The sequence below is a fragment of the Suillus discolor genome (genome assembly GCF_016758755.1).
Source record: "Suillus discolor strain FC423 chromosome Unknown F5147scaffold_41, whole genome shotgun sequence".
Classification (NCBI taxonomy): domain Eukaryota; kingdom Fungi; phylum Basidiomycota; class Agaricomycetes; order Boletales; family Suillaceae; genus Suillus; species Suillus discolor.
Window position 1 is genome coordinate 1 of NW_024541288.1, and position 250,968 is coordinate 250,968.

General features: G+C 47.7%; 82 protein-coding genes and 1 non-coding gene across 83 annotated transcripts in view; 42 read left to right on the forward strand and 41 right to left on the reverse strand.

The window, feature by feature from the left end:
- Nucleotides 1-674: 674 nt before the first annotated feature.
- On the forward strand, nucleotides 675-1,433 carry F5147DRAFT_807643 (uncharacterized protein; the record flags this gene model as incomplete). The annotated part of the gene is made up of 7 exons (XM_041443386.1): nucleotides 675-768; nucleotides 818-826; nucleotides 883-899; nucleotides 951-959; nucleotides 1,010-1,100; nucleotides 1,133-1,251; nucleotides 1,311-1,433. The coding sequence occupies 7 exons, from the start codon at nucleotides 675-677 to the stop codon at nucleotides 1,431-1,433; spliced, it is 462 nt and encodes a 153-aa protein (XP_041290816.1).
- Nucleotides 1,434-2,079: 646 nt separating this feature from the next.
- On the reverse strand, nucleotides 2,080-2,247 carry F5147DRAFT_541906 (uncharacterized protein; the record flags this gene model as incomplete). Its single annotated transcript, XM_041430254.1, has 1 exon — nucleotides 2,080-2,247. A coding segment is annotated over one exon (168 nt), but the record flags the coding sequence as incomplete, so codon positions are not given.
- Nucleotides 2,248-4,124: 1,877 nt separating this feature from the next.
- Nucleotides 4,125-6,744, forward strand: F5147DRAFT_638301 (uncharacterized protein; the record flags this gene model as incomplete). Its single annotated transcript, XM_041432974.1, has 7 exons — nucleotides 4,125-4,237; nucleotides 4,291-4,528; nucleotides 4,586-4,649; nucleotides 4,732-4,896; nucleotides 4,964-5,322; nucleotides 5,381-6,120; nucleotides 6,195-6,744. 7 exons carry the CDS (start codon nucleotides 4,125-4,127, stop codon nucleotides 6,319-6,321), a joined length of 1,806 nt encoding a protein of 601 aa, XP_041290818.1. The 3' UTR covers nucleotides 6,322-6,744.
- A 672-nt stretch (nucleotides 6,745-7,416) lies between these two features.
- On the reverse strand, nucleotides 7,417-7,498 carry F5147DRAFT_t92. The gene has a single exon. It is a non-coding gene; the product is annotated as a tRNA-Ala (tRNA).
- An 83-nt stretch (nucleotides 7,499-7,581) lies between these two features.
- F5147DRAFT_703791 (26S proteasome subunit RPN7-domain-containing protein) lies at nucleotides 7,582-9,729 on the forward strand. The gene is given in 9 exon segments (XM_041437864.1): nucleotides 7,582-7,731; nucleotides 7,793-8,097; nucleotides 8,152-8,286; nucleotides 8,338-8,610; nucleotides 8,658-8,858; nucleotides 8,917-9,135; nucleotides 9,197-9,306; nucleotides 9,357-9,686; nucleotides 9,697-9,729. The coding sequence occupies 8 exon segments, from the start codon at nucleotides 7,605-7,607 to the stop codon at nucleotides 9,436-9,438; spliced, it is 1,452 nt and encodes a 483-aa protein (XP_041290819.1). The 5' UTR covers nucleotides 7,582-7,604; the 3' UTR covers nucleotides 9,439-9,686; nucleotides 9,697-9,729.
- Nucleotides 9,730-15,992: 6,263 nt separating this feature from the next.
- On the forward strand, nucleotides 15,993-25,360 carry F5147DRAFT_615080 (uncharacterized protein). Its single transcript, XM_041432518.1, has 43 exons — nucleotides 15,993-16,132; nucleotides 16,188-16,408; nucleotides 16,476-16,587; nucleotides 16,639-16,831; nucleotides 16,885-17,079; nucleotides 17,128-17,329; nucleotides 17,383-17,573; nucleotides 17,627-17,881; nucleotides 17,929-17,991; nucleotides 18,040-18,081; nucleotides 18,131-18,195; nucleotides 18,243-18,891; nucleotides 18,941-18,990; nucleotides 19,044-19,230; nucleotides 19,283-19,490; nucleotides 19,541-19,734; nucleotides 19,784-20,639; nucleotides 20,703-20,871; nucleotides 20,927-21,000; nucleotides 21,052-21,186; nucleotides 21,244-21,281; nucleotides 21,332-21,424; nucleotides 21,473-21,605; nucleotides 21,657-21,681; nucleotides 21,733-21,833; nucleotides 21,891-22,366; nucleotides 22,414-22,437; nucleotides 22,488-22,566; nucleotides 22,621-22,680; nucleotides 22,731-22,804; nucleotides 22,859-22,987; nucleotides 23,035-23,152; nucleotides 23,215-23,224; nucleotides 23,274-23,382; nucleotides 23,437-23,474; nucleotides 23,528-23,839; nucleotides 23,889-23,937; nucleotides 23,993-24,232; nucleotides 24,286-24,303; nucleotides 24,353-24,700; nucleotides 24,752-24,841; nucleotides 24,894-25,059; nucleotides 25,113-25,360. Exons 1-43 carry the CDS (start codon nucleotides 16,036-16,038, stop codon nucleotides 25,182-25,184), a joined length of 6,960 nt encoding a protein of 2,319 aa, XP_041290820.1. The 5' UTR covers nucleotides 15,993-16,035; the 3' UTR covers nucleotides 25,185-25,360.
- Nucleotides 25,335-26,047, forward strand: F5147DRAFT_703815 (uncharacterized protein). Its single transcript, XM_041437865.1, has 4 exons — nucleotides 25,335-25,441; nucleotides 25,497-25,586; nucleotides 25,640-25,805; nucleotides 25,858-26,047. The coding sequence occupies exons 1-4, from the start codon at nucleotides 25,359-25,361 to the stop codon at nucleotides 25,927-25,929; spliced, it is 411 nt and encodes a 136-aa protein (XP_041290821.1). The 5' UTR covers nucleotides 25,335-25,358; the 3' UTR covers nucleotides 25,930-26,047.
- On the reverse strand, nucleotides 26,040-29,025 carry F5147DRAFT_838270 (uncharacterized protein). Its single transcript, XM_041444144.1, has 13 exons — nucleotides 28,894-29,025; nucleotides 28,492-28,818; nucleotides 28,323-28,427; nucleotides 28,183-28,261; nucleotides 27,974-28,130; nucleotides 27,778-27,925; nucleotides 27,528-27,719; nucleotides 27,415-27,478; nucleotides 27,235-27,353; nucleotides 27,041-27,181; nucleotides 26,924-26,987; nucleotides 26,469-26,864; nucleotides 26,040-26,414 (listed from the first exon to the last, which is right to left on the reverse strand). Exons 2-13 carry the CDS (start codon nucleotides 28,752-28,754, stop codon nucleotides 26,205-26,207), a joined length of 1,938 nt encoding a protein of 645 aa, XP_041290822.1. The 5' UTR covers nucleotides 28,755-28,818; nucleotides 28,894-29,025; the 3' UTR covers nucleotides 26,040-26,204.
- A 58-nt stretch (nucleotides 29,026-29,083) lies between these two features.
- Nucleotides 29,084-31,656, forward strand: F5147DRAFT_703827 (cytochrome P450). The gene is made up of 12 exons (XM_041437866.1): nucleotides 29,084-29,716; nucleotides 29,776-29,820; nucleotides 29,884-29,965; nucleotides 30,015-30,088; nucleotides 30,142-30,156; nucleotides 30,211-30,506; nucleotides 30,559-30,617; nucleotides 30,675-30,714; nucleotides 30,773-30,783; nucleotides 30,833-31,009; nucleotides 31,060-31,356; nucleotides 31,421-31,656. The coding sequence occupies exons 1-12, from the start codon at nucleotides 29,310-29,312 to the stop codon at nucleotides 31,583-31,585; spliced, it is 1,668 nt and encodes a 555-aa protein (XP_041290823.1). The 5' UTR covers nucleotides 29,084-29,309; the 3' UTR covers nucleotides 31,586-31,656.
- Nucleotides 31,657-31,724: 68 nt separating this feature from the next.
- Nucleotides 31,725-32,829, reverse strand: F5147DRAFT_762078 (uncharacterized protein). Its single transcript, XM_041440567.1, has 2 exons — nucleotides 32,504-32,829; nucleotides 31,725-32,447 (listed from the first exon to the last, which is right to left on the reverse strand). The coding sequence occupies exons 1-2, from the start codon at nucleotides 32,696-32,698 to the stop codon at nucleotides 31,839-31,841; spliced, it is 804 nt and encodes a 267-aa protein (XP_041290824.1). The 5' UTR covers nucleotides 32,699-32,829; the 3' UTR covers nucleotides 31,725-31,838.
- A 1,316-nt stretch (nucleotides 32,830-34,145) lies between these two features.
- Nucleotides 34,146-34,999, reverse strand: F5147DRAFT_775586 (uncharacterized protein; the record flags this gene model as incomplete). Its single annotated transcript, XM_041441747.1, has 2 exons — nucleotides 34,146-34,739; nucleotides 34,799-34,999. 2 exons carry the CDS (start codon nucleotides 34,997-34,999, stop codon nucleotides 34,146-34,148), a joined length of 795 nt encoding a protein of 264 aa, XP_041290825.1.
- Nucleotides 35,000-37,644: 2,645 nt separating this feature from the next.
- On the forward strand, nucleotides 37,645-38,501 carry F5147DRAFT_615090 (uncharacterized protein; the record flags this gene model as incomplete). The annotated part of the gene is made up of 3 exons (XM_041432519.1): nucleotides 37,645-37,658; nucleotides 37,708-37,802; nucleotides 37,857-38,501. Coding segments are annotated over exons 2-3 (651 nt in total), but the record flags the coding sequence as incomplete, so codon positions are not given.
- A 249-nt stretch (nucleotides 38,502-38,750) lies between these two features.
- On the forward strand, nucleotides 38,751-40,087 carry F5147DRAFT_807707 (P-loop containing nucleoside triphosphate hydrolase protein; the record flags this gene model as incomplete). The annotated part of the gene is made up of 2 exons (XM_041443387.1): nucleotides 38,751-38,768; nucleotides 38,824-40,087. Coding segments are annotated over 2 exons (1,230 nt in total), but the record flags the coding sequence as incomplete, so codon positions are not given.
- A 108-nt stretch (nucleotides 40,088-40,195) lies between these two features.
- On the reverse strand, nucleotides 40,196-42,012 carry F5147DRAFT_703850 (uncharacterized protein). Its single transcript, XM_041437867.1, has 2 exons — nucleotides 41,647-42,012; nucleotides 40,196-41,594 (listed from the first exon to the last, which is right to left on the reverse strand). The coding sequence occupies exons 1-2, from the start codon at nucleotides 41,869-41,871 to the stop codon at nucleotides 40,275-40,277; spliced, it is 1,545 nt and encodes a 514-aa protein (XP_041290828.1). The 5' UTR covers nucleotides 41,872-42,012; the 3' UTR covers nucleotides 40,196-40,274.
- A 1,547-nt stretch (nucleotides 42,013-43,559) lies between these two features.
- On the reverse strand, nucleotides 43,560-46,562 carry F5147DRAFT_762082 (uncharacterized protein). Its single transcript, XM_041440568.1, has 16 exons — nucleotides 46,402-46,562; nucleotides 46,212-46,344; nucleotides 46,008-46,147; nucleotides 45,881-45,945; nucleotides 45,755-45,831; nucleotides 45,680-45,704; nucleotides 45,574-45,627; nucleotides 45,335-45,522; nucleotides 45,181-45,279; nucleotides 44,930-45,069; nucleotides 44,724-44,907; nucleotides 44,662-44,675; nucleotides 44,518-44,601; nucleotides 44,227-44,258; nucleotides 43,743-44,170; nucleotides 43,560-43,692 (listed from the first exon to the last, which is right to left on the reverse strand). The coding sequence occupies exons 1-16, from the start codon at nucleotides 46,439-46,441 to the stop codon at nucleotides 43,689-43,691; spliced, it is 1,707 nt and encodes a 568-aa protein (XP_041290829.1). The 5' UTR covers nucleotides 46,442-46,562; the 3' UTR covers nucleotides 43,560-43,688.
- A 118-nt stretch (nucleotides 46,563-46,680) lies between these two features.
- Nucleotides 46,681-48,578, forward strand: F5147DRAFT_264351 (uncharacterized protein). The gene is made up of 4 exons (XM_041428929.1): nucleotides 46,681-47,264; nucleotides 47,320-47,508; nucleotides 47,558-47,996; nucleotides 48,047-48,578. Exons 1-4 carry the CDS (start codon nucleotides 46,892-46,894, stop codon nucleotides 48,537-48,539), a joined length of 1,494 nt encoding a protein of 497 aa, XP_041290830.1. The 5' UTR covers nucleotides 46,681-46,891; the 3' UTR covers nucleotides 48,540-48,578.
- A 669-nt stretch (nucleotides 48,579-49,247) lies between these two features.
- F5147DRAFT_838278 (uncharacterized protein) lies at nucleotides 49,248-51,955 on the reverse strand (the record flags this gene model as incomplete). Its single annotated transcript, XM_041444145.1, has 13 exons — nucleotides 51,882-51,955; nucleotides 51,681-51,825; nucleotides 51,479-51,615; nucleotides 51,347-51,416; nucleotides 51,272-51,296; nucleotides 51,166-51,219; nucleotides 50,945-51,114; nucleotides 50,795-50,889; nucleotides 50,536-50,739; nucleotides 50,330-50,480; nucleotides 50,266-50,279; nucleotides 50,087-50,205; nucleotides 49,248-50,030 (listed from the first exon to the last, which is right to left on the reverse strand). The coding sequence occupies exons 1-13, from the start codon at nucleotides 51,931-51,933 to the stop codon at nucleotides 49,248-49,250; spliced, it is 2,019 nt and encodes a 672-aa protein (XP_041290831.1). The 5' UTR covers nucleotides 51,934-51,955.
- A 310-nt stretch (nucleotides 51,956-52,265) lies between these two features.
- On the forward strand, nucleotides 52,266-54,587 carry F5147DRAFT_762085 (uncharacterized protein). Its single transcript, XM_041440569.1, has 7 exons — nucleotides 52,266-52,384; nucleotides 52,433-52,446; nucleotides 52,475-52,626; nucleotides 52,672-53,091; nucleotides 53,147-53,344; nucleotides 53,394-53,823; nucleotides 53,877-54,587. The coding sequence occupies exons 4-7, from the start codon at nucleotides 52,719-52,721 to the stop codon at nucleotides 54,367-54,369; spliced, it is 1,494 nt and encodes a 497-aa protein (XP_041290832.1). The 5' UTR covers nucleotides 52,266-52,384; nucleotides 52,433-52,446; nucleotides 52,475-52,626; nucleotides 52,672-52,718; the 3' UTR covers nucleotides 54,370-54,587.
- Nucleotides 54,588-54,615: 28 nt separating this feature from the next.
- F5147DRAFT_264393 (P-loop containing nucleoside triphosphate hydrolase protein) lies at nucleotides 54,616-55,997 on the reverse strand. Its single transcript, XM_041428930.1, has 4 exons — nucleotides 55,811-55,997; nucleotides 55,656-55,733; nucleotides 55,503-55,604; nucleotides 54,616-55,450 (listed from the first exon to the last, which is right to left on the reverse strand). The coding sequence occupies exons 1-4, from the start codon at nucleotides 55,820-55,822 to the stop codon at nucleotides 54,833-54,835; spliced, it is 810 nt and encodes a 269-aa protein (XP_041290833.1). The 5' UTR covers nucleotides 55,823-55,997; the 3' UTR covers nucleotides 54,616-54,832.
- An 876-nt stretch (nucleotides 55,998-56,873) lies between these two features.
- F5147DRAFT_264398 (kinase-like domain-containing protein) lies at nucleotides 56,874-59,651 on the reverse strand. The gene is made up of 12 exons (XM_041428931.1): nucleotides 59,543-59,651; nucleotides 59,361-59,484; nucleotides 59,234-59,293; nucleotides 58,976-59,170; nucleotides 58,888-58,918; nucleotides 58,800-58,837; nucleotides 58,530-58,751; nucleotides 58,252-58,477; nucleotides 58,024-58,195; nucleotides 57,892-57,974; nucleotides 57,753-57,832; nucleotides 56,874-57,693 (listed from the first exon to the last, which is right to left on the reverse strand). Exons 1-12 carry the CDS (start codon nucleotides 59,566-59,568, stop codon nucleotides 57,034-57,036), a joined length of 1,917 nt encoding a protein of 638 aa, XP_041290834.1. The 5' UTR covers nucleotides 59,569-59,651; the 3' UTR covers nucleotides 56,874-57,033.
- Nucleotides 59,652-60,286: 635 nt separating this feature from the next.
- On the forward strand, nucleotides 60,287-62,593 carry F5147DRAFT_579917 (uncharacterized protein; the record flags this gene model as incomplete). Its single annotated transcript, XM_041431512.1, has 11 exons — nucleotides 60,287-60,549; nucleotides 60,615-60,727; nucleotides 60,795-60,859; nucleotides 60,912-61,068; nucleotides 61,123-61,270; nucleotides 61,329-61,520; nucleotides 61,568-61,631; nucleotides 61,684-61,802; nucleotides 61,855-61,995; nucleotides 62,051-62,114; nucleotides 62,168-62,593. The coding sequence occupies 11 exons, from the start codon at nucleotides 60,287-60,289 to the stop codon at nucleotides 62,591-62,593; spliced, it is 1,752 nt and encodes a 583-aa protein (XP_041290835.1).
- A 2,201-nt stretch (nucleotides 62,594-64,794) lies between these two features.
- Nucleotides 64,795-65,846, reverse strand: F5147DRAFT_703889 (uncharacterized protein). The gene is made up of 3 exons (XM_041437868.1): nucleotides 65,605-65,846; nucleotides 65,330-65,381; nucleotides 64,795-65,281 (listed from the first exon to the last, which is right to left on the reverse strand). The coding sequence occupies exons 2-3, from the start codon at nucleotides 65,379-65,381 to the stop codon at nucleotides 65,148-65,150; spliced, it is 186 nt and encodes a 61-aa protein (XP_041290836.1). The 5' UTR covers nucleotides 65,605-65,846; the 3' UTR covers nucleotides 64,795-65,147.
- Nucleotides 65,847-67,081: 1,235 nt separating this feature from the next.
- F5147DRAFT_838283 (uncharacterized protein) lies at nucleotides 67,082-68,915 on the forward strand. Its single transcript, XM_041444146.1, has 6 exons — nucleotides 67,082-67,338; nucleotides 67,392-67,511; nucleotides 67,562-67,648; nucleotides 67,703-67,771; nucleotides 67,838-68,226; nucleotides 68,277-68,915. Exons 3-6 carry the CDS (start codon nucleotides 67,577-67,579, stop codon nucleotides 68,773-68,775), a joined length of 1,029 nt encoding a protein of 342 aa, XP_041290837.1. The 5' UTR covers nucleotides 67,082-67,338; nucleotides 67,392-67,511; nucleotides 67,562-67,576; the 3' UTR covers nucleotides 68,776-68,915.
- Nucleotides 68,916-71,758: 2,843 nt separating this feature from the next.
- On the forward strand, nucleotides 71,759-72,973 carry F5147DRAFT_579993 (uncharacterized protein; the record flags this gene model as incomplete). Its single annotated transcript, XM_041431519.1, has 2 exons — nucleotides 71,759-72,116; nucleotides 72,564-72,973. 2 exons carry the CDS (start codon nucleotides 71,759-71,761, stop codon nucleotides 72,971-72,973), a joined length of 768 nt encoding a protein of 255 aa, XP_041290838.1.
- A 1,395-nt stretch (nucleotides 72,974-74,368) lies between these two features.
- Nucleotides 74,369-75,305, forward strand: F5147DRAFT_775598 (uncharacterized protein; the record flags this gene model as incomplete). Its single annotated transcript, XM_041441748.1, has 5 exons — nucleotides 74,369-74,510; nucleotides 74,567-74,880; nucleotides 74,934-75,002; nucleotides 75,053-75,208; nucleotides 75,264-75,305. The coding sequence occupies 5 exons, from the start codon at nucleotides 74,369-74,371 to the stop codon at nucleotides 75,303-75,305; spliced, it is 723 nt and encodes a 240-aa protein (XP_041290839.1).
- Nucleotides 75,306-77,779: 2,474 nt separating this feature from the next.
- Nucleotides 77,780-79,457, forward strand: F5147DRAFT_579978 (uncharacterized protein; the record flags this gene model as incomplete). The annotated part of the gene is made up of 3 exons (XM_041431518.1): nucleotides 77,780-78,081; nucleotides 78,471-78,920; nucleotides 78,977-79,457. 3 exons carry the CDS (start codon nucleotides 77,780-77,782, stop codon nucleotides 79,455-79,457), a joined length of 1,233 nt encoding a protein of 410 aa, XP_041290840.1.
- Nucleotides 79,458-81,426: 1,969 nt separating this feature from the next.
- Nucleotides 81,427-82,487, forward strand: F5147DRAFT_579944 (uncharacterized protein; the record flags this gene model as incomplete). The annotated part of the gene is made up of 2 exons (XM_041431514.1): nucleotides 81,427-81,820; nucleotides 82,078-82,487. The coding sequence occupies 2 exons, from the start codon at nucleotides 81,427-81,429 to the stop codon at nucleotides 82,485-82,487; spliced, it is 804 nt and encodes a 267-aa protein (XP_041290841.1).
- A 105-nt stretch (nucleotides 82,488-82,592) lies between these two features.
- F5147DRAFT_703936 (uncharacterized protein) lies at nucleotides 82,593-83,129 on the forward strand. Its single transcript, XM_041437869.1, has one exon. The coding sequence runs from the start codon at nucleotides 82,607-82,609 to the stop codon at nucleotides 82,838-82,840; it is 234 nt and encodes a 77-aa protein (XP_041290842.1). The 5' UTR covers nucleotides 82,593-82,606; the 3' UTR covers nucleotides 82,841-83,129.
- Nucleotides 83,130-83,582: 453 nt separating this feature from the next.
- On the forward strand, nucleotides 83,583-84,639 carry F5147DRAFT_264758 (uncharacterized protein). Its single transcript, XM_041428932.1, has 4 exons — nucleotides 83,583-84,007; nucleotides 84,064-84,366; nucleotides 84,417-84,506; nucleotides 84,557-84,639. The coding sequence occupies exons 1-3, from the start codon at nucleotides 83,818-83,820 to the stop codon at nucleotides 84,422-84,424; spliced, it is 501 nt and encodes a 166-aa protein (XP_041290843.1). The 5' UTR covers nucleotides 83,583-83,817; the 3' UTR covers nucleotides 84,425-84,506; nucleotides 84,557-84,639.
- A 1,538-nt stretch (nucleotides 84,640-86,177) lies between these two features.
- F5147DRAFT_775602 (uncharacterized protein) lies at nucleotides 86,178-90,221 on the forward strand (the record flags this gene model as incomplete). Its single annotated transcript, XM_041441749.1, has 6 exons — nucleotides 86,178-86,366; nucleotides 86,415-87,353; nucleotides 87,402-87,809; nucleotides 88,022-89,527; nucleotides 89,582-89,722; nucleotides 89,778-90,221. 6 exons carry the CDS (start codon nucleotides 86,178-86,180, stop codon nucleotides 90,219-90,221), a joined length of 3,627 nt encoding a protein of 1,208 aa, XP_041290844.1.
- Nucleotides 90,222-91,165: 944 nt separating this feature from the next.
- F5147DRAFT_264832 (uncharacterized protein) lies at nucleotides 91,166-93,016 on the reverse strand. The gene is made up of 10 exons (XM_041428933.1): nucleotides 92,427-93,016; nucleotides 92,364-92,377; nucleotides 92,163-92,313; nucleotides 91,851-92,113; nucleotides 91,741-91,800; nucleotides 91,663-91,690; nucleotides 91,593-91,614; nucleotides 91,505-91,540; nucleotides 91,427-91,451; nucleotides 91,166-91,372 (listed from the first exon to the last, which is right to left on the reverse strand). The coding sequence occupies exons 1-10, from the start codon at nucleotides 92,562-92,564 to the stop codon at nucleotides 91,261-91,263; spliced, it is 849 nt and encodes a 282-aa protein (XP_041290845.1). The 5' UTR covers nucleotides 92,565-93,016; the 3' UTR covers nucleotides 91,166-91,260.
- Nucleotides 93,017-93,130: 114 nt separating this feature from the next.
- F5147DRAFT_703959 (N2227-domain-containing protein) lies at nucleotides 93,131-95,169 on the forward strand. Its single transcript, XM_041437870.1, has 11 exons — nucleotides 93,131-93,269; nucleotides 93,337-93,577; nucleotides 93,636-93,796; nucleotides 93,852-93,937; nucleotides 93,993-94,060; nucleotides 94,114-94,180; nucleotides 94,235-94,383; nucleotides 94,434-94,534; nucleotides 94,587-94,659; nucleotides 94,707-94,813; nucleotides 94,867-95,169. Exons 1-11 carry the CDS (start codon nucleotides 93,177-93,179, stop codon nucleotides 94,960-94,962), a joined length of 1,242 nt encoding a protein of 413 aa, XP_041290846.1. The 5' UTR covers nucleotides 93,131-93,176; the 3' UTR covers nucleotides 94,963-95,169.
- F5147DRAFT_703970 (general substrate transporter) lies at nucleotides 95,170-97,619 on the reverse strand. The gene is made up of 12 exons (XM_041437871.1): nucleotides 97,471-97,619; nucleotides 97,209-97,406; nucleotides 97,129-97,152; nucleotides 97,068-97,090; nucleotides 96,852-97,013; nucleotides 96,528-96,789; nucleotides 96,360-96,454; nucleotides 96,192-96,303; nucleotides 95,890-96,141; nucleotides 95,677-95,835; nucleotides 95,257-95,623; nucleotides 95,170-95,206 (listed from the first exon to the last, which is right to left on the reverse strand). The coding sequence occupies exons 2-11, from the start codon at nucleotides 97,393-97,395 to the stop codon at nucleotides 95,316-95,318; spliced, it is 1,584 nt and encodes a 527-aa protein (XP_041290847.1). The 5' UTR covers nucleotides 97,396-97,406; nucleotides 97,471-97,619; the 3' UTR covers nucleotides 95,170-95,206; nucleotides 95,257-95,315.
- Nucleotides 97,620-98,269: 650 nt separating this feature from the next.
- Nucleotides 98,270-98,957, reverse strand: F5147DRAFT_579892 (Alpha/Beta hydrolase protein; the record flags this gene model as incomplete). Its single annotated transcript, XM_041431509.1, has 2 exons — nucleotides 98,270-98,500; nucleotides 98,565-98,957. Coding segments are annotated over 2 exons (624 nt in total), but the record flags the coding sequence as incomplete, so codon positions are not given.
- Nucleotides 98,958-99,747: 790 nt separating this feature from the next.
- On the forward strand, nucleotides 99,748-102,425 carry F5147DRAFT_746557 (glycoside hydrolase family 3 protein; the record flags this gene model as incomplete). The annotated part of the gene is made up of 9 exons (XM_041439859.1): nucleotides 99,748-100,002; nucleotides 100,063-100,556; nucleotides 100,622-100,721; nucleotides 100,775-100,790; nucleotides 100,844-101,039; nucleotides 101,090-101,467; nucleotides 101,491-101,638; nucleotides 101,726-102,071; nucleotides 102,124-102,425. 9 exons carry the CDS (start codon nucleotides 99,748-99,750, stop codon nucleotides 102,423-102,425), a joined length of 2,235 nt encoding a protein of 744 aa, XP_041290849.1.
- An 890-nt stretch (nucleotides 102,426-103,315) lies between these two features.
- F5147DRAFT_703977 (Alpha/Beta hydrolase protein) lies at nucleotides 103,316-104,765 on the reverse strand. Its single transcript, XM_041437872.1, has 4 exons — nucleotides 104,493-104,765; nucleotides 104,207-104,429; nucleotides 103,761-104,152; nucleotides 103,316-103,698 (listed from the first exon to the last, which is right to left on the reverse strand). The coding sequence occupies exons 2-4, from the start codon at nucleotides 104,331-104,333 to the stop codon at nucleotides 103,468-103,470; spliced, it is 750 nt and encodes a 249-aa protein (XP_041290850.1). The 5' UTR covers nucleotides 104,334-104,429; nucleotides 104,493-104,765; the 3' UTR covers nucleotides 103,316-103,467.
- Nucleotides 104,766-105,172: 407 nt separating this feature from the next.
- F5147DRAFT_264956 (uncharacterized protein) lies at nucleotides 105,173-108,114 on the forward strand. The gene is made up of 8 exons (XM_041428934.1): nucleotides 105,173-105,570; nucleotides 105,705-106,417; nucleotides 106,469-106,501; nucleotides 106,549-107,254; nucleotides 107,306-107,330; nucleotides 107,383-107,479; nucleotides 107,532-107,634; nucleotides 107,685-108,114. Exons 1-8 carry the CDS (start codon nucleotides 105,259-105,261, stop codon nucleotides 107,745-107,747), a joined length of 2,052 nt encoding a protein of 683 aa, XP_041290851.1. The 5' UTR covers nucleotides 105,173-105,258; the 3' UTR covers nucleotides 107,748-108,114.
- A 213-nt stretch (nucleotides 108,115-108,327) lies between these two features.
- F5147DRAFT_807842 (uncharacterized protein) lies at nucleotides 108,328-109,087 on the reverse strand (the record flags this gene model as incomplete). Its single annotated transcript, XM_041443388.1, has 3 exons — nucleotides 108,328-108,431; nucleotides 108,485-108,841; nucleotides 108,916-109,087. Coding segments are annotated over 3 exons (633 nt in total), but the record flags the coding sequence as incomplete, so codon positions are not given.
- Nucleotides 109,088-109,628: 541 nt separating this feature from the next.
- On the reverse strand, nucleotides 109,629-110,201 carry F5147DRAFT_638370 (uncharacterized protein; the record flags this gene model as incomplete). Its single annotated transcript, XM_041432975.1, has 2 exons — nucleotides 109,629-109,741; nucleotides 109,798-110,201. 2 exons carry the CDS (start codon nucleotides 110,199-110,201, stop codon nucleotides 109,732-109,734), a joined length of 414 nt encoding a protein of 137 aa, XP_041290853.1. The 3' UTR covers nucleotides 109,629-109,731.
- Nucleotides 110,202-114,022: 3,821 nt separating this feature from the next.
- Nucleotides 114,023-116,042, reverse strand: F5147DRAFT_807845 (uncharacterized protein; the record flags this gene model as incomplete). The annotated part of the gene is made up of 10 exons (XM_041443389.1): nucleotides 114,023-114,271; nucleotides 114,330-114,380; nucleotides 114,429-114,662; nucleotides 114,715-114,783; nucleotides 114,854-114,976; nucleotides 115,026-115,094; nucleotides 115,175-115,251; nucleotides 115,391-115,491; nucleotides 115,580-115,704; nucleotides 115,800-116,042. 10 exons carry the CDS (start codon nucleotides 116,040-116,042, stop codon nucleotides 114,023-114,025), a joined length of 1,341 nt encoding a protein of 446 aa, XP_041290854.1.
- A 255-nt stretch (nucleotides 116,043-116,297) lies between these two features.
- F5147DRAFT_762102 (uncharacterized protein) lies at nucleotides 116,298-117,563 on the forward strand (the record flags this gene model as incomplete). The annotated part of the gene is made up of 7 exons (XM_041440570.1): nucleotides 116,298-116,699; nucleotides 116,833-116,913; nucleotides 116,965-116,989; nucleotides 117,042-117,123; nucleotides 117,176-117,278; nucleotides 117,329-117,487; nucleotides 117,541-117,563. 6 exons carry the CDS (start codon nucleotides 116,298-116,300, stop codon nucleotides 117,389-117,391), a joined length of 756 nt encoding a protein of 251 aa, XP_041290855.1. The 3' UTR covers nucleotides 117,392-117,487; nucleotides 117,541-117,563.
- A 1,347-nt stretch (nucleotides 117,564-118,910) lies between these two features.
- On the reverse strand, nucleotides 118,911-119,892 carry F5147DRAFT_762103 (uncharacterized protein; the record flags this gene model as incomplete). Its single annotated transcript, XM_041440571.1, has 6 exons — nucleotides 119,816-119,892; nucleotides 119,708-119,760; nucleotides 119,593-119,661; nucleotides 119,324-119,542; nucleotides 119,103-119,266; nucleotides 118,911-118,965 (listed from the first exon to the last, which is right to left on the reverse strand). The coding sequence occupies exons 1-6, from the start codon at nucleotides 119,868-119,870 to the stop codon at nucleotides 118,911-118,913; spliced, it is 615 nt and encodes a 204-aa protein (XP_041290856.1). The 5' UTR covers nucleotides 119,871-119,892.
- A 2,864-nt stretch (nucleotides 119,893-122,756) lies between these two features.
- F5147DRAFT_265068 (proline-specific peptidase) lies at nucleotides 122,757-123,845 on the forward strand. Its single transcript, XM_041428935.1, has 2 exons — nucleotides 122,757-123,529; nucleotides 123,587-123,845. The coding sequence occupies exons 1-2, from the start codon at nucleotides 122,880-122,882 to the stop codon at nucleotides 123,837-123,839; spliced, it is 903 nt and encodes a 300-aa protein (XP_041290857.1). The 5' UTR covers nucleotides 122,757-122,879; the 3' UTR covers nucleotides 123,840-123,845.
- Nucleotides 123,846-124,130: 285 nt separating this feature from the next.
- On the reverse strand, nucleotides 124,131-125,007 carry F5147DRAFT_704022 (squalene epoxidase-domain-containing protein; the record flags this gene model as incomplete). The annotated part of the gene is made up of 4 exons (XM_041437873.1): nucleotides 124,131-124,423; nucleotides 124,478-124,628; nucleotides 124,690-124,780; nucleotides 124,827-125,007. 4 exons carry the CDS (start codon nucleotides 125,002-125,004, stop codon nucleotides 124,373-124,375), a joined length of 471 nt encoding a protein of 156 aa, XP_041290858.1. The 3' UTR covers nucleotides 124,131-124,372.
- A 2,328-nt stretch (nucleotides 125,008-127,335) lies between these two features.
- F5147DRAFT_704035 (uncharacterized protein) lies at nucleotides 127,336-129,485 on the forward strand. The gene is given in 8 exon segments (XM_041437874.1): nucleotides 127,336-127,756; nucleotides 127,810-127,974; nucleotides 128,026-128,065; nucleotides 128,121-128,150; nucleotides 128,206-128,420; nucleotides 128,472-128,668; nucleotides 128,719-129,238; nucleotides 129,256-129,485. The coding sequence occupies 7 exon segments, from the start codon at nucleotides 127,720-127,722 to the stop codon at nucleotides 129,031-129,033; spliced, it is 999 nt and encodes a 332-aa protein (XP_041290859.1). The 5' UTR covers nucleotides 127,336-127,719; the 3' UTR covers nucleotides 129,034-129,238; nucleotides 129,256-129,485.
- A 136-nt stretch (nucleotides 129,486-129,621) lies between these two features.
- F5147DRAFT_704046 (uncharacterized protein) lies at nucleotides 129,622-130,136 on the reverse strand. Its single transcript, XM_041437875.1, has one exon. It carries the CDS (start codon nucleotides 130,127-130,129, stop codon nucleotides 129,827-129,829), a length of 303 nt encoding a protein of 100 aa, XP_041290860.1. The 5' UTR covers nucleotides 130,130-130,136; the 3' UTR covers nucleotides 129,622-129,826.
- A 1,600-nt stretch (nucleotides 130,137-131,736) lies between these two features.
- Nucleotides 131,737-133,547, reverse strand: F5147DRAFT_762107 (uncharacterized protein). The gene is made up of 11 exons (XM_041440572.1): nucleotides 133,339-133,547; nucleotides 133,268-133,277; nucleotides 133,193-133,212; nucleotides 133,002-133,134; nucleotides 132,755-132,763; nucleotides 132,701-132,711; nucleotides 132,427-132,580; nucleotides 132,250-132,372; nucleotides 132,159-132,175; nucleotides 132,072-132,106; nucleotides 131,737-132,019 (listed from the first exon to the last, which is right to left on the reverse strand). Exons 1-11 carry the CDS (start codon nucleotides 133,372-133,374, stop codon nucleotides 131,845-131,847), a joined length of 723 nt encoding a protein of 240 aa, XP_041290861.1. The 5' UTR covers nucleotides 133,375-133,547; the 3' UTR covers nucleotides 131,737-131,844.
- A 1,204-nt stretch (nucleotides 133,548-134,751) lies between these two features.
- On the reverse strand, nucleotides 134,752-136,532 carry F5147DRAFT_265548 (uncharacterized protein). The gene is made up of 4 exons (XM_041428937.1): nucleotides 136,008-136,532; nucleotides 135,764-135,952; nucleotides 135,309-135,714; nucleotides 134,752-135,246 (listed from the first exon to the last, which is right to left on the reverse strand). The coding sequence occupies exons 1-4, from the start codon at nucleotides 136,390-136,392 to the stop codon at nucleotides 134,766-134,768; spliced, it is 1,461 nt and encodes a 486-aa protein (XP_041290862.1). The 5' UTR covers nucleotides 136,393-136,532; the 3' UTR covers nucleotides 134,752-134,765.
- Nucleotides 136,533-137,581: 1,049 nt separating this feature from the next.
- Nucleotides 137,582-138,863, reverse strand: F5147DRAFT_704073 (uncharacterized protein). The gene is given in 11 exon segments (XM_041437876.1): nucleotides 137,582-137,857; nucleotides 137,910-137,941; nucleotides 137,977-137,978; nucleotides 137,996-138,034; nucleotides 138,087-138,206; nucleotides 138,261-138,414; nucleotides 138,469-138,545; nucleotides 138,591-138,623; nucleotides 138,669-138,696; nucleotides 138,754-138,782; nucleotides 138,842-138,863. The coding sequence occupies 8 exon segments, from the start codon at nucleotides 138,604-138,606 to the stop codon at nucleotides 137,674-137,676; spliced, it is 624 nt and encodes a 207-aa protein (XP_041290863.1). The 5' UTR covers nucleotides 138,607-138,623; nucleotides 138,669-138,696; nucleotides 138,754-138,782; nucleotides 138,842-138,863; the 3' UTR covers nucleotides 137,582-137,673.
- F5147DRAFT_265352 (uncharacterized protein) lies at nucleotides 138,527-139,331 on the reverse strand. The gene is made up of 6 exons (XM_041428936.1): nucleotides 139,180-139,331; nucleotides 139,109-139,118; nucleotides 139,034-139,053; nucleotides 138,842-138,974; nucleotides 138,591-138,793; nucleotides 138,527-138,545 (listed from the first exon to the last, which is right to left on the reverse strand). Exons 1-5 carry the CDS (start codon nucleotides 139,240-139,242, stop codon nucleotides 138,690-138,692), a joined length of 330 nt encoding a protein of 109 aa, XP_041290864.1. The 5' UTR covers nucleotides 139,243-139,331; the 3' UTR covers nucleotides 138,527-138,545; nucleotides 138,591-138,689.
- Nucleotides 139,332-143,809: 4,478 nt separating this feature from the next.
- On the forward strand, nucleotides 143,810-146,415 carry F5147DRAFT_704098 (uncharacterized protein). The gene is made up of 9 exons (XM_041437877.1): nucleotides 143,810-144,013; nucleotides 144,068-144,217; nucleotides 144,269-144,775; nucleotides 144,833-145,284; nucleotides 145,335-145,458; nucleotides 145,511-145,703; nucleotides 145,753-145,900; nucleotides 145,951-146,089; nucleotides 146,146-146,415. The coding sequence occupies exons 1-9, from the start codon at nucleotides 143,867-143,869 to the stop codon at nucleotides 146,266-146,268; spliced, it is 1,983 nt and encodes a 660-aa protein (XP_041290865.1). The 5' UTR covers nucleotides 143,810-143,866; the 3' UTR covers nucleotides 146,269-146,415.
- F5147DRAFT_704106 (uncharacterized protein) lies at nucleotides 146,389-147,755 on the reverse strand. The gene is made up of 4 exons (XM_041437878.1): nucleotides 147,255-147,755; nucleotides 147,096-147,193; nucleotides 146,648-147,044; nucleotides 146,389-146,589 (listed from the first exon to the last, which is right to left on the reverse strand). Exons 1-4 carry the CDS (start codon nucleotides 147,733-147,735, stop codon nucleotides 146,564-146,566), a joined length of 1,002 nt encoding a protein of 333 aa, XP_041290866.1. The 5' UTR covers nucleotides 147,736-147,755; the 3' UTR covers nucleotides 146,389-146,563.
- A 793-nt stretch (nucleotides 147,756-148,548) lies between these two features.
- On the forward strand, nucleotides 148,549-151,001 carry F5147DRAFT_704113 (uncharacterized protein). The gene is made up of 16 exons (XM_041437879.1): nucleotides 148,549-148,975; nucleotides 149,041-149,106; nucleotides 149,161-149,190; nucleotides 149,248-149,354; nucleotides 149,405-149,444; nucleotides 149,502-149,574; nucleotides 149,623-149,656; nucleotides 149,713-149,726; nucleotides 149,780-149,784; nucleotides 149,846-149,974; nucleotides 150,023-150,043; nucleotides 150,095-150,135; nucleotides 150,184-150,236; nucleotides 150,305-150,312; nucleotides 150,365-150,426; nucleotides 150,519-151,001. Exons 1-16 carry the CDS (start codon nucleotides 148,896-148,898, stop codon nucleotides 150,806-150,808), a joined length of 1,053 nt encoding a protein of 350 aa, XP_041290867.1. The 5' UTR covers nucleotides 148,549-148,895; the 3' UTR covers nucleotides 150,809-151,001.
- Nucleotides 151,002-156,538: 5,537 nt separating this feature from the next.
- On the forward strand, nucleotides 156,539-158,533 carry F5147DRAFT_838307 (uncharacterized protein). The gene is made up of 13 exons (XM_041444147.1): nucleotides 156,539-156,734; nucleotides 156,785-156,817; nucleotides 156,868-156,887; nucleotides 156,940-156,954; nucleotides 157,014-157,052; nucleotides 157,115-157,143; nucleotides 157,207-157,220; nucleotides 157,270-157,305; nucleotides 157,481-157,540; nucleotides 157,599-157,733; nucleotides 157,785-158,022; nucleotides 158,080-158,131; nucleotides 158,187-158,533. Exons 1-13 carry the CDS (start codon nucleotides 156,662-156,664, stop codon nucleotides 158,388-158,390), a joined length of 948 nt encoding a protein of 315 aa, XP_041290868.1. The 5' UTR covers nucleotides 156,539-156,661; the 3' UTR covers nucleotides 158,391-158,533.
- Nucleotides 158,534-160,355: 1,822 nt separating this feature from the next.
- Nucleotides 160,356-161,819, forward strand: F5147DRAFT_638384 (uncharacterized protein; the record flags this gene model as incomplete). The annotated part of the gene is made up of 7 exons (XM_041432976.1): nucleotides 160,356-160,425; nucleotides 160,481-160,599; nucleotides 160,653-160,814; nucleotides 160,871-160,946; nucleotides 160,998-161,129; nucleotides 161,181-161,368; nucleotides 161,425-161,819. 7 exons carry the CDS (start codon nucleotides 160,356-160,358, stop codon nucleotides 161,641-161,643), a joined length of 966 nt encoding a protein of 321 aa, XP_041290869.1. The 3' UTR covers nucleotides 161,644-161,819.
- A 416-nt stretch (nucleotides 161,820-162,235) lies between these two features.
- On the reverse strand, nucleotides 162,236-164,350 carry F5147DRAFT_762115 (uncharacterized protein; the record flags this gene model as incomplete). The annotated part of the gene is made up of 12 exons (XM_041440573.1): nucleotides 162,236-162,290; nucleotides 162,351-162,442; nucleotides 162,508-162,649; nucleotides 162,707-162,736; nucleotides 162,974-163,059; nucleotides 163,107-163,131; nucleotides 163,182-163,336; nucleotides 163,411-163,533; nucleotides 163,583-163,763; nucleotides 163,913-164,118; nucleotides 164,174-164,181; nucleotides 164,233-164,350. The coding sequence occupies 10 exons, from the start codon at nucleotides 164,348-164,350 to the stop codon at nucleotides 162,625-162,627; spliced, it is 957 nt and encodes a 318-aa protein (XP_041290870.1). The 3' UTR covers nucleotides 162,236-162,290; nucleotides 162,351-162,442; nucleotides 162,508-162,624.
- A 1,828-nt stretch (nucleotides 164,351-166,178) lies between these two features.
- On the forward strand, nucleotides 166,179-167,467 carry F5147DRAFT_579959 (uncharacterized protein; the record flags this gene model as incomplete). The annotated part of the gene is made up of 7 exons (XM_041431515.1): nucleotides 166,179-166,248; nucleotides 166,304-166,422; nucleotides 166,476-166,637; nucleotides 166,711-166,786; nucleotides 166,838-166,969; nucleotides 167,020-167,204; nucleotides 167,261-167,467. The coding sequence occupies 7 exons, from the start codon at nucleotides 166,179-166,181 to the stop codon at nucleotides 167,465-167,467; spliced, it is 951 nt and encodes a 316-aa protein (XP_041290871.1).
- A 492-nt stretch (nucleotides 167,468-167,959) lies between these two features.
- F5147DRAFT_266110 (uncharacterized protein) lies at nucleotides 167,960-168,764 on the reverse strand. The gene is made up of 4 exons (XM_041428938.1): nucleotides 168,655-168,764; nucleotides 168,237-168,589; nucleotides 168,107-168,187; nucleotides 167,960-168,063 (listed from the first exon to the last, which is right to left on the reverse strand). Exons 2-3 carry the CDS (start codon nucleotides 168,548-168,550, stop codon nucleotides 168,115-168,117), a joined length of 387 nt encoding a protein of 128 aa, XP_041290872.1. The 5' UTR covers nucleotides 168,551-168,589; nucleotides 168,655-168,764; the 3' UTR covers nucleotides 167,960-168,063; nucleotides 168,107-168,114.
- Nucleotides 168,765-169,206: 442 nt separating this feature from the next.
- F5147DRAFT_746563 (putative halogenase) lies at nucleotides 169,207-171,405 on the forward strand (the record flags this gene model as incomplete). The annotated part of the gene is made up of 13 exons (XM_041439860.1): nucleotides 169,207-169,224; nucleotides 169,282-169,397; nucleotides 169,457-169,553; nucleotides 169,613-169,638; nucleotides 169,661-169,674; nucleotides 169,718-169,764; nucleotides 169,811-170,147; nucleotides 170,193-170,501; nucleotides 170,549-170,702; nucleotides 170,763-170,875; nucleotides 170,927-170,979; nucleotides 171,034-171,104; nucleotides 171,168-171,405. 13 exons carry the CDS (start codon nucleotides 169,207-169,209, stop codon nucleotides 171,403-171,405), a joined length of 1,593 nt encoding a protein of 530 aa, XP_041290873.1.
- Nucleotides 171,406-171,723: 318 nt separating this feature from the next.
- On the reverse strand, nucleotides 171,724-173,549 carry F5147DRAFT_704171 (uncharacterized protein). Its single transcript, XM_041437880.1, has 8 exons — nucleotides 173,238-173,549; nucleotides 172,895-173,013; nucleotides 172,686-172,841; nucleotides 172,572-172,641; nucleotides 172,446-172,518; nucleotides 172,378-172,397; nucleotides 171,976-172,324; nucleotides 171,724-171,926 (listed from the first exon to the last, which is right to left on the reverse strand). The coding sequence occupies exons 1-8, from the start codon at nucleotides 173,329-173,331 to the stop codon at nucleotides 171,854-171,856; spliced, it is 954 nt and encodes a 317-aa protein (XP_041290874.1). The 5' UTR covers nucleotides 173,332-173,549; the 3' UTR covers nucleotides 171,724-171,853.
- A 667-nt stretch (nucleotides 173,550-174,216) lies between these two features.
- F5147DRAFT_579968 (uncharacterized protein) lies at nucleotides 174,217-174,943 on the forward strand (the record flags this gene model as incomplete). The annotated part of the gene is made up of 2 exons (XM_041431516.1): nucleotides 174,217-174,420; nucleotides 174,497-174,943. The coding sequence occupies 2 exons, from the start codon at nucleotides 174,217-174,219 to the stop codon at nucleotides 174,941-174,943; spliced, it is 651 nt and encodes a 216-aa protein (XP_041290875.1).
- A 134-nt stretch (nucleotides 174,944-175,077) lies between these two features.
- Nucleotides 175,078-177,822, reverse strand: F5147DRAFT_704179 (uncharacterized protein). The gene is made up of 10 exons (XM_041437881.1): nucleotides 177,308-177,822; nucleotides 176,980-177,256; nucleotides 176,840-176,933; nucleotides 176,556-176,779; nucleotides 176,441-176,515; nucleotides 175,990-176,400; nucleotides 175,854-175,938; nucleotides 175,597-175,801; nucleotides 175,374-175,539; nucleotides 175,078-175,312 (listed from the first exon to the last, which is right to left on the reverse strand). The coding sequence occupies exons 1-10, from the start codon at nucleotides 177,398-177,400 to the stop codon at nucleotides 175,257-175,259; spliced, it is 1,686 nt and encodes a 561-aa protein (XP_041290876.1). The 5' UTR covers nucleotides 177,401-177,822; the 3' UTR covers nucleotides 175,078-175,256.
- Nucleotides 177,823-180,974: 3,152 nt separating this feature from the next.
- On the forward strand, nucleotides 180,975-181,838 carry F5147DRAFT_580003 (uncharacterized protein; the record flags this gene model as incomplete). Its single annotated transcript, XM_041431520.1, has 2 exons — nucleotides 180,975-181,086; nucleotides 181,135-181,838. Coding segments are annotated over 2 exons (816 nt in total), but the record flags the coding sequence as incomplete, so codon positions are not given.
- A 459-nt stretch (nucleotides 181,839-182,297) lies between these two features.
- Nucleotides 182,298-184,490, forward strand: F5147DRAFT_704196 (S-adenosyl-L-methionine-dependent methyltransferase). Its single transcript, XM_041437882.1, has 11 exons — nucleotides 182,298-182,414; nucleotides 182,481-182,697; nucleotides 182,749-182,756; nucleotides 182,812-183,119; nucleotides 183,166-183,346; nucleotides 183,396-183,517; nucleotides 183,568-183,750; nucleotides 183,801-183,825; nucleotides 183,873-183,914; nucleotides 183,969-184,172; nucleotides 184,220-184,490. Exons 2-11 carry the CDS (start codon nucleotides 182,511-182,513, stop codon nucleotides 184,331-184,333), a joined length of 1,374 nt encoding a protein of 457 aa, XP_041290878.1. The 5' UTR covers nucleotides 182,298-182,414; nucleotides 182,481-182,510; the 3' UTR covers nucleotides 184,334-184,490.
- Nucleotides 184,491-184,887: 397 nt separating this feature from the next.
- F5147DRAFT_704197 (putative halogenase) lies at nucleotides 184,888-187,423 on the reverse strand. The gene is given in 14 exon segments (XM_041437883.1): nucleotides 184,888-185,190; nucleotides 185,244-185,314; nucleotides 185,369-185,421; nucleotides 185,473-185,585; nucleotides 185,636-185,789; nucleotides 185,837-186,145; nucleotides 186,191-186,527; nucleotides 186,574-186,620; nucleotides 186,683-186,725; nucleotides 186,785-186,881; nucleotides 186,941-187,056; nucleotides 187,114-187,286; nucleotides 187,301-187,352; nucleotides 187,402-187,423. The coding sequence occupies 12 exon segments, from the start codon at nucleotides 187,129-187,131 to the stop codon at nucleotides 184,953-184,955; spliced, it is 1,596 nt and encodes a 531-aa protein (XP_041290879.1). The 5' UTR covers nucleotides 187,132-187,286; nucleotides 187,301-187,352; nucleotides 187,402-187,423; the 3' UTR covers nucleotides 184,888-184,952.
- A 2,410-nt stretch (nucleotides 187,424-189,833) lies between these two features.
- On the forward strand, nucleotides 189,834-192,159 carry F5147DRAFT_704201 (uncharacterized protein). The gene has a single exon (XM_041437884.1). It carries the CDS (start codon nucleotides 190,203-190,205, stop codon nucleotides 191,748-191,750), a length of 1,548 nt encoding a protein of 515 aa, XP_041290880.1. The 5' UTR covers nucleotides 189,834-190,202; the 3' UTR covers nucleotides 191,751-192,159.
- A 366-nt stretch (nucleotides 192,160-192,525) lies between these two features.
- Nucleotides 192,526-194,750, forward strand: F5147DRAFT_754092 (Aldehyde/histidinol dehydrogenase; the record flags this gene model as incomplete). Its single annotated transcript, XM_041440274.1, has 11 exons — nucleotides 192,526-192,567; nucleotides 192,615-192,661; nucleotides 192,712-192,930; nucleotides 192,989-193,381; nucleotides 193,417-193,716; nucleotides 193,778-193,852; nucleotides 193,902-193,957; nucleotides 194,011-194,109; nucleotides 194,165-194,243; nucleotides 194,302-194,478; nucleotides 194,531-194,750. 10 exons carry the CDS (start codon nucleotides 192,526-192,528, stop codon nucleotides 194,396-194,398), a joined length of 1,407 nt encoding a protein of 468 aa, XP_041290881.1. The 3' UTR covers nucleotides 194,399-194,478; nucleotides 194,531-194,750.
- A 3,041-nt stretch (nucleotides 194,751-197,791) lies between these two features.
- On the reverse strand, nucleotides 197,792-199,858 carry F5147DRAFT_704220 (uncharacterized protein). Its single transcript, XM_041437885.1, has 9 exons — nucleotides 199,789-199,858; nucleotides 199,682-199,728; nucleotides 199,341-199,631; nucleotides 199,172-199,290; nucleotides 198,956-199,117; nucleotides 198,815-198,890; nucleotides 198,632-198,760; nucleotides 198,394-198,581; nucleotides 197,792-198,339 (listed from the first exon to the last, which is right to left on the reverse strand). Exons 3-9 carry the CDS (start codon nucleotides 199,405-199,407, stop codon nucleotides 198,052-198,054), a joined length of 1,029 nt encoding a protein of 342 aa, XP_041290882.1. The 5' UTR covers nucleotides 199,408-199,631; nucleotides 199,682-199,728; nucleotides 199,789-199,858; the 3' UTR covers nucleotides 197,792-198,051.
- A 114-nt stretch (nucleotides 199,859-199,972) lies between these two features.
- Nucleotides 199,973-202,688, forward strand: F5147DRAFT_704228 (GMC oxidoreductase-domain-containing protein). The gene is made up of 16 exons (XM_041437886.1): nucleotides 199,973-200,102; nucleotides 200,156-200,407; nucleotides 200,462-200,553; nucleotides 200,611-200,790; nucleotides 200,850-200,860; nucleotides 200,910-201,029; nucleotides 201,089-201,315; nucleotides 201,362-201,451; nucleotides 201,504-201,552; nucleotides 201,606-201,743; nucleotides 201,791-201,854; nucleotides 201,902-201,990; nucleotides 202,046-202,269; nucleotides 202,327-202,346; nucleotides 202,400-202,522; nucleotides 202,572-202,688. The coding sequence occupies exons 1-16, from the start codon at nucleotides 200,057-200,059 to the stop codon at nucleotides 202,653-202,655; spliced, it is 1,809 nt and encodes a 602-aa protein (XP_041290883.1). The 5' UTR covers nucleotides 199,973-200,056; the 3' UTR covers nucleotides 202,656-202,688.
- A 1,175-nt stretch (nucleotides 202,689-203,863) lies between these two features.
- F5147DRAFT_579921 (cytochrome P450) lies at nucleotides 203,864-205,786 on the reverse strand (the record flags this gene model as incomplete). Its single annotated transcript, XM_041431513.1, has 10 exons — nucleotides 203,864-204,080; nucleotides 204,130-204,252; nucleotides 204,305-204,351; nucleotides 204,410-204,444; nucleotides 204,492-204,740; nucleotides 204,780-204,906; nucleotides 204,957-205,206; nucleotides 205,258-205,520; nucleotides 205,571-205,667; nucleotides 205,725-205,786. The coding sequence occupies 10 exons, from the start codon at nucleotides 205,784-205,786 to the stop codon at nucleotides 203,864-203,866; spliced, it is 1,470 nt and encodes a 489-aa protein (XP_041290884.1).
- A 1,500-nt stretch (nucleotides 205,787-207,286) lies between these two features.
- On the reverse strand, nucleotides 207,287-210,109 carry F5147DRAFT_266725 (major facilitator superfamily domain-containing protein). The gene is made up of 22 exons (XM_041428939.1): nucleotides 209,776-210,109; nucleotides 209,646-209,722; nucleotides 209,575-209,589; nucleotides 209,490-209,518; nucleotides 209,407-209,436; nucleotides 209,334-209,352; nucleotides 209,269-209,288; nucleotides 209,191-209,214; nucleotides 209,055-209,129; nucleotides 208,965-209,005; nucleotides 208,880-208,912; nucleotides 208,749-208,828; nucleotides 208,648-208,696; nucleotides 208,520-208,591; nucleotides 208,390-208,466; nucleotides 208,295-208,337; nucleotides 208,213-208,237; nucleotides 208,147-208,161; nucleotides 208,040-208,098; nucleotides 207,795-207,987; nucleotides 207,610-207,743; nucleotides 207,287-207,551 (listed from the first exon to the last, which is right to left on the reverse strand). Exons 1-22 carry the CDS (start codon nucleotides 209,954-209,956, stop codon nucleotides 207,358-207,360), a joined length of 1,485 nt encoding a protein of 494 aa, XP_041290885.1. The 5' UTR covers nucleotides 209,957-210,109; the 3' UTR covers nucleotides 207,287-207,357.
- Nucleotides 210,110-211,195: 1,086 nt separating this feature from the next.
- On the forward strand, nucleotides 211,196-211,864 carry F5147DRAFT_762130 (uncharacterized protein; the record flags this gene model as incomplete). Its single annotated transcript, XM_041440574.1, has 1 exon — nucleotides 211,196-211,864. The coding sequence occupies one exon, from the start codon at nucleotides 211,196-211,198 to the stop codon at nucleotides 211,694-211,696; it is 501 nt and encodes a 166-aa protein (XP_041290886.1). The 3' UTR covers nucleotides 211,697-211,864.
- Nucleotides 211,865-212,848: 984 nt separating this feature from the next.
- Nucleotides 212,849-213,300, reverse strand: F5147DRAFT_704270 (uncharacterized protein; the record flags this gene model as incomplete). The annotated part of the gene is made up of 3 exons (XM_041437887.1): nucleotides 212,849-212,943; nucleotides 212,989-212,994; nucleotides 213,016-213,300. Coding segments are annotated over 2 exons (291 nt in total), but the record flags the coding sequence as incomplete, so codon positions are not given.
- Nucleotides 213,301-218,273: 4,973 nt separating this feature from the next.
- F5147DRAFT_704274 (serine hydroxymethyltransferase-domain-containing protein) lies at nucleotides 218,274-220,524 on the reverse strand. The gene is made up of 9 exons (XM_041437888.1): nucleotides 220,376-220,524; nucleotides 220,209-220,316; nucleotides 219,953-220,153; nucleotides 219,884-219,891; nucleotides 219,740-219,830; nucleotides 219,384-219,685; nucleotides 219,204-219,333; nucleotides 218,914-219,148; nucleotides 218,274-218,856 (listed from the first exon to the last, which is right to left on the reverse strand). The coding sequence occupies exons 1-9, from the start codon at nucleotides 220,493-220,495 to the stop codon at nucleotides 218,522-218,524; spliced, it is 1,530 nt and encodes a 509-aa protein (XP_041290888.1). The 5' UTR covers nucleotides 220,496-220,524; the 3' UTR covers nucleotides 218,274-218,521.
- A 132-nt stretch (nucleotides 220,525-220,656) lies between these two features.
- On the forward strand, nucleotides 220,657-222,481 carry F5147DRAFT_704276 (uncharacterized protein). Its single transcript, XM_041437889.1, has 2 exons — nucleotides 220,657-221,109; nucleotides 221,167-222,481. The coding sequence occupies exons 1-2, from the start codon at nucleotides 220,926-220,928 to the stop codon at nucleotides 222,267-222,269; spliced, it is 1,287 nt and encodes a 428-aa protein (XP_041290889.1). The 5' UTR covers nucleotides 220,657-220,925; the 3' UTR covers nucleotides 222,270-222,481.
- A 74-nt stretch (nucleotides 222,482-222,555) lies between these two features.
- F5147DRAFT_266921 (uncharacterized protein) lies at nucleotides 222,556-225,234 on the forward strand. Its single transcript, XM_041428940.1, has 7 exons — nucleotides 222,556-222,752; nucleotides 222,808-223,101; nucleotides 223,164-223,385; nucleotides 223,443-223,870; nucleotides 223,925-224,007; nucleotides 224,066-224,894; nucleotides 224,949-225,234. Exons 1-6 carry the CDS (start codon nucleotides 222,618-222,620, stop codon nucleotides 224,872-224,874), a joined length of 1,971 nt encoding a protein of 656 aa, XP_041290890.1. The 5' UTR covers nucleotides 222,556-222,617; the 3' UTR covers nucleotides 224,875-224,894; nucleotides 224,949-225,234.
- A 327-nt stretch (nucleotides 225,235-225,561) lies between these two features.
- On the reverse strand, nucleotides 225,562-228,203 carry F5147DRAFT_746572 (Fet3 ferroxidase; the record flags this gene model as incomplete). Its single annotated transcript, XM_041439861.1, has 10 exons — nucleotides 225,562-225,721; nucleotides 225,779-226,022; nucleotides 226,132-226,268; nucleotides 226,324-226,681; nucleotides 226,750-226,909; nucleotides 226,963-227,183; nucleotides 227,269-227,449; nucleotides 227,543-227,633; nucleotides 227,761-227,904; nucleotides 228,052-228,203. 10 exons carry the CDS (start codon nucleotides 228,201-228,203, stop codon nucleotides 225,562-225,564), a joined length of 1,848 nt encoding a protein of 615 aa, XP_041290891.1.
- A 399-nt stretch (nucleotides 228,204-228,602) lies between these two features.
- Nucleotides 228,603-230,485, forward strand: F5147DRAFT_638418 (iron permease FTR1). Its single transcript, XM_041432977.1, has 7 exons — nucleotides 228,603-228,898; nucleotides 228,952-229,069; nucleotides 229,173-229,289; nucleotides 229,348-229,419; nucleotides 229,490-229,624; nucleotides 229,678-230,009; nucleotides 230,065-230,485. Exons 1-7 carry the CDS (start codon nucleotides 228,644-228,646, stop codon nucleotides 230,218-230,220), a joined length of 1,185 nt encoding a protein of 394 aa, XP_041290892.1. The 5' UTR covers nucleotides 228,603-228,643; the 3' UTR covers nucleotides 230,221-230,485.
- A 3,281-nt stretch (nucleotides 230,486-233,766) lies between these two features.
- F5147DRAFT_654471 (uncharacterized protein) lies at nucleotides 233,767-240,600 on the reverse strand (the record flags this gene model as incomplete). Its single annotated transcript, XM_041433869.1, is given in 23 exon segments — nucleotides 233,767-233,822; nucleotides 233,869-233,921; nucleotides 234,183-234,892; nucleotides 234,949-235,068; nucleotides 235,140-235,882; nucleotides 235,909-236,331; nucleotides 236,482-236,618; nucleotides 236,797-236,853; nucleotides 236,937-236,992; nucleotides 237,185-237,250; nucleotides 237,301-237,386; nucleotides 237,411-237,757; nucleotides 237,807-238,435; nucleotides 238,473-238,531; nucleotides 238,585-238,756; nucleotides 238,806-238,961; nucleotides 239,068-239,132; nucleotides 239,152-239,587; nucleotides 239,658-239,751; nucleotides 239,772-239,800; nucleotides 239,952-240,125; nucleotides 240,201-240,473; nucleotides 240,535-240,600. 23 exon segments carry the CDS (start codon nucleotides 240,598-240,600, stop codon nucleotides 233,767-233,769), a joined length of 5,007 nt encoding a protein of 1,668 aa, XP_041290893.1.
- A 1,497-nt stretch (nucleotides 240,601-242,097) lies between these two features.
- Nucleotides 242,098-243,359, reverse strand: F5147DRAFT_775652 (uncharacterized protein; the record flags this gene model as incomplete). The annotated part of the gene is made up of 11 exons (XM_041441750.1): nucleotides 242,098-242,160; nucleotides 242,213-242,279; nucleotides 242,329-242,420; nucleotides 242,473-242,575; nucleotides 242,623-242,633; nucleotides 242,686-242,732; nucleotides 242,783-242,875; nucleotides 242,938-242,978; nucleotides 243,029-243,169; nucleotides 243,235-243,263; nucleotides 243,330-243,359. The coding sequence occupies 11 exons, from the start codon at nucleotides 243,357-243,359 to the stop codon at nucleotides 242,098-242,100; spliced, it is 717 nt and encodes a 238-aa protein (XP_041290894.1).
- Nucleotides 243,360-243,717: 358 nt separating this feature from the next.
- Nucleotides 243,718-247,208, reverse strand: F5147DRAFT_746575 (histone transcription regulator 1; the record flags this gene model as incomplete). The annotated part of the gene is made up of 17 exons (XM_041439862.1): nucleotides 243,718-243,797; nucleotides 243,848-243,936; nucleotides 243,989-244,500; nucleotides 244,531-244,829; nucleotides 244,878-245,251; nucleotides 245,374-245,416; nucleotides 245,442-245,580; nucleotides 245,669-245,720; nucleotides 245,770-245,786; nucleotides 245,885-245,950; nucleotides 246,000-246,166; nucleotides 246,217-246,253; nucleotides 246,291-246,385; nucleotides 246,534-246,626; nucleotides 246,678-246,763; nucleotides 246,832-247,117; nucleotides 247,172-247,208. 17 exons carry the CDS (start codon nucleotides 247,206-247,208, stop codon nucleotides 243,718-243,720), a joined length of 2,472 nt encoding a protein of 823 aa, XP_041290895.1.
- Nucleotides 247,209-247,713: 505 nt separating this feature from the next.
- F5147DRAFT_704338 (allantoate permease) lies at nucleotides 247,714-250,788 on the forward strand (the record flags this gene model as incomplete). The annotated part of the gene is made up of 17 exons (XM_041437890.1): nucleotides 247,714-247,740; nucleotides 248,078-248,407; nucleotides 248,457-248,592; nucleotides 248,643-248,719; nucleotides 248,771-248,813; nucleotides 248,863-248,932; nucleotides 249,094-249,270; nucleotides 249,320-249,337; nucleotides 249,392-249,545; nucleotides 249,600-249,685; nucleotides 249,736-249,804; nucleotides 249,857-250,052; nucleotides 250,106-250,118; nucleotides 250,234-250,324; nucleotides 250,374-250,435; nucleotides 250,488-250,618; nucleotides 250,681-250,788. The coding sequence occupies 17 exons, from the start codon at nucleotides 247,714-247,716 to the stop codon at nucleotides 250,750-250,752; spliced, it is 1,752 nt and encodes a 583-aa protein (XP_041290896.1). The 3' UTR covers nucleotides 250,753-250,788.
- Nucleotides 250,789-250,867: 79 nt separating this feature from the next.
- The window catches only part of F5147DRAFT_267287 (uncharacterized protein), a 775-nt gene continuing 674 nt past the window's right edge, over nucleotides 250,868-250,968 (reverse strand). The window contains exon 1 of the mRNA XM_041428941.1: nucleotides 250,868-250,968. This exon is cut by the window's right edge and continues 674 nt beyond it. Within this exon, the coding sequence (XP_041290897.1) occupies nucleotides 250,914-250,968 (55 nt within the window). The 3' untranslated portion in view covers nucleotides 250,868-250,913.

Consider the following 250,968-nt stretch of genomic DNA (forward strand, 5'->3'; position numbering starts at 1 on the left):
TTCTGCTCAACGTGCAATTGAGCAAATAAGTCCTGTTTATCTGCGAAAATTTACGATTACCTAATGTAAACGCTGTAAGCAGATTCCTCCCAAGATTCCTCCCGCTACCCAACAAGGGTATGTCACGGTCACACAACGCCGAGCAACCTGAAGATACCTACGCGCGGCCCCCCGACGGTAGATGCAGCTGCGACAACGGACGGTTGGGCTTAGAAGACGGATGGATAGATGGATTGTATCAGTAGTAGTAGGACTGTCATACATGATTCCACGGACAATCATTTAATAGCACGAAGTCACGGTCAGAAATTCAGAATGAATGCAAGTGTGAAATCAAAGATTTCAAATGAGGGTGCGAGAACGACAAAGATGCATCAGAGTCGCACCTTGGTTCTGCAGGCCTCCCGTTGTGAATCAACGAGAAGGTGAGTGAAAATTTACAATTATTAGTAGATGTTGAGGGATATCCCGGCAGGCGCACGCGCCTGCCGGGAAAATTTACAAACTTTACAAACTTTACCGTAAATTTTTCACTGTCCCCGCACTTCACTCACTTTACCCACCAGAATTCGCACTTTACTGCACTTTACACTACCTCGCCTGTCCCTCCGCCCTCCCCATCCTACTCAGTTGCCATAAATGGTGACTTAGACAATATGGTCACATGACACATGATGTCTCTTCTCCGTCGCCTCCCATCTTCCTCGACGGTCGTTAACGTTGGCCCCCCGTATTGCACACACCCTTCCCCAGTAGCAAAATTTATAGGTAAGTGATCTTCCTTTATTGCTCGCTTACCCCGCTGACCCTGCGCCAGAATTCTCCTGTTCATCGTGAAATTGTCCTGGGTATCCTATTCACTCAGCCGCAACAGTCTACTAGTCAACAAGACAATCATCGTGAGTTCCTTTCGCATCGTTCTAATTCAAATTGGTGTTGACATATCGCAGGATGATGAGGTTAGTCAAAGGTACTTATATTCAGGGTGGCTTCAATGACATTCGAGTAGTACCACACCCATAACCGGACCTGCACCTTTTCAAAATCTACGAAGTTTAATGATCTTCCAGATGATATCAAGAGGACGTTGAAACTATCGAGTACGCTAATCATAAGTGCTAACATGTCCTAGGACTTACTTCGCATAGCTCGCACATTCAGGGATGTATACAAATAAGCAACGAGCTTAAACAGCGAAAAATGGGGGAAGAGGCGATCAAGGGCCAGGAGTTAATTCGCGAATTGCACAAGGTGCGCCTCATTTTATTGCATATATCCAGTATGTTTGGTTACCGACTTTATCGATTCAGGAGCTGCTTGGTGTATCCTCCGTTATTCAGTCGGACTCTCTTCTTCGCCAAGGACCTGAAAGTGAAGAACTGAACAAGCAGTTCAAGACACGATTGTCGCAACAACATCATCGAGGGCTTTAAAACCCGCATCAGAGCACAGCATATCTCAAGAATCATGCTTCGTTCCCTCTGGAGTATGTGTAGATCATCAATGTGAAGTAACTTGAAAGTGTTGACATGTTGCTGGCTAGATTCTTCACCCGTGTCACGCAAGAGATGCAGGAGCGTCTGCAGTGGTTCAAAAACATTATCGAAGTATGATGCCATATTTTTGGTAACACCCTGAAGTATTCTAATACATCGAATAGCAAATTGAGCGGAAACTATCCGCATCGGCATCCCAATCTCAAAATACACCCCAAGGTTAGACTTTCCTTCGCTCCACCCTCATCCTCAGCTTACATTTTGCTGTGTTGTCTTGACAAGACATCGAAGACTACCAAAACCTACGATCGACATCACGAGAGCCCATGAAATGTGAGTCGTGCTTTCGAAATCGTTTGGTTATGAGGACTCACATAGTCCCGTCATTCCAGCTACACTCTCTACCTACTGAGGATTGTGCTCTGTGCTAGCTAACCTCCTCGCATACGATTGACTTTGGCCGAAGAGATAGAATCGCTGGCATCGTCTCTTTTGTCCTTTGGATTCCCCTGTGTAGATATCTCTGCAGGGTGTCTCTCGCCACAATATTCAATCGCTTCAGTTCTGCTCGTGCGTCACCTTGTAAGTCAGAATTCAGTGTCCTAGATGAAAACCATCTCAGAATTGCTACGTGGCTCAATTTAGGTGCGCATGATAACATTACATAGATACTCTGAAGGGAACACGCCCATGTCAAATCCACAATGACTCGGTCTAAAGAGCTTCCTTGCACCTTGAAATCTGTGAATGCCATCCTGGCACAATTGGAAGTTGCGTACATCGAATATTGATTATTTTTTCACCTGTAGGATATCTAAAACTATTTGTCACAGGCAGAATGGGTACAACACCATGGTCCGAATCTCGACGGTCGTTAACGTTGCCCCCCGCATGGTGTGCTACTGTAAACACTGCGGTTTTGTGTGATTAGAAGGTACAATCAAACTTTTCAGCATACCTTTGACTGACATTCTCATCTAGAAACACTACTACTATTTGTCATATGATGATACTGCCTTGGATCATTGCCAGAGTCGTCTTTCGTGTAAGTCTTTGTTTACTTGTTCCTCCTTCAAGTTCTACTTGGAACATTCCATCATCTCTTCCCGAGCTGGCAGGCCTTCTGTAGGTGAACCAACTCGGTAGGTTGCGCATGTCCGGACAAGCCTTTTGTAGGTTATCTGGATGGTCCAGTGTGTGACGTACTCATACTCTGAGTCCCTTTGCTTTTTGAATCTGACTTGGGGCCGTTTTTTTAATGCTAATATTCATTTCAACCGCTTCAGCAGGAATCCGTTGGCTGGACCCAGTGTCCCATTCTTGGAGGGATGTCCAGCAATAAAGAACTTCTTCAAGGGTGCTTCTGTCACACTCGTCCACCAGTTTCAGACTGCCGCCCTTGCTGTTCTCAAGCAGAACGACGTTCATGCACCGGACCTCCGCCCAGATTCGCCACAGTTCAGCCAGTTGAAGAACTCCTTCAAGAGCGTTTCTGTCACGCTTGTCCACCAGTTTCAGACCGCCGCTCTTGCTGTTCTCAAGCAGAACAACGTTCATGCACTGGACCTCCGCCCAGAACTCCTTCAAGGGCGTTTCTGTCACGCTCGTCCACCAGTTTCAGACCGCCACTCTTGCTGTTCTCAAGCAGAACAATGTTTGTGCACTGGACCTCCGCCCAGATTCGCCACAGTTCAGCCAGTTCAAGAACACCTTCAAGGGTGCTTCTGTCACGCTCGTCCACCGGTTTCAGACCACCGCTCTTGCTGTTCTCAAGCAGAACGATGTTCGTGCACTGGACCTCCGCCCAGATTCGCCACAGTTCAGGCAGGGCATTTCTGTCATGCTTGTCCACCGGCCGGGCCTCGAAAATATCCAAGGATTGGTTGCCAATGCTGGAAACTTTGAGTTTGAGAACACGACGGTCAAGGTAGGTTTTCATACGAATCACATCCATAACAGCTTCTCTCAGCGCGAGTGCAGGACTACTTCAAGAAAGCTTGGGGTCGCGGCAGCAGCATCATGGTTCTGTATGCGCTAGTGTTTGGTTTGGCAGATGGTATCCTACGGTACTCACTCTTGTGCTCAGTATGTAGTTGAAATTCAGTGTGATGCTTTACTAGTGTAGTCTACTATGTGTTACGACAGTGCGGGTCAATCAAAATTGAGAGCCAAGTGAATTTTAAAACATGGAGTGACATCATACCCTCTGAAATTTCAGAACTGTCCCACCAATTACCTCTGTCTTGTGTTTTACCTCCCACATGGCACGATCAAAGAAGGGGGCATCAGACGTCGTTCAAAAGAAGCCGAGGCGGAGGAAAGAATCAGCTATCCTGAAGTCAGCTTGGCTGACATCCAGAAATGCAAGGAACTTGGAATTGAAACGCACCTCCAAGCAAACAAGACCAGGAGCAGCTATGCTGGCCATGTACGCCGGGGACGCGAGTGGCTCGCGAGCCATTTTGATGCACCAAGCTGCTCCGCTGACGAGGGGGACTGCTCAGTGCCCAAAGAGCCTTTGGTACAGCCGGTGGCACTGTCAGTGCCCTCTTTCGTTAGAGACAATCCAGACAGCGATGTGTATGCAGATCCTGCCTTCAAAGATGCGTTCGGGTGCACGCCAAACCGATGCTCCGACAAGGCGCTGGCCCCTTCATGTCCCTGAAGGGGTTCCACGAAAACCTCAGCAAGAACACGGTCGAAAGTATCCGCGCAGCATTCAAAAAGCTCTGGGAGCAAGCGTGAGCAACACCCTGCAGGACCAGTACAGACTGAGAGTACTGACTTGTACCAGGGATGGCGGCACGTTTCGTGGAAAGTGGAGTTTCAATGAGGCGAGACAACACTGGGAGGGAAATCCAGCCGACTCAGCGGAAGTTTACGACGTGATGGCATCTGTCAAGCACAAGGCCAGCGCAGAGGGCGGAGATCGAACTCACTCGATGGCAATGACAAAAGACTTCATGGATCGCATGCTCCAATGGCATGAGGCCGCATGCCCACTGGAGATCGCACTGCAGGCCATCCAGCTAGTGATGAGCGGCACACTGCCTTCGCAGGTCCAACTGACTCTCGACACAAGGACCCAGCTCACTCGCCATCTTGAACAGGTCACTTTCGATGCTGGCGCATGGACCTTATGGAGCAGGTATTGTCCCGCCTGCCGAAATTGATGTGCGCTCGCTGACTTACCATTTTGGTAGGTGCTTCGAACTCGTGAAACTGCAGCGCAAAGACATCTCGCTCGACACAATCCTGCTGGACACCGTCATGAAAAAGTATCTGGCACGCGAGCCACTGACACTCAGCGACAGCAACACCTATTTTGAAATATTCCTCTCGAACCGAAAAGGATGGCAGAAAAGGGTCGATAAGGGCATCTGCGAGGCAGACCTTAGGTGTGAGTTGATTCAGATTAGCATGAAGTGACGCCCTGCTGATGTAGCAGTGTATGTGCCTCACACCAGCCAACCACTACAAGATATTTCCCCGCCCAGACATGCCTTCCTGCGACAGCTTCATCTGGATGTTGCTCTGGATCAAATGGCTCGAGTTTTTTCATTATGGGCGCACACTCGGGCCAAATGACTTCATCTTCCCTTCGATGGGTGCCAATGGCATCATGCAGCCTGGACAGCCTCTCTCCCATGACACTGTGCAAAAGTGGATTGACGAGGCAACGACAGGTGCTGGCATCCTAGGCTGTTTTTCGACTCACTGCTTCCGCCGTGGAGGTGCCCAGTATTGGTTTATGTTCGCACCGGTTGGTCAGCGGTGGTCACTTGCCATGGTTCGATGGTGGGGAGGATGGGCTGATGGTGAACAGGTATGTGCCTTCAATGATCTACTTTTTTCTCGCTCTCACTCGTTCATTCTATTCCCAGCGAAACACGCTCATTCGTTACCTTCTCGACGAACTACACACCTATGAGACCGACTACAGTGATGCCCTCGCTCCTTTCTCCCGCGAAGCTGAATCCTCCCTTGCAGGCAAGCAGGCACTCATGAGGCCAGCATCCACTGAGGAGCTGCGCATGGTTCATGCATCCGTGACCGCAGATGTCAATCGTTTGCGAGTTGACGTCAGTGCAGTCAACGACTCGCTTCGGTCACTCACCAGCATGGTCCAGGCCACTTCAAGTTGCCTGAAGGCTGCTGGACACCTACCTCCAACACAGCTCGAAGAAGATCCCCGCTTCACCCTTCTCCGAGTCTCCGCATCTGGCAGTGCAGAGTCTCCTCAGATTTCAACTCCTCGGCATGTCCATCCACCACCAACACACTCCCGTCCTCTGTCATCTGTCCGCAGGAGCCATGGCCACGCACACATCACTCCAACTACTCGACCACTGCCATCTGCTGCTGCGCACACAGCCTCGACTCAACAACTTCCAAGCAACGGTCTTGTCATTCCACGGCTGCCACTCGTCCGTTCGAACGGGTTGAAGACTCCGAAGGCCGAGTCCTGGAGGGACATCATCACGCACTGGCTCGTCGGTGACCCCGACAGAGGGTTGAAGACGCCACTCAAGGACTGGCCGCAGGAGTGGTACCAAGGCCCGAACCGGAAGCTCGCAATGCAGTACCAGAACAGGGCCGTTGTTGCGCGCGAGTTCATCAACCAGTGAGTGCTTCCGGCTGCGATCCACACGTCGGCGCTCACACATTCTTTTGTTCTTTCTTCCTCGTCACCTCCAGTTACCAGTCAGACGAAGCCCTCTTCCTTGCAGCCTACCCAGAAGCCGAGCGGGGACACACCCCACTGCTTGCAGCCGTCAACAAGGCACGGGCTGCACGAGGAGAGCGTGTCCGTCGCAACAAATGACACGGAGGACTCTCACTTCGGAACCATACCAACTACTGCCACCCACTCGAACGCTCGTAACTTGTAAGTACTATAACCACGAATCACTTCATATTGCAAAGGCCACATGCCAGGACTGTTGATACTGTACATTCCCGCACCTACTTCTCTACCCTAGGTACTTCCTCGCCGTACTCTCTCCTTCCCAGCGCTAGTTAGTTCCCCCAACTCTTTCGTGCTTCTTTCCTCCGAGTCCGTCTTTCCCGCGTGCCTTCTAAGTTCTTGCAAGTTGGTTTCGAATGTCCTGAGGTCCGGGAGGTCCACACCAACGACGAAAATCAGACACAAAGCCTAGTGAGCGAGCGAGCGAGTGAGTGAGCAGGCCTGAACCTGCGCGTCGGCGGCCGTCACGCGCTCCGCTTTTTTCGTACCCATCTGCGTCCGTTTGGCGCAATCACGCGTCACGGCCGCCGTCACGCAGTGATCCGGCTCGAAAAGGGCAAAGATCGAGACCACGTGAGCGCACGTGGGACTTTTGGCTGAGCGCCACCGTAAATTTCTCGACATAAGTTTGCTTACCATTTTGAGTCGACGCAAATGACGGTGTGCAGGTGATAAGGGCTCAAATTTACAGAATGTTCATCGTGCAACAGCGACTTATCCGATGTGCTTGAAAATTTGAGACGACGAAGGTTATGTATAATTAAGTTCATTGCCCAACGCGATTTTCGAACTGTCGCGTTGTTGTGTTGCAGGTGAGTGTATGAAATTTGCAAACGCAAATGCCGCTATATTACTGTAGTGACCAACACGCGTCACGACTTGCAGTTGCAGAGGTGGACGGGTGCGCATGGGGTTCCTGGCTTCAACAAAAAGACGCATGGATGTTTATCGATATATCTCTGAGCTCCGAGTCTTCTCCATTGATAACAACACTTGGGCTGCTGAATCTTTGAAATATCGAAACATCACATATGTTTAGCATAAGAATGGCGATGTTCAGGTGTTGCACGTCGAAAATACTGGTCCAGTAGTGCGTCATGTCTTCAGACAGTGACTATGTAGCAAGGCTTGATGAATGACGAGCCGCTGAGGATCATCGATGGTACCAAAAAATGGACACTGTGGGAGTTGAACCCACGACCTTACGCATTCCCGATTTGCGAAGCGTACGCGCTACCAACTGTGCCAAGGGCCCGCGTGTGTTGAATAACACATGTATACATCACTGGCTGAATTATTTCACCATAACAGAACGTGCAATTGGGACTCGACCACTTCGTTTCATATCCAAGTGTCTACGGATGGAAATTGATTATATTGAGAACGAAGTCTCCATACTGCAACCTCCCGCAGCACAGAGAAGACGAATCCGACCAGTGGACGATGCTCATCCTTTCGATCTAGATGCATACATCTCGGGATATTCTGGTATGATATCAAACACCCCTCTTGATGCACTAGCTTAGATCGAGGTTTCCGACTCTCTAAGGTCGTACTGCGCTTGACAGGCTTGTGCACACTATCTCAACATGTCCGACTCTGGCACCACAAGCATTGAAGCTGTCGTTCGCGCAGATCGAGGAGCTTCGCGATCCAACCCTTTATCAGACCGTGATGAATGCATATGATGCTGTGGCGGACCTTCCAGAGGTGCAGCTCCCTCCGACTAGCGAGTTGTGTCCAGTAAACACGGTGTGGTGCGAAGAGGTTACGAAAAAGAATCAAGCGGAGAGAACGAAGCTAGAGGTCGAGTTGAAGACGTATTCTAACAACATGATTAAAGAGAGCATAAGGGTACGACCAGCATCTTAGTTTCTTCAGACACTCTGAACATCATCTCTTCGTCAGATGGGCCACAGAGATCTCGGTGACTTCTACCGTGCCACTGGAGACTATACTCAAGCACTCAAACATTATACGAAATCAAGGGAGTTCTGCTCAACCAGCCAGCACGTTCTTGACATGTGTCTTTCTGTGCTAGAGGTAGATTTTAGTTCATTGGTATTATTGTCGCGTCATTCATTCCTCCTATAGCTTGTGATTGAACAACGCAATTACTCACACATATCTTCCTACGTCTTTAAGGCAGAGGGTGCACTTGATACGGCAAGCGCAGCAGCAGCATCCAACTCAACTGCCGGTCCTGCTGCCCCGCCACCTAAAAGGTCAGCGGAGCGTGACCAGGTACAATCCAAGTTGGACTTCGCGATGGCTTTGTTCCATTTAGGACAAGCCAACTACGAAAAAGCCGCTCAACTTTTTCTGAAGATCGGTCCTCCAGATTCTCTTGGCGATTGGATTGGCAAGGTAGGCGAGATTCGCTATCCAGCCAACTTTTTCTCATGCTCTTCTAGCTTGTCGCTCCTGGTGACTTTGCGGTGTATGGAACTCTATGCGCTCTTGCCAGCATGTCGCGATCTGCAATCAAGTCTCAACTTACAGGAAACGCCATTTTCTCTGCGTACATTGAGCAAGAACCATATGTTCGAGACTTGATCCAGTCGTATCTCTCAAGCGATTTCAAAAACGTCCTGGAGCTTCTTGAACGGTACTCGGTATGCTTTATATATATATATCAAAATCTATAACCCTGAGCTGTCTTTCTTGCACCAGACGCGTCATTACGTGGACATTCATATATACTCACATGTATATGATCTGACGAACCTCATTCGTAATGTTGCGGTCGTGCTTTACTTCCAGCCATTCCAGACCATTCGCCTCGACAGAATGAGCGCGGCATTCGGCTGGACCGTCGACGAGGTTGAGAAGGAGGTAGTTGCGCTCATTCAAAGCGGCCAGATTCAAGGCCGAGTTGATAGTCAGAACAAGGCCAGTGAGATTTGTTGGCATAACTATGGCAAGGATATCGCTGACACTATTAACAATACAGATCCTGAAAGCGAGGAAAGTAGATCATAGGGCCGAATTGTTCGCGCGTGCCATAAAGACCGCTGCTGAGATACAAAGCACCAACCGCAAGCTACTTTTGCGGATGCGTTTGTGAGTGTATATGGAAGATGTGCAGCTCGCACTCTAATTTGAGTTTGCAGGCAACAAGCAGATTTGGTGGTGAAGCCGCCAAAGTCGCGCCGCGAACAAGATCGTGCGACGGAACTTTTGCAAGGCGATTGACAGCTACAAGACGATGAGGCTATTGTACTGTATTTTTACTGCATGGCCAACGTTGTATCATGATGATTTTTGATGTTTCATATAGCTAGCAGCGAAGAGGTTCTGCGTAAGATTTGCCCTCCGTCGCTGGCATTCCATGCTTCAAAGGCGACCTCGCTCGGTACTTTTCAAGACTGCTCTTTTCTAAGATATTGTGAGGCTGAAGTGCTTTGGAAAGCTGAGCATCATGATGCTAGAGGATAGATATATGGAGTTCTCTGGTTTCCGACTAAGCGAAAACCATCGAGAGGCAATTTCAGAAGAATAGCGAACCGAATAAAGGAAAGGGATTGAATAGCCTATTTTCAAAGCAGACTGCTCTGCGACGGCTTGCCTCATGGACGGACTGGTCATGATCAGTCTAGTCGAGTGTGGCACAGCATCCATGCAATCCCCGCCATGTTTAAAAGTTTAGAGGACGACATATGCATTAATGCCATCGATTGACAATGATGGTGAAGAGGAGAATATGTCTATGCCAGAACGTTTAGAAGACTCAGAAGAGAGCATACGTGAGGTGTATAGTGCGCACAGACCAACGGCCTGTTCAATTTAAAAATTCGATTATGTAAACAATATATATTGCGAAGACTGTATTAGGTCAATGATTTGTGAACACTGTGGAAAGGAAAACCCATGAATTTAAGTAGGAGAAAACGTTGAAAGTCAATAGAGAGAGCCACTGAAACCAATGAGGTAGCGCAATGAATCGACGGCCATTGAATCCCCCGAAAAGACAATGGACATCAGTGGTGGAATCACTGATTGTTGTCGACATGGCCACTGAATTCAATGCGGCAAATCACTGACTTTCGATGGTGCGGCCACTGATTATTGACGACATAACCATTGAATTTGATAGGGTATATTTATTTAGCAAAAGAATAGGGCACCAAGTTAGGGAGGCCCACAGGTATGCTCTATGTACATGTAACATTTTACCCACCATAATTGGCCATTGGCAAGGATTGAACGCAAGACCTCCAGCAATGACAGCTGCAACATAGTTACCCGCTAGGCCACAGGACCATTTCTATATATCAACAATAATACAAATATATCCAAAGGTCACATGACAAACAATGCCAACGTCTACCTTATCGAAGGAAGAGCGAAAATTTCACTAAGTCAGTTTCACTAATGAAATTCATATCTTACACCACTGAGATTCATTCCCAGTGAAAATCGACAAGAATGAGGTAGATATGTAACGATAGACATATAAAAAAAATAAGGATATCAATTCTATCGACCCATTTTGAGGTATATCCCTAAATTGTGACTTTTCAAGACGCAAAAAGATAGAGATCGAGACAAGTTTTTAACGTTTAGATAGGATTCTCGATGGCATTAGATCTTTAGATAGACATTTACATGCACATTATCACTCAATTTGGCTTGAAAAACATATCAATATAGAACTAATGAGAACAAATGAAGCTATCTATGGGTATCGCTAGAGTTAGGATAGTATCGCTGGAGTTAGCATAGGGTATCGCTGCTCGCTGCGCCAGGTGCCTCGCCCACCATCCCGCTATCCACTACTCCTCATCCACGTCGTTGCCGGTAGTACTGACTCTGCTGGCGGCTGATTTGAGCTACAAAACGGGACCGTTAGTGTGATACTATGAGATAGAATATGACATGTGGCGCTCACCTGAGCAGCTGCTTTGCACTTGTACACCTATAATAGTAGACAGTATTAGATAGATATCAATATGAGAAAAAGACGCACCTCTTTGTCGGCTTTAGACAGCCCATTCTAGTGCTGCCGTGGTCCGGTTCTGCAAAATCTTCGAACCCTGAACCGGACCACAGAGAACCGTTCTCTGTGGTCCGGTTCGGTTTTTTTCTGGTCCGAACTCGAACCGAACCCGAAAATTTTCAGTGGTGAGCGTGAAAAAAAAATTATTGAAAGACTAGTTTACACATCAAGTAGCTACTCCAATGACATGGCTACATATGACTGTAGCCGCTGATCCAAGAGCTAACTGATTCGATCTATACAAATGGTGAGAATGAAATAAAACACAATAACAACCAATGCTTACCGTCGATGTTAGTGGGTAATGTGAACCTGCGGCGTCTGATCCAGACAAGCAATTTGAAGTAAGCTGCCTTGTAAGGCACGCATCAGTGAGAGTGTTTGCCAGAATTGAAATCATTTTACCTCCGTCGTCAGCGAAGGAAGACATTCAGGACAATGAGAGAGGTATGTGCGGTTTGAGTTGCGCCTCCATTCTCAGATGTTGCCGTCACCTTTTTGTATACACAGAACAGGGAGAAAACACCTGCACATCTCGAGTGAGAGGTGGCGGGTGAGAGACAGCGGGGTGAGAGACAGTGGGTGAGATACAGCTAGCACGCCAAAGAGAGATAGTATCACGGCCACCGGAAAAAATGTGTTCAACAGCAACAGCTGAGCCCGGAATAGCGAGAATATCACGAGCCAGACATGAGAGGTCATTGAGGTATGTTGGGAGTGGGCAGCGCACCTTGTTCGTCTCCTCAACAACTTTCTTTCTCCCATTCCTCTTCTCCTTTCTCTTTCCCCCGGTGTCTTCCTTTCTCCTTCACCAAAGTGTCATCTGCATTCGCCTTAGCCACGCCAGCATTTGCTGGCGTGTGCTGGGCGCATGCGCTAGACACTGGTTGTTGCTGGAGTGGGGTAGTGGTTGCAGCAAGTGGTGGTGGTGGTGGCGGCACGGTTGACTCAATCAGTAAATAAAATGAAAACGGATATACAAATAACTACCTTGAGGACAGAGTCTTGAGAGTTGATTGATTAGTACTAATCTTCAAAAAGGCTAAAAGTAGCCTAATTAACCAATAGTGCAACTCCTGAAGATGACACTTTGACGTCGACATAGAGACTGACGTCGTCGTAGTTGAAGTCGAAGTCGAAGTTGACAATGGGTTCGGGGTTCGGAATGGTTCGGGAAGGTCGAACCAGAACTGGTCCATTTGGGAAGATCTAGAACCGAGAACCGTTTTCCGGTCCGGTTCTGGCTGGCGCGAGAACCATGGACCAAACTGCGGAGAACCGGACCAAAAGTCCGGTTCGAACCATGGTTCTGGACCGGACTGCGGCAGCACTAGCCCATTCCAGTAAGAGGCGAAGACACTTGCTGGTTCCTTTTGATGGCCGTTTGATTGCCAGTTGAGAGCACACAAGTTCTTGTATGATACGAATCATAGAATTAGTTTTGATTGGTATGATAATAAAAGAACAACTTACTGCGCAGTAACCTTCGGACAACACCTCGGTGATATCAGAGTTGATTTTGGATGTAGAGGTGTTGGAGGGAGGAGCGGGAATTTTCTTTTGAATCGGAGTGCTACGTCATGGCATGATGGGGAAGTGGGTGACACTAGCTGTATATCAATGATGTTAGTAGGGAGAAGCAAAGAGGCACAAAACATACTATTAGGCACGATGAAACTCACCTGCGCTGTGGCCTTTCATTTGTATTCCTAGTGTACTGCATTAGCGCGGGAGGTTTTCACTGACGTAGCACGTACCTCCTTGATACTGGTAGACAGGTTTTAACAGGCAGAAAGAAATGCAAATTCTTGCCGAGACAGATCCATCTGTGTGACATCGAGGAGCGAAAGCGGCTCGTCGCACATGAGAAAGGCTGACTTAAAGGGTTCATCAAATTCTTGTGTCTTGTGGCATGTGAGATGGAGCCAAGTATTGTCTTGCAATGTGCCCAGTGCTCTCAATTTGGATCAACACTCATTATCTTGGAGAAGGAAACAGTGGGGGAGGGGGCAAACGTCTTCGCACCAATTCCAGCTCAGGCTCCACAGCATCCAATGTGAACAAGGCACCAGCTGAGCAATCCTGGCCAATGGCAACGAAGGGACTGACGGGGACTTGTCATGACTTGTGCGAGCCTTGATCAGCGCGGTAATGGATGGCGTGTATGAAGAGATATACAGTAGGCTCGTGGTTGTCATGTTGTAGTCTGCGAGAGATATAGTTTCAGGCAGCCTGGCTTAGTAGTAACTTGAAATGCGAGGGAATGATTGTATCAAGCTGGACGGTCATGGCGGGGACAAATGACATGGTGAGTGGATGAGAAGATGCGCACGGTTCAACCAGTGTTACAACAAACGGTCGTGTGCGACTAGGATAATCTAACAGCGACAACCACGACAGTGGTACCGAGTGCTGAGAGTCGTCGGCCTTTACAGACAAGCAAAGGTTGCGTACTCGAACATAGCTCGTGGTGGTTAATGAGGGGTTACGCTGAGATGATAGCAGGGTTTACAGACAGTGAGAGGTGTCACTGAAGGTACAAGTCGATGTCGAGCAGGTAGCTTTAGCGGGACAAGGAGTTCAAGGGTAAACCTAGTAAGATTAAAGTAAGGAACGTCTACTTTAATCTTCGACCTTATATAAGGCTACTCTTCGTATCTAAGCTCAGCCTAAAGCTGGGTTCTAATCTGCTTATCTACATGAGTCAGAGATAGCGTCCATGAGGCGGGCTTCTATCGTAGATAGCGTCCATGCGGTACGCTTCTATCATAGATAGGATCCATGAGGTATCCTTCTATCTGTCCATGAGGCAGCACGAGGCTTGCCTTCTATCTTGATAACATAAATAGGTCTTCTAGACCTATGTCGTCATGTCATGTCACGTGCGGTCCAGACCGCTTATCTAAGCCGGCAGTTGCCACTTATCGTCTATCGTCATCTATCGTCATCTTGTCGTCACAGAGCTAGTGAGGCTCCGGTATCGTCTATAGCCGTGCGGGTGGCAGAGGGCTGTCTGCTGGCGGGGGACTCGTGCCATGTTACTGTAACAACCAGTGCATTGACTCATAATAAACATAACACACATACATGGCTAAGTTACAAATACGCACATGCATATGCATGCTGCATTGAACGTCTGTATATGCAAAGTTTGCCGAAAGTTCATTGTGTAGTTGCAAATTACACGATCGAAGTCTGACAATGTTTGCATTTTTTTCCTTTGCGAAGATTCTTTGCGTTTTGCACAAAATTAGAGTTTTGCGGTCTCGAATTTCTTAGATTTGTATCTACCTCAATTTGTGGTTAGACATCTATCTACGCGTATCTACCTCATTCTTGTCGATTTTCACTGGGATTCATTGGCTAATCTGTCACATTTTTTTGTTTTCTCCGCATCATTTCATAGGTCACGCCCATTTTTTTTGGTGGTCCATTGAAATTCATGTGTCATGCCATTAAAATTCATTGGCTTAACTGCCACATTTTATTGTTTTATCCATCATATTTCATAGCCACATATCATTGTTTACACCACTGAGTGCTCACACTGGCAATGAAATCTATGGTATTAGCCGAAACAATGAATACTCTTGCTCGTGGATTCAGTGTTACACACATTGAGGCTCATTGGTTCAGTGCTCGAACCACTGAAATTCATTGTTTCTACTTCCCACAGTGTGAATTTCTCGATAGTCACCTATAGCTAGTACTAGTGTTTCATGACTGAGTAACTTGAAACGTAGTATTTGGTTATCATATCCGAAGCATTGATATTATGCCTTATCTTCGAATCGCATCTGTCGCACAGTACAATAGTGAGTTAACTACGTAGTATGAGCATATCACTGAGCTAACTATATACTGTAGAGATACGACACTAGGTTCATCACGTGCAGCCCGTGACGATGTCACGCTTAGTCTTACAGGTTCGAATGTCCAGGTGACCTGTGACCTTACCCAAATAGATTCGCCTGCGGATCGTAGTGCTTCGCCGCTCGCAACGCCGTTTGCAACCATCTGACATGCTGCTTCGTGATTCAAGCAACTTGCTTCAGTCTGTCATGGATTCGCCTCGCATAGCACTGACTGGTAACGAGTGGAATTGGAGATTCGCGAGCCTCGCAAGTCGAGAGGCGTTGCAATATTTACGTGATGTTCAGAAGAATGATCCAGCTGGATGGACGAGGATTGCTACTGCTCAGTACAAGACTGTCAGTGTTGACCAGGCAACAAACTCCGAGTCAGAGAACGAGGCCACTGATACTACCGGAGCCGAATCCCCCTTTGACGATGCTAGCGAGCATGACCTCGATGCCAGTGACGTGCCAATGGATGCACTCCTTGATCATATGGCTTCCGGGGGTGAACACGTCCGTTCTGACTGCCGTATCGATGCAGATGGCGGACTTCTGTGTTCAAACCACTCCGAAGTCTATGATGTGGGTGACATTACTGCCAAAGATGTGGAGAGTGGCTCGAATAGTGTTCCGAAGGTTGATTACGGGCGTGGAAAGCGTAGACGCATCGCAAATTCGATGTATGATGATTTCTGGTCCCATTAGCGCATAACCTATGTTTTTTTTCCCATATGTCACAAATTAGCTTCGTCCCACCAAAAATTCATGTGACAGTCACACCAAATAGATTCGATTCGTTAAGGGCTGTGACCTGTGACGAACCTAGTGTCGTATCTCTACAGTAGGGTTACCTCGCCGACTCGGAAGCATTAAATAAGCCTAGACCGCTATATAAAGTGGTCCCCTCAGCCCTGTTCTTCACATTCATCCACCATCATGGACGAATCGTTTGAACCACCAAAGCTGTTCCCAGTCAGTGCCAGTCAATCTATACAGCCCTTCAAGCAGAAGATAGACAAGGGGAAAGGAGTCGGTTAGTGGACTTCACGTACAGGAAAGCTATCGTTCATAATCTGGATTCTGCACAGATCGTGGCGATAGCAGTTTTCGTTTTGCCCAGGGCTCATATTCCCGTGCATCTACACCATCGATCATGATCGACGAGATGGACGATGATGATGAGCCCTTGGCATCACAAGCACCCCCAGCGTTGAAAGGTGATGCAGATGCGGCAGACTCTATCTGCATGTCTGAGGATTCGGACAACGACTTCTACCAGTCAGTAAGATCAGGTGATGCAGAAGACTTCGTAGGTCCACTTCCTTTAAGCTTGCGGTCATCATGATGTGGGCTGGAGTTCTTACGTTCTCATTCAGATGGACGTAGAAGATTCCTCTCCGCATAATGATGCTCGTGACCTTGCCCAGTCGATTAATGGGATGTATCGGGTGCTGGATTTGATTAATGAAGAAGGCAGTGGTGGGCTAGGTATCTTCATCATCCTTGACAAGCCTTGCCTTCGTTGACTTTAAGTTTTAGTGGACAAAGTAATCATAGCGCAAGATTCACTCCGCGCATTCATCAATAGTGTTTGCCCAGGCACATATGTGTCCATGACGAAAGTCAACTTCAGCGCTTTAGACCGCTTCATCGTGAAGCCTGTTGGCGTGTACGGAAGTAAGAGTGAAATTGTACGACTCCTGTCGTCTCTGGGTGTCGTCGATGAAGAAATGTGAGATCGGTACCAGTATTCAGATTGACACCTTGATAACCTTTATCCTTTAGCGCAAAACAACTCATCACGAACCAAAGTGACTCCAACGTTTCAATGCCGAGTCTTCGTTCTGGGCTGTACATAGTCCGTGCAGTTTGCGAGGCTACACCTGACCAACAGCTTTTCCTCATCTACTGGCCGGAGGATTCGACATGGAATGACTCAGCTCCTTCGTCTGTGAGACGCAACCGCGTGACCTTCATGAGGTCCGTCGAGTCTTTCTTGGTTTAGGCACTTGCTCCTAACAGAAACAGATACCTCATGAAAATGTGTGATCAAGTCACAGCACTCATTTCCCCAGAGCATGCTCGATCTATCGTATGGAATTCCCAGGAAGGCGAAGACACCGTCATGGATCTGGACGAAGATCACGATGAGTCCAGTAGGCTGTTCACTTTTGAAGTCGCGAAAACAAATGAGCAGGAAGAGGCGGTAAAGCCGCGCCCGGGATTCAAGGTTAGTCCAGTTTATCGATATGAGTGGTTGAGTGCTTAGAGCCACCTCTATAGGCTATGTCCAAGCATATAGCCATGCCCCAGCCTCACCCAGAGGCACCGGTGGACGTCAAAGTGCTTAAGCCTGAGTTGTTGCATGGTGAAACGACTCAAGGGTTCATGACCGTCGCATTTCAACCGGGCAGGCTCAATGCCGAATCCATGAAAAATCAATCGTTAACTAGCATCCAGTTAAGCAATTACCTGTGGGTATTACACTAAGCAGCTCGACTTTGGCCGTCAATTGACGCTTCCATAGAAAGAATGATGCCTTACTGATTAGCAAGGACCTTGATCCAGATGCCCTGAGCATTCTGCTATACAGTGGCATCCAGGATCGTTTCCGACAACAGTGTGAACAGTTTCGGAAGCAATCCGCGACTATCTTATCGAATACTAGGTCCAACAAGGAGTCAGAGACAATGAGGGTTACAAAGGACTTGAAGAGGGGGGAGCCTTCTCTGACTAAGGTCTTTCATCAGGCCTTAGTCGATGCTATCATCGAGAAATTTCCGTGCGTTTTTAGCTCGCACACTTTACCTACGTCTGATCGAGCTCTAGTATCTTCACTCACGAATCTTTCCCATGTCCTACAGAGCGCGAACAGGGCGGCACGTCGACTCTATGTCCGTCTTCCGTGTAATCAATCTGTCTTGGAATAATACCGTTTACAGATTCAGGTGTGGCTGATATTCCATTTGGTACCGACTCTTCGTGAGTTATACACACAACAGGTCCTCGTGTATCACTAATATCTTTCAAGTACCTCCGCTGTCAACCCCTCTCCGGATCCCACCAGACAGGAACAGGAACGTCATTCAGTGCGAAGTATGTCATGTTTGCGATGCTCTACATCTTATTAATTAGTTGTGCAGATGACCTTAACACTCTCATTGCCTTATATCCAGACATAGGTGAAGAGCTTCGTCGCAAGGAGCATTCGGGGAAAATCAGCACACGAAATTTCAAGGACTGCAAAGAACGGATCTGCATTGCCCGGAATGTCCTTGGTAACTCTGCTGACATGCCGAAGGAATCCCGTGAAAGTTTCATCAATATCATTCTCCGCGAGGACATGTCACACGTCAAGGAAACCTTGAAATCGATCAGCAAAGGAAACGTTCCGCATGAGAAGCCCAGAGGAATAGTGTCCACTGTCTGGAGTAAACTCACTTCGATCGTCTTACCTGACCTGGATTTGCACATCTTCGGTAAGACGTTAAAGGAAACAGACGCTGATTCTATCAGCGACGCTCAGTTCCTCACGGAGTTGGATAATGCCGAAATACCCCCTATCTTGGGGAAAATCGTAGAAGACACTAGGGCAGCTGCTCTGGATCACTTTAGATCAAACTTGACGAAGCAGACCCGATTTTTAGTGCATTTTGCGCTGCGCATACAAACCGAACAATGCTCGCTTCAGGTTCAGAGAGAAGCTGCCAGCCATGAAGAGGAGCAACTTACTGAGTTGCGGAGGACGTTCATCCATGAAATCAACAATCTTTCGCAAACAGGGTATCATGCGTTAGTGGTTCTGCACTTATTTTACTTCAACTTCATCTCAAGTCCATAGGTACACCTTCGTTATCGATTACGTGGAGAGGACACGAAGATATTACTCATGTAAGTCTAGTTATTCTCGTGTATACGAATTCTGACAAAATTATCGATAACAGCAGATATATTCATCTCTGGCCAAAGGGAATATTTCCAGGATCCTGTCTGTGAATTCTCCGTCCATCTCATGCAGCTGATGGAACATGATCAACACTCATTAAAAATGGACCCTACCATGATTCCCTCGCCGAAGTTCATCGGTAGGCACGTGTACTCTTTCAAGTTACCTCTCGGAGATTCAGTCGCGTCAGTGTTTTTGACATTGTAGTGTATCAATGAATTAACGCTGTTGACTTAGGAGAGCGCAACTTCTTTCAGGCGATAAGATCTTACTCGCAACGACTGATCGGCATGGGAACCTAATGGTGTTCCTGGAAAGCCTCCACGCGATCGAAGGCGCCTTGGCTCAGAGCCGCGGGAAAAAGCTGCATTATGATAAAATCGGCGAATTTATTCTCGCATTTGACGAGTCGAAACGATTGCTCAGTGTCATTGCTAGAGAGAAGGTTGGTTTCACAAGTAATCTTCTGGGCGGGTCTAACGAACGTGACATCAGCTGTTGTTGCACATCTTTGTTTATGACAACACCCGTGGTTTTCAGGCTTCTGGCAGCGCGATCAACTTGACTCAGTGGTATGGCGAAGGAGTCTCAATCATTCATGCGTGCTTCATCTGTGGTAGCGAAGAACTACTGCTCGTCGATTCATTGGCACAAGCCAGAATATACTCCTTGACAACGATGCAGTTCAGGTAGGAGCTTAACTTACGTAAATGATGACTGCTAATATGCGTATGACAGACCCGCGACACTTAATCTCATTCAGATACCTAAGGCAGTTTACTCCACTCCTGATGGTTCTTGTTTGATCGCCGCTCACGTGTGTGGCTCTGAATTGACCTTGACTGCCTATCACTGGAGTACCTTTGGCTCGACAGATGGCGTCCCGCTCGAAATTCCAGATCTTCCCTTGGATCAACCGCTGCTATTGACTTCTTTAATAAAAAGGAGCATCGTTCATCTGGTTACGCTTGACATCGACTCAAATTCTTGTCGATCATTCGCTCTCGACATCACTCGCAAGGTGACGGAGTTTACCTTTAAAGAGAAGGGCGGACGAGGAGGAGCTTCTCAGTCCGAGAACGCCACTGCACATAACTGTCTCATTGATTGCCACGCCGACGTGTGGACTCGTTTCCCGGTTCTCCCTGCCGTTCAGCGGGAGACCATTACATCGTCCAGTAACAGATGTCCGCGAACATTGGTGTTCATTACAAATCGGGACCATCATATGTTCTCACCGCACTTCCACGACCTTATCCACAACTTTGAAAGGACGTCAAAGAAGCCAACGGGAACCATCCTAAAATCAATGACCATCTCTGCCACTACATATTCCGGTTTTTCCAATAGTCTCCTTGGAGCTGCAGAATGGAGCGTGTCGAAGTTCAGAGCCGGGGAATGGTTGGTGGACATCCTCTGCCTCATTCCAATTCACATCGCAGTGACGAGGGAGAATCGTTTCATTCCACTCAAGGATGGTGTATATTCAACCGAACTTGAGAAGTCCCTCCTCGGCGCAGATGTTAACCGCATTGTCAATCACCTGTCTTTTGGTTGGTATGAATCTTTGTTCCAGTCATACATGGCGAAAAAGGTATGATATGTGAACTCCTCGAGTCGAGCGACACTGACTTTATCCGGTGTCATTTTCTTCAAGCCGGTCAAAGTTGTGTCGTCCATGGGCGAACAATCGGTGGGGAAGAGCTTTTCCTTGAACCATCTTGTGGATACGTCATTCGCGGGATCGGCCATGCGTACGACAGAAGGGGTCTGGATGTCAGTGACTCCGACTAAAGATGCTCTTATTGTTGCTTTGGATTTTGAAGGTATGTCGAACCAAACCATCAGTGGACGTTTCATATTGATATCTTTCCTTAATAGGTGTTCATAGTATTGAGCGTTCGGCTCAAGAAGATACATTGCTCGTGCTATTCAATACTGCGATCTCTAACTTGGTTTGCTGCCCGCTGTGTGTTTCTCATGGTTGCCTGATGTCGTTTACGTAGGTGCTATTCCGGAACAACTTCGCCTTGAGCCGAGACATCACAGGCTTATTCCAGTCGTTCCAATCAAGCTCGACTGTGCTTGACCCAGCATCTAACCCGAGTCTATTTCAATCAACGTTGGTGATCATAATTAAAGTACTTTCCCATTTCTTGAAATTTATTTTTCATGTGTTTTGACATATCGACTTCTAGGATGTCGTGGATTCGGACAAAGCAGAAATTACTCGAGAGTACGCTCCAGACAGTGTCCCCATGAATACATACTCAAATCGTCACTCAGGTTCGCCCTCAAGTTTCAGCAGATAGTTCAAGATGAACAAGAGGCCAACTTCATTTCTCGTCTCCACGCTGGGCAGTTGAATATCATCCCTTGGTATGTGAGATGTCTCCCATGGTCTCATTTGTTGATTGTTCCATGCAGGCCGGTAATTGAGTCGCAGGAATTCTATAAGCTGTTCCCAACTCTCAAACGTCGACTGGACAAACAAAAATTGACGCATCATACAGCAGGAGAATTCCTTCATGTTATGAAGACCTTGATGGCGAAACTGAAGGTATGATTCACTTGTCGTACATTTTGAGACCAGTCATCAGAACTCGTGCAGGCAAATGATTGGGGTGCTCTGTCACGTGCGTACTCTTAAAGAATCCATAGTTCAGTTGATCAACAACACACCGCAGAATCGATGGCCTCGCATCGAGCACAACTTCTATTAGCCATGTTGCCGAATGCGTTGGCATTTGGACTGCAAGAAGTTAATCCCGACCCGGAACCTCTCAAGGTACAGAACGCTTCTGCTGCCTTTTATTGTAATCGCGTTTAACCTGGCGTTATGAAGAACCTGGATGACGATGTCCCGATCGGGATGCCCGATACTCTGGCTGAATTTTCATTGGCAGGGGGGGTGCAATCTCCTTCTCGCGAGACCGCTCTCCAAGTTTTGTCTCATGCATGGGAAGACTATGGTTCTCGCCATCACGTGCCGGAGGATCTTTGGATCGAGAATTTGATTGCTCACATCGACAGTCTGGTCAATTTGCGCGTCGCCCATGTCCGCGAGTGGATATCGTCAAACGTCGCTCGCTTCCAAAACGGGCAGGCAAGCATCGACGAGCTGATGAGAACGTTTGAAAGCGCGACAGTAGACCTGAAGAGCAACTTGCAGTTGTGCAAGATGAAGTGTGGAAGTTGCGAGCTGCTCTGCATTCAGAGCAGATTGCATGACGGACAACATGACTGTCAGACGTCTCATGAATGTATACATTCTTGCGATTTTTGTGCGTCATCGGGAGAGGCAAAGGCTTGCACCATGTCGTAAGTCATTGATCTTTTCTCTGGGCCAGTAAACTGAAGCATCTCAGAGCGGGGCATCCGGGCAACCATATGTTAAGCCTTTCATGATCGTATCCGCGCACGAGCTCATCACCCCTTCTAGATGTGTTGTAAATACGCATCTTTGTGGTCAAGCCTGCAAATTTTCCGGGAGACAGGGATGTTTGGATGAGTGTACAAAGGTGAGATGGATCCTCTTTATTGTTGGGTAAAAGGTCGTTGAACTTGTCTTTTAGGTGATCGGTCATGCAGAAGACGACCATCTGTGTGCTGCTATTGTGCATGCCTGCGGTCAGGTATGTTTGACCCTAGAACAGCCTTTTCACGTGCTTAAATGGCCCTCTAGCCCTGCGATCTGTCGAAGCTCAGGTTGGATGACGGAGCCACTCTCCCTTGTCGCGGTACTTGTGGCATTGCAAGGCAAGTCATTAAATGAACGCTCCGCACCACCTACCGACACCTAATTTACCGCAGTGACGTGGATCATGACCAACACCTGTGCGATGCTCGACTTTGCTCTTTCCCTTGCCAACTTTGCAAGAGACTCTGTGCAAATACAGACCATCTTCACGGTTTGGAAGACGGCGCTATCCATCTTTGCGGGTTCGTCCACAATCATCCAGGTATCTTGATAATTGAACTTCAAATAGGGAGGAGCATTCGTGTTCCGTGCAATGCACTGCCGAGGGCATCTGCGAGATTGAGACTGCGCCACAATCGATCGAAGCGACGTTCACCGGAAGGCACGAGACGTTTCAGTACACGAAGGTGGCGTGCTGTTTTGGTCTTGGGTATTATTTTCTGACTTGACGTCCGATCTTGGTTCGCAGTACTCACAAGGTGTGTATCGGGTTGGTTACCTATGATATCACTAATTCACTCTCAACAGTGGCTAAACGACTGAGATGTGCCAAGTCGATACCACCAGGCCAGGTAGCCCATACAGGTCGGCACAACCATAGTTTGGACCAAAGAGTGGTGCATTTCTGCAGAGCGAAGTTGAAACTTTCTTCCATTTTTGCGGTCTTTCCTCATTCTTCTCGTCTTTTCAGGTGTGATCACTGTGGCTACTATTGTACATTGCCACTCGGTAGGTACATTCAGTGCACCTCAGCAGTCACGTCTCACGGACCATTACATCAGGTCATCCGCAGCAAGAGCATGAAACGAGACACGGATCCATGTCCTCGTCACGATGGGCAGTCGATGGCCCAGATGATGCGGGTCTCGAGGTCGAAGGCCGTCGCTTCTCGTCAAATGATGAGGGTGCACCGATGATGTGCAACCTCGTCTGTCAGGCGGTGGGCAGACACATCCACATTGACTACTGTCGCGCCTCGGATGCTGCCGCTTGCACAGGGAATAACGAGGTTCAGCATATCTCTAAGAGAATACTGCCTAACCCGGAACGTGCCAAGGACTACATGACGCACAATCTCTTCTGGCGGCGGGCCGGTGAGTAATTTTATGATTATCATCCTGGGCTGTGATACATGGTCCGCAGGCTTCAAAGACCCCTATTCTCGGGAGGAGCAAGCAAATTTCGCCAAGTGGTGCGTATTGAATACTCAAAGTGTGGTAACATGACTGAATTCATATTCTTGTTAGTGACTCAATGTGTAGCGGTATGGTTCATTTGTGCTTGTCCTGTTGGCGATTTACTATTTTGCCAGGCCCCGAGCACACTGCTGCAGCCGGAAATGCTGCTCAGCCATCCTATTGCTCCTTACCTTTGTTTCACCCACGGATGGATCCTAACAATGCCCAAGTCGGTTTAGGATACGTTTCCAATGACGGACATCTCTTCTCATGCAGGAATCCCGTGATTATGCAGCAAGCATTCCATGTGTGAGTGATCGACTAAGGTCTAGTTGCAGTGATGTTAATCAATACATATCCAGAATCTTTGTAGCTGATAGGTGCGAGACAATGTTTGCCTGGCTGCTAAATATTGCTGATTATTAGTAGATCTGGCTCCATGGCCTCTGGTGACAGACATCCCCTCCCGAACACGCCTGCCTCGGACAGAATCGTGCGACGCTCTAACAACCGCTTTGGTGCAGTGCTATCTTCCCTATATAGCTTCTGGTCTGCCCGTGCTGTAGCAATTGGTGGTCAACAAGCAGCCCGACGCGACTCATACAGTGTTATTCTGTTTGATCATTCCATTGCGAATGCCCTGGTACACGATTTCGTCAGTTCTCCAGACCAATTACTTGACGCCGTTTTGCGTTATGACGCCGATGGAGGCACGAACTTTACTGCAGCAATTCAGCGGGCTCAATCGGTCATGGAACAACATTGGAGCACGGAAAGGTGCGACGGTCTTCCCATAAACACGTTCAAGATCTTTAACATTGCTTTTAGGAGCCCTGTAATCATATTTTTGTCGGATGGCGAGTGTCATATTGCGGATCAAACTGTTCAAGATTTGTGCCGCTCCGCGGTTCGTCTTGGGTTCGTGGCCTATTTGTTTGGTTGAATTGGCAACCTGTGACACAATCTCTAGCAAAGCTTTGTCTTTCCACGCAGTATCATTTGGTCCAGATAGAGCTTCTACCTCCTTGCGACGCATGACTCAAATTGCACTTGACATCCAGAACAACGCCCCAAGAGATCCTTTGGCCCCACCGGCAGCAACAATCGCGTCTTCATATACGCAGGCCTTAGACACGGTAAGAGCGCTACTGTACGAACGCATGCGAGGGGTATTTAACGTTGTCTTTAGGTACAACTTGCCGAAACGTTCCTAGGAATTGCAGAATCGCTCAGGAAGCCGAGAGGGTCTCTCATACATTGATTGAAGGATACATCGAATATTCGACAGAGACGTTTGGAGGTAACGAGTTACAATAGTACTGTAATATCAATATCAATCATGTTGAATTGTCATGCGATCGCGTCATTCATCAATGATCCGATCGCGAAACAATTCATGTATGTATCAAACTCCATTGATCAAGAGAATAAGAGAATGCCATCTACAAAAGGTACAAATTTCACTGCTGGGATTCAACGTGCCCAGTCACTCATGGAGCAACACTGGAGCACGGAGCGGTGAGTCTCAGATTATCGATTGATTTGTACAATGTTTATGCAGTGTATACTATAGAACTCCTGTCGTCATCTTTCTATCGGATGGCCAGTGCTCTATCGAGAACCGGACGGTTCAAGATTTGTGTGGCGCTGCAGTCCGTCTTGGGTTTGTGGTTGTCATCGCGTTCTCGATTCACTGATTTCAGACTGCAAATGTAGAAAAGCATTATCCTTCCACTCCGTGTCCTTTGGTCAAGACAAATATTCTTCACCATTGAAAAGAATGTTCCAGATCGCTCTAAACGCCCAGAACAACGCCCCGCGAGACCCCTCGGTCTGTGCGGCACCCACAATTCCGTCGTCGTACACGACAGCCTTAGATACAGTACGCATTTTCATCCACAGCGAGCGTCAACACCCACTTGACATGTTTTCAGGTTCAACTTGCTGAAACATTCCTTGGAATCGCTGAATCGCTCACAAAACTCAGAGGGTCTCTCGTTCATTAACAAGACAGACACGATAGAATTATACATCAATGCCATTTTGTCTTTGTGTCTGCAGATGCAGAGGATGTTCTCGATCATGGATTCAAACTTGGAAGCAATCGATTGATATTGGTACTGCTACATAGCTGGCATGAAGTCACTGTCATGATGCTATGAGACCAATCAAGACACCACACGGTATCTGATATATACCGAACAAACATCTTCAGAGCATCACAGATAAGCTTACATGCATAGATACATTTATATATATATAACATTGCAGGCAGTCTGATTTACCTGCCCCCACATCCGCCTCCGCAACCACCTCCGCAGCCACCTCCACATCCGCTTCCACAACCACCATCACATCCCGTCCCACCAGCATGCACACCACCTCCGCCACAGCCGCCACCACAGCCGCCACCACAACCACCTCCACATCCCGTCCCACCAGCACCAGACCAACTACACGGTGGGGCACCAATCGAACAGCCATCTGCCCCCTGTAAGCCTGATATTAGCACACATCATTCTCCAAACACAGCAATAACACTCACCGCTGCAGACCTCAAACCTCCATCCACCACCGCTCCAGTAGCAGCAACAGATCCGCCAGGGTGGTAATAAAACATCGGCACAGGATACAAACATGCAATGACATGATCAGCCTTCCCATCCTTCTTCACAACCCTCCCGTTTCGTTCTGCCCGCAGCCTCCGCACCCCCGTTTTACATGCACGGTTCTCCCGGCGACGCAGGTTTGCGGACATGTTGTGCAGGGTAAACACGACGTTGTAATCGTTTGGGTGCGTGGCAGCACGTGCGTCAGTTTTGGGAGGGACTGAAGGCACGTTGCTGGCGGCCTGAGAGGAGAGGAGGCATCGGAGCTTTTGGCCGATTGTATCTCCAGGCAGTGGACATCCGCAGTGCATGTAGGGTACATGATAACGGTCCTAGTACGATTTAGAGAAGTTTTGAGGGAGATACCTAATTCCAATGGATGATAGCTTACATTCCAAGCACGACAGGTGAAGTCGAAGGAGGTCGCGAGTTGACCTTCTTCCACCTTATCATCACTGAAAGACATGTATTCAATGTGTGTTCCCGATTTGTACTGGTTAGCACCTACTGATCGACATATCGTCCTACGAACGAGAGGCAGTCCTCTTGATACTGACTCGCCATGAGTTGATGAGTATGCCACCCAAGATCGATGTCGAGCGTGGGCACGAAGAACGAGCCAGGAGACTCTGCCATGATGTTCAAAAAGCTGCCGAGTAATGTTTTTGTGCGGTCCGTAGAAAAAAAGAAGCAAGTACGTACGCGTGATACCGAGCTACGCAATGTTGCAGTGCTACTGCGTCCACCTCGTTAGCGAAATATCCTGGCTTGGTCCATCCAAAGTTGACCATCTTCTTCACAAACGAGCCTTGCCGGAGGACCTAGATACATACATACATATATTAGTCCTTGAATACGATCAAACTTCAAGGGTGTACTCACAGCACTGACCAAATCGAGTGAGAACACCCTGTCGTCCGTGTAGGCACCCATCATCCTATTCAACCTGTCTCTCAATTAGAAAAACATATCCATTGCAAAAAAATAGGACATACAATCTTGGCTTCAGATGCTTGTTCAGCACGGTACGCATGCGCGCAGCGTCATACTGGACGTTTATTAAGATCTGGCGCGCGTGATCACTTGCCTGGTTCTTCTGGAAGATGGTGTTTGAGTCGAGGACACGCTTCTTGATCGTGTCTCCGCGCGCGATGTCGTAGGTGCTGTGGGGTGTATGAAGAGTTCCGCTGTATATACGAAATTACATTAGATGTCGTGCAAGATGATCAGCAACGCAACACCCACGCCAAATATGTATCAGGTGCTGTTGTTTCGACGATGTTTTTCGCAAACTTGTAAAGGCCGAGAACTTCTTTGGTGATCGTCTGAGCACATTCACATTCGATGAGAAAGTCACTCTGGGCGTATCCCTTCCCGTTAGGCTGCAAGAACGCTACGGCTGGCTGTTAGAATGAATTCCCATGAGGCACAAAGGACATACGCGAAAGGATATTCCGGTAACAGCAAGGGCACTCGATAGATTTGTGTGTGAGAACCGCAGCAGATGCGAATGGATCATATGGCAATTTGGTACTGCGCTCCCAAGCAGAGACGCGTTCATGTTGTGGTGCGTCAGTGGTTAACAGATCAGGGTTATCCTGGCACAACATTTAGCGAGCGCGGGACAATGTTCAAAGTGATGCGGCGTACGAGAAGGTTAGGAAAGTAATTGGTGAAATGAGCGAGAGGTTTCAGCTTGGAGATCCGCGTGGTGTCTTCCGCATACCAGCTGTAAATGTGACCGAAAAGCATGAGATTCGTCATCAACGAGGAACTAAAGACATGCTTGCCTCGGATTCAGGAGATAGGCATGCCACACCATGGTGACATCGATGGGAGGCAAACGTTGATACACTGTATCAGATTGCTCGATCATCAAACACCACCTCTCGAACCTACGCTCCATCAGTCAGTGAGTTAACAGTGCAAGCACACGCAGAACACTAGTAAGGCACGCACCGTTCAACGGCCAAATTAACGAACCATACCCAACGTTTCTCGCTGTCCGACTCTAATCCCGCAATAAGGCTCTCATTGGCAACTACCTGCTGCTTAAGGTGGCTGAACGCTGCGAGCAACTGAAGATGGGCCTTAAGCTGATCTGAGCGGACGAGGTGCTGCGTGCTGGATCGTCCGATGTTGAAGGTCTCCGGGAGACTATACTGCGGTGTTTCGGGCTCGGGCTGGAGAGGCGTAGTATACGGGGGGAGCTGCTCGGCCATGTTGGAGACTGATGTGTATGGTTCCTAGTAATGTATGATATATATGAAGATGAGATTACTTGTACTGACGAATGCGAGAGTGTGAGTAATTGCTTGGTGTGTTCTAACGCGTACTGATATATGTACTCATTCTGCTCACCTGAACGTTTGAAGCACTCACGATATGGACGTCCAAGTCACTCGCATGCAAGATAACAAACTCCAAAATCAAGCCGTCAGTCTTTCAAATAGCTTGAAGCATGAGATCAGAGTCGACAGGGCCAGCCGTCACAGCCACAGATATCATACTCAGTGGGCCCGGCTGTTTGAACCATGTGAAAATAGGTCAGTTCAACCTCCGATATTATCGGCGAATGGCAGTTGACTGGGCCCGGTGAACGTAAGTAGGTCGCTAATATTAGCAAGACATATAGGTTCCGCGGACACGTACTAGTAGTTGCTAACTTCACTGATGCGGCCCTGAGGCCTGATGCAGATGCGGCCGGCGCGCTAACTGATGTCTTGCCCTCTTGCTACCCTGCGACTAACATTCGAGAACGGGTATTGTCAACAGCAATGGGTTTGTTGCAAAGTAAGCAGTGCGGCAGGGACATTTGGCTTACCTTCAAGGACCTTTGCCTGGTGTCGCCCCCACCAGGCTCAACGATACTTGTCGCGGTTGTGATACTGGCGTCCCTCTATCTCCTGCAAGTCTATCGCCGAAAACAACGAACGACACCCATACGAGGTCCTCAGAGCCCAGGCTGGGTGTTTGGGTTCGCCAAGATACTGCTAAATTCCACCGCTACAACTGAACTGTACGAACGTTGGGCTAGGGAGTACGGTCCAGTGTATAAGGTCCCGGATGTCTTTGGACAGTCCAGGGTCATATTATGGGACCCAAAAGCAATCTCTCATTTCTTTGCCAGAGACACATGGTTGTATAACCAAACTCCGTTCAACAAGATCGTCGTTCGAATAACGTCATGTCCTTTACCTTCTTGTACAGTTATAGGCTCACAGCGCGCTTATGCAACTAATAGATCGGAAGAGGAGTATTGTGGGCCGACGGTGAAAGTCACAAAAGGTAAGAAGTAAGACTTTCAAGTTGTGCTGAGCTAACTCCATGTCATTTTTTCTCATTTGTTAGGCAGCGCAAGGCTCTCAACCCTGCCTTTACCGCAGCTGCTATCCGAAGTTTAACATCTGTTTTCCATGATGCCGCTCACAAGGTCAATCACTAACAAATTCACCTTGTACTTCATTTAACATGTGTTACAGACAGTGATCGCTTGGGACGCTGAGATAGAATTGAACCAAAGAACTCATTGCGCAGTAATTGATGTGCAACAATGGTACTTTCCCCCCTCCTAAGTTTCGTAGCTGCATTCTCAGACATATTACGCAGGATGAATCATATCTCGTATGTATGCTTTCCCTTCTACCACGCTGGTGTCTTATCCATCATCTATCATAGACTTGACAGCGCGGGCATAGCCCTCCTGTCCCATGACTTCGGCGCACTCGATGGAAATGACTCGGACGTCGCGCACGTCCTGAATGCATTCGGTTCACCCGCCAAAATTTCCAACTTGATCATATTGGCACAAAACTTTCCTTCCATCCTGAAGCTGCCATTGCCTCGCACACGGCTAACCCAAAAACTTCGCCTGATAGTTGGCAAAATATGCCAGGAGATGCTATCACGGACACGTCAGGAGAAGGATACTGGTGGCGCTGAGCAAGGGGACAAGTCGTGTTTAGGTTTGCTCCGTGAGTCTTGTCGTTCATTTGCGAAATTGTAAGCCTTAAAATTTATGTTTAGTGAAAGCGGAGGGATCTGGTGAGAGCGCGGGACTGACTCCACAAGAAGTACTGGACGAGGTACACGAATCATAGAACTCCTCTGAATGATGGGATGCTGATTTCCGTCTCCGCCAGGCAAGGGTCCTTCTTCTCGCCAGTTTTGAGACCACTTCAGGTAACGTGCACTCATCTAGCAAGAGAATATACATTCATCATTACTCACATTCTATCAGTAAGCATGACAGTAAGTTTAAAACCGTTCGCAACTCCAACCGTGTTGCTCAACTCCACAGTGGGCTTTAGTAGAACTTGCACAGAATTCAGACATACAAAAGAAGCTTCGCGACGAGTGCTTAGAGTTTGAGCCAACCCCTTCATATGACGACCTTACGAATAAGCTTTCCTATCTGGACGCTGTGGTAAACGAAGTTCTTCGTCTCCACGCACCGGTCAAAGAGATCCCGCGATCAGTGCGTATCCGACTCAAACCAACACAAGCCACTCAAACTGACTATGACAGGCTATGCAAGAAGACGTGATCCCTCTCAGCGAACCCTTGCGCACAGCTGACGGTAACTTTACCGAGAGCGTATGCATCCCGAAGGGAACTGTGGTCGTAGTCCCGTTTGCTGCACTCAATTGTTCCGTTAGCATGTGGGGCCCTGACGCAAAGGTGTTCAAACCTTCTCGGTGGTTCGAAGGGGACGAGGGTACGCTTGGGGCCAGAGAAACCCTGCATGGCTACCGTCATTTGATGACATTCGGCGATGGAGCGCGGATGTGCTTAGGGAGGCTATTTGCGTTGGCAGAGTTCAAGGTACGTAGCTGTGCAGTTAGAGTATTGGTTCCTGTTTTGACCGCGTCTGGTTTCGCCCCTGCAGGCTGTGCTGTTTGTCCTTGTGCGAAATTTTGTGTTTGAGATGGCGGATGGCCCGGATGGCTCTGGAATGCAGATTGTAGACGGTTTGGGGACTATACCAAGGCCAAAGGTGGTTGGGAGTGAAGCTGGAAGCGTGCCTCTCCAGGTGCGCCGCTATGAAGTTTGATTGTAATCTGTAACTATGTAATAGTATTGTAAGAAACCTGTATGCTAACCTCAAGTGATCCATCTCGGTAACTGCCAGTTCAAGCTTAAGTGGGATCGATGTGAACGTGCGTAGTATAATACTAAACGTCGGACCCGAGTAAAGTGATCAACACTGGAATCAATTGTAGTAATATCGTATGAATATGAAGTGCTGGTATGTAGATTTAGATGACTACGTCCTCGATAGCCTGTCTTTTTATGATTAAATTTGATCAAGTCCCTAGTCTCTCTTCATCCGCGTCAATCCTTTGAAGAAGTTGCACCGCATCTTCCTTGCGCAGCTTGCAACGCTTCGTGAGCATCTGCAGCATCTTCTGACGACTCCTCCCCAACCCTTTGGCCGGAACCAAAAACTCCCGCAGCTTCTTACACACCCGCGCAAACCAACTACTCACGTCCACCGAATATGCATCATTATTACTAAGTTCCCTAAGCATATTGAGCACCTTCGTCCTGGATTCGAAGTATCTGGCCTCGTATGCGTTTTTGTAGCCCTTGATGGTCGTAATGCAGACATGTGTAACGGGGACAATGCCGGATTTTTCGATATGTGCCTTGTTCATCGTCCACCAGTCGTCCATGTCAGTGGGCTCGTTCTCAAGATTGGTAATGACTAGGGCAAGAGGCACCTGTTCCTGGCACAGGAACTCGAAGAATAATCTGTAGTTCTGCTGCATAGTGTTCGACACTCTGCCAGCCTTGATGCAGAAAAGTAGGCCGTGTACACCCCCTCGGTTCTTGAGCGAGACGATGAGCTCATGTGCCTTCACAAGGGCATCTAAATACCCCGCACTGTTCATAGAGGGGCTATCCAAGCCCACCTAGATTATTTGTGAATTAGAATACCGACACGCTGGGAATCATTGCATCCACTTACTGTATCATATAGATTTACATTAAGCCGGGGATCCGAAAATGTGACTGGATACTCGGTTGATTCGAGTGTGCAAGATTGTGCACCGGACGAGGAGGTAGCAAGTTGGTTCCCAGCGATGAGATTTACCAACGAGCTCTTGCCGACTCCCATCTCACCAAAGATAATAAAGTTTGGTGGCCGCGGTTGAGAGGACATTACGGAAGTTGAAGGGTGTAGCACTGCTAGCAGCGCGCACTGTGGCGTGAAAGGATCTCGCAAGAGCAAAGAAGGGGGAAGAGAGCGAGAGCTCTAGGGTATATACAAAATGTTGAGCGCCCATAATGACACACTCCTTTCACCAGTGCCAGTGAGCCACCTTGCCGGGCATGCCACTATTTGACGCCCTAGATCAGATCATGAGCATCGATCATCACCTGAGGTGATGCATGAAGGTTGCGCGTTAGAAGAGAATCATCGGATTTACCCGCTGAAGAAGATTCCCCATGCCCAAGGGCGCCTCATCCATACATGCAGTATTCACGAGGCTTTCATGTCCAACATCTCCCAAGTCCGATAGTACTAAGTTAGCATCGCGTCATGCGACAATTTCGTAAAAAAAAACCACCTGGGTCCTGTAGCTAGTGATTCAGTGGATCGTCTCAAACACGAATAGCATAAAACGACAAAGAGTGCAAAACGAATCTGCACTTCTAACGATGTCTTCGGCAGCTCCGAATATAGCACCCATAGAGCAGTGGACTATAGTCTACTAGTACGAGGTCGCGGTTCTCATTGAAGGCGGTGTTTTGAACATGCACGTGACCGACGCAGAACTTGTATAGACGGCCTTGTTCCCACATGCCCTGTCATTCAAGTTGCCCTCCGGCTCCTGCCAGCAGAATGTGTAGCACTCCGTTCTTATATCCCTGCTTTAAGCGCGGACGGTTAGCAACCTGCTGTTCATAGACGTGCACAGTGCATATTCATTTCATCAAGGCAGCCGATGCTTCCCAAATATAAATGGTCTCGAAGACAGCGCAACTTACTGCTGCTGCTATGCGGCGTAACCCCATAGCACCATGCTGTTCAAATGAGGTTTTAATGTGAGGTTCTCGAGGGTCTAATCAGTATTATTGAACTTATCTGCAAAGCATGGTGGACCCTGGCCTCGTCACGGTGGCTAGACAAGCAGTCATTGGCTGGCATGTTATTAAAAATAGACGGCCTTCTCTCCAACGCCACTGATTAGGGGAGGCTACAAGCATCACGGCTCCTCGACACTTGCAATATTGCAGCACTGGCGCTATGAATTGGTGCTCCCTGCCGGGTCATGCAAGGCTGTGCTCCAGAAAGGTAGGAGTCGGATAGGACATGTCGCGAGCTGCAGAATCAAAGCTGAACTAAAGCTGAGCAAATCGCACATCCGCAACATGCTGCAAACAAACAGAAGATGGACACGTTGCGCACAGCTTCAAGGGACCAACATACGAGACAGCTCTCAGGTAGGACCTTTGTGGACGGCCGCTCAAGTGTTTGTGGGCAGGGTGGATCGATAGTGAGACGGGGTGTAAGTATGACAGCATGCTAGATAATTGGATGTACTAGGTATCGGATAGCGTATGGGTATGGTGTTCAATAAAATACAAAAGCTGTAGTCAAGTTACTAGTTCTCGTCTGATTCGATTCTTCGAAGAAGCTGCAGTGCATCTTGCTTAGGCAGTTTGCAACGCGTCGTGAGTGTCTTCATCATCTTTTCACGACTCTTCCCTAACGCCTTGCCTGGGATGAAAAACTGGTGCAACTTCTTGCACATGCGTGCAAACCAGTTAATATCGACCGAGCACGCATCCCCTCTTGCAAGCGTAGCCAGCACATCCCATACTTTTTTCCTAGATTCCCAGTATTTATCTTCGTATACGTTTCTGAGGCCCTTGATGGTGGTGATGCAGACCTGCGTAACGGGGACTATGCCATGCTGTTTGATATCACCCTGGTTGGTCGTCCACCAGTCATCCATGTTCTCCTCGTTCTCAAGGTTGGTAATGACCAGTGCAAGAGGCACCTTCTCCTGGCACAGGAATTCATGGAACAGCCTGTAGTTCTGCTGCGTAGATTCTAATATTCTGTTACCGCCCTTGATGCAGAACAGCAGCCCGTGTACACCTCCTTGGTTTTGGAGGGAGGCAATGAGTTTATGCGCTTTCACTAGCGCATCTAGATAACTCTTGTCGGTCATTGTGACGTTATTCAACCCCACCTGTATGCCGCAGGTCTCGACTTAGAACATCCCTACCTTGGAAGAATTCACGTACTTACCGTATCAAATAATCTGATATTAAGCTGGTGTTCAGGTGATGTGATCGTGTACTCGGTTGATTCGAGAGTGCAGGACTTTAAACCGGAAGAGGATTTGGCAACTGTCTTCCCAGCAAGAAGATTGACCAACGAGCTCTTTCCTACGCCCATTTCACCGAAGACGATGAAGTTTAGCGGAGCTGTATTGGGTGCGCACGCCATGGATGGAAAAGAGTATCGTGGTCGTAGAATTTCAGAAAGGGGAGTTGAGTTTAGAACGACGCACTGGGTCTAGGTAATATATCAAGGCGCTCTCGATGTCAGAAGGACTAACTTCTTTGGCCTGGGTGGGATACCCTGACTAGAAATCATACCATTTGAAGCACTAGATCGTTGGTACGGCATGATGAATGAACTTGAAACAACATTCCTGCGATATGTTCGCGCGTCAGTTGCGCGCTAGCTCATTCGAAGATAATACTCCATGGGTAAATCCGACAAATATCTCACCAGATATCGAAGATGGTCGGCTAAGTGGCTTCCGAGCAGACCCATTTACCTATGAGTATATCATTTGCTCCTACAAATGAAAGCCTCGTGTTCCAGAAGCCTTGGTATCAAGATTACTCACAGTGAGGCTTTCATTTAAAGTAATTTTGGAGATTCGATAGTCGTCAGCGTTTACAACGATGATTCGATGGGCAGTTGAACATACTTTGTCAGGGGTTGACTCAACAGGTACGAAGCCTGCGCCTGCCAATGCGACACACAGATGCATGAGATGGCTGTATGACTGGTGTGTGATAGGCTCAAGAAAGCTGACCATGACGATTTGTGAGGGAAAGGGGCAGTAGCTGGCCAAATAATTATCGGCAAGCATCAGGACACGTATGAAACTTGGACGTGAACTAGAAACCGCCATGCTCAGCGACGTCTTTGAAATTGCACATTGCCAAGGTGTCGCAGGAATCTGTGACATGAAATATTGTTTCATGGAGACTTGGGATGTTCGGATGGATCAAAGTCCACGTGCAAGCAAAGAGTGAAGATGCAACTTGAGATAATGCTATACAACGTGCGATATACACTGCAAGCCGCGATGTCGTCCGGTGATAAAACATCGGAATTGGCGGGAATGAATAGAGAGGACAATGTTAGCACGAACACCAAGGTGAATCTGGGTGAACACACTACAAAACGAATACCTCAGCACACGCAACACTCTTACTACGACTCGGAGCCGCTGTATTAGCGAGCATGTAAATATGAACACTCGTTGTAAAAACATTGGTGCTGACCTGTACTAGTAACTAGGTAAAAACCACCACCACACAGTACTCACCATACTGCACTTTGATGTGTTTCCGAGACAACGCAACATCTCGGGCATAGCGAAACCTTGAAAATTTTCACAGGATGACTTGCCTTTGACGACACAACCTGGAACTTGCTCGAACTTGCTCTTTCGTTCGTCTTGACCACATCGAAGAGAAGACACAAAACGCAAGATATCAATGGACCAAGTTCACTGCAAACGCACCAGAAGCCCACAACAAGGCTGACATCATGACGAAGCCAGCCAAGACCCGTCCGACTACAGAACTCCTGGTTTCGTACTCTCCCGGAATGAAAGGACAGGGTCTACAAGGATTGATGGAATTCTAAACAGGGGCCGGCCTCGAGAGTTATCGCAGGTTTCCTGCCCACCAAATGCCATATGCAGGTATGATCGATCGTCACACAACACGTTGAATAGGTGCTTCACAGCTTAGCATGGTGTTGCTATCTCAAATAAGTTCAAACTTCTTCCAAGCGCTCAGGCTCACTAACGTGATTTCATCTGAAGCGGTAAATTTTGTCCTGAAGTGAATTAGTTGATCGAGAGAGGGGGAACGATGGAGAGAAGAAGATGGTGGAGGGTAGTGAACAGGTTGAGTGACGAGTGGGGGAGGATGCCAACGGAGGAAGCTTGAAGGGGAGGTTTTATATGAAATGAGCATGGAGGGAGCCCCCCGACCTGGACGCAAGCGCACAACATCAACACTTCAAAGCAGCCTTTATCGATCGTTCGTACTATACCTATTTTCCTTCCCAGCACAACTCGTAGAGCACCGCGTCTTATGTAATGTACCTCAGTATACATAGAAATTGTCTGATCAACCGGAATATTCCGAGTCGACGGATCAGAAGTAATTGGTAATTAAACCACCTTGCATTCGAACGACTTCGCTTGAGCGTCTCTTGTGACAACATGCAGGCAATACAATATTAATATACAGTTCATGTCGGAACTTCCACATTGGAACACGCGGATATATAGCAAATGCTCATCGAAATTTCTAGCTTGCATGTCGCCGTGGATACTAAAGCTGCATCTTTTCGCAGCCCTCCCTCCAAATCCCCTACAACTACTGAGCCTCGGGTCGGCCTGGCAGGAAGCTAGCCTTACATAAGTCTTATTCATGTTAGGCGGACATGTTCTAGCATTGGAAGGTATCGTACCTCTCATAATCCTTCTTCAATTTCACCTTTCTCACATCTTGCATGCATGCAGTGATTGGTGGCCAAAATCTTATCGTTCCATCTAATCGCACTCCAGCAGGCCACTATGTCATTGTCTCTACCTCCTATGGTCACTGGAACACTGCCATCAAGGCTGCAACGGCCGACTGTAGTGTTTTTTGGAATGAGACTCTTACTATCTCTGGAAGCCCGCTGATGTTTCCCATGTGGCTTATGCCCATCTTTTCTAGCTCCTCCAAAGAAGTACACCTCGAAATCCGCGCCTCATTTGAGTGTGGTGGAATGCTCGGTCGAGGCGAGCTTGTGGGTACAGTCGAGACGACTTTAGATCAATTGCTTGCGCACGACGGACAGTCCGGTGAGTCCTCACCTCTCACAATGCCGTTGTCCTGACAGTGGTTCCGAAGTATCACTCCTGGCTGTCGATAATCAGCATGTATCCCTTAAATTGAAGGCTTGGCGAAAAAAAACACCACGCTACGATGGAGACGGTATCATGCAGGTAGATCATCAATTCAACAACTTACGATCACTGCTAATATAGTCAAATTTTAAGCACAAGATTGGTCACGACACTGATGCGGCACGCGATGCATACACCCTCTTTTGGAAGAGCAACCTTCGCGAGCATTTCCATAGCGCCGTTGAGGGTTTTCAGGCAGTGCTTGACCAATGTCCCCATGATCATGCACACCGCGCCGCAGCACTCTCAAATCTCGCCCATGCGATCCTATGTGGTTTCACCAAGTCCATCGACAATGATATTGACCGCGCGATCCACCTTTTCCGCTCCGCACTCTCACACCGTCCCCGGGGACATGTCGATCATCCGTTATCCATCCTTGACCTTTGCCATGCTCTCTGTAGACGTCATTCTCATAAAATGGACCATGCCGATCTCCGTGAGGCCGCGCATCTTTACCGCTCTATTCTGCCGCTTTTCCCCGAGGGCAGCCATCTCCATCGAGTAGTATTCGATACCAACGCTGTACCATATGTCATCGAGCAGTGCAACGCGCTTCCTAGGGATCCTTCAGACGAGAGCATATCGCTTCGGCGAATTGTGCTCGAGCTCTGTCCGCCGCAGCACCCACGTCGTGCACGCTCACTAGACAATCTTGCTGGCGACCTCTATGCACGCTTTGAACGAGACGGCAATAAAGACCATTTCTACGAGGCTGTTCATCTGTCACGTGAAGCACTGGCAGTATGTCGTGCTGATGATGATGAGCTTAGTGTTCTCCCTGGCATTTTATCGGACACTCTTGGTCACCGCTTTAATCACCACGGCGATCCTTCTGACCTTTATGAGAGTGTAGCACTTGAAACCCACCTGGAGGCACTCGACTTACGCTCGTCTGCTTCGAGTCAACGGGGCATAACGGCCCCAGAGCATGGACAACAATCCTCGCCACCACCACTACCATCTCCTCCTCCCCCACCACCTCCGCAGGCATCAACAAGCACAGTACGTGGTCTACTTCTTGAACTGCATAACCTAAAAGCTTATTAATAACATGTAGCAGATCCGGTCACTTGAAAGAAACGTTGTCATCTTCGGCGACAGCGGTTCAGGTAAAAGCTCAGTCATCAATGCAATCGCGCAAAGACAACTAGCGAAGACATCCAGCAGTGCAACTGGGTGCACGTTCGCCTATGAGCGTCATAGAGTCGAAATATCCGGCCAGACGTTTGTCCTATTCGACACTGCTGGTCTCAACGAGGGCACTGCAGGTACGGTACCAGCAGCCAAGGCGGAAGAAAACCTGAAGAGCTTGCTGAATGAGCTCATGGGCCCTAAATCGGATGGCATCGGCCTTCTGGTATACTGTGTGCGCAGCACGAGAGCCCGTCGCGCTCTTATTCGGAACTACAACCTTTTTTACTCTGCTATCTGCCGAAAGAAAGTCCCAATTGTTGTCGTCGTCACAGGATTGGAGAACGAGCCTGACATGGAGAGCTGGTGGGATGCCAACGGGAAGGAATTCAAGAGCCGTGGCATGCATTTTGAAGACCATGCATGCGTCACAACGCTTCGCAAACACTCAGGCATCTCGGATGTCTTCACCCGTCGCATCGAAGAGTCTTCTGAAACTCTGCGTAATCTCCTCGTTAAAAATTGCTCGGATTGGGCGGTCGACGACAGCTGGTTCAAGCAGTCTTTCACTGCTGTACGAAACCTGATCAGCGATAGTGGGAATAGCGAAAGGTCTTTACCGTCTACTCTCATCATCTGTGATCCATCTCGAGGCGAAGAAGTCGAGATCGCACCATGCATCCGTGGTATCTTGAAACCTTACTTTGTGCGCATCGGCGGGGACACATACCAGGTCCACCGCGTTCCTGCACCGGACTTTTCATCTTCAAGTGCCGAGAAGAGGCTTGAAGGGGATCTTCTCATATACTACGTTCGCGCTGACGAGCTTTCTGCAGCTCGTCAGAAATTCCATGCCTTTTGTACAGCCTATCGCGGGAACGTGGTGCCGGTCGTCGTCGTGGTCAAAGGACTGGACGATCGCCAAGCTGCCAACCAGTGGGTCGAGAAATACATCATGTATGATGGCGCCGGACGTCTATTCTCGACATTTGCACCAGCTGAAGAACTCGGAGATGATTCTTTGAAGCAACAGGCGGAACAAGAATTGCAGGATCTCATTCGACAGGCCTGTCTCATTCGTAGCGAGAGGAAAATTAGGGGGAAATCGAAAAGACTTGCCCGCAGAAACCGATTTTGAGTAGCCGAGTTACTGTGAAGGAGGATAATTATTCTGTGGTAATCTACGTGACATTAATGAGGCGTAGAACGCCGGATACTCTAGTATTGCTCTAGTACTCACTCGTTTGGACCGATGATATGAATTTAGGTACACATGCTTATGGTTTCTGTTCTGGATATTCCTGATATGACATGTGCATTTCTATGAGCTAGGGGACATCGTCGGTAGGATGATTGTTCAGTACACAGAATCGATATTTACGCTGTGGTAATCTTCTCAACCGCAGCCATTCCCTCCGCCCAGCCTTGCTCCCAACTCTGCTTCCGAGCTGCGACAAATATCCCAAACATCTTATCTACTGACTCCCACTTTTCCAGCCTTCCGTGAAGTTGCTCAGGCGTGTCCTCGGGAATGCAATGACTGATGCATGCACTAGGAAATAGAAAGGATAACACTGCTGTGACCTTTACAGGTTCATTGATGGGGGATGCTCCGACAAGGAAGCTTTTGATTTGCGGACTGATAGCGTCAACCGGGGCCGTGTATACGACATCACTTTCGAAAGTGGCATTGAAGAAAACCCCAAGAGACAACAACTGGCGGCAGTGCTTCAAGAGAGATGTGACTCCGTCAAAAGTCAGCAACGGAGCAATGAGCCAGGCCTTCTGGTCACCCAAGTAGAGCTCCTTTAGGCCAGGACAAGACAAGGCCAATTTGCTGAGAAAGGTATCGTCCATATGCGCTGTGCACGAATGTCCGAGGTCCAAGTGTTCGAGTCCTTTGAATGATAGGAGCGGATGCAACATGAGAGGGGTGAGGACGATCGATTCGTTGTTAGTATCCTCCTTTGGTGTCGTTCCCGCGAGCAACGTCAAACTTTCAAGTTTCTCGGGATGTACCATGCATACCTTCAGGTGCGCGAAGAAAAGGTGAGGGAAAACGTCATCGTAGAGCGAGCAGCGAAGGTCCAAATGCTGAATGGAGAAACGGACGTTTTGCATAAATGCTTGCAAGGATAATGGTGTGAGAGCTGCGATCTCTATCACGGCAACGGGGGAACAAAATTCCAATATGTCGGATGTGAGCTCTGATGAAGCAGAGAAACGCAACGTTTGAAGCGTGTGCAAAGAGGCAGCGTGCTTCAAAGCTCGTTCGTTCACAGGACCAGCCTCTAACACTTCCAGTTTCTTCCAGCCTACAACTGCTTCGCTAATTGCTTGCATCGATGAATCATCTGCGCCAAAGCATGAAAAATGCTCGAGAAAAGGACAGGACGGTGCAAGCGACGCGATGGCGATACATTTGCGAACACTCCACGCGACGGGTGAAAGCCCGAGTGTCTTCAACATGGGTCCACAGAAACAGTGTAAGAAGGGGAAGAAGTCTTCACGATCGGACAGCCAATTCAACTCTGTAAGGCTCGGAAGGAGGGCTCCTGGAAGAGGAAAACAATTTAAGATATGCATAGTGCTGATATCCCATGTATCCGACTGAGGTGAGACTGTCAGCGTGTGAACACGTTTTGCATAACTCGCGAGAACGCGCCAGTCCGCGTCGTACAGTGGACGCTCCCAAACCTAAGTGCTTGTTTGAGTGATACTGGGAAAAGAGAAAATCAAGATGGCTCACTACTTGGCTATTGTCATTGACTCGCGTCCCACCAGAACAGAGAACGAGTGCATCCAAAGAGTGGAGCTGAGCCCACAGGACATCTAGGGCAGGGTCTCTAAATGCTCGACACGTTCTTGCTAAGCTGGCAACCGTGACGCGGCCCTCGCTGTCCTCCTTCGTTCGATCGGGATCATAGACATATTCGAAAATAAGCTGCACAACTTCCGGGATCCAGAAGTGCATCTTTGCTCGACTTGGACGAGTTACGTAGTGACAAAGTGGGCGGTGCTCGGCACTCGAATACCAGAACTTGAATGAAAAATATCTATACTGTCTCAAGATCCGGCTGCAATATCAACGAATGAGTTGCAGGCATGATGCATGTGCATGATAGCTGTTACTAGTCACTTACAAACAGATGAGTAACTCGACACAACTTGTTCCAACTTGAATAGAGCTTACATAAGGTTACGCAACTCAACTCTAATGAAAGGCTAGGGAATTACTTCCATCCATCATGCACCCAATGCTAGAACTGATAGGCTTTCCTGGTTTTCCCACATCTCGCAGGCTCCACGTTCCAACATTTGATGACAGCATCAAACTCGTCACAACTCGTGTCATCCTCTTGGTATTGATGTTCACCACTTTACGCGATCTTCCTCCTGACGCATACAAAGCGGTGTCGTGGGCTAGTTTGATGCCGCACTTATAGTTCATGATCACGGTACTTATGACACACTTCATACTTTTCTGATGATATTTTCCTCTGATGGATGATAGACCTAGGTACACCCAAGCACTATGAACGACGCGATTATATGACCTGCCGCATGTGTGACATGAGACCAATCGAACAAATTGAAACATCTGCTCGAGTCTTGCTGGAACTCCCTTGCTCACCAGGGCTGCTTGGCACGCTGCGGCTGATGAAGCGGATGACGCCACTTAGCGAAGATGAAAAGGACACGCCGAGTTTGTTTATTCAGATTAAGCAGGCTGTGAACTTGTATTATCGTGGAAGTCATGGGTCGCAGGACCGGGACATCTACACGCAGTGAAAACGGTCAGTCATCATTCTGCGCGGAGCGCGCAAGAGTATCAATAACAAAACAAGCACCCCTGGTCTACGAAGAAAGAAGATCCATGATCAGCTGAAATTTTGCATGCCGGAAGGTAAATTGATTTTGCCCGTTGGACGCGCGTTAGGGTCATCACCCTTCGGATAAGGAGAGGAGGTGATTATCACTATGGAGCGTGATTAGAACAGACGCTCACATCTACGCGTTTAGCTTGGCTCTATCAAACGCGCTCTTGAGGCGCCGGCGTGCCCGGAGTTATAAGTGTCCCGTTATCATTCTGGAGTACATCGGCTCCCAAATCTTGGGAAGAGTGAGGCACATAGAAGCATCCACATGAGCGATAGTGCAGGGCATCTGCGTGAGCAAAGGCGCAGGTAAGAGCTAGTATGGAAGAGATAAGGTACAAAACCAATATGCAAGGCAGCCCAATCCACATCAGGGCGGGTGAGCCGATAGTTCCCTACCCTTGTCCCGTTCCCTGTTCAGATGGGCTAGAGACCCCACGAGACTAACTTGCTGCATGAGTTACCTTGAGAGGGCAGCACGGAAGCATTTTCAGATGTCCTCTACCCATGCATGGCCAACTTCCTCGCCGAACTTGCATGCGGATGCGCACAAGGATCTAGGCCCTCAGATCTCAGAGCTCACCGAGTGACTAAGGAGCCGAAGATAGCCTAAGGTCACGGTAATTTCAGAGAAGAAATGCAAAGAAAAAAAGGCAGCAGGCAGGTTTGGGCTTGTCGAAGTGTGGCGCGAGCGCTGTGGTACGGAGACAACATCAGCCTGAACTTTCCTTAGCTTTATCCCGTCATCTGTAAGCGCCTTTGCCTTGACGCGACTCATTAGAAAGATCTTGTCCCAACAAATGCGACAGAAAAGGTGTCGTTGCCAGGCTTTCGGGTGCAATCATAGAATAGTACATCATACGCTACAGTGGTATGATCGACCATAAATCCAGTTACATAGTACAAGTGAGTATCATCTGCAATCATGTCAGTACTCAGAACCCGCCCAAGTGAAAAAACCACCCACGAAAAAACAATCGAGTGCTGCGACATCACGATTTGCAATGGTTCGTCCAATGACAAATATGCAAGTTCGGACACTTGTACCGCATCAATGCTAAAAAATTGCATCACCTCAACGACTTTATCCAATGTATCGCGATCCATGCGTTCCAGGATGGTCAATTGCCTAACATAGTCTTGAATCCGAATCCGAACTTCTTGACTCATTGGGGAGGCGATATAGGACTTGACTGCGAGATTGATGGCCCTACGAGTGACTTCTTGGCTTTCTGACACGGCATAAAGCGTCTGGAACACAAGTGTTAAGTCAACGATGTAGGTCATGAAGCGCTGAAGCACCGAGTGGCCGAGAGAGAAGTGTCGATATCCTTTTGTAGATCCAACTTCGACCATTTTCATCATCATTTCCCTGAACTCTGGGCTATGCAGGTGCTATGCACAAATCACGTTAGAGTGGATGTGAAGATGAAAAATAAGATAGCCATTACACCAGAAGGGTCATGGAAGTTCCACACCATGACGATGAAGGTACAACAATTCAGATGGTGAGTCTGAACAATGTTGGGTCTTGCAGAACCTAGCTGCTATTCGACCCTAAAGGGTTTCTGGACCAGGCTCAAGGCTCAGAGAAGAGGAAATATGATAGAAACTTGCTGAATACTCAGACTCATAGTAGAACTGGTGAAAAGGTAACTTGATTATGTAAGCTACAAAAGTGCAAACATAACACTAAGGTAAAAACAGTCTCTGCAAGCCCAGCCAGAAATGAATCCCTACAACGATATCAGTATGAAGCACATATAGACAATCCCGCATCTTGTGTTTCATGAATATTGTGCACAATGAAAGCGTCTTCCGATATCCTGCAAGACATGAAGATTTAGATTGTATGCAGTGATTATCAACGCGAAACTAGGACAGACTCATCTTGCCAACCCTGACACTGCGTAAATCACAAGATAAGAATGAAGAAAGCAAGGCTCACATAATTGATGCCTCTATTTTGAGTCCAGGATGCACTCGTTGAGCGACTCGGAAGGAAGTCATCACCGCAGCCTCGGACGCAGAATGCTGAGCGACACAGTTTTCAGTTATCTGAATCAGGTCGGTGAGTGTCTCCTCATAGTCTATTGCGGCTGCGATATTACACTTCAGAGGCATGCATGAACCTGTCAGAGTATTGGTACACACCTGAGGTCGTAACATGGGGAATATCAGGCCCTGCAAATTGATTTAGAGGTCCAATACAGGTATCCTCCAGCTCGGCTTCTGCTTTTTTCTTGACAAGTTCCTCGATGGCTTTATTGCTCAAGCCATCGATAGAGGTTCGTCTAGAGTTCAATCCATGTGATCAACGAGTTTATCGTATTTCGTAAAAACGACGATAATAGGGACTTGAACAAAGTGTGAGCTCTATGTAGCAGAGATAGTTATCGATTCACTTGCCGTTTCCCAGCATTCCATTCCTTGCCCATGTGAGGAATTCCTCCGTTCCCGTCTCTAGCAAACGTCCGCCTGCACGAGGTATCTCAAAGCAAAGCCTTCCGTGTGTTTGGTCAGTCCACCATAACGGAATGGTCGAAATAGAATCACTACCAAATAGCATGCAACTGATGTTCCGGAGACATGTTCCTCCGACGTTCAATGAAATCTCGGACTATTTTGAGATTGTCTTCTTCCCCTGGTTCGAAACCTCTGCTGTCGTGGATAACAAATCTGTCGTCCTGAGGAGAGATGAACTCATGGTCGATGTTGGCCTCGCCTGGCTTATCATGGGCTATGATCTATTGACAGTATGAGTAGTTGTGCTCGTTGAAGCGTCATGTTCAGCCCACCGTTGTCTTCACTCCAAATATGAGGTAGGTCAATGTTGACTTGCCGACGCCAGTCTATTACAAGCGTGTCGTCAACACTGGCCTGAAATCGACGAAAGTCAGATACCTTTCCTGCGATCAAAATTCGGAACCTTAGGAGAGTCAACCTCAAGAATAGCACTTTATGATCATCCTGACCCACCGGGGATGGATCCGAGCTATTTCGGAAGTGGTAGGTGGGAGCTCAAGGCTTTCATCGGGAGGGCCAAACTGCTCAGTCTGTTGATCTATGACTTATACAGTTTCGATGCTGGACGTGGATCCTTACTTCAGTTGTTGTATTCATGGAAAGGTTGATGATGATCCTGATTTTTTTATGAATCTTGATGTAAGCTACGCATGCGAGGTTGAGTTCGTGAGTGATTAAGGCAAGAATGCGATGATTCTTGTTTCACCTCGTCTAAATTTGCTTGCACTATACGCGTGGAGAATGTCATCTGCTTCGAGGATAGTTCTTTCTGTCCTCATCTCCAAGCATAGGCACTTGTCGATGTACTCCATACATAAGGAAAATGTATCCCCTGGGGAAAGCATCCTAAAACAAAAAACACAGCAACAACTCAGGTGAGAACATGTGCTGGGGTCGGGTACGTACTTACATGGGTGGAGAAAATGTGTGATGCAAACTCTTTCTTCCTTTGCGTTCGTCAATTCGCAATGGTGATTTGCCGACCCATAATATTTCAGCGGACTCTATATTCGTTTTGAACTTCTTGAAATCGACAATGATACCTATTTGGATATATTCAGCGGGTTCAATGATACTGCTTAATGACAAGAATTGAGTACCATCGATGAGAGGGTAGGAAGTCATTGAGGTATGAGTCATGCTGATTTGATTTAGGGAGGAGTCTATTCTGAGCTGCTGTAAATTTATGTCCAGATGCCGCACCCTCGTGCACCCTGTAGATATTCATGGGGGCTGGGGAAGAACTTTACTAGTTAGACGCTTGCAACTAATAATTTCAAATAAAGGCAGCGTACGGTACGCTATATCAATGTTACATAATATCTCCCATATCTAGACGCTGACTGAGTGCAGAAGAACCGAGGACCGATTGGTACTGACCAGAAACCGCTGGGAATCGGTATGAGATAAGGTACGCAGCCTCGTTGCAGTAAAGATCCGAGTAAGTCTGACTGATAACGGCGTTACGACTCGTGAATACATGCCATGCCGCAAACTCATCGCCTTGAGATAACGCCCGCTAGTACTAAAATACAAACAGTGAATAGGATGCCATGCATACCGTGGTGCACCCTAGAGTGAAATCCAATAATGCGTTCAGTTATGCTTTTCTGCCTCTTCCTCTACCTCGTTGCAGTGACCCAAGCAACAAATGCAACAAATACTACTACTAACGACAGTTTTAAAGCCCCGTCATTCACGACTAGAACCCTATGGACCATCATCTTCAGCTCTATTCTCACTCTTTTTGCATGCATCTATAGTGCCATCCACCCCAATATCCCGAGTCCTAAGCACCGCGGATACCCTTCTATCCTATGGCGACAACTTGGCATGATGATAATGGCACTAATCGCTCCTGAACTGATCGTCGCATGGGCTATGCGACAGTACTTGAGCGCTGATCAAGTTACAAGACAGTTCAAGGATTCGGGGTATCCCGACGTTCGCCCAGAGTCTGAAGGTGAGTTGTGCTTTTGGAAACTCTGCATCTCACAACTCACTATACACGTCCTTAGTAAAGGAGTCTGCTCCCGGAACTGAAAATCGCTTCCTTTCCAACGTTCTCTTGGCTTTCATTCGCCTCTTTTTCCTGCTTGCTAAAGGCGTATTATTTGTGCTTGTGTCTCTTTGCCATGTTCTTTGTGCTCCCGCGAGGTGGGTCGCAAGGTGGATCAAGCCAGGGAAATCCGAGTCTGACTTGGAAGGTAAGCCCGATTCGTGCTCACCTAGACGTTGGCTCATGTGCATCCTTAGATTATACGTGGACTCAGACGCACAGCTTCTTTGTGCTCATGGGTGGTTTCATGCTCTATAAGGACAGGAAACCCCACCGTACACTAGAGCCAAAGCACATTCTCATACTGATACGTCAGAGATGTATCGACGTTCCTACCCTAACGGCAGACCGGATCGACGACAAGAGCAAGGGCAATGCAATATCGAAAGCAGTGGTCGTGCTTCAGGTGGCCTGGTTTGTTATGCAGCTCATAACCCGCGCCATCTATCACCTCGAAATTACCCAGCTCGAAGTGGGCGCACTCGCTTTTGCGGTTCTCAATTTCCTGACTTATGCTGCGTGGTGGTACAAGCCTCTCGATGTGCAATGTCCACATCCAGTGCGCTTGAAGTCGACCAACTCGAAGTCAACGTCAACCAACTCGAATCCAACCACGGCACCCGAGTGTTATATTGGGTATGTATGCGCCTCAAGAATTATACCGCTGCTGATTATGTCTGCCTTAGTGACATTGAAAAAGATAAAACCCACCAGTTTAAAATCTTGGCTCCAGTCTTACGTCCAATTCTAGAACTGATGGGCTTTCCTGGCATTCCCACCTCTCGGGAGCTCCAGGTTCCAACATTTGATGGTAGCATCAAACTCGGAAATGTGGACAGGATTGTTCTTGTGCTCGCTGGATTGCTTATGGCAACCATATTTGGCGGCATCCATGGTATGGCTTGGTTTTTTGCCTTCCCAACATACCAGGAACGAGTACTATGGCGCATGAGTGTCGTCGCTATAACTGGCACGCCCTGGTTTGCTTTACTCACTGCACCGCTCCTTGCAGCTCTGGACACACCACTTCTAATTTTCATCGTACTCTATGCATTGTGTATCATGTTGTATATCACAGCTCGTGCCGTTCTCTTGGTACTTATGTTTACCACTTTACACGATCTTCCTCCTGACGCATACAGGGCCGTGTTGTGGATTAGTTTGGTGCCGCACTTATAGTCACTGATCACGGTGCTTGTAATACACTTTGTACTTATCTAATGATATTCAGATGCAGGATTTGTGTGGTCGACGATGGTAGACCCAACCGCTATGAACGACACGATCACTGCAGGCGTGGCATGAGATCAACCGAACAAACCTCTACTTAAGTCTTGCTTCAACTTGCTCATCACCTGGATGGTAGTGAAATAGGGCTGTTTGGTACGTTGCGGCTGATGAAGCAGATGACTGATGAGCAGGTAGCAACGTTCCCAATCGACGAGATAGTCACCTTTTGACTCGGCCCGGCGTGCAGTGTCCGTCTCTATTATCCAGAGATCAGTGCTCAGCACGCGAAAATTGTGTTTCTCAAAAGAAAGGTCTGGCTTATTTGTATATAATACCCATACACACTGACACACTTAAATAAACTCTCGGCGTTGGTAGGCTTTCAATATTTCAACCCTCATCTTTCTGTGAAGCACGCCTCACAATCGGCGGCTGCGGGCGGAGTGAGGGAGGAGAATGTAAGGGTCAAATCTTGGAGGCAAGCGAGTCAGTGGCAAGGAGAGTACACTGCCGAAATTTGAAGTCATGTCTCAATCTTTATGTCAGTTTAAATTTCAAATATCTTTCTCACATTTGGTACGACATGCTCCTAAATATTATGTGTAAACCATTCGGTAGTAGGTGGTCAATAGTAGTACGATATTCCATAGTAGTAGGTTAATTCAAAAGAGAGTGAATTGTGATAGCGGGAGTATCACTCATGTGAATGTTTTCCCGACCTTCGGCCCATTGTGGAGGTTCGGCCATAATATGATGGTCCATAGTATGAATGGGGGAACTCATGTGAATGATTTGATGAGGTTCGGCCCATTGTGGAGGTTCGGCCATAATATGATGGTCCATAGTATGAATGGGGGCACTCATGTGAATGATTTGCTGAGGTTCGGCCCATTGTGGACGTTCCGCCATAATAGTATGATAGTTCATGGTAGGATTAGGGTGAATTATGGTAGCGGGAGTATGAATGGGGGCACTCATGTGAATGTTTTGCCGAGGCTCGGCCCATTGTGGACGTTCAGCCCATTGTGTGTTCTCCCGACGTGCGGTCCATTGTGGAGGTGCAGCCCATTGCGTGTTTTCCCGACGTTCAACCCTTTGTGTCGCATTGATGCTATGAGATCTTATCACCCCAACGATGCTATCCCGATCCACGCGGTCCAGGATGGACAATTGCCTATCACAAGTCTGAATCCAAACACGAGCCTGTGCTCTAATTGGGGAGGCAAGGTAGGAAGAGACCGCGAGCTTGATGGCCCTACGAGTGATTTTCTGGTGTCCTGACACGAAATAAAGTGTCTGCGACACAAGCGTTAAGTTGACGATGTAGGACATGATGTGTCGAATCACTGGCGCGAGGCTGAAGAAGTGTCGATGTCCTTTGGTAGGTCCAACTTCGATCATTTTTGATATCGATTCCCTGAACTTTCGGTTGTCCAAGTACTATGCATAAATCACGTTAGGGCGGATGCGAAGACGACAAATAAGATGGTCGTTACATGATGAAGGTCATAGAAGTTCCACACATTGATGATGTCGTCATGAAGTGCATGTAGAAAATCCCACATCTTGGGCTTCTTGAATATTGCGCAACAACATGAAAATGTCTTCCGATATCCTGCAAGACAAGAAAAGTTAGATTATATTCAGTAATTATCAACGCGAAACTGGGACAGACTTTTCTTGGCAATCCTGACACTACGTAAATCACAAGATAAGAATGAAACAAGCTCAAGACTTACTCGAATGATGCCTTTATTTTGAGTTCAGGATCCACTCGTTGAGCAGCTCGGATGGAAATCATCACCGCAGCCTTGGACGCAGAATGCTGAGTGACACAGTTTTCAGCTATCTGAACCAGGTGGGTGAGTGTCTTCTCATAGTCTTCGTTGGCTGGAATATTGCACTTCAGAGGCACGCATGAACTTGATGAAGTATTGGTACACACTAGAGATCGCAGCGTGGCTAATATTAGACCCTGCAAATTTCTCTAGAGGTCTGATGCAGATATTCTGCAGCTCGGTTTCTGCGTTCTTCCTGGCGAGTTCCTTGATTTTTTCATTGCTCAATCCTTTGATAAAGGTTTTATCTAGAGTTAGCTGTATGTGATCAACGAGTCTATCGTATTTAGTAAGAACGACAATGACGGGAACTTTGGCAAATTGTGAGCTCCAACGTAGCAGAGAGATAGTTATCGATTCACTCACCGTTTCCCAGTATTCCACTACGTTTCAATGTCAGAAATTCTTTCGTTCTCGTGTCTAGCAAACGTCTGCCTGTACGCGGTGTCTGAAGGCAGAGCCTTCCGTGTATTTGGTCAGTCCATCGTAACGGAATGGTCGAGATAGAATCCCTACCAAACAGCATGCAACTGATGTTCCGGAGACATGTTCCTCCGACGGTCAATGAAATCTCGGATTGTTTCGAGGTTGTCCCTGAGTCCAAAACCTTTGCCACCGTGGAGAACAAACTTGTCGTTCTGAGGTGAGATGAACTCATGATCAATGCTGGCCCCGCGCAAATCGATCTATTGAAAAGATGAGTAACTGTGCTCGCTGAAGCGTCGCGTTCAGCCCACCATTTCTTCCACTCCAAATACGTCGTTGATCAATGATGACTTGCCGACGCCAGTCTGTTAAACGCACGGCGTCAGCAGTGGCCTGAGATCGGATAAAGCCAGATACCTTTCCTATCACCAGAATTCGGAACCTTTGGAGTGTCAACCTCAAGAATGACACTTAATGATCATCCTGACTCACCGAGGAATAGTTGTTGTATTCCTGAAAAACTGGACGTCGATTTTGATTTTGTTATAATACGCAGTGTAGTCTACGCATGTGTGGTTGAGTTCGTGAGTGACGAGGGTAAGAATGCGATGATTCTTGTTTCACCTTGTCCTTGGCTTGCACCATACGCACAGAAGATGTCATCTGGGTTGAAAGAAAAATCTTCGGTCTTCCTACTATACCATACTTTCTTGTCAAGGCAATCCATATGTAAGGAAAAATTTTCCTTATGAGAAAGCACCCTAGAGCAAAAGCACAGTAGCAACTTAGATGAGAACCGTGACATGTGTTGGGGTCGAGTACTTACCAGGGTGGAGAAAATGTCCATCGAAATCTCTTTTTTCTTTTACATCCAATCAGTGGCACACTCTGCAGCACACTGCGTAATTCGCCCATCCGTACTTCAGCAAACTCTATATCCATTTTTGACTTCTTGAAATTGATGGTAATACCTATTGGATATATTTAGCGCAGTTGATGATACTACTTAATAACAATAATCGAGTACCAGAGATGTTGAGAGGACAGGGAACCGTTGAGGCGTGAGGAGTATTAGCCATGCTGATTTGATTTAGGGAAACTCTGAGCTACTGTAAATTTATATAGAGGTTAATAAGCGGCGGCCAAGGCCCAAGGCATCAGCGCTTCAGCTGTGGTACCCAGTGGATATTGAATGGAAACCTAGTAATTTGCTCAAGGGCCAATACCCATTGCCCACTGAATCTAGACGCTGACTTCGGGCTGGGTAGAGTCAATGCCGGGTTGTAATGATTGCGAATTGTAGCGGCAGATAGAAGCCTACGATTGGAAATAGTGAAACATCGGCTCCTAAATTGGCGCCTTGAGATGACGCCCGCTACTAGTCGGAACATACCGTGATACCGTCACCGTCCCCAAAGTAACGTCCAATAATTAATGCGCTCACGTCTTCTTCTACCTCGTCGAGATTCTAATCCAAACTGCATCTACAATTAATAGGGTACGGTTGATGGATTGCAAACACACTGGAAGGTAAATCACATAAATCCTGCCTTTGGACATGCGTGCACCTTTCGCCGGATTGGGACAACTGCCGCTGGAGTCAAACAGGGTTAGAACACTGAACAGACGCTCACATATACACATTTAGTTTGCCCGGAGTCTCGTTACCATTCTCAGGAAGTACTTTGGCTCCCAAATCTTGGGAAGAGTAAGGCACGTAGAGGGCCTCACGTATCTTGTTTTCGTGAACGTCGGAACGCTCAAGAGATAAGACCAGCCTATTCTCAGTCTACCCTCATTGTACTAACGCTCGCCAGTAAAATAAAAATAGTGAACAGGATGCTTACGATACGCCCATCTAATCATGCGCTTACTACTTCTCTGCGTCCTCCTCGTTGGAGTCACCCAAGCTGCACCTACAGCAAATACAACAAATACCACTACTAACGACAGTCTTAAAGCACCATCATTCACGACAAGAACCCTATGGAGCATCATTTCTAGCTCCGTTCTCACTATTTTTGCATGCGTCTACAGTGCCATCCACCCCAATATCCCGAGTCCTAAGCACACCAGCCAGCTTCATGGCCTATGGCGACAAATTCGCATGGTGATAATGGCATTGATAGCTCCTGAACTGATCGTCACCTGGGCTATGCGACAGTGGTTCAGCGCTGATCAAGTTACAAGACAATTCAAGGAATTGGGATATCCCAGCGTTCGTCCGGAATCTGAAGGTGAGTCGTGCTTTTGGAAACTCTGCATCTCGCAACTCACTATACATGTTCTTAGAAAAGAAGTCTTTTGGAGCACCTGGAACTGAAAATCGCTTCCTTCTCGACATTCTTTTGGCTTTTGTTTGCCTCTTTCGACTGCTCGCTAGAGGTATATTATCTGTGCTGGTGTCTCTTTGGCGTGTCCTTTGTGCTCCTGTGAGGTGGGCCACACGGTGGATTAGTAAGTCAGAGAAACCCGAGTCTGGTGTGGAAGGTAAGACTGATCCGTGCTCACCTAAATCTTGGCTCATGTGCATCCTTAGATTTTACGTGGACCCAGACGCACAGCTTCTTTGTGCTGATGGGTGGTTTCATGCTTTATGCGAATGGGAAACCCCACCGTACCGCAAGCCGTACACTACAACCAAATCACATTCTCACACTGATACGTCAGAGGCGTATCGACGTCCCTATCCTAACGGCAGACCAGATCCACGACAGGAGCAAAGGCAATGCGATATCAAAAGGATTGGTCATCCTTCAAGTAGCCTGGTTTGTTATGCAGCTCATCACCCGCGCCATCTATCACCTAGAAACCACCCAGCTCGAAGTGGGCACACTCGCTTTTGCGGTTCTCAATTTCCTAACTTATGCTGCTTGGTGGGACAAGCCTCTCAATGTGCAATGCCCACATCCAGTGTACTGGAAGTCGACCAAGTCAAAGTCAATCGTGACGCCAGAGGATGTCATTGGGTATGTATGCGCTTCAACAAGTAGACCGCTACTGATTACTATGTACGCTTCAGTGTCAGCGAAGAAGATAAAATCACTCAGTTTGGGGTCTTGGCTCCAGTCTTGCGCCCATTCCTAGAACTGATAGGCTTTCCTGGTATTCCCCCATCTCGAGAGCTCCAAGTTCCAACGTTTGATGGTAGCATCGAACTCGAACAACTGCACAAACACGTTCTTTTGCTCGCTGGATTGCTTATGGCAACTATATTTGGCGGCATCCATTGTATGGCTTGGTTTTTTGCTTTCCCAACATACCAGGAACAGGTGCTATGGCGCATGAGTGCCGTCGCTATAACTTGCACGCCCTGGCTTGGTTTACTCACTGCACCGCTCCTTGCAGCTCTGGACGCGTCACTTACATTGTTTATCCTGCTCTATGGATCATATATCATGTTATACATCACAGCTCGTGGCGTCCTCTTGGTACTGATGTTCACCACTTTACGCGATCTTCCTCCTGACGCATACCAAACGGTGTTGTGGACTAGTTTGGTGCCGCACTTATAGTTCTTGATCACAGTGTTTTGTAATACACTTCGTACTTATCCAACGATATTTAGATGCAGGATTTGTTTGGTCGACAAAGGACTTAGGTATGCCCAACAGCTATGAATGACGCGATTTTCATGTTCTCCTACCCGCCCAGCAGCTACGTTCTTCGCTGTACAAGATCCATAAGCTTGATTTTTTCAACCTCAATCTCCGATCAAAGGACACAAGTGAGGTGATGCTGTATCCAAGGAAGAGGGCTAGTCTGCAATTCATGACAACTTTGAATAAATTAGATTATCTTAAAAAATGTATGGATGGTGTGGAGATGGCGAACCAAAATGAATAGAAAGGAGTAACACTGACTATATATAAAAAGGAAAGAAACATATACAAGATCATCAATATTTTGACCACGGCGACAACGCGCAGCACAATCCAGCAACACGATTGGACCAACCGTCATTGAAATATTGACAGCTCAATGCGAGCAATTGTTGACAAGAAGATTGTGTAGAGTGTCGCTAGACTCTGCAATGCGACGAGTGACGTCGTCCGGGATGTCTGGGTATTCCTGAAGTGCCGTGACACAAGCATGGTCTGTGAAATGCATGCTTTCTCTCTCAAACCTACCCTTGTTTTCATCCCACCAGCTCTCCATGTTCGGTTCGTTCTCCAATCCTGTGATGACGATGACGATTGGGACCTTCTTCCTGCAGGTCCTAGAGTAAAACATGTCGTAGGTCTGAACGATGGTGGTAAGGCCAGGCATTCTGCTGGACGACATGCAGTACACCAGAAGGTCGATACCATCTGACGGCGACCTAGAGCTCATGAGCCGACGTAGTAAGTTCTTCAACTGTCTTTTCGCCTCCGGATCCGGCACTGTGCCTGCAGGCCCTTCTCCAAGACCCGCAGTATCAAAAAGGACAAAGCTCTGGCCTGAAATATCCACTGGGTAGCGTTGAACACTAGAAGTGCATCCATCAGCATCATTGGTCGTCTTCGCAAGCTGGTTTTTCGCGATAGCGTTGATGATAGAACTCTTGCCTGAGCCTGTTTCGCCGAAGATGACAACGTTTCTTCCCCGTGGGGGTGTCTGCTACATTTTATTAGTAAGCGTGATGCGGTTCAAAATGAAGGACACGTACTTCCATGCTGCTCGATGACGCGTGTGAAGACGGAGGTTGTCTCGTTCCGTCGGTCGATCGAACCACTGCTGGGCTGTGCACAGGTTGACCAGCCACATCACCCTAGAAGTCGACTGAATGAGCAGAACATAAGACATTGGATTAACTTTATACCTCGGCAGTACCGCTCATAGCGTGAGCGACAGGCTGTGTTGTTTTGATACGCTGCGCTTTCAACTTAAGAGTCATGCGCTGATCATTAACAGCCAAACATGATACTTTAGAACTGCTTTTCAAAGACGATAACATTGCTGAAGATGAGAGCTTACTAGACTGTCCATAGTTCACGAGTACTTGTCCGAAAGTCGTCTCAAACGCACCCACAAGCTCAGTATGTCCAGACTCATATGAGGCACAAAGTTCGAGGTGGATTGCCTTTGATTTGCGGGAAAATATGGGCATGAGACAGGGGGGAAACGTCAGAGGGCACCCATGGATAGTGAGGGTCTCGTTCCAAGAAACGCTGCTTGAATCAGTCGTTGCTGCCTTGGTCGTGGTTTTCCCTTGACCATTGGATGTAGAGACACGGACGTAATGGCCAGTGGGCATGCGAGTAGATGAAATATTGGGAAGGTTCATGGCTGCAATAACTGCATGTCGCAGTGGACCGGGTAATATGAGAAATGGGAAATTGAAGAATGTACTACAGTACTTTACCTTCTAGTGCCAAAACATGTCCGCCAATGTTGAACATGGTAAATGCCAATACAATTTCTAAAACAAGCGGATGATGAAGGAGGAAAGAATGAGCGAAGCCGCTACTTAGGCTTTATATCTTTCTTACACTCGTTGTGCAAACATAATGATATGTTAAAGTGTTGTAATGGCCTTGTAATATCCGAATTCTGATCCGTTTGATATGGTCTGCTGGGAGAACTCATCTCAGCATACGATGCATCATCATAACATAGCAGAAAATATTCAGTCTTGTATTCATGAAGTGGTAAACTTGACCTATCATCCTGATTATAGCCTCTTCGTGATCCGTTAGACCGAAACTATCCGAGTCTGTACAGATTCCATTCGATCAGGAAATACAAGTGAACTGGATGTACTTGCGAAAACGGCCTAAGTAATTCAGTATCAAGATTCGAGATGTTTGATGAGCCCGTGCCTTGAAAGTTATGGTTGACGCGGTGAAACTTTGCAGGCCGAGCCCCGCTTGTTCGCATACGTTGGACTTCTAACCTTTAAATCTTGATATCATCGCCCACAACAACGTCAACATTAATCAACACCACAAGTTCATCGTCTTCGATAAGTCTTTTACACCGAGTCGGATCCACAGGTCAGTAATACAGCGCCAATATTACATATGCAGCAAAAGAAAGGAGTTCATTCGAGAATAATGCGCGAGACTGAACATAAAATGAGGCAATGATCATAATAAATCAGGTGGTGAGCATGGCGACGAACTTGAACGTTTGAACATGTAACATACGATACACCACTGTAATCTCCTAAACTCGACGGTTTACTTGCTGTTCGCTGTTCATCCCTTCTTCTTGAACCAGCTTTTGCCCATCGCCGAATCCAAGCTGTTGGCAATTGGCAAATCCGCGTAATTGTCCATGACAAGCTTGCGCAGAATATCGCCCGACTCTGAAATACAATGAGTGATGTGGTCTGGGACGCTTGAGTATTCCCAAAGCGTTGTGACGCAAGCATGACCTTCGAAATACATGCCCTTGAATTTTTTCACATTGGTATCCCACCAGCTCTCCATGTGGGTCTCTTTCTCTAACCCTGTGATGACGACTACGATCGGAAACTTCTTCTGGCAGATTCCAGAGTAGAATTTGTCATAGGCCTTAAGGAGGGCGCTAGTGGCGATCGTGCTGTCCATGCAGTACACCAGAAGGCTAATTTCATCCAACTTGGAGCTCATGAGCTCACGCAACAGATTCTTCAACTTTTTTTCCGCTTTTGCTGCTGATACTGTGTCTCCAGTTCCCATGCGGAGACCTGCAGTATCAATCAGGACGAATCGCTGGCCTGAGAATTCTACTGGGTAACGTTGAGAGGTAGAAGTGCATCCATGTGCGTCGTTAGATGTCTTCGCGAGCTGCTTTTGTGCAATTGCGTTGATGATTGAACTTTTCCCTGAGCCGGTTTCGCCAAATATGACGATATTTCTTTCCCGCAGGCGCGTCTGATATATTCAATCAGTAACCTCTCTTTATGATATTGTGTCTTTCGAGAAGCACGTACTTCGTGGTTGCTCGACCATGGGTTTGGAGGTGGCGGTGCCGGTTGTTTCTGTTCATGTCCTGGGTTGCTAGTCGATCGAACTACTCATGGTGATGAAACATATCCGCCTCGATGCTTGTTTGACATGAATGTAACTTACGAGAATCACTGTCAAACGCCGTGGTGGGATGAGTACTGACACTCTGAAATAATGGCGAAGAATCAGTGTTGGGTGGTGAAGGACTGAAAAATGAATATCAAAACTTGTGAATCTGTGCCGTTCTAGACCTACAAAGATATTTGAGCTCCAGGCTCTATAATTCCATTCGTCGGCTCATGATCAGGGTGGGATCGTAGACTATTAAACGGGTGTTTTGTTATACCGTTGGAATTATTGTGCGAGGAAGCTCCGGGGAAGCCACCCTGCGCATTATCGGGAGAATCGTTAGGTAGGCTCGAAGAATCTTGAAGCTCAAATGAGTGGATAGTCAAAAAAGCACTACGGACTATACAGGCTGACCTGATGAGCAAGGCCTACGCGTGACGAAGTCGAATACTGCATCTGCTGAAGGCCGAAGTTCAAATTTTGATTGCAGACATTTTTGAATCATGTCCCAATCTGAGTCCATTATTGCAGGGTGTCCGTTTGGGCGCTGCGGACTATGACCTTGGCGTTTCAAACCATAGACACGGAATTCCGGGGTTTGACACTTGATCTCAGACCAAGGGTGCTGACCCGAGAGAATCTTGTTCCATAAGTCCTCAAGTGAATATTTTGCGACCAAATGACCAACTCACTTGAAGCATTACACAACCAAACGAGTAGATGTCGGTTTTTTCCAAAGGTAGGCCATTGACATTGACGTCATCTGATAGAAGTTCTGGTGCTGCATAGTGGATTGCGCCTGGATGTATCGATGTTACAGCCAAGTGTGACTGGCCGAAAAGGGGCGCGACAACGGTGGAAAGGCCAAAATCGATTAGCTTCGCCCGGCCTCCCTCGTCAATTAGTATATTTGCCTACAGTTTTATTAGTTTCCAAACATATCCTAGCAGCTCCAGGCTTACCCCTGTTATATCCCCATGCACGACAGGCACAGAGTGCACTGCACTCATGGTAGGTTACCATAACATATTGAGAAAATATGAAACTGACAGTAACGCAGTCCAGCACTGACATCCTCTAGCTTCCAACTTCGAGTCAGTCCTGGCAAATGATAGGATGTGGTGGGAATTCTACTTACCATACGTGAACGGTCCAGCACTGTTAGATGGTTGCGTTTAGATGCAAGGTAGGCATTCAACGTGCCGTTGGGAATCCACGGAGTTACCAAGCTGGGCAACCCTGGCTTCCGTCCAAATCCTGTCACTGTACCCAACAACGGTACAATGTTGTTGTGGCGTAAAATCGTCAAAATGCCGATTTCTCTGTTAATTTTCTGGGTGACCCAAATGGTATAAGTAGCATGTGCTATTATATATGCGGATCTGATATTTCTTACCCTGTGTATTCTCTCTGAATCTTCACATTGATCTGGGTATCTAAAGGCCTTGACTGCAACCTTATGTGTTCAACAATTGGTTGACGTGAGCCAGCGCATAGTAAATGAGTCTAACACGTGAACTGACGATGGCTAAAATACCATCTGCATTGTAATTGCATTTCCAGACATCGCCAAATCCACCTCCGCAAATGTGGTCTTGAGTTGTTCGAGTGATGAAGGGTGTTAAATCGGCTGGTAAAGTCACCTTCCTACACAGTTAGTTCAGTAAAGCAGATACTGCGGGCAGCACCGATACTGCGACCGTACCCCTGACCACGGTCCCCCATGTTCATTCAATTAGCGTTGTCGTGAATGACGGACGGTCAAAGAATGTGGGTTGGATTCAGTTGCTCAGAGTACTCAGTACTAGTCGTCGTACCATAAGTTAAAATAAGAGGATGTACAATTCGGGTTAGTGCGGCACAGCCTTTGATTCACCTCCAACAAAGATCGTCATTTGATTAACTCGGAAATGGGCGACGAGAAAGGAAAGTCCTATACCCTTAGCCACAAGCCTTAAGGCAAGCTCCAACCTGCTCCAATGTTGACTTCAAGCGCGAGGCATTCAGGGACCACAGAATTCCTTTCTACAGATCCGTCACAAGACGGCGCACACAAGGTACGAAATGATCGATATTGTAAACAAAAGGCGTTCCTGAAATGGCTGGTCTAGTACAGGTGGCGATGCTCTTTCAAAGATACCCACACCCGCCAGAACCTAACATCGAAATGATCAAGCTAAGGGAGACATAGGCCAACAGTCCGCATCCCAAAGAAACCTTCGGTACATCCTAATCAACATATTCCTACTAGGTATGCTGGCAATCCTAGGTAACTACCGTTCTACCATCCCTGGCTTTGCATCAATACCGTGACTTATGACAGCATAGCCTCAAACTTTAGGCGACTCATTGCTGTAGCAGGAAATACGCGTACTGCACTCCGTGATTGGCCGCATCCTTCTTCCGATAGGTATATATATCGGCCAGGAGCCGCACAGCAGTCTCCAACATGACTGAGCAGCGCCCCCCACATGCTACGTTTCCCCGGCTATCGCCCAAACCACCACAGTATACTCTTCCAGAGACCTTTAACATTGGACAACGCAGCACGCGACACCTCATCCGCTCATATCAGCTCAGGGCCCATCTTCAGCTTCTGGCAGCGTTTAGTCACCTTGAACAGCGCGTCGGTGCCAGCGAGAACCTTATCGCAGGATTAGAGTCGGACAGCGAGAAACGTTGGGTATGGTTTGTCAATTTGGCTGTTGAACGGTACGTGCTTTACTAGCCTTCTGTGTGCGCTTGCACAGTTTACTCACTGCACTGGTGGAGCACAGGTTTGAGAGGTGGTGTCTGACGATCAAGCAATCTGATACAGTGGAGCAACACTTGCCTCCCATCGATGTCACTATGGTGTGGCATGCCTACCTCCTGAATCCGAGGCAAGTATGTCTCTCATTCCTCATTAATGACGAACTTGACGTTTTTTTGTCATATCCGCAGCTGGTATGCGGAAGACACCACGCGGATCTCCAAGCTCAAACCTCTCGTTCATTTCACTGATTACTTTCCTAACCTTCTCGTAGGCCACATCACTTCGAATAATGTCCCGAGCTCGCTGAACGTTGTGCCAGGCTAACCCTGATCTATTAACCACTGACGCACCACAACATGAACGCGTCTCTACTTGGGAACGCAGAACCAAATCACCGTATGACCCATTCGCATCTGCTCCGGATCTCACACACAAATCTATCGCGTGCCCTTACTGTTCTCGCACTATCCTTTCGCGTATGTCCCTTCTGCCTTCATGGCATGGGAATCCATTCTGACAGCCAGCCGTAGCGTTCTTCAAGCCTGATGGGAAGGGATATACCCAGAGCAACTTTACCATTGACTGTATATGTGCTAAGGCGATTACTAAAGAACTTCTTGGCCTTCACAAGTTTGTGAAAAACATAGTCGAATCGAAAGTGCCTGATGCATATTTGGCGTGGGTGTTGTCCTGCTGACCGTCTTGTATGACATCTAATATGATTTCATGTACATAGTGGAACTCTTCATACACCACGTAGCACCCACAACACTGCACACGCAATCATGATCAAGAAGCGCATCCTCAGCTTGAATGTTATTTCCCAGGAGAACAAGGCAAGTGATCGCACGCACCAGATCTTGACAAACGTCCGGTATGACACTGCGCTCATGCGTCACGCGCTGAACGTACAATTGAAACCAATATGGTATGTCTTATTTTTGCTGCAGTGAATACGTTTTCTCAACTGAACAGGTGGAATAAGATAATGGGTGCCTACACGGATGACAGGGTGTTTTCACTTGATTTGGTCGGTGCTGTGAGTACACCGTCAACGTTGATTATATTCAAGGACCGATGTATGAATATAGGTCCTCCGGCAAGCCTCATTTGTGAAGAAGATGGTCAACCTTGGGTGGACCGAGCCAGGATATTTCGCTAACGAGGTGGACGCAGTGGCACTGCAACATTGTGTAGCTCGCTATCACGCGTACGTGCTTACTTCTTTTTTCTACGGACCACGTAAGAACATTACTCTGCAGTTTCTTAAACATCATGGCAGAGTCTCCTGACTCGTTCTTAGTGCCCACGCTCGACATCGATCTCGGGTGGCATACTCATCAACTCATGGCGAGTCGGTATCAAAAGGACTGCCTCTTGCTCGTAGGACGATTTGTTGATCAGTAGGTGCTGACGAGTACAATACGGGAATACACATAACTAAAACACATTTTTCAGCGATGATAAAGTAGAAGAAGGTCACCTCGCGACCTCCTTCGACCTCACCTGTCGTGCTTGGAACGTAAGCTATTGTCCCTTGGAATTCGACATCTCCATTAAAAATCTAAATATTAGGACCATTATCACGTACCCTACATGCACTGCGGGTGTCCACTACCAGGAGACACAATCGGCCAAAAGCTCCGACGTCTCATCTCCTCTCAAACCACCAGCAACATGCCCTTACTCGCTCCCAAATCTTACGCATGTGCTGCTACGCACCCAAGCGATCACAACGCTGTGTTTGTCCTAAATAACACTTCCGCAAGCCTACGTCATCGGGAGAACCGTATACGCAAGGCAGAGAAAAGGAAGCTGCGGGAAGAGCGGAACGAGAAGGCTGCGGAGAAAGATGAGAAAGATGATCATGACCTCGCATTTTTATATCCTGTGCCGCTGTTTCAGTACTACCCTAGTGGATGCGTTGCTGCTACTGGATCGGTGGTGAATGGAGGTTCGGGGTGTGCAACGGTGAGTGTTGTTGTTGTGTTTGGAGAATGAGGTATGCTGATATCAGGCTTACAGGGAGCGGGCAGCGGTTCAATCAGTACTTCACATAGTGTTGCTGTTTGTGGGACGGGCGGTGGAGTTGGAGTTGAAGGTGATGGTGGACGCGGAGGTGGTGGAGGTGGACGCAGAGGTGGAGGTGGACGCGAAGGTGGAGTTGGAGGTAAAGGCAGGGGTGGAGTTGGAGTCGGAGTCGGAGTTGGAGTTGGAGGGGTTTTTTTCGGAGGCGGAGCTGTGGTTAGTTGTGCAGGCGGAGCTGCAGTCAGTTGTGGAGGTGGTGGTGGCGGATTCAGTTGTGGAGGAGGAGGAGGTGGCGGCGGCGGATTCAGTTGTGGAGGAGGAGGAGGTGGTGGCGGCGGCGGCTGTAGCTGACGTGGTGGCAGCGGATGTGGGGGCAGATAAATCAGACTGCCTGCAACATTTTCTTGATCTTGAACGTCTCTATGCAAGCTCCTGTGGTATTATAAGTTTGTGCGTGGACCAGTCAATCAGGTCAATCCAGACCAAATCCAGACATACGTGATTCCAGAACGTCCTTGAGTTCCCAAGTGAATTCAACATCCTTAATGATAGCTTTCACTATGGTTCGCTTAGTTCTCAAGATCGTGATAGCATCCAAAGGTGAACCATCTATAATATATACTACATAGAAGGACATTGCTTTGCTAGAGATTGTGTCATGTTTTACCAATCCAACACAAAAACAGGCCACGAACCCAGGACGAACCGCAGAGTGCCATGACTGATTGAGCCTGCTGAATCGCTGCTGCAAAGTTCGTACCTCCATTAGCATCCTAAGGCAAAACAGCGTCTAGAGTAATTGGTCTGGAAAACTGACAGTTCTTCAAGTCTACTGGTGCGCTTTCAAACGTTCTCGTGAGCTCAACAATGCTTGCTTGCTTGTCTGTTTTGGAAGTAAGCTACGTTGGACGATATCCACTCGCGAACATGGGCAATGCACAAATTGAGCAGATCATCCATCAAATTCTCAATTCAAAGATCCTCCGGCAACTGATGGCGAGAACCATAGTCTCCCCATGCATAAGACAGAACTTGGAGAGCGGTCTCGCGAGAAGAAGATTGCAGCTCTCTTGCCAGTGAAAATTCAGCTGAAGTATCGGGTATCCTAATCGATCAACTGACAGGTTCTTCATAACGCCAGGTTAAACGCGATTGCAATCAAAGGCAGCAGAAGCGTTCCATACCTTTAGAGATTCCGAGTCAGGATTGACTTCTTGCAGTCTAATGCCAGAGCATTTGTCAACATGGCGAAGAGAAGTTGTGCTTGATGCGAGGGCCTCGTCAACTATTTTTAAGAGTACGCACGTGTCAGAACGCCCCAATCATTTGAGTCATTTGCCTCAGATAACATGGCAATAGAAAGGTTACGCAGACGGTGAACGTTTCAACGAAGACAAAGAGTCCGGTGGAGTCAGGAGCTGGCGCATCAGCGGCAGTACGGTCGGTGATGCCTATGAAGATCGTCGTTGCAGTTTTTGACTCAGTTCATCAGTAAAACACCCGATACCGTACCTTACTATTATAAGCAAAAAGTCATGTTGTCACGACAAAATTGAGAGACATGCCAGGGAACATAAGGAATCGTTAGTTTTACCATGCTTCTTAACTCGCAGCACATGAGTATGCCATGCAGCGTCAGATTTCTAACATTTTCGATGGCAGTACGCACCAAAATACTAGGGAAGGCATTGCTCTTACGTTCGTAAGATTACTAACCCATGATACCGAGGCAAGGGCATCCCGGCGTTGGAAAATGAAGGTATGAATTTTCTCGTACGGTGTCATTGAATGCACAACGACGAAATTTTTGTCGCCGTCCGATGATTCATACAGGGGAGAACTCTTGAATCATCTTTAACGTAGTAAGTCACCAGGACCGGAAGATGCACAAGCCAAAGAAAGAATAGGCACTTACGGTCACTGTAAGTCATTATGATATGCACAAAGCACGCAAGACTAACGCCAATGATCGCTGCAGAACCACTAAGAAAGAAGAGTCGTGATCGGTTGAAAATTCTACTCACTAAACTAACGACCTAGTTTGACGATAGTTGACGGAAGAGAAGGTAGATTAAATTCTGCTGTTAGACATGCGTTAGGCCTTGTCAACTGTCAGACAGAGAGGGGTGTTTGTCGTAAAACAGAAACTTATATGTACACGTACACATTTAGTTGGGACCTGTTCTTCCAGTAAACCTTCGATAGGCTGTGGCGATCGACTTGAGGGTGCCAATGAGTGATACATCGACACGGTACTCCTGGGCCCGGGTGTCTCAAGATGTATGGTTCAATAGTGTAAGCCTGCGAAGGCATGCGGAGGTGTGCGAGGGCGGTAGATGGTGTAATAGCCTAGGGTGGTCGTGGTGCGAGATGGCAAAGAGAGGAGGAGTGGAGGCTGTGGGTAGATTAGCAACTGCCAGCACTAGGAGATGCGAAAAGGCAGGGATACATACATCAACTGCCACTAATATTACCTGCAAGTACACTGCGTGACGGAGCAATGAATGTATTACATTTTCGCCAAGTACTACTGTAAGCTAAATATCGCAACGCAGAGGCTGATATAGATAGCCCATACTAATCTATATCTCATGTGTGCATGTGACCCGGTTTGCGAGATCGAGTGGGACAAACTTGTGAATTGCCAATACCAATCCAAAACTATAATTAGCCGTGCTGGGACAACCGGTAGAATGGTAAACCACTTACTAAAGCAGATGGGCCTGAGCGCCAAGGCGCCAAGTAGCCAAGGCCTAATCATAAAAGAAGCAAAAGAAGTTAGAGTAAGCAAGGTACAACTGAGCGCTGAGCGCAGGGCACAATCCGCTCAATATGGATTTGGGCGAGATTTAGAACCGACCAGAATAACATAGATCTAGAGGCCGTAAATAGAACGTAATGGATTTGCATAAAACAAGGATATTTCTACCCATCTAGATCGAAACAAATGCACGCAAATATCAAGATCCAGCAGGAGAACCACACCCTGCTCAACATCAGTTGCCGGACATCAGATGGATGTAACCTTATCGACGTCGTCCGGAACCTACTTCTGAGTTTAACAGATGCGTCAACAGAAGGGAGAAACAAAAGTACGCACTGACACTCGACAGTTACCCAGTAGTTCGACCCGATGGTGTGACTATACGTGTCATAAATGAGTGGTTTCGATCAAAAAAGCAGCGCTAGTTAGTACTACATACCCATGAAGAAAATGATGATCAAACTTGCAGCCTTGATAGCCGCAGGTTTCAAAGCATCTTTCCCTTGGACAGGTATCGCTCATTAACAACGCACGCAGCTCCACTGCTCATCAAGGCCGAAGAGCCCATCGAAGAAGTTGGGACCGTGACGTATGCAAGAGAGCTCACGGCCTCTGAGACATGCACAGCCGGTTGGCTATTGAAAGCTAACGGGGACAGGTGGGTGAGACGACAAGCTGTTACGAGGTTGCGTTCTGGTCGAAAGGACTTGACGGAAAAAACAAAGGTATTTGATGTAAACTCTAGGGCGAAATTGGGCTGTGAAGATATTGATAAGAAAAATGTTCAGTACTTACTAAAGGTCCAGGTGTACTGATTTTGAACATTCGAAAACTAAATGCTCGATTTTGTGCAGTGTTCAAGTTTGATGCTGTTCATGGCTCGTCTTGAAGGGCTTGGCAAAATTTATGATGAATTCAACTGAGAATCTGAGATGCGAAGGCGATAAAACGAATATAAACTGGGTGAATTGATATTAGTAGGTGGCGTGTAGTAGACTGTAGTATGGATCAGAGCAGGAATTCGGTTCTGTTTACGATTGTTGTTGCCTCGCTGGGATAGAATGGAGCTGAGACGACACAGCCCATCATGCAGCCATATGCATCACCGGTGATCATCGATGCACATGAGCATATCGATCACCCCTGCAGTGATGTGTTGATGATTGCATCACACAATGAAGAAGCTCGATGGGTTTCAACCGCCTGCAGAGACATCTTGCCATCTACCTCTGTCGCTGATGATCAAGAAGGTATGACAAACGCGTGCTAGAAGTCGATCCATCATAGACATATGATGCTATCATAGTGCTGATTTATCTATTCATCAGATATCATTGTACCAATTGGAGATATTCAACATTCCCGGGCCAGGATCATTGTGAACCTGTGCCAAATCTGTGCGGTCATCGGAATTCTCATGATGATTAACGTCTTGTCAAGCCCAGTTGCGGCCTCATTCTACATTGTACTGCCTTGAATTGACGCCCGCTAGTAAAACACAAATAGTGAACGGTAGTATGCATACTGATGCAACAACAAACTCCAAAGTGACATCCAATGATGCGCTTACTACTGGTCTGCATCTTTCTTTACTTCGTTGGAGTCATCCAAGCTCAGGCTACACCTAATACAACACTGAATGCAACTGATGATACTACTGCACTCCCGACAGCCTACGGTTCTGAATCGTTGACGACCAGAACCTTATGGACCATCGTGTCCAGCTCTGTTCTCACTCTGTTTGCGTGCACATACAGTGCGATTCACCCAAATATTCTGAGTCCCAAGGACAGCCCCCATCGTATCCTATGGCGACAATTGGGCATCATAATAATGGCACTTATCGCTCCTGAACTGATCGTTGCATGGGCTATGCGCCAGTGGTTCAGCGCACGCTCTGTTACAAGACAGTTTGAGAAATCGGGGTATCCCAACATTCGTCTCGAGTCTGAAGGTGAGTCTCAATATACACGTCCCCAGATCATGGGTCCATAGAAGTATCTGCAGAACAATATACCCAAGGTCACCAACTTTATACTCTATCTCGCACCTCAAATACATTTCCTCGTAACTCGCCTGCTTCTCAAGATCAAGATAGCTCCCAGGTTCTCTTAGCGCATCCTGAAGGTGAACCATCATTTGTACTGGTCTTCCTTCAGTAGTTCATAATATTCTAGCGCGCACCTTGAGACATGAGGAGACTCGTGCTCTTGCGAAGCCATTCAAAAAGTTGTTCAAGACTTATGTTTCAGAGCCATATGAAGGTAAGGCCGATCCGTTTCTCTCAAACATACCTGATGTTTGGTGAGCATCCTTAGATTATGCGTGGACTCTTGCAAGGCCGTTCAAAAAGATGTTTAAGGGCTATGTTTCAGAGCGATCTGAAGGTAAGCCGGATTCGTGCTCGCCTAAACGTTGACTCATGCGCATCCTTAGATTATACATGGACTTAGACGCACAGCTTCTTTGTGCTCATGGGTGGTTTCATGCTTTATGTGGACGGGGAACCCTACCTCACACTACGGTATAATGACATTCTCGAACTGTTGCGTAAAGACTGTATCGACTTCCCTATCCTGACGGCGAACCAGATATACGACAGAAGCAAAGGCAATGCGATATCAAAAGGATTGGTCATGCTTCAGGTGGCTTGGTTTGTCATGCAGCTCACCACCCGCGCCATCTGTCGCCTCGAAGTCACTCAGATCGAAGTGGGGACACTCGCTTTTGCAGTTCTCAATTTCCTAACTTATGCTGTGTGGTGGGACAAGCCTCTCAGCGTGCAATGTCCGCATCCAGTGTACTGGAAGTCGACTGAGTCAAGGCCAGAGGATTACATTGAGTATGCACATGCCTTAACAATCATACCATTGCTGATTATATCTGTCTTAGTCTCAGTGACAGAGGCAAAACCACTTCGTTTGGAATATTTTCTCCAGTGCTCGGCCCAATTATAGAACTGATAGGCTTGTTCGACGTCCCCACATCCCTAACACTCCGAGTTCCAACATTTGATGGCAGCATCAAACTCGGACACTCGGACAAAATGGTCATTCAACTTGCTGCATTGAGTATGGCGACCATATTCGGTGGCATCCATTGTCTAGCCTGGCCGTTTGCCTTCGTCACACATCAGGAACGGCTCCTCTGGCGCATATGTGCCCTCGGTATAACTGGCACACCCTGGCTTTTCTTTTTTGCGACTTTCACATTCGATTCAGCAGGTGCGGCAGTTCTGATATTTCTGTATTTCTTGATTGGTTTGGTATCTATCGTACTGTACGTTACAGCTCGTGCCATCCTCTTGGTGCTTATGTTCACTACTTTACGCCATCTTCCTGCTGGAGCATACCGGGCGGTAGATTGGGTTACTTTGGTTCCGCACTTGTAGTTCCTTGTCATGGTACTTGCGATACATTTCATACTTTTGCAATGACATTCAGATGTAGCGTAGTGGACGATGGACCTAGGCTAGGTAGTAGGTAGTACACCCTTGGTACACCCAATCGCTATGACACCCGACACGATCACATGACCCTCACGTGTGACGCGAAACGAACAAACTTCTGCTAACTTCTAAGTCTCGCTCGAACTTGCTCATCACCATGGACGGCAGCGAAATAGGGCTATCCGGTATGCTGTGGCTCAGGCTGATGCGAGGGGACGACCGATGAGCAGGCAGCAGGATTTCCAATCGACGAGAGATCAACTTTGCTTTGCACGCGGAAATCGTGTTTATCCTTTGACTTTGAAAAGGAATGTGCGTGGCTTATAAAAGTAGACCGACACCTTTAGATATAATCGGCAGGCTTTCGATCATCGTCATCTTTGGCGAAGCACGCCTCACCGTCGATGGCCGCTGTGGAGGGAGTGAAGGAGGAAAATGTAGGGGCCGTATTCTGGAGGATGCGAGTCAGTGATGAGGAGAAGCTGGTGAGTACATGTCTTTCTGTCTCATACTCTTGAATCTTTCGGAATTAGGAAGTCGGATGTGTGGAATGAGCCCTTTGCGAGCTAATGCAGGTACATGTACGTGAAAAGTACGGGAATTTATTGCATATCACGTCTGCTCCTTGGATTGTATGTCAATATGGGGCGGATATGTATCCCCTTTGCCACTTCCTGGCGTGCTTGTCTTCCCCGGTTTTCCCGACGAGCCGATAACTCAACCAAGCGCATGTTGCAGATATCGAAAAGCACGGGAATTTATTGCATATCACGTCTGCTCCTTGGATTGTATGTCAATATGGGGCGGATATGTATCCCCTTTGCCACTTCCTGGCGTGCTTGTCTTCCCCGGTTTTCCCGACGAGCCGATAACTCAACCAAGCGCATGTTGCAGATATCTCGATGCTGTACATGCACCCGTTGTCCTGGCCTTTCTGCTCGAATTCCACCCCATTCAGGGGAGAACTCTTTGACATAGCGAGTCACAAGGACCGGTGAATCTGCATGCCGAAGGAAGCATAGATGGTTATGGTTACGGTCAGTCATTATGATGTACACGAAACACGCGCAAGACTGACAGAGAATGACTGCCCCAGGAAGAGTCGTGATCAGCTGAAAATTCTACTCAATCAACAGACGACCCAGTTTGACGATAGTTGGCCGAGGAGAAGGTAAATTAAATCCTGCCGTTGGGCATGTGTTAGGCTGTCGGATAGCGAAGGGTGTTTATTGTGGACGCAATGAGAACAAACGCTCATATGAACATGTACACGTTCAGTTGGGACCCGTTCTTGAAGCGCCAGGAAGCCTTCAATGCTGTGGCGATAGACTTGAGGGTGCCAATGAGTGGATACACTAACACGGTGCGGTTCATTTAAGTAGAATACCCCGAGCGAGTGTCTCAAAGGGTGTCGGCTATTCGGGCATATACAATTTGACCTGGACTACCACTCACCCAGCCTTTGAAAAACACAATATTTCATAGTTTATTCGTGATGGCCACAACTGCCTTCACTGTGCAAGAGATATCGCTTGATATCCCGTTGCAGGTGTGCAGCGAAGGCAGTCTCAAAGCAGCTAAGTATCTAGTCGACCTATGAGGTTCCAATTTGACCTGATCTAGAGAGTCGATAAGTGAGTTGTACCGCAACTGAATTACATATGAGTTATGATACGAGCCGTTTCAAGTGGGGTGCAATGCGGAGTCGTCCAAGTGAAAAATTACAAGGCTATTCAATCCCACTAGGCTAAGGGCATTTTCGTAATATTCATTCTGGTGCATGAAGCGTGAAGTCTTTGCTGTGCTCTATCCAAATTAAAAACTCACCAGGTGGAGATATAGTGGTAGATAGAAGCCTGCGATTGGAATAATGAAACGTCGGCTCTTGAAGGCATGTAGTGATCAGTGATGTGAATCATTACCAGCCTTTGCAATATCCGAGCCCTGTGTATGCTGCAGCAGTGCAAGCTGGGGACAGTGGACACACGCCAGTGCCATATGTTCTTCATTACTGAGGAGTTATACATCAATAATGTTACAAGGCAAGCACCACAAGTTACAACTCAACATGACTGCCAGCTTGCAATGAAAAGTCAGAGGGGGCGCTGTCACTGCCAGTTAGGACTGCTGCTGTGAACCAAAGGCGTCGAAGTCCGAACAAAGAATCAACATGCTATCGACGACCATGAGGAATTTTCAAAAGTGTGTTACATTGTTGGAGACATATGTCAGACCAGCTGCAGTGTGGTTCGCTTGTCAAAAGTGTACCGTTTATTGGAGTCGGGCGACCAGCTGCCAATTGACAGGCCAGCCACACGAATATCGGAGTGAGATAAATTATGCAGCCTACTTAATAGTAGAACATATGTGCGGTCACTAGAATTCAGAATTTCACAGACAGTGAAACGGCTGCGTGCCAAGTTTGAAATTTGAACCTTATATAATGGTCGGAGCCGAAGAAGCATCCAGGACCCTGCATCCTCATGGTGTTCGGGGGAACAGGGTTGCGGCTGTGGGAATCCTACGAGAGTCAAATGTTGCGAATTTTGCGACCTCAACATTATTCCAAAACAATCAGTACTTACGCATCCTCGTCGACTCACAAAAATGTTTGTAGGCAAACCATTCTTAACCTTGCCAAGACACTGACGGATTTGGCAACGGGGACGGATGCAAGGTTGGTGGCCCTTGAAGCTTGATATATTGATAAAGACTCGATGTTATGAATTCCAGCTTGAAGACTCGATTGGCAATTATGGTCGGGAGCTCGATCGATCATTACTTCGATCCGCCATGTTGCAAAGGGCATCAGGCAAGCCCAAGTCCCTCATTGTATTATTCCACTACCTTGAGACATATGACGCCCGCTACCTAAATATAAATAACAAGTAGGTGCATATGATACACCCCAAAGCAACATCCAATAATGCGCTTACTAGTATTTTTCTGCATTTTCCTTTACCTCGTTGGAGTTATCCAAGCTGCACCTACTACAAACACGACTACTAGCACTAGTAGCAACGTTCCCGAAGCCCCACCATTCACAAATAGAACCTTGTGGAACATCGTCTCGAGCTGCGTCGTCACTCTATTCGCATGCATTTATAGTGCCATTCACCCCAATATCCCGAGTCCTAAGGACAGCCCCGTTCTTATTCTATGGCGACGACTTGGTATCATAATAATGGCATTAATTGTTCCTGAACTGATCGTTACGTGGGCTATGCGCCAGTGGATCAGTGCCCGTCATGTTACCAAAGAGTTTAAGGAATCAGGATATTTTGGTGTTCTTCAGCCGCAGGAGCAGCCTAGAGGTGAGCCGTGCTTTCCAAAACTATATATGTTCTTCGGGCAACTCACTATGCACGTCCTCAGATCACGGGTCCATCGAAGCAACTACGGAGCAATATGTCGAAGGTGAGCTCGACATTCTATCTTGCCGCACCCTGAAATTCTGAATATGTTTCCTCATGACTCACCTGCTTCTCAAGATCGTGATAGCACCCGGCTTCTTGTAGCAGATCCTGAAGGTGAATCGTCATCTGTACTGGTAGCCGCACTATTCCTTCGGAAGTTCATACTATAGTACTCCAGCGCCCACCCCAAGATATGGGGGGACTCGTGCTCTTGCGAAGCCATTTAAAAAATTGTTCAAGACTTATATTTCAGAGCAATCTGAGGGTAGGCCCGATCCGCGCTCACCTAACCGTCGTTTTCATGTGCATCCTTAGATTATACATGGACTCAGACGCACAGCTTCTTTGTACTCATGGGTGGTTTCATGCTTTATGTGGACAGGAAACCCTACCGTACACTACAGCCTAAGCACATTCTCAAACTGATACGCGAGGGGTGTATCGACGTCCCTACCCTAACGGCAAGGCAAATCCACGACAAGAGCAAAGGCAATGCGATATCGAAAGGGTTGATCATCCTTCAAGTGGCCTGGTTTATCATGCAGCTCATCACCCGCGTCATCTATCACCTCGAAATTACCCAGCTCGAAGTGGGGACACTCGCTTTTGCGGTTCTCAATTTCCTCACTTATGCTGTGTGGTGGAACAAGCCTCTCGATGTGCAATGTCCACATCCAGTGTACTGGAAGTCGACTGAGTCAAGCCCAGAGGATCATTACATTTAGTATGTATGCGCCTGAACAATTACCGCTGCTGATCGTGTCTGCCTTAGTGCTGTTGAAGAACACGAATTCGCTGGGCTTGAAAGGATGTGGGGCCCAGTCATCTTCCCAATTTTAGATCTGATAGGCGCTCCCATACCTCGGAAGCTCCGAGTTCCAACATTTGATGGCAGTATCGAACTCGAAAAGTCGGACGTGACGGTTCTTGTGGCTGCTGGATTGCTCATGGCAACCATATTCGGCAGCGTCCATTGTATGGCTTGGTTTTTTGCCTTCGCCACATACCACGAACAGGTCCTCTGGCGCACAAGTGCCATCGCTATAACTTGCACGCCCTGTGTTGATATTTGTAGTGGATTTGCTGCATACATTTTAAGCGATTTCGACATATTCAACCGGCTCTATGTAACCGACATTCTCTTTTGGTCTGCAATCGTGATATCTCCCTGAGGGGCTCATCACATTTATTTAGATCCTTTCTGGCGGACGACGCAGAAGACATCGATCAAGACCAGAGAAACACGTTGATGAGTACGTGTGTGCCTCAACAGTTATACCGCTACTGATTATGTCTGTTTTTGTCTTAGTTACAGAGACGAACCCGCTCGGCTTGATATCCTTTCTCTAGTCCTCGGCCCAATTTTAGAACTGATAGGCTTGTGATGAAGCTAGGTGCATAAATTGTTTCACAAAACCACTATGAATGACACAATATTTGTACATCTACTGACCGCTGCCAGAGTTCCGACATCTCGATGGCAGTACATACCAGAATACTGGGGAAGGTATTGCTCTTGCGCTGGCCTGACAAACCAGCGGTACCCAGGAAGAGGCATCCTGATGTTAGAAAACAAAGGTATGAATTCTCGTGCAATGTGATGGAATGCGCGATGAAATAATTTTATAGGAACCCATGTGCTCAGCTCGAGGAATAGTCCTTGACTAGCGAGTCGCCAGGACTGGGAAATCTACATGCCGAACGAAGCGTGGACGGTTACGGTCAGTCATTATATGATATGCACGAAGCGTGCACAAAACTAACAACAATGACCGCTGCAGGATCGCTAAGAAAGAAGAGTCGTGATCAGCTGCTAACTAAACCAACGACACAATTTGAATTAAATCTTGCCATTGGAGATCCATCAGGGCTGGTCGTCACTGTCAACTGCTATTGGACAATGAAGAATGCTTATGATAGACGCTACATTCACGCGCACGTTTAGTTGGGATTCGGTGTGCGCTCTGTTCTTTCACGCGCAAGACGAATCAGTACAAAATGCACAGTCCGCTTTGATAAGCAGGACCATTTCAAAGTCAAAGCTCCTATGCGGAAGGCGATCATGTGATGCACCACTTGATACTTATATAACCTCCTAACCAAGTCTCCTCTTAGTAACAATGTCGATCCAAGTACCACTCTTCTCAGAGTCGTTATCTCAAATCAAGTGGCCATTGTCTCCTTCAGATCCACCAACCAGTCAAGACATCGTACATGCAATTGTCTTCCTTGAGAAGGTGAAGGAGTTTTTTAGCCCTCCCTGTAAGTTGTGTTCCGCAGTAGCGGTCTGAGCTACTAAATACATAAAACGCCCATAGCATTTAAGAGAAAACTGTGCCTGGACTACCGTATGGCCACTGTTGATGACCTCGCGAAAGCGCAGCTGTATCTACACAAGGTATGCAGCGCAGCCACGGCTGGGACAGGTGGAAATGTAGAGTCTCGTGTCATCTCGGATGCCATTGAACCCATCTATAAAAGGCTCGACCAGATGAATAAAACACTGGTTCGGGTGGTGGATAATTCTAGGATTCACAGTCTGGAGCAACAGCTCGACTTTGATTCCCAAGTAAGTGAGCATCGACAGAGGTCCGGCTACCCCGAGCAGTCACCGGTTGAAAGTACGCACTGGGTATGATAATTTCGTACTTTGATAACCACTGCTCATGATAACAATATGACAAGAAACATCCTTTCAACGACTTACAATTGTACCCCCAGATTCCAATCTCGTGGGACTGTGAGGAGGAGGACGTTGGTATGTTTATCGTCTCTTTTTCACATTAATGACACGTTCTCGATAGTTTGAATTGCCGCCTTTACGCACGAACAACGACTTCACTAACCTCACCGATTATCAATTGGACGATTATCTTTATTGCTACCAAATTGACGTTGATGACCAAAGTACTAGGGAGACAAAAATGCATTGCCTCCGATACTTTATTGTTGGTTGTTCGGTGAGTGTTTAGATGTCTATCTTTTGTAACCCTGCGTTGACAACATTGCCGTTAGAAGTCTTGTCCTGCTGCGTCTGATCCAGTACTTGTTTCGTGAAAAAAGTTTTACCACTGAATCTACACCCATAGTAGTAGGATTACATGTCAATACAGGGCGTAGTATACATGTGTCCCTTTTGCCACTTCCTGGTGTGTTGCTTGTGTTCCCTAACTTTCTCCTTGCCATTCATCTCCCCGTGCCGCGTCTTCCAACTAGCCACCACCCCAAAGGCTATCCAAAAGTGCTCTGAATCAGCACCCACTACACACGACCTTCCCCCGCACAGGTACCCCTTCAAGAACGGGCGACAGGAAGTTACCCTCCCTACTGAAATCTGTCGTCTACATTGTCATCGAGTGCACTGTATTATCGACCAAATTCAGAGAAGTAAAGATGCGTGTATCCTATGAAAGCCCCCAACCCTCTGTCGTCCCATATCACCTGCGAAGCCTTTTTCCTCATTTGAATCGCCTTTTAAAGTTCTGCTGACACCACTTGGCGAGGATGAAGAGGACACGCGGGGTTTGTAGATTCAGATGAAACGGATGATATCCGTGTGGGCACACGAGGAGCTCATCATATCTGCTTAGCCTCTTCCTTGCGCATCTTCCGCCTATCTCAGTTTCTCTTTCCTCGCGCAACGTCATAAGCTTACCGGTGACCTTCGATGTTGTACGTGCACGCGTTGTCGCGGCCTTTCTGCTCGACTTCCATCTCATCATTCGAGGAGAACTCTTGAATTGTCTTCAACATGATGAGTCACAAGGTCCGGGAAATCTACATGCCGAAGGAAGCATAGACAGTTACTGTTACGGTTAGCCATTAATATATGCATGAAACGCGCACAAGAGTCGCGAGACCAACACCGTGCCAATGAACGGTGCCGGACTGCTAAGAAAGAAGAGTCGTTCATCAGCTGAAAATTATGCTCGCTGAACCAACGACCCAGTTTGACGACAATTGGCCGAAGAGAAGGTAGATTAAATCTTGCAGCTGAACATGCGGTAGGCTCGGGCCATCATGCATCACTGACAACTGCCCTCGGATTGCGAGGGGTGTTTATCGTAGACGCTACGAGAACAGACGCTCATACGTGCATGCACACGTTTAGTTGGGACCTGTTCTTGAAGCGCCAGCAAGTCTTCGATGCTGTGATGATCGACTTGAGGGTGCCAATGAGTAATACACTGACAAGGTGTGGTTCATTAGGTATAACTCTCAAAGGGTGTCAGTTGTCTAGTCATATATTGCAATTTTACCGTGATAACCGCTCGCCCAACCTTTTTGTTAAAAAAAAAACTTTTGTCCTATCGAGCTGGAGATAGCCCTATGCAGGACATTACGTTTTACAGGAACTACAGTGCCCTTGTGTGAGACGTACCCCATCAGGCCATTTCAGGCGCTCAATTGGTTCGAAGATGAGATGAGTTTAACGTAGCGAAATTATATACAAGCATGGGATGGGGCATGTTAACGGCCCTACTCGGTTGCCGAGGCAAACTAGTACAAGAATGGGACGCCGTGCAGTAAGAGTGCAGCATGGCTGGGCCGGCTCTTGTGGTCTGAGCGCCCAACCCTTGGAAAATCACAATCAGCACGGTATTTCATCCGTTATTCGAGATATAGCCATGCATACCTTCACTGTGCGAGAGATATCGCTTGAAAATCCCCTTACAGGCGCGCAACGGATGTGCCGCAGCCTCAAAGCAACCGAGGATGATCTAGTCGACCTATAAGATCCCAGCCTGACCTGATCTAGGAAGTCGACAAGTCAGTTGCACCACGACTGAATCACATGTGAGTTATGATATGAATTGCTTCTAGTGAGATGCACTTTGAAAAGATTACAAGTCTCACTACGCTAAGAGAGTCTGGCTGTGCTCTTGATACAGGTTATGTAAAGGCTCACCGGGTAGAATTGTAGCAGCTAGAAGCATGACGCGATTGGAATAATCAAGCGTCGGTTGCCAAGTTGAAGGCACGCGCTGGTGTGACTGAATCATTGCCAGGCTTTGATATCTCTCGCGTAATGATAGTGTAAGCTAGGAATGGACACACGCCAGTGTCGGTACTTCACATTGTGAATCCAGAGTTGGACATTAGTAATGTTGACAAGCACTACAACTCACCATGGCCGCTGACAGCTTGGAATGAAACGTCAGAAGGACCCGACGGGACGCAGTTACTGCCAGTCAGGACTGCAGCTGCAAACCAAAGGTGTCGAAGTTCGAACAAAGAATTGACAATGAACCATACAACCGTGACATAGTAGTGTGTTACCAATATCAAACCGGCTGCAGTTCGGTTCGCTACGATCGACATTCGGAGATAAATAAAATTCAAGTACTCAAATTTGCATTAATGAGACTTGCACTTACACGGATCATTACTTCCCATCCACTTAGCCCAAGTGCCATGTTGCAAACATCAGACAAGAGCGCTAGGCCTAATCAACATCGTGCTCCTTTGAATTGACGCCCGCTAGTAAATACAAATAGTGAACAGGATGCATACGATACACCCGTCCACTAATGCGCTTGCTACTTATCTGCCTCTTCCTCTGCCTCGTTGGCCTAGGAGCAATCCAAGCTGCTCCTACAACACTGGATACAGCAGATTCAGATATCAGTCTCAGCGACCGTTTTCGAGCCCCGTCGTTGACGACCAGAACCCTATGGACCATCGTCTCCAGCTCCGTTCTCACTCTTTTTGCGTGCACATACAGTGCCATTCACCCTAACATTCCGAGTCCTAAGGATAGTTATACGGGTATCCAGATGCGGCGACTTGGCATCATAATAATGGCATTGATCGCTCCTGAACTCATGGTCACGTAGGCTATGCGCCAGCTGTTCAGCGCTAATCAAGTCACGAAACAGTTCGAGAAATCGAAGTATCCCAATGTTCGTCTGGACTGGAAGTCTAAAGGTGAGTTGTGCTTTTAGAAGCTCTGCATCTTACAACTCACTATATACGTCCTTAGAAAATGAGTCTGCACCTGAAAATGACTTCCTTCGTTTTCTTCGCTTCCTTCGCTTCCTTCTCATGCCTTTTTTCTTCCTCTGGCCCTTGTTTCGCCCCTTTCACCTGCTTGCTAAAGGTGTATTATCTGTGTTAGCGTCTCTTTGTTGTTGCGTTTGTAGCCCCATCAGGCGGGTTGCAAAGCGGTTTAAGTCAGAGCAATCCGAGCCAGAGCAATCCAAGTCTGAGTCGGAGGGTAAGCCTGGTTCGTGCGCACCTAAACGTTGACTCATATCCATCCTTAGATCATACGTGGACTCAGGCACACAGCCTCTTTGTGTTGATGGGTGGTTTCATGCTTTATGTGGACGGGAAACCCTACCTTACACTACAGCCTGATCACATTCTCAAACTGATACGTAAAATGTGTATCGACATCCCTACCCTAAAGGCAGACCAGATCCACGATAAGAGCAAAGGCGATGCGATATCGAAAGGATTGGTTATGCTTCAGGTGGCCTGGTTTATCATGCAGCTCGTCACCCGCATCATCTATCCCCTCGAAATCACCCAGCTCGAAGTGGGAACACTCGCTTTTGCGGCACTTAATTTCCTAACCTATGCTGCGTGGTGGAACAAGCCTCTCAACGTGCAATGTCCGCATCCAGTGTACTGGAAGCCGACCGAGTCAAGACCAGAGGATATTTTGGGGTATGTATGCGCTTGAACAATTATACCGCTGCTGATTATGTTTGTCTTAGTCTGAGTGACAAAGACCGACCCGATGGCCTTGGGATCTTTTCTCCAGTCCTCGGCCCAATCATAGAACTGATAGGCTGGGCTGACATTCCCACATCTCGGAAGCTGCGAGTTCCAACATTTGATGGCAGCATCAAACTCGGACGTTCGGACAAGATGATTCTTGTAGCTGCTGGATTTCTTATGACAACCATATTTGGCGCCATCCATTGTATGGCTTTGTTCCTTACCTTTCCCACATACGAGGAACACCTGCTATGGTCCGTAAGTGCTATCATTATAACTTGCATACCCTGGCTTGGTTTCGTCACTCTATTGCCCTTCCTGTGCGCATCAAAGGAGGTTCAAGTCTCGCTCTGTTCATTATATGCCATGTTCTACATCATAGCTCGTGCCGCCCTCTTTGCACTTATGTTCACCACTTTACGCGATCTTGATCATAACGCATACGAAGCGGTGTCGTGGACCACTTGGGTACCGCACTTATAGTTTTTGGTTACGGTGCTCAAGATACAATTCTTACCTTTCTTCTTTTTTTACGAGCGAGTGTATTATGATTATGCAGCAACTGACCCTACATAAACACTTGCATTGATGCCCTAATGACTATGACTTCGTCAGCGCCTCTGAAGATGACTGACAACGCTTATGGAAATCGTTGTTGGAGTTTTTGACTCAGTTTCTCGACTTCTTACTCATAAGTATCCCCCGTAATCAAAACTATACCGGGGAAGTCATTGATTACTCTTGCGTTCGCTAGATATGTTGTGTCAACCGGTGATATTCAGGCAAGAGCATCCCGGCGTTATAAACGAAGGCGTGGATTTTTTTGTGTAGTGTAATGGAACGCGTAACGAAATAATTTGATCGCTACCTATCCTATCCTATTTTAGGGGAGAACTCTTCAATCGTCTGACATAGTGAATTACACGGACCGGGAAATCTATGTGCCGAAGGAAGCATAGACGATTACGGTTAGATGTACGGAACATGCATTAAGCATCAATGACTACTGCAGGATCGCTAAAAAAAGAAGAACTAGTCGTGGTCGGCTGAAAATTCTGCTCACTAAACCAATGTCCCAGTTCGACGGTAGTTGGCCGAAGAGAAGGTAAATTATATCCTGCAGTTGGACATGCGTTAGGCCAGGTCATCACTGTCAACTACTTTTGGACAGCGAAGGGTGCTTACCGTGGACCCTATTAGAACAGACGCTCATATGTACACGTACACGTGTAGCTGGGACTCGTTCTTGAAGCGCCAGCAAGCCTTCGATACTGCGGCGATCGACTTTAGGGTGCCGATATACTGACATTTAGTTAGAATACCCCGGGTATCTCAAAGGGGGTCGGCAATCGGGCGTAAACTACAATTTTAGTGACAACCGCTCGCACAGCCCTTGAAAAACTACAATCAGTATGATATTTCATGGGTTATTCGTGATGACTATACTTACCTTCACTCTGCGAGAGATATGACTTGTAAATACCATTGCAGGTGTCCAGGAAATACAGTCTCAAAGCAACTGAGTATCTAGTCGACCTATGAGGTCCCAGAAGTTTGATCTGATCTAGAAAGTCAACAAGTGAGTTGCACCGTGAGTGAATTACATGTGACTTGTAATATCAACCGTTTCGGGTGGGATGTAATTTTGGACTGTCCAAGTGAAAAACTGCAAGGTTATTCGATCAGACTAGGTGAAGGGCGGCGTTTTCGCAATATTCATCCTGGTGCATGAAGTCTGGCTGCGTTCTATGTAGATTAAAATCTCACCAGTAGAATCGTTATGGTGCATAGAAACCTGCGATTTGAATGATGAAAAGTCGGCTCCCAAGTTGAAGACATGTAGTGACATGAATCATTACCGGCCTTTGGAACGTACGCTGTAGCAGTGCAAGCTGGGGATGGTGGACACATCCCAGTGCTGCATGCAGTAATTCATTGCCAATGGAGTTATAGTATACATAGTGTTGCAAGGCAAACACCACAACTCAACACGGCCGCCAGCTTGCAATAAAAAGTCAGAGAGCGTTGTCACTGCCACGAGTCAGGACTGAGGACTGCTGCTGCAAACCAAAGGCGTCGAAATTCGAACAGAAAATGGACGTGCCCATCAACAATCATACCATACAACCGTGACGTAACAAGGAGACTCGATCATAAGTGCGTTGCATTGTTGGAGACAGATGTTGGACCGGCTGCAGTTTGGTTCGAACTTCACATCGGAGTGAATTATGTAAGTACTCGATTCAGAATTTACGATGTTACTTATAATATACTAGCACTTATCATACACAATCATTAATCCGTATCCGTTTGCCATGCTGCAAACATCAGGCAAGCCGGGGCCTCACCATGCATTGTACTACCTTGAAATGACGCCCACTGGCAAAATACAAATAGCAAACAGGATGCATACCATGATGCACCCCAAAGTGACTCGGACGTCCAACTTCTGATGCGCTTACTACTTCTCCTTCCCTGTGTCTTCCTCTACCTCATTGGAGTGATTCAAGCTGCACCTGGTACTGCAACTAATACAACTAATACCATCATTAACGACAGTTTTAAAACCTCATCATTCACGACCAGAACCATATGGTCCATCGTCTCCAGCTCCGTTCTCACTCTTTTTGCATGCATATACAGTGCCATCCACCCTAATATTCCGAGCCCTAAGGACAGTCCTAATCGTATTCTGCTGCGGCGACTTGGCATCATGATAATGGCACTGATCGCTCCTGAACTAATTGTGACATGGGCTATGCGTCAATGGCTCAGCGCTCGCCTTGTTACAAGGCAGTTCAAGGAATCGGGGTATCCCAATGTTCACCCAGACTGGAAGCCTGAAGGTGAGTTGTGCTTCCGGAAAATTTGCATCTCATAACTCACTATACATTTCCTTAGAAAGGCGGTTACCTGAGCAACGTAAAAATCGCCTCCTCGTAGTACTGGCTAAAGGTGTATCATCTGTGCCGGTGTTTATTTGGAGTTTCCCTGGTGCTCTTTGGAGGTCCGTCAAAAGGTCCGTTGATGCATATTTCTCAGAGCAATCTGAAGGTAAGCCGGATTCGTGCTCGCCTGAACGTTGACTTATGTGCATTTTTAGATTATACATGGACTCAAACGCACAGCTTCTTTGTGCTCATGGGTGGTTTCATGCTTTATGTGGACGAGAAACCCTACCTTACACTACGTCATGATTACATTCTCAAATTGATACATGACAAGTGTATCGATGCCCCTACCCTAACGGCAAACCAGATCTATGACAAGAGCAAAGGCAACGCGATATCGAAGGGATTGGTCATGCTTCAGGTGGCCTGGTTTGTTATGCAGCTCATCACCCGCGCCATATATCACCTCGAAACCACCCAGCTCGAAGTTGGGACGCTCGCTTTTGCGGTTCTCAATTTCATAACTTACGCCGTGTGGTGGGACAAGCCTCTCAATGTGCAATATCCACATCCAGTGTACTGGAAGTCGACCGATTCAAGGCCAGATAATCACATTAAGTAGTATGTATGCGCCTGAACAATTATACTGCTGCTGATTATGTCTGTCTTAGTCTTGATGTCCGTCACAGAACTCCCGAAACCACTCAGCTTAATATCTTTTCTCTAGTCCTCGACCCAATTATGCAACTGATAGACTTGTTTAACGTCCCCACATCCCTAATGCTCCGAGTTCCAACATTTGATGGCAGCATCAAACTCGGACATTGGGACAAAATGGTCATTCAATTTGCTGCACTGAGTATGGCAACCATATTCGGTGGCATCCATTGTCTAGCTTGGCCTTTTACCTTCGTCACACATGAGGAACAGCTCCTATGGCGCATATGTGCCCTCGCTATAACTGGCATACCCTAGCTTTTCTTTTGTGTGACTTCCGCATTCGATGCACTAGATACAGGTATCCTGGAGAATCTAGGTTTCATGATTGGGCTTTTATGTATCATATTGTACATTACAACTCGTGCCATCCTGTTGGTACTCATGTTCATCACTTTACGTCATCTTCCTGGTGACGTATACCAGGCAGTGTCGTGGATTGGTTCGGTGCCGCACTTGTAGTTCCTGATTACGGTACTTGTGATACACTTCATACTTTTGTAAATGATGTTCAGATGTAGCATTCCTGTAGTCGACGATGGACCTCTGCTATGAACGACACGATCACATGACTTGCACGTGCGGATGCCAACTTCAACTTCGCTTGAACTTGCTCATCACCATGGACGACAGCGAAATATTAGGACTGTTCGGTACACTGTGGCGGATGAAACGGAAGACTGATACGTAGGTAGCATAATTTCCCATTGACGAAGAGACAGTTACCTTTAGGTGTGACCCGACGTGCAGTGTGCACGCGTCCATTTACCCAGAGATCAGCGCTCTGCATACAGAAAATGTGCTTACTTTTTGAAAACACAAGTGTGTGGCTTATCTATCTGTATCACCTACACTGACATCAATAAATCATTTGTGCTGGCAGGCTTTTGATCCTCGTCGACGGCCGCTGTGGAGGGTGTGAAGGAGGAAAATGTGGGCACCGGATTCTGGAAGATGCGAGTCAGTGACGAGAAGAAGCTGGTGAGTAGATGTCTTTCTGTCTCGTAGTCTTGAATGTTCTGGAATTACGAAGTCGAATATGTGGTATGATAATATGATTTGGGCCTTTTGCGAGCTAATGCAGGGTATATGTACGTGAAAGCACCGGAAGTCATCGCATGTCACGTCCGCTCCGAGAAGACGTCCGTTGGGGGATTTGAGGTATTTGATGATGCGCGCCTCAGTCCGCTTTGATAAGCAGGACCATTTGCTCCTATGATGATGATAGGAGGCTCATGGGTATGCATATACATAACCTCCTAACCTTCAAGTCAAGTCTAACAATGTTGATCCAAGTACCACTCTTCTCAGAGTCGTTATCTCAAATCGAGCGACCATTGCCTCCTTCAGATCCACCAACCAGTCAAGACATTGTATATGCAATTATCCTCCTTGAGAAGGTGAAGGAGTTTTTTAGCCCCCCCTGTAAGTTGTGTTCCGCAGTAGCGGCCTGAGCTACTAAATACATAAAATGCCCATAGCATTCAAGAGAAAACTGCGCCGGGACTACTGTATGGCCACTGTCGACGACCTCGCGAAAGCGCAGCTGTATCTACACAAGGTGTGCAGCGCAGCCACAGCTGAGACAGGTGGAAATCATGTCATTTCGCATCTCGTTGAACCCATGCATAGAAGGCTTGACCAGATGGATGAAACACTGGTTCGGACGATGAATAATTCCAGGATTCACGGTCTGGAGCAACGGCTCGACTCTGATTCCCAAGTAAGTGAGCATCCACAGAGGCCCGGTCATCCAGAGGGGTCACCGGTTGAAAGCACACTGGGTATGATAATTTCAATACTTCGATGATCACTGCTCATGTTCGCAACGTAGTTATATGACAAGACACACCCTTTCAACGACTTACAATTGTACCACCAAATTCCGATCTCGTGGGGCCGTGAGGATAAAGACCCAGAGCACGTTAGTATGTTTATCGTCTCTTGTTCACATTAATGACATGTTCTTGATAGTTTAAATTGCCGCCTTTACGCACGAACAACGACTTCACCAACCTCCCCGGTCATCAATTGGACAATTATCTTTATTACTACAGAATTGACATTGATAAACGAAGTACTAGGGAGACGAAAATGCATTGCCTCCGATACTTTATTATTGGTCGTTCGGTGAGTGTTTTAGATGTCTATCTTTTGTAACACTGCCTTGACGAATGCATTGACGTTAGAAGTCTTGTCTTGCTGCGTCCTGCGATCTGACCTAGTCTTCCGTTTACCTCCAATCTACACCCATAGTATACATTAAACAACAAAGACTAAATGTTACACCATAACTGCGGTACCCAAGGGACCAATCATCCTGCGGGTGCGCCTTATTACGTCGAAATCACCCAGCTTGAGTCCGGGACGCTTTTGCGGTCTTCAGTGTCGCCCCTCATACATCAAAAAACGTTGACTCTGGGTTCATTCCGACGATTTTCGACCGATCTGATTATTTGGCCGATTGTCGTAGGATGTTTCCTCTTTCTGACGATAATACACCACTGGTCAAAGTCTGGTGAAGGATATAAAACCAGTTTATTCTAACCACTTCGAAGATGTATACGTGAAACGGGATTAGTACCACCTCGATTGAGATGAAAGGCCGATACATCCAAGAGCTTCCCAGTAAGAGTATTGAGTACCCTGAGGGGTTGATTCGCAAAGAGGTTTTCAACAGACACGACCTGTTGTTGAGTGAAGGAACGGGACAAAAGCCCCCGCTAGAACTAGTAGAACTGCCATCTTGTCGGAGCTCACGACATGGGTTGCTGCTGTTGCGACGAGCTTCCCATCTGTCACAACTACGGTTTTGGCCTTGTTTGGAAGAATCTGAGTGAACTCCGGAATGTGCAAGGCTGGCTTACCTGCGCAGGTGCTCGAAGTGCAGCGTTCGGCATTTTGACAGTAAAGGTTTGAGAAATTAACAATGTGATGGTGATTATCACATCAGGCTAACCACGGCCTGAATCGAATGCCACCCTGATCACGGAATATCCTTTCAGGCCTTGGAGACGATAGAGATCGCAATTGGTGGCCAGCTGGTTATATAGAGTGATTTAGTAAGATACTGAGTTAAAAATTGGTCGGGGTAGGGCCATTGTACTTACCTGATGGCGCTGGAATTTACGTGCCACTGTACAATCCCGATGCGTCATGATCAGCAGGGCCAATTCTACCAAGCCAAAAAGCCCTGAACGTAAAGAGTGACACTCGAATTTTGAACCGAATGTAGTCGGAGCGTGCGCACCAGGTTCCACTGGCAGGTGTGTAAAGTATGCTTGGTGAATGAGTTGATGAGATGCAGATTGAGAGGCATGAAAAGGACTCGTCGTATCGATATTGCGGTAGTTCTTGAATTCGGTTTACTCAGCTTCGTTAATTGTACCGGCAGCTCTGAAGTGTCTCTCACGGATAGTTGGGCGGGCTTTCATGTGGACGACAGATGCTGTCATGGTGACCTATCCATCCGCCTAAGGCAAGCTGGGAAGTCTCGTAGCCTAAATTACGCGATCACATGACCTGCACGTTTGGCATGACGCGAACCAAACAAACGCCGTCAAGTCTTGCTTGAACTTGAACTTCGCTCATCACCATGGACGGTAGCGAAATGGGGCTGTTTGGTACGCTGCGGCTGATGAAACGGACGACCGATGAACAGGTAGCAGCATTCCCAATCGACGAGGAGGCAGTTACCTTTGGACGCGACCCGACGTGCAGTGTGCGTCTCTATTACCCAGAGATCAGTGCTCTGCATGCAAAAATTGTATTTCAAGAAAGAAAGGTCTGTAAACCGTCTATCTATATTTACTGAACCGCTGGAACTCGCTAGCAGGCTTTTCTCGTCGTTCTCGGCGACGCAGGCCTCACCATCGACGGCTGCCCCGTGCTCCCGTCCACCAACGCCTCACTTCCCACAACAATTCCCGTCTCTAACAACTGCGAAATCGAAATACACAAGAAACGTTTTATATTCTCTTATCCGCCCAAGCAGCTACGTTCTCCGCTATACAACATCGATTCACCAGTTAAGCCTGAAAATGGTGGCAGCGGACGGAGAAAATTACGAATGAGCATGATCCACAGCGCTCAAGTATTCACCCCTCGTGGAAAACCCTCTGCAGATCCACTTGCAAACCTCCGAATTCTCCAGAGCCCGCTCAAGCAACTTGTGCCCTCCCCGCGCAAGCCCTCTGCGCTAAAGAACTCCCACATCCCAGAACCAGAGGAAATAGAAGAAGAAATCGTTCTTGTGGAGTCTAACACTCCACATGTCGTACAGGAGGATAAGGACCTTGTTATCCTCGAGCATGTCGATGTCCAAGCCCTTCCGCCCACCCCATCTGTGCAAAGGCCAAGACCAAGTATGAACATGTACAAGACTCCGAACAAACGTACTCGTTCCTCGTTGCATCGTGCTGTACTTATTCGCAGTGTACATCGCGCCGTCATGGCACGTGAAGAAGAGGATGAAGAGAAAGAAGTCGAGGAGGTGATTGTAGGCGAGACAGCTGTGGAGGGGGGCGAGGAGAATGAGAATGGTAACGACGAAGAATTAAATGACAAGCACGAAGGAAGTGCAGGGATCGAGCATGAAGAATCTGACGAAGATGACTCAGACACCGCTGAGGAGCCTACTCCTCAACCAAGCACATGGCGCCAATCTCTCAATGCCGTGCGTGCACGTGTTGTATGGCCTTTCCGCTCGAGTTCCACTGCGCCCGAAGAAAACGATGACGACGATGACGAGCAAGATGAGGACGACGACGAGGTAATCCTCTCCTTTGTTTTTCTTTGTCATGCTAACCATGAACACCAGCACGATCGAATGGACATCGACCAGGATGCACAGCCCCCACCTCCATCCTCCTCCCCACCTCCTTACATGACACCCCAAGCCCAACCACACCTTACACCTGCAAGAGCCCCACGACCTCTGGGCTCATTTATGACGCCCCAAGTATCGCACCCACAATCAGGCATTAACGCTGGAATTGGCCGCGGTGCAGGACGCAACTCCTTTGGTGGAGCGTTGCGCGTACCATCGCCTTCTAAAATGTCTGCACCATCTGGTCCTGTAGAGACATGGGGAGGTGCTAAGAGAGTACGCGTCGAGCCCAAGTGGCGCATTGGAGATATCGAGGTGCGAGGTGTGGAGGAGATGAAGGAAGAGGAGAAGGAAGGGACAGGATTTGGGAGGACGCGGGTGAGTGAGGAGGAGAGGAAGGTGAGTACATGCGTTTTCTTTTACTTTCTGGAACTTGGGAAATGGCACGGAGGGCACACTTTGAGTTTCATTTGGAGTGGCCTCTATGAGCTCGGATTGTTGTGATACAGGGCGCATGTATATTGCTGCTTCCTTGTCATCTCTCTTGACCTTCTTTGCTTGCAACATTTCTCTCCCAATGAGGCGTCTTCCAGCTAATCACCAACACACAGGCCATCCAAGAACGCCGTAAATCAGCACTCACTACCCCCGACCCTTTCTTTGCACAGGTACCAGGGCTGCGACGGCAGTCTGTCGCACCCCCCACACCCTCTGCCCCGAGTGACAGTAACACGCAACGGAAACTACCCTCCCTATTTGATTCTACCGTCCGTACTGTTGGTGAGCGTAGCGCATCTCCCACCAAATCAGGCGAGAGGAGTGTATCGCCGACCAAATTCGGGGGGAGAAGTACATCTCCTGCGAAAGCTCCCATCCATGCGGGCCCCTCGTCCCCTATGAAGCTTTTCTCTTCTCCTGTGAAATCATTGGAAATGTCTGCGAAGGCTCATACGCCTTTCGGGCGTCCTCCATCGCCTTTGAAGGCACCGCTGACGCCACATAGTGAGGAAGACGAAGAGGACACGCGAAGTTTGTTGGATCGGATGAAGCGAACTGTGGAGGAGATGAAACGACGTAGGAGTTTGGGTCCATTTGGGGAGGATGAGCGTGAGTACGAGGAGGATGGTGAGGATGATAATGCAGCGGACGCTGAGCAGCGTACAGATGTCGAGGAGAACGCAGAAGAAGACATCGATGAGGAACAACAAACAGGTGAGGAAGAAGAAGAAAATAGCGATAAAGAGAACGGCCTTGCATCCTCAGTCCGAGGACCTCGGTCCTCTTCACACCCTGAACCTGACCTCGAGACGACTGACTCATCCGAACACATGCCTGCACCTCTCTCGCCCACACGCATCGCGCTTGACCTTGATCTCGAACTGGAGAGGACACCACTACCCCAGCTCACGCGTCCTACCTCTCGGCCGCAACACAAGGATGCACCGTCGTTTGCGGGTCCGCAGACACCTGCCCTCGCATCACTCAAGCATCTCTTCCCTCCCCCAGCGCCGGTGCCAAGTACGCCAGCAGTGAAGAGCATGCGTTCGCTGTTCCGCGGAGCTGACAAGGGTATCGGAGTGGAGATGGAAACAGATGTGTTAGAGGGTGTCGGGGAGATGATGGTTACACCTGAGGGGTATCGAGCGCGTGTTGAGGACGTGGATGAACGAGAGGGTGACATGAAAAGGGAGGAGCAAGCGAACAGGAGAGAGACGGAGGAGCAACGCAAACCTGTGAAAACTACCTCCCGTAAGATCCCTGTTCCTGCTTCTGGTCCTGGGCCTACGACGACAGCAGCTCGTCGTCGCACGAGAACTACTACGGCCACGGGGGCTACTACCTCCAAGGAGAGGGAACCATCGACTTCCAGGACTGTTTCGCGTGTAGAGGCAACGACCACGAAAAGGGTACCAGTCGTACTTCCAAAACGTGCAGAGAAAGAGAAAGCAAAAGCAAAAATGCCAGAACCAGCACCAGAGCCAGCAGCCAAACCAGATGCAGGAGACGAGGCAGAAGAAGAAGAGATTCGAGAGATTCCGCCTCAGCCTATCGCACAAAAGAAACCTGCGAGAGCGCGTCTGCTTCGTGCGCGCAAAGGGATCACAACTGATAACTCGGTATGCATCCTCCTGATTGGTCTTGTAGATAACTAATCACGATTTGTGATTTAGGACGAAGAGCCTGCTGCTGTGCCAAAGACGCGAGATACCAGTACTGAGCCTAGGATGATGCGTCCTGCTAGTACAGAGCCTAGGGCTCGTGTAGCTAGTACCACAGCAGCGAGAAAACCGAAAATGGACGTTGTTGAAACAGTAAATTTTCTTCCTTCTTCCTATTGCAATCCCATATCTCATTTCACTCCCACAGGCCCCCAAAACCCGGGCAGCCCGCAGCCGTGCCACCCCCGTCCCAGTCGCTCGATCTGAGCCTGCGAAAGCACGCCCACGAGTTCTTGCGAAGCCCAAGGTCGCAATTACGACAAGTCGTGCCCCCTCACGGAGCAAGATGCGCAGCACGGAAGACGACGACGATGCTGATGGGGATGATCCCCTTGATTCGATCGCGCAGCCTGAAGCTCCAGCTCCCATACAGAGGGCAAGACGCACGCGGGCAGTGACCGCACCTGTGAAAGAGGAAGACATCGATGTTTTAGTTCCTGGGAAGGCGAAGAGCACAACGACGACCCGTAGGCGTGCAGTAACAGCGGTGGATAAGGAAAATACCCCATCGAGTTCGAAGGAAGATGAGGGTGAGCGGAAGAAGGAGGTGGAGGTGAAGCGCACGACGCGGGCGACGAGGTCACGAGCGTGAAGTTGTGTCGAACTTCATGACTTTGTTTGTTTAGTCGTCTGTTCTAAATTTCTCTGCCAAACGATTGTACTAATCACCTTACTACGTATGTTAAGCGTTCGGGTGACATGTATCAAATATGAATACTACTAGTGTACGCGGACAAATAAGCTACCACTGGCTATGCTGATTTCCTACTGACTCAGCCCTCGTCTGAACTCCGGAGCACTTGCGAGTATGTCATCATGCGCCGTCTGCCAGAAATATCTAGTACATCTACTTTCTCCCACTCATCCTCGTCGGTATCGCTGCGGTCATCATTCATGGGCATGACTTTGGGGTTCGAATCAAGGATCTCAAAGTCCCCCAGTCGGCTCTTGGCTATGTTCAGGTTGATTCAATACTTCGTTCAAAGGTCACGATGAATATAATGCGCTTCACCTTTGCGCTGGCGCTTGGAGGGTAAAATTTGTGCGCTATCAAAGAGGGAAAACGTTGTGTTAAATGACACAGGGGCACAAGCCTCTGATGCATCGTATTCCTCAGCGTCGTGAACATTATCAACCGAACAATCGTCGACCGCAGCCGCGCAAATGTAGCCCCTGCTTTTCCAAGTGGAGCCATCGCCACGTCCGGGATTTCGACGCAGAATGGTTCCATTAGCGCGTTTTCGAGAATGCTGTGACATAGCCTATTTGGTGAGCGCCTCCCAGTGCAAGATAACCACTGCATACCTTTTTCTCCCATGCCCTGGCGCTGAGAGGTGGCATGTTTGTGCGGTGTTTAGAAGGGGGGAAAGTTGGTGCAGTGTTAGTCTGAGTAAAGGGCCTCCCAAGGCTTTTATGTTTGAGAAAATGAGTCAATAGCTTGACTGACTTTGACTAATGCGGAGCATGTTTGATTTGCGTGGAGCCGAACCTAAGCGGAGTCATTGACTCATCACGGAAGCGATGACTACTTTGACTGTCGACTCATCGCCGGTCACTATGATTGGACGTGAATCTACACAGCATGACAATAATTTTAGAGCAGTGTAAAATAGACAGTGAAAACCGACAATCTAATTAATAGCCTCCGGTTTCTCACTGACAAGGTCAGGTGGTGTGTCGCAACCACTGGAAAACTCGATGACACGAGTCTCTCGAATGCGAGTGGTTTTACGGCTATTGAGTCTGTGTCCGCGTTAGCTCTAGCCCTATTTGATCCGCCTGAGCAGAGTGACTCACGCGGCTAGGAGCGAATTTGTATAAACTGTTTTGAAATTGAGGAAATACGTAAATTAAGACGTGAAAAGTAATGCTCACCATCAGCCAGAACGTTGTAAACAGCAATCCATAAGACTAGAGTGGAAATTTTCAAATATGATTCCATAGCTATGACGAACTGCCTCACAAGTGTTCCTCATGGCACAAAACTATTGACATTAGCAGCACTCATCACAATCGTTATTGGAAGGACTCACGAAGACAATGATTAAGATGGAAGACATGCTGTGAATATGAACCTCATGGTCAAACCTTCGTATGTAAAGTTTGCTTACCTGGTGGCGAGACCAGTTTCAATTGCCCAAAGAGTTAGACGATCAGCGATATTATGTATTCTGGAAGGGAATCGTTTAGAGGAGAGTGACCTTGAGATGGTGCAGCTTACTGGTGAACTGTGGTTCGCCTGCTTTCACGCTGCAGGAAATACACCAGACCAATCGTGATCACCAAATCGCAAACAGCGGCTGCAACAAGAGTCAGGATTGTCAACCAATCTCTTGTGTTTTTCGTTGTTCTATTCGTGGGATTGTCCAGTGCGTGGACTGCATCTACCAAAGTGCCGGTAAGATTCAATATGCTGAGAATGCCACAAAACGCGGCGACCGTCCTGCTTCCTGAGAATTTGAACAATCTGTAGATGAAAAACATCTGCATAATTAAGTTGAATGGAGCCGTGCTTGAATCAGTCGTTACTTACCTGAACAAGAGTGCTAATCAGGGGTGTCAAGACGATATTTGCGTCCCGAGAACTGGAGAATATGGTCACGCCATCAGGATCCTCGCAACCTGTAACGGTCAGGGTCCATGTCCAATACATGATGGAAATGATATGTCCAAATGTCAGCATCCTGGGATGAATCAGACCTTGAGGTCGATATTGAGATGCATCGACACATACATCACAACTGCCACCTACAAAGTTCAATTAGCTTTGACTGGAAGCAAGGCAGACAGAACGCACCAGAATTTGAAATACTCTTCTATCACCTGGAAAACGCTTATAGTAAGTGTATGTTTGCATCGTCGAGCAGCCAAATAAGTAGCTGGCGATCATAGATCCAACCACCGCTGGTCCAATAGTTATTGCTGCTCCAGACATTGTGAAGGCAAGGTTAGCGCATTAGATCGACCCAGATTATATATTCATAGTATGTGCCTCGTATGCTGTGCGCAAGTTACATTAGCATAAGGACTCTGCAAGGCGTCAATCTGTCATTGAGTGGGTGCGCTATTATGATACTATTGGCTGCAAGGAAACTGGATGTTGAGCTGCGCACTACAGCAGCCATAGAATACATCAAAAAATAGTGCCAGGAACGATGATCTTGCATCGTATATCGCCAAGTTTAACTAAAAAGGTAAAGTTAACTCATGGTCGGTGCTCAGCTGTGCTATGACAAGCAGCGGTAGTCAAGCCACTTATCATGGCTGTTGCTCGGCGTTACCCTAAGAAGCCTATGCGAGGATACGGTGAGCAAGCCAGCGGGAATTAACCCTTTGACGTTACTATACCTGACGAGACCGGTTATATCGTAGCGTCGATTCACTGGCAACCGCTAACTAGTCTAGTAGTCTAGTACTATATGTAGTTGTTTGATGTTATTGAATTCGGAGGTCGCTGACTCATAATTCTATAATTACCCTTTTCTGACTCGGTTGCTTCGAATCACGTTGATCTTACTTAGTGGTACTTACACTTGTCTCTCGAACAATGTCCCAAACATTCTCGGATGCTGAAATCGAAGAGGAGCAAAAACATTTCTCTAATGTCATCGCAACATTCCAGCAATATGCCCAATACTCGGCAGGTGTTTTTAATCATCACGCACCGCACTGTCCTTATGCATCGCCTGCTCGTCCGACCTATTCAGCTAGCAGCCAATAACAGGCGACGAAAAGACATTTACACACTTCCTCAGGGTGACAAAGAACTTCTCGATGCCCTTGGGTACCGACAAAAGCTTCAAGAAGTGGATAAAGCCATTCTGGCCAATGCAGAATTCTTGAAGCTGATTGTTGCAAACCCCGAGATCTTCGGCCATGATCTCGATTCTCCTAAAGATGCAGATGAGGACAAGGCTGGGTGTGGGACTTTGCACGAGCATTCGCATGGTTTGTAGTTGTACGAGAAAGAATCCGATTTGTGCCTAACATTGTCAATGTTATGCAGGTGACGCGCATTCACATTCTCATAGTCACCCGCATCACCACAATCACTCGCATGACCATTCGAATGCCAGTCAGCATCAGCGAAAGTACAAGCCTACGGACTTCGATATGGACAAGTTGCGAAGCACCCTGAAGCAATTTGTACGAGACTGGAGTCAGGAGGTAAACTTATAATTCTGCCCCTTTTCAGCATATGTAACCTGAGCTTGAATCACAGGGAGAAGAAGAACGCGAAACGTGTTATATGCCAATGAAAGACGCGCTGGTCGCGCATTTCTCGGACAAACCATCTCCGGAGTTAAGGTTGGCTTAGGCTCTAAATTTTCCTCTAGACGATACAGATGTATCACTCCACCAGGAAAAATATCCGGGTGCTCGTTCCTGGTGCAGGTCTCGGCCGGTTGGCCTATGATGTTGCGAATTTAGGTTTGCAGAGTTCATGCATCTCTCTTCTGAATCGGACTTGATCAATCCGCTAGGGTTCGCCTGTCAGGGAAATGAATTTTCTCACTATATGCTTCTTGCATCTTATCTTATTTTAAACAGGTGAGAAAAGCAGGGATCTGAGTGTTCTGGCTAAACATTTGATTTTGGTCGCAGGACTGACACGATTGGACAATACACCATATACCCTTACGTCCATTCTTTCTCCAACCTTCCTGATCGCGATGCAATGTTACACCCAGTGAAAATACCTGATGTCCTTCCCTCGGCCCTACCGGCTGGCTCGAATTTTTCCTTAGTTGCGGGTATGATTATTGACAGGTCCTTTTAGTATCGTAGCTTCTCAACGTTTCAGGCGATTTCGAGGAGATCTATGGAGCAGAATACGAGGAAGGCGATGTCGAACCACAGGCGGGGCAATGGGACGCTGTCCTGACTTGTTTCTTCATTGACACTGTGCGGAATCGTTTCTGTCCAGGTGTATTCTATCCTAATGAAGCTCCTTCAGGCAAAAAATATTGTCAACTACCTTCGTATAATCCACAGGATATTAGCACCTGGTGGAGTGTGGATTAACATGGGTCAGGACGGTCGTTTCGTCTCAGTTCTCCTGCTGATTACATATCAGGCCCGCTGCTCTGGCACTTCGAAAATAATGCGACCAATGATCCATCCATTGAACTTGATCTCGAAGAAGTCAAAATACTGGCTCGAAAAATCGGCTTTGTGATATCTGCAAGTCTTTACATCGCATTCGCTGTGCAAATCTGACGAGGGCGGTCTACTAGGATGAGCGAATGATAGACACGACTTACACGAGTAATTCCCGGTCTATGCTGGGATACGTTTATAAAACTGCTTTCTGGACGGCGACGAAAGCTTAACGATAGATGCACCATGAGCTTCTCGTTTGTTGAATGACACGCATTACTATGGTGCAGTCTTGTGTGCGGCAGGTAAAATGGTAGCAACTTCGGTTCATGTCGGGTTCAGATGAAATGTGCAAGATACGTGCGTGTATTCGTTGTCCGCTCATCTCTAGTATCAGCAATCACATTGTAGCTCTTAATATGCTCTGAGATAGGTATTTCTGCGCATCCATCACGAGGCTCGCCCCGGTAGTCTCAGGTAAGCAAAACAAGTTGAATAGCCATCCTAGCAGATTCAGCCCTGTGTAGAACTCAGCGGGAGGCAATCAAACCAGTCGAGTTCATACTATGAGATCGATAACAGCGCATCATGCATCCCCCCGCCCTGCTTGGATCTCTTGCTGCATCTTCATCTCTCGCTTTTTATTCCTCATTCTCTGGCTCTCTCGGATCCCAAAACCATCTTGAAAGATGCTCTGGACCTCCTCGAGGCTCAACCCAGCAGTCTCAGGGAAGCAAAACAAGCAAAATAGCCATCCTAACAAGCACAGCCCTGCGTAGAACCCAAATGCACCGGCGGGAGTAATTTTCGCCATGAGGGAGAGGTATGTAGAGCCGATGAGAAGGTTACCAGCCCAGTTCGTCGCAGTCGAGAGCGATGTGCCAATGCCGCGGACTGCATGAAAACGTCAGTGCTGAACTGACAGGTAGGAGAAATAATGACTTGACCTTCGAGACCAAAGAGCTCGCCTTGCTGCCACGGGACGTTTCCCAAGCCCGTTGCATACGATGCGACGAAGATGATCATCGAGAGAAGAACGATCGCTGACCATGTTTTGGAGTAAGACGCGCCACTGACTAGATCGCCACCTGTATGCACTGTCATATCTACCAAGTCCAGGTCTGTCACCTGACCCATCGTGCAATTAATAGAAAACATACAATGGAACGCGATGCTGGCAAGGGTGAGACCAAAAACCATGCCAGGTGCAGAGAACACCATGATCTTCCGTCGTCCCACGATATCAATATACTTCAACGCAAAAAGTGTGAAGATGAAGTTTGTCCCACTGATGATCAGTCCAACCGCTGTAGGCTGGTTGAACCCTATCTCCTGGAAGAGCGATGCAGAGTAATACATGAGTGTATTGAATCCACAGAGTTGTTGGTATGCTTGCATGCCGCATCCGATGACTTTGCAACGTCAGTACGGTGAGAATGCGTAAGCAATGGGTGTATCTTACTCAGTGCTCTACGGTTTACGGGAACGGTGATCATGGAGTTGAAGCGCTCGAAGAAGGTTGTGGAATTTGCGATGTCGATACTCTGCTGTACCGATGCGCGGAGAACCTGGAGCTATGAGGTGGTTCAGACTATTTGCCAGTGTTCGACTGACCAAACGCTAAGAATACCTGTAAATCAATCTGTTCAGCCGTGGCTTCCGAGTAAACACGTTCTAACACTCTATGCGCAGCCTCTATGTTGCCCTTCCGGATAAGTATCCTTGCTGCACAACGAATGTCATTGTTAGCCATACCCCAGCAAATGACGCTATATAACTAAAGAAGAAAGAAACTCACGACTCTCCGGTAAGAACGCCAAACATATCAATTGAATACCAGCTGGGACGGTACCAAGTCCAACCATCCACCTCCAACCACCACTCACATTTGCAAAGCCTGCATCGATTCCATAAGCAACTACCTGCCCAAATGTGATCATTACAACGTTCAACACGACCATGCGCCCGCGCATGCGCGTAGGCGACAGCTCTTGTATATACAGAGGTGCGATGCACGATGCAACGCCCACGCCGATACCGATGAGGAACCGGCAGCCGATCTAGCAATATTCAAGTTGGTGGTCAGTGTGTGGTAAATGAGGGCGCATGGAAGGAAACATACCATACTCCATACTGTATGACAGACTGCCTGCCCGAGAGCTCCGCCGACGAAGATGATGTCTGCGATGCCAAGGGCGGGTCGACGGCCCGTCCAGTCTGACATGGCACCAGCAGCAAGGCCCCCGAGTAATGCGCCCAATGTGGTGGCTGACGTGATGAATTCCTAGAATGACGTGGTCAAGTGATCATGGAATTGGGTCTTGGATATCCGGCTCACCTTCTGTCCATCCGATAATTGAGCTGGGCCAAGGATCTCCAGTTGATAGTGACTAGAGTACCAGAGATTACACCAGTATCATAACCTGTTTATACATCGTATGGTCAGTCGTTTCATGAAAGTGAAGCACATGGCTCATACCAAATAACAAGCCAGATATGGTGCAACAAGCCACAAGAAGCCAGACAAACCAAGTTGTGTGTTTCTCGACCTCTTCTACAGCTGCGTATTGCGAAACATCTCCAGCGGCGTTTCCTCGAACTTCATACAACTCATCTTGCGTCTTGTCTTTCGTTTGGCGCTTCTCGTCGAAAGAAGACTGGGTCATAATGGAAAATGTAGGCGTCAATGAGTCCACTGACCGCAACTTTGTTTCTGAAACGCGTTCTTATACCTGGTCAGGCGTCTGCCAGTGGTGGAGTTAGATATGATTCGGAACATCATGGGGTTTCTACAACTGGTTTTGATCAGACAATTTGTGGTATTATAGATCACGTGGAGATACTGTGGCCAAGTTGCGGTGATTCAAATGGGAAGGACAGTCTATAAATACGTACTGGATTATTATTGGTGAGTCCGAGACTGTCCGGTGTCAAGAAATGTACGTAGCAGCCCCGCTTCACCTGTCTCGATCAACTATCAATCGCAGGTTGCTGTTTCTGGATCGCTATCTCACCCTAGATCTGATCATTTCAAATAACTGCTCTCCTGATAAGGTCAATAGCATCGACGTCACAATTGTTGGTGGCACCAATAGCAATTCTCATATACCACTTGCCAGCGAAGTGGTAATCAATAATGCTACTATTGATGCTGTACTACAGCGTTCTCTCTCACATGTATGCCAAATGTATGCGTCGTACTCCATGATCACATGCATGAACTCGCTGTCGAAGCTCTCACATAAGCTCAAGCCTTGCTGCGGCCATCACTGTAGGCTAATGGTGAGTGAGAACAATTCCTAGTTGTCATCAAATACAATGTGGTCGAGTGTTCCAAGGTGGTACCGCTTGACGTGGAGCCATAGACTCGCTGCAGCAATAGCAAGGGAACAATGTATCTTTCTTTCGAGCTGGAGACTGATAGTTGGACTACTGTATGCTTTGCGATCCCTCATGCATCATGTACGAGCGGAGGCTAGGTTTCAATAGAAAGTCCTAGACACAGAATTGGCCTCGAAACACGCTTCTCCTTCGCACTGCTCAAAGCTTCGCTCTTGGTAATCGGATTGAGTCCATGATAGCATCTGGATTCTCGTAGTGAATGCAGTGGCCGATGCCCGGAAGAACTTTGACATTCAGTCTCTCATCGTCACTAGGGATGTGCTCCGGATCGCAAACGGCGCCGGCCTCAGGATCTGATGCCAGCACGGTGATCTTCACATGAGGGGGGATGTTTCTGAGCAGGCCACTGAAAGACCATGGCTCGTTATGCTGTTCATAATAACGGCAGAAGTAGTCAGCAACATTCATCCATGTCCGCAAGTTGCAATCTTACCGAGAAGATTCCCTCGACAGTGGTACGGTCGCACATTGAAAGTCCTAATACGCGTAACACGCAGTCACGTCGTGACCAGCCACGATCATCAGCCACCTCCTCGATGGATCTGACATTCGTAACCTCGTTCAGAAACCAACTTTTATGCATTTCAGTTATCCCCTCAATCTCGAGGGGTGGATCGAGGAGTATTACAGCCGTTTCTTTCGTTTTGGGCAAGAATTGCAAGAGCGACAAGGTCACTGGGCCTCCAAGAGAGTGACCCACAATCACGTCATAGGATGTGTCTTTGATGAAGTATGGTCGGAGATCCTCTGCAAGGGTGGACATACGGTAGTCGGTGCCTCGTCTCCATGCATGCCCGAGGAGATTCGGCGCTATGACAAAGAACCCTATGAAGCATGTTGAAAACAGAGCATCATCGCTATGGTATCATAGAACCTGACCTTCTGCTACTAATAGCTGAGCGAGGCCCTCCCACTGAACCCGAGCATGCAGTCAACCCATGAATAAGCAGAGCTTTCCTGGGAGCAGTGGGAGAACCCCACTGGGACGCGGAAATTGAGGGGTACATATATGGCTTGTATGGTCAAAAGTCGGCTAGCAGAGCCTGTTCGAGTGAGAAGGTTCAGAATTCAAGTCTGGCTTGCAAGATCGAGGGAGGCACTAGAAGGGGAAGTAGCATGCAGGGAAAAGTGTGCGTTTAAAGGGCGTACAGCACACTACTGACCAGAGTAGCCGTCTGACACCGAGACCCTATTGATAGGTGCCACGAATCACCCTTACATCAAAGGAAGCGCCCTGCGGCTGATGGAAACCCGGTTCCAGTGACATGACGTGTCTGCTTGAATGCAAGAACCACCGGGGTCAACTCGGCTAAATGAAGGACAAACTATTATATATTCGAGCAGACAGATATATGCTAGCCTGCCTTGAACGAAGTGATGCAGATAATTTCCTCGGGAGCTCAGTTCTTCCATCAAAGAGCCGCATCTGCCTCGTGATATAGATAGCCGAGGCCGTTATCTGCGCACCATTGAGACATGACAATCCTGCCAACGACAATTAAAATTTGAAATCAGGAAGCCTTCCGAGTTGCAAATGGTGTTAGATCGCGGATCAACAAGCTCGTAAAAATAGAGACACCCCAACCCTTCGTGTTCTATTGCTGCAAAGGATCACCATGAGGCTTTCAAAGCACGTCGCTCTTGTTTATGCCCTCGCAGTAGGCAGTGTTACTGGTTATGTCTTCCCTGATTGCAAAGGTGGACCTCTAGCAAGCAACGCAATCTGCAACACTGCTCTTGACCCCATTACGCGGGCAACTTCCTTGGTCAAGCTGTTCACTGTTCCAGAGCTGATCAATAATACTGTCAACAAGTCTCCTGGTGTTCCTCGTCTGGGTTTGCCAGCGTACCAGTGGTGGTCGGAAGCCTTGGTGAATGATAATGTTCAACAAAGTCTCGGAGTCTGCCGAGACTGACTTGCTTGTGTCCAGCATGGAGTGGCAAACAGTCCAGGTGTTAATTTCTCGACGTCAGGCGAATTCAGCTATGCGACATCGTTTCCCCAGCCGATCCTTATGAGTGCTGCTTTCGACGATGAGTTGATCAGGTCTGTTGGAAGCATTGTGGGTATGGAGGGACGTGCCTTCAATAACTACGGGCGCGCGGGTCTGGACTTCTGGACACCAAACATTAATCCGTTCAAAGACCCTCGATGGGGCAGAGGTCAGGAAACACCTGGAGAAGACCCGTACCACCTCTCCCAATACGTGTACAACCTCGTGGTTGGCTTGCAAGGTGGTCTTGACCCAAAGCCTTACTACCAGGTTGTTTCCACCTGTAAACATTTTGCAGGCTACGATCTCGAGGACTGGGATGGCACTGTTCGATATGGCTTTAACGCAGTGATCACTTCTCAAGATCTCGTGGAATACTACCTCCCCTCATTCCAGAGTTGTTATAGAGATGCCAAAGTTGGTGCTGCCATGTACGTACTACCACAACTCTCTGCGCAGTAGAGTTATGTCAACCCATTCTACCTTAATAACGCAGGTGCTCGTACAATGCTATCAACGGTGTTCCTTCTTGCGCAGATGCGTACTTGCTTCAAGATATTCTCCGTGATTTCTACGGCTTCGCACAAGACCGATGGGTATACTCAAAGTTACTTTACTTGTGTATAGTGAGTTGACGACTTGCGAACAGGTCACGAGTGATTGTGGTGAGTAGAGTCTGGATAGCTAGTTGGCCTCATGATCAAGCTTCACTCTCCAGGTGCCGTCCAAAATATTTACTGTCCCCACAACTATGCTACCCCTCAACAGGCTGTTGCAGACGCACTCAAGGCTGGAACTGACCTAGATTGTGGTAACTTCTATGAAGAATGGTTGCCAATCGCATACAAAGAGTCTCTTATCATAGAGACCGACCTACGCACAGCTTTGGTTCACCAATACGCCTCGCTCGTCCGGTATGGCGCCGTCCTGCATGGCAAAGATTTTTGCTGATACAGTGTTTCAGCCTCGGTTACTTTGATCCAGAAGAGCGACAGCCTTACAGAACATACAACTGGAGTAACATCAATATTCCTATCGCTCGACAGCTTGCATACCGAGCTGCCGTGGAAGGTATTGTTCTCCTGAAGAACGACGGTATTCTACCACTCTCAAGTAGTATCAAAAACATTGCTTTGATCGGCCCGTGGGCAAACGCAACCACCCAGATGCAGGGCAACTACTTTGGCGTTGCTCCCTATCTCATCAGCCCCGTCATGGGCGCGATGGATGATGGCTATAATGTCACCTACGTGTCGGGCACCAACATTACATCGAACGACACGGGTGGATTCGCTGCTGCTGTTGCAGGCTGCAAAGGAGGCAGACGCTGTCATCTACGCTGGTGGTATTGATCTCACCGTCGAGGTACGAGGCCCTGGATCGCTACTCGATCACTTGGCCCAGCAACCAGCTCGACCTTATTGCTGAGCTTGAGATGATAGGCAAGCCTTTGGTCGTGGTGCAATTTGGTGGCGGACAACTTGATGACTCCATTCTCAAAGGCAATGCTTCTGTCAGCGACTAATTCATCTTTCTAGTTCAATTGCTCAATAGTTATTTTAGGATCAATGCGCTCGTTTGGGCAGGGTACCCAGGTCAGAGTGGTGGAAAGGCTGTTTTCGATACCCTCAGTGGCAAGGTTGCGCCTGCTGGGCGCCTTCCTATCACGCAATACCCAGCAAGCTATGTCAACGAGATCCCCATGACGAATATGAACCTCCGTCCCAATTCAACGAGTCCGGGCCGTACCTATATCTGGTACACTGGCACGCCTGTCTACGAATTCGGATATGGCGAGCACTACACTACATTTTGTTACAAATGGGTGCGAGCCCCTGCAACATCATACAACATCCAGGCTCTCATTGATGGAGGGAAGTATGCTGCGTACTTGGATGTCGCACCGTTTGCTACGCTTGCTGTTAGTGTAACAAACACCGGAAACAGTATGTGAACCATAATTTATCTCACCCTACCACCTCATTTCCTTATCTTCAGGGACATCTGACTATGTTTCCCTTCTTTTTGCCAGTGGCATGTATGGAGATGCTCCCTACCCTAACAAGGTTCTTGTCAGCTACACCCGCTCTCACGGCATTATGCCAGACACCACTGCAATAGCTGAGCTACCGATTACACTCGGCAATCTCGCAAGAGCAGATACCGACGGCAACTTTTGGCTCTATCCTGGGACTTATGAGCTTGCGCTCGACACTAGTGGAGTTTTGACCTCCAAATTCAAGTTGACGGGAAGTGCTGCACGGCTCACTTCCTTCCCGCAAAACACCATGACTTCGTAATGTCGTACGGCCCTCGAGGCCTTGTGATTGAAATATTGACGTTCTGCCATGTTTTTGACGTGTTTGTCACATGGACAATTGCTCCGAGCAACTACTAGATTCGATGATCTTCGCCGTGGGTTTGTTAGATCGGAAGCTAGGCTGTTCCAATCAGCCGGTGCCGGGCGCCTGTTCTTTTCGTATCATAATGATATATATATTTACGATAAGATTCTTGCACCTTCACTGATCTCCCAGCCTGTAGACAGTATTTTCGCCGTGGCTTCAACAGGCATGTCAAGGGATACTGCCATCACGATGTGATCAACACTGGAAGGTGCTCTATACGGTGAGGATTGGAATGGGTTACGCTGTCCCATACCGGGGGTTGACACTTCTTCAGGCTTTTTTGTTTTCATGTTTTTGGATACAATTCATTCTTTGGCCTACAACAGGACATCAATCGCCCATCATCTAATGCCATTTGCTGAGTGAGACTGAACTGTCGGGCCGCACCTCCACTTCTCGTACCTCCCGATGGTGGCTGTTGCCGCTGAACGCCAGAGACATGGCGCTACTAGCTTTTGGCATGGTTTGTCTGATGGTAACCGATAGTGTTATTATCAACACTGTTCTCTTTCACATGCAGTGCATCGTACTAGTACTACATGATCCCATGCATGAACTCGCTCGAAGCTCTCACACAAGCTCAAGCCTTGGGGGATTGTCGATAAGGTCTGCGGTAGTGATGTTATACCAGCGATCGCGTGGTTATAATGGTGAGTGAGAACGTTGTCATCGAAAATGCAATGCTATCGAGTCGGAAGCGGTCCAAGGTGATACCGCTTGACGTGGACCCACAGTGAACTCGACGAAGTTGAGCTGTAGCAATAGCAAGGGAACATTGTATCTTTCTTTCAAGCATAAGACTGATATCTTGGCATAGTTAGACTACTGTATGCTTTGCAATACCTCATGTACGAACGGAGACTAGGTTCCAACAGGAAGTCCTAGACACATAATTGGCCATGAAACCACGAAACACGCTTCTTCTTCGCACCTCTCAAAGCTTCGCTCTTGGTAGTTGGATTAAGTCCATGATAGCATCTGGATCCTCGCATTGGATGCAGTGGCCGATGCCCGGAAGAACTCTGACATTCAGTCTCTCAACGTCACAAGGGATGTGCTCCGGATCACAAAAGGCGCCGGCCTTCGGATCTGATGCCAGCACGGTGATCTTCACATGAGGGGGGATGTTTTTGAGCAGGCCACTGAAAGACCATGGCTCGTTATGCTGTTCGTAACAACGGCAGAAGTGTCAGCAACATTCACCATGTCCACAAGTTGCAATCTTACCGAGAAGATTCCCTCGACAGTAGTACGGTCGCACATTAAAACTGATAATACATGTAACGTGCAGTCACGTCGTGACCAACCACGATCAGCAGCTAAGTCCTCGATGGTTTTGATATTCGTAGCCTCATTCAGAATCCAACTTTTAATCATTTCAGTTGTCCCCTCAAGCTCGAGAGGGGGATCGAGGAGTATGATAGCCGTTTCCTTCGTTTTGGGCAAGAATTGCAAGAGCGACAAGGCTATTGTGCCTCCAAGAGAGTGACCTATAATCACGTCGTAGGATGTGTCTTTGTTGAAGTATGGTCGGAGATCCTCTGCAAGGGTGGACATACGGTAGTCGGTGCCTCGTCTCCATGCATGCCCGAGGAGATTCGGCGCTATGACAAAGAAGCCTATGAAGCATGTTGAAAACAGAGCATCATCGCTATGGTATCATAAAACCTGACCTTCTGCTACTAATCGCTGAGCGAGGCCCTCCCATGAACCGGACCATGCAGTTAACCCATGAATAAGCAGAGCTTTCTTGGGAGCAGTGGGAGAACCCCACTGGGACGCCGAAATTGAGGGGTACATACTAATATGGTTTGTATGATCAAAACTCTGCTAGCAGAAGCTGTTCGAGTGAAGAGGTTTAGGATTCAAGTCTGACTTGCAAGATCGAGGGAGGCACTAGAAGGGGAAGTATCATGTAGGGAAAAGTGTGCGTTTAAAGGATGTACAGCACATACTGACCAGAGTAGCCATCTGACACTGAGACCAGGCTTTTCCCTATCAATAGGTGCCACGAATAACCCGACAAATGTGGCTGACGGAAAACCGGTTCGAGTGATATGACGTGTCTGCTTAAATGCGTCATCGTAAGCATTTCGGTCTTGGAGTATTTTGCTTGAAGAACTATCGCATGGCCTGTGAGGCAAGAATGTAAGCATGTATTTTCTGGACGAATGAGACTGAACAGCGACGCTGCGAGGGCGGCGAAATGGACCTACGGACCCTTTACAATACCATGTGCCCCGATTTACGGGCCACAGCGACTGCACTACTTCAGTCTACGGAATAGCAACTAAAGACCGACTATCACAGCTGACTCTGAACTTCGAGGAACCTCGCAAAATGTAAATCTCACCTAGAGTCTACGCTTTCCCGGAGATTCGTACGTGCTTCTACCTTCACACTCGCACTCTGCCTTCTACCATGTTCACATAGACATTTCGAAAGAATTATGCTCCAAGTACTGTTTGTTCGTGGCTGACAATAGGGTGTTAGCTATTGTTAGATCGACTTCGGAGCTAAGGGGCGTGCTGCGCAAGAAGCTGATCTTGTTGTACGTGTATATGTAGTACTTGGTCAATTGTCCATCCAAGTTCCAGAAGCCCAATCTCGGCCAATCAACGGACCAGAACAGCCACACGGAGGCATTTCGTCCCAAATATGGTAAGTACGAGATGTCGGGACGTTACGAGCGGTGGTGGTTAGATGCTCTTGCTTTCGTTCCATCATGAGTTCGCCTTATGCAAATGTGCCCCGACCCTCTCCACGACCGAGCCCATCTAGTCGGAGGCCTTCAACAATTGCAGAGCTCTCAGAACGTGCTCTTTCCAACCTTTGGGATCCTTCGAAAGGTCTCAAGCAATGGCTGAAGAAAGCAGATGGCTTCCGGAAAGCTGGTAGAGCATATGCCGAGGCTGGTGAACTTGACGAAGCCTTCATGGAATATGCAAAGTCTGCGACGATAATTCTTGAGAAGCTTCCGATGCACAAGGAGTACTACACTTTACTGTCACCCACGCAACGCCACAATCTTGGTCTTGTGAGTAACTCGTGCCTGCTGCCTTTCTCGTCTCTTCCGATCATGAAATACGTACTTTATCAAAGTACGATACGCTCTTCATCGATCCCTCGTAAAATTGATCTCGGTGCGACTCTGTCTAACTCTCCTTTCAGAACGGTCAACAAATTCTTCTTGATCTTGGCGAAATCAAACCAATCATCGTCGACCGCTATGAAAGATGGAGAATGCAAAACATTGAATATAGCAGACCGTCGTCATCAACCGGTCCCCCAGAGGGGAGCAGGCACACGGAGTACAGGCAACAAGCTGATGGTCGACGCTCCCCCTTTGACGATTCCGGATGGCTAGCACAAGAAGCAGTTCGTAGAGATGCCGAACGAAAGCGTGAGGAAAGGCGAAGGGGAGATGAGGCACGGTATTCTATGCGATCAGTCGAGACACAGCCACCGCGTCTACAGATAGATACCGGGAGCAAGAAAAAGGAAGACGCATTGACAGCTGCTAGGCGCGCTGCAAACGCACAGCTGTCCGACTCGACGTACTACAATCGCGAAGGTACCCCTCCTGAGCCCGTGACCCCTGTGAGCGCTGTGGAAAAACGGAGAGATCACGACGAGTTCAGGAAGCATGAAGACCACAGAAGAGACGAACACGATGAAGTTAGACGAAGACGCAGGCGGGAACAAGAGGGTATTCTAAAACGTCAAGAGGAAGCAGAGTTTGCTGCGCGGGAGGCTCGCCGTAGCGTTGTTCCTTCTCCCATGCTTGCGACATCCGCAGGCGGCTCCCAGCGTTCATCTTTTATCGATCCACAATTTTATGAAGACGTCGCTCCTCTTCTTATGCCTATCGAGAGCCCAACAAGGTCAGCGTCCTCGAATCTTGAATTTATACATCTATAGACTTGGCCATATAGGAACCGCGCCACGACTCCAACAAGCTTGAAGAAGTGAGTATCTCCTCGTCATTATGGGGCGCATCTCATTGTCCCTTCAGCCCGTCTTATCCTGCACCAGTAACCACAACATCACCTATTCCACCGGATGGACATATTCAATACCCAGAACTCATGTCGCAACACCAACTCAAGCAAGGCTACGCACCTTCTCTGCAATCAATGTTTAATTACCCCACTCTCAAGCCCACCAATCTTGTACGATCTTCCCTACTTTTCGTACCGGAATCTTCTCAATTTTCGACTAATCAACTTCCTGATCCATCCGTGGTCGTCTTGCCGAGTCAGCCGGCGTCATACCCATACTCTCAGAATACGACGCGGTCAACTTCTGATGTCTACTTTGATTCTGCAACCCCGTATTCTTCCCTTTCACGAGCTCCTCAGGCCGTGCCTCCACCCCCACCCGCTCCCGTACGTCATATCGATGGTGACCGGTACCGGACTGCTTCCCAAGAGTCTGCACGGATCACTCGTAAAGCCAGCGATCCCGTCCAAGTGCCCGACCTGAAAACTGTGAGCTTGCCACGAGAATGCCTTCCGCGATTCCTGTCTATCGCATCGCTGAATACGGCACGAAATCGCGAAACTTGCGGACTATTGCTTGGGAAAGACAAAGGAAATAAATTCACTGTCACGACGCTCTTGATTCCAAGGCAGCATTCGACAAGCGACACGTGCACTATGGACGAGGAAGAGCTCGTCCTGCAATTCACGGAAGAACGATCTTTGATTACCTTGGGATGGGTATGTGTCCTTCGGTTGTCCTGTGCATTTGCGTCTAACGATCTTCGTTAGATTCATACGCATCCTTCACAATCTTGTGGGTCCTTAAATTTAGCACAAAGTTTCTTGCTTACTAGCCCTTTACGAAGGCTTTATGTCGTCGGTTGATCTACATACGCATTCGGGATTTCAGCGCATGCTTCCGGAGTCCTTTGCCGTTGTTTGCGCCCCAAAATTCTCTCCCAAGTGCGTACCACATTGCTCATACCACTCGTGTTTTGATTCTTCTCACGGTTAGCTTTGGAATTTTCCGCCTCACCGATCCCCCAGGCTTGCAGACGATTTTGGACTGCAATGTTAAAGAAGCCTTCCACCCGCACCCAGAGGTGCCGATCTACACAGTGCGTAGCTTCTGGAGTGGTTCATCCACAGCTACTGATCGGTTGTTTAGGACGCAGACAAGGGGCATGTGCAAATGAAAGACATCCCGCTAGAGATCGTGGACCTGCGATGATGCAGGGCTCGATATTTTCCTGACTTTTATCTATAATTTACAAACGCAGCATTTCTGACACTTGGCATCTGTACAATCCGCATCCGTTACCCCCTACATGCACACGCCCTTGTATCGGATACTACAGCACTTGTAAGATGACAGTCGTATCATCCATGTAAGGAACAGGCATGTCTACGTTAAGCATACATGAGACTCTGTCGATGTCTTCTGCGCCCAGAGCGTGTCTTAACAAGCGCAGCATTGCCTGAACACATTAAGATAAAGCAGTCGCAGCTTGACTGCTCGTGAAGGTCGACATAACGAACGCTTGCAAGATTCGAGACGTACGGTGGGCTCAGATTTCGTGGAATGAAAGATTCAATCGCAGCAGGGACACGAAATCCCGGTTCTACATTCAAAAATATTTTCTCAATGTAGATGCGAGGCAGTTTGAAGCTGTGGTCGCCAACAGCTTGACGCCGCATCACAGTGAGATCAACTGATCAACTGATCTAACACATTCGGTAGACTTACCTCTCGTGACAGCAAGATTACCGAGCACTCTATCGTCGAAGATGCATTCTGGTTCGCCAGGGTGTTACCTTTTGATGCGATCGGCCTCAGCAGGGTTGTTGCCATTGCGATTGTCGTTCAATATGGATGCATTCCATTGTGAACTCGCGTCTCGTCTACTTCCGAGCACTGCTCAAAAGTCGATGTCAGTGATTTCCGCTTGAACCTTCACCTCGGCTTACCTACTAAGCCATCACCGAGATTTAGCACCCAAAGATGTTTCCTCGTAGGGTCGGCGAGCGTTAATAAGATTGTAGATCCCCTCAAACAACGTAGGGCTTTCTGATAATTAAGTCCTCCGGAAGACTGGTCGTTGACCCGCGCTTTGACTGCTATATCTGACATCGTAGCGATTTCGTCGACTTGTTCAGGGAATATTTCGAGAAAGTCCCGTTTTATTGCTTCATCCACTTCAAAAATCGCCCTGGTGAGAACATCTGAGACGCCCTCCAAGTCGGTCGCTGTGGGCAACAATCCAGCCATTAAAAGGGAGGGCAATTCGGAGATAAGGTGGTCAACTGTTTCATGCCCTCCATGCCCTGCATAGGAGATGTTGTACTGTTCAATAAGATGCGAGGGGGAGTGTGTATTTGTGGTGCCTCATAACACGCACCATCGAAGACACAGTTCAAGTTCCAGACACCATTTGGGAGGCGTAAATCCATGATTAGATATCTGTCCTCGTTGACTGAACTAACATGAGGCTGGAGAGAAGTGCCAAGGCTCCTTCCGTCGCTTGAGATATTAGTTATGCAGGCTGTGCAGCGTTTCAGGATCTGGGCACGTCTAGAAAGAGACGATAACGCCAAGGGCCGCGATCAGAGCCATAGCCTTGCATGTACGCACGACAAAATACTTGAAGGGATGGGATGTGCTCTGTTCACTAGCAAGAATAGGACCCTGCGAGGTTAAGGCATGCACCGTGTGCAGCCCCAGTGGTAGAGTTATGGAACTGTGTGAAATTTACGGCCCGTGAACCCACAATGATTTGAATACCTCAGTCATTAGTCAGTAGGGGTAGAACCTTCAAGTGGGCGTTGTCGCAGGTAGTATCATCATTAGGTTGAGGCCAGTGGCACCAGCTTCCGTCTGTAAGAGGCAGGCACAAGATCTCGTCAGAATGAGTCGACCAGCACGTCCTTATGTCTCTGTACGTGCGGGGTTGAGCCGCTTCATCACATACACTTTGATCGAGATTGATAGTGATGAGATCAGGGATACCGAAGCACCTGTGACACATCAGCAAGATGTCTAAGGGAGTCTCTGATGAAATTAGTTTTCGCCGCGAATCAGCAGCAACAGTGCAATTTGCTGTCCAATGCATCGTTCAGTCGGACAATCATAAATTCAGGATCGGTGCTAGGTATAAAATAGGAAGGGAATCATAGAATAAAATTGTACACTCGATATTGCAGCAATAAAATCATCGTTACGTGGAGCTGGAGAGATTGATGTTAGCAACTGCGAGGACAGATGGTAAAGATTAAAAACTCACGCGCCTCGGCAATTCGACCAGCGCGTCCCATGTGCCATGCGGCTCAAGTCAAGCTCAACGCCTCCTCTCGGAATCACTATTGCAATGTCGGGAGAATAAAACAAGCGTCGGGAAGCGGCCCCGGGAGGTACCCAGAAAAGGAGCTCATGTTTGGGTCCCATGATCCATCCATCAAGCTGCAGCAAGAAAGGGGTTGAATTAGAATGATGATCAGACGTGGGTTCGAGCAAGTCAGCAGAGTTGGGTAAGGCGTGTTTCAGGCAGGGCGAGAAGGAAATGGGGGGATGGTCACAAGTGTTGATTGGGGTGATACGACTTTCTTGAGTGAGAGATGCGGCACTTCGATGCGGTGGAGATGCAGAGGGATCTGGCTCTGTGGAGTCGGGGGATGGCAGCACTTTCATAAGCCACACGGTGTTATCGTTCGAACCAGACGCGATGCGAGTACCATCCGGTGAGAACGAGACTGACCCAACCGCGCCAGTGTGCCCCTTCAAGGGCTCACCCAATGGCTGTCCCGTCGCTGCATTCCACAGCCGCACGGTGTTATCCTCCGAACCAGACGCGAGGCGAGTACCATCCGGTGAGAACGAGACTGAAAAAACCGGGCGAGTGTGCCCCTTCAAGGGCTCACCCAATGGCTGTCCCGTCGCTGCATTCCACAACCGCACGGTGTTATCCTCCGAACCAGACGCGATGCGAGTACCATCCGGTGAGAATGAGACCGACCAAACCTCGCCAGTGTGCCCCTTCAAGGGCTCACCCAATGGCTGTCCCGTCGCTGCATTCCACAGCCGCACGGTGTTATCCCATGAACCAGACGCGATGCGAGTACCATCCGGTGAGAACGAGACTGACCAAACCTCGCCGGTGTGCCCCTTCAAGGGCTCACCCAATGGCTGTCCCGTCGCTGCATTCCACAGCCGCACGGTGTGATCCCATGAACCAGACGCGATGCGAGTACCATCCGGTGAGAACGAGACTGACCAAACCTCGCCGGTGTGCCCCTTCAAGGGCTCACCCAATGGCTGTCCCGTCGCTGCATTCCACAGCCGCACGGTCTTATCCTCCGAACCAGACGTGATGCGAGTACCATCCGGTGAGAACGAGACCGACACAACCGGGCGAGTGTGCCCCTTCAAGGGCTCACCCAATGGCTGTCCCGTCGCTGCATTCCACAGCCGCACGGTGTTATCCTCCGAACCAGACGCGAGGCGAGTACCATCCGGTGAGAACGAGACTGAGTAAACCGCGCTAGTGTGCCCCTTCGAGGGCTCACCCAATGGCTGTCCCGTCGCTGCATTCCACAACCGCACGGTGTTATCCTCCGAACCAGACGCGATGCGAGTACCATCCGGTGAGAACGAGACTGACACAACCGCACCAGTGTGCCCCTTCAAGGGCTCACCCAATGGCTGTCCCGTCGCTGCATTCCACAGCCGCACGGTGCTATCCTCCGAACCAGACGCGATGCGAGTACCATCCGGTGAGAACGAGACTGAAAAAACCGGGCGAGTGTGCCCCTTCAAGGGCTCACCCAATGGCTGTCCTGTCGCTGCATTCCACAGCCGCACGGTGTTATCCTCCGAACCAGACGCGATGCGAGTACCATCCGGTGAGAACGAGACTGAGTAAACCGCGCCAGTGTGCTCCTTCAAGGGCCAACCCAATGGCTGTCCCGTCGCTGCATTCCACAGCCGCACGGTGTGATCCCATGAACCAGACGCGATGCGAGTACCATCCGGTGAGAACGAGACTGACCCAACCGCGCCAGTGTGCCCCTTCAAGGGCTCACCCAATGGCTGTCCCGTCGCTGCATTCCACAGCCGCACGGTGTTATCCCATGAACCAGACGCGATGCGAGTACCATCCGGTGAGAACGAGACTGACACAACCGCACCAGTGTGCCCCTTCAAGGGCTCACCCAATGGCTGTCCCGTCGCTGCATTCCACAACCGCACGGTGTTATCCTCCGAACCAGACGCGATGCGAGTACCATCCGGTGAGAACGAGACTGAGCAAACCGGGCGAGTGTGCCCCTTCAAGGGCTCACCCAATGGCTGTCCCGTCGCTGCATTCCACAGCCGCACGGTGTTATCCCATGAACCAGACGCGATGCGAGTACCATCCGGTGAGAACGAGACTGACACAACCGCACCAGTGTGCCCCATGATTATGGCCTCAACAACCGTCCAGTTCAAATCGCGGCCAGATACCACACGAAGGGTATTCGGAAACCCGGGTGTGAATTTGGTAGCCATCGTAGAGTCGACGGGTGAGAACGGGAGTGCTGATAAATACAGATGGGGCGTGCTGTGCAATATCATGCCGCCAAACACTTGGATGAATCTTTGTACATCCATCGTGGCGGACCGCAAATCTTTGTATCCAGAATGGTCCTGTATATATGTATGAGCTGTTCGTCCGACCCTGCCTCATAGGCATGTGCTCACCTTCAGCCACTTGGCAACGAGTGGAAGCACACCAATTGCACCGCTGATTGCATCGAGAAGTCCGAGTGATTCAATCCAGAACATCAGTCGCTCGTCGTTGAAGAGTGATTTTATTTCCTTTGCTAGCTGATCGTCAAAGTCTGTTATTTCAACATGCGTGGCCCAATATCGACAGGAATAGGAGAGATGTGGGGGAATGGATGTTTTGACTCGTTGAGGCAGTTCTGTGTCCTGGGAATTAGGGAGGTACGACGATTTCAAATCACAGATGTTGAAGCGAAGGCCATCTTTTCGGGCCATCATTACTCCCAGTGACGCAAATGCAAGGTCGCGTTGTTGCGACTTCGTTCTCTGGATGAAAAAGTCTCCGCTGGATGATTTGTCCGTGAGGAATTCTTGAAAGGTCGCATGAAGGGGTCGGATGGGGGTATGTGAGTCAGTAGTGCCGCTGAGGAGGGATCCCATCCGCTTTACCACTACATCTACTTCGTAATGGTCGTGGTCCTCCGGGAAATGCTGCCGCATAGCATTCAGTGAAGCTAAAGGGAGGGGTTCGGCTGTGGCAAGTATTTGGCCCATCACGGAACGAAACTTCCCTACTGCTTGCTCGTACTGGGCCGTTGTGTACTTATCCTTTGGCATGATTTCTGTTAAGATGAGTCGATACATATCATACAACAAGTTTTTCCGCTCCCCAGGATTGCTATTCACGACAGCATTGAAACAATCCATTGGGGATAAGCCAGGAAGGTCGTCCCTAATGTATTCGCATGCAAGACGTGCCCACTCGAAAAGTCCATCAGCTTTCGCAGCGAGGTCTGCAAACTCCTGGCGCCCAAAACGCGGCAGACCTTTTAGCTTGTCAGATACAAATGCATGGATGTCGGACTCCGCTACTTCTGCTGGAATCTTGTCCATGGACAAGGGTACGATATGATCAACACCTTCAAACTCCTTTTCGATATCGGGAAGAGGGCGAGAGGTGACGAGAATCCGAAAGTTCGAAGGGAGTTCAGTGATTTGGGGAACCTTTTCGTTCTGAAGTTTACCAGCAAGTATGCGGAGAAGGTCCTGCCGCGTCTTTATTCCGCCGCTCTCGTCCAGCGCATCGATCACGATTAAGACAGGCCCCACGCTTGACGCAGGGAACTTCTTCAGCGGTCCCATGAGAAGCTCGTGCCACTGCTGGATAATGTCTGTAGTGTTCTTGAGCGAGGTCGCATTCTTGACTGCATCCGCCAACACTCGTCTCATCCCTGGATCACGATCAGCAAGATCGAGCGCGATGGTGGAGAAAATCTTTTCGTGGCGACGATCTCCTTCTCTGTGCCGATCAAAACAAAAGCATGAACTGAGGCCTCCCGTTTCCTTGAACCAATTGGCGATCGTGTGCGCGATGGCTGATTTGCCCTTGCCTGCAGGGCCGGATAACCACATTACACGCGGAACGGAATCCTCGCTGTTGTTGATCCACGTGGTGATTTGGGAGAGAATGTCCGTGCGAGTGCCTGACAGACATTGCTTGCCAGTAACTACTCCTGCGCCCCCTGCGTAAACCATGCCGCTGAGATCGAGTGTTTCACCTTTAAGTGTATGAGTCAATGCAAAGACGAAAAAAAGCATGTCAGACTCCTTACCCGTACGTTGGACGAAGACGGCCACGTCCTGATCAACTTGGTCCCGGAATTGCTGCATAAGTTTGTCCAAAGTGTCGTTGTACTGTTTGATGGTGTTGTCAGTTTCCGACAGAACATTTTTCTTGAGTCTCGTCCCTATGATGAAAGTGTAAGATTCATGTACGAAGTGCGATAGCTTGGGGACGCACAAAAGCTCTTCGTTTCCGAGTAGTCCCTGATGAAACGGGCACACTCATGAGTCTGCTGCACGATCTTTCCGACGATACCGCGCATCGATTCAATCTTGCCAAGATTTTCATCCAGAGTCATGAAGCGATAAACTTCGGCCAATTTCTCGAGAAGACTACATATCGATTTGTCGCGCTCTGCTTGAGCGATTATAATCTACAGAGAGTTATGACGTCTGAGCAGTGTCCTGCACTCTGAGAGAAACCAAACATACTTTGGATGCAGCAGACAGCACGCCCAGCGCCATCTTTGCGTAGGGATGTAGCTATACAACTTGATTAGTTCGCTTCCAATAGACAAGAATAGCTCATACATCCGCGATCTTGTCAAGGACACCGTCGATAATCTTGAGGGGTTGGAGATACGTCTTCTCAAAATCAGCCGCGGCAGCGAGACCCGCTGGGGCATTGCCGGCGGCGGATGCCGCAGAAGTCGCATGTTTCCCTGGTACTCTCATGCTTTGTGCACTATCACATGCAGCCTGAAGTTCAGCGCCAACTAATTGAGTATCAGTACCTTCCTCCTCCCTAGAAGGACCAGCCTGAACCTGCGTGATCGCCGAAATTAGAGAAGAAACTCTAAGTACTTGACGAAAATACCTGTGAAGCAGGCTCTCCAGGCAACCCTTGGTTCACGGAGTCGCTGAGAATTTGAGCTGCGGTGAGATGCTTGTTGTTGGAAGGATAGAGGCACCTGTAAGAAAACCGAAGGACTATGATAGAAAGTTCGAGCACTTACCTCGATTTTCTGACTTGATGAAGCCCCCTCCATTTCGACGTTCTGGACCATGGTGGTTGAAGCATCTCGAAGGTCTGCGTTCTGGTTTGCAGGAGTGCGATTGCGGAAAGACTTGAAGGGTTTCTGCACAATGTCAGCTATGTTCAGAATAAGGGAACCCGGGCCTACTCACAGAAAGTTTCTTGGTGACGCCTTTTGCAGATTTCTGAATAGTCTGCTTGATTCGACAACGGGGTCGGCTCTGGACGAAGAAAGCGTCGGAGGCAGCGAGGAATTCCATGAGCGCTCATCCACATTGAGTAAGCCCTTGAGACTACATACCGAGTTTTCATGAATGGGTGGCTCGCAGGTTTCTGGAGGAGCATCTGGTCTATTGTCTTCACTCATGTAGTCGATTACTGTAAGCGAAGTGAGGGTGTAAGAAGTAGGTGGGAGAAATGAGAAAACCTCTGGCATGAGCCGAATACCCTTAACCAAATCAAAGCATGGCGAACACGTTGACTGGATGTTAACGTTGAGGCGCTAATCATGAATTACTAGTATCGGCCATAGACCCATTAATGTGCCGAAGGAAGCATAAAGCCTCGAAGCTTGAAGCTTGAAGCTTTGAAGGGGCAATATTTGCCATATAGACAAACCTATCACAGAAACGAAGGCATGATGTTGATCAAAATGAATGGCATAACGATACTGCACAATTGATTTCACGAGCACAGTAGTACAGACCGACAAATTTCAATATATCGCATTCTGGCAGCATTAATGATCAAGGGATCGAGATTGAAGACAGTACCAGGTGAAGTTTCGAAGCGTAGGAAAAGCGAAGATGAGTCGAGACACAGCCACTGCATCTACTTACCAGGAGCAAGAAAAAGGAAGACGCGTTCAAGACACGTTGGCAGCCGCTAGGCGCACTGCAAACGCAAAGCTATCCGATTCGGCGTACTACAATCGCAAAGGCACCCCTTCTGAGCCCGTGAGCGCTGTGGAAAAACGGAGAGAGCATGACGAGTTCAGGAAGCATGAAGATCGCAGAAGAGACGAACAAGATGAAGACGCAGGCGGGAACAAGAGAGTATTCTAACACGTCAAGAGGGAGCAGAGTTCGCTGCGCGGGATTCGGAAGCTCGCTGTAGCGTTGTTCCTTCTCCCATACTTGCGACGTCTGCAGGCGGCTCCCAGCGTTCATCTTTTGTGGATCCACACTTTTATGAAGACGTTGCTCCACTTCTTATGCCTATCGAGAGCCCAACAAGGTGAGCGTCCTCCAATCTTGAATTTATGCATTTATAGACTTAGCCATATAGGAACTGCGCTACAACTCCAACAAGCTTGAAGACGTGAGTATTTCATTGTCCCCTCAGTCCGTCTTATCCTGCACCAGTAACCACAACATCACCTGTTCCACCGGATGGACACATTCAATACCCAGAACTCAGTACTCATGTCGCAACACCAACTCAAGCAAGGCTACGCACCTTCCCTGCAATCAATGTTTAATTACCCTATTCTCAAGCCCACTAATCTTGTACGATCTTCCCTACTTTTCGTACCGGAATCTTCTCAATTGTCTACTAATCAACTTCCTGATCCATCTGTGGTTGTCTTGCCGAGTCAGCCGGCGTCATACCCATACTCTCAGAATACGACGCGGTCGACTTCTGACGTCTACTTTGATTCTGCAGCCCCATATTCTTCTCTTGCACGAGCTCCTCAGGCTGCGCTTCCACCCCCTCCCGCTCCCGTACGTCATATCGATGGCGACCGGTACCGGACTGCTTCCTCAGAGTCTGCACGGATCACTTGTAAAGCCAGCGATCCCGTCCAAGTGCCCGACCTGAAAACTGTGAGCTTTCCACGAGAATGCCTTCCGCGGTTCCTGTCTATCGCATCGCTGAATACGGCACGAAATCGCGAAACTTGCGGACTATTCCTCGGAAAATAAATTTACTGTCACGACACTCTTGATTCCAAGGCAGCATTCGACAAGCGATACCTGCGCTATGGACGAGGAAGACTCGTCCTTCACGGAAGAACGATCTTTGATTACCTTGGGATGGGTATGTTTCCTCCGGTTGTCCTGTGTATCTCCATCTAACGATCTTCGTTATATTCATACGCATCCTTCACAGTCTTGTGGGTCCTTAAATTTAGCACAAAACCTCTTGCTTACCTGCCCTTTACGAAGTTGATCTACATACACATTCTGGATTTCAGCCCATGCTTCCGGAGTCCTTTGTCGTTGTTTGCGCCCCAAAGTTCACTCCAAAGTGCGTACCGCATTGCTCATACTACTCGTGTCTTAATTCTTTTCACGGTTAGCTTTGGAATTTTCCGCCTCACCGATCCCCCAGGCTTGCAAACGACTTTGGACTGCAATGTCAAGGAAGCCTTCCACCCGCACCCAGAGGTGCCGATCTACACGGTGCGTAGCTTCTGGAGTGGTTCGTCCACAGCTATTGATCGGTTGTTTAGGACGCAGACAAGGGCCACGTGCAAATGAAAGACGTCCCGCTGGAGATCGTGGATCTGCGATGATGCAAGGCTCGATGTTTTTCTGACTCATTCAAAGAGTAATTTGGCATGTCGCGAATGTAACTGGCTGCACAACGATTGCCGTCAATTGTAATGGTTGTAAGTGCTTATATCAACACCTGGTTCATGACCTGAATGGAATTTACTTACAGAATTATTACAGTATTTTTTTACTGCAATTGTAGTTCTGTTTTGTGAAGAAGTCAGCGACTGAGCACTCATTTTGGTGCCGCCATTCACGCTAAGTGCTGAGTGTTCACTTAGATCCAACCAAGAACTTCTCTATGGTAAATCAATTTGAACCATACGTTGAGCAGAAGTCAGACTTCCGTTCAGGCATTAGAAATACAGGGTGACTATGGGTACGTATACAAACTCGATGCCTGCTTGCTGGTCATAATGGGAGTCTCTTTGGATCGGCTCGTCTCTTGACAACTACTTTCTTGAACTTTCTCTCCGTGCGAACGACGACGATGGGCACGGGGGAATTCGAGAAACGATCGTTGGACAAGCTGCCCAAACCTGGCGCGCCGAACGCCACATCCCAGGCTTGCATCATGCCGCGCTGGCCTCTCATGATCACTACGGTTAAGTCTGGGGCGGGTCAGCCTCAACTTAACTTCAAATATTTTTTTTCATAGATTTTCTGATAGATTTATTATCCAGACTCGTTCATTGACTACCAGCATCTGTGGCTCGCCCCTCGTGCCCAACCGAATACCTTTTATAGGTAATCGGGTGAGTCACGCACATTTCCTACTTCCAAGTCCCTTCAAGAGTTGGAGCAGAGATAAAATACATACGATCACTGCAGAGCTATCGAACCTAGCGACAATGTATGTTTGTTCTGATGGCAACCTGTCAAGGATATTAACAGCACACACTAGTGAATATTTGATATCACCAGCTCTGAGCGCCAACGATCACCAATCATGCCGAAATGAGCGTCTCGCCCACCAGACGGTTGAACGTTAGGTTCTATTGTGCGGGATCGGAGCCACCACGTGCTGCACTGGCTTGTGAACTTCTCACAATGAATACTGAAAGGACCACGCGCTCATCCTGATACTTCGGAAGACAACACAGACGGTTCTGCCTTCAATACGCTTGTTCTCTTGGACCTCGTCCCACTTCTCCCAGAACCATCAGTCACATATGCAGCAAGCTTTGGCGCCATACTTTTGTGTCAAAATTGACGCCAACGCAGTGACTACGCAAGTCCGAGTCATATACTTCCAGTCACCATTTCTCCCTCGCATCCTCCAGTCGCTGATGTAGTATTTCAGCGCGCTATTGACGTCTGATTTTTATTTTTCAAAGGTCAGACACGCTAGGGCAGATTCTCGATGCGAATGGCAGTGTTGACACGAGGTGCTGTGTGGAATGATGTCGCTAAAGACTCGAACCGCTGCACGTCCTGCCACTGTATACTGGTCTGTACAGTCAACAAGAGATGCGGAATGGCTCTGGTTGCACACGCGCACGATAACCCACATTCAGCAACTTATGCGCAGGTCAAGCTTTACAGATGGATGGGAGGTTCATTATCGTTACGGAGGAAAAACTCTCCAAATAATCTAAAGGATGTACTGATCAATCAATCACCTATCAATAAAATACTGCTTCCAGTGAATAAAGATATCATAACAAGTTCGACGATATGACCGAAGTATTCGAGAGACATTCAGGAACCCGCTAGCAGCAGACACAGGACTTTCCGCCTCCATGTTCCCCAGGGTCTATATGGACTGCTACTGCTTGCTGGTGTTGTTGCTGTTGTTGTTGTCGGTGCTGTTGCGCATTGGGGTCCGGTGAAAGAGGGTCTTCATCGCGTATCAAGGAGTGCTCACTCCCAGGAGCGCCCGCTGCAGTATTACGCTGTAGATTTAAGTGTGAGATACCCAAGAAACGGTTATAAAAAATAACCGAGCGCACTTGTCGACCCTGGGCAAAAGGAACCTCGACAACAGGCGGCGTTGCACGATGGGGTGACCGGGAGAATAGGTGTCGTAAATGAGTTTTGACAGCGACTGGCGGTGAGGTGGTGGGTGGAGCAGGAGCAGGAGCTTGTTGAGGCCTCCTCGTCATAGCGAGCCTGACTCTTTTGAAGCGCCCAGGGCGTTGTTGAAGTCTTGGCCTGGAAATATGAGAATGCTGTGATGAATTATGAGCGAGAGAACAGAAGGATACGCTCGTGCACGCACTTGATGTGTTCCATAGAAGAAATTGGGATCTGCATCATAGCCATCTTGCTCTTGCCCAGGGATCTCTGCCTGCATAATAGTCAGTATCGAAAGAGGTAAGGAAAGAGGTACATACACCAAGAATGCGGTCGTTGTCCGCAGCGAGCGTGCTGCATTTCTCCTTGAACCCTGAGTGACATACGGGTGAGCATGATAGTCGTGTGTGACATAACGGAAGACTTGCCGTTGGACCAATCGAGACAGCTGGCCTTCGCAAAGTCGTCGATGGCGTCCGTCATGTATTTGTGTGCTTCGAGGGCTTCGTCGAGTTTACCTGCCGAAAGGAATGCCTGGCACCGTTTCTGGTGTGTAGTTAGCAACAAGGACTCGAGATCCCAGCCGAAGAGCTAGACAAAGCACTAGGTTATGGACAGCATTATATATGCATCATGTCGACGCACCACGGTCAAGTCCTGGTATGCTAAATGAATGTATTTTGATGAGAAAGCGTCTGACTTAACAGCGGCAGTGAAGTGATCAGCGGCTTCGTCGTGATGCGCGCCATCGAAAGCTTTGGTTCCGAGCTGAACACGTAGATATGTCTATTGTGCGAGTTGAAAAGATCAGGATTGATGATCGAGTGTGACCACATGATACTCACTTCCACGACACGACGCGCGAGAAGATCGACGTTCGGACAAGCGACAGCCAGGTCTTTGATGAGCAGCATTGCTTCCTCGTGTTGATCTGCGCTGAAGAGTACGATAGCCTGGAATACAAGATGAAGCAGATAGCATGGGAGACGAATTGAATGTACCTTGATCAAGAGAAGAAATTGGTTGGTTTCTGAATCTTGGTTGGTGAACATGGATGCAACGTCGAATGCTATCCTTGCTTCCCGGACGTGGCCTTTTCCGCAGAGGGCGATGCCTTTAGAGATAAAGCCTACCAATGATGGCCGAATGTTGATAGACTACGTTACGGATAAAAGTTAGCCTTTCGTAAAAGGGTCATGATGGGTCAGTCCATCTCACCTGGATTGCATCATCAAGAGCATGGTCCCAGTCGTGCTTCCGGGCCGTGACGAACGAACGATTGGCATATGAAATAAAGTTGTCGACGTTGGTGTGGATCTCTTGAGTGAGGAGCTCTTCGGCTATAGACAGGTCCCCAGTCAGACATGCATCGCGGGCTGTTGTGATGTTAAGGATCTGCACGAAGGATGCTCGAATTGTGTAATTAGAGTCAGAAATGGAAACTCGCCTTTGAATGAGCGTCCTTTGGTACTGCCCACTCTGAGATCTTCCTATCTCTATCTCCGCTGAGGATGTGCTTGCCGTCCACAGAGAACGTGACACATGTCGTGGCGGATGAATGCTGGAATATGGCGATGGTTCGTTGATCTGAGAGCCGCCAGACACGGACATGCTTGTCTCTAGATGCAGAAGCGACGAGGGTGCCAGTGGGATGAATGGCAATGGCGTTGATATCTTCAGTGTGGCCTTTCCATGGATGACCGACCTGCTGCCAGGTTGATGTGTCCCACTCTCGTATGGTAGGATCATGTCGATCACTTCCTGAAAGAAGGCGTGTGCCATCGGGCGTCCACGTGAGTGACATATTCCATGATAAACTGAAACCTGTCAAAGATGCGACTTGTTCCCTTGTGCCTTGATTATAAATTTGGATATTCCTGTATGTTGCGATGGCAAGAAGTTCACCAGAAGGCGAATATCGAATGCAGTTGACATCGTTATCGCACTTGATTGGATCTCCTTGCATCTGCCACGTTTTGGTACTCAAAAACTTGACCGTCTCGTCATTTGAACCAGTGGCCAGCACCATTCCATCCGGTGAAAAATCCACCGAGTTGATTATTATGGAGTGGGCTTTGATGGGTTGGGTGATGGATTCGCCAGTTTCTCCGTGCCAGGCGATGACTTCTCCCTCCCAATCACCGCTTGCTATTATTTGACCATTTCGTGACACCGCCAATGCCTGCACCCCACTGCTATGCCCTTCCATCTTCTTCAACACAACACCTGTCTCCGGGTCCCAAAGACGAAGTGTCTTGTCCTCCGAAGCCGTAATCATTCGTCGATTATCGGGGAACACTGCGACTGCCATTACGGAGTCCTCATGATCTTCAAAAGTTCGAATGGGTGTGGTGCTTGGAATGAGCTGTGACATTTTACTGGAGGTTGATGATGTTGAGCACGACCGAGACATTGTGGGTGTCTTTCTCTAAGTTACAGAAGTGCGCATACTATGCGTTTTTGTGTCGCTTCACCACGCTAACCATCTTCGCTTCCATAGACGCCCAAGACACGAGGCAGTTCGCCATCACCGTCTGCTCCTAACCAGTCATAACCAACTGCACTGGCTACATGCGTCCGACATTTGTCTTCACAGTTTCAAGCTTTAATGCATCACTCGCTTCCTTGAAACCTTTACTGCATACCTTCGCGCAGCAGTTATCGAGGCTCTTGATCGCGAACGAGCACATAGGCGCAGTACTATCAATGGCTCTCTCTAGCTCCAGCGGCCTACTGTGTTCTACCATCCCGTCGTTGTGGAATAGGAACTTGCGATTTGGGGTAAGGTTTCGATCTGTGTCGATCATAGTGCTCTCACCAGTCTTTCTTTTGGCACTGCATATGCACGGCATCAGCGCTTCAGACTTCAAAGCTTCAGTGTCGTCCCAGTGGCAAGGCCTACCTCTGGTGAGCAATACAATGAATTCCAACATTGAAAGTGATTGTATCACACTCGATGAATTCCCACAACAGTATTTAGATATACGACTCCTGACCCTTTGAGCAATACCGAGGTTTCTCCATTTCCGTTCCACACTGCGGACATTTCAAGCGAATCTTGTTCCGACTCTGAGGTATCCACTGGTAGCTGCTAGAGCACGGAAAGTATTATCCTGCTCTGGATCAATCACACATGATGGCATTTGGAATCGTAGAAGAGTCATTCGTATCAGTCATGTTTTCGCAAAGGCTGTGGGCAAGCTGTAGGAGATAATTTTGGTATACTGAACCGTGGCGATTATCTGCAACGTGAAGCGCCGAAGTAGTCCCTATTATGGACGTCATGTTGATAACGGGTAGACCTCGGCCTCCGTCTTTCCAGATGCAATATTTGCAATCTAGGACCTTTTCGCCGATTCCACATGGCCAATTGAAGAGGACCTATATATGCCGCGTCTCAAGATCTCACGTCTCTCACACAGCTGCTATATTAACGAGCCTTATCTGAAAGAATAATGTCTATAATTCCCAATAACACTGCCTACCCCACTGATGAATAGTACCACGGGCACTGTCGACTTCAAAGTCGGTGACGAGACATACCAAACCTGGTACAACATCGTTGGTGACCTCAAGTCAGGCAAACGGCCACTTGTCACGCTCCATGGAGGTCCCGGGATGTCTCATATCTACATGATATCGCATACCGAGATCTATTCTCTATACGACATCCCAGTCATCTTTTATGATCAACTCGGCATCGGAAAATCCACCCATCTTCGCGACAAACCTGCCGAATTCTGGACCCCAGAACTATTCATGGACGAACTCGACAACCTTCTCGTGCAGCTCGGTGTCGAGAGCGACTTTGACCTTCTGGGGCACTCGTGGGGAGGGATGCTGGCTGCTGACTATGTCGCCCAACGTCAACCTCCCGGCCTTCATCGTCTAGTCATATCCAGCTCTCCACCCTCGGAGCAACTGTGGGAAGAGAGTATGCGGGGATATCTGGAAGCTTTTCCGGTAGAGTTCAAAGAGATGGTGTTGAAACACGAGAGAGAAGGCACCGTCTCATCGGCGGAGTATCAAGCAGCCATCCAAGTCTTTATGAACAAGCACACATGCCAGACCATACCCTGGCCTGAAGAGCTGGTTGCTTCGTTTGCTTCCGTAGAAGAAGATCCCACCGTGTCGAATGCCATGTAAGCAGCCCAACCACTCGAATTCCGGAGGACTCTGAGCTCAGTCCTGAAATTCAGGTCAGGGCCCGCACAGTTCCACTCGACTGGTTCATTGAGAACTTGGTCAGTGATTGACCGCCTTCATCGTATTCCATGTCCTACCCTCGTCACAAATGGGCCCGAAGAGGGAGCTCAGGACTACGTGATTGCTCCTTTCATCGAGAAAATACCTAAAGTTAAGTGGGTCAGGTTTGCGAAGAGTCATATTGCGTTCTTCGAGGATAGGGATTATTACTTCAAGGCTATCGGTGATTTCTTGAGGGTAGACTGACAGTGTTCATTTCTATGAAATCTGACCTTTGGAAGTTTTCACTACTCGTCTCGGGGAATGTTTATAACGAATACATACCAAAATATACTTCGATGCTTGGTGATAAGACCATGATATGGGAAGATTGTGTCATTTGTGCACTTCATGCCACACCAGGGTTCATTTCCTTGTCGCAATATGACCACGTTGGAGCTCGGTCCAATGCTGGTGAAGCAGCCGTCGACAGGATGTCGAGAACTAAGGTTTGAAGTTACCTGAAAGTCACTTCACGTCGACATCGACATCAAATAACACCTATCAATGATGATTTCGACACGCCTACGGCATAACCTGCGAGTGTCAACCGTTGGGGCGGCCAACACCAGGCCCTATATCAGTTGTTAATCAACGGCTTTATGCCAGTTGCACTAGACTTGGCAGTGTGCGAATCAGAAGAATAAGTCAATCATAGGTGATGCAGTACATGGGGCATAATATTGAAAGTCTTTATTGCGAGCGTTCCATCACGTTGTAAACTCATCTATGTCCCAAGATCACATTTCTGCCCACATCACCGGCCCCATCACGACGCCTATAGTCCATATCTATACCATAAAAATCAATCAACATGTTCCAAAACGCTTATTAAACAATCTTACGACGTTCAGCGCTTTAACCAAAAGCAACGGGTATTCGTAAAACTGCGGAGCATATTCATTCCCAGGTCTAGGATGGGTAAACAACACCCAGATGGAGTATACCGCTATGGCAATCGAATTGCGTGCCAGCAGTGACGGAGATTTCAGGATCCTGGGGGTTCCAGAACCAGATCAGCATGATCATGACGATTATGAATATATGTATTACTGACCCGGCTGCTAATGACATGGGTTCGTCAGAATACTTGGCACCTTTCCCGTAAAACTTGAATGCTCCTTCCTGCATAATGTCAAACGCCTCGCCTACGATCATAAGCCTTCAAGCATTCGACAGCTGATATTGACGTACCATGGGCCGCGAATATCCCAGCCCAGCTCATGCTCATGGTATTGATGGTGGATGCGAGCGGTTTTCTCATGCGGTACCACTTCTTGAGGACAGCCGAGATTTCATCCCAGTTGCCAAAGCTCTCGACGTGGGCCAGAAGATCAGAAAGGATGACTACGTCATTCAAGGCGACCGTCATTCCACCCGCAGTCAGCGGGTGACGCATATTAAATGAATCTCCCAGCAGAAACACTCCTGCCTTGCTACGCTCTCCTTGCTTTGTGGGCGGAAGGTAATAATGCGGTGCTCGTCGCACACGCGACGTTTCTAGAGCATTGAGAATAGGCGCGTGGATCGACGATGGAAGCTGGGGAACAATGTCGCGCAGTATATGCTCCTGCAATATTGATGGTAAGTGGGGGCGATCACGACCGCACAATAAGGCAGAATTACGCACCTTGAGATCTGGCGGCGACTCCTTCAATTCGACCAGCATACGATACTCATTGTTGGGGAGCTCAAAAAGGATGACCGGTCCAGCGCCTTTCAGTACAAACATAGTGGCATACTGGGGAACTGGCAGCTTCAGGTCTTTCAAAATCAGACCTGCCAAGTAACCCCTTTGCGAAGGCTCATATGGCATGCTTCCGAGGACGGCAGTTCTGAACTTGGATGAGGAGCCGTCCGCGACAATGACGAGGTCAGCAAAATAGGACTCTGGCTGACCACCTGCTTTGGAGGCATGAACACCTATTACGCGATGTGTGTCCTCATTCTCGATGAGACTGATTACTGTAGTCTCGATCACGTCAACATTGGACGCCCGCCGTGCGCGGTCGCGCAAGGCCATGACAAACGCTCCATGCTCAAAAGCTCGCGCGACATGGCCTTCAGGGAACGAGGCGCAAATGCCCTGCTCCCCTCGCAGGACGTGAAACCCTAACAAAGAAACAGAGCCAAGATCCTCGAGGCATGACTCGAGACCAAGCTACTTGAGCGCGGTGACGCCTCCAGGCTGGAGCATTTCGGCAACGATACGGTCTGGCTTCGACAAGGAACGCTCAAGTAGAGCTATCCGCAAAGGAGCACGACGCCTATTAGATGTCTTTGTGGCAAGGGCATGGGCAAGAGCTGGGCCTGCTACACCGGCACCGACAATGAGTACGTCGTAAGAAGAGAGCATGGCAGGATGGACAACCATTACAAGTGAGGCTCACCTGGTATTTATCAGAAAAGAGCCTTGTCAGACCGTCTCTCTTCGGGTAATATCTGTGCCATGCCAGTGAGTAGGACAGTTCAAAAGTATTCACGGCGGATAACACACAAATCTTACGATTCTTACCTGACGACTGAAGATCATTCGACACAAGTTGGACAGTCTGATATCCGAATACTGTCGATTGTGTGATAGGGCGCTTTCTCTCTTCGGTTGTCATATTTATAGCACATGTGCAGTGCATATAAATCACATCAGAGCGATGCGTTTAGGGACACCGAGAGTTGCGGAAATCTGGTATACCCCTAAACACCTGAGGGCATCCGGGAATCGTTAATACCGGGAGGTAAAACCCAGTAAGGTCTGACTGCTGGAAGTAGCTGGGCTAGTTGAGAAACGCTCATTTTAGTGGTTTAGGAAAAAAGCACTGACGAGCCCGGATCCTGGATACGAAACGGTTCAATTAGCACATTTACAAAGCAAAGAACCGACGAAGTAACCAGGAACGTGTCGAAAATAGCATCAGAGTGCATCGAGGTTGGGGGAACGAGACTAGGCCTGCGTTACGAGTAGTAGTCTTGTCCCGTCAACCTGGAAGCAATCAATTAGAACAGTGATGGAAACGACAACGAATGAACCTGCGAGTTTGCTTACTTTGTCATTGTAGTTCTTAATTAAGTGAACGGATAACTGTGAAGGAAACTGAGATGCGTACCTTCCACCAGCGCTTTTGGCTTAAGTCTGAGACTGCCGGAGAAATGTAGTTGGTGTCAGTCCAAGACACAAGATGATAAAACTCTACAGACTTGTATGGAGAATGGCGGCGGGAGCTGAGAAGCCTGAGAAAGCGACACCTTCGAGTCCTTGTCTTATTATCCTCAAAGAGATGGTGCTGCGGGCCCGGTACCACACATATAACACCGAGGGTCGACACCACCGCATCCTTCATACCGGCCTTGGTCACTACACCTAGCGAGACGGTGTTAATATACGCACCTTTGAAGTCGGTCACACCTGCTAGAGGAGCGAACTTGAAATTAGCGCGTATCTCTGCTGTAGCTCCCAGACGCATTCAAGAAGGCCGCCATATAAGAACAAAAGGAGGATTTTGAGGGAAGGGCGGAGCGACAGAAGGAGTAAAAGCCTAAAGAGGAAGGGATGATGGAAGAGGTAGAGAGGAGGGCGCAAAGGGTGCCGGTGAAGATATGCATGGAGGGAGTGTATCATCATTATTACAATCAACCCGACACCAAACGGATTCATAATAAGCACCTTTGTTCGGGAGACAGGGCTGCTGCAGCGGCCGCGGGATTCGGAATCTCCCGAGAGCCTTTTGCTATGTAGTCACGGTATCTCAACATTTCAAACAAATCTTTGTAGGCAAACCACATACCTTCCGGCAAGCTACACTGTCATCTTCTGTTCCATGTATCTTGAAGTTCACGAATTGCTCACAAGTCATTCCAGTCACAAATGTATTGGTGAGCTGCACTTACTAGTTCACCCCAATCTCGCCATGGCCCGTGATGCAATGGATCAAAATGGACAAACCCGCCATTCTTCAAGATATGGGTTGCGCCCTTCTACATGTTGTACTATCCACATGGCTGCCTCGTACATCGCCGGGCGGAGGCACAAAACTATACATGACTGATATGCTATTTGACAGCCTTTTTGATTTGCAACAACAACTGCATAATGTCACCCTCGAACCTCACCACTGTTCAGGCAGATGGTAAGTCTCATCGACTTGACTTGCTACGTCGCTGCGGCTGATGCTCGTCCAAGTCTTAAACACAGTCATGCCTCTTGTGGCGGCCATTGTCACATCATTCCGCTTGTATTGTCGTGCGCGGCAAGGACATTTGTGGATCGATGACTTATGGGCGACCTTCGCCATGCTATTCATTCTTACCCTATTAATTGTCAATTGGATATATATGGAAGCCTACGGTGAGCCTCGTTTTCTGTGTATGGTACATACCATTTCCTACAGACACCCAGAAAAATATCCCCAGGGCACGAGGGTAGCACTGTATTACATGTATGTTCTCATATATCGTGATGCTTGAGAGACGCTAAAACTGTTTCGGTACTAGGCTCATCGAATTATTTCCCGCAGTTGTTTGGTACGGCTCTGGCGGCATGTTAAGGCGACACAACTGATATACACGTTTATAATAGGTGCTCCAGGATATCAATTCTGTTGACAGTTGTACGACTCACAGCCCCAGGAACCCTCAGGAAGATCCTCATACGTACCACAATGGTCTTCGTCATCTTATGGGCTGTACTCTCTGCACAGGTGTTGTGGACTTGTGAAGATGAACCCGACTGGAAAACAGAACCACGCCCGCAGTGCGATTTCGGCAAAAATGTTGCAATAGCGCAGATCATCAGTGAGGGTCAACAGCCCATACGATGCAATAATTTTCTGATTAACATTTCAGCTGATGTTTTTGGAGACACTGTGCTTATCTTGGCCCCATTTCGCCTCATTTATAAAGTCAGATTGACGAAGGCACAGAAAATACGGATACTTGCCATCTTTTCGACATCAGCAATCACCACCGTTGTTAGTCTTGTCCATGCATATTATATCTTGTCGAATGAAGGACTGAAGGAGGCAATGGCTGCTGCGGTCGAGGTATAGTACTATCAGTGCTCAGACAGCGTATATCATTGATCACCATTTAGACTTCCGTGTCCTTGATCGTCGCGAACTTGAACGTGGTCGTGGCATTCTTCTTGAGAATGAGCGCAAAAGATGATACACCCTCGCCAGTACCGTGGCAATCTTCACCCGTTATAACTATCGGATCACTGCCTATCAGGCGTCACCGCTTTAACGACCCTCTCGCCACGACTACGATAGGCATTGATACCACCACGATTAGGTTGACAAATCTCCCTGAAGCTTGTCCCAGTGCACTTAAAAGTGACAACACGGACGAAATATCTTTAAACAACATAGAGGGAAAGCAGGGCGGTGGTGAATTGTGGGGAGCATAAACATGTGGTCTCCGTTTTACACTACTGGACTTTGGACGGACCGTTATCCGAACGAAACATACCTTGCACGGCCTCGTCAGTCTGAGGGGATACAGTGTTCCTGGCTAGAACATTAGATGGTGGCTGATCACAGTCCAAACAGATTTCGCTGCCGTCCATGATGCATCGATGAGTTCGAGCAAGACTTGAGCAGAGTTTGTTTGGTTCAAGTCATGCCACACGTCAGGTCATCAATCGCATCGTCCATAGCAGTTGCGAAACAGCTCATGTACCTAGCTTCATCGTTGACTACAAGAATACTGTAAGCATGGCTTACGCATATATCACTGACGTGTCACCAAAGACGTCATCAAAGCGTCCTCGACAATGATTGGACACCGCGTACTGTTCACTTATATTTGCCTTAACACTAAACGCATACTCATGTATCAGTATCACTTCTCTTTCCGTTCAATCATATACGCTTTAACACGTACTGCAGTTAGAATTGTCTTAGTGTTTCCACTCCGCACACGAGTGGTTTCCAAATACCACATCTTAATACCATGAGAAGGTGTATCTCGATCGCCATAATGAAGAACTATAAATGCGGCACCAAACTAGTCTACGACACCACTTTGTATACGCCAGGACGAAGATTGTGGAAAGTGAACATAAGTACCAAGAGGATGGCACGAGCTGTGATGTACAATATGGTACAGCTCAGGTCGCTAAACGGCGATGGGTACAGCCTAAAGTACATGACGTCCAAGAGATCTAAATGCAGTGGGGAATGTAATGAAGGGTGTGCAAGTTACAACGAGAGCACTCGTGCGCCATAGCACCTGTTCCTGAAGGCAAAAGACCAAGCCATACAATGGACGCCGTCAAATACGGTTGTCATAACTAATGCAGCAAGTAGAAGAACCTTGTTGTCCAAACATCCGAGTTCGACGCTACCATCGAATGTTGGAACTTGGAGCTTTCGAGGCGCGAGAATGTCAAACAGGTCTGCAATTCGGTCGAGGACTGGAAAAAAGAACCCAAACCCAGCGACTTCACTTTCATAGATACTAAGGCAGACATAATCAACAGCGGTATAATTGTTGAGGCGCATACATACTCATTAATGTGATATTCTGGCCCAGACTCGGTCGACTTCCAGTACACTGGATGGATATTATATGGTTAGTTAGGGTGGTTTCGAGGTGATAGATGGCGCGGGTTCTGAGCCGCATAACAAACCAGGCCACCTGAAGGATGGCCAATCCTTTCGATATCGCATTGCCTTTGCTTGTATCGTAGATATGGTTCGCCGTTAGGATAGGGAAGTCGACCACTCTTTACGCAACAGTTCAAGAGTGAAATTAAGCCGCAGTGTAAGGTAGGGTTCCCCGTCCAAGCATGAAACTACCTATGAGCACAAAGAAGGTGCGTCTGTCCATGAATAAGTCAAGGATGCACATGAGTCAACGTTTGAGTGGGCACGAATTGGGCTTACCTTTAGATTGCTCTAAAACATAAGCCTTGAATAACTTCGCGAGAGTAAGTGTTCCCTCATATCTTGGAGTGGGCACTGGAGTTCTAGCATGTACTTGCTGAACAAACACAAGTACAAATGATGGACTCCGGACAAACGGCGGGATACTCCAATTCCTTAAACCGTCCTGTAACACGGCGAGCACTTAATCACTGGCACATAGCCTAGGCACGATCAACTCAGGAGCGATTAGTGCCAACTGTCATCATGCCAAATTGTCGCCATAGGATACGAAGGCGGACTCCGTTTGGGACTGGGGTGATGGCAGTGTATGTGCACGCAAACAGAGTGAAAATAGAGCTGGAGATGACGTCTTCTATGGTTCTGTCCAGTTTCAGAACTGTTGTAGATGCAGCTTGGATGACTGCGACGAGGTGAAGGAGGATGCAGAAAAGTAGTAAACATATTGGATGTCAGCTTGGGGTGCACCATATACATCCTGTTCATTATTTGTCTTTGGGCGTCTTGAACAAAACTGAGAAGGGCAATCACAAACTAGATGTTGCAAGATGTATATGCAATACAAAGAGTAACGTTGGGAAAACAATGTACAGCATCGATGTAAAACGAACAGAAGCTGTCCGAATCGGCGACCATCAGCTTACTTACATAATATCATGGGGCGACCCGGTGCTACTATTAGTATACTCGGTACAATACCCCACTGCGGCACAGCCCACAGGGCACGGCGTCTTACCCGCAAAATCAGAACTTGCGTGTCGGAAATGCCCGGACGAGGACACATGAGTGATACATTTGTAGTAAGTACTACTAGTTTAATACTAATCTGAGGTCACTGAGAAATAATGTTGTCGCGTCGCCATCGGTTCCTTCCTGGAGATAGTAGTACCTGGATTTAAGGCTACTTTTATTATCCAGTGCCGACAAGCTACACTGTCATCTTCTGGAGTCAGCCAAGCCTTTCCCGCAGTTATTTGGTACTGTAGATTTCTGTTAATAGGTGTGCGCCTCGATATCAACAGCGGTGATTTCCGATCATACCTCGTTCCTGCGGACTCAGTGCGGATACAGAAGTTACAATGTCAACGGGCCATGGTGTCATCAGATCCCTAGGGGGAAAGGACGCATCAATCTCCGCGCTACCAAACACATCGGACCATACTCATATCCGATTGTACATGAATATACAATGTCATCCTGGATCATTCAATTTATCCTCCATTGAACGAGATATGCAGGGTGCGGTGATTCGAGCGGTTGTTATGTGTTTCAGGATTGCGACATGTGTGCGTGCGATATTGACGTTGTACACGGTGAGGCATAATCATGCATTACTTTCGGCATCTAAGACAGTCATTGGTATCGTTTGTGATGCGCGCTGAGTGCGAGGAAGGGATATATGAGGTGAATAAATAGTCGTGTTCTTCATCTTGACCTGTATCCCTCAGATCCCTTAGATCAAAAAGAACACGCGAAGCCAAGACACTATGCAAGACACCTTGGAACCTGGTTCAGAAAATTTGTCAGTTATCTCTGGTTACGATGTACAGCCACTTACACAACTATGATTCCACCCTGCTCCTGCGATGAGGCCTGCACCAGGTATTCATATATTACCCTGGCGTGGTGCATGGAAACCACGTACCGGCAAAGTAAAAGAAACTATGTTTATAATCGAAATTGCTTGAAACACAGTCAAGTGGGACATAAAAGGAGTCATAAACCGGATGACATACCAAGAAGCGACAGTGCATATAGCAAACTTCCCTTCAACAAGGTTGACGTCACTCTACCGATCTCGGAGCGTATACCATCAGAGCGTAGTCGTATTGAATGATACATTATAAGAGTGATCACTACTGAACATGATTCATCAGTAGAGCTAACTCGAGGCAGCGTCTTGAATTGCTCACTGAGTTCAAACAGTGCTGCGCTAACAAACTTGCCCATTATCAGGTCTTCCATTTTCGTAAACTCTGAAACCATCAGAGTCGATGTAGGCACACATATGTTTTCGAGCAGAAGCGCCAGAAGTATATCGCAAATGACCATGGCGACAACGATAAGCTTCAAGCTCGATTAAATCACCACTTCAAATAACAAAACATTCAAAGCGTTTACCAAGTAGCTCGCCAATAAAAATAGCTTTATCTTCCTATTGTCATGCCATAAGGCAAGTATACGCACGAGAAGCAGACCTGAAACATTAGATTTTTTTCTTTGTTGAGTCAACAAACTAACCTTCTGCGGCTGACATGATAAAAAAGAGGGACACTAGGATGCATTAGCTGACGTTGAATCCGCAACCGCGAGACCTACTCCCACTAGTTGTAATTACTGTCCAGCACTGTATTGCTTAGCATTAACATCATTACGTTGAATGAGGTTCACAGAAAGTCCATACCGTTTCTGCTGAATATGGGCTAAGAGTGACTGACAGGCCACTGTCCCTGAGAACCTTTCCCCAACAACGAAGTGCATGACTCACGATATATTTGAGTGATGATCCATATTACGGGAGCATATCTAGCTAGGATGAACATGACAGTGACAATGTTCCAGCAGCTTATGTTGCTGAACAGGCGGACTTCATGTTCAAAAGTCAAAAAATAATCGAGTATCTAATGAAGATAATAAAGTCTCAGCATTACTCGCGAGAAGAGTACGTGGTTCACTCACCCAGATCGCGGCCGGCGCAACTTTTTCAATGTTTTGAGCACAGACTAGAATGAGGGAAGTAAGCCGACAACAAACCTTGAAGATACTGTGAACGAAGTACGAGAGTTAGTTCGGAAAACGAAAGATCAGGCGTCAAGCGCTCATACCTTGATCGTCTGTTGTGCAGTGTACGACAAGGCCATATGTAAGGTATATAGTAGTGCGTGCGTGGACTGGCTCGTAGACTAAGACTGGGTGGATATTTATGATAAGTTCTGATGCTTAATATATAAGCTCTAGATCCAAAGAGCAAGTGCGCGAGGCTCGCACTTGAAGGAGTCTTCTTCGGTCGGACGCGCCATTAATGCCGTGTATCGAGTCGGAGAATCTTCCAAGCACAGCGTTTAAAGACCGTAATGAAACGTGTTAGCACGGTATATATATATCAAGAGCTGAGCACACTGAGCTGCGACCTTGGCGCTCGGTCCGGGCGCCACGGTGTCGTTCGATGATGGATGACTTGGGATATTTATGATGATCAGGTTACTACGAATCCCGACTGATTTAGAAGTCCGAGCGGTGTTTACGTTTATTCTGGTATTATCGGCTTCCGACGCTACTAGAAGGACAGTTTGGAGCAGGGGCAGCATACTTCTTTGGCTATTATCGGCTTCCGACGCTACTAGGCTATTCGAAGGACAGCAGGGGCAGCATCCTTCTTTGGCATGGTGTCGACACCGGAAGATATATCTTAGCGGCTTGGCAAAGTAACTGTCAAATGGACGTGTTTTGACTTGTTTGCTCGAGAAGAGGCAGAACATGCTCAAGCCGCTCCCGTAGGAGATCGCCACACACCCTTTCATCCTTGCCTGAAGATCATGTTCGCGCACAGGCCCTCTACGCTGCGACTCACCGTGCCTGAAGGTCTGGGCCACTGGCATTGAAATCTTATGACCAGCTTAAACAGCTGAGAACTCCTGGTTTCGCGGACTGTAGACCTGTATTTCATTCCGTGTCACAGAAGTCGGACGGAGGCGTGTTCTAGCCCAGGGTCCATCACGTATTGAATCAAGGCAGACGGACTTCACTACCTGCTTGTCACCACTCAAGAGGTCCTTATTCAGTTCTTGCGGGCAATTTAAAAGTCCATTCAACAAAGTTCTTGTTTGTTCATCCGATCGGTGTCTTCCTCGAGGTGCCTGACTTTGCAGACGATAGACCGAGCCCGAATCCCCGATGGACGACTCCCAGATGGACGCTCTGACAAGGTTCGCCTGTAGAAAGAGAAAAAGAACCTCATTCACGAGCATTGCGGTCGTTCACCTTGGACAGCGGCGTGTCGCAGAATATTTACAAGTGCACAATTCACCCACTGCACGAAACGACACTTCATTTCCAACGATCCATGACTGGGGGCATGGGTTCGAGCAATTCAGCGGGTTTGGGGAAGGCGTGTTTCAGGCAGGCCGAGAAGCAAATGGGGGGATGGTTACAAGTGTTGGTTGCAATTTAGCACCACCGTCAACCACAAGAATGCTGCATCTGAATATCATCAGAAAAATATGAGATGCATAGTAAGTATCATGATCAAGAATTATAGGTGCGGCACCAAACTGGTCCACGACACCACGATGTGTGCGTCAGGAGGAAGATGGCGTAAAGTGGTGAACATAAGTACCAAGAGGCAGGCACGAGCCACAATGTACAACAGGGCATGTAATGAAAAGCCCACGATGAAAAATGGTGTAAGATACCGGTTCGGCAACATAAAATAAATCTGGACATAAGCAAACGGTACGCTAATTATAATGAAGGAACTCATCGACCACAGTGTGGCCTGATTCCTGCCTGGGGAAGAAGTATAAAATAAAGCCATAAAATGGATGCCGCCAAACGTGCTCGCCATGAGCAACGCAGCAAGCTGAAGAATGTTCTTGTCCGAATCTTCGAGATTGATGCTGCCATCGAATGTCGGGACTTGGAGCTTTCGAGACGTGGGAATGTCAGGGATGCCTATCAGTTCTAGAACTGGGCGAAAGACTGGTGCCAAGATCCCAAACCGAGCGAGTTCGTTTCTGTCAATGACACTAAGGCTGACATGATCAACAGCGATATAACTGTTGAGGCGCATACATACTCAATGTGATCCTCTGGCATTGACTCGGTCAACTTCCAGTACACTGGATGTGGACATTGCACATCGAGAGGCTTGTTCCACCACACAGCATAAGTTAGGAAATTGAGAACCGCAAAAGCGAGTGTCCCCATTTCAAGCTGGGTGGTTTCGAGATGGTAGATGGCGCGGGTGATGAGCTGGATGATGAACCAGGCCACCTGAAGGATGACCGATCCTTTCGATATCGCATTGCCTTTACTCCTGTCGTGAATCTGCTTTGCCGTTAGGGTAGAAACGTCGATACACCCCTCACGTGTCAGTTTGACGATGTAATCAGGACGTAGTGTAAGGTAAGGTTTCCCGTCCACATAAAGCATAAAACCACCCATCAGCACAAAGAAGCTGTGCGTCTGAGTCCACGTATAATCTAAGGATGCACATGAGCCAACGTTTGGGTGAGCACGAATGTGGTTTACCTTCCAAGTCAGACTCGGATTGCTCTGACTTAATCCGCCTTGCGACCCACATCACAGGAGCACAAAGGACACGCAAAAGAGATACCGGTACAGATAATACACCTTTAGCAAGGAGGAGAAAGATGTGAACGAAAGGCAAGAGAATACAGCGAAGGAAGCGATTTCCAGGTGCTTTAACAGAACTCATTTCTAAGGACGTGTATAGTGAGCTATGAGATGTAGGGTTTCCAAACGCACAACTCACCTTCAGACTCCGGACGAACGTTGGGATACCCCGATTTCTCGAACTGCCTTGTAACTTGATGAGCGCTGAACCATTGGCGCATAGCCCATGTGGCGATCAGTTCAGGAAGGATCAGTGCCATTATCATCATGCCAAGTTGTCGCCATAGAGTATGAGGGTAGCCGCTGTGTTTAGGATTCGGAATATTAGGGTGGATGGCACTGTAAACGCATGCAAAAAGAGTGAGAACGGAGCTAGAAATTATGCTCCATAGGGTTCTGGTGGTGAACGATGGGGCTTTAAAAATGTCACTAGTGGTAGTATTTGTTGTATTTGTTGTAGGTGCAGCTCGGATCACTCCAACGAGGTAGTAGAGGAAGACACAGAGAAGTACTAGTAAGCGCATTACTAATTAGATGTCACTTTGGGGTGTATGATGATCATATGCACCTACTTATTCACTATTGGTATTTTATACCAGCAGGCATCGTCTTCAGGCAGTGCAATGTACAATTTGCCTGATGTTTGCAGCATAGCCAGTATAGCCCTTATCAGATTCGTGATGCAAATATTGATGCATGATGCGTTACCTATTTTATCTTTTGTTTTTTTTGAATCCAGACCGTCTTTGCGCAAACGACGGATGCAGTACGAGCTTTTGCCTTCCTGCTGCGACGGTCTCGTACTCTCAGCGCTCAGCTCTCAGTCGTCCTCGACGACTTTGCATCTCCTCCTTTCTTTTCTTTCATTGATTCCTCTCCCTTGTTTGTGTATTCATATCTCGACAACCTAGACAATCTCCCGACATACCTTTGGCCCCACATGAATTGCATCTTGGCCGACCTGCACAACCGAACTTCGAGTTCCCCGCATACGCGGGTTAGCTTAACGCTATTATTGCAGGAAGACCTATCGGAGAGGAAGCCCTTGAGCAAATGGCAGAGGGCTGGAGGCTAGAGCGCCAGGAACGCATCACCCTCTGACCTCAGCAGTTTGAGGACGACCACCGAGTACAGCCAACTTAATATCATGGCCGGTGCTACTCACTTGGTTCAATACCCCACTGCGGCACAGCCCGCAGGGCACGGCGTCGTCTTATCGCAAAATCCGAACTTGCGTGTCGGAAATGCCCGGACAAGGACCTCACAAGCACCGAGTAAGACATTTGTAGTAAGTACTACTAGTGTACTAATCTGAGATCGCTGAAAGTCACGTCGCCATCATGTCCTTCCTGAATTCAAGGCTGCTTCCATTATTCACAGTGCCGACTAGCTACACTGTCATCTTCTGGGGTCAACCAATTCCTTTCCCGCAGTTATTTGGTACGGTTCTGGCGGCATGTTAAGGCGACGTGACTAACACGCAGATTTGTGTGCGCCTCGATATCAACAGCGGTGATTTCCGATCATACCTCGTTCCTGCGGGCCCAGTGCGGATACAGAAGTTACAACGTCAACGGGCCATGATGTCATGGCGCTACGGAGAAAGGACGCATCAATCTTCGCGCCATCAAACACATCTGATCATAGAATACTCATATCCGATTGTACATGAATATACAACGGCATCCTGGATCATTCAATTTATCCTCCATTGAACGATATATGTAAGGTGCGATTATTCGAGCGGTTAGTAGGATTGCGATGTGCGTGCGTACGATATTGACGTTGTACACGGTGAGGCATAATCATGCATTACTTTCGGCATCTAAGACAGTCATTGGTATCATTTGTGATGCGCGCTGAGTGCAAGGAAGGGATATGTACGAGGTGAATAAATAGTCGTGTTCTTCATCTTGACCTGTATTCCTCAGATCCCTTAGATCAAAAAGAACACGCGAAGCCAAGACACTATGCAAGACACCTTGGAACCTGGTTCAGAAAATTTGTCAGTTATCTCTGGTTACAATGTGCACCCGCTTACACATATACAATTCCACCCTGCCCCCGCGATGAAGCCTGCACTAGGTATTCATATATTACCCTAGCGTGGTGCATAGAAACCACGTACCGGCAAAGAAAAAGAAACTATGTTTATAATCGAAATTGCTTGAAACACAGTCAAGCGGGACATAAAGGAGTCATAAACCGGGTGACGTACCAAGAAGCGACAGTGCATACAACAAACTTCCCTTCAACAAGGTTGACCCCACTCTACCGATGGAGCGTATGCCATCAGAGCGTAGTCGTATTGAATGATACATTATAAGAGTGATCACTACTGAACATGATTCATCAGTAGAGCTAACTCGAGGCAGCGTCTTGAATTGCTCACTGGATTCAAACAGTGCTGCGCTAATAAACTTGCCCGTTATCAGACGTTCCACCTTCGTAAACCTTAAAGCGATCGGAGTCGATGTGGGCGCACATACACTTTCGAGCAGAGACGCCACAAATGCATCGCAAATGACCATGGCGACAACAATAAGCTTCAAGCTCAGTTAGATCACCACTTCAAATAACAAAACATTCAAAGCGTTTACCAAGTAGCTCGCCAATAAAAATAGCCTTATCTTCCTATTGTTATGCCATAAGGCAAGTATACGCACGAGAAGCAGACCTGAAACATGAGATTCTTTTTCTTTGTTGATGCCAACAAACTAACCTTCTGTGGCGGACATAATAAAAAAGAGTAATGCTAGGATGTATTAGCTGACGTTGAACCAGCGACCACGAGACCTACCCCCACTAGTTCGATATAGTGTCAAGCACTGTGTTGCTTGGCATTAACATCATTACGTTGAATGAAGTTCACAGAAAGTTCATACCGTTTCTGCTGAATGTGGGCTAAGAGTGACTGGCAGACCACTGTCCCTGAGAATCTTTCCCCAACTACGAAGTGCATTCATTACTCACGATATATTTCGGTGATGATCCATAATACGGGAACATATCTAGCTAAGATGAACATGACAGGGACAATGTTCCAGCAGCTTATGTTGCTGAACAGGCGGACTTCATGTTCAAAAGTCAAAAAATAATCGAGTATCTAATGAAGATAATAAAGTCTCAGCATTCACTCGCGAGGAGAGGACGTGGTTCACTCACCCAGATCGCGGCCGGCGCAACTTTTTCAACGTTTTGAGCACAAACTAGAATGAGGGAAGTGAACCAACAACAAACCTCGAAGGTACTGTGAACGAAGTACGAGAGTTAGTTCGGAGAACGAAAGATCAGGCGTTAAGCGTTCATACCTTGGACGTCTGTTGTACCGCAGTGTGCGACAAGACCACATGTAAGGTATATAGTACGTGCATGGACTGGCTCGTAGACTGGGTGGACGTTTATGATAAGTTATGATGTCGATTTATAAGCTTTAGATCCAAAGAGCAAGTGCGCGAGCTTCGCACTTGACAGAGTCTTCTTCCGTCAGACGCGCCATTAATGCCGTGTATCGAGTCGGAGAATCTTCCAAACACAGCGTTCAAAGACCGAGCTAAGTGATGAAACGTGCAAGCACGGTATATATATATCGATTATTATCAAGAGTTGACGTTAATCGACACTGAGCTGTGACCTTGCAATTGGCGCTTGGTCCGGGCGTGTCGCTCGATGATGAATGATTACCCCGACTAATTTGGAAGTCCGAACGGTGTTTACTCTATTAGTATTGTCGGCATCCTTATCCTTCCGACGCTACTAGGCTATTCGAAGGGCAGTGTGGATTAGTGTACCGTGGATAACTGTTTTGGGAGTTATCCACCGTGGATATCCACCCTAGAGAATTTGGGGGTCAGTTATCCACCGGTGAGTAGGGTGGATATCCACCAGCGGCAAAATCGGCCCGGCGGATCCGCGCGCTGCAAAAATTTTCAACCCATGGCGTGTTTTCGCAAAATTTCCGTTCGTTCACCAATACTAAGTAAAGATACATCATGTAACAGCTATTCCATGTCCCAGTCTGCCTCCGTCAGGACCCTTTCCGATGCCTTCGCGAGGGCCTGTAATATGTACAGTGGACCTTTGCATTATAGTAGCAAAAAAATGTCAAAATGACCGGGAAAAACACATTTTTTGGGTGTCAAAAACCCCCTCGAAAGTGAGGGCGAGTTAAAAACTTGTCAAAAACTCCGTGGGTAGTTTTTCACGGAGCCTTAGTTGGCAGTGCTTTGAGCAGTTCAACTAGCTGATCCTTGAGATGTTGCTGCATGTAAGTTTTTTTGGGGGATGAATAACTCGAAGTTCACAATGTTCCATTCATTTTTTGCGACGATATTCAACAGTAACCAAACAAACATTGCTTGATATTGCGCGAATTTAAAGTTTTGCCAAAATAAGTTGGCTTGCAATGCGGACTTGTAGTGTTTGCTTTTTAAGTGTATTTAATGTTATTTAATGTAACCCTGGGCACGTACACTGTTTTTTGAGTTATTCACATAATCCACCCTATTGATTTCGGCCTTGAGTTATCCACCTAGTTATCCACGTGGATAACTAGGTGGATATCCACGTGGGTGGATAACTCGATGGTTATCCACGGTACACTAGTGTGGATTGAGCTTGACAATGCCCCCTACCTGTAATCTACAACGAGAAGAGGCAGAACATGCTCAAGCGGCTCCTGCAGGCCATCGCCACGCACTCTTTCATCCTTGTCTAAAGATCATATTCGCGCACAGGTCTACGCTGCGATACACCGTGCCTGCAGGTCTGGCATTGAAATTTTATGACCAGCTTAAACAGCTGAGAACTCCTGGTTTCGCGGACTGCAGACTTACATTTCATTCCGTGTCACAGAAGTCGGATGGAGGCGTGGTCTAGCCCAGGGCCTATCACGCATCGAATCATGGCAGACGGACTTCACTACCTGCTTGTCACCACTCAAGAGGTTCCTATTCAGTTCTTGCGGGCAATTTAAAAGCCCATTCAACAAAGTTCTTGTTTGTTCATCCATGTGATCGGTGTCTTCCTCGAGGTGCCTGACTTTGCAGACGATAGACCGAGCCCGAATCCCCGATGGACGACTCCCAGATGGACACTCTGACGAGGGACAAGGTGCGCCTGTAGAAAAAGAAAAAGAGTCTTACTCACGAGCATTGCTGTCGCTCGTCTTGGACAGCCTTTCGGTTCATCTTGCTAGCGCAGCAGAATATTTACAAGAGGATCGTGTTGGACCATGACATCATCGTACAAGTCAAGGATATAACTTCCGTTGACACATGGATGTCGGGACCGTGGACATACTATAGATCCGTGTCATCCCCGTTGCACAATTCACCTACTGCACGAAACGAGACTTCGTTTCCACCGATCCTCATCCGTCCCTTGATTGGGGGCAAGTAGTCAGAAGGTGAATGTTTATTGTGGGTTCCTGTTGTCACGAAAATGTACTTACTCTCGAATACAAGGCAAGCGTTATCATGGGCTTCACAGCGTAAGCAATCTGGAAATGACACCGATCGTGCAAAGTTGATCCGTATATCACACCAACTATTTTTGGCTCCGCCTTACAATGACCGTTCACATCATGCTCATTGGTGTGGATAGTCTCCATGGTCGTTTATGCGAGTAATGTGCCTTGGGGACGCAAGACTGAAAATACGATTACTTGCGGTCATGACGGAGCTGAGGGAGCAATAATCAATTCAGTTATCTAACGAGCATCTTCCTCATTTGGGACCAGAACTTCCAAGACAAATCCAAATGCGCTCGTGATCACGAACCTCGTAAAGGTCGAGGGCCATTGGGCTCTCGCAACCAAACGGTATATGAGAATAGCACTCAGGTCAACACTACAGCCTACTTGCTAAATATTGCGCGAGGGTGCGTTGTCTTCTGACCGACGAGTGCTTCAGATATTGACTGTAGTCTCTACTGTGACATGTCGCAAATCCGGGATCCCAACCAAACATACCGACTTTTACTTTTATCGTCCGTACGTTGACCGATTTTTTTAAAACGATCGAATATTCTTCTCATCTGGCTGTAGTTGACTTTGTAAGACTAACAATACAATTGACAAGGTCTGCGACGTGTACGATCGATCGTACATGGACAAATTTGTGGATGACATAATCGCCATTGCGCTCTTGATTATGGACTGAAGCACATCGGCTCTGTAGCAGAATCCAGTGCCGACCCATAATCAACCGAAGCATGCAGATAACTAGAATGGGATTATCATCGGCACCGGCACTGGTTAGAGGGCGCATTGAAGTAATGCACAACTGATCCTCGGATTTCGGCAACCAGCTTTGTAAATCGTACTATGTGTTTGTTGTGCCAATATGATCTGTTGAGCCCCAAAAAATGCTTTCCGGTTGTCCCAGTTTCTCAAAACATAAAACATGGCACAAATGAGATTTGACCACATGGATGCCGTCCAGCTGTTTTGATGTACTTGAGTACTTGCCATATACATGTTCACATCGGCATTGGCAGGACATTATTCCGGGGTGCCGACGCACAACAGTGATGAATATGGGGTACTAGTAGGGGCAGAACATATCAGTGGGGACCCTGCGGAGATCCGTGTGGTTCGTTTCGACCCCGCCGTCCAAAATATGCAAGGGTCTGCCTTCCGCACTGCCCTGAGATCTCCTTTCAAAAGACTAGTAGGTTTTAGGCCAAAATATCAGTGGTCGCCAGTGTACAAAGGTCGACAAGCCTCACAGTGGGCTTTGCGCTTGATTACGATGTTGCCAAGAGATATGGCCAAGAGATCCATGCGCTTACTCCATAGAGCAACAGTGCCACTCCAAGCACTTCCAAGCCATCAACTCAGGTCGGCCAAGGGAAAGTGACGATGGTGCAAAAATCACGACTCTGATTCACGAGGACTATCGATCACCCGAGAACGGATCTAAGAGCGAGCTGCTCGGCATCGACGTCCACAATCCACGATGGAGCACGCACAAACACTGATGGTGTCCGGGTCAAAGCTGATCATGATAACATACAAAGTTATTACGAAACGCTCAAGGCCAAGAAAATACGTACGACAAGCCGATTATGAACGATGGAATGAGTAATCTGAAACACAAGGGTATCAAGGGGTATAAGTACCGGTAAGTATCGGTGCTATATAGCGATGTCAACTTTAAGTCACAGTCACAGTGGCGGCGGGCAAATCCTGTAAGATAAGCACCCTATCGAACACGTGATATATCGGCCATGTAGTACTGCCGCAGGGTGGCAGAAACATAGTCCGATCTAAAACCTCGAAGATTTCTAGTGATTGCAATAGACCCATGCTCGAGACAACACCGGCATTTGATGAATATCGGCCATACCTTGGATCGGCAACCGTTAGGCAGAATCATGTTCAAATTAAATATCAAATACTCGTTGTTCGCATGCGGAGCCATCGGTGACACTGTGAATGATTTAGCATAACCGTGCAACTTGAATTGTCGTGACTTGATCCTTGGATATATCGCTCGTGCGTCGTAACTAGTAGTACATTGGCTAGCAGTCTTCTGAGAGGTACCAAGCCGCAGCAGTAGCACAGTATAATCTGTTCACTGATGGTCAGCAAGTTTGTTGTTTCTCCATCGGCTTACTGAGTTAATTTCACCGTATGGTGACATTGTTAACCCCGGTTGAGCCATTCTACGAAATCATGGTATAGGTGCGGACCCAGTGCGGACCCAGGAGTTAAAACGGGTCACAGGATAATGAATTCCAATCATAAGAGGGAGAAAGAATGGAGAAGAGGCCCGAAGAAGCATTACTTTCTTTCCAGTCGAAAAGTCAGTTGAACTTGGCTCGATGGTCAAACAGATGGTTAAACTTGATTTTGACTAGTGTTATGTCTTTTAACGCCGAAAAGGATCGTGGCTGTGCAGGAACCGAAATAACGATTTGTGGGGGTCGGATGCCCGTATGTTATAAGCAAGGGGCTTGTGATCAACTTTCTGTCATCAACTCCCGCCCATCATCATGTCTGAAGACGCTGTTCCAATTCATCCCGTCGCTCCCCGCCTCAAGAATGGCTTGAAGGTTCCTCATATCGGTCCTGATCTTGCAGCATATAGGTCTTCTCATGCGGAAACCCTCGGCCACGAATCTGATGCTTGGTGGAGAAAGGCTAGTTCGCGTATCCACTTCTTTTTATATCGTGCTGATTGATGGATGCATTAGATGGCCCATACCACGTTGCACTGGGACCGTCCATTCCATACTGTGCGGGCTGGTAGTTTTGAAACCGGTGATATCGTCTGGTTCCCAGAGGGCGGTCTTAATGCATCTTACAATTGTGTCGATCGCTGGGCGTTTAAACATCCAAACAAAGTAAATACCACCCTTCTTGTCAAAGTTTCATGATCTTATACTGTCTATCAGACCGCCATCATCTATGAGGCCGACGAGCCCGATGAAGGCTGTCTTGTCACTTATGCGGAACTGCTCCGCGAGGTCTGCTCTATTGCAAATGTCCTGAAAGCTCTTGGTGTTAAGAAGGGCGATACCGTTTCTGTATATCTGCCAATGACTTGGCAATCCGTTGCTGCTTTCCTCGCTTGCGCGCGGATTGGCGCTGTTCACTCTGTAGTCTTCGCTGGCTTTAGCGCAGAGTCTCTCCGTGATCGTGTTCAAGACTGCAAGTCGCGCGTTGTCCTTACCAGTGATGAGGGCAGGCGTGGTGGCAAGTCAATTGCAACCAAAGCAATTGTAGACGCTGCTCTCAAGGAATGCCCTATCGTTGAACATGTCCTTGTTCTCAGACGCACCGGTGGCCAGGTGCCATGGGTCGATGGCAGGGACAAGTGGTGGCACGAGGAGACTGCCAAAGTCCCTAATTACTGCCCACACGAGATCATGTCCTCAGAAGATCCGCTCTTCATTCTTTACGTCAGTGGCTTCCTTTCCATGTGTCTTTACCTATTCTTGATTTTTAACTATGTTTAGACTTCTGGATCTACAGGGAAACCAAAGGGTGTCGTTCATACCACCGGCGGATACCTCCTTTGCGCCGCCCTTACTGTTAAATACGTTTTCGATGTCCACCCAGACGACAAGTTCGCCTGCATGGCTGATATCGGTTGGATTACTGGACATACCTACATCGTTTATGGACCACTCGCAAATGGAGTCAGCACTACCGTCTTTGAATCAACTCCAGTTTACCCCTCGCCGTCCCGCTACTGGCAGACCGTCCAGAAGCATCAGCTTACCCAGTTCTATTCTGCTCCTACTGCCATTCGTCTCCTTCGTAGACTCGGCGCTCAACACGTGGAGAACTATGATCTCAGTAGCTTACGTGTCCTTGGCTCTGTCGGTGAGCCTATTAACCCCGAAGCCTGGAACTGGTACAACGAACATGTTGGCAAGAAGCAGTGCGCTATCGTTGATACGTTCTGGTAAGCGGATTCACGAATTATTTGTGGCCGTGCTCAGTATCCTCTTCAAGGCAAACTGAAACTGGATCGATCGTGGTTACTCCATTCCCTGGTGCGATTGAGACTAAGCCTGGTTCTGCAACCGTTCCCTTCTTCGGTATCGAGCCTGCTATTCTGGACCCTGTCAGTGGAAAGGTACTCAGATCAATGCACTCTGTTCGATTATGATACTAACAAAGTTTCACAGGAATTAGAGGGCAACAATGTTGAGGGAGTTCTCGCCATCAAGCAACCTTGGCCTTCAATTGCCCGTACCGTATACAACGACCACAACCGTTACCTGGAGACGTACATGAAGCCATACGGTGGATTTTTCTACACAGGAGATGGTGCCGCACGCGATGAACATGGTTACATTTGGATCAAGGGCCGTATTGATGGTGAGGACGTCCCTTGGAAGATGTCCCGCCTGTAATGACCATTCTGTAGATGTTATCAATGTCTCTGGACACCGTTTGTCGACTGCTGAAATCGAGTCCGCCTTGATCATGCACAAGGGTGTCGCCGAGACTGCAGTCATCGGCACTGCTGATGAGTTGACGGGACAGGCCGTATTTGCCTTCGTCACGCTTAAACCGTCAGTCTTTTCTCCTTTTGTTGAGTGTCGATTGACTTCAGATACATTAGGGAATTCACGTACGACCGCAATGACGAGGCTTCCCTTGCTAAGGAGCTCGTACTCCAAGTTAGGAAGGTGATTGGCCCCTTCGCGGCACCTAAAAAGATCTTCATCGTCAGTGATCTGCCCAAGACCCGCTCCGGAAAGGCAAGTCCAGACCTGTTTCTTCCTAAGCGATCATATAATGATTCATGTTGGTGCAGATCATGCGTCGCATCATGCGCAAGATCGTTGCTGGTGAAGGCGATCAACTCGGTGATCTCAGCACTGTTGCTGAACCTGGTGTGGTTGATGTTATCAAGAAGAAGGTTGCGGAGAGTACGTAGAATCAATAATGAGAAGCGCAAAAGTGTTCAGAAACCGTTGTATTCTGCGTTGTACCTTTCCGTTTTTATGCCCCTCACAGGATACGTGATCAACACTTTGTACAAGGTAGACAAGTAGATGTTGCAATATAGGAATGGTTTTCACAACTAGCAATTTGGCGAACGAGTTTGTCGACGTTTTTCTCGCCAGGCTCCACCATTATCTTACAGACGCTCTCTCGTTCGGGGCTATATAGGAAATAGAAACCATGTAAAAAAGTGCCGACGGAGTTTGAAATTCATTTCTGAATGATACTTATCCTATTTCCATCAGGTCGAAAGCTATAATACATCATGAGATCAGTCCGCCAATTCAAATCCGTGACACCGCCGTACTCACCCAACGGAGGAACCGAGAATATTTGCTCGAATTCAAGTCTACAACTATTGCATGCAACCTCGACGGTAATAACAACCGCTTCCTTCCCACACGAGAACCGCGTTGCCAGCTGTGATTGCCAGCCATCTTCGAGTCCTAGCTGCTCAATCTTCTCTTTCTCAGGAAGGAACGCGACAGTGCCCATTAGTGCAATTCGTTGGGGTCGTGTGTTCCAGCTGAGGTTCGTCATGCCCTCGACAGGAGTGGTAACATTCCAAATTTGGATTTCGGTGATTGACCCAGATGAAGTATAGGACTTGTTGGCTGCAAGACCATCTTCAACGGTGGGAACGATGCTGTCGATGTAGCAAGAGGTGAATTTGGACTGGCCGAGGTGCCACTGAAAGAACATCGAGTCCTGGAACAATATCAATAACTAAGTCGCTTCAGGGCACGAGGTTTCACTTACGCTGTCGCTCAGTATGACGTGCGAGCCTGAATTATACACTTGGTCAGGCAATGCTTTGTTCACCCGTACTATGGCGCTTGGAAAGTACAACTTTGGTGCTAGCCACATAGGTTTGTTCAGGACATAATTATAATGTGCACAATCACTGAACTCACGTACCCCTTTGCTTTTGTTGAGGGCTGCCCACCGATTCTATGCCTGGAAACTGGTTTTGCTGACGCAACGTTTGGACATTGCGCTGCCCAGGAACAGAGGCAGAGGCAACGTTATACAATGCGCACGCGCAAATAACTGCGATGACCTGTAGCACTAGCGCTGCCCAAGCAGGCCATTTAGATGAGGGGTTCACAGTGCGGTGCTCGGGGATGTGTTTGCCGGGGAGGAGAATATCACCTTCAGTGTCTTCAGGCTGATGATCTAGATCATGCATTTGGAGAGGCGAATACGACGACATGAAGGTGCGTGGGGTATCTGAGAAATTATTTTTGATCTCTCTTTTACTAGTCAGTAGCAGAGTACCCACGTGTAAATCCCGCAGTGGCATATCCTTGTCGCAGATCGAACTTTTATCGAGCCAACCGGGAAAAGATCTGACTAAATCGTTGAACAGGGCAAATTTCGAGTCATCTCCATTCTTCATTCTCACTATGAACCTACTGCGCCCCCTTCTGTCTAATGGAAGATCATTTTGCCTAAGCAGATACTACACAAAATTTCCCGGTCTTCATTAAGCAGCCTGCGAAAGCACACTGGTATGATATGCTCGACGAAACGATACCAAGTGCCAAAGTGAGTTATACAAATCAATCAAGCTCGCACATGTTGATTGTCCCACTTCTTACATGAGCATCCCGAGTAAGTTGACAGTCACTCCTACATCTAACTACCATGGAACCCACTTGTGTCTTTTTTTCCCACCATCTCTTTGTTGCAAATGACGGTGGTGTCTCCCGTCCTCAATAATCAGAATCTCCCGCATGTCTGTTACTCAACCAAACTATTCACGTGGTTCAACAACATAGGCGTGCTGTCACTGTCAAGGAACAGAAATTTTCGTGTGTGTCTTATCACATCTCTTATCTACACCCCGTCTTGGCTTAGATTTCGTTGCGGAAGGTACAAGCGCTCTCCCAATCCAATTACTGAAGTTAATTATCTAGCGTCCACGAGAGCGTGAATCATCTAAAGGCTCACCGTTTCGCATGCAATCTTTTACGTATGACAGGAGCAGGGATGATCACATCGAGACAGTGTCATGCGACGGAATATCGTCTCACTCCGCAGGACCGCAGAGTTTGATCACTGGGAATTCGCCGATCCTCACCACCCGCGACGGTATCATTTCGTTACTACCTTACGTGAATGTTCCTCGGGGCAGTTGGATAAATGAATTCCATCAACCCCTGCTTACATCAGCAAAATCGATTAAACTAAAACATGCATGCCTTGCCAGCACGAAAGTTTTACTGGGTCTGAATATTTCCGACCCTCGGAATAAGTCAGCTAACTTTCCAGGAATCCTCATTCGAAACATGTCCAATCAATTTTAAATTCAAAGCGTCGGTTTTCTTAGAAAAAACGATGCCTCCGAGTCCGTGATCCTCCGATCCACCCAGTCTTGCTTCCTCTTATTAAAACGAAGCGTCCGGATCACAAAGTCCCATTTTCAGAAGCCTTCGCCATAGGCACGGAGCCTTGCTACATCCAAAATATACCCCATCCTCTGCCTCCCTAATTAACGACGATCTATCTGACGTAGAACCATCATACCAGAATCAACACGGGCTTTACATATATACCATGGAACGGAGTTTGGTTATAGACAGTACAACATCGGAGAAGTATATGCGAATAGCATCTATCTCAATCGCATTTTACGAGTAAGCCTTTGTTTTCCCTGTTGCGTTCCCGTGTTTGTCGCGGTATTCTAACTGATTACGTCTAGTTATATCCTCACACTCCCTGCAGAATGGCGCCTTTACCAAAGCCAATCGTCTATTTTTCATATGAGGCATGTATAGGCGAGCATTCGTATACAGTCGTTGACGAGCTCGATTCCAAACAGTCTATCCTGCGTCTTATTCATTCTCATACGGTATTTTTTGCTCTCATTCTCTCACATGTGGTTTTTTTTCGCTCACATTTAATGCAGCTATGTCAGTGTCGTGGCTGTAGTAGTCAGCAATTACGGATACTTCTCCACCAACTTTACCCAACAAGCGTGTCAACAATATTATCTTGTTCCGCCTGTTTTCAAAGGTTTGCTCTGTTGGCGTTTACCCACCAGAGCTTTATTGACCATACCGTAGTCATACAAATGATGATATCACAGATAATCCTAGGTGTCAGGTATGTCCTGCAGTGTTTTTGTGGGATACGAGCTGCACAGACTGAAATACCGTATAGGACATTCAATGTTGCAAGGAGAGATAGGGGTATCGGAATTTCGCTCTTGCTGATATACTTCTTGATAGTTGTGGTGGGTTCTTAAAACACAGTCGTGACGTTCCTCGCTTACACGTTTTAGGTCGAGTGGTTCACCGATATCTTTGGACGGGCCCGTGAGTTCTGGCCCATATTTCAATCCTGGGCTCGCATTGACCATCAAAATTAACAGCTGTGGTTATTAATGTACGTTAGTATTCCTCATAACAAGATCTCACGCAAATAGCGCTTCTTTTTAGGGAAAGTGAGTGGTTCCTTTGTCACCGATATATGAGGCATTCGGCTGATATCTCCATCAACTATAGCTGCACCTCAGCAGATGCTGCCAAAACATTGTCAACTTGGTTCTTCTACCTCGCCGCTATGTTGTATGACATCGTAGTGGTGACGATTTCTACCAAGAACCTTCTACGTTATAATCCTTTGAGCAACAGGTGCGCCTTTTCTCTCCTTCTTCATGGTCGCTAAACCATCGTTGCCAGAGTAGAACGGCTGATACGGGTGTAAGTTATTGATCCCTGGCATATATGATGCGCATCACTCATTGTACTTAGCCTGATATATGACGGCATTGGATATTTCGTCGTGTTAACTGGCAAGTGACGCTCTCCTTGTGATAATCACGCTCTTAGTATTCCCTCAGCGTCGAACGTACTGAACCTCATCCTTTATCATACGACTGATGTCTCGACTCAGGTATGTAGGCTCAATTACTGCAGCACTGTGGAAACTCATCAATTATGTTGGCCTGCTCCTATTGTTAGTCGGCAGGGTAAGTGTCGCACTATTTCGCATCATCTGAACTGTTCAAATGACATCATTAGGGCATCGATGGGCTATGCTGTGACGTGGATCATGAGCCAACGTATCCTCATCCATGTACAAGGTACACATCACTCCAGAGCTTGACTGCTATTCCGCTGACTCTTGCCATGTCTATTCCGCCACTCCTGCTCCGCTCACCTTCGCATCCTAAAGAAATGGCTGACTCAGACCCCCAACATCCGGAAAGAGTGATCATCGCGCGTCCCACGCTCAGTGCACGGAAGAAAGTATTGTCCGGTCTTCGCTCCCAGTTCGAATCTAAGAGCCAGTCGAAAAAAACCTCCAAAGATGCAGAGTTCGCGCCTACATCGCCTCGCAATGGGAATGCCAATGACATGGAGCTCGATATACGTGTACGCGTTGAGCACTCGGTGGTCGTAGACCATACGCCTGCGGACGAATCTGATCAATGGAGTTTGTGGGAGACGCCGGAGGAGAAATGATTTTGGTGTGGAACAAGAATTATGACGAAGGAATACCCCTCTGCTACGTGAAGCTCAGTGGACAAGATTTGCTACTATAGAAATGTCGGTACTTTTAATCACAAGAAATACCTCTGTTCATACCAATTTACAACTGATACTCCAATTACCAATTCAAAAACGGTATGTTGAAATGCCGGCATTTGTTTTGAGCCCCATCTGCAGCATATTTCAAGTCGTACAGTATGCTTCCTGGTAGACCCTCTTCTGGACACCGGCCACCGCGCTGAATATAGTGAGTGACTCAGAGCCGTACGACGACATATCGATGGAAAGATATATGTAGCACTGGTAGTACACAATACAACGACCTCAATAGTACTGTATCGTACATAAAAACTGATAATCAATATTCAAAGTCCAATCGGCGAGACAGCAAGAAAATGCCTGAAAAACATGGCGGATCGACTCTCTAACTATATATACATCTATGGGACCTATCACACCGCGAAATCCGAAGAATGATTGCAAAGTCGCAGCGAGATGCAGACGGACCCATAGGGGACTCTTCGCATCGCCCATGGTAGTTTGGCTTGCTGATGAAAAGGTAAACTCCAGGTACTGCAAGTGAGAATTTTCCCACTCCCTGCAGATTCGTATGCAAAACAACCATATTGAGAATGCTCTGCGCTACACGCTACTCTCCACATGCACAACAATTGAAGTCATAGCGCTTGTTGTATCAGAGTCTGCCACGAGCTTAGCGTTATTTTCTCGAACGCTGAGGATGAGGCGTGGTCCCAGCACAGACAGCTGCGCTATGTTGAAGATTTGAGCGAAACCAATACAGATCTGAGTGTCCAGGGAATATATGTCCTATAGAAATGATGAATCGTGGTCGCACGTAAAGGTCGGTGAGAGATCGGCATACAATTGAGAGTAACGAAGAGAATAAACTGATCTGGAAGCAAGAAGCAGCCAAAAAACTAGCACGTGCAAAACTTCAGCGGAGTAAGAACCACATTCACATTATGAGCTCACCTCGCAAAGTAACCAACATGTGTTTGTATTAACACCGTCAAACAGTCCCTGACAAGACCTGCTCTTGAGTCTCTTCGCAGTTCACGGAAGTGCTTTACAGCAATCCAGACCGCGAGACACAGTGCAAAGGCCTCCCATACAGTGCAAAGTATCCAAGTCATGGAAACGAGAAACATGGAATCTCCTGCATAGTTAATCATGCACTGATGGGTACCAGAGAGAAGGAGTTCTTCTGGTGCTTGTCAATGAGCCTGATGCACTTGAAACATTTCATACATAGTTAAAGTTTACCTGCTGAAACCTGCACCGTCACTATTGCGATGGTCACTGCACTGGCAATTCTGATGGCCAGAAATATGACGACAAGAAATATCAGCACCTTTCTAGATCGCTGATACATGGCATGCAACCGAATTATCATGATGGCTTGCATGATGTTTCAGTCAAGTCAATATCACGAAAGTGTATAGCTCACCGCCCAGTATTGTATTTACAACCACAATCATCCAAGCAAGTATGTCATATATGATAAGGCCTGACAAATTCAGCAACATTAATTATGAGCTTCGGAGGATCACAGGCTTGAAACAAACTCACAACTGTGGGAGTCATTGTATCGAACCAACGAGTTGTTCAAGAATATCACTCACCCCTACATTGTAGTTCAATTGTTTGCACGGGAATAGAAAGCAAGGCATCTGCGCCAAGTACTCACTGCATCTGTTTTCGAAATCGTTGGAACACTAACTGTATGCCGCCCGTCACAAGAAAGAAACAGAGCTCATGCGAGACATACTCAAGACGTTCAGCCTGATTGCGAGAGATGGATAATGAGCGCAACGCTGATGGCCTAAACGTCAAAATGTACACAACAAATCCTATTGCAACATATCGTGCCTTGGATATGTTCACGTCAGTACAACTTGCTAACCACGCTTAAAAACACAAGCTACGTACAACGAGATACAAAACGGTTATGAGGAACCAGCGTTGCTTCTGCCGCGAATTAGTTGTGATATTTTCACATCGGTCTTTTGATGTGGAAGTTCGCTCACCCAAACCAGTTCCACCTATAAAATTATTGTCAGCGAGATAACTACTCCTGTCATAGTGTCGACCTACCTCTTTTCCGAACGTTAGTCCTGTAAATCTCATAATGTCAGTGGTCTTTTCATACTTAATATTGCTCACCCCAATCGTACATTACCACAGTACAGGCGGCAACTGCGAAACCGCAACCAAGGTTAACTGAGTCATCACGGTCATCATGCGGCTTCCTCTGAACAAACCTATAAAATAGCTGATGATAAGATTCTCATTGACGGCTGGCCACCATCTGGGGTCGTTCGAGACTAGGGTCATACTATTAGAGGATGGGGATGAGATAGCGGGGGACTTGGTGGACGTTTAACGATCGCAATCGTGCTTGATATACCACCATCCAGTACTTACATCGCCGAAGTGAGATTTGAGGATGACATCTGATTGATCAAAGGAAATCATGTAACATAGTGACTCGCACGAAGTGTTTGAACGCTACAAAAGACTGACTGTTCGTGGTTATGGTAATGTGCCAGTGCGATGCAGTGTTATTGGCGGCCTCGGCCCATCAATGCCACTATGTACTGGTAGACCATTGATCTTACACAGGTTTGAACAAGGTTAGGAGAGCTGTAGAGTGGACCGGGAATATTAGAAAACTTTTGAGGGGATTGACACTGCGACACAGTTTATGTAAGCTTTAGGATAAGTATTGAATATTGAATATTACAGCTATTTGCAAAATGGTTGGCACTATCAGACGCGAGGCAAAGACTAGAAATTAAAATACTTCGCACCAAATATGGCAATTAGAGGCGCGGCTCTGCGGCACGTCAACCCTAGAATCTGTTAACCTTCGTGACTGGCTTCGCCATCCCAAATGCATCAGAAAATTCTTTTAGAGAAGCCCACACAGGCCAGAGTCCGTTCAAGAGACAAAAGCTGACGCTCATAGAGGCTGATAGCAGCAAATTTCACGTCGTGGCTGATCTTGCGGAAGTTCCGGCATGTTCGAGCGACTCAGATAACTGGAACCCGGTACTATAGTTTCCTTTTGTGGGGGAGTATTTTTTATTCCATCGTATTTACGAATGCGACAGTGCCAACCATGTTTCAAATTGCTGTAAGCACGAAGACAGTGACAATGATTACAGTGCGTTGCATCAATGAGAATTGCAGTACATTCAAAACTCGGCCTCGCTATACCGGAACCGGCAAAGTGCTTTTACACCTAATTAGGTCAAAAGATGTGACATCTCACTCTACATGACGTTTGTTCTTTAGCAGCTCGGCTCATACCGAACTTCGCAGTCCGATGCCCCCACCTTACCGAAGATTCAATGAAGCAATTCAACAGATCTGAAAACAGTGTCGGAAACGCAACGTTAAACATATCTTTTCTACGACCACTTTGAGGTCTCCGAGTCTATCAGTCATACATTGCGAAGGCCCTTCTCTTGCACTGTGTTTTATCCAACGATATCGAATATAGGCGTGGACTCGGATCCAATGGGGGCCACATCTACTTAACTGTTTTGGATCTTTCATTTTTGCCAGTGTTCTAGTATGATTACATATGTCTATTTGACCTGCCTGTGTAACTACATATAAGGGAGCAACGAGTAAGTGAAAAAACTGGCATGAGATATCGCTCCAGGACATATCGGAAGTATCGACGAGAATGAACATCAACTTCTTAACTTTGTCGTTGCGCTGGCAGGGTCACTGCAGGTTTTGCCGAAATTTCTGCTATCTGACAGCCATAACAAATTCTACCGAATCAATTAGAATCGTGCCCACAAGTATACGCAGAACATAAAAGCTGACCGTCATCCTCCTGAGAGATATTCGAGATCCCCCACCAGAATATTCCGCCCAGAAAATGCATTTCTCCTTGCTCGCCATTGTTGTTGCTTTGACAGCATCTATGTCTGTCAGTGCATGCACAGGCTTCTCACATACTTGCACAAGATATACAGATTGCTGCGAAGGCTTGGCTTGTTCATATGATTTTTACGTGAGTATGAGCACGTCGCTGGGTAACCAGGATTCAACTACATGACTCACCTCCGCATCTTAGACTGGACGTGTCATCTGCCAGTCGCCATTTGGAAATTGAGCTGGCAGCCCGAGCGGCACATCACAACAGTGAGTCATACTTCTGCTTTCGCTTTGGTATCCTGAAGGTGCAATACCTAGTTCGGAGCCAATCGGTACCAGTTGTTTTCGGACAGATGTTCATACTGCTGACCCATGCGGATGTTTGAATTGATCCAACGTGCCTAGTCTTGTTCGTGGTCCACTAAGCTTCAGTTCGAGAGACTGTCGAAATGAGCGGTTGTTGCTGTTGATGATTGATATTGAGAGGCCACACGAAGATAGAATGCCCTGCGCAGGTTGAATCTGTTTGTCTAACGTTGGCCTCGAAGGCTAGCTCATGAATCTCTCTCTTGATCGAGCCAACGAAACCCCGATCGTTATTTGTGACAGACGTATCATCTTCCAGGATGCAGTCAAAACCAAAGGTCATACAGCGGGCGATCAGTGAACCTGTGAACAGACGATATTGTATTCAAAACAACATACTGTCGACCATCGCAATAATCAATGTAAAACTACCAACCATTTTCAACGGGAATGTTTTTGCATTGTCGAGAAAACACCGATTTGCAAGCACGCGTGCCTAGGAGTCAAATTACAGAACTGTGAACTTTTTCAGTTGAATGGGTCTAAGAGAAATGCACAAGCACAGGTACATGAAGCCTAGTACATGATGGACCCAGCCTGAGACGGATGACGAATCGATGGACTGGTCAACAATGTCATGAGACAGTGAGCACGACGTCACAGGGTTCAATTATCCACCAAAAAATGCCAGGTGCGCGAGGCAGTCTGTATTCTGGAGTTTAATGGAGCAAGAACGGTGTCGAAGCTAGAATAGTCGTAGATTGAGAGACGTGCTTCGCCAAAAACGACGAGGAACCTGGAAAACCACCAGCCCAAGCGGTTTGATAACAGAGGATTAGCGCGGGTATCACTGTCAGGGACATAGTCCAACGCACTTTTATTTCCAGAAACACGATTTCTGTGTTCAGAGCACTGACTAGGATCTCCGGGGAATAGAGACGAACACTATAACGTCGAGTCGCGTCCAAAATCAAACGTGACTGTCTCATCGTCGATTTTGGATGCTCTACCTGTTCACTCATCAGCCGCAGCGTTCAACATTCAACACATCACGATTTTGTTGCCGTCCATGTCGGGGTCGTTAATATGCATAAGCAAGTTGTAGGTGCAGCTTGGATGACTCCAACGAGGTAAAGGAAGATGCAAAGTAGTAAGCATTATTGGATGTTGCTTCGACATACAGCCTGGCAGGCATAGTAAGGAGAGCGGAATGTTGAGAGTGATGAGCAAGTTGATGGCATCGGCCTGCAGGATGCCGGTGTTGAAGTTACTAGTCCCGTGCGGGCACTGGTGACTGCGGGGCTCAGGTATTTTGCCGTATCACTGCCGCAACTTGCCGCACTCCCCGACACCCACCCACTTACTACTGTAAGGCCCTCCCGTGCGCAGTACGTACTAATACTGATTTGGAAATCAAAATCTACTTGATTACCGAGGGCTCCCCCAAATATCCATCTCCATCATGCTGATTTTGGCGATAGAAGCGCTGAACGGTGGTATATCTAGCACGAACGCTGTCGTCATACGGCCCCACCACTAACTTCGTTTTGCTCGGTTTTTTTGCCTTTCCCCACTTGCTCAGGCTCACACCCATCTCTCTCGAACATGACCTTCGTCTCAAATGATCCCAGTTGGTGGCCGAGAATCAAATTGAGTATTTTTTTCAGCTATTGGATAGGTTCGTCACATCAGGATGTCTAGATCCAATGTTGACGTGCAGTTTCCCAGTTGCCGCGGGCGTCGTGGTGGTATACGATTGGGGTAAGCAGGACAGTGTTCGAAAATCGCCAATATTCTCATGATATTTCCAGTCTTAACACTCGGACAAGAGGTACGTCCATGTTATCGCCGGAGCAGCCAACTCGCTAAGAATGGTGTCATAGATTGAACTGATCTGGGTGAGTGACAAGAGTCCCGTATCAGAAAAAAACAAGGAAATATAGTGAATTCGCGACAGAGGCAGCGCTGGTCTCTCATGACTGTGCTATATTTGGTTGTTCGTACCTCATGTTGTACTATACCGTGGTTGACGGTTGTGCTGACTCCAACATGTTCCAGATACGCTATATTGGGATGCCGTATGCTGTGTATGTGTCGAGGCCAACAAATCCAAATTAGCATCGTTCTAATAGCTCATCTCTGACAATTAGTACCAAAGTTCTGCGTATGTATCACATGTGCTGTGTTCGATTATTCTGACCGACGGCATACAGAAAATGTGATATGGGTCTCGGTGACAGATGCAGTAAGTGTTCCACGACCATGTCATTCGTATCTAACGAATACACTCATTTGTAGGGGTGAGTGAGATTTTGACCATCACGCATCATGATTGAGCTTGGCTCAACATATTCACCCCATAGGTGTAAGTCGGAGCGTTTGATTCTAGTATCATAAAGGGCGTTCGCTAATTACGTGGTTCAGGCAACATTACGAACTACGCAGCGACTGGGACAAATGCGGTCGTAGCTGCCATGTTGGGTGGTGAGTCATCCAGCTGCAATACCTCTGTGATATCGACTCGACTGAAACCTCATGCAAGTCATCATGATTGCTCGCTTATATGCTATGCATCAGGGATCTAGAATGATCCTCATCTTCCTTGTTATTACCTTTCTGACTGTCATCATCGCCTGCGGAGTAATCTTGGCAATAGAACTCAAGTATGTTGTAGGGGGTAAGCTTTACTTGTTGACTTGAAGAGCAGACCTCATTGGACAAACATCAGAGGAGCTGATACTCTCTGACACGTATATATGCGGTTATGTCTATGAAGAAGACGAGCAGCTTTGGTTTTCAATGGTTTGGATGCTCTACACTGTTTGGGAGGTCCTTGCACTGTGTCTTGCAGTCTGGGTTGCTGTGAAACACTTCCGTAACCTGCGACGACTCAGCGGGTCGACAGGATCGACCATCGGGGACTGTTTCAGAGTGCTGGTACAATCTCACGTTCTCTATTTTGCAAGGTGAGCTTGTAATGTGAATACGGTTATATTTTTCTGCTCAAGTTCCGCACATATTAGCTTTTTTGGTGTCACTTGCCTCCAACTTGCTGTTTTCTCTCCGAAAATCATGGTGCGCCGATCTGTCGCCGACATCTACGTGTAACCACTGCTCATCATTTCTGTAGAATTCATATTCTATTGGAGCTCAGATACTTGAAGGTGTTCTTGAAATTTTATTGTTCGTGCAGATGTTTGTGCTGGGACCACGCCTCATCCTTAGCGTTCGAGAATATCACACAAAACTCGTGGCAGACTCCGACGCAGAAAATAGCATGAACTCGATTGTCTTCCAGGAGTGTGTACAGATATCGACTAGCATTACTGTGTAGAGAAATGCTTGCCGAGTAGTCTGAAGGGAGGAGTAATTTGATCGGGGATCCGTCATGGACATATGGGGTGTCGAAGTATTTATTGTTGTATCACTACTGGAACGAAGTACCTGCGCTTGAACCAAATGGTAAGCTGAAATTATCTGGAACGTCTAGCAACAAACCTGGTCCTTGATAAGCTTGGTACTATAGCCGATATTCAACACGAATTAGTGAAATTGCCCCAACAACCGATTCTGGGCGTTCGGGGAGTTCTACTGTCTGAACATATAGATGATGAAGTGACTGCGAAACGTGAAGTCAGATGGTTGATAACTTATTGGTGCTTCGATGCAATTTCCTCCATCCAATGTACGGTACTCATGCACATGGCGAGCCTCGACTGTACATCCATCAGTCTGGGACACGTGACTGTCAAATTGAACGTTGCACTTTGCTTGCTTTTTGTATCGTTCTTTTACAATTCTCGCAAATTGACTGCACGCTGTCACCCCAGGGCTAAGGGAGAGCATCCCAACTTTTGGCATATTGGAAGTTTCCCGATCGCACGCCTCTTGCTGCAATGATCATTTTTTTAGGTTGTCCAAAGTCCATTCGTCTTTGAAATGTATTCCACGGCCTAAACTGATGCCAGACCCTCAGCAAGTACTGGGCTGTATCCACGACTTCCAACGAGGGTGGTTTCCAGACACTGATTGTTTTGTGAAGGAGATAAGCGGCTGCGTGGGGATCCGAGGGCGCGACTGACATAGGCGCGAAAGTGGGAAAGGGAGCAAGGTCGATGCGGTGGCTGAGGTTCGTGCGCCCCACTTTGATGGTCACTGAAAACGATAACCCACGTTCTTATCATAGTATGTGGATTCCTGAGGGTGCAGCAGTCTATGGGTATCATTGGAGCTAACACTGCATATTTTCATTAACTGAATCCGTCAATTTCAAAGGCAATCTATCGTGGCGCTATCGCCTTTCCAGACCGGGATAAATTGCGCTGGCCCAATTCAGAAGGTCATCTAAGGACGACATGAAGTCTTTGATTTTTGGCTTTGGTAGGCGGTAAGTAGTGCCGACAGGTTTTTATTGGCCGCTTTCAATGATGTTCATTTGTTTTTGATAGTGTATGTTCCAGTAGGCATCTCGCAGACAATTCATTATACATTGACCTCTCCTAGTCATTCTGCATTGAACAACGCCTTGAGTTCCCGATCAACACGCAAGATAGTGATAGTGTCGTTTCCGATGTAACGCCATTTGAAATCGACGTTATCCCGCGGACCTTGCGAAGTTGTGAGAAGTGAAATCGTGTACTAAGCTGATGTCACCCCAACTACTTTCACTACAGATTTGAGTATGATAGATATTCTATTTGCAATCGTAGGGGTGACTACTGCATAAAAGCGTGGGGAGACCGGTCGATTGTGGCGCTCAGCTTTAGCCACATTAGAAGGGAACACGGTGACAAGATCTCTCTCCGTCTATTGACTAACGGGGAGGTCGGGTGTGGGGCACAGCACTCTAAACTGCATCTATGGGATCAAACGCATACCTTGAGTGCTCTTGCCCACACCTCCGGTTACAACGTCCAATGGTATCCATGACTGATCTCCGCAGTTTCAAATACAACATCATCCGAGTCCTCAGGCCTCAGTGCACGTTACGGTGCCCATACTACTGGTACGAATGCTATATGATCATGAACTCGCAGATGAGAGCCGCACTACTTCCGCAATGAAATTGGACCGAGGCTATCCATGAAATGTTTGGTACTATGATGGTTGGCATCATGGTTGCGATGTTTCGAGTCTGGCAGGCCAATCGGGTTTACTGTGGTGAAATGTTACCGGTGCAATTCATCATGGCATGTAATCAGCAGATATCATGTTGGCATTTAATAAGCCTGAGCTGACACGAGACTAGACATTATATCTGCACCCTAATCCTCGATAAACCCCCAAGACTCCATCTGCCATGGCTTCGAGAGGCATACCGCTGGATACTACTGCTATATTTTCAACCATGATGCAAGGAATTTTATATGGTGAGTATTACAATGGATTTGTCCGTCCCATGCCCACTAAGCTAGGGTTATTCAGGCTTTTCGGTGCTCATGTTTATTGGTACCATGTGGGCATTGACCTACAAACGTCGTATGGACGAGATTCATCGCCCAAATGTTGTAGTGGCATGCATGTTGCTGATCCTAAGTACTGCAGTAAGTTTTTCCCCTTTTGCATCTGGCGTCATCCAGTACTCAAGCCTCACAAGCACATGATAGTAGACTTCATTCGTGCTGAACAGGGACTGGTTACCTATCGCAATACATTCCCAGGGGGACCAGAGGCATTCTTTGCAGACGTTGCCCAAATCACATTTTTGATCAAGAGCATACTATATACCTCGCAGACAATGCTTGGTGATGGGATCGTGGTGGGTTCAAGTTTTATCTGCCAGATTGTAACCCTCTTGCTTATGAAATGTCAAAGATTTATCGCTGTTACGTCGTCTGGCAATCTGTATGGATTATTATTGTACCGAGTTTGTTGTGGTTCGGTATGGCAGGTTAGGTCGCAATCGTGCTCAGGAAGTCGTGCCTCTGATGTTCCATCCAAGTGGGCGGCTTTGGTGCTGCCTACAGTTTCTCAAAAGCAACTAGCGATGCTGGAGACATCTTCGCCAAATCAACTGGTCGATGGATCATGATCTTCTATGCCATGACACTTGCAAGTAATTTATCGGCTTCAGGTGAGCATACTTTTTACCTGAGTACTCGAGGCCTGAGACCAATTTGTTCAGGATTTCTGGCATATCGGATCTGGAGGATGGAACGCGATGTCTCCGCACTTCGCGCTACGAAGAGCTCTAGTATGATGCCGATAGTGCGCGTGCTCGCAGATTCTGCTATACTGTACTCTGTGACGCTCCTGTCGGCATTGGTCTGTTTCGCAGAAGCGAACAACGGAATATATGTTGTCCTAGACATGGTAATTTCCATCGTCGACTCCCTTTTATCGAAAATAACTAAGCTTTGGCTACCTAGATTATGCCGATAATCTCTATTACCTTCTACATGATTATTATCCGAATAGCAATGAGGAAAACAACTTCAAGTCATAGTTACCTCTCGACTATCAGGATAGCCAACGAGATGGCACGAGAAACCTCGCAGCGATATAATGTGAAGCGTACGTCAGTGGAGGTGCACATAACGCAGATCACACACCAGGACGATAACGATACCTGCAAATCGGCATACTGAAAAATCTGGATTACCCATCGACATTTCAACCATGGCGGAGTCCGTGGAGGGGAATCGTACTACTTCTAAATATTATTTGCATTTAATTTGTCGTATGACTATATGTTTCACTTACCAGGTTGTGCCAGGCTATCATCGATCATGATAGATAATTGAAGATGATTTATATGCACGTACTCGGTTCGACCTCTTAGATTATGTGACCAAGTCGATTACAGCACACCTTACTGTTCTATCTGCCAGAACCGCACCAGCTCAGACCCGCAATTCATAATTGACTAAGGACAGCGAGAAATCTGCCAACGTTACACCTCACCACGGTCCACTGATCCCTATGTCACTTGTATTTGAGCATTTTGATACCCTCAGATATACGCCGTATACTACCTAGCCCAGATCAAGGCCAAGCACCCCGTCCCGGATGATCGCAAAATTGACAAAAGCCAGATTCAATGGAGGATCCTGAGAGCGGAATGCGACGAGACCATCAACAATTGATTGAAGCCACGCCTTCCCCCGTGCGTTATGAGTCCCGCGGCCGTATGCATCTGTAATGAGGAAGTTGCGGGCATTTGTAGGCGGAGAAGCAAGAAGAGCAATCTGGCCTAACATGTCTTGCGCTGCTTCAGGTAGGTGGTTTCGGTCCACTGGAATATAGTGCCTATCAACGTTGATTTAGGATACGTGTTCGATTATGGACCACCCACATGATGGATAAAGCCCCACATTAAATAGAATCAACAAAGGATGGCCTAGAATAGTTCCCGGGCTAGATAAGGCATATATGATGATACGAATCCTGGAAGATTGCCGATTTTGTTATTCCATTTTATTTATTTATCCGCATGCAAATTGAGAACTTACATGTCTGGTTCAAGGCGTGCCATTTAAGAAAGAAACTGACAGCTCGAGTATATCACGAATGTGTGTGGCAAGAACATCAGGTGTGGTGAGTAATAAGTAGAGATGGAAATCGGGGCTTCAAGTCGGAAGGCACCAAGCGCACCTGCAAAAGTATCAGTGAGATGCTGATCATGAAATTTTAGGACTCTGGCATACATACTTTGTGATCAGAATAACGTCACAAATACAACTGTAAATCATGAGTCAGATGTGTATTAGGGCCTTTGTTTGCGACGCTCTGTTCTCATCCTGCCAAGTAGCACGACTGTGAGATTAAAGCACTGAATGAGATGCATACATACAACACACGCATTGACATCAATCAGAGTCGCCCTGATGCGAAGAGATAACCACTTAAAAGCATACACTTCACTTCAACAGGTCGTTATCTGCTCGCCCATGTAGTACATGAGCAGCGTGTCTGGACCTGAGCCCGATAGCTGATATATCAAAATTCCGCACTTGCAAAAAATACCGTCCTGCAGCAGCAGCAAGTTTCTCTAGGATGTTCACCTGGCAACGTCAACAGAGATTTGATGTCGATGATAAAAAAGACTTACAGCTTGAGCCTTGGGCCAGTCGTGCCTATGAAAGAATGTCGGTGGATAACAAAGGATCACGAAGGTGTAGCGCACAGAACATGTCGTAACATGAAGGTATAATTATCCCCAGTGCGTGGTTGAACAGAGAACAAGTCGTTGGCTTCAGCAACTACTGTGCCATGAACTAAGTTGGGATCCAAACGGGCCTTGATGTTAGCTTCAGCAGGCCCGACCATCTCTTCCCTCTCCTGGACAACAAGACGGAGGGCAGGAAATCTTGATACTATATTTCAGTTGCGTTGCTTCTTAATAGTTTTTTCACTGATTTAGCGAGGGCGATAGCTAGGCTTCCTTTGCCTCCACCACAATCAACAATAGTTGATTCTGAGCACGTATGCCATGGGTAGTCTGATAATATTCCTGGGGTTACATATTCGCCGATTGCCTGAGAATTATAAGTATAGCATTACCAGTTACAGGCGGATGATGCAAACCTCAACAGCCGCTGCAAATCGATCAAGATAATTCCTATCATCTTTCACCCATTCGAAGAACGGCTTTGTAGTATTGTTCACAAGTTGAAATGCGGTGTGATCTGGAGACTTAGAGAACCTGAATTCGGGATGCACAAGCCATCGAGGAAGAGCCTCTGCGATCCCCATGTAATTGGGGGCCCTATAACAAGATTAATTGTGCAAAGTCGGTGAGCAAAAGAATCCTACATCATTACTGCACGGCCCCTTTGGCCTTGTAGTAAAATGCGAGAGGAGCGATTCAAGGCAAAAATACCATCCTGAGTCTCTCGAGTCCAACCACAGACTGACAGATGGCGTAATACCGTGGTGAGCTTATGGGAGTCAAGGTCCAGTTCTGACTGGAGAGTTTTGACAGAAATGCCAGATGGCTCTTTCGCCATGCGGTCCACAATGCCATGTTCAATAAAGACTTGAACGGAAGCAAAATCATACATGGCAAAGGCGCTCTCAGCGGCTTTCTCAAAGGGATGTTGCAGAAGATTCTTGAGCTCTACCTGAATGAATAAATTCGTACATGTTACAGCAGGAGCATGCCGAATTTGAACTTACAACACATGCTAGAAGGGCAGAATCAGTATGTGGGTTGATCCTGTTGCATTCGAACATACCTAGCGCTGCTCTGCGGGCTTCGTATACACCAACTGGTGTGGGCTGGTCCATACTATCCAAAGGGTGCGTGTCGGTTCCATACTGTGAAGACAAAGACGGCAACCTCGACACGTCCATCGCGACGCGTAAACTGTTTAGCGCATTGTTTATGGAGGTTTTGGAGGTTGTCTAATCCAAGGTGGTTCATCACGGTCAGTAGCTTCGAGTCAGCGTTCAACTATTATTGCGAAACTGTCAAAGTTATATATTGATATACACCGCCCTGAAAGAGGTTGGGTAGAAACCTTAGCTTACACTCACCGCAAAACTTTGTTGGTTCAAATCTCAGAATTAAAATATCCATGATCATCATGGGCGCATCAAGCTCGTATCATGATAGCTTCTGCACAGTGGGAGAAACTGGGTTTGATGGAAACGCACGACTTGGGGTTGAATTTCAAATTTCATTTCAGCTGCTTACATAAACATTACACAGCCTTGGGGGTGGGTGCCCCATACGGCATCGGCACCACACTACTGCAATAGAACCTGAGCTCTTTGAATCGTAAACTGTTTAGCGCATTGTTGAGGGAGGTTTGGAGGTTGTCTAATTCAAGGTGGTTCATCCTAGTCAGTAGCTCCAAGTCAGCGCTCAACTGTCATTGCGAACCTGTTAAAGATATATATATATTGATATACACTGCCCGTTGGGCTAGAAACACTCACTGCAAAACTTTATTGGTTCAAATCTCAACCGAACCAGGATTAAAATTTTCATGATCATCAGGGGCGCATCAAGCTCGTATCATGATGGCCCTTCTGCACAGTGGGGTTGATAGAAACGCCGACTAATTGGGGTTATTTCAAAACTTAGACTAGTCAGGCCGTCAAAAATAAGGTTGGCGGTGGGAGGGTGGTCCGGTTGTGCTTTTTCAAGCCTCAGAAGTTCATTCAAAACGTTCCCACACGCCCTGGATTTATTCGCAATTTTCAACAGGCCTGGGGACACGACGACTTTTTAACAGTGTTATTAACAGTTATCATAAACAGCTGTTGAAAAATATCGACTTTCAACCGTACCCTATAGCTACGGTTGCAACAATGATGCATCACAGGTGCGCTACTAATACTATCAACTTACGCCACGAACCTGATCTTGCATGTAATTCAGCATCCTCTTATCTCTCCACGACCTGACTACCCGGTGATCAACACACAAGCTACCTCGCGTTTCCCACGCAGCACCATTTGAAATCGGTGTATAATCTGGATGTTGTGAAGTTGAGAGGGATGATGGCACTGGCAGATGAAATTAAGTACGTCCCCCCAACTATTTCTTCTACATATTTGAGATTGATGGATACTCTTTTTCTATTCGCTATAGGAAGGGTGATCACTGCGTAGAAATGTGGGGAGATGAGTTGGATTCGATTCAGCGGTATTGGTAGGAAACATAGCGGCAGGATCCCCCTCCGCCTGCTACTGACTACTGATTAACGGGGAGATCAGGAATGCGCGGCACATAGCACTTAAGATTTCGACTTGCATATCTGGCATCAACCACCCGCCTTAAGCTTGAGCACTAGGCTTGCGCACACCTCATGGCACAATTTGCGTGATGAGCGGTTGCAGTATCCAATAGTATCGGTGACTGATCGCCACAGTTTCAAATATAGCATCATTCCAGTCACTGGGTGCATACTAGTACGAACGTGCAGATAACGCCCACGTACTACTCCCGCGATCAGGTTGGAAAGAGGCTCAATCCATCACAGTCGGCGTTACGTTCCAAGTCCAGTGAGAGGAATTGTTGATCAAATTCGCTGTGCACTGATGTGATTCATTATGACATATGAATTATAATTGGTAGATGACCTGCTGGTATTTAAAGGGCCTGAGCTGAACATCAAGCTGGGCAAGATACTCGCACCCTCGTCCTCGATATACCCCCAAGACTCCACTTGCTATGGCTTCGAGAGGCATACCGCTGGATACTGCTGCTATATTTTCAACCGCGATGGAAGGAATCTTATATGGTGCGTATCACAATGTATCTGTCCGTCCCATTCCCACTAAGCTAGGGTGTTTCAGGCTTTTCGGTGCTCATGTTTGTGGGTACCATGTGGGCATTGACACGCAAACGTCGTATGAAGGAGATTAATCGCACAAATACCGTGGTGGCATTCATGCTGCTGATCCTGAGTACCGCAGTAAGTTTCTCGCCTCTTGCGTCTGGTATCATCCGGTACTCAAATCTCCCGAGCACATGATAGTAGACATCATTCATCTCGAAGAGGGTCTGGTCACCTATCGCGACACATTTCCAGGGGGACCAGCGGCATTCTTTGCAGATGTTACCCAAATCACGTTTGTGGTCAAGAATATAATATATATTTTGCAAACAATGCTTGGCGATGGAATGGTGGTGGGTTCAATTTCTATCCGCCAGATTGAAGTTGCAACCCTTTTGGCTTATGAAATGTCTTTTCCGGCCAAAGATTTATCGTTGCTACGTCGTTTGGCAATCTGTGTGGGTCATTATTGTACCGAGTTTGTTGTGGCTAGGTATGACAGGTCAGATCACAAACATGCTCAGAAAGTCGTCCATCTGATGTCCCTGCAAAGTGGGTGGTTATGGTGCAGTCTACAGTATTTCAAAAGCGACTAGCGAGGCTGGAAACATCTTCGCCCCTGCAACTGGTCAATGGATCACGATCTTCTATGCCATGTCACTTGCAAGTAATTTATTGACTTCAGGTGAGCACACTTTTTCCTGAATACTTGAGACCCGAGACCAAGTTATTCAGGATTTCTGGCATATCGGATCTGGAGGATGGAACGTAATATATCTGCATTTCGCACTTCAAATAACTCCATGATGCCGATAGTGCGCGTACTTGCGGATGCCGCTATACTGTACTCTGTGACGCTCCTGTCGGCATTGGTATGTTTCGCCGAAGCGAACAATGGACAATATGTTGTACTAGACATGGTAATTTCCATTGTCGACTCCCTTTTATCGAAAATAACCAATCTTTGGCTACCTAGACTATGCCGATCATTTCTATTGCCTTTTACATGATTATTATCCGGGTGGCAATGAAGACAACAAGTTACAATAACACCTCGACTATCGGGATGGGTACCGAGACGGCACGAGAGATCCCACAACAATATCATATAAAGCGTATGCCAGTGGAGGTGCACATATCCCAGATCACGCACCAGGACCAAACCTCCAAATCAGCATACTGAAAAATTAGCTTTGATCATCAACGTTTGGTATCGTACTGCTTCTGGGTGCTATTTGTATTTAACTTGTTGGATATGACTACATGTTTCACTCGCCAGGCTATCGTCAATGGATCGTTGAAAATGATAAGACCTGAGTGGATCAGTACACGCACCAGTTCGGACCCTCAAGCTTCAAGTCCGTGCACTATTTTCCAAGACCTGGATCGTCTCCGGCAGTAACCCATGTGAAATTGCGAAACAACTCAAGGACCAACAGATCGTCATGATTGATCCTCGTGAGGTTTCCGTGGACCAAAAAGCGTCATTCCCACTGCTGTTGGGTTAAGTCTGGTTGACATCTTATGCCTGGCCAGGGCATAACTGAGCTTGTGGAACAAACCGGGCTCTCGGCAAGGCCGCTGCTCTCTCGAGTCATGTTTTATATCATGTTGCCCAGAGCGCTGCAGGGATGGATGCTTACATTGCTGGCACCATTTGCAATCGCATAATTTGCCCTTCTATCATTTACATGGCGCTCGATAGCGCTGCTGATGAACACTACTGTGTGCTACATGATGTTACTCGAAGATAGTACATACATTGAAAGACCTAGGTTTCTGTTCTGGGTTAGACTTGCGGATCAAAACAGAGAGCACGAACATGATTAATTATACGCGACAATGCGTCAGTACCTCCTCCACGTAGTCCGCCATGATCCTATGAGTCTGTTTGGAAGGATGCCTAAGAAAGCGTTACTTCAGATCGTGTGGAATATTCATACTGAACTTACCCGTCAAACCAACAGAAGTAATGTTCGGGGTCATCGCAGGTGTTGCCATCAATGAAGCATGCACCTGGGTTCGTGTACCCAAAAGCCTCATAGCCCGGATCAGATCCAAGCACCCCGTCCCAGATGGTCGCAAAATTGACAAAAGCCAGATTCAATGGAGGATCCTGAGAGCGGAATGCGACGAGACCATCAACAATTGATTGAAGCCACGCCTCCCCCCGTGCGTTATGAGTCCCGCGGCCGTATGCATCGGTAATGAGGAAGTTGCGGGCATTTGTAGGCGGAGAAGCAAGAAGAGCGATCTGGCTTAACATATCTTGCGCTGCTTCTGGTAGGTGGTATTAGAGCACTTACTGAATTTTTCAAAAAAGGAAGTTAAGAAATGTGTGAATTTACTGATCAGTGACTACATACACACCTAGCCGACACAAAGTTTTCTTGTGTTGATTTCGCCTGTTATCCGAGTCACTCGATTGGGGCTGACTTGCACGACTGACACGCTGTGTGACGATACCCAGGCGAAATCAACACAAGCGCCGAATTTTGGGTCATCTGCAAGTGTTGCCAGTCGGCTGGGTGGGTAAGTAGCCCCAAACTTGTTGTAGGAGAAATAATGCTTGGTCGTATTAGGCTGTATTAGGTCTGTGGCTGTCGGATGCCGGATGCCGGTGGCTCTCTTACACACCTGCCGATGGGTAGGAGTCTGGTACAGCATCTGCATTACATGCCATGCAGTACATGTCTACCGGCATTAGTACGTACCGTGACATGCATCCATTCTGATTGAATGACTTTTGACAGAACACCCACGCGTGGCGGCCAATTGACTTCCTCAGTCGAGATGGTTTAGCGGCTTCCTCGACGAGAATATTACTACGTTGCATTATTCAAGACATATACTAGTTTCCGAAGTGAATACCGTATATAAAGGTATGGCAACTTTCCCTTTCCTACAATCCCCTTTATAAAAATGGCCACTCGAACACTTGTAAGTGGCTGATATCGATTCTTCTGCTACAGTGAATTTGGCTGAGATACTAGCTAGCCAACTTCAACTCAAATACTCGTTGTCGGCGGCGGACCCGCCGGAAGCTACGCTGCTGCTGCCTTAGCTCGAGAAGGCTTTGAAGTCACTCTTCTCGAAGCTGCCAAGTTCCCTCGGTCAGCACATATGATACATGTCATCGGTATACGGAGTCGCTGATACATAGCTGTACCAGTTATCATATTGGCGAGAGCTTGCTCCCGTCGGTCCGCCCCTTCTTGGCATTTATTGATGCGGAAGAAACCCTGAAGAATTATGGATTCACAGTGAAGGTTTGGATAGTCTTCAATGCGTCCAGGTACATTAGTTTGAGACGTTCACCCTCTTATAGCCTGGTGCTGCAGTCAAACTGAACCAGTTCAAGCGAGAAGGATGTGAGCCATAGTCACTCTCGTACGTCGTACATCGTCATACTGATATCGATCGTCCATTCCAGATACAGATTTCATTGCGCTGAACCCAGACAATGGATCTTGGAACGTGGTATGTAATATATTGAAAATATGCTTACCGTCTCATCGTTTTGCAGATTCGATCGGAGTTTGACGATTTGCTATTTCAGCATGCTTCGAAGAGTGGCGCAAATGTGTTCGACAACATAAGAGTCACTGAATTTCAGTTCGAAGGCGAAAGACCTGTTTCAGCCAATTGGAAGGATGCCAGCACAGGAATCGAGGGCCGTATCTCTTTCAGCTACCTAGTCGATGCGTCTGGAAAGAACGGGATCATGTCCACAAAGTATCTCAAGAACAGACGCTATAACCAGGCTCTCAACAATGTCGCATGTTGGGGATACTGGGATGGAGCCGGAACCTACATGCCGGGTACCACTCGCCAGAATGCTATCTTTGTTGAAGCACTTGAAGGTATGAAAACAACTCAAAGGGTTTCAGTAAGCTCACTGTCTGCAGACGAGTCTGGATGGGCTTGGTTCATTCCCCTTCACGATGGATCCACATCTGTGGGAATTGTGATGGATCAAGAGTCAAGCAATCGTAAGAAGAAGGCTTCCCGTGCGGCCTCAGGAGGATCTGGCTCAAATCTTCTGGCTCATTACAAGCAAGAGTTTTTAAGCAATGCTCCTGGAGTCCTTAAGTTGATGGGAAACGCCACCCTTCGAAACGATGGTACACCGATGGCTGTGAAATCTGCAAGCGATTTTAGCTACTCGGCCCCCTCTTATGCTGGAGATCATTACCGACTGGCGGGGGATGCTGGAGGTATTTTTCTTGACATGTTGTGGCACTCGCGACTGACGATTAATAAGCGTTCATCGATCCATTCTTCTCCTCTGGCGTCCATTTGGCTTTGACAGGAGGACTTTCGGCTGCTATCACGATCTCTGCGTCGATCCGAGGACTCTGCAGCGAAGACGATGCCCAGCGTTGGCACACCTCAAAAATCGCCACCTCTTACACGAGGCATGTAAATTCGGTCATTGGAGTGATAGCAACTAAGATTTAATGCAATGTATGCCACAGGTTCCTTCTTGTCGTCCTGGGCACCTACAAACAGATCAGAAATCAATCTATGCTGGTGATGAGTGATGTGGATGAGGACAATTTTGACAGAGCCTTTGATCTCATCAGGCCGGGTGAGGGTCAATGTCTTTTCTATTACTACAAATTCTGATACTCGAGTGCAGTGATACAAGGAACAGCAGATGTTGGTAAGGCCTTGACAGAAGACGAACTCCAGGTGCGTACTACGTTCTGCGACTATCTTCTATGATATCCTCATTCCGATTAACAGAAAACCATGGACTTTTGTAGTCATATATTCGCACCAGCCAATCCCGAGATGCATTCTGCAGTGAATGCTAGGTGAGGGTCTATCGACGTCTATCGTTTGCTCAACTAAATTATCTCATACTAAACTTTGAATAGATTGGATCCTTCTCTAACATCCCCAGACGCACCCGTCATGACAGAGAGCGACATCGATCGCGTGCTTGGAGATGCTGATGAGGAAGCCAAGATCGTTTTGAGCAAGATCAACGCGTGGAAGCCCATCAACACAATGTACAACCCCACGGAGAACTTCGCTGTGGAGGAACATTTTGGTTTCAAAGCTGTTTTAGAACGAGGTAGATTGGGTTTGGTGACTAGCCAGACGGAGTCCTGATAGACATATCGCTTACTCGACCACGATGGCTGTAGAATTCATCTATGTAAACAGTTTGTGTTATGAAATTGTCAAACAGCTCAAGAACCAACATATCGTTATGGTTGATCACCGTGAGGGTTCCATGCACTAAAAAGCGTCATTCCCCCTGCTGTTGGGTTAAGTCTGGATGACCTGCCATGCCTGGCCAAGGCGTAACTGAGCTTGTGAAAAACGGCTTCGGCAAAGCCGCTGCTCTCTCGAGTTATGATATTCTAGTGTGCTGCTGGCACCACTTGCAATCGCATAGCTTGCCCTTCTATCAATTACATGGCGCTTGATAGCGCTGCTGATGAACACTACTGTGTGCTACATGATGTTACTCGAAGATAGTACATACATTGAAAGATCTGAGTTTCTGTTCTTGGTTGGACTTGCGGATCAAAACAGAGAGCACGAACATGATTAATTATACGCGACAATGCGTCAGTACCTCCTCCACGTAGTCCGCCATGATCCTATGAGTCTGTTTGGAAGGATGTCTAAGAAAGCGTTACTTCAGATCGTGTGGAACATTCATACTGAACTTACCCGTCGAACCAACAGAAGTAATGTTCGGGGTCATCGCAGGTGTTGCCATCAATGAAGCATGCACCTGGGTTCGTGTACCCAAAAGCCTCATAGCCCGGATCAGATCCAAGCACCCCGTCCCAGATGGTCGCAAAATTGACAAAAGCCAGATTCAATGGAGGATCCTGAGAGCGGAATGCGACGAGACCATCAACAATTGATTGAAGCCACGCCTCCCCCCGTGCGTTATGAGTCCCGCGGCCGTATGCATCGGTAATGAGGAAGTTGCGGGCATTTGTAGGCGGAGAAGCAAGAAGAGCAATCTGGCCTAACATATCTTGCGCTGCTTCTGGTAGGTGGTTTCCGTCCACTGGAATATAGTGTCAATCTCGTTGATTTGGATTCATGATTTCAAGTCAGTACCAAAGGAGTCCCCCCAGTCGCTACGGCACGGAGTTAGATCGGGACTGCATACGTACTGCAACACTCACTTAATTCCAAAGAATACCGCATACAGAGTGGTCTCAGGATCCAAGTTATTGGATTGGTTTATGAATGTTGTTGCTAAAGTGGCAAGTATTCACAAAAGCTTCACCGTGAGTGAGGAGGGAGCACACTCTGCATGATAAAGTCCCGAGGATATGGGTTGCTAGGCCATAAGCTGATGTTTGTAACAGCGCTTGACCACTACAAGACGTCAAGATAAGAATTGATTGTGAGATAGAACATACGGCATAATCCATGACCCGGGCGCCAATGCCACTGGCAATGCCCTCGACCCAAACGGGTCCGTTGGTCGAACGACCACCTGCGAAGACATCTGGTGGTATCATCACGGCCGGTTCGAGAGGGCTACCGTCATGTCTCCCGCCATCGGTGAATGAGTCCTGCGTGATTTCATCAGCCAAGCTGAAACCTCGAGGGGAAAACACCTACGAACGCCAAACGCAACGATGGTATTATATTGAGGAAGATTTAAACCAGCGTTGAAGTCCGATGCTGTGCCAGACAGTGGACCGCATCGAGGACTAACAGCAAGATGAATACCATCATTGGGATCTTGCCGTCCCAAGACAGAGCCAAGTTTTAGCTTCTGCCAATATCACCGACAAGATGAGAAAGTGAAACTGCGTGGAAAGCCAGCAAGCCAGGCCATGAAAACCTATAACTGCCTCTGGAGAACAGTCCATCATAACTTGAAGACTTTGGTCCAGGAGACGCTCATGACAGTAAAACATTGCACTGAAGCTGCGGAAAGGAGACGGAGGGAAAAGAAGGCTCACCGATCGAAGGTAAAAGGAAGGTCAAAAGGATCTGAAATAAGAGCCCCAACACCCCATAAAGTGCAGATATTGGGAACAACAGGACGCTGTACATTATTTGTTGTGCTGCTCGGCGGCGGTAGTTCGTAGTAAGGATGGTGGGAGTATTGATGAAGAGACGCCGGCCGCTCTCAGTCGGACAGCAAATGATGCTTCAAGTTGGACGCTGACTGGATTCGGTTGTAATCAGGTGCGTTTTTAGCGCTGCCAACTTCCGTTTTAGAACTCAACATGACCGACGGTGTCTCACATATGAGGGAGTTACTTCACTGTTCAGTGAGAACCTCTGCCAAAGTAGAGGTTAATAAGTAAGACGAATTCTAGGAGAAAATCGACAAGTCACAGAACCGTTTCCTTGCATTCCCTTGAGTGGCGCCTTGGTACGCAGATATCGTAGGCTTCACGAGGGTAGGGCGAAGTTAAGCCAACAGGGCTCGGACGTTTTGTGTGCTTACATCATCGCCATGAAATTGGTTCAGGTGACTACAGATTCGGACTCAACTCAGGAATCAGCCGCTGCCCAGCTCGCGCTCATTGAAGCTTCTAGTAGAGTCTGGACTTGGTTCTTTGGTCTGTTTTAGGCAGAAAGCTACGCACAAGCCACGCTGAAGCCTGCAGGAGCTCCACTCACGTTGCAGGTGGTACGTTAATTATGCTTCTATCAGCTGGTATCGACCTCGAGCTCTCTGATCGATATCACAGACGCCCATGTCAGCTGGCACGTTAGCTAATACCATCACCGAACACCTGCATTGCGCATTGCAGCGTGTTGCAACGTGTGGTGACAAGGCAACAATATATGACTAAAATGATTCTCTACTCGGCCGCACCTGTCTTCCTTCCCTCCCAGACTATTACAACTTCAAGGCAGCCTTTATAATACTAGGTGCGTTACGTTGGATACAGGCAATCGATAAGATGCGACCTCTAAGCACAGATAATGAGCCGCTCTCAACTGAAGATCCTCTCCCAATTGGCATCGTCGCCTAACGATGTGGCGTCAGGTCTTGCGCAATGCATGGAGGCCTTACGTCTCGTTTCCTCACTGCCAAGATCATCGCCTATCATGGTCGAGTATTCGGGTATGAAGGGTTCCATAACCAAGGCGTTTGGAAGGGAGCATCTCTCACGGGTGCCGTTCAGGGTGAGTCTCGTCTTGTTTCTCGTGACTCACTCTTCTCCCGAGTCCTATTCTCCCCAATGCTAATCGATTCATGCAGACTGTATATGGGCTTGTCAAAGCCTCCATGGAGCTCCCTGACGACTCGCGTATCATGTATGCTGCATTCTATCGTGAAGATGGGACAGTTGATCCCGCAAAGGTACTCATCGATGAAGACTCATGGAAAGAGCTTGTACCATATGTGCATACATTGCACATCGAGGACGATCGTCAAGCGAATTCGGTATTCACCGTACAAGCCTTGTCATCACCAACTTTGCAGAGCACAAGGTCGTCTCCCTCCCCAAGTCCAGCGATGGCTTCCCCAACACGGAGTTTGAATAGCAACGCAAACACTTTCATCCCCAGTAAAAATATAGTGACATTCAAATCGCAGGATGGAACAAAGCTTAACCTACAAGCTCTCAGAAAGGGGATGATCTCCCCAGCATGTATGTCATATCTTTCATTTGAGGTCGCACAGGAAGTTCATGTCAACCCCTAGAACCATTGTGGTTATCGATGAGTCTAGCAGACACGTAATATTACAATATTAGGTTGTATGTACATGACAAAAACTTGCAGAATAGTGTATGGCACGATCCGTGTGGGATCAAGAATGAGATGAGACATCTAGTGTTTGTGAGAAAAGGTTTATACACTCTAGCGAAAGGATAAGAAAATCACTAAGTACCGTACAGGGTATTCAAGAAGGGGTATTACTATTACACAAGGGCATCCCGGATGAGTAATGATACATTAGGACTTGTTTATGAAAAAAGGTTTATACACGGTAGCCAAAGTATCGGAAAATTGAATCATTGAGTACCAAAGTCGAGAAGGGTTAATACAGTTTCTAATCTTGTCCGCAGTGCTGTTATGATGACATACCATTAACGACATGTCTTATCTCCAAGAAGAAAACAAAGACGTACCGAGTACAGGACAATGGTCCGCAATGTCTCTTAATACACCTAACATCGTCCTTAGGGCCTGCACAAGTCCTTCTCCGCGTACAGGGAATTGAGTTGGCCAGGCCTTTATGGCACGTAAACGTGTGATTTCCGCATGAATCACGAAGGAAGCTTTTATCCATATTATCTGGGAAGCAAAAACTGTCAAGAACTAAATACTAAAAGCTCTGCAATCACAACTTACGAGAACAGGGTCAAAATACTGCAGTGTATTTACGTTCACGCACTGTAGGGCACGCGCGATGAGCACTGCCGCGGTGACGATTTCGGGATTCGATAAGGTATAGGATTCACGGAAGGGGCTGTGCAACCGGATGGTAGCGAGAGATAGAAGGGATTGTATGCAAACTGAGCGGGGATAAGCAAGATGAGGTAACGAAGGAGTAAGACTCAATCGCGAGGACTGATGGTGACGCTTCAGTTGTCAAAGATGGATTAGACGGAATGGATGCTCGTAGGTGTTGTATGAGTGCGTCGAGTGACGCAAATTGTGCTCGGAATGAATGTGTTTCTTGGACCTGTGAATCTGAAATGAAAGGATGTTAGATCAAGAAAATTGTGTGCCGACTATACCTACCTGATATGTGTTGCTCAACTAAATTGTTCACCTCGTCAAGGAGCACAGCTGCTTTTGCGTGAAAGGCAAGTGCAGAGTCGAAGTCTCCCTTTTCATTCTGTCCATCAACAAGGAACTGTTGTACGGTGTCCACTTGAAGTCCGATTTCCTGCCCACGGCTTGTGAGGTGGATATCTTGATCGAAAGAGTCAACCTCCCGCATTTTTCTAGGCCAAGGGACAGATACCCTAATAGATCTACCGATGCTAGGCGGAACCCCCAGCACGGCGGACACACTCTTGTCCCAAGTGAAGACGTTCCAGAATGCATGTATGGCTTCTGTCTGCTCAATATCATCGACTAGATTCGGAAGGGTGGTCCCGAATATATCGAATTCCATAGACTGCATATCTGCAGGTGTATTTTGCTCTCCTTCAGGAAGAAGAATGAAGTCGGAATGCCAGAACAAGACTGGCGGCCGCGCCTGAATGGTACTTCGCCTCGACTGTTCGTCCGACCCGGAACAGGTAGTATGTAAGGAGGACTTCTGTTTGTAGTAACATTCAGCAAATCTCGAGTGCTCGCACTGCAGGAAGGGATGATATCAGCCAGTTGACGCAAACATCTTGATAGCACTGTCTGCTCGAAGGCTGATTGTTTTGTATTCGTGATGTGGAGACATAATAGAATAATGGCGTTTTGCAGCGCAATCGGAATACCACGGGAAGAAGCAGTCACGAGCGTGTTGCGCACGCGCGGGACATGGAGGAAAAACCCAAGTTCGTCCGCGTAAGGCAAGATCTTGTCCAAACTGTTTGCAAAATCACAGTCAGTAGACCATATGGACAAACATACAGGATCGCTAGCTTACGATTCTAGTACAATTTGTATTGGAGGCTCTTCTTGAACCCACCAGCCGCCCGAGCTGAAATCACCCCATGTGCTTTGAGCACTGGAACTCGACGCTAGAAAACGATGAGACAGTGTGGTTATGGGCTTGTAAATACTTACACGCTCCAGGACTTGGTGCAGAAATATGAGAAGGCTGTAAACCAAATGGGACAGAATAGCCTTGTGGGACGTCGAACAATGAGTAAGGATTGTGTAGCGCAACTGCAGGCGTAGTGTGCTCGGGATGCTCGAGTTCTTGTATTCGAGTTTGAAGACGTGCAATTTCTTGTTCCAGCATGTGTGTCCGAGACCGGCCCTGGCCATCCGTGTATTCACAGTCGGCGGGCCTGTTACCACGGACGCATTGACCACACGTCGGTCGGGCACCATCGCACCTCTAGTAAGACAAGTGAGCAAGTTTCAGATAACGCAGGTTGCATCTACGGACGACTTTTCGACGTCTGCATGCAATGCACGCTTTGCCGCGTTGAAGGCCTCCGAGTGGATGTAGAGTACTGCTTGAACCAGATGCCATAGTCATTGAAGATAGCGGAGGAAGTCCGTGTGGTACCGAGGTTGCATTGGGATGCTTTGCGTACCGTAGTTATATACATGTCGGTGAAGACGTCACTCCCGCATTTGAAGTCTCCGGTTCCGCTTAGTAGTGTTGACGGCGGTGCGGGGCTCGGTGACTAAGCCTACTAGTTGCTTGCAAACGTTGTGGCAGTGCCGCATAGTCATTTAGAGTCGGATGGTTTGTGAGCAGACGACCGCGACTGGTCAACATGATCCAACCGTGAGATGACAAAGATCCAACTGTGACTTAGCTGATGCTCCTTCCATAACATGTGAGGAGATACCGCGTACGGTGATAAACAGTGACTGGTTGCCGCTGTGTCGGGGAGTCCCGGTTCGTGGGTTCGTGGGTTCAATCGATTGCCGAGTAGCCGGGTCGAAGAATAGCTTCATTCGCTAAACCGACCGTCCCAACGTTTAACGTTATAACGTTGTACGGGCACTCGCAGGTACCGCCGCGCCGGCAGTTACGATCATGGTGAATGGTTTACACAGGCTACCTGCGATATTCCTGGACTTTGTTTGAACAAGGGTTAACTTTCCAATCATGAAACTTTAAAGTGAACAGAACGCACCTCCAGACTCGAGCGTCGGATGCAGTATGACCACCGAGTAATTACTCCATCTCTCTGTATCTTGTCCGTCCAACCACACGTATGTGATCTACATTTGCCTGCTCTTCCTTCAGTGGTGGATGAAAAGTCATTCAGCTCGCAGGTTGGTGAGGTCGTGCAGCACTGCAAGGTGCGTTCTGTTAAATCTGTTCCCGTCACATAACTGCTGGATGTGATGGCAGTGGTTGAGCCTTAAATCTTCCTCCTGTTCGATGGCTTTCGTTTGGGACTGTTGTTTGTCTTTGTTCATGCTGGTGCCTGTATGCTGTTTCAAGATTTCAGCAATAAAACCTTCGACCAAGTCTCCGTAACGTCATATGATGCTGAGTTGTAAGTGATGACCAGTCTATATCTCAAAGCAACATTTATAGCTCGTATCAGATAACAGAGCTTGAGGTTCTGACTTTCCAGAGTTGATGAAAGTGGTGCGAACCCTGCTTTTTAGCACCCTTTTACGATCTCTTCCACGATCTGGCCTTGGAGTAGATTCCAACCTTGACAAGATGACAACAACTTTCCCCTCGGTAAAATCTTAGCTCACTTCGGCAAGCACGTCATCTAGCTGCTGATAAGTGTCTGTATAGAGAAAGCAATCTCACCCCGCAACATAAAGCAGATCAAGATCTTGCTCATGAGTCGGGACGGTACCCACGTCGCATTGACATCTATGTGACTGAATGCTCCAAAGCAGCCAGTTAAATCGCATGAGAGTAGCTGGCCGGAAACGAACGGTCGATGTGATTCTCCGACGGGGTAGGCATTCACTCTCGCCTGATCCAAAACCCGTTTCAGGGGACATTAAACTGGGAACTAGTTCTGCTGGAAGGACGTTGGTTGATTGACGATTGAACTTGAAGATCCACTGGGGCTTAATGTTGACGCAGGGAATCTGCAATCTTAACAAACTTACTCCCTCTTAAATATACTGGGCATCACTTTTCACGGTCTACTCCCCAGTAGATGCACATTCTTGGCATGCCAAGTTCATCGCCAGACAAATTTGATCTTAGTCAAAGCTGTTCAAATTGCCGCAAAGCAGCCGGCCGGAACAGCTTTGCGGCAGAGCTTACCGCTTAGTGGCGACGCTTTCCCACACCGCCACAGTTTGGTTTGACTTTTGTGATTTGCAGTGCAAGTACTGCTATGTACTAGTGGGGGCTGGGTTCATCAAAATTACAATCGATCTCGATTCTTAACTTCTCGTAGGCAAAATAATGCAGACTATCAATGCCATCATGCATCATATTCCGCACTTATCATATATCAGTATCAAGCGCTGCAAAACGAGATATAGATGAAATAATAGAAGAATCTGTATTCGTCAATATTGTTGCAGAATCGATGCAGATCTTAGCTGTACCGGTGAGAACCGAGCTGACCCGACAAGAAGACATCGATAGACGTCAACACGACGACCATACTTTTGTCGCGCGCAGCTCCTTCCAAATCCACAGATAAGGATTCCGTGGCCAGCCAGAACGATCAAGCCTTCATTAAGACCATGGCTTTTGACGTGAAAAGATTCATCTTCATGCTCACGTCCGGCTTCGCGAATCGAAGCCTCTTCATATGCCATGCCAAGAGTCCGTCGTCGTTCTGGACTTTCATGCAATCTATTGCAATGGAAAGGGCCCTGACATGATCGATATTCGAAGATATGGTTCGAATACAGAAGGTAGGGTTGGAAAATGAACTTTCGTATTGGATGCCCATTGTCCGTCGTACGTTGGAACATAAGGAAGCATCGCTGGTCCCTGTGGCGGGCGCTAGTCCTGAGTCGGGCTTCGAGATTCGGTTCATTACACTGCATACAAACCTGAGTTGCCTGTAGAAAAAATTTAAATGTGCGAAAACATACGATAAATCCGTGAGCACAGGGTATCGAATGGCGCTGGAGTCGGACGAGTCACGATGGAGCCCGCGACGGGGTAAGATTATGTCAGCGGATATTGGTGTGAGTGATCCTAAAAAGGCAAAGCGCGTCGGCGCGAGTTTATTTTGAGATTATTTCAGACCGTAACAACTTGAAACAACACCCGGTACACCTTCTTAATATCTTTGCCCTACCAGTACTAGTGCGGAGATTCAGAGGTCAGCTGGATCAGGCTGCCTCGGGTTGGAAACTTATATGTGGCGCAGCCGAGCCCGTGCAGTGAGTAAAGCAGGCGCATTCTCAGCGATTCCTCAAGTAACTTTGCATGCAGTGGGAGCAATTGTTCCTATCCTTAAAGCTCTCTCATGCTGATTAGGAATAGCATGAAGATATACATATTTCACAGATCTACATCCGAAATTCAAACACTCATGACCACCTCGGTGGAGAAAGATCTTGACGTACTTGGAGCAACTTAAAATTTGGCAGTACACTATTATTAGGTGTGGAGGCGTACTTGATGCACTGACAAGATTCGCAGATACGATATGTACTAATGATCGACCCTGGCATACATAGGAATTGTGGCCGAGTTTCATGACGCATCCTCCAGACCAAAAGTTCTGGAACATCTGATCCGCAGATCCGACGACACTGAACTGTGGTGCATTATTTGCCCATTAACTCCCACACGAAAGATGACGATAAACTGGTGACGATGTTACTAGCATACACGGGACTTTGACCAATGATTTTTGCAAAGGTAAGCATAGTCATGCAAGTGTTTAAAAGCTGGCGCAACTTGAATTATTCCAACCCCAAGTTCATTCTAGCATTATGTCCTATGTAAGTTCCTTTGCCAACTCCAAATATTTTGAGCTCACGATTACATGCACTAGTCTTCGGAAAACTCTTTTCAGTCTAAACCACACGGTGATGACCTGACACAAGCAATTGCAAAATCTCTATATGTACTTCCAACCGATGAACAGGAGCGCAAAAGGTTAGATAATAGCTCGGCTTGAACGAAGATTGACAACTCTGTGCATAACAGACTGGCAGTTCAATACGAAGTCCTTCAAAACGGATTCAGGGGCCGTATTGTCTTCGCTCCAATTGAGCTGCACGCAGGAGACAAGGTACTTGACAGCGGAGTTGGCTCAGGTTTGTGCTCATCAGGAATTCTATTTCTTGGTCTGACCCTTGGGACAGCAACCTGGCTCCTTGACTGCTATAATGCCAATAAGGATGTTACTTTCCATGGGATCGATTTGAAGACGGACATTTTTCCAGAGCTCGATGATATACAAAAGCGACGTATACATTTGGGACCGGGGAACATTTTACAGCTACCGAACGATTGGACCAGCAATTTTCAGCTAGTAAACCAGCGACTCCTTATCGCAGCGTTATCCAAAGAGATGTGGAACACGGCTGTGGATGAAATCTTCCGTGTCCTTGCTCCGGGAGGCTGGGTACAGCTCCTTGAAGCTAGTCATTGCGCAGCTGGAGAGGTAACGCAAAGACACTTCTCGATGCTTCGGGATCTCTTCGTCAAAAGAGGTCTATTACTCAATTGCATTGAACATATTCCAAATGTCCTCAAAAGCGCTGGGTTTAACAAAATCACGGCACAGCGTCTTGAAATTAGCCTTGGGAGTGGGGAAGACGAAGACGGTATGAAGGCTAAAGCTCGGGAGAGTTTTATAGGTGCCTACAAGGGAATGCAAACCCCAGTAGTGAAGATGGGGATTCGAACAGAGGGAGAATATATAACGTTGATGGAAGATCTAGAAAGGGAATGGGAGAGCAACGCTCAGTCAAAGGTTGTCTTCTACACCTTTGTAGCTCAGAAACCGACCGCGTCGGCTTCAGGTCTCACTCTGAATAGCAGGCCATTTTGTATATTTTATTAACACATAGTAGAGCGCGTGTATAGGATAGATCATGGTTAGAGGCATCGTTGAAAGACCATGTGCCACGAGAGCCCGCGATACACAGCATCATGATGTGCCGGTGACTCATGCTACGCCTTTGCCAGAACTTCGCGAGCTGTTTTTTTGTGGTTCGATGACTCATGAGTATACATAATAAATTGTAGAGGGTGCCGCGTTTACCTACAGTGAAGTAACTTCTGATCATCGGCCTAGAGATAATACTACCCGCAGTAACTTGATGGGCCTACTGTTAGTACGATTAAATCTTTGAGAGTCACCGGCGGGTTTGTCGCGTTTCAAAGATGTTCTATTCGCTACAGAGTAGTGTGGTGCCGATGCCGTATGGGACACCCCACCGAAGACTCACTTGAAGATCTAAAAGTCAATGTAAATATTTATGTAAGCAGCTAAACTTGAAATAACTCCAATTAGTCGGCGTTTCTATCAACCCCAAATTCTCAGAAGGGCCATCATGATACGAGCTTGATGCGCCCATGATGATCATGGAAATTTTAATCCTGGTTCGGTTGAGATTTCAACCAATAAAATTTTGCAGTGAGTGTTTTTAGCCCAACGGGCGGTGTATATCAATATATATCTCTAACAGTTTCGCAATGACAGTTGAGCGCTGACTCGCAGCTACTGACCACGATGAACCACCTTGAATTAGACAACCTACAAACCTCCCTAAACAATGCGCTAAACAGTTTACGCGTTGCGATGGACGGGTCGAGGTTGCCGCCTTTGTCTTCTCAGTATGGAACCGACATACACCCTTTGGATAGCCTGGATCAGCCCACACCAGCTGGTGTATACGAAGCCCGTCGAGCAGCGCTAGGTATGTTAGAATGCAACAGGATCAACCCATGTACTAATTCTGCCCTTCTAGCATGTGCTGTAAGTTCAAATTCGGCATGCCCCTGCTGCGAGATGTACGAACTTATTTATTTAGGTAGAGCTCAAGAATCTTCTGCAACATCCCTTTGAGAAAGCCGCTGAGAGCGCCTTTGCCATGTATGATTTTGCTTCCGTTCAAGTCTTTATTGAACATGGCATCGTTGACCGCATGGCGAAAGAGCCGTCTGGCATCTCTGTCAAAACTCTCCAAGCAGAACTGGACCTTGACTCCCATAGGCTCACCACGGTATTACGCCATCTGTCAGTTTGTGGTTGGATTCGGGAGACTCAGGATGGTATTTTTGCCTTGAATCGCTCCTCTCGCATTTTACTACAAGGCCAAAGGGGTCGTGCATTAATAACGTAGGATTTTTTGCACACCAGCTTCGCACGTTTAATCTTGTTGTAGGGTTCCCAACAACATGAGGATCGCAGAGGCTCTTCCTCGATGGCTCGCGCATCCTGAATTCAGGTTTTCTAAATCTCCAGAACATACCGCATTTCAACTCGCAAACAATACTACAAAGCCATTCTTCGAATGGGTGAAAGATGATAGGAATTATCTTAGTCGATTTGCAGCGGCTGTTGAGGTTTGCATCATCCGCCTGTAACTGGCAATGCTATACTTATAATTCTCAGGCACTCGGCGAATATGTAACCCCAGGAATATTATCAGACTACCCATGGCAAACGTGCTCAGAATCAACTATTGTTGATTGTGGGGGAGGCAAAGGAAGCCTAGCTATCGCCCTTGCTAATAAGTCAGTGACAAAACTATTAAGAAGCAACGCAACTGAAATATAGTATCAAGGTTTCCTGCCCTCCGTCTTGTTATCCAGGAGAGGGGAGAGATGGTCGGGCCTGCTGAAGCTAACATCAAGGCCCGTTTAGATCCCAACTCAGTCCATGGCACAGTAGTTGCTGAAGCCCACGACTTGTTCTCTGCTCAACCACGCACTGGGGATAATTATACCTTCATGTTACGACATGTTCTGTGCGCTACACCTTCGTGATCCTTTGTTATCCACCGACGTTCTTTCATAGGCACAACTGGCCCGAGACTCAAGCTGTAAGTCTTCTTTATCATCGACATCAAATCTTAGTAAACGTTTCCAGGTGAACATCCTAGAGAGACTTGCTACTGCTGCAGGATCAAAGGTTCGTCCTTGCCATCACTTTGTAGTTCCGAGAACACGTTGAATATCTTTCCAGTCCAAGATCCTGATCATCGAGAGAATTTCTGGGCACTATCCCAACACTCATGTCGAGCTTGAACATAGCCCAGCAAACACAATGAATAACACAGCTTCTACCTCCCTCATAACCGAACAAACCATTCTCAATTCCTCATCTCGCATGCCACAAGCACTCGCCTTGCATCTTCTGTGCATTTTGAATTGCCACGAAAGGACATTGGTACGCCTGCCCCGTCTTGCCATGAACTTTGCTCACCATTCTTTTAGAATCAGTGGCGAACTATAATTTCACGGGCTGGCCTTGTCATCACAGGGTTGTACAAGCTTAGGGCTTACGTGTCTATCATGGAGTGTCGCGTTCTTCATACAGACGAGTGTTGAGATGTCCTCATGTTTACATATATTGATGTACAACGCTATATAAAATGTAAATTAATCTAAGTACCTTTAGAGCTGACAGCTCTCCTAGGCCCTGATACAGATCCTTGTATGTCGGTCTGCGCGGTGCCTGTTTCTGCGCGTCTCTGCGTGTTCGGAACAATTGGCAATCATGAATCCAATGCTGTCATGCACGATCCGTGTTGTTCGGTTACTACGAGATTTAGATATTATGGATCACGCGGACGTCCCACCGAAGTGAACCACATGGCAGCGGAGCGTGGAAGACAATAATAACCCAGCCTGTGCGAATTTCATTCATATCCTTGCCAATCTCATGATAGAGTCTGATGCATCGATGGATCTTATCTTGAGTTGATTGTACCCTAATAGTTTTAAGGGATGTCATCTCAGTCAGGGTCGCAGCCGGCATATACAATTTTTTAAGTGGGCTCGGGATGAAGTTGAATTTCATACAGCAACTTTTGTTGCCCTTAGAGCCTAGAATACGAAGTTCTACAAGTTCTAGTATAGTACAAGTTCTACTATCAGCTAATACACATTGTTTACATAGATAAATTCTACAGTCATCGTGGTCGAGTCAGCAAGTAAGTCATGTCTATCACAACTCCGTCTGGCTAGTCACCAAACCCAATTTACCTCGCTGTAAGACAGCTTTGAAACCAAAGTGTTCCTCCACACCGAAGTTCTCTGTGGGGTTGTACATTGTATGAATGGGCTTTCGCGCGTTGATCTCGCTTAAAACGATCTTGGCTTCCTCATCAGCATCTCCAAGCACGCGATCGATGTCGCTCTCTGTCATGACGGGGGCGTCTGGGGATGTTAGAGAAGGATCCAATCTATTCAAAGTTTAGTATGAGATAATTTAGTTGAGCAAACGATAGACCCTCACCTAGCTTTGACTGCAGAATGCATCTCGGGATCGGTTGGTGCGAATAGATGACCACAAAAGTCCATAGTTTTCTGTTGATCGGAATGAGGATAGCACGGAAGATAGTCGCAGAACATAGTACGCACCTGGAGTTCGTCTTCTGTTAAGGCCTTACCAACATCTGCTGTTCCTTGTATCACTGCACTCGAGTATCAGAATTTGTAGTAATAGAAAAGACATCAACCCTCACCCGGCCTGATGAGATCAAAGGCTCTGTCAAAATTGTCCTCATCCACATCACTCATCACCGGCATAGATTGATTTCTGATCTGTTTGTAGGTGCCCAGGACGACAAGAAGGAACCTGTGGCATACATCTTAGCTAGTATCACTCCAGTGATTGAATTCACATGCCTCGTGTAAGAGGTGGCGATTTTTGAGGTGTGCCAACGCTGGGCATCGTCTTCGCTGCAGAGTCCTCGGATCGACGCAGAGATCGTGAGAGCAGCCGAAAGTCCTCCTGTCAAAGCCAAATGGACGCCAGAGGAGAAGAATGGATCGATGAACGCTTATTAATTGTCAGTCACGAGTGCTACAACATGTCAAGAAAATTACCTCCAGCATCCCCCGCCAGTCGGTAATGATCTCCAGCATAAGAGGGGGCCGAGTAGCTAAAATCGCTTGCAGATTTCACAGCCATCGGTGTACCATCGTTTCGAAGGGTGGCGTTTCCCATCAACTTAAGGACTCCAGGAGCATTGCTTAAAAGCTCTTGCTTGTAATGAGCCAGAAGATTTGAGCCAGATCCTCCTGAGGCCGCACGGGAAGCCTTCTTCTTACGATTGCTTGACTCTTGATCCATCACAATTCCCACAGATGTGGATCCATCGTGAAGGGGAATGAACCAAGCCCATCCAGACTCGTCTGCAGACAGTGAGCTTACTGAAACCCTTTGAGTTGTTTTCATACCTTCAAGTGCTTCAACAAAGATAGCATTCTGGCGAGTGGTACCCGGCATGTAGGTTCCGGCTCCATCCCAGTATCCCCAACATGCGACATTGTTGAGAGCCTGGTTATAGCGTCTGTTCTTGAGATACTTTGTGGACATGATCCCGTTCTTTCCAGACGCATCGACTAGGTAGCTGAAAGAGATACGGCCCTCGATTCCTGTGCTGGCATCCTTCCAATTGGCTGAAACAGGTCTTTCGCCTTCGAACTGAAATTCAGTGACTCTTATGTTGTCGAACACATTTGCGCCACTCTTCGAAGCATGCTGAAATAGCAAATCGTCAAACTCCGACCGAATCTGCAAAACGATGAGACGGTAAGCATATTTTCAATATATTACATACCACGTTCCAAGATCCATTGTCTGGGTTCAGCGCAATGAAATCTGTATCTGGAATGGACGATCGATATCAGTATGACGATGTATGATGTACGAGAGTGACTGCGGCTCACATCCTTCTCGCTTGAACTGGTTCAGTTTGACTGCAGCACCAGGCTATAAGAGGGTGAACGTCTCAAAATAATGTACCCGGACGCATTGAAGACTATCCAAACCTTCACTGCGAATCCGTAATTCTTGATGGTTTCTTCCGCATCAATAAATGTCAAGAAGGAGCGGATCGACGGGAGCAAGCTCTCGCCAATATGATAACTGGTACAACTATGTATTAGTGACACCGTATACCGATGACATGTATCATATGTGCTGACCGAGGGAACTTAGCAGCTTCGAGAAGAGCGACTTCAAAGCCTTCTCGAGCTAAAGCAGCAGCAGCGTAGCTTCCGGCGGGTCCGCCGCCGACAACGAGTATTTGAGTTGAAGTTGGCTAGCTAGTATCTCAGCCAAATTCACTGTAGCAGAAGAATCAATATCAGCCACTTACAAGTGTTCGAATGGCCATTATTGTGAAGGGGATTGTAGGAAAGGGAAAGTTGCCATACCTTTATATAAGGATTCCCTTAGGAAACTAGTACGTGTCTTGAATAATGCAACATTGTAATATTCTTGCATCCGAGGAAGCCGCTAGATCGTCTCGACTGAGATTGAGATAGTCAACTACATAGAGTAACTTGGCCACCGCGCGCGGGTGTTCTGTCAATAATCATCCGATCAGAATTGATGAGTGTACGTACTGATGCCGGTCGACATTATTACGGTACTGCATGAGAGGATGGCATTTAATGCAGATGCTGACTTCCTGTACAATGTAATGGACAGCTACTTGTACAAATCAAGTTAAGAAACTTCGAACGACGATCGCCGAGGTGGCGCTCAGTTTAACTGTGTACGTATTATTACATAAGCGTGCAAAGTTGAAGTTGCAAACTCTAAATTATTAGATACACAGCCCTGCAGGGCAAAGTAATCCCCTTTGAATGACTTCCAGATCAAAGCAACCATTGTGCAATGTTGGGCATGATATTGATGCGCGGAGAATTATGCAAATATGTCAAGGTCATTAGTATGTCCGCCGATTGTCCGGGATTGCTGTGTGCAGCCGCGTGTGTTTTTATTCGTTGGTCTATCACATTCGGCACTTTCTTACATGCCGACCGGAGGGGAGTATATCACTAGCAAAGTTAATTAAAGGCTCGAGAACTGAGTGGGGACCTGATATCAATCTCGGTTTTAGATCCATGATACACGAGAATCAGAGTAGAGGCAAAGCAATTATACAACCAAAACATTCGCTTTGTAAACACACTCACATCTACTAGTACTGATTACTCAGTACTCAGTACGAGTTAAACCTCAAAGTAGTCCACCGGGACTCCGTGTTCGTATCTGTACTAGCAGAATCAGAATTCTTAGGAGATAAGACCAAGTATTATTAGTGGGAATAATAGGACCTGCACGAAAATATGTAGTAACTCGTCATAATACTTGGTTTCGAAATGTATTGGAATCAACGATGGGGTTTCCGGCGAGAGCACGGCTGCCGCGTCTAGCGGGTCAGAGTTCCGCCAACTTCGCAACTAGTCAAGGCTGTTCGAGACCTAGACAAGCCGAGGTATGTTAGGGGCTAAAATAGAGACACTAGAACTTAGCTCGGAGTTGTTTCTTCAGGTTGATCGTCCTTGAGGGGTCAAATGTGCCTATACATATAGGGGGCCTTCCCCAGATTGGTATACACACAATCGGACATATCGGGTGTATGTGCTCCATCATAGTTATGCACGCGTGCTCTTAGTTCAATCAGTAAATGCTCGGATAAGAGTCATGAAACAATGGTGTTCTTAACTTGGCCACAGGGTGCATCTAGATGAAAATAAATATAGTGAGCTCCATGGAGTACTAGGTGTGAAAATCCGGTGGAGATCACAACTAGCCCGGGCGTGAAGCAACCGGGCACTAGCAGCCCTGCTTAAATGCTTTGATTACACATGTTTACTATTTTTATTCAACCACGACTCACTTATGAAGCCCTACGCTGAGTACCAGCAGGCAAGTAATGCCAAGTCACTGCATTGGAACCAGACGACTAGATTACAAGCATGTCAAAATATGATAAGTATGACAGTCCAAGCGGCGTGTCAATGACACTGACAAAGCGTGAGGCGAAGGGGATTCCGAGACAGAATAAAGCACGAACGCACGGTGAAAAGGAGCGCGCCAAAGGCACAAGAATAAATCTGAAAGAAGTACTGTAAGATACCAGAAACAACTTTTGACGCAATTTTTCGCCTGATGACTGCTTGACGTCTAGTTCACCCAGATCTGCTAGAACCATGTTTTCCTCGACCGTCAGTAACCAGCCTGTCGCCATCGACTGCCAGTTGGCCGACCTTGAGTTGCTCGGCCACGTCGTTAGTCTGCAACAAAGCCAGGAAGCTTTCAGGCTGTCTTTGGGTAGTAGGAGCTTTCGTTAGGAGGCGCACTACAGCAAGTAGTACTCCATTTTGTATTGCATTCCGGGAGCTGGCCCGGGATTTATGGTTACAAGATGAGTGACGGATCACGGTAGAGTCTGCCATCAACCATGCACTCTTGCCTGACCGGTGTTCAGAAGATGAGAATGCACGAGTCTGTCATTTTATCTTCGAGAGTGTCAGAATTTGGGATGGTCTCTAGAAACAGACGTCTCGAGTTCTAGAGTCGGCCGCGGGCCTTCTTCTCATAAGTTGCTGAGCGTTCAAGCTCCGTCAGGTGTGCACGTGATCACATTCCCTGCCGTTGACCGTCTGACAGCAAGCAACAAGAGTTGAAGCGCTTCAAACGCATCGCACTGGCACTTACTCATAAACTTGTGCTAAGGTTCCACCTAGTGCACTGGGGATACACGAGGTCAGAGAACCGCCAGCTCCTGCTTGGCAATTTTGGTGCTGAAGCCGCAAGTTCACGGGACTTGTGCAGGCTTTGTCCTCAGGCTCCGGGTCGGTCACGCCCACAGCTATTCGCGGCATGCATTTTCTCCATCCCGTATTTAATGGACGGAAGACTCTGATTATTACGGCTGTCCTGCACCGCTATCGGCTATGCTATCGTCAAACTGATTCGTGGGGAGAGGCACTGGCACGCACCTCAATGCATTGCCCCCGCCGGTCATATCATTGCCTTGTTAATCGTCACTTTCCACCGGCCCCAGTGGTGTCAGCATGGTGCAAGAAAAGCCCCTGTCGAATACCGTAAGCTGCAGTCTGCACGACTGCAATCCAAATGCTAAAAAGTGAATTTTTGTTGTCTTCTGACTACTTTTGTCACAGTCATTCCTCTTGCCATCAGTCTAATACCATGCGAGAAATGCGTGCTCGGGCTGTGATGGAAGGCAAGACTGAGCATGCATTTCAGTGCTCTGAGTGGCACGGTCTGTTTAATCTCAGATCTCGCAGGAGCCTCGTGTCACAACGTGACGTTCACTCCTAGTACAGTTCTACGCCGACCACACTTATATAAGGACTCATGTCGCCTTCTATGCGCCTCTTCATATTCCACTTCCGCTAGTTGCGCCATTCACCCCGGCTGTCTATTGCAATGTCTGAACTCGACTATGGGCAACCTCGACTGGGAGACATTCGTATTGACACAAGTTTCTCACGTTCCCCCAGTACTACTCGGGATTTCCTTGGGGATCCAATGCCCAGGGACAGATATTCCAGGGCAAGCCATGCATCGCGTGTGCGAGATGTTACTTGGATTTCGGCCTCTCAGCCGTCCCAGTACCCTGCAACCCAAACCCCTCAAACCCCTCAATGGCAACATTCCACTCCTATTATGCGTCCAGCGCTTCATACGGCGCAGGCCACTCTATCAGACTCTGAGTACGAGTATATGACTGTTGGCATCGAAGTCGCAGGTGCCGATGAGGAGAATGGATATGGGTCTTCAGAAGGACATGAAAGGAAGCCTCAGGGGAAGAAGACGTTTTACGGCGGAATCATGAATGGGTTGAAAAGTATACCGAGAGTCATGTCGAGAGGACGTTTGAATTCAAAGGACTATGCTAAGCCAGCGAAGCAGGGGGGCACATCCTCGTACCATCAGAATCCTCAAGCTCCAGGGATCTCGCTCGTACACCGACAAGTGCTAGCAAATAATGTGCCCCAGGTCGAGAGGGTTGACACCCCTCCGTCCGACATGTTATCTCCCACAAGACCAAACATTTTGCTTGATACTGATACACGCACATCCATTGCGGATACAAGGCGTGACCGGACACTGTCGGCTGTGAACGAGCTATACGAACCTAGTCGCTCGCACAGTCATGATGATATATTTCCTGCTCATTTCCATCGCGATACTTCCCACCCATTCCACCACTCTACCGACGCAATTTCTGCACATCCCTTCAACCGCTCCGTCGAAGCGATTTCCATTCCTCATACCATTCATCTTTCGACCCAAGCCACTGCGACTCCCGTCCTTGTGGAGCCTCGGCCTGCAGAGGATTTTGCAAAGATGGAGTCTCCCATCCGCCCCCCACCAGAGGAATCCATTGCCTCCCAAATGGCGCGTATTCGGCGATTCGTGCGAGATCTTGGCGGCCTTCCATGGGTTTCTCCGGCTCGTATCTCAAGTGAATATGTTCCTGGGCAGGGTAATCGGAGGAGGAACAGCCGTCAGCGGTACTCCAAAGCGTCAAAGAGTTGGTATACCCCGCGAAACAAGGGAACCTTGGACTTGCTTTCAGGCCCATCGACTCCTTTATCTTCAGGCCGTATTCCACATCATGTTCAGAACTCGCCTGCTCCAGCTCCAAGACCGTATGTCATGAGCCCAAGTACCGCAAACCTCATGTTCTCTAGACAGTTATCTGGTGGGCGGTCCAGATCGCCTTCTTCAGATGGTGCTCCATCGTCAGATAGTACTAGCAACCCACAATACTCCGGGCCATTATACCCAGCGTATGTGGCCCAACCGTTATTTGTCTATCCTTCTGGGATTCCAGCTCCTGGGAGTGGCCTAGAGACGCAACCACGACCGGTGTTTTTCACCACACCTGTTTCACCGCCATTTGCGTCTCCTGAGAGGTCGCGGTCGCCTTTGCGGCACGATGGAACACCGAGGACGCCTGTGTTGTGATGAAGATTGGTTTTTATATTTCGACCTCTTGTGCCATAGTCACCCGTAATACACGTCAGTCTTGGAGGGAGGCCCTGGGGAATTCTCGAGCGTGTACTCTTTCATCCCTTGCATCGCACCGCACAATGGCAGGGCATTAATGGTAGAACGATCTCTCCGATTTTTCACTGTTGGTCTGTTCGAGTTTAGCTCGAGTCTTGGGGATGGTGATGGTGTTGAATATGATCATTCAATGACAGGGTTCGCGATGAAAGTCCAGCAACGGCCGGAAAATATCTACCACTCATCCATAACGATCCAGTGACTTCGTTAAACAGCAGATACACTTATACAGGCACTCGTAACATACAGAAATGTTGTCGACTGTTTAGAGACGTTTAGAATCACACCGTGACGTACCCGGGCTGAATTTGGGCGTGTTCCGATCAGTGATGTAATCGCACACATCCGACACAACCGTGACCTCTGAACGATGTAGCCTCATGATTCGGAGTACTACTTGACGATATCCTGTTACTGATTGCGGCACCTCTTGCCAGTGATTTCCATCAATGTCCAGATTAGGTTTGGGCGCTAGGTTTGAGTGGGTGAAGAGGAACAAGTAATGATTCAGCGCTCAGCAACGGGGATCAAGAATTAAGCTCAAACACGGAACCCCTTGTTTCATTGATAATGGTAGTTCGCCTCGAGTGCTTAAATGTGTTAACAGTTCTGTACATGACATTCAGTTTTTCGCCAGGTCCTCAGAACCACTATTCCTCCAACTCGAGTAAACATGGCCTCCTTGAAGTATACCCCGAAGCAACATATCACAGAGGTTTTCCATTCATCATGGTGCTCATGGTAAATATTGATACTCTATAGATTCACAGCAGGTTGTCGAAGACCTTCCGTGAGGGCCGCACTCTTCCGTTGGAATACCGCCGCAAGCAACTTCTCCAGGTTGCCCGCCTTGTCCAAGAAATTCCGATGCTATCATGGCCTCCCTGAAAGCTGATCTCGGGAGGCACCCTTTTGAGGCCACCCTCCCTGAACTAGGTCCAATGGTTTCAAGTGCCCTTCATGCTGTCGAGAATCTTGATAAATGGAATTCTCCCGAGAAACCGCAAGTAGAGGCTTGGCGCAGTGGGTGGGACACAACCATCTTTAAGGCGCCCAAGGGAACAGTGCTTAGCATCAGGCAAGTCGCTACCATCTATCCAGGCTGTCTTGGCGGGATATTAACAATCCACTCTTAGTCCCTGGAACTTTCCATGGGTGCTCACGATTTTGCCGCTCATTGGCGCGATTGCTGCAGGTTGCACGTGTTTGATAAAACCTTCAGAGCATGCCCAGGCCTCTGCAGCCCTTATGGAGAAACTAATCCCGCAATACCTTGACCCAGATGCCTACGCTGTCTGCCTCGGAGCCGTCGAAGAGACCACCCATGTTCTTGGTCTGAAATGGGACCACATTTTCTATACGGGCAGTACGAGTGTGGGACGGATCATCGCAGAGGCGGCAGCAAAACAACTCACGCCGGTGACTCTAGAGCTTGGTGGACAATCGCCCGTCTTCGTCGATGGGGACAGCACAAACATCGAGATCGCCGCGAAGAGGATTCTATGGGGAAAGCAACAAAACGCAGGACAGTTAAAGTCTGCCCTGTCACCTCAAATATTAGCAGAATAACTGTACTGTCATGGCAGGTTTGTGTCGCACCGAATCATGTTTTTGTGCAGGAACAACACCAAAGTGCACTTGTGGAGGCGTTCAGGAAAGCGTATGATTCGTTCTGGCCAAAGGGTCCGCTTGACTCCTCTTCTGAGATGGCTTGCGTGCTGAATGCTCGGCACTACAAACGCAACAAGAGTCTCCTGTCCCGAACTAAAGGAAAGGTCGTGATTGGGGGACAAGCTGGGCAGGATCTTCGCATTGAGCCAGCAATTGTTACTGGCGTAAAATTGGATGATCCATTAATGGAAGAGTCAGTCGAGCTCGTGCCCTTCCGAGCACCATCTAGCTGACTGTTCAGACCGTGATTGTAGAGAAATATTCGGACCTATCTTGCCAATCATCCCAGTTGAAAATGTTGACGCCGCCATCTCACACATACAATCTGGGTGAGTCTTTTCAGGACTGCCTATCAGGAAAAACATTCATCTCCTATAGGTCCACTCCCCTTGTCATTTACGTCTTCACGGAAAATGAGGAGACGAAAAACAAATGTAAGGATCACCTTCCACGTATGCGATGCATGTTGATCAACTCTGTTTCAAAGTCGTGCAGCGCACACAGAGCGGGCAGCTAATTTTCAATGAAACTTTCGCTCAGGTTGCTGTCTATGAAATTCCTTTCGGTGGTCAAGGGCAATCTGGCTGTATGCTGCTTTCCGTGTGACGTCGAGGGAAGTGCTCAGCATTCATTTATTGCAGATGGATCATACCTTGGGAAGTACACCTTCGACACCTTCACCCATCAAAGGGGCTATATCAATGTCCCTGCAGACGCAAAGTGGGTGCGAGATTGTCCATGTCAAACTTGCCTGACTAACGCCGCACGTATCTTGAAGGACGGAGGGCTTCATGCAGGGAAGGTATCCTCCTTACTCGGCGCCTGCACTTGAGTTCTTCTCCCAGGCGCTCAAAGCGAAAATTCCGGACGCTTAATCCCTCGTTCGTAGTTGGAAGAATCATGTCGACGTATTCAAGTCATAGTGCAGAGGGAAGTATACCAAACCAAGCGACTCCTGCAGCCATACGATGTTCAATCGGTCGTAGGCCTCAGTACTCTGTACTCACATTTGTCTGTTGTCCCAAATATTATAATAGCGGCATAAACCTGCAAGAGAGATTTCACTGGTAACAGAAGTAAAAGAATGATAAACGAGTTGGGAAAGGTAGATTTAGACTGTTTGCAGCGCTATTTGTTTGGTCACACAACTCACCACTGCAGATCTGTGGTTTGTTAGGTGCGACGCGATGGTCTTCATTGGTAACAAGAAGTGAAAGAAAGATAAACGAGTATTTAGACTGTTTATGATACTTTGCAGCGCTATTTGTTTGGTCACACAACTCACCACTGCAGATTTATTGTGACCTGGTTTGTTAGGTGCGACACGATGGTCGACTCGAGACTTCCAAGCTTCATTCTTTACGAGCGTCGTTCAACTTATTATATCGCACTCACTCTCATTTTCGATCGCGGGCCAAGCATTTTTCTTATTTTCACATGTTTCTCGGTCACTGGTCTTGTAATAATGTGACATTACATATAGGGTGATGTCTAATATTCTCTCATTCAGCCCATCGAGCAATCAGTACGCAAAATCAGTCACGCTCATAATGACAACACTCCCAACTGCACATCCGCTAGTCAACGACTTGATGATGGTATGCAGATTCTGCGAGAAGAGGGCCTTCCGAGGTTGCAAGCGTCACCTCTCCGTTCTATGTAAGCCAATGAATGAGTTCAAATTCAGCCCAGAAATAATCGAGTCCGCCACTACCCCAAATGGATCCCGCACACCTATCAGCATAGCGCTGAAAAAGACGGATGCGATCAGGGAAGAGGAAGCTGCAAGTGAGACACTACGTGTCTATTCGGATGGATCAGTAGTGGGCGGAGGAGTGGGCGGGGCGGCAGTTTTGATGAGGGGAGAGACGATGATTAAAGACAAAAGATTCTACTTGGGAAGACATGAAGAGCACACGTCATTAGAGGCAGAAATAGTAGGAATGGTCTTAGCGGTCCAGCTGCTGAAGGAGGCAGGTGGACGGGGCACCATGGCGTTGGGGGTAGACAGCCAGACGGCAATCAGGAGCACAGGAGCCCTCCACTCCCAACCCGGTCACTACCTCCCGGTCGTTAATGTTATACTCCATAACGCCCTCAGGGAGCTGCTATCTGTCAAGGACGGGAGGCAACTAATCATCAGATGGACGCCAGGTCACAAGGGGATAGCAGGAAATGAAGCGGCAGATGTACAGGCAAAGAGGGCAGCAAGAGGCGAGGTATCAGCAGGTAACATGCTGCCCAAGTCGCTCCGAACAAGAACGAACATCCCCATAAAACTAGCAAATCGGTGACCAAGTAACAATTTCACGGCCCGTCAAAAACGAAGCAGCACCAACCATGCCGTGCTACCGCATGTTCCAAATGATAGATCCATCCACCCAATCATTTTGCAGGGCTCCGCATCAACGGACAATAATTAAAAATAGAACAAGATCGATAAAGTGCTAGACAATCAGAAAGTGATATGAAAAGCGACCGGGAAGTAGTAGTTGTTGCTGCTAAGAGATTCAGATTTTGATGCTGTCGCAGTTCGAACCTAGGCCTGACTGTTGTTCCGGTCGTGTTTAGCCGCGGGTGTTTAATGTTGGATTCCCGTGCAGGGTTTACACATGCAGCATGCGCGCACGCAAGGAGATGATGTGCGAGCCGCGAATGCGTATCCTATGGTGGATAGATAGGGCTGGTCGGGGATGGGTTTGATGCAACGAGAGTGCAAATATATTACCAGATCCTAAATAGCAACAGGGATCGACGACCGACGGTAGGCTGCGGCGACTGAAACGAACTTAGAGCTTGACTCACATGGTTACTCAAGAGCCTCATCAGACTCGGAGCGTACTGAGGGCGTGTAATCATGATGACTGCACTTGTGGGCGCATGGAATTAGACAGTGCCTGTGAAAAGGACGCGGTTGAATGAGAGACTCGGAATTTGTGAAGTAGGGCGCGCGTCTCGATCCAAATATTTGTCGGAGTTTGAAAAACATCGAGCCCGACGTTTGACGGGGTCAATTTCCACACCCTCATCGATTTCATGATCACCGCTCTGCTGAAACGATTTATTCTTTGCCCACACAGTGCGATTCTGGGCGCTGATGTGCATCTATAACCACGAGGTCGGCGACTATATTGAATACAGGCGGAAGTGCGGCGTACGGAGGTCAAACAGACGAGGAACGACTATCTTCTATCGTCCATAGGGAGCTATCTAGGGGAAATTACTGTGTTTCGGAGATAGTGAGAATCTGCACACAAGCATAGGCAGTAGGTAAGTTCTAATTTTAGGTTGCGGAGATTTCAGCCTTATCCTAACTTTGAAGCTCCTCGTTCAGATCTGTCTCGGTTTGACCTTGGCGCTACTAAATCTATCAACTTCGCGCGAACGACGGATCCATTCCACGATGTATTTCTATTTCACTTGTCTGCAAAAAGCACTGTACCAGCCAGCGGTCGAGTGTCGCCCTGATAAAGATTGATCGGATCAGCATCAATGCGTCATATTTTAGAGCCTACTAAGGCTAGGGTCAGAGGCCATCACCTACATTTGCTACGATGCGATGGGCGCAGTCTCTGTGGCGCATCCTCTCCTCAAATGGTTCAATGCCCCAATCATCAGTGATTTCGCCGGAGAGCCGCGGACGCCGATAACAGTCATGTCTCATGCAAAATGACACTTTCACCGTATGTACATTAGCAAATGCCGGTTCAGCGCTGCAGCTGCCGATAATCATCATCATAGCATCACACTGCTCTAATGACAAAAAGAACTTGATCAAGCGCTGTGGCATGAAAGGATATCGCAAGATCTTCTGCGGCTCTCCTGAAGCGCCGATACCGTGATGATGTCAATCAGTTCGTTATGATTTATGTATGCGTTCAAGTCCAGAACGTTCAGGAATTCTATATGGATCAGTATCGCATTTGCATCCGTCCGTCTCATGTTTATCGAGCTAGGGTTATTCAGACTTTTCGGTACTTACATTTTGGGGTGCATTGGTCTACAACATCACACGAAGGACATCAAGGTGGCAATTCTGCTGTTGATACTGAGTACCGTGGTTAGTCTCTCGCCTTTTACATATTTCTTCACATGCTCAAGTCTCCCAAGCGTATAGTCGTAGACATCGTATCGAACAGGGTCTAGTTACTCTAGACACTTATCGTGACATGTTCGCAGGGAGGCCACCGGATAAAATCAGTTATCAGCAATCCAATAGGAATCAACTGTCGCGGATGCGACTTTGAAATGCTAACTTTATTAGGGATATGTATAATACGTACGGGGATTGTACAATATATAACCCGTTATCATAAATCCATGTCCGAGAAAGAAAGAGAGGGTGATTTGAGCTCGCTATCAGCCTCGTCACTGCTCAAGTGTTGCCAAAAACGGGAGGTTTCACCAGTACGAAAAGCCTCTTGGTATGTCTCTGCAAAGGTATGCGACCGTGTGTGTTCACCGTCTGCGTGAGTGTTTTATGTGTGTCGTAGTTGAACGGATCAGGCATCATATTCTTGCAAGTTTTCTAAATGATTAAAGTTGTCAGGCCGATCGATTGCACGTCGTAAGGTGAAGCTGTTCCTTTCATAGAATCCTTGCTTGATGGTGGTCGCTCCTGATGTGTGAATGTGGATACATGGACCTGTAAAGGCTTCATGGCATATTGTTGTGCGCGTTCTTGTTCTGCCTCGCTGGTTGCCGCTCGTCTAGGAATACTGCTACTCGTCCGAGTCGAGATATAACTGTGCTCGTTTTTGTTGAGTGCAATTCGAATAAGCACCATGTAGAAGGCAATCGACATGATCGGCATGGCCTAGTCGCTCGAGTTCAATGGATTTCAATAAAAGAGTGTTAATGGCCGACTTACCATGTCTACGACGGCATCCTGCCCATTGTTTCCGGAGACAAACAGTATTAATGCAGTCAATAGCGTTGCAGAGTACAGAATGGCGGCATCCACGAGCACACGCACTACCGGCATCACAGTGTTCCTCGATGTCTTGTGAATCCCCGAGACACCACGTTGGATGATCCAGATGCGATATGCCAACAATCCTGGACATATATTCATGGCTCGATGTCACGTTCGTACAGAGATTACTTACCTGAGCTCAGCAGATTAGTTGCAATTGTCGAGGCAAAAAATGCTGTGACCCATTGTGCAAGTGCTTCGACGAAGATCCCATCACCACTACTGGCTTGCGAGACACTGTAAACTGCAATGACACCAGTTGCTTTGAGGCAATGTCAGAACATATGATGAGCCAGCAAGTATGATTGTAACGAACCTGCAACACTGCACCACAGAATGATTGGTAGGACGACAATCCAAACAGATTGCCAAACAACATAGCAACGATAAATCTTTTTACGAGCAGAAGCACTTCTGTAAGCAGGGTTTTAAGCAAGGAATCAAATTACGAGCTCACCACCACACCATCAGCAAGGAGAGTTTGCAGCACATAGAACGAATGTTTTATTACATAGGTCTTCTGTGAAACATCTGCAAAATATTCTGATGGTCCGTTTGGGTACTCATAGCGATTTGTCACTAGTCCATCTTCGGCTCGAACAATATTCACAACCATGTGCTTCGGAGAAGGTCAATCAACAACATCAAATGTAAGATGCGAGAGGCTACTAACAACAGTACTCAGTATTAGCAGCAAAACTGCCACGATGAGAATTGGGAGATTAATATCTTGCTTGTGACGTTTGTAGGTCAAAGACCAAATGGTACCAATGAACAAGAGTATCGAAAAGCCTGTGTAAAACCAATATTAGCTTAGACAAGATCTGAATTGCAATGCTCACCATACAAAATGCCTTCCAGCACCGTCGACATTAGAGCTCCTGCATCCAATGGTATACCTGATGTCATGGTAGAGAAGACTGGGAGATGCAAGGGGAGTGTGTGACTCGAAAAGCATGGATATGCTCTTATGTATCATTACATATAAAAACAGACTAAAGTTATACTGCTCCGAGGTAACGTTGACCAGGTGTTGTTTGGTGCACATGACTAGCATGGATAGCCTGTTTTCGATGCAGTGCAGATACTGTGACAACGTGGGATGGTGGGGTTTCTATTTCAAAAAACGTAAGCTTGCTTGGAGTAAATGTTCAGGAGCGCTCAGGTAGTACTGCGGACCTACTAATAAGTGGACAATTTAGGACATGAAACACACCTGTTTGTTTCGAGCTGTGTGATGTACCACAAAAGTTAATCACGAAATGGAAGTCCATCATGAATAGACGTAACTGAAGGTATTCTCCCGGGCCTGGTGCCCATCAAACCATATTACACATGGAGACTAGCACTTCTGATACAACGAGATGTCATGAGGCAGATTCATCATCGCGCGGTCCTCAGAGCCGACGATGGTGACAAACTTTGTCCAAACAAATGTAGGGCAAACACCGAATGACTTCGAACTTGAAACACCACATAATTCATTATTGGGCAGCCATCATCTGATGAGCAAGTGCATATAAGATGCAGGCACTGACGAGCAATCTGCAAAGCTCAAATGTCTCCTCTATCCCCAACAGAATTCGATATTATCTTTGCTGGAGGTCAATATTAACATCTTTGTTGTGGACCCATCTTAATTTCGTGTTTTGTGCAGGTGGTGCCACAGCTTGTGTCGTTGCAGGCCGCCTAGCTGCATGTGATTCCTCGCTAAAGATTCTGATTCTCGAAGCTGGTGAACACACCCTGGACAAACCTGCTCATGTTCAACTTTACCAGTATCCATTCCATATGGCCCCAACAACCACAACACTCACATTCAACCTCGGAAATCCCTCTCCACATCTCAATGGACGTGCTATGGTTGTTCAATCTGGTCGTTCAGTAGGTGGAGGATCAACTATCAATTGTTTGTACAACTTTTGCCGAAATGAACAAGGTGCTGATATACAGATGATACCAGTTGGTGCATACACTCGTGCACCTGCCTCAGATTATGATGATTGGGCAGTCGAAGGTTGGGAATCGAAGAATTTGATCCCTCTCATGAAGAAGGTCATCTTTTTCTCGAGCTGATTATATCTTTGTCATGCTGACTCGCATATGTCGTAGTTTGAAACATACCAGGTGCAGCCTGGTTGTCCAACTCATGGGTACACAGGACCTGTAAAGGTGTCCCCTGGTGGGCATAAACTAGCCATCAGTGAAGAGTTTATTCGTGTCGGTATGACCTATCACAAGAGGCCATATTCCGAAGACACCAATGATTTACAAACATGCAATACATACAGTGTGAGTTTTCTAATTTTACTTTGATTCCTGCAGCCACTGATGAAAGCTGTATCATACAGCCATGGGCGAAGTGAGCTTATTCTCGTAGCTTATTGTGGCTTGAATTCATGTGTGAAAAGGTACATCGATGGCACCACTGGAAGGCGTTCCGACGCAGCCCACTGCTATGTCTACAACCAAGCTCAGAATCCGAACTTACAAATATGGGTTGGCAAGCGCGTGACGCGCATCATTTTCGAGTGAGTGCTTTGTGCCCTCGCATTTGTCACCAACTCTTGACACCTTCTCCGAACCACAGGGACAAACGTGCTGTAGGTGTCGAGTTTACCAATGACCCTGTGTCTTGCCCAGGTGCAGATCAGTCATCGAGTACTGTGAAAGCTTCAAAGCTCGTCGTCGTATCTGCTGGAGCATTTGGTTCCCCACCCATTCTCGAGAGGTCTGGTATTGGCGCCGAGGCAGTGCTCAAACGATGCGGCATCAAACCACTTGTTGACCTGCCGGGTGTTGGGGAGAATTACACAGGTAAGATATCATCAATATATCAATGGTCTTGACTTATGGGGATCAGATCATGATGCTGTTTTGGTTCCATACTTGGCTGCTGACGAGGCAATCACCATGGACCCCCTCTGGCGCGGAGAGGAGAATGCTACAAAAGGTGAGCATGGCTTCATGATGTTCTCGGCGCCTTTCAAAACAGCCAACTGTAGATGCCCTCGCACAATGGACCGCTAATGGAACATCACTCATTGCTTCGAAGTGAGTCAAATTACTAATTATAATTGCTTGATACATACTGATTCATATTTCAGCGGTGTCGATGCGAAAATCAAGTGGCGTCCTGATGCCGAGGAGCTGAAAGCCATGGGTCCAGCCTTCCACCAACGATGGAACGAGTTCTTCCGAGACCACCCGGACAAGTGTGTTGCAATATTTGCTTTGATCGCGGGGTGCGTGTTAATTTCGTCGTCCTGATATGAAAGCTCACGATGACTAGATACCTTGGACCGCTTGTTGGAACCATTCCTCCCCGTAACTACATGATGGCTGTCTACTTCACAGTAATTCTCTCTCCTTGTCCCGTGGATTTTGCTGAACCTTTCGACAGCTTTACCCCGCATCTGCTGGAAGCGTGCATATCAAAGTGGACGAAAATGGTAAAGAGGCGCTCGATTTCACGACGGGGTTTTTGGAAGAGTGAGTCGGCACATTTCATTATAGGGCCATTGCATGACTGATCATTATTCATCAGTCCATCCGATATCGTGCCAATCAACTTTGCATACAAGAAGATGCGCGAAATCTACCGAAGATTGCCTTCATACCGAGGCGAACTCGCTGAAGGTCATCCTAAATTCCTAGAGGGAAGCGCTGCGGCCTGCGGAGAAGTGTCTGGGCCAGTCGACATAAATGCACCTGACATCATCTACACTGCCGAAGATGACGAGGCCATTGAAAAATATCATCGTGACTGCGGTATGTGTTAGCTTTTGCATTTCCGTCGTTCCGGTTACTTACTGGATCGAATCGTAGTGCAAACGACTTGGCACTCGGTGTGTGCAGCTGAGATAATTTGGAATGAGGTGTCTGATTCTTTTGCATGCAGCTCGGTACCTGCGCCATGAAACCGCGGGCGGAACAAGGAGTCGTTGATGCTCGGCTAAACGTGTACGGCGTCACGAACCTCAAGGTTGCTGATATGTCTATTGTGCCAAAGAATGTCGGCGCGGTGAGTACCCAACCAGATTAAGTGACTTTTGGTCTAACTATCTCCCAAGAACACGTATTCGACAGCACTCCTCGTTGGAGAGAAGGCTGCGATGATCATTGCTGAAGAGTTGGGACTGAATTATAACGTCTAGCTCTGAACATTGTTGGCGGAAGATGGCGCAAGGACTGTACTAAGAGAATCAAATGATCCAGTTGGCAGGAATACCCTTGGATGTTACTTCCTTAATATTGTCTTGACGGAGAACAGTTAGTCCTGAAAAATGCACCGAATCAACAAAGCAAAGCTGCAACAGGGTGGGAACCTACTAGTCATCGACGTAAGGAGACGTATGGCGTTCTCTTGACTTGGAGAGGTCAACCGGTAAGAAATCCAGAGTCCCGACGGCTTCCTTGTATTCCGGAATTCAAAAGACGTCCTTGTGCATGCCCAACAGCCTTTCTTCAATGACGAAGTTTCATGCTCCTATCTACTTTGCTCTACACGCGCTCCATCTGACTTGACAGCCTGAGTCTCGTTGCAGATGGTGCTGCTGTTCATCGAACTGCTCGCTGAAGAGACGAACATATCGAACAGTGCTGCACGAAATGTTGAATACCACACCATAGTGAGGACAAATAACACTCACAAGTCCCAATAGTGCTGATGTAGCGTTGCATAGTTATAATGACCCTATCACATGTTGAGAACTGGTGTTTGAATGACGAGCGAACATCAGCCGGCGTGTTCACCACTACTGTGCAATGAATGGGCGTATGGACAATTCGCAATCTGCAATGGGAAGGCCTAGCTAGGTAGGCAGGTCAAGGTCATGGGTGGGCCCGCATCCGACTGAACGTAGGAACACGATAAGCAAGGTCGTATCCCAGATTCATTGTAAAGATGACAGGAATATTTTAGGAACGAATTCCTCGTGCGAGTTGATGAGCATCAGATCATTCCTGGAGAACCTTCTTTGCATGTTTTTCATAAGCACAACGTGTTCGTCTCATTCAGAGATACCAGAAGCCTCGGCGTTTACAAGCATCCGTTCCAAGAAGGCAGAATCAAAGATGTGAGTCCGTTAAGTCATGCGATGAAGCGTGAGGGAGTGGCCTGTTCAGAAGTCAGTTATTGCCTCTTGAACATCTGGCGGAACTAGTGATACAATGCCAAGGAACTTGCGGCAATATATTATGAAGCCTTTGCAGGCGCATATATCCCGGCTCACGTACAATGACGATACCTCGTCATACGGAATAGGGAGTCGGGACACAAAAGGCTTCAGGATGCGGCCGTTCGTTTAGGTCATCACAATAACGAGTGAATAAACAGAAGTACGGACTAATGAGTAGCACATCTTCAATACATACTCTCGTCCGCCATCATCTCCCTCAACCTCTCGACTTCGATTCGTGGAATGACATCAATCTCAAATGGCGCTAGATGAGAAATAACACTGTCACTAGCCTGCGTGTTGATCGGAGCGTCAGGTCGTTGATCGAAGCGGAATGACCAGAAGAGAAGTGCGAGGGCGATGTACATTGAATTCTCTGCGAGATGCCTACCGGGACACACCCTTTTCAAAGACAAGTGAGCTTCGTTAATTCCTGGTAGAAACAACTTACCGTCTACCAAAGCCAAAAGTGAAAGACTTCATATCGTCCTTGAGGCGGCCTTCGGAATCAAGCCAGCGCTGAGGATCAAATTTTTCGGGGTCTGGGAAGGCAATTGGATCGCGACAGATTGCCCTGACAAGTTCAGTCAATGAAGGACACACAGCATGAGGAAGTGCAACCTTACCAATGGCATCCATAGACAATTGCACCCTCAGGAATACAATAGCCTTGCTGATCGCACGCATAGTTGTGTTAATATAATGACCTGGCATTAATTCAAGACACCAACCCAAATAATATCCTGAGTTGCGCGGTGAGGGAATCCTGAGAAACATGTCAGCGTGTAGGGGCGCAGCGAATTCACGGCTTACCTATGGGAATAACAGGTCTCCATCTCAAAGCTTCCAACAGAAACGCGCGCAATTGAGGAAGTGAGCTCGAGTCCTCGAATGTTGGTACTATTACCAAAATTAGCTCAGAACTTCGGAAAAATATCATTCTTTTAGCCTTGCCTCTGTCTGATCCGATGACCATATCGAGCTCTTCATGCAGCTTTGCCTGAGCCAGAGGGTAGCACGCTGCAGCCATGATAGCAGTGGTAATTCCCGCAGTGGTCTGGACTCAGCCCATTAGTAAGTTCAGAGATGAGATGGTATCACTTGCTGTATCAGCTCCTGCACCAAAGAGCGTTCCAGCGAGATATCCCATCTCATCCATCGCAAGCTGATGATTTTCGGTGTTTTCCAACAGTGTCTTGGTGAAAGAGGGTCCCGCTTTGTTTTGTTCCTGAGTACAACACAAATGAAGTATGTTCATGAAAAGAAAAAAGTCCTCACTATTTCGCTCTTGACGCGCAGTAACTGATGTCTGTATAGACTTAGTTCTTCGTTATGCCACTCCGTAAGTTGCTTTCCGTAACCAGGCAAGTAGCGCAAAAGAGGCACGCGGTCGACAAGATAAGCTCCCGGGCGCATCACAAGATCAAAATGATGGAGGACTTTGTAGACACGGACAACTTCGGGATCAGTGTAGGCAGTCGGTGTAGACTTCCCATAAGTGACGCGAAGAATGACTGATGCTGAATACCTTGAGGTAACGTCTGTACACGGATCACAAAAGGACTTGGTAAGAACATACCCTGCTGCATGCTTCTGGTGATTCTGAGGGTCATTCAGAATGTCCAATGTAAATTTCCGTGCATTATCGTGCTGCATATCTTTGTATGCCTCTGTTGCCTTGGGCTGAAGATGGGTATGAACTGCTTTGCGGAGACGCCGAAAGCGTTCTCCGGAGCGAGCCATGAGAATACGCATCCCATTTGAGAGCATCTCTCCCGCAGCGATAGACGGAGGACGATCTACAAGGGATCTACCTTCTATCTCCATGATGGTTGTGGCTGCCTGTTGAACCGGTCAATGTTCGAGGAAATCCGAGTATATACAGATCTTACCTCGACGCTGCCGATGACAATGATCACTTGACTGCCTTGTCGGAACGATACCACAGGCCCATACTCCCGAACAAGGTTTGTCAGCGCACGAGCAATACTGAGTGGGCAATTTACATCAATTTTGCATGTCAAGGATGACGTTTTCAAAACCTACTTGACAGAAGGCAAAGCGTTGCTCCAGAACCAACGGGCGGGGGGTCCAGGTGGAAATGGCATGGCATTCTTGCCACTCGTCAACGAAGATTTCTTGTACAGCACCGCGAGCACCGCTGCGAATGCGACAACACCAGCAGCATAGTCGGTCGTGATGAGGGTTCCTAGCATTATGGGTCGGAAATTCGAGTAGTGGGAATTCAGTAACACCTGCCGGTCAGCTAACATATATAGCTATGATGCGCAGCATGACGATGAGAAGAAATCGGGCAAATCTGACGCGAGAACAAATGCTATTGTAGTCATTCTACGGCATCGTGCCCATAGAACTGACCCAGTGGGTGCGATGATCCGGATCTTTTGGAAGTTGATTTATTTATTTAACTGCATTACTAAGGTTACGTCATAGATTTTAAAAAACAACAGGGTATGGAGTAAAGACAGACGACAATTCTAAGGACTAGGAATGAGGAATTGAGGCAGGCTACATGTCAATCGAGCCGAAACTGCAAGATAATAGACGCAGATGTGGTGAAAATGATTTATTGTGGCTGCGCAAAAAGACTTATACGAGTTTGAAGGGGAATGATGGGACTGAAACACAAATAAGTACGAGCATCCAAGTGATTGGGTCAAAGAATAAGGTGCGCATTCGAAGGAAATAGCTTGAAGTGATACGTTGAAGTCAAAGGGAGTGTTATGGAAGGGAACTGGGAAATGGAAGAACAAATCCTGCACGAGGTAATCATGTGACATAAAGCGCACAAGGATGTTAAAGCGCAATGAAAAGATGTATCCGTGTCTCGGATGCAAAGAGTAAAGCTCTTCGCATCCATGAGACACACGGACTGCGTATGCGTTCGTTTGAAGTATTTAGTCAGAGTGTAGAGGACATCATGACCTCACAGAACATGGTCGTGACTTTGTAACACGTGCTGTTACCGAGATACTATTAAGACTGTAGAGAATGTTGAGATGTGCGAATATTTGAAAGATATGAAGCGTGATTTGGACAGTGCGAGCTCCACCTGTTTGCACCATTCGCCACCCGGCTACACCAAAGGCAGTTACTGAGTGAAGAGGGTAGAGCTGCGAGCACCGTCCATAAGCAAAGTAAATGAGTGAAGCAGGAAACTGGTTCGGAAGTTGCCGTTGTTTGTGCGTGTAGATAATCCGCGGCATTATAGTCGTTTGTAGTTAGAAATTGCTTTCATTGATGAGTCGACCAGTGATTAAGTTGTCATTTCTGAATCCGGGTGAGGCGAGGAGGGAAGTATTTCAAACACAGCGAGTTGTAGTCATACAACGTTCGAACGTCCAATCGTACTCACCTTTGTCTGTTGTCCCAATCTTGAAGAGCAAGGTCGACCGGCCGTGGAGTCCGATCATACATGCAAGCGCCAGCATGTTACCAGTACTTGGCAGCAATGACACCGATGAGGACCCTGCGACAAAGCCACCTCTGATATTTTGTACAGTTAAAGCAAGTTAATGGTATTACAGCGATAATCACGAATTACAACACTAAGACATGTATTCGGTTCTAAAGAGACGATAAACATAATTCATCTCTGCGAAGACTTGTACCCTCGATACCAAGTCATGAGAAGCACAAGGCATAACCATGTTCCTGCTCATAATGTGTATCTGAAGTCAGGCGCACGGTCTCCCAAGTCCCGCAATTCCTGGTACGAATATTGCACTTTCTCTCCCCGTTCTCTTGCGAGCCGTTCGGCAGCATCGCGTTTAGCGTTGATCCTCTTATAGATGATCATCGCAATCGGCACAAAGATGAATCCAATCCCGACGAACATGAGCTCAAATGCATCTGGAAAAAGAAGACTTAGCCGACGCTGCGAGCCCTATGTCGACGAAGATGAACTTACGCCCAAAGACGAACCGAGGTGTGTCTTGCGGCCTATAGACGCTGACTGCAACCACAGCACTGAAGTTTCCTATGCTCATTTCGAGGGCCATGCCAACGCCTCTCTTGTACTGGCCGGAAAGATTGTTTCCGAGCCTTGATTACCATATGTTAGCCTTGGTCATGGCACGACTGATAATGACATACCAAGAAATGACACCAGGCAATGATGCATAGCTTCCCATAACAATGATGTAAGTCCCAAAATACTTGACACCATTGGGTGCGGTAGATATGTTTATCGAAAAGCCGATGAGACACATTGTAAGGCCGGCAAGAATGAATGGGGATCGCATTTTCAACTTGTCCGAGTAGTATGCAAAAACGAGCAATGTGATCGCTAAATGGAACAGGTTACTGCGTGAGATTGCAGATGGGTAAGGAAAACTGACTGCCGGCAATATATGGTGGTATGGTGAGCAACTGGCTGACTGACGTGTTATATCCAAAGCTGAATGCAATTGAATAAGTGAATCACAATCAGCTTGTCGTGACAGACCTCTGAATGATCGTTCTGGCACAAATAGGTTAAACACCATCTTCAAAGATCTAAAAATCGACTTACGGGAGAAACAGGGTGATGCCATAAACTAAGAGTGATTAAGTCAGCGTCTGACGTCGCTGAACATCTAAGGTGTATCACTTACGAGGCCCGACGATTGACATGTAAATTGGGATATGAAGCCAGATCTGACGACTTGGTTGAGGCACGAACATAACAAAAAAACCATTAGCATCTTACCTGCCAGTCTTTGAATGCCGCCCAGACGTGCTTGGCAGCAAACTTCCTTTCCTCGCCGACTGATGAATTGTCGTATTCTGAAAGAAATATGAATCGTATCTGCCCTCTCAAAATTTACTACCCCACTCACTTTTCCTCCAGACAACAAAAGCACGCTCTTCCGGGGTCAAGAACTTGGCTGTTTCCGGAAAGTCGACAAGCACTAAACGATCATATACATATCAGCATTCTGTGTAATCGAATGCGTGCTGCACTCGCCAAAGAAAGAAATGATGGCTACGACTATCGTTGCAAGGCCTTCAATCAGCTGCATATGAATTTTGAGCATTACTTCTGAAATCGGCCATGAACGAGCTCACGAAGATCCAGGACCATGCTTCGAGTCCTTCCATGCCACCCATGTAACCAATCCCAAATGCTAGTAAGCCAGAGAAAGCACCTAAAATTTGTTTCACTATTAAGATGCCAATGATGGAGCGAGACAACAAACCTGCAATCGTTGCAGCACCAAAAAACAAGCCAACTACCGGAGCACTTCAACATCCTAAGCGGACAACCAAACACAGGACGCTTACTTCGATATTGTAGCATGTGTCTCGGATACCACAAAGTAAGGCTGCAGATACATCAGCAACATCCCGCAAAAGTTCTTTACTTATCCTCACTAATAAACCACTCCAGGGAACAAACCTGCCTCAGCGATACCAAGACAGATTCGCACTCCAACAAGCTGAGGGTACCTGGAATGTGTAAGGTCAATATCAAGTAAAAAAAATTGGCAAAAAAACTGCTCAATCTCACGTCTTCACGAAAGCATTGAGTGTCCTGGAAATAAGCTTCATCAGTACCTTTGAAATGTATTAAGAGTGAATGACGCACATAACTACCCCCCATACAAACTATTGATCGTGAGATAAATTCAGCCGCCATCATGCAAAACTTACGTTGATCCCTGGAAGCCATCTAAAATACACAAGGTCAGTTAAACAGTACTTAAAGGTTAATACGAACACTTGCCTCGATGGTCTGATCGCTTTAAGAACCAGGCTTGAGGTTGCAGTCAGCGCGCAGATAACCAGCAAATTGGGTCCCAAACGAACTTAGAGGGACATTCAAACAGGCAGTATGCCTTTACGGTTTACAAGTTCAAAAAAATCCGATACCTATCAGAATAACGTTACTTACTATAATAAACATTATCTGTATTCAGCTGTAAGATTGATGATGTTGTGAACAAACAACTACGCATTACGTACCAATACAATGTTGAATTTGTCTCCCGTGAGATCCAGTTGAGTGATAATCCCCTCCAACGCCGCATTACCTATGTTACCTGTTGAAGAGTGAGGGGAGTATTCGACGTCAACTGTCCTGATAACTACGCACCTCTGTCAAGGAAAGCCAGAAGATACATTAAACTGAGGATAGGCATTATCCGCAGGTCAATCTTTCTCCACAGCTTCTTCTCCTGCTCTGGTGTTAGCACTGGGACATTTTTGAGATCCAAAACCGAGTCCTCCGGCCGCTCCTCGTCACACTGGTTGTGTTCAGAGCTGATAGAATTCATGTGATCCGTAGGAATAGTGTTCACAATGTAAGTTATGGTAAACCAGCGACAATAAGGAGGGAAGTTCTTAATCTCTCTTGATAAATGTGTGACTTGGGCTTTAAAATGTTCATGCGGGTTTGATTGTTTAATCACGAACCTTGATTAGCCGGCATTACGGTACTGATACCTGTTCGACTATATTTATGCCCCCTTGTTTGAATCCCATGTCGACAGGGACGAGGGCATGCTATGACACAATCGACCGTATTCAGATACACGATGTTTGTTGCCCCTGCGATAGACAGATTAACTTGTGATGATACAAGAGTCAGCTCCACGGACGCACTTGAGGATGATTAGTTGTGCCTTTGGGGGACTATCACCACGTGACCATCAATGAAATACACAACACGAGAGGAAACCAATTGCCCAAACGTAGAATTTTGAATCCGAGCTCACACAGAAGTGCAAATTTTGGGGATGTCTCAGGTCTGTCAACAGCGACGTTTCGAAGCTGATTCCGCAGGGTCCCATAGCCGCCATCGAAACGCATTACTTGATGGTCTAGCATCGCATTTGCGCTGCCCACCTGGGGATCTCTAATGGTCAGTGAATGGGTCAATCATCGAACGTTGCTATACCGACATATGATTCCAGGCTCGGACCCCACTTGTTGACACAGGTGTTCATCAGAAAAGATCTATTTTCACAGTTTCGGGCTGTCCTATCAGTCGGAAAGAACGGTGGACGGTTCAGGAAGGTGTTATGTACTTAGCTTCACTAGTATGTCAACCCACTTCCTGGAACACGGTACTGATGCTGATAGCCGTTACCAGCGCAAATGGAACCGAGTTCACCACTAACGTTGTGCACCTGAGGTTGAGGTGTCTATACGACTCGGAGGGATACAAGCAAGGTTCAATAGGGTACAAAAGTCATGGTTTTGGGAGTCGCTGAACACCGTGATGTCTGAGTCGCCTCGTAGTGACATACACCTTAGATCCTCGGACTTTCTAGTTGCCTTATATGTTTGTAATTTCCCGCACTTTTTGTCACTCTATTATGTAAAGAGGCACGAATGAAAAAATAGAGTAAGGTCTTCGAGCGAACAAGAGATGCGGCACCAAGCTTCTTGCTTCCGTGCCGCGATCACTGTTCGTCGCTGCATAGCTCACTCTGCTCGCTTTCTTTTCTTTCCACACCAGAAACCTTCCTTAAAATTTACACAATCTTATTCCTATCTAATTTTAAAATACAATGGCTCTAGTCGTCGACCCAAACCTCGAAATGGTACCAGATTTTGCTGGTAATCTGTACGCAGGCATTCGCGCAGACCTCGGAGCTGCCACAAACCAGACCGGAGAAGAAGTCGTAGCCCGTCTCACGGAGACATGGAACGCAGACCACAACGCAAGAGTAGTGGAATGGAACCAAGACCGAGAAGCAGAAGCTAGAGTCCTTGCAGAAGCAGAAAGGGCACGAACCGCGCAGGAGAATGAAGAGCGCACCCAGCGGGAAGCTGAAACAGAGAGGGAGCGGACAGAAGCTGAAAAGAAGAAGCCAAAGATGAACGGCTTTGAGCACGCATCATCCGTAGGAGATTACCTGACTCCCCGTCCCGCTCAATACGCAATTCAGAAACTCACCAATTTCGAATATGTAGAGCTATGGTACTTCTCGCCGGAAGGGTGCAAAGACGCCCTCAAGTCTTCACGCTCAGTGGCCGACAACGACATGAGCATAACTGAGGACAGATGACCAACTCACGCTACAGCCCACCTCAGCGTTCAAAGCGTCGAAAGCGGCCATGGCCGACCATGAGTTATCATTCTCGATTTTCCTCCGAGCAAAGAACTTATTCCTCATTCAAATCAGCAAAGCCAAGTGGCCCCAACCAAACATCGACGCACTGTCGTTGTTCTTCTGGCACCTCGAGAACCACTCGATTCGAAACAACAGTGAAATCGGTGACATGGTGATCTTGACATACGCATCACGCGTACGTCAAGATTGGCACGACCTGTCTCAAACACGACGAGGGTTTCAACATCGGTAACATCAACTGAGAACCTCATTCGGACAATCAACGAGGAGTTGTGGGATAAAGTTCGCTCTCGCACATGGAACATCGTACGTACCCAGTCTTAAATCGAGATCAAGCAGACCCGCTAATCCATGAACCTTTCTCCCCCTTCCAAATTCCACACACAACGAATAACATCCCCGTTTGACACGGATGCCCGTAGTGCTGCCGTGGTCCGGTTCGGTCCGGTTCAGAGGGTCCTTGACGAGAACCAAGAACCGAACCATGGTTCGGTTCTTTAAAATTGTCGAACCCAGAACCAGACCATTGAGAACGGTTCTCAATGGTCCAGTCCGGTTCTTGTCTGGTCCGAACGCGAACCGAACCGAAAATTTTTCAAGCAACGGAAAAAACATTCACAAGACATCTACATGACATTGGGTAGCTAGTCTAACTGCATACCAACTGCATATTCTTCTGCCTCTACTGCTGCTGACACATGTCCATTCTTATAGGCTGCCTTCATCAATTGTAGCGCGGAGAAAGTGGATGATGCGAGTGCGTTGCGGCGCAGAGTTGATGTGATGCCCGCGCTGGAGAAAGATCGAAGCTTTCATTGTTGATGACGTGGCCTCTGGCTCCTTGGGATGTGGTCCTGGGGCTGGAGGCGCTTGATAATATCTGTCAAACTAAGAATACATCTGGAGTTAGAGACCGGTAGGGTACTTAAGTTTGAATAGTACTCACCACTGCCTCAAGACGAGCCCTCCCGTTTGCGACCTTCGTCACAGTCCATCGCTGTTTGACGTATGCTAACTTATAGTTAGGGTCAAGAACTGTAACAAAATGAGACATGGACTTAAGCAAAAAAAAAGATACTCACCTAGACAGAGCGACAATATCCAAGGAGATCTGTTAGAGTTGAGAACCGGTGGAGGATCATGACTATCCAGGAAGCATATAGACTAGAACAAGTAGATATCTGTGATATAGGTAAACATATGTCAGAGTCTTGAGAATAAATTGATTAGTACTTACCTTCAAAAAGGCTAACAGTAGCCTGATTAACAATAATGCAAATCTCGAAGACGGTGTTTTGATGTCGACATGGACACCGACGTCGTCGTGGTTGGTGTCGAAGTCGAGGGAATTCGAAGGTCAAGGAATGGTTCGGGAAGGTTCGGGAAAGTCGAACCAGAACCGGACCACTAGTGAAGGTCCAGAACCCAGAACCGCTTTCCGGTCTGGTTCTGGCTGGTGAGGGAACCATGGACCGAACCACAGAGAACCGGACCAAAAGTCCGGTTCGAACCATGATTCTGGACCGGACCGCGGCAGCACTAGATGCCCGCGATGTTGATCCCGCGGATGCCCGCGACGTTTTCCCGCGGATGCTCATACCCATTCGCATGGATGCCCGCACACTTGACGCGGATGCCCACAACCATAATGTGGATGCCCACAACTTGACGTGGATGCACACACCCACGTCACCGTGCAGCACTCGAGCAGAGAGACGCCCTCAAATCAATACCGGAAGTCCAGCTACCGGGACTTTCGCGGGGGCAACAATGACCAGCGCAACCACAACTCACGGTCGCGCTCTCCAGCACGAAGGTCAGACAACCAGAGAAGCAAACCGTCCTCACCAGACAAATCCCGTGACCGCCAACAAAGGCAAGGGGGTTTTTCTCGGGGCGCAGGCACCCGCGGTCGATCAGCCTGCGCCCTCTGTCTCGGCCGCTTCGCTCACGACATCCAACGTTGCGAGTCTCGAACCACGTGGGACGGCACCAGCACTCACTGCCACCGGGCAGACGATGGACGCCTCATCAACCCTCAAGGCCTCCCTATATGCTACAAATGGCAGCGCCCAGGGAGCTGCCAGATATCAAACCACGAGGCCCCACACGAATGCTCAGGCTGTGGAAGCAAAGAGCACGGAGCTCAATCTTGCCCTCGCAGCGAGAAGAGCTAAGGCGCACACGCCGTATAACCCAGAGAGTTGGCATCGCTTACTGGCAGAGTCGAATCTGCTCGATAAATATCCATCCATCACAGATGGACTTGTCTATGGTTTCTCTGGGGGCATACCCCCAATTACATGTACATACACGCCCTCTAATAGCACCTCTATCAACGAGCATGGAGAAGTCTTTCAGAAAATTGTTGAGTGTGAATTTTCAAAGGGCCGTTTCATTGGCCCATTCACAGCTAAGGATCTCAAATCGGCCATTGGAAATTTCCAAACGGCTCCATTGTCACTCGTTCCGAAACCTGGCAAACCAGGGAAATTTCGCCTTGTACAAAATCTATCTTATCCTATCAATCCTATTCCCCCTACTATTAGCTCTATTAATTCAAAGGTCGACTCCGACCTCTTTCCTTGCACATATGGGACCTTCTCAACCATCTGCCGAACAATATGGCACCTTCCCCCAGGCTCTCAAGGAGCCGTCCGTGATGTTTCCGAAGCCTACAGAACAATCCCACTCCATCACTCCCAATGGCCAGGTCTGGCAATACGGCTGGATGAAGATGCATTCGCCATCGATACAGCATTCTGTTTCGGTTTCGGGCCATCAGCTGGCATATACGGCAATGTGGCTGATGCTGGTGCAGACATTTTCCGATCCAAAGGCATTGGCCCTCTGTCAAAATGGGTCGATGACCACCTATTTTTTCGAATCAAGAAGAAATACAGGGAGGAGTACAATAGGAAACGGAGACTATGGGCTGATGAAATCACGAAGGACGGAGGTATCATCACAAGTGGGGGACGTAGATGGTACAGGGGAGAAACTCTACCAGACGGATCACAAGAGGAATTCGATGAAGACGCTCATTTCCCCATCCAAGACCTCTCGGGCAGGTCACCACGTTCAGCCGAAGAGGCACAATTCACACACGGCATGGAGGACATCGACTTCTTTTCCGTCCTCATGGGGATCATCTGGGAGTTGTCGAAAGATAAACCATTCAGTAATGAACCTCCATACATCGGTCTGGTATGGGACATTGCCGAATGAACGGTTGCGTTGTCAAGCGAGAAACGCACCAAGTACCTTGAGGCCATCAGAATGTGGCAGTCCAAGAGGACCCATACTCTGCAGGAAGTCCAAAAACTCTACGGTAAACTCTTACATGCGTCGCTTATCACACCAGCTGGCCGCGCGTACCTTACGAACTTGGAAAAAATGCTGTGCATTTTCGAAGACCACCCACACATGGCCAGAACTCCCCCTCGCAACACCCCAGACGACATTGAGTGGTGGAAAAGCACCCTCAGCTCCACCCATGTCACCCGTCCAATCCCAGGACCATGCGTTGTATTTGACTTCAACGCCTATTCGGACGCTAGCTCTGGCTATGGGATCGGTATCATCATCAACGGCAAGTGGCGAGCTTGGAAACTCCTACCTGGTTGGAAGAGAGATGGTCGCGACATCGGGTGGGCAGAAAGTGTCGGATTTGAGCTCTTGGTGCAGGCAGTCGCAAGGTCTTGTCCCCCCGGAACTTATTTCAAAGTCTATGGCGACAACCGGGGAGTTGTGGAAGGATGGTGGAAAGGCTGCAGCAAAAGTCAGTCATGCAATGAGGTCTTCAAACGAATTCATCGGATTGCTGCCAATACCAAATGCAAGATTCTTACACGGTATGTACCAAGCAAAGAGAACCCCGCAGACGGCCCTTCGCACGGAATATATCCCCCTGCATGTGACAAGCTCCCTCCCATCCCAATCCCGCCAGAACTACTCCCCTTCCTCGCAGAAGCCTCTGAATCCCCCCTTCCTCCTTCAAACAAACCAACCCGAAGCACCCGTGCCCACACCCATCCCATCGAACCGTTTCGCACAATGGGCGAGAGACACGGAGAGAGAGAATTCCAACGCCGAGATTGCGTCAACCGCAGATTCGAATCCGAAGGAGACAGGCTCTTCGAAGCGTCGGAAAGCTAGTAAGTGACACTACACAATCGAGAGCCTGACCTTAACCAGGGACACAGCCTATAATGCGAGCCTAACCCCCAACCCATGCCATCTACGCCCACACTGTCCCGCAAAAGACAGACTCTACCTATGGCAGCCAATAACGAAACGTTCGTCAAAAGACGCGCAAGGCAAACACCTCCCCTTGAGCGCTACCGACATAGAACGAATCCGGGACGTGATGGTTCACGCTTACGCAGAAAGCACTCACGAAACTTATGGATCCGGGCTACTCGTATTCCACGTATTTTGCGATAGCAAGACCATCCCAGAGGAGCAGAGAGCCCCAGCAAGCAACATATTGATTGAAACATTTATTTCGTGCATGGTCGGTAATTATTCAGGAAAAACGGTATCTAACTACATCAATGGAGTCCGCGCATGGCACATCGTGCATGGCGCAGACTGGTTACTCAACGACGCTGAAATAGACGCCATGCTGAAAGCAGCTGTTTCTCTAACCCCCGTCAACGCCAGACGCAGCAAACGCGAACCATATACCACAGATCTCATCATTGCCATATGGGAGAAACTCAATTTAGATAATCCATTAGACGCCTCAGTTTTCGCCTGTCTCACCACCACCTTCTACGCTACGGCCAGAGTTGGAGAATTCACTGTCCCCCGTTTGAACGCTTTCGACCCGAACCTCCACGTCTCACCTAACTGCGTCAAAGACATGCGAGATCGACAGAACCTCGCAACCAAGAACTTCCATCTACCCCGTGTTACAGGGATCTGTAACACCTACTAGAGCCCCAGCTCTCCCTACGCCTGCCCTCGCTCTGCTAGACTCCCCGCGCCTAGAAAGACAGCAGTCTGGACCGCTATGACCCCGCCCCTGGCCTAGACGGCCTTGTACCTGTTCCATGGAGGCTGTACGCCTCATGTACGCCTCATGGACACCCTAGATCAGCGCATGTATACAGCATGTCGCTTCATGAAGATCCGGAGCGTGCTTGGCGCTTCCTGTACCTATGCGCAGCTGCCCTTGGCGCAGCATGCTTGATCAGAGGTTAAGCCTCATGTATCTTATCTCTCCTCATGTCTAGTTATCTTAGATTACAGATATACTATAGATTACAGACTGAGCTAGAATACCTATAGCTAGACGCTATAAGAGTAGACACATTGTTGTAGATTAACTTCACTTTAATCTACTAGGTTCATACCCAGAACTTGCTCATCTAAGCCTACCAGCTTCCTTGTGTGAGACCGCACTTCTAAGTCGCCCCCATACGACTTAGCACGTATCCGCTAGCCCTGCATCTCGACGAGCGCCGTCTTACCGAGATCGCCGGAGGAATCCTTGACGTTCCGTCAAGGCCAGACCACGCTCAGCTTCAGTAGACTCACTCGAGTCGTCGCTGAGAAGACCTATCCTAGTTCGCACACGCCGACCTACAGTCGACGTAACACCCCGAACAAAGTCTGCCCCAGAGGGCGAAGATGTTCACTGGGCCAAGCAAGCAGGCTTATCAGACCCAGAAGAAGCCTTCTTGAACCACCTGCGAGTCAACGAACCCCCAATCAACTTCACTCTTTTCGCATATCGGCACAAAGACAGCACCCACCGACCTCTCACGAAAACGAAATTTCTCAGCAGGCTAGCCTCTGCAACAAAAGCGGCAGGCCGCGAGCCTCTACAGGGACACGGAATCCGTATTGGTTCCACCTTAGAGTACTTGCTGCGAAACGTCCCTTTCGACGTCGTCAAAGTGAAGGGCCGGTGGGCGAGTGACGCGTTCCTCGCGTACCTAAGGAAACACGCTCAAATTATGGCACTGTACATGCAAGCTATCCCCACCTTGCACGACGAATTCCTTCGTTGTACCATACCACCAGCGCGCTAGGACGAAACTCAAAGATGAGAATCCTACACGTGAGTACCTCGTCCGCCTCCTACAATCTGGGAATCTAACTCAGTCTCGCTCGATGCGTCGCCGAACTCCTAGCACCTGGGAATCGCAGCTCGACTCTCCTAGGCTAAGTCCTTTTCCCCGGGGCCGGAAAGCGCTACGCGCCTTCGCCCGAAAACTCATCGCCAATCCTTACCTTCCCTGTTCACTTCTCATTTGTCTCATAGTCAGTAACCAATAATTCCCGTTCGTGCTCTTAAACCGCGTCGAAGTGAACCTCAAAGATACTCTATTGTTAAATTTGTGTCAAACTCGGTGTCTATGGTTTGTTTTGCATTTAAATAAAATAAGTTAAAAACCAAAGACCGGTCATAAATTTAAAGATGAGACCAGCATTAGCACGTTCAGCCGTGGTAGATTGTTTGGGATTCCACGTATTCGTACCCCACTCGCCCTCCGGTTGTAGTGAATGTACACTCCCTCGGCGAGTGTCTGTATGGAGCCGTGTCTCGACACGGAACCACATTAAAATACTGTTTAACTGCGAATACATTAATCATAATATGTAGCAGCTATTGATACAATGCCAGTTGTAGACTATGTTGAATGCCCACCCTGATGTGAACGATGTTGAATGCCCACGCTATGCAATAAAGAAACCGTTGACTGTTTTAACATCTGATAAACTCGAGCACACTCCACGCGTCAATACCTAAAAGCCCTCTTCAATACCTGCCGGACGCTTGAGCGTGCTGACATCCGCGCCAGGAAGCGGCCATTGACGTGCGAATGAAATGACATCTCTGCGGAGACCATCCACCTGTGCAGCACCTGCCGAGCCCTTCGCCGTTGCGGCGCGGATGAAGTCCTTGAGAAGCTTAGAGCCAGCCTCCTTTTGGAGGAAGAGCGATAGCTGCACAGCCCGGTGCAAGAAGTCAGCGACAACCTTGATGTCCTCCTCGGTCATGTTGCGGGACGTCAGGGCCGATGTGCCGAGACGGATACCACCAGGAGTCTGGGCAGATGCATCGCCAGAAACTGCGTTTTCTATTGCAGGATTTCAAAATTAGTATCTTGCATTTTCATACAGAAAACATATCTGACTGTTGATTGTGATGCCCAATAGGTCGCACACCTTCTCAACTTTGCTGCCAGTCAAACCAAGGGGACGGAGGTCCCACAGAACAAGGTGGTTATCAGTACCACCAGTCTGCAGTTTGTAGCCGTGTGCATGAAGGGCAGCTGCAAGTGTCTGCGCATTGACAATAACTTGTTTGGCGTAGGCCTTGAATGTAGGCTGAGCTACCTGCAGAAGGGCAGTAGCGACAGCGGCAATAGTCTGGTATAATTTTGTTATCAGCTTGTGTTTCATAGCCGGAGATTAGGGTGCCAACGTTATTGTGGGGGCCACCTTGACAGGCAGGGAAAACAGCGTCGTTAACGCGCTTCTCAAGATCCTGGCTGTTGGGTCCATCTCTCTTGAAAAAGATTAGACCAGCGCGAGGGCCGCGAAGGGTCTTGTGGCTGATATATGTCAGTGTGAAAGTAGTCTCGATTGTGAGCGGAAAACTCACGTCGTTGTGGTAACGATGTCACAGTAATCGAAAGGGTTATTCAGTGTTTGTGCTGCGACAAGACCACTGGTGTGTGCAATATCAGCCATCAGGTATGCACCCTCTGTATCTGCAGTCTTCTTCAAAGCAGCGTAATCCCAGTCACGGGGATAAGCGGAGGCACCGCAGATGATCAATCTGGGCTTGAAGATTTTTGCTTGCCGCTCAAGACCTGCATAGTCGATAAGTTGTGTTGTGGGGTCGATTGCATAAGGGAATGACTGGAAGTATATTGAGGAAGCGGTCATCTTCTTTTTGGCAGTCTAATTGATCGAATCTCAGAACCGCTAACCATTGACGTGGCAAAAGAAACTCACATAGTAGCCGTGCGTGAGATGTCCACCATCTGGGAGACCAAGACCCATCAAGCGGTCCTGGGGCTGAAGGAGAGCGGTTAAAGCTGCAAAGCTATCGGTCACGTAATGTGAGACATGATCACACATAAGCGATATCAGACATACTTGGCAGTCTAGCATGAGAATCATTGAATGTCAAGATTACAGAGCGCCTGATTGTAGTGAGATACTCACAGAACCAGAGTAGGGCTGGACGTTCACACCCCATTTTGCAGGGTCGAGGTTGAACGCTTCAAGGGCACGCTTGCGGCAAAGAATCTCAAGCTCGTCGATGTGTTCATTGCCACCATAGTACCGGGCATTTGGAAGACCCTCTGAGTACTTGTTGGTCAATATTGAGCCATTTGCCTCGAGAGTTGCGCGACTCGTCAAGTTCTAAGAAATGTTTCAGAAAAGATGAGGATATAGGACAGCAAACTGTGAGATCCACCTCAGACGCGATAAGTTCGAGTCCGGAAAATTGCCTCCAAGTTTCCTTGTCGATGATGTTCTGCACTTCAGGATCGATCTCTGCCAGAGGTGCATACAAGACTTTGTTCTGCAATAATAGTGCAGCTTCTTGGTAAGGGCATATAACTGATTGAATATGATACGCACGAAGTCTGGAGTGTTGAAGGTTGCCATTGTTCTTGAAGTGAGTGCAAGGCCCCGTTTGAAACGCAGGGATGATGAAGGTGTGGCGGAGAGATAAAGAGGACGAGTTAGCAGGCGCAGCATCTCTATCTCAAAATTTCAATGAGGATAATAAGATAAACGGATAATCCCGATCTGAGTCATAAAATATATTTGTCCCAAAAGATAAACCAAATTTAAACAAACAACGGTTAAGTATAATCGCTGAGTTTAAAATATGGAATCTATTTTACGAACACAATGAAAGTCTATAGACTATGTAGGCTTCAAACAATAAGCTGCTGCGCGAGTGTCCATGCGTCCACAACCGCCGTTTTCGTATATAAAGGCAAGGCAGATGGCCCTGAATCCCCATCTCGTACGCACTACTCGTAACTGCAGCCTCTTCTTCCATCATTCTAACGAATTTCTAGATCAGAGCCAGGAGCTCTTCTTACTACTGTAACGTTCATTCTAACGCTAGTTGCATCTCACAGTCACCTACACTCACTCAAACATATCATCTTCTACGATCATGGGTCTCTCTCAGAACCTCTTAATTGCCATGCTAGCTTCCCTGGCCAGCGCGGCACCTCTCGCATCTTACTACGAGCTCGTATCTAATTCGACGTCGAGCTTTTCCCAACAACAAAACGGTCTCGATGCGCAAAAACTGAATGCTCAGTTTGCCACAATGACTGCCAATGATTCTTGCACCAGTAGGTTCAATATATTTCTTCGCTTTCGTTTATTTATTGATCGTGACCGTGTCACAGGTGGTGCTCAGGCATGCATTAGCGGTGCCTTCGCACAGTGTATTGGAAGTTCCTGGGACCTCACGCCTTGCTCGTCCGGTCTGTCTTGCTTCGCACTTCCTCTTGTTACCAAAGCTGGCACCAGTCTCGCTTGTGACACACAAAGTGATGCTGACGCACGTTTTATCGCTGCTGGCGTTCAGGGAGGGGTAACTGGAAATGCTACCGCGAGCAACACAACCACTGACGGTGGCGACTGTGTCGAGACCACCACAGGTGCCTCACCATCTTCCACAAGCGCCTCGCCATCTCTCACAAGCACTCCTACCTCGAGCACGTATGACCCATGTGCTTCCTCACCTCTTGAGACTTCATCCACCCTCGTCAGCCCCTCGACGAATACGATGAAAAGGCGTCAGTATGGCTCCCCCTCTTATGGTCCAACCTTTGGCTTTAGCAATCCGACCACTACTGTCACTACTTCATCTACTCAGGCCAGCACTGCCTTATCCACTAGCGTAGCGAGTTCCTCCGCCAGTAGTCCTGCATCCACTGTTTCTACGAGCGCTTTGACGAGTTCCTCTGTTGCTTCTACTCCCGCGACTCCCTTTAGCTCTGGCACTTCTACCGGTGCTGGTAGCGTTGCTTTGAGTCCCTCCACCTCTCCCGTTGTATCCACTGGGACTGGAACTGCGCTCCTCACTTCCTCGACCTCTCTTGTAACATCTGCACCAGCCGCTACCACCGGCGCGAACAATGTTTCCACTGTAGTCGTTGTGACCACTGTGGTTGTTACTGTGACAGCTAATGGTACGGCTGCACCCAGCACGTCACCAACGGCGAGTGTGGGATTGAGCGGAACTGTGTCATCTACTGTCCCTGCTGTGACACAAACCTCACTTGCTACATCCCCGTCTCCCTCTTATGCCTCAGCCACTACCGTCGACTTGAACATTCCTTCGGACACTCCGACCACAAGCGCCACATATAATGCAGCGTCATCTCCCATTGTTTCTGCATCACCAAACATCCCGATTGGTGCTACATCTTCGTCCGCGGTAGCTTCTTCGACTGCTTCATCTCCGTTCAACTTTGTCTCGGCTTCGCCAACAATGACTTATTGAAGAAGTAGATTGTATCACAGATAGATTATACTATCCGGAGGAGTGGATTATATTCGATTATAGGACTCTAATGGAACTCACGACCCTCGGTCATATACCCACACGTTGTAACGATTGACTATTGTACTTGACTTAGTTACCTGTTATATGGCTTATAGTTCAAGATGCAGGACGTCTTATTATTGTCTTATTATACTATTTTCCTTGTAAAACCCAAGATTAGGGTTAGGGTTTGATTGTGAGAGATACCTGCCTTAATTCGTTACTGGGGCACTTTCACTGGTACTGATCTGTTGTGCTGCTCTCCAATCAGCTTTTTGCAGGCCCACGCACAACGCTCCAACGGTCATGAACAATATTACACTAAATAACATCGAACAAGTCCTTGGCGCACGTGAACCCGAATTATCGCAGAACCTGACGAAGCTCTTTACGAAGCTTCTAGAGCGAAACCAAGACCCGACGTTTGTGCAGAACTATACGGTGAGTCTCGTCGTATCCTGCGCTTTATGTCACCATCTGGACTAGTGTCAACTAGGGTGCCATCAAACTCCGATTTCGCAATGAGTCTCAGACACGGAAAGGTCGCGATCCTCTCAGCTTCAGTGCTTTTGGCAGAGCATGTTATGCGGCAGGGATCGTGAAGACGTTTCTCGCTGTCGTGACGTCCCATCTGTACACGCAATCGCAATCGCAGCCGAAGGAACGATATATTGGACAGTACAATGCGCTTGAAGCTCTGGAAGAATTTATGCAGACTGGGAATCTTACCGAGCGACGCACGCTTTTGGAGGACATGAAGAAGAACCATGTCATTAATATCTGTTTATCGGTAAGAATACATAGAACTTTGTCTGGATTCAATAATTCTCCGAGTTCTCATGTGCCTCTTAGCATCTGAACCATCCTCTTTGCATTTTCCGTCAGTTAGCCATCAATACCTTACGCGTACTCGCCAGCGAATCCGTACTGGGAGAGACTTCATCCGTAACAGAAATAGCAGATATAATCGCAGCTGTCTGCAGATTCACTTTAGAAGGACCCGATTTCTTCATCGAGAGCATGCGATCTCCAAACACGACATGGCAAAGTCAAATGGTGATGGGCGCAACTGATGTGTGTCTTTATACCATCTTGTCCATCCTTCCTGTGCTCGACTAATTCTTCCGTGAGATACCTGCAAAACGAGCCGCAGAGCATGTACCTCGATTTTACGCCATGGCCCAAGAAAGCGCTCTATGGACTGCCCACGGACTTTTGTGTACCACACCTCCTCCATCGCGAAAACATTGTCTTGACATTTTGAAGAAGAAACCAGAAATTCTAGATTTACTTTTTGACTGCGCCATCATCACTCGCCCACCTTGGTACCCCGAAACACAAGTCGATTCTATCGCGTGTGAGGTCATAGCCCTCTTCTTCCAATGGCCGTCGCACATCGTACCAGGTGTTTCGACGCCTCAAGACAATGTTTTTAGAGCACAGGAGTGGAAGGCCATGACCCAGGCTGTAGCTATCCTGACGTCTCGAGAAGACTGGTGTGAAAAGATTATCGAAGTATGGATGAAAATCGAAGAGGAGGACTGGCGGGAAGTCCAGAGGTGGGTGATATCATTCGTCTTTCCGTTACACGACTGACCCATCCTCCCTTAAAGCTGGTTTGATCGGGTCGAGGTTGATTACCACGCGTTTGAGCCACCCGATGAAGATGCTTTCAGCCAGGTGTTTGAATATAGAGGTCTGTCGCCAACATGTTTCTCTCAATGAACATACTCAATGGTATAAACGGCTTACAGGCACATCCCGTATTTCTATGCTGAGACTAGTTAGTACCCTCAGTCACGCAGCTGAGTCTTGCGGTGTCACCAACGCCGAGATCGAGTCACTACTCCGGATGGCATACCTTGCTTCACGCAAAGTCAAGAGTCCAAATGACCTCGATCATAGTAAACCGGAGGATCGATACATATGTGTCGAGCGTATGGAAGAGATCTTTCGCAGCCCTATGTATACTGTATCCCTAAACATAAAAGTGGATGCGCCGCTCCAAATCGCGGACGAAGGTATCATGGGTCCAACGGCTCTCGCACGCCTGCTCGTCGTGCTTGCCCAACGAAAAGCCTTCGATACCATCCAAGGACTCAAAAAAGCACCAAATGGTCTTTCGTCCTCAACCTGTCTCAATCACGTACAACAAATCACGAACCCTGATGTTATCCGGCGATTCCTGAAAATCGCACTGCAGCGCGTCCAGGCGAGTATGGACAAGGGGCGTAAACGCACTCGCGAGGCCGACAACAATTATGCCAGGGCCGCGTTCACAAGCGCTGCAGAGCTTTCTGCCGCCCTGGTTGCATTTGACAACCATACTCAGGGTCAGTATTCGAAGGAAGTGTTGGGGGCGAGAAAGGAACTTGCATTGGCTCTAGGAAATGCAGCTGAGATGGCCATTCGTGAGAAGCACTGGCAGCAGGCGTTGTATTTCGGATCCGGTGCTGTGAACGTTGCTGAGAACATTCCAGCCGGCGAGAATTTGGAGAACAGTGTTATTGCAAAAAATAAGCGGCGCGTCGAGCAAGCGAGGACTGCGATTTCTGCAAAATAAAAGCCATGTAGCATTAACATGTGAGTGGTTTTTTTTGGTTTCTTTGCGTGTGATTCATTGAATTCTATGTTCAGTGACCCTTCTGTACTGATCTTGGTGTATGATATATTGTACGTTTGTCTAATTAATGTTGTCAATTGTCTTGATGGGCCTGCATACTCAGGGACGCTTCTGTGAACCTTGAACAGCCTATCTCGAGCATTACCCTTTGGTGACCCGGCGTTGATTCAATCTAATTATTACGTTTACCTGCGTCAGACCCTGGTTGTGAAGTGTTTGAATTGATGATATGTCGAAATATCTAGGGTGACAAGCGTGGATCTAAAGGCATAATCAGACACATTAGGTTTACAGGGCTTGGATTACTGCGGTTATCGTAAGCTTTGCTACTCCTACTTAGGCCTAATAAGAGTAGCCAAAGTTTCATCAAGAGAAGTAACAGCAATGGAGTGGACTCAGTTTGAAACGTATAGTTCACTCATCTGCAAGTCTGTCAAAGCTGACTTTAACTTTAAATTACATTTCTCTCGTACTTGCATGTACTTATTGCACATGCATCTACCTCTTAATCACAATAATAGTCATTAAACTATCTATTGAGTGGTTACAGTCATCGACAAAGCTACTCCGCAGAACGGTATAGCCAGAGTGATCAACCAGATCAATATGAACAAATGGTGCAGATATTCAGGTCTTTTTCTTAATCAGACCGAAGAACTTTCCTTTGCGTTCCTTCTCCTCGATGCGCTTGAGCACCGCCTCCTCTATCTCCTCCTCAGTGATAGTACCTCCCATAGCAGAATACCACACAACGGTGAGGATGCCCAAGACGGCGGTCAACACGCATCTACAACCACCCCGCATTGTCAGTATATCGTAACAAATACTTCAGTCCCGAACTCACCCAGCCATTGCCAAGATGCCTTTAGTCAGCCAACCGAGCTTCTGGAACCACGGGCCAAGCGGGAGGCCCGACAAGTCAGTTGGGCTCGCGTATCCTGCAGCGTTGCCGCTCGCGGGGATTCCGAGCGCAGTACACTGGTCGTACAAAAACGAGGGCACGCGGCCCTGTGCCTGTTCTTGTATCTGAAGGGGAGCAGTTATGAACTGGACCGCAAGACCCGAATCAAGATGCCATTCGATGTGACCTAGATGATAGCAATGTAAGTAAGTGTCTCTCCTGAAGAGGATTCGTGGACTTTCAGTGGAAAATCCATGCGCCAGGGTTATCAGCGACGATCCGGAGCGTGACGGAACCACCGCCAGGGATAGTTACCGTGTCACGACGCATCGGGTTTGCTTGCCCTTCGACAAGCGGTGGGTTCAGGGACGGATCATCGGAGGTATAATCTGTCGCTGTATTGACAATCTGCATCTTGTATCCGTGCAAATGGCTAGAACGTAACATTAGTTCTGTCAAACGCCGAATGTAGGGTAGAGAAGACGCACAAGGGATGCTTTCCCTTATCGGCATTCATCACCACAAGGTCGATTACGTCTCCGTAGTTATACACAAAGCTGTACGGCCCGTATGCCACTTGGCTAGTGGCATTGTCGCCTAGGGTCAACGCGCTTATGATCGCGGGTACCACTGGCGAATTATAAACCAAATCGTTTATGTAACCATGATTTGTCCCATCATTCATTGTCGCGAAGTTGAACACAAGATCAAGGGTGTCTGTTGGGTTGGGCGCAGGCAAAGCGGCGAAGGGAACCAGAGAGGTATCGTTTACCAAGGTATAGGAGGATATGGTAGTCAGATTAGTGGTGTTAGCGGAGGCGGAGTATGTGATGGTGGAGGTAATATCTGCAAACATTTTGAAAGGTAGTACGATAAGAGATGGGATCGAATGCTCTGGCAAGGGAATAGCCTACTTGGATTTAGAGTACTGGGAACCTTGTCAAACATGCTTGTATCCATGTTCGCATGGATGGCCCAATTCGACGATGTATCATTCCTCGCAGTGACAAGCACAGAGTAACGCTGAGCTACTGCCAGACTCAGGACATCAGCGGGCTGCGGCAGTGTGTCTGTCTGGAGTAAAATGAGTCCACTGAGTTATCAGAAGCAGGTAGAAGTAAACGCACACCGTCAACTTCGATGATTTGCATTTCATGCCCGTCGATCCAGAAGTAGAACCCTGCGAATGCGCCCATGTTGATTATGCGCAGCCTGTACGTTTTACCAGGCTCGAACGGAAGGGTCGAGTTCTCGTTGAAACCCACCGCGCTTGTTACCGGGGATGGGTGACTCCCTGAGATCGGTGGCAGGTAGGAACCATTTTGGGAGAAATATATGAGAGCAGCATCTACAATTCAATGGAACATGGAACAAAAAAAATAAACATTCGTCCATGAATATACCACCATGAGCTATAGAACAAGGCAACTCACCAGGGATAGGCTCGGCCCCGCCGGGATTTGCTATGCTGATGAAGGATTCCATGAGGACGGTGTGTTCTTGATGATACCAGTCACTCAGCATGATAGTGAACTCAGCATCGTAATCCGCGCCATAAGTTTCATTTGCAGAATGCAGCAGAAGAGGCGTGCGCAGACCATCCACATATATCCCCTGCGTGGATAGATACGGAATTTAGTACAACGTTATTTCGAGAGCACAAGCAGGTACACGAAGTAAAGAAGCAAAGAAGCAATGTTTACTTACGTTTGCATGACCATGCGCCCAATATGTTCCGACTTGGCCGGAGGTGTTGATGGGTACAACATAATCGAACGTCTGGCCCATGGGTATGCCACTGCATGGGATGAACAGTTAGCAAGATACTTTATTAGTTGCATGCATAAAGGCATCAAACAAAAGACGGTGACGATCGGTTCAGGCATGGAGCCACAACATGACCAAATGAACACAAGTACACGTACCATTGCGCAACTCCTATTGCTCCATCCATCCAGGACGTTGAGTTAAAGAACATGCCATGGTGGTGCAGTGTCGCAAGTGTATCGATGCTATTTGTTACATGCACAAGCAATGAATCTGTGTTGTTTACCTCAATCGGTGGAGGTCTTCATGAGTACCGAATAAGTCGACAAGCATGATATCCAAATTTCGGGGAGTTGCAGTGAATAGAAATGTTAGTTTCAAGTGAGATGTACCAGACCAAACGAGTTCTCAGCTCTACAAGCGAATAGTATAATATATGAGAGACTTACGGCCAGGTTCCGTTGACGCCAACGACACGGCGTTCAAAGAGGCCATCTGGATTTGCGTTCTCGACGTAGGTGACGTTCCACCAAAGCTCTTGTACACCTGCTAGTGCAGGAGACAAGAGTGCAAGCAAGGGAAGTAACTGACGGCACCACATGGACGTGAAAATGGTAATTCGGACCCCCACGTTCGAGTTGGCAGTGATGAGGACGATTCGAAGTCAGCCCTCAGAGGGAAAGTAAAGAAGCACAGGGAGCCGTTTACTCCAACTCTAAGTAGTGAGCCATAATCGCCAAATTTTATCTGATAATCCCAAACTGAATTTGGAATTTGAAATTCAATTATAATTCACACATCAAGTCAACATCAAGTAAAGTTTTACAAGTAAGATTTTATCTGATAAGCCCTATATTTGAAATTTGATGGTGGCTGGGGATCTTGTCATCTTGGCGAGCCCCCTGGATACTATCTGATAGATTGATTTTCGGCATTAACGGTAAATTCAAGTCATGGGTTCAATGGCTGAAAGTTTATTATCAGATAAATCTGTACTAGTATGCTCCTCCACCCCCACATCCCAAGAACGAAAACGCGCCAATGGCTCCTCAGAATTTGTTCAGCGTCAGCATTTTCTTCATCGTCTTCAGAGAAACCCTCGAAGCCGTCATCATCGTGTCTGTACTTCTTGGCCTCGTAGAGCAAATCGTCCATGGCGACATAGACCAATTAACGACAGTCGCGCAGTACTATCAGCCTAGTCCAGCTCAGCAGAACGACAGTGAAACAACTACACCAGAAGGAGAATCAGATGTCACCGCCAAGAGACGCTTAATCCGCAAACTTAGATTCCAGGTATGTTACTGCAGTGGTAATGTTGACAGTATCATCGACTCATGAGCAATAAGGTCTTTGCTGGTGCAGGCATAGGCTTGTTCCTCTCATTCGCCCTAGGTGCTGCATTCATCGCAGTATGGTTCACCAAGGCGTCCAATCTCTGGGCAAAGGCCGAAAATCTCTGGGAAGGTCTGTATTTTTACATTCAAATCCTTACTCGTTTCCCAAGTTCTTCCTCTCACTATGCCGCGCAATTAAACTGACCCACATCATACCTTCTCACTTAAAATAGGCATCTTCGAACTTATTGCATGCTGGATGATTTTGGTCATGGGCATCACCATGCTCAAGTTAGACAGGGCCAAAGCTAAATGGCGCGTCAAGCTCCAGCGCGCGTTTAGTGATCAACGTCTGTATCCTTTTCTTTGCCTCTGTTCTTGTGCTTAACAAATCTATCTTGTCGTCAGATGTCGATCGTGGCACAAGGACTGGGAAGTGGGTACTCTTCATCCTTCCGATGATCACAGTCTTGCGTGAAGGTCAGTATTGTCCCTGAATGCCTTTACCTAATGATATCACCATGCTTTCAACTAATGCGACATTTCGCAGGAATCGAAGCTGTCGTCTTCGTTGGTGGTGTTGCGCTTGGACAACCCGCAGAGTCAATTCCCATTGCAGCAATCGTGGGCCTTGCTTGTGGACTTATCTGTGGTTATCTCATCTACCAGTTCGCCAGCCGCTCAAGTAAGGTTTCGTTAATCATCATGTTGCAACAATGCTCATCTATCATACACCAGCTCTAACGATTTTCCTTATCGTTATGACGAATTTGATCCTTCTCATCGGCGCTGGCCTATTCAGTAAAGCTATCTGGTCTTTCCAAGAGTACGCCTTCAACAATATGCTTGGCCAAGATGTCGACGACTCAGGCGGTGATGGACCCGGATCATATAACGTACGCGGGAATGTGTGGCATCTTGAGTGCTGTAATCCTGAGACCGATATGTCGTGGGGCATATTCAACGCTGTGCTGGGATGGACCAATAGCGCCACTCTTGGTAGCGTACTGAGTTACGTGTTCTATTGGCTCTTGGTAATCGCAGTGCTCGTGCGAATGAAGTTCCAAGAGGTGTGTTCGTTTCTTATTGTTGTCTTTACCTTGCTAAACTATACTCCAATATTAGGGTCGTACTAAGCTTTTCGGGTGGGAGTCTGCTGCCGGCACGCGCAGGCGACTCGCAAGCGAAAAGCGGGCCGAGGAAGCTGCGAGTGATGAAAAGGCTAGCCCTGCCATAAGCACCATTGAAAGTGTCAGTTCACCAACGGAACTCCCCCTGTGATACCATCATTTAGAATTCTGGCGCTCGGCCCGTGGCCCATTATCCATGCATGAACTGGCAGGCAAGCTCTTCCCGGTTTCTATTACCTTGTTATCACCAGACCTTATTCGGTTCCTTGTCGTTGTCCTTTATCTTTTCCTTCGTTTATGCTTCTCCTTCGTTACAGTTTTCATGACTGCTCTAGTTGCTGACATGGTAGTTCATCCTCGGATGTTGTGTTACAATGTGCAAATCGATGAATACATTCAATTGCCAATTTTCAAAATGACATGAGCAGTTCGAGAACTCGTATGAAAATACATAAATCCATCTGGTTAGTACACGGCGGCCGCAGCCGCATAACCAACCCCAAAGAACACTCGTGGGTGTTGCAGTCTTACATAAAATGAGTCGATTGCCTCAGATTTAGGTGGCGTTTGAGTGTGATTAGGACACATGAACGCGAGCAGCTACCGTAGAACGGGGAACTTGAAGGGTCCATGTCCGTAACTTGTTTGCTGAGTGATGACGGGAACTGAGCAAGGTCCGAGTGATAACAGAAAAAGTAGCATGAACTCCCAGGGAACGGTAGAAAGTTCACGGTGCCCCTGTTATCATCAGTTTGGACCTGACTCAGTACTCAGGCTTGGTCCTTTCGAACGGGTTTCGAACCCTGAGCCACTGAGGAGGAGCCTTGATGACAGGATACCATGACGATGAACTCCCAGGGACTCCAACGGTATAGAGTTGATGCTGACCGCAAGTATGGAGCAACTTAAACCCCTGAGCCTGTCTGAATGATAACAGTACGAACTCCCAGGGGACGGCGAAGAGTGATAAGTCGGACCTGAAAAACAGACATATGGCATTCACAATGATCATGGAAAGACCCTGGGCAAACCCTGGGTCAAGACTAAACCAACTAAGCAGGGGCCCTAGATATCTTCACGCATTAGGAAAGTGTGCCGCGATGCCCGGAGGGTCCTAAGTTACTTGCCTTTTTAGGACCACTCACACCAGCGATATTCGCTGACATAATCTTACGGTGCACTGCCTGTTGTTCGATATCTACTACTTCTTGTACGTGCATCTCGTATACTATCGCATGCTCACATTTTTTCTATAGGCACTGATTTAGACACTCTGTGGTGAGCGCAATGTCTGAGCCTTACAAGGCTAGCGCTCGGCGGGGACAGCGGTGTCACATCGTGGCTTATGTTTCAACATGAACGTACGACGGACAGCTGGCGTACAATCGGAATTCTTACCACTCATCAAGGGACTGTCCTTATGTTGCAATTTCAGTGGAAGACGGACTTGAACAACTGGCATCAGAAATTTTCATTTTTCAACCTTAACTTCTGGCGTGAAAGTCTAGAACGATAACGGCAGACGTTGTCTGACCCCTGGCATACAAGAGACGATTTAGAGGAGTACAGGGTGAGAATTTATTAATATTTATTTATTAGGCATTCTTCTCTCTGATACTACACTTGATTGAAGTTCAATATTCATCATGTCTTGATATTAAACCCCGTTGTTGTAATCATTCTAGGTGGAAAACTAGGACCCTGCCAAGGGGAATCTTTGCGTGGGTTTGTAAGACGCATGTGGACGGCAAAGATGTAGACTGCCAATTTTCAAGACGATCTTGGCGCGCGAGCTCAACACCAACTAGGACAGCGGTGACAATGGTCAGCACAGCTTCTTCCTAATAGCGACTCTGCTTCGTTCTTTAGGAATTGAATTGTCGAATCATCCATGGCGGTGGATACGGTATCATCAATTGGTTTATACAGACTCATTTTCAAATTTGTGTTTGCACCCCAGTATATGGATTATCTGAAGTCATTCATTGTGTCACAGCCTCATCACCGAGCGTATGTATCCCCGCCGCTCGCATGCTTGCTCCTTCTTTGGTTTATTCATTCCTGTTTTCATCATCACCCTCCACGCCGACAAGTCAGGCCTTCAGGACGCCACGGTGGCGCTTGACGTGGCAGACTGGCAGTTAAACCTTCGGACGCCGTGTTTTTTGTTGTAGCACATTGATGAATACAATCGATGGATATCAGGCACATGCTGCGCAATTGGGAAGCCCCGCTTGTAGCAATAAATTGAGTCAGGTGTTGTTCTGCCAAGGTCAAGCCAGGACATTAATGCACTTGAATCACCGGCGCCGGTTCGGTGGTTATATAGCATCATACTAGTACGGACGCGAATAATTGCTATTGGTCAATCAGTGCTTTTCTATTCATGTCGATGACAACATTCTAGATCTGGGCGATTTTCGCAATCACACATGCATGGTGTTCCACTCACGAAGAGGAACATCACAGGGCAGGATCATCAAAGCATGTCATCACAGCGGAAGTTTTAATATTGCAATTTCATCAATCACCTTGTCTGATTACGCGGGTGTTCGGATGTCTGTGTACCATCGATGTTATCGGCCGATTATCAGATAAGATCTTGCTCTATCGTGATGGTACCCCCGCGACACGCACGACCGACATATCCTTGGGACTTGTCGGAGTAGTGACGTGGGCAGAACTGGTACTGCCAAACAGATGCTAAGGACGTACAGGCTCTCTTCTGGAGGCTATCCTGAGGTCCATAAAGCCGGCTTTAATACCAAGTAGGTCGTAGACTGATTTCCACCACTTGCAACAGTCTCAGCTCCGATCTCGTTGAAAACTCACACTGAGAATACATCTCGCTTCAACGCTGAGTTCGTTTCAACTAGAAGACAATCTGTAATGGGAAACGAACGATGCGAGTGATACGGCCGTACGGACTCGGAAGTATTAGAAGAGAAAGGCATTAACGACTTTGCGAAACCACCCACGTGTCGACGAGGGACTTGGTGCCGGCAGTCCAAATGGAAGCCCAATACATAGGTACGATTGAATTGCCTCACTCTTCTGCCGAGTTCTACCGGCAGAATTGCCTCATAATAGTTCTGCCCCACAACACTATCGGAGATTATGCTCAGGAGTGGAGAGTTGCGAAATGACATCGTACGATTTGTTACACACATGGCGTTTCAGGGCAGGACAGGACGGGGATGAGCATGAGGTGTTCAAGTATATTGGTGTGAGACGTATGATCATCTTTCGCAAACTGAGCCCAAGAGTATGGGCAGTCCCTGAAATCAGGAGGACGGGGGCCTACAGGACTTGTAGTCTAGGTGTGACAGGCTTCTCGGCGGGCTGAGGACGTGGCGTGGGTGGGCTTGCAGCTACCATAATGTGATCCTCCCGCGATGAAGCAGCTCGCTTCTAGGAGATTAGGGGCAATCCATATAAATAGACCTGACGAATTTCGACAAAGCAACTGGTGCAGCATGGTTTTTTGTTACTAATGCGGCGTTAGGTCGAAAACGAATATCGACTCCGAAGGTCTTGTTTCCATCTCCTGAGAACGCCTGAGATATTAGATATGGATATGGCCAGGGCCAATATCACATCGTAGTTTAGACAAGTGTTCGGACTTGCACATGTGCACTTCGGCTTTCACCAGCGAAATATATCGGTAACACTATGCCGCAAGCCAAGTCCGAGTAAATCAATTGAATTCAGTCAAGTTTGCAATGGAATTTCCCATGCGACGTTGAACAAGTGCTGAGATGAATTAATGACACGCAGCTTTGACAAGTATTATACTCACCTATGATACTGCTTAGCGGTGCGCAATGAATGTACGCCACTTGGATAGGAAAACTTGTAATGATTCAAGAATTCTAAAATACAATGTGATTTGTGGTTTGTGTTTAAAGTCATTGGCATGCATGTCGAAAGCAAGACAGGTGTTACGCTTTAGGAGAATAGCGACTCCTTAGATATCAAGGCGGAAAAGACAGTATAGTAATGTGGGAGCGGTGCAGACTGGGCACGCAGACCTAGCCATTATAGTATCAATGATACACCTTGGGTAAACGCATTTCAATACGTTGAAAGCAGACAAACAACCGAATTACAAACCTGTTACAAAAGATATGGCCGCACATCGTCGCAGTCGGATCATCGCAAGGATCTCGAAGACAAATTCTGCAGTAGAGGGGAGATTGGCCGTTCGTGGCGGCAGAGGGCACCTCAGCATGATCATTTTGATCTGGCAGAGACTCCAACGAAGTGACCACTGAGGGTAAACGGACACAACTAGACGCTGCTGAGGAAGGTTGGGACGGAGCGCTTGTTGCAACCAGATATGCACGGTTCTCTCTAACGTACTCGGGTATGGAGTTCGCAGATACGAAGACAATGGAATGGTCAGAAAGAGGGCTTGATGGAGTCGAGGAGCGATCGGCATCGGAGAAATAACCAGTGGAACCTTCAGAAGTCATCGGAGAGTGTAGAGGACGGTTTTCGGAATGCAAGTGATCATCCTGAGTAATTCTACGCGACCCCCAGCTACCATGCTCAGATGGGGTCGGAGAAGGAACAAGGTTGCGAACGAAAGGCTCGCCTGACTCAGTGAGAGGCTGCAGCTCAGAGATGCGAACATGGGGAGAGTGGACTTGCACGGGTACAAGTATGCTATTTGCAGGGGATTCTGTCGAGAGTGATGAGGACGTGAAATCAGGTTCCAATCCAGGAACGAGGGGGTCACGCTCTAGAGGGTTATCGACCTGCTCGTGGCTCATGTCTATGTCGAGAACTGTCGGGTGGTCGTTGGGTGTCTCGGGAGGGGACTGACAAAAACATCTCAGAGATCGTATACCAAGACCCAAAACTAAACTAAACAAACCATATTGTGATCTTGGGTTTCCGGATAAGTCAACTCAAGAGAAAAGTCAGGTTGGCTTGAACCCATGCGTTCATAAACTGCTGAATCTTGTACGATGGCGTGAGCATCGAGTGCAGAATGCTATGCGACCAAAGAAGACACGGAGAATGCATTAGCATTAGTCTCGAAAGAATTGGGATCACGAATCTTACTTGCTCTAGCACATTCGGATGGCAAGGAATGGTGTCGCATTCCATGGATGCAAAACCCGATTGGGGGTTGATAACGTTAGATTCCTCCGTTAATTTCATAGCAACATCAGAAGGACACATTGGATCATCAAGACTGTGGTGCTCGTGATGTAAGGGTAATGGTGTCTGGGCGGAAGTCGAGTGCTTTGTGCACAATTCGCTTTCCAATTCTACCAAGGATTGTTGATCCTGCAAGTACATGCCCTGCACTGGAACGCTACAATCAACTGATAGATCGGTAGCTCCTTGGGATTCCAGGGTCATGACCAAATCACAGGACCCAACCAAAGAGTCCTCGACTACCTTAGGTTCGATAGCCCCAAGTGGATCCGTAGGCAACGTGTTTTCTTCGGGCTCGCTAGTCACAACACGATCAGGAACTTTCTCATTCACCGATACTGTCGAGGTGTTGGTGCGCTTGCAAATATTGCAATTGCAAGGCCTTTCAGCTCTCTCGCAGATTGTGCAAGCACATGAATCAACTCTATGCTGCGACTCGTGGGCCTCCAGAGCTACGATCGTTGCGACAGGTTTTCCACAGGTTCCACATGCGAAATTCGCCACCGGGTTGGGTGCAGCGACCTCCACCTTTGGTGACTGCGTCATCAAGACATCCTTATCATCAGGATGTTCTGGGGTGGGTTTCTGCGTGAATGAAGCACCGAATATGGATACACTAGGCTGCTCTACAGGAGCAGTCGCAGCTTGGGAGTATAGTGTCGATAGATACGAAGGTGCATAAACAGTGTGTGGGTGGGATCCATGCTTCGCATTCTGATGCTGGATACGGGCCCCATCGGACGTAAATTCTTTATCGCAGTATCTGCATTCGTATCCAGAATGCTTAGCCTCATTGTGTTGATCCAGGGATTCTTGGGAGCTAAATTGTCGATCGCAAATGCCGCAAGGGAAGCAATGCTTCGTTCTATTATGTTGATCCAAGGCGTCTTCAGAGCTGAATTGTCGATCGCAAATGCCGCAAGGGAAGCAATGCTTCGTTCTATTGTGTTGATCCAAGGCTTCTTCAGAGCTGAATTGTCGATCGCAAATGCCGCAAGAGAAGCAATGCTTTGTTCTCTCATGCTGGTCTCTTCCGTCTGAAGTCTTGAACACACGGTCGCAGTGAGTGCACTCAAACCCGTGCTTCGACTCGCTGTGCTAGATGAGCGGTTGAGAATCAGACGCTGAGATAGACTCGGATGCAAAGCGCTTCGCACCATACGGAGAGCATTGTTGTCGACAAAAGAACGGTTACAACGATTGCACACAGGCATGGTGGTAGCAGCAGATTAGGAGGATGAACCGTCGACACTGTTGAAATTCCTGTCACACCACCACCAGGCCTGAAGATGCTGCAGTTGCCGACGGAGGGAAAGATGGGTATACGCGAGACAGTTCTCTCGGACAATGGGAGAGAGAAGTGTCACAACTTTCGAATTGCTGTCAGTCCGTATCGCGCTAGTATCAACTGTTGTTATAATCGGCGCACTCGGCTCTGGCCGAGTGCTTGCGGCTGCGCCACGTCTGAGCGTGACGTATGCTCGTGACTCGGTCTCCTAACCGTTGGTGGCAATGCGGACTTTGCTTCAGACTTCAGTCTTTGCTGCCCTGAACTCACTCTTCAAGTGCCCACACGCAATACGAGTTGATGTTTGAGGCTGATATGAGTGCAACACTGCAGAGGGTACCGGCAGTTGCCACAGGTAGTCACGCAATGTCACGTTGGAAATTGCGAGACAGATTTTATAGAATGACTACCAGCGTCGAAATCGGTACTCCACGACAATGCACGACAGACAGGCAAGACCCGAATACTACATAGATCGACTATTCATCATCAGTCACTCTCAGTCATGGCAGGTCATGGTGGTGTCGATGCGGAACAAACAGTAAAGTAAAACCGCATTCCTACACACGGGACATCGCGAGTCTCGTATCACCGCATCTGTGATGCACCTACGAATTCCTGTTAGTCCAAGTCCAAGTCCGGCATCGATTGTACTCACGCGTTGCAGAACAGGTGTCCACAAGTCGTTGTCGTCAGATCCTCGCATGTCTCCCGTCGACAAATCCTGCAATGATAGGGAGAGAGAGAACTTGCGCCATTCGTTAAATGATTGACCCCATTCCTTCCCGCAACTCGTCCCGGTTTGAGTGGTGCAAAACGAGGAAGTTTGCTGGCACCTGTGCTCATTGTCAACTCTAAATCTATGAAGAAACAGCGTCACTGACCTGATTTCTTTTGTACGCCGTATTTTCGCCTGCCTTGAAGCACAGGAGGATCGAAGGAGGAATCGGTCGAGTCAGATGATTGGTTTTCCCACAACGGCTCCGACATAATACTATCCTCAAATCGTACTTCACGGCGTCGCTCGCGAGAGGCTGTGGTGAGGCTGATCGAAGTCAAACTGGGGGACGTCATGGCCGGGCTATGAAGATGATTCACAGTCGAAGGTGCTTGTCCTGGATGAGTCACAGCAAGATATGCACGAGCTTCCCGCAAGTAGTCGGGGGTCACATTCGCAGAAATATCCATGCCTGCAGACTCGGGTGAAATGGAGCTTGGCGTCGCCAAAATACTGCAACAAGATTGAGATTCGGAAATAACATTTCATTTGGTCATCATACCTGGCTGTCTGAGAACCCCCGTTAGGCACAGGTACTTGCAAGCGAAGCATAGGCACACCAAGGCCCACCGGTCGATGACTTGGTGAGTCATCCGATTTGTCTGACATCCTCGACGCATCCTCGCCACTTAATGTGGACCACCCAGAGCTCGACATCGGCGATGCGCCGTTCTCGGGAAGTTTTATCACCGGAGAGTTTGTCTCAGGTGACCTTGCAGAAGCAGTAGATTCTTGATCGCTGTGACTGGCGCCATTCAGTTCCTGAGAAGGAAAGAGTGCTGGAGGGTCCGGGCGCGGACTGAAGGGGCTACGGAAGTCTGTGCTTGATATCAATGGTGTACCAACTGCAGGTACATTGGAAAGCGGCGAGTGCTCAAAGTCTGGGGATTCGGAATGATCCATGGTATGCCCAGTCTCCAGCTGTGAGACTTTGATGCCACAGATCGGAGGCGGCGAAAGCGTCCTGGAGGACGACCGCGATCCCACACTAGAACGTGTTAGAACCCTCTGGGACAGGGGGCTGGAGTATCCACTGGCACTCGGAGGCAAGGGGACGGACGGGGCATAGGGGAGGATCATGATCAACAGAAAAACCCCATGTCGAGTTCGACTCGATTGGGAGAAAAGGGACTAAAAAAGTGTTTTTCGGAGTGAACTATTCCGTCACCATTATCCAAAGCATCGGGGTCGAAATCTTGCCTTGTTGCAGGCTCGCCACTGCGTGGCCTGTGCACGACAAACAGATGCTATGGAACACATTTGAGCATTACTCGACGAACCAGAAAGAAAACCAACGTGTTGATAGGCATCCGCATCTGCGAATCTCAGTTCACAGTCCATGCACTTGGGGTGTGCTACGAAGTGTCGGATGTGATTCTGCAACGACTCGGAGCACTCAAACTGCCACTGGCATAGGTGGCAATATGCCTCTGGATGTTCTGTTGCGCCGTGCTGCACGGCGGTATGAGTCGAGGCATCAATGATAACGGGACTCACCCACCATAGCAAATTCAGCTTGATCGCTGAATCCGACTTGACATTTGTCGCACACGGGATGGTTGCGAGATGTCAAGTAGTGCATAGAAAGCTCTCCAGGATCAAATAATGCCCCATCACACAGGTGACAGGGTATCTGAGGGTGAATCGTTTCTGTGTGCTGAAGGCAACATGAATGAAAGATCTTGACAGATATATCACGAAAAGAGGGGACAATACATTATGGTATTCGCCTTCATCTTGGAAACCCAAGTCACATCTCGTACAGGACGGATGTATGACATCTGGGGACTCTCTGTGGTGCTGACGTAGGCCTTCTTCATCGGCGTACCTAGTTTGGCAGACTTCACAACGATAGGGAGCAGCGTGATCCGCGAGGTGCTCGTTTAAAAGGTCTATGTTTGCGAAGATGCCCTCATGACAAATGGGGCACGAGTGCGCTGAAGCGATGTGCTCCCTGAGAACTTCCTCCTCCGGACAAATAAATTCGCACATTCCGCAGGTGAAAGAGTGTTTCGCGACCGTGTGGTCATACAATGCTGACGGAAGCTTGAACACATCGTTGCACAAAAGACAGTGAAAAGAGTGTTTCACGGCCGTGTGGTCATCCAACGCTGACTGAAGCTTGAACACATCGTTGCACAAAAGACAGTGAAAAGAGTGTTTCGCGGCCGTGTGGTCATCCAATGCCAACTGAAGCTTGAAGACATTGTTACACAAAAGACAACGATAGGAAGCTGGTGGAGAAACAGGGCGGGGCGGCTCTGGGTGGGATGTTTGGCGATGCTGGAAATACAGGTTTGAGAGTGAGAGACCACAACAAAGCGCAATCAAGAAAACATGCCGTTGCATATACTGCGTCGTTTTTGAACCCAAGATCACACTCGACACATTTCGGGTGGGCATCTTTTGAAGACTGCAAGTAGTGGCGCTGAAGCCCTTCTTCGGAGCTAAACGCCACATTGCATACCCCGCAGTTGCTGAGCGCGGGTGTATGCACTGCGGCGACATGATCATCAAGAACATGTTGAGACGGGCATTTGTGCCCACAAATAGCACAAACAGGCCCGGAGGGGTGGGTAGTTTCACTGTGGGCAGTAAGTTTAGACATCTTTGAGAACGTGCGGTGGCATGAAAGACAAGGATACACTTTCTTGGCCGATGTTTCGAGGGGATGGGCGACGCGAATATGACCATACAGTTCGTCTGCGGAGGTAAATGTCTGCTTGCACATGGAACATCCCAAACAAACGCTGGGTTGTGCTTTGGGCACAGGATGGCTGATCGACTGGTGTTCTTCAAGAGCGCCAGACGAGGAGAAGCTCTGATAACAAGATGGACATGGGTTTTTAGGTGCATGATCTACGCTCATGTGGTGCTGGAGCGCTTCGGGACTGACAAAGTCCATGCCACAGGGGCCACAGGGGAACGTGACCGGGATTGTGGCTTTGGCTTTACTGGCAGCTGCAGGAGGGTCTTTAGGTCCTGCGTTATGATCCACCCTGACGTGCGTGCTGAGCTCTGTGGTTGTCATAAATGTCAGAGAACATCCCGCTTTGCATTTGTAATGCCTCTTAGATGCGAGATGTTGAATTAGCGCAGCATTATTCTTGAGGTCCTTCTGGCAGAATTTACAACTTATTCCCGCTACTACATGCTTCATTTTGATGTGCTTGATGCAAGCGAAGACGATCAGTACATCAATCAAATTATCCGAAGCGAATTCTACTCACCGTTTCCAATTCAGTTAAGGAGGTTGCCTGGGTACCAGGCGACGGGCATAATGGACAAGATGGCATAGTGCTGAAATAAAGAGGGTTGAATGGAAATTGTGCGGAGTCTGCCATCCCACCACGTCTTATACATAGAAACGTTTGCGTGCACACGACTTTGGCACATGTTAGCGGCGAAGGCGGACCCTTCTGGAAGCGTGGGTCAAACTACGAAGCATGCCTGTTTGGCGTGACTTCGAATCCATAGGTTCAAAGTAGAAGCCCTCTTTCAGCGAAGTTCATGCTAGCAGTGTTTAACAACAGGCAAGCTTGCTCTAACACTTCAAGTTCGTCGTGTGTGCACACTAATCAGTAATCATCTACAAAAGTGAGATGGTTTCAAAGAACAGAAAAGAACGATCAATGGAGATCACCTGAGGCTGCCATGCGGAAACAACGTGCTACGTATGAAGTAGAAAGTGGTCCAACCAGCTCACTGTGATTACGATGTTACTTTGGAGCAATGTATTCCAAAATGAAGTCCAGAATCGTGTCGAGACTTAATGTGACAACGATGCAGTAGAAAACACAACTTAGCCTAGGCGTGCAGATCAATATTGGAGATTATCGAGGCATCGATCATCGATCATCCAGGGTGCCAGGGCCCAAGGAATAAAATGGAAGAACGTTCTTTGCAACCAATTCGTGAACTTAAGTGTGGCATTGACAGATTAGTATATGCGTGAGCCCCATTAATTGTTGACATGCCTGTTTGACTGCCTCGACCGCAAGAGACGTAGACACAAGAACTGCCATCAATAGCACACCAAGTTATATGGCTGCCTTGAAACGTCTTTTGGCTACATGTTAATCGACACCGGGCTCTTTCGCACTTCTTTCACAACAGTCATGTTCACCCTACCGACACACCTGTATGAAGCGGTGCAGCCTTGGACGAGCGCAAGTCATGTCCGACATCCGAGCGCACGTCCGCACAGAAGCGGTTGAGCAACGTACCGGCCTCAAATGATCACGTCTGGGATATGTCATGCGCTCGCATCCAGCTTAAGTTGGAATCACTAGTCTGGAAATAAGTACTGAGAACATGCGAATTTGTGAGCTGAACGACCAACCCTTGACGATCACACTAACATTCAACCCTGATCCACGGAAGATCCAGCTTGTGACATCAATAGCCCATATGACTGCTTGTAGATAGGCTGTGAGCGAAATACTGTGGTTTTCGGAACGAACCCTCTTGTCGCAGTAAAACATGTCTATGAGAACTAGGTGCGTCTTGTCAGAGAGTCTTCAACAAGCACCTGACGATAGCTGATATGATGTGCCAGGCACAGTGTATCACAAGAGCGATCGTTCTCGAGTGATCCCTTGAGACGAACTGTTTGCTCCATTGTCAGTACGTGAGTGTCGTCGTAACGGGGTTCAGAGGCTGACAATTTGAAGCGACACTGAATGGCGGTTGATAGGATGAGAGACTGAATATGCTGTGGAATTTTGCTGGCCAAGACTTCGATGACATCATTATCACTTCCATATACAAACCAAACAAGAAAGCTGTGATTATCAGTTGAGGAATGCATCGTACAAGGCTCTCCACATCTTATTGCCGTCGGTCTCGATTACATCCTGCAAAGCAATGGTCAGTCGTCACACAAATTCTTATGACAGTGTTTCTCACTCCATGGCAAGGAATGATTCGATCGAAATCCCAATTAGCAACTGTCGTTGCATCGCGGCGCATAGCTCTGCGTACGCGGTTAGTGTCAAGGTAGGAACGACGAACGATATACAAACTCAGCGTCAACCGTTGTGTTATTGATGATGGCCCTGTGGAACCACGAGTCCGGCTTGAGATTCATATGGGGCGAACAGGATGATTTTGAATACTGATTGAGATGTTAACACAATACATATGAACAGCAAAGGAAGGTACTCGACTTGTTCATTAGCTGGTAGATTTAGAAGTAAGTCTGCTTCGATAAGTGACTTTGATGGCATATGCAAAAAAGCCACGTCTTTATTTCTAAAACCTGAAAAATAGCTGCAAAGCATTAAGTTGGCAGTCCTAGTGAACAGACCAGCACGTACCAATGTTTAATCTGTATGTATGATATATCACTTTGTGCTCCAATAGAGATAATTATGCCTTACCTCGTCCTCAAAACCATAGTTTCTGCTGGGAAGGTCACGACCCCACACTGAAATTTAACTTCAATGACTAAAGAAAAAAGAAACGGCAATGACATACAACCATCAAATTGGAGGTCCTTGTCGCTCATATTCTTGATGGCACCTTCAACGCCAATTAACTTCGCGTTGGGGTAAGCCCTTTTAAACTCTCCTGTTGTAATTGGTCAGACAGAACCTTGATGACGTCAGTAATTCTGCAGAGAATGAACGAACCAAGAAAGATGTGGTGAACAGCATCAGCACCTATGATGTATCTTGGAGATTTAAATATAATACAGCATGAACAAGACTGAATGATGCTCACTTGACTTCACCGAGTTCATCTATCTTATTACGCGTATCTTGTGTCAGTGGTGTCGATGCAAGTACCCAAACGCCTCCCTGTCGCAATTTGATAGCAGTGGACCGCCCTCCCATCTGGATTATTCCAAATCGCGCAAAAGGTCTATTGAGTCAACATGAGATACTAGCAGGGGTTGGCAGAATGATCATACGGATTCGAGCCCCTACCTGGAGAAGATCCAGACATCTTTTGCGACCTACAGAGTAATTCGATGAGAACATTATCTGCGCATAGGTGAGATTCCAACAACTGAAGTACTGACCTCTCGAATGATAACATCGGATTTGCTCATGATTGTGCAGGTTCAAAGTGATGTCACAACACTCGATGATTTCAGGGCAGCCTGGCACGCCCCACTCCTCGTGGGAAATTCCGGAATGACATCACTGCTACAGTACACGAAACACTCCTTCGCGGTACAGTTGTTTTGAACTTTAGAACGTTTGTTGCATCTCCTACTAAGATCTAGAGCGGACGAGTCGGGAACTGCATATTGCGAATCGCAGAGCCAAAGATCCCCATGACATAAATACTGCATATTCTCTAGTGAAGCGTCCAGCTACAATGAATATGTTAATTAAACAAACAGTCCGTCCAGTGGCAAAGTTGAATCACAATCAAAGCCAAAAGCCAAAGTTTTAGAAGCATCGTCATAGCTGATCATCGCTCGACGCCTTCTTGAGAGTGTCTTGCCAGTCCAATGCTAATTTGGTAAGGGTCTTGCTCCGAGCTGTACAGAAGTTCAGTAATCTGAGGGATGGTCGAGACGAAACGACTGACCAAAAACCGACAATACTTCGCGCAAAAGATCGCGCTTAGCCATGCCTGCCACAACAGGGGTCCAAGAGTCGTCCCTTCCACCAGGTCGCCTAGATAGACAGTGAGCGATTCATCTCAAAGCTTGCAAGATATGCAATCTACCAAAATATGGGGCCGAAAAGCTCCTTGATGAGCTCCTCTGCCTTCGCTCTGAAGCCCTCATCCGCTAGTTTTCTTGCATAAATCAGAAGTGCTTGCTTATATTCAAGTGCACTATCGAGGGCTTTGGCCGCGTGCAACTTGCTCTCCAGATGACCGAGTGTGAGCGCCGTATTCCACCATGTGGGGCGCTCTTTGTGAGGCGCCGAGATATTCGTGCTGCCGATTGCACCCTCAATGGAGGCTACAACGTCTTTGTCTTTGTTCGCTCGTTGACGACCTTGCCATACATCAGAGCCCTCTGCCCACCAACGCTCACTTAGTTTTGTCCAGGAGAAAAGTTGGGCATCGTAAGTATACGCGATACCGGAAGAGCAATGAATCATTGGTGCGCCATTATGTCGAACAGTGGCAGACAATATCGTGCAATTCGGCGAAGAGGAGAGGAGGGGTGCAACGGATGTAGGTGGAAAGAAGGATGCAACATTCTTCACATTTCTAAAACAGAGTAAGCACTATGAAATAGAGGAAGTCATGCAACTTACATCGAGGTTAGCTGACCAGAAGCTGTGAGTATCATTAATGCCAACTTGCAGCCGTGCATCATCGCGCAAGGTGACCCAAAGCTTAAAGTCGCCATCAATCTGCCAGACATCATTAAGACAGTGATGAGACTTCTGTTTTACCACAAACCTGCGACCTGTGTGTGAATACACGTTGACAGAACCGTCTTGCGAAGCAGCCGCACAAAATATTGTGGACGCGGTCAACGCAAGCACAGGAGATGGTAAATAGTCCAGCCATAATGTTTGCTTTCCATCAGCAAACGTGACTTCCGTGGCCCCTGCAAGGAACATCAGCTAGACCGGAACGAGTCGAAGGTCTTATGAACCATCTCCTTCTAAATTTCGGGCCTCAAAGACAAAGTCGCTTCCCTCCACATTGGCACTCAAGAATGTCAACAGCGGAGGGACAGGTAGCAGATTTGCACCCTCAAATAGATACGGGCGGGTCGAGACTAAACTAGTCAATGTGATTTCTCGCACTGCGACTGTTTCCCTTGGTCGATCGCCACCAAGGGTACGGGGCTTAGACGGCCGATCCTCGGGTGTATCGAGGACCGACACTTTCCGTTTGCCCTTGTTTGCACTTGACATACTCGTGTTGAGTGCATCAATGGGAACATTCATATCCATTGGTCCTCCCATCTCAATATCAGCGTTGTAAGTTCGTGGGCTTGGCACAGGGTGACATAGAGTGTGATGCCTGCCGTGATCGGGGAATCTCTGGCACTTGGAATGCACGCGATCTGAGGCCTGCTGAAGGCGGTAGCACAGAAGTTGATACTAGGGCTGAGCGTGATGTCGATGCAGAAGGCACAGACTGACATAAGTACGGGTTGTACCCTCTTCTTATTGCTCTTCTTTGCAACTGAGCTTGTTGATGTGCTCAGCACCATTAATCCCATTCGATGCACCAAAACCAGATTGCGATTGCGACTGGGCACGGTTTGGGGAAGGCGGTGGCGTGATCCTCGATGCTGAAGCAGCATTTGTACTGTGGGTGCCGTGCGAGAATCCTTCTGGAGTTGGTGGCTGGTACAAAGCCAAACTTGTGTAAATATTGCTCTTGAGCAGAATGAGGAGCAATGCCTTCCAATTCTTCAGGGTCAAAATGGAAAACGGCTATCGTTCCGTCCGAGGATGCAGCATAGAGAGTCAGACCATCCCAGGACCTTCACAAAAGATTAGTCAGATTCTTGACAAAAGTCAAGAGACGCTTACCAGCTGAGATCCATGATCTGTCGTTCAAAAACTTCACGCGCGACAATGAGAGGTCAGTGCAGATTTTGTCTGCCAGATGGATATCGGATCTGTCATCCGTGCCAAGAGCAACTACAGAGCATATGTTGGATGTAGCTATAGGTGACGTGGGATTTCGGAGAAAAATATGAGGATGGTAGGCCTATAACGTGCATGAGAATGGTAACACTTTCAACATGATCAGCACATACCGCAACCTTCACTGTATTCTCATGGCCAACCAGACTGATCTCAGAAGTCCATGTGCCACGAGTTATGACTGCTGCAATGAAAACGAAGCCTTTGTTGTTCGTTGCATTCGAAGCAGTGATGTGAGCACCATCAGGCGACCAGCTGCAAAACTCTGTAAGAAAACGATCTAATAAATGTGACCGGTGGCACTTGCCTAAGACAGGCGGAAAAAGGTACTGCCAGGAGAGTCCTCGAAGGGTTTTCTGATTTCTGCCTCGAGTTGCCAATCGGTCAGTTCTCCAAATTTTCACAGACTTGTCGGACTGAGTGGCCATAAATTCGCCCACAGGATCCCAACAAACGCCTTTGACAAATCCTTGGTGTTGATCCAGCTTTCTAAGACGTTCTGAAAGTAGTGTAAGTAATGAACCTCTTGCGCTGAACTACTGAAGCTAAAAAGAAATGCTCGAAGACATTTGGAAGCACCAGTTACTGAAGTGTGGAATAAACCGACAGCTGTGGACAGTGCAAGCAAGAGTACAAATCCAACTCACCCAGGGTATATCCACACCAGACTAAAACGACGGAATCAAGGCCAACTGAGGCGAGGTAACGATCCTCCGGTGCCCATGCTAGGTCGGTAACGTCTGGCAATTGTTCAGTGCAAATAGAAATATAATTGAGTAAACCCGATTCACCGCTTTCGTGGCCTGGAAGTCGTTTCATTGGCTTCCATCCTTCTACATTGACTTCGTTGGAACCAAAGACCTTGCCCCTACCCGACCTATATTTGAAGGAGAGAAGCGCAGATGGATATTTCAGAAGCACATCCAAATCATATACCAAACTCACGGATCAAGGTCCCATATCATCACAATCTCGTCGTCGCTACCACTTGCAAGCCACCTCCCAGAATGTGCCCACCTAATCGTCAAAACGGGACCTGTATGCATACTCAGCGTGCACAAAGACTTTGGTGGTCGATTGCTCGTTTCGGATGCATGGTTGAGAATGGGTTTCGTGCTCCAAATACGAATTTTGGCATCTAATCCTCCTGTGGCTATGCGCGAACCATCAGGATGAACATGAACGGAAAATATGGAAAGACGCTTCGTGTCGTGGTCGGTTTTAGAACTATCTGTATGGCAGAAGATGGTTAAGAAGCAACTATTCCTCACGCTTCAACACTCACCCTTGTGCATAACCCAGGCAGGTTTTGTGAACTTCATTGCTGCACTAACACTAACTGGAAAGGCCGTGCTGGCGGATGAGTACAGCAGCACCTCAATGCCTGAGACCGAAATTGGTAACTTGCCACGTGGTTCCTCGGTCACTGAGCACTGCCAGCTTCAGGTCTTCTTTGAGTCATTCGTGCTTTGTAGCTAAGTCCAGACTGGTTACGAGTCTACTTTGTAGCTGGAACAAGGATAGGACTAGAACATTTCCTGATCCTGAGATCAGTCTGGTTCAAACTGCAAGTTCTGTAATATTCTAGTTACCGCCAACCAGCAACACTCCACTCGCTGCTTCCCACCGTAAGTACTAACTTATAACTAACTAATAAGAGCCTTATCATTACAACAGTGTGACTTTATGGCGACCGGGCTCCAATCGCCGCTGATGGTTGCGCCAGATATCACAATTCATGCGTGATGATGCGTGATGCCCAGTGAGTACATAGTTTAACTTCCTTTTCCTTACCTCTGCCATCTTATGTCGCACACCATATGCATCATGACATCTTCAGTCACATCCCTGTCGGTGTGCAGCCACTTTAGGACGTGGGGATCCATAAACGTAAACGACAAGCGGCTCGTTGAGTACAGTAGGATAAACATGCTGTTTCTGCGAGCACCGATTCAATAGGCGGCGAGCGCTCCGCGGATGCGCTGTATTTCCGTCCCAACCGATAACAAATTTGCAGGTCCATCACATAGAAGTTCTGCCTATTGTTAGAACGCAAGATCAGGAATGTAATTTCCCCCGCACAATTCCGCGTTACATGCGAGTGGACATAGTTGGTGGGTCAGCCGTGCCTGTCCTGAGTGCTTTTATTGTGATTCTTCTTCCCCTATACTCGTTCCTTTTCCTCATCGAGATGACGAACTCTGTGAGTAGTGCTACCCCAGAGCAGCAAACTCCGATGACGGACGGCCTTCGTCGGTCCGTCTCTTTACTGTCCTCTGTTGAGAAAAGAAGCTCTTCTTTACCCACTGATGACCTGGTGGATGAGGCAGAGGAACAATTCTCATGGACAACGGCCATCTTTCGTCGAAAGCAGATTGTCCACCCTGACCCTGATGCAACTGCGACTAAACGCTCTGTTTTTGATGAGCCTGACCTTGCCCCACACTATTGGCCCAATAAGGATTACGAGAATCTCCACAGATTCGATCCAGCCGCTCGTTGGACGTATAAAGAGGAAAAGGTCAGTCTTTATACTTATCGTGATTCAACTCATGTCAAATGGGAGGAAGGCCCTGGTCCGCAAGTTGGATTGGAAGATTATGATCACGGCAGCCATAGGATTTGCCGCCTTGAACTTGGACAGGAACAACCTCAGCCAGGCAAACTCGGACTCTTTTTTGCAGGATCTTGGATTGACTACAGATGGCAAGTTTGTTCGATTACCATCTGAATAATATTCTAACTCGGTCATCCAGACTTCAACCTCGGAAATACTGTGTTCAGGTTGGCATTTTTATGTGCAGAACTACCGTCACAGCTTGTCTCGAAGCGAGTACGTGCATTTACTGTAGATGGTTTCGTGTGACTTATGGTCGTATTGAAGATTGGCCCGGATCGCTGGATACCAACGCAAATGTGCCTCTGGAGTATGTAACAGAACAACTGTATCAAACCGTCCTTATCGATTGGCCATAGGTTTCGTGTCTCTGTCACAATTCTGGTTGACCGGCAGGACCTCGTTCCTGGTCTGCCGAGCGCTTCTTGGGTAATATCATGTAATTACTGTCCCAAAGCTTCTTTTACTGACTAGTCAATTCAGCGTTTTGCAAGGCGGGTAAGTCCAACTCCTGCATGCGCTCGAGTATACTTCGTTTATGTTCCACAGCTATATCCCTGACCTGATATTATATCTATCTTGTGTGTCAGTTTCTTTCCCCCTCGTCTTACATTGCTGACCTTTCGAACAGATTTTTACACGAAGACGGAGCTACCCGTCCGCCTCGCGCTGTTCTGGATGACCATGAACTTTTGCGCCATCATTGCTAGTTTTATAGCCTATGGCACACTTCATATGGATGGTGTGGCTGGCGCTGCTGGATGGCAGTTAGTAAAAGTTTGATCCTCATTTCACAAAAACCTGACTTGATCCAAGATGGCTGTTCATGATTGAGTACGCCCATTTCTTTCCAATGACATAAGACGCGCTAAGTCGACCCTTCCACAGGGGAATCCTTACTCTCTTCATAGGAATTTTATCTTTTTTCCGCATGCCTGCGTCGCCAACGCAGACCAAAACATGGTTCCGGCCAAACGGTTGGTTCACGGAAAGAGAAGAAATCATTATGGTCAACCGAGTACTTCGGGATGATCCCACTAAGGTAAATAGTCATGTCCCAATCTCGTTAGACGCTGTGACTAACTTACTCCCTCAGGGTGACATGCACAACCGCGAGGGCCTTACATTGCGCCGCCTGTGGACAGCAATGTGTGACTATGACCTTTGGCCAATTTACATCCTGTACGCCGTTCCCCTGATCTTTGTAAGAGTTAGACACTCATGAAACGTAGCGGCCTCATGTTTGGCATCCCGAACACTCCCCCCTCGACATATCTCACCTTACTACTCAGGGACATCGGGTAGGTATCACGAGTATTCCTTCGTTTGACACACTCAAGGCCAGGAACACAGATTCGATACATTTAACACCAACCTCCTTACGATACCCTCTCAGGCTTTCGGAATTATCACCATGTTTGTGACCACACTTGTCTCAGAGTTCGTCAACGAGCGTTCTATTGTATCAATGATGGAAGACCTCTGGACGTTGCCTTTCCTCGTTGCACTCTATGCATTACCTAGCAGCCCCAACCCTTGGGTATTTTTTGTGAGTAATATATTTCGCGCAGCGCGTCATACGCCATTTACTCAACTGTTCAGGCTGTGGTGACTGGTCTGTTGTCATATCCGTAAGTCCGAACTTGTTAGCATTAGTGAACCATTCTTGACATCCTTGTGTTACCAGATACACCCATCCAATCCAGGTACAGCTTAAAACGATCCTCGAGCTAAATACTTATCTCTTGTTCAGGTGGGGTGGTGCTCTCGTAACGCCGGGGCAGTGGCGAGTCGAACAGTCAACGCGTCGTTATACAACATGTGTGGATTCCCCCATTTTCAAACTGGAGGTCTACTCACTTTCTGCTAGGTTCGTGCAAGCGAGTGAAATCATATCCGCCCAGATCTACGTAGCCAGCGATGCTCCCAGATGTATGTCACTCCTCGTTTCCTTTCCCAGGCAACATAATCTCCCCTCGCGCAGATCGACACGGCAACGAGATCCTCATCGTCATTTGCTGCATCAACATCTGTATTCTGTACCCAGGTACAAAGGCATATTACATGTGGCGGAACCGACAACGAGCTAAGATTTGGGATGCGATGACGACAGAGGTGAGTTCATTGTGGACTTTCTGAAGAGCAGGGGCTCTGGCGCTAAAGACTCCAAATGATAGGAACGTGCACACTATCTGAGCACGACCAAGGATGTTGGGAACAGAAGACTTGATTTCCGTTTTGCGCATTGAAGATACGTTCAATTATGCTGCTTTAATCAATTCTGCTTTCGACTTGTGAGTCTTGTATTGAGAACACTAAGTTAAGAGGAGCGCGATATCCTCGCCACTTGAGCTCGAGTGTCCACCGAAAAACAGTTGTATTCGACTAGCCCAGTACTAGTACCAGTTACCTAACAGGCAGCTGAACACCAGTAACTAGTCATTATTGAGTATGAGATTAGATTA

What these genes read in the sequence shown, in the direction of transcription:
- F5147DRAFT_703791 (XM_041437864.1), top strand. Translation starts at nt 7,605, where the DNA reads ATGGAAATTGATTATATTGAGAACGAAGTCTCCATACTGCAACCTCCC. An exon ending in TGATTAAAGAGAGCATAAGG is followed by an intron (nt 8,098 to 8,151) that starts GTACGACCAGCA and finishes TCTCTTCGTCAG; the next exon opens with ATGGGCCACAGAGATCTCGG. An exon ending in AGCTTCTTGAACGGTACTCG is followed by an intron (nt 8,859 to 8,916) that starts GTATGCTTTATA and finishes TTCTTGCACCAG; the next exon opens with ACGCGTCATTACGTGGACAT.
- F5147DRAFT_615080 (XM_041432518.1), top strand. Translation starts at nt 16,036, where the DNA reads ATGGACGAATCGTTTGAACCACCAAAGCTGTTCCCAGTCAGTGCCAGT. An exon ending in GCAAAGGCTTGCACCATGTC is followed by an intron (nt 22,367 to 22,413) that starts GTAAGTCATTGA and finishes GAAGCATCTCAG; the next exon opens with AGCGGGGCATCCGGGCAACC. An exon ending in ATACGCAGGCCTTAGACACG is followed by an intron (nt 25,060 to 25,112) that starts GTAAGAGCGCTA and finishes CGTTGTCTTTAG; the next exon opens with GTACAACTTGCCGAAACGTT.
- F5147DRAFT_703815 (XM_041437865.1), top strand. Translation starts at nt 25,359, where the DNA reads ATGCCATCTACAAAAGGTACAAATTTCACTGCTGGGATTCAACGTGCC. An exon ending in CAACACTGGAGCACGGAGCG is followed by an intron (nt 25,442 to 25,496) that starts GTGAGTCTCAGA and finishes TGTATACTATAG; the next exon opens with AACTCCTGTCGTCATCTTTC. An exon ending in ACACGACAGCCTTAGATACA is followed by an intron (nt 25,806 to 25,857) that starts GTACGCATTTTC and finishes ACATGTTTTCAG; the next exon opens with GTTCAACTTGCTGAAACATT.
- F5147DRAFT_838270 (XM_041444144.1), bottom strand. Translation starts at nt 28,754, where the DNA reads ATGGCCGAGCAGCTCCCCCCGTATACTACGCCTCTCCAGCCCGAGCCC. An exon ending in ATTACTTTCCTAACCTTCTC is followed by an intron (nt 28,131 to 28,182) that starts GTACGCCGCATC and finishes ATGTTGTGCCAG; the next exon opens with GATAACCCTGATCTGTTAAC. An exon ending in GAGGTTTGAGGTCTGCAGCG is followed by an intron (nt 26,415 to 26,468) that starts GTGAGTGTTATT and finishes TCAGGCTTACAG; the next exon opens with GGGGCAGATGGCTGTTCGAT.
- F5147DRAFT_703827 (XM_041437866.1), top strand. Translation starts at nt 29,310, where the DNA reads ATGGGTTTGTTGCAAAGTAAGCAGTGCGGCAGGGACATTTGGCTTACC. An exon ending in GACGGTGAAAGTCACAAAAG is followed by an intron (nt 29,821 to 29,883) that starts GTAAGAAGTAAG and finishes CTCATTTGTTAG; the next exon opens with GCAGCGCAAGGCTCTCAACC. An exon ending in CACAAGAAGTACTGGACGAG is followed by an intron (nt 30,618 to 30,674) that starts GTACACGAATCA and finishes CGTCTCCGCCAG; the next exon opens with GCAAGGGTCCTTCTTCTCGC.
- F5147DRAFT_762078 (XM_041440567.1), bottom strand. Translation starts at nt 32,698, where the DNA reads ATGTCCTCTCAACCGCGGCCACCAAACTTTATTATCTTTGGTGAGATG. An exon ending in ATGTAAATCTATATGATACA is followed by an intron (nt 32,448 to 32,503) that starts GTAAGTGGATGC and finishes CAAATAATCTAG; the next exon opens with GTGGGCTTGGATAGCCCCTC.
- F5147DRAFT_703850 (XM_041437867.1), bottom strand. Translation starts at nt 41,871, where the DNA reads ATGCACTTCTGGATCCCGGAAGTTGTGCAGCTTATTTTCGAATATGTC. An exon ending in TCAATGACAATAGCCAAGTA is followed by an intron (nt 41,595 to 41,646) that starts GTGAGCCATCTT and finishes ACAAGCACTTAG; the next exon opens with GTTTGGGAGCGTCCACTGTA.
- F5147DRAFT_762082 (XM_041440568.1), bottom strand. Translation starts at nt 46,441, where the DNA reads ATGACTCATACCTCAATGACTTCCTACCCTCTCATCGATG. An exon ending in TATTTGGAGTGAAGACAACG is followed by an intron (nt 45,523 to 45,573) that starts GTGGGCTGAACA and finishes TACTGTCAATAG; the next exon opens with ATCATAGCCCATGATAAGCC. An exon ending in TGTGCTTCATACTGATATCG is followed by an intron (nt 44,259 to 44,517) that starts TTGTAGGGATTC and finishes GTACCTTCATCG; the next exon opens with TCATGGTGTGGAACTTCCAT.
- F5147DRAFT_264351 (XM_041428929.1), top strand. Translation starts at nt 46,892, where the DNA reads ATGCGTTCAGTTATGCTTTTCTGCCTCTTCCTCTACCTCGTTGCAGTG. An exon ending in ATCCGAGTCTGACTTGGAAG is followed by an intron (nt 47,509 to 47,557) that starts GTAAGCCCGATT and finishes GTGCATCCTTAG; the next exon opens with ATTATACGTGGACTCAGACG. An exon ending in GCACCCGAGTGTTATATTGG is followed by an intron (nt 47,997 to 48,046) that starts GTATGTATGCGC and finishes TGTCTGCCTTAG; the next exon opens with TGACATTGAAAAAGATAAAA.
- F5147DRAFT_762085 (XM_041440569.1), top strand. Translation starts at nt 52,719, where the DNA reads ATGCGCTTACTACTTCTCTGCGTCCTCCTCGTTGGAGTCACCCAAGCT. An exon ending in CGTTCGTCCGGAATCTGAAG is followed by an intron (nt 53,092 to 53,146) that starts GTGAGTCGTGCT and finishes ACATGTTCTTAG; the next exon opens with AAAAGAAGTCTTTTGGAGCA. An exon ending in ACCCGAGTCTGGTGTGGAAG is followed by an intron (nt 53,345 to 53,393) that starts GTAAGACTGATC and finishes GTGCATCCTTAG; the next exon opens with ATTTTACGTGGACCCAGACG.
- F5147DRAFT_264393 (XM_041428930.1), bottom strand. An exon ending in CTATGAGCGGTACTGCCGAG is followed by an intron (nt 55,605 to 55,655) that starts GTATAAAGTTAA and finishes GTCGACTTCTAG; the next exon opens with GGTGATGTGGCTGGTCAACC. An exon ending in CGTCATCGAGCAGCATGGAA is followed by an intron (nt 55,451 to 55,502) that starts GTACGTGTCCTT and finishes AAAATGTAGCAG; the next exon opens with ACACCCCCACGGGGAAGAAA.
- F5147DRAFT_264398 (XM_041428931.1), bottom strand. Translation starts at nt 59,568, where the DNA reads ATGAACATGGGGGACCGTGGTCAGGG. An exon ending in CAGTGCTGGACTGCGTTACT is followed by an intron (nt 58,838 to 58,887) that starts GTCAGTTTCATA and finishes CCATGAGTGCAG; the next exon opens with TGCACTCTGTGCCTGTCGTG. An exon ending in GGCGTTTGACAGTGATTCTC is followed by an intron (nt 57,833 to 57,891) that starts GTAAGTTACATT and finishes CACCATGAGTAG; the next exon opens with TTCGATCGACTAGCAACCCA.
- F5147DRAFT_703889 (XM_041437868.1), bottom strand. Translation starts at nt 65,381, where the DNA reads ATGATTAGGCCTTGGCTACTTGGCGCCTTGGCGCTCAGGCCCATCTGC. An exon ending in GCTCAGGCCCATCTGCTTTA is followed by an intron (nt 65,282 to 65,329) that starts GTAAGTGGTTTA and finishes GGCTAATTATAG; the next exon opens with TTTTGGATTGGTATTGGCAA.
- F5147DRAFT_838283 (XM_041444146.1), top strand. Translation starts at nt 67,577, where the DNA reads ATGAGGAGACTCGTGCTCTTGCGAAGCCATTCAAAAAGTTGTTCAAGA. An exon ending in TGTTTCAGAGCCATATGAAG is followed by an intron (nt 67,649 to 67,702) that starts GTAAGGCCGATC and finishes GAGCATCCTTAG; the next exon opens with ATTATGCGTGGACTCTTGCA. An exon ending in AGGCCAGAGGATTACATTGA is followed by an intron (nt 68,227 to 68,276) that starts GTATGCACATGC and finishes TATCTGTCTTAG; the next exon opens with TCTCAGTGACAGAGGCAAAA.
- F5147DRAFT_703936 (XM_041437869.1), top strand. Translation starts at nt 82,607, where the DNA reads ATGCAACTGATAGACTTGTTTAACGTCCCCACATCCCTAATGCTCCGA.
- F5147DRAFT_264758 (XM_041428932.1), top strand. Translation starts at nt 83,818, where the DNA reads ATGGGTATGCATATACATAACCTCCTAACCTTCAAGTCAAGTCTAACA. An exon ending in GGAGTTTTTTAGCCCCCCCT is followed by an intron (nt 84,008 to 84,063) that starts GTAAGTTGTGTT and finishes AAATGCCCATAG; the next exon opens with CATTCAAGAGAAAACTGCGC.
- F5147DRAFT_264832 (XM_041428933.1), bottom strand. Translation starts at nt 92,564, where the DNA reads ATGTCTGGAGCAGCAATAACTATTGGACCAGCGGTGGTTGGATCTATG. An exon ending in GAAACTGGTCTCGCCACCAG is followed by an intron (nt 91,691 to 91,740) that starts GTAAGCAAACTT and finishes TCATATTCACAG; the next exon opens with CATGTCTTCCATCTTAATCA. An exon ending in ACAAATTCGCTCCTAGCCGC is followed by an intron (nt 91,373 to 91,426) that starts GTGAGTCACTCT and finishes ACGCGGACACAG; the next exon opens with ACTCAATAGCCGTAAAACCA.
- F5147DRAFT_703959 (XM_041437870.1), top strand. Translation starts at nt 93,177, where the DNA reads ATGTCCCAAACATTCTCGGATGCTGAAATCGAAGAGGAGCAAAAACAT. An exon ending in TCTTATCTTATTTTAAACAG is followed by an intron (nt 94,181 to 94,234) that starts GTGAGAAAAGCA and finishes TTTTGGTCGCAG; the next exon opens with GACTGACACGATTGGACAAT. An exon ending in TGGAGTGTGGATTAACATGG is followed by an intron (nt 94,660 to 94,706) that starts GTCAGGACGGTC and finishes ATTACATATCAG; the next exon opens with GCCCGCTGCTCTGGCACTTC.
- F5147DRAFT_703970 (XM_041437871.1), bottom strand. Translation starts at nt 97,395, where the DNA reads ATGACCCAGTCTTCTTTCGACGAGAAGCGCCAAACGAAAGACAAGACG. An exon ending in AATTATCGGATGGACAGAAG is followed by an intron (nt 97,014 to 97,067) that starts GTGAGCCGGATA and finishes ACGTCATTCTAG; the next exon opens with GAATTCATCACGTCAGCCAC. An exon ending in GTCATACAGTATGGAGTATG is followed by an intron (nt 96,790 to 96,851) that starts GTATGTTTCCTT and finishes GAATATTGCTAG; the next exon opens with ATCGGCTGCCGGTTCCTCAT.
- F5147DRAFT_703977 (XM_041437872.1), bottom strand. Translation starts at nt 104,333, where the DNA reads ATGTACCCCTCAATTTCGGCGTCCCAGTGGGGTTCTCCCACTGCTCCC. An exon ending in TCAGCGATTAGTAGCAGAAG is followed by an intron (nt 104,153 to 104,206) that starts GTCAGGTTTTAT and finishes CATGCTTCATAG; the next exon opens with GCTTCTTTGTCATAGCGCCG. An exon ending in CTGTCGAGGGAATCTTCTCG is followed by an intron (nt 103,699 to 103,760) that starts GTAAGATTGCAA and finishes TGTTACGAACAG; the next exon opens with CATAACGAGCCATGGTCTTT.
- F5147DRAFT_264956 (XM_041428934.1), top strand. Translation starts at nt 105,259, where the DNA reads ATGAGTTCGCCTTATGCAAATGTGCCCCGACCCTCTCCACGACCGAGC. An exon ending in ACTCCAACAAGCTTGAAGAA is followed by an intron (nt 106,502 to 106,548) that starts GTGAGTATCTCC and finishes TTGTCCCTTCAG; the next exon opens with CCCGTCTTATCCTGCACCAG. An exon ending in CAGAGGTGCCGATCTACACA is followed by an intron (nt 107,635 to 107,684) that starts GTGCGTAGCTTC and finishes TCGGTTGTTTAG; the next exon opens with GACGCAGACAAGGGGCATGT.
- F5147DRAFT_265068 (XM_041428935.1), top strand. Translation starts at nt 122,880, where the DNA reads ATGAATAGTACCACGGGCACTGTCGACTTCAAAGTCGGTGACGAGACA. An exon ending in CCCACCGTGTCGAATGCCAT is followed by an intron (nt 123,530 to 123,586) that starts GTAAGCAGCCCA and finishes CCTGAAATTCAG; the next exon opens with GTCAGGGCCCGCACAGTTCC.
- F5147DRAFT_704035 (XM_041437874.1), top strand. Translation starts at nt 127,720, where the DNA reads ATGTCACCCTCGAACCTCACCACTGTTCAGGCAGATG. An exon ending in AGGGTAGCACTGTATTACAT is followed by an intron (nt 128,066 to 128,120) that starts GTATGTTCTCAT and finishes TTTCGGTACTAG; the next exon opens with GCTCATCGAATTATTTCCCG. An exon ending in TTATTTCCCGCAGTTGTTTG is followed by an intron (nt 128,151 to 128,205) that starts GTACGGCTCTGG and finishes CGTTTATAATAG; the next exon opens with GTGCTCCAGGATATCAATTC.
- F5147DRAFT_704046 (XM_041437875.1), bottom strand. Translation starts at nt 130,129, where the DNA reads ATGCGCCTCAACAATTATACCGCTGTTGATTATGTCTGCCTTAGTATC.
- F5147DRAFT_762107 (XM_041440572.1), bottom strand. Translation starts at nt 133,374, where the DNA reads ATGGCCTTGTCGTACACTGCACAACAGACGATCAAG. An exon ending in CGCAGCACTGTTTGAACTCA is followed by an intron (nt 132,373 to 132,426) that starts GTGAGCAATTCA and finishes AATCATGTTCAG; the next exon opens with TAGTGATCACTCTTATAATG. An exon ending in CAGGGTGGAATCATAGTTGT is followed by an intron (nt 132,020 to 132,071) that starts GTAAGTGGCTGT and finishes TTTCTGAACCAG; the next exon opens with GTTCCAAGGTGTCTTGCATA.
- F5147DRAFT_265548 (XM_041428937.1), bottom strand. Translation starts at nt 136,392, where the DNA reads ATGCGCTTACTAGTACTTCTCTGTGTCTTCCTCTACTACCTCGTTGGA. An exon ending in ATCCGAGTCTGACTTGGAAG is followed by an intron (nt 135,715 to 135,763) that starts GTAAACCACATT and finishes GTGCATCCTTAG; the next exon opens with ATTATACGTGGACTCAGACG. An exon ending in ATGCCAGAGGATCACATTGA is followed by an intron (nt 135,247 to 135,308) that starts GTATGTATGCGC and finishes TGTCATTGACAG; the next exon opens with AAACGAACTCGCTCGGTTTG.
- F5147DRAFT_704073 (XM_041437876.1), bottom strand. An exon ending in CGCAGCACTGTTTGAATCCA is followed by an intron (nt 138,207 to 138,260) that starts GTGAGCAATTCA and finishes AATCATGTTCAG; the next exon opens with TAGTGATCACTCTTATAATG. An exon ending in GTATGCACTGTCGCTTCTTG is followed by an intron (nt 138,035 to 138,086) that starts GTACGTCACCCG and finishes CTGTGTTTCAAG; the next exon opens with CAATTTCGATTATAAACATA.
- F5147DRAFT_265352 (XM_041428936.1), bottom strand. Translation starts at nt 139,242, where the DNA reads ATGCACGTACTATATACCTTACATGTGGTCTTGTCGCACACTGCGGTA. An exon ending in TTGCGCCGGCCGCGATCTGG is followed by an intron (nt 138,975 to 139,033) that starts GTGAGTGAACCA and finishes TATCTTCATTAG; the next exon opens with ATACTCGATTATTTTTTGAC. An exon ending in GATCATCACCGAAATATATC is followed by an intron (nt 138,794 to 138,841) that starts GTGAGTAATGAA and finishes TCTCAGGGACAG; the next exon opens with TGGTCTGCCAGTCACTCTTA.
- F5147DRAFT_704098 (XM_041437877.1), top strand. Translation starts at nt 143,867, where the DNA reads ATGTCTGAAGACGCTGTTCCAATTCATCCCGTCGCTCCCCGCCTCAAG. An exon ending in CGTTTAAACATCCAAACAAA is followed by an intron (nt 144,218 to 144,268) that starts GTAAATACCACC and finishes ACTGTCTATCAG; the next exon opens with ACCGCCATCATCTATGAGGC. An exon ending in TGGACCCTGTCAGTGGAAAG is followed by an intron (nt 145,459 to 145,510) that starts GTACTCAGATCA and finishes AAAGTTTCACAG; the next exon opens with GAATTAGAGGGCAACAATGT.
- F5147DRAFT_704106 (XM_041437878.1), bottom strand. Translation starts at nt 147,735, where the DNA reads ATGAAGAATGGAGATGACTCGAAATTTGCCCTGTTCAACGATTTAGTC. An exon ending in CCCTCAACAAAAGCAAAGGG is followed by an intron (nt 147,194 to 147,254) that starts GTACGTGAGTTC and finishes CTATGTGGCTAG; the next exon opens with CACCAAAGTTGTACTTTCCA. An exon ending in ATTCTCGGTTCCTCCGTTGG is followed by an intron (nt 146,590 to 146,647) that starts GTGAGTACGGCG and finishes GATGTATTATAG; the next exon opens with CTTTCGACCTGATGGAAATA.
- F5147DRAFT_704113 (XM_041437879.1), top strand. Translation starts at nt 148,896, where the DNA reads ATGGAACGGAGTTTGGTTATAGACAGTACAACATCGGAGAAGTATATG. An exon ending in TGTTCCGCCTGTTTTCAAAG is followed by an intron (nt 149,355 to 149,404) that starts GTTTGCTCTGTT and finishes ACCATACCGTAG; the next exon opens with TCATACAAATGATGATATCA. An exon ending in TATAATCCTTTGAGCAACAG is followed by an intron (nt 149,975 to 150,022) that starts GTGCGCCTTTTC and finishes CATCGTTGCCAG; the next exon opens with AGTAGAACGGCTGATACGGG.
- F5147DRAFT_838307 (XM_041444147.1), top strand. Translation starts at nt 156,662, where the DNA reads ATGACCTTCGTCTCAAATGATCCCAGTTGGTGGCCGAGAATCAAATTG. An exon ending in CGTAGCTGCCATGTTGGGTG is followed by an intron (nt 157,541 to 157,598) that starts GTGAGTCATCCA and finishes ACCTCATGCAAG; the next exon opens with TCATCATGATTGCTCGCTTA. An exon ending in ACTCAAGTATGTTGTAGGGG is followed by an intron (nt 157,734 to 157,784) that starts GTAAGCTTTACT and finishes GACAAACATCAG; the next exon opens with AGGAGCTGATACTCTCTGAC.
- F5147DRAFT_266110 (XM_041428938.1), bottom strand. Translation starts at nt 168,550, where the DNA reads ATGTTAAGCCAGATCGCTCTTCTTGCTTCTCCGCCTACAAATGCCCGC. An exon ending in TACTTCTGTTGGTTTGACGG is followed by an intron (nt 168,188 to 168,236) that starts GTAAGTTCAGTA and finishes ACGCTTTCTTAG; the next exon opens with GCATCCTTCCAAACAGACTC.
- F5147DRAFT_704171 (XM_041437880.1), bottom strand. Translation starts at nt 173,331, where the DNA reads ATGTACAGCGTCCTGTTGTTCCCAATATCTGCACTTTATGGGGTGTTG. An exon ending in CCCGGGTCATGGATTATGCC is followed by an intron (nt 172,642 to 172,685) that starts GTATGTTCTATC and finishes GACGTCTTGTAG; the next exon opens with TGGTCAAGCGCTGTTACAAA. An exon ending in CGACTGGGGGGACTCCTTTG is followed by an intron (nt 172,325 to 172,377) that starts GTACTGACTTGA and finishes ACTATATTCCAG; the next exon opens with TGGACGGAAACCACCTACCA.
- F5147DRAFT_704179 (XM_041437881.1), bottom strand. Translation starts at nt 177,400, where the DNA reads ATGACTATGGCATCTGGTTCAAGCAGTACTCTACATCCACTCGGAGGC. An exon ending in CACCTACGAGCATCCATTCC is followed by an intron (nt 175,802 to 175,853) that starts GTCTAATCCATC and finishes CTCGCGATTGAG; the next exon opens with TCTTACTCCTTCGTTACCTC. An exon ending in GGACCATTGTCCTGTACTCG is followed by an intron (nt 175,313 to 175,373) that starts GTACGTCTTTGT and finishes TCATCATAACAG; the next exon opens with CACTGCGGACAAGATTAGAA.
- F5147DRAFT_704196 (XM_041437882.1), top strand. Translation starts at nt 182,511, where the DNA reads ATGAACCACCTTGAATTAGACAACCTACAAACCTCCCTAAACAATGCG. An exon ending in GCTATCGCCCTTGCTAATAA is followed by an intron (nt 183,518 to 183,567) that starts GTCAGTGACAAA and finishes TATAGTATCAAG; the next exon opens with GTTTCCTGCCCTCCGTCTTG. An exon ending in TTCATGTTACGACATGTTCT is followed by an intron (nt 183,751 to 183,800) that starts GTGCGCTACACC and finishes GTTCTTTCATAG; the next exon opens with GCACAACTGGCCCGAGACTC.
- F5147DRAFT_704197 (XM_041437883.1), bottom strand. An exon ending in CCAGTTCAAGCGAGAAGGAT is followed by an intron (nt 186,621 to 186,682) that starts GTGAGCCGCAGT and finishes CGTCCATTCCAG; the next exon opens with ATACAGATTTCATTGCGCTG. An exon ending in ACAATGGATCTTGGAACGTG is followed by an intron (nt 186,528 to 186,573) that starts GTATGTAATATA and finishes ATCGTTTTGCAG; the next exon opens with ATTCGGTCGGAGTTTGACGA.
- F5147DRAFT_704201 (XM_041437884.1), top strand. Translation starts at nt 190,203, where the DNA reads ATGTCTGAACTCGACTATGGGCAACCTCGACTGGGAGACATTCGTATT.
- F5147DRAFT_704220 (XM_041437885.1), bottom strand. Translation starts at nt 199,407, where the DNA reads ATGACATCAGGTATACCATTGGATGCAGGAGCTCTAATGTCGACGGTG. An exon ending in TCCTTGCTGATGGTGTGGTG is followed by an intron (nt 198,891 to 198,955) that starts GTGAGCTCGTAA and finishes GCTCGTAAAAAG; the next exon opens with ATTTATCGTTGCTATGTTGT. An exon ending in AGGATGCCGTCGTAGACATG is followed by an intron (nt 198,340 to 198,393) that starts GTAAGTCGGCCA and finishes TCGAGCGACTAG; the next exon opens with GCCATGCCGATCATGTCGAT.
- F5147DRAFT_704228 (XM_041437886.1), top strand. Translation starts at nt 200,057, where the DNA reads ATGTCTCCTCTATCCCCAACAGAATTCGATATTATCTTTGCTGGAG. An exon ending in ATATTTGCTTTGATCGCGGG is followed by an intron (nt 201,744 to 201,790) that starts GTGCGTGTTAAT and finishes CACGATGACTAG; the next exon opens with ATACCTTGGACCGCTTGTTG. An exon ending in TGCCAAAGAATGTCGGCGCG is followed by an intron (nt 202,523 to 202,571) that starts GTGAGTACCCAA and finishes CTATCTCCCAAG; the next exon opens with AACACGTATTCGACAGCACT.
- F5147DRAFT_266725 (XM_041428939.1), bottom strand. Translation starts at nt 209,956, where the DNA reads ATGAATTCTATCAGCTCTGAACACAACCAGTGTGACGAGGAGCGGCCG. An exon ending in TCTGGCTTTCCTTGACAGAG is followed by an intron (nt 209,723 to 209,775) that starts GTGCGTAGTTAT and finishes ACTCTTCAACAG; the next exon opens with GTAACATAGGTAATGCGGCG. An exon ending in CATGTCAATCGTCGGGCCTC is followed by an intron (nt 208,238 to 208,294) that starts GTAAGTGATACA and finishes AATCACTCTTAG; the next exon opens with TTTATGGCATCACCCTGTTT.
- F5147DRAFT_704274 (XM_041437888.1), bottom strand. Translation starts at nt 220,495, where the DNA reads ATGCTGCGCCTGCTAACTCGTCCTCTTTATCTCTCCGCCACACCTTCA. An exon ending in ATCTCACGCACGGCTACTAT is followed by an intron (nt 219,686 to 219,739) that starts GTGAGTTTCTTT and finishes TCGATCAATTAG; the next exon opens with ACTGCCAAAAAGAAGATGAC. An exon ending in ATTGGGCATCACAATCAACA is followed by an intron (nt 218,857 to 218,913) that starts GTCAGATATGTT and finishes ATCCTGCAATAG; the next exon opens with AAAACGCAGTTTCTGGCGAT.
- F5147DRAFT_704276 (XM_041437889.1), top strand. Translation starts at nt 220,926, where the DNA reads ATGGGTCTCTCTCAGAACCTCTTAATTGCCATGCTAGCTTCCCTGGCC. An exon ending in TGCCAATGATTCTTGCACCA is followed by an intron (nt 221,110 to 221,166) that starts GTAGGTTCAATA and finishes ACCGTGTCACAG; the next exon opens with GTGGTGCTCAGGCATGCATT.
- F5147DRAFT_266921 (XM_041428940.1), top strand. Translation starts at nt 222,618, where the DNA reads ATGAACAATATTACACTAAATAACATCGAACAAGTCCTTGGCGCACGT. An exon ending in GACTGGCGGGAAGTCCAGAG is followed by an intron (nt 223,871 to 223,924) that starts GTGGGTGATATC and finishes CCTCCCTTAAAG; the next exon opens with CTGGTTTGATCGGGTCGAGG. An exon ending in CCAGGTGTTTGAATATAGAG is followed by an intron (nt 224,008 to 224,065) that starts GTCTGTCGCCAA and finishes AACGGCTTACAG; the next exon opens with GCACATCCCGTATTTCTATG.
- F5147DRAFT_638418 (XM_041432977.1), top strand. Translation starts at nt 228,644, where the DNA reads ATGGCTCCTCAGAATTTGTTCAGCGTCAGCATTTTCTTCATCGTCTTC. An exon ending in GCGCGCGTTTAGTGATCAAC is followed by an intron (nt 229,290 to 229,347) that starts GTCTGTATCCTT and finishes TCTTGTCGTCAG; the next exon opens with ATGTCGATCGTGGCACAAGG. An exon ending in GATCACAGTCTTGCGTGAAG is followed by an intron (nt 229,420 to 229,489) that starts GTCAGTATTGTC and finishes GACATTTCGCAG; the next exon opens with GAATCGAAGCTGTCGTCTTC.